Here is a 236,460-nt window from a genome sequence, read left to right as displayed (position 1 = left end):
TCGGCCATGCTCTGGGCTGGAGATTCTTTAAGCACCAGATCTGACTGCAGTCCACGCTTTATGAGGCTCCCCCCCCCCCCCCCCCCCGCACCCCTAATTTTTCAACAGCCTGTGCTTCACAAACCTCTCAGAGCTGTGGTTGTCCCTGTTTCCTTCCACTTAACGTTCCATTGATATTTTAGGAGCTGTAAATATCCAGCTCTAGTCAGTGATGACTTTTTGTGGCTTACCCTCTGTGTGGAAGGTGTCATTCACTTTCTGCTGTCTTCACAATCACTATGTGGGCCATAGCATAACATTTTATACAAAGCATATATATTTTTAAATTGGTCTAATGTTCTAACCTCTGTGGATCTTCATTTTTACTTGAAATTATAGCAGTAAGTGATAATCATCAAATTTAAAAAAATATAAACTCTTGAAATATCACTATTCATTATATTTCTATGATGACAAGTTCACAGTCTGTTCACAGTCAGTGCTTTAATTCGACTTAAAGTACTGAAATATGTAAAACAAATTGATGATATTCTAACTTTAGATGCACCGGCAAGTCTAAACAAATATATTTATGTAATGATTTATAAAATAGACTTTAAAAATAATCCATGCCTTTTTTTAAATGAGGTAAACAGATGCTTTAAGTACATAGCCAATACTGGCCATTCTCCATAGCTGCTGCGCTGGTGTAAACTTGCACAGGACCTGCAGGGAACAGAGTCAGCAGAACGCCGGGACAGGCTGCTGCTGCACGGGAGCGGAGCTCAAGAGTCCCGACAGGTTAGCGGAGCCTCGGTGAATTTCACACAGTGGGAGGCTGTGTAAGCAGAAGGCCATGTGGGGACAAACAAGTATTGGCGCCGAACTAGTGAAGTTACCGACCCGTAAAGCGCGCACAGTCCGGTATGTCCGAGGACAGGAGCGCTAAGAAGCGCAGCTGCGGGGCTTCATCACCGACAACCTCCCTGGGACCAGATGGTGCCGTCAACATGGCTCGGACGCTCTTCATCCTCGCTTACTTCGTTTTGACTTTGATTCACTGTAAGCATGTCTTTCATTTTGTCTAAAACTGTGAAGATGATGTTCCTAAGCTTTATTTTATAATAGGAGTTTTCCTGCAAGATAACATCAAAAGTTGCCTTTGCAACGACTGGATGGCTGAGTTCAAGATCATAAATATTCCTGATATTTAAAAATTATTAAATATTTGATTTTTACTTTGATTACGAAAAAGGAGGGAAATCAACATACAGTAAATGGGACACATGTAGCAAAACTTATGATTCCACTTTTTATGCAAACATTGGGGTGAACAAAGCAAATAGTTCAAACGTAATCTGACACTTGTCAAAATATCCTGCACTAGATGCTTGTTTTTCTGTTCTTTAGAATTTGACCTATTTAAACAAAACAGTTTGAATGCTTAGAATAAAACAAGGTTGTAGGAGTGTCCTATACTTAAAGACTGTGTAATAATTTTTGTGCAGGAGTCCTACTATGTGTCATGGAAATAAATATATACTCTCCTAAGGAATAGAGTTAAGGGAGAAGAATATGGTGGGAAAGATAAATTAACTAATCATTTGATCTAATATTATAACTAGATTATAGGAGAGCCGAATAACGATAAAAAAAAAAGATTAATCTTTTTTGCATCATTTTCACACATCGTGTTTTACCTCACTTCTCTAAGTGTGTAGCATTTCAGGAAATGATGGGTTTTCAGAAAGTTCTTTAGAATGACCTTCTCAGTTCCAAAATGGCTTACGCTGGCATTATATTAACACGTCTGACCTCCCTCTCAATCAGTGTAATGTCAATGCAGTAGTCACGAGCGGCTTGTTCGAGTTCCCATTTTCAGCTTTTCCACACATAGGCACGTCTCTGGATCTGTTTGCAGCAGCCGATCAGCGACAGCCTGGTTGTTTGGCAAACAGCTTTCACCTCTGGGAAAGGAACAGCTTGTTTGACTCAGTTTTCCAGGAGCTTTGACAACACACCATCTGTTGACTATTGCCTTGGAAGGCCCGTTGGGTGGAACCTCCGTGTCAAGTGACTGACAATAGCACAAACCTGTCAGCATCCACGGACCTGTGGGAGAGCTGAGCGTCGCTGCACCACACCCTATGAAGCAACAGGAGTCCAAGGGGTGATAATGACACACAGTCTGAGTCTTACCACGATGAGGTTCCAAAAAAACCCACAGTTTTACACAGTGAGATGAAGATTCCTAAAGATAAATTTGCATTTGTCTCCTTTATTGGGCATTGTGTGTTTGTTATAAGTATCTAACTTTAGATAATAGAATAGAATATCTTTTATTTTTCCTTCTGCTGGAAAATTAAATGGGGTAGGACTTTGACTTCTTATCAGACTTCTCATATCCTTCTCACAACAATGAGAAAAAAACGTTTTCCATAAAGGTCAGATATGTGGAGAACAAGACTTGCCAAAAGATTCTCCTATTTGAGTTGTGGATCTCTACAGCCCCTCCAGAGTTACCATGGGGACCTTGACTGCTTCTCTGATCAATGCTCTCCTTGTCTTGACTGCGCTTAGGTGAATGACCAAGTCTTGATATATTTGTAGTTTGACAGATTTGATGGATGAACCAGTGCTGTGTGAAACGTTCAAATCCTGGAATACTGTGTTATAATCAACCACACTTTCAATTTTTGCACAACTTTATCCTCAGTTCCTGTGCTTTTTGGTCTTTGCAATGTTGCTCTATCAACAATTTTTTCTAACAAACCTCTGAGGCTTTTATAGAAGAATTGCATTTAATGTTGGAACAATTGTGTTTGCCTGTTTACTAAGTAGAAAAAATAATGTCAGTTGGTTTCACTGGATTTAATTTGGCAGTATCTGAGTAAATGTGGCTAAATGTCTTCTCTGCATTTTGCTACTTTTTATCTATAAATTCTATGGAGACTCCCTTCTCATTCCACTACTTTATGTGTCTTATTACATAAATATAAATACCGACATTTGCGGTTTTCATGAGACAAAAAATATAAAACTCCAGCTGCAGTCCAAGTCCTGTGAGTCTCCCCCACACTCTTTATGTGTTTTACTACACCATCCTCTTAAGCTGGCAGGGTATCTCTTACAATGACATTTATTCCCTACTATTCTTTCTATTAGTATGCAGGTAAATAGCACTTTGTTAATTGCCAGCTACTGCAGCAATGTCTTTAAGCTCCTGATGCACCTTGAGGAAGTTGTCAATGAAAGTCTGGTGGTAAGCCATCAAGTCAGCAGTTTCATCCTTGGTTTTGAAGGCATTGAAACCCAGCAGACTCTGTGAGATTTAAAAAATCATAAAGGACTTGGACTTGTCACACTGTCAAAGCTTGAAATGATAAATTCTTGATAATAACTCTTGCTGTAATAGGAGGATACCAAACATAACATATCTGTATGTTGAAATTAGAGAAATCTATTAGTGATAAATGAACAGAAATAAACATACATTGAAGAAAATGAATAAAACATATGAGTTTTACTTTTTAAGTTATTAATAATGTTTTAATTTACTGACGTTCAGATTAGAGCTGATAAGAATATGAACACTAACATTTTTTACTGAAGCTGAATTTTTGCATGCGCAACCCCAACTGCCCCATAAAGATTTTTGACAAACACCGTTGTGTTACCAGGTAGCAGAAGTGCTGACTCAGAGGAACGTTTGATGAACTGGCTGCTAGGAAAGGATCGCTACAATCCGCTCATTCGACCAGCCATCAACAGGACAGAGAGAGTCACAGTAAAGCTGCAAGTGTCCCTTGCACAGCTTATCAGCGTGGTAAGGCAGCAAACCCATAAACAATACAGATTTGCATCTGTTTATTTGTGTGCTTTTCTTACATATATGGATGTAGAAAAGCTACTGTGCTGCAGATACAAATAGGTAAATATGACACAAACCCCAGGATGGAAGAAAGAGGTGATCTAGACCACTGAGGAACTGCAAAGCTTTTCAGTAGTAGTTAATTACATGACAGCCTCAAGGATACAGCTTTAAACAAATGGAGGAAGTAGAAAATAGATCTAGTAAGCTGTAATCTCTGCCCGTGTCATGTCTAGATTGAAACTTCAGCACACTGGATTAAGGGGGACAATAAACTTGTTTAGCCAAGGTTCCTTTCTGATTTACAATAGAGACTGCTCTCAGCTGCAGATCAAGAGAGGAAGCTCATTCACACCCTCACTTTATGAGCTTCCATTTCACTCCTTTTGGATAATTGCTATGTGGAAGCCTTTTATTCATAGTGCATATTTTAGTGGCATGATGGGCAGGGAAATGGTCTATAATATGAAAAATTGAAACAAATAGACTCTATATGTTTCAATTTTTCATTTTACTTCTTGGCTCCTATTCTCAGACACTTTATAAATAGATTAGAGAATTTACAATACTTTCTACTTAAAGGAAGATCCATTTAAAAAGACACTACTAATCATTGCATCATTTAAACATCGGGAAAACTTTGCAAAAATGTGAAGCTAATCAGGATAATCCTCGGGTTCACACTATAGGTCGGAGGAAACATTTGATTTTATTCTTAGATCAGTTATTGTGCTTGTCCCTTAAACCTGCAAGAAAGATAATTGCTGCCTTATTTTACCTTTCCAGAATGAAAGAGAACAGATCATGACCACAAATGTTTGGCTCACTCAGGTACGTTTATGGAGCACTGCATCATGTTGTTTATATGTAACCTTCTACCTTAGCAAATGCCCTTCCCTTTAAACTTGAACCATGGCCATTATTTCTCCCTCAACGTGGAACAAATTGCTTCTGTAAAATAGCTTCAAACAATATAGCAGTAATAATGAGGCATGTAATTACAAATGATTTTGATATTATGGAAGTGCATTGTGAGCCGACCAGATCCGTCTGTCTCTCCAGCACTGGGTTGATTACAGGTTGTCATGGGACCCTTCAAAGTACGAAGGTATCGACAAGATTCGTATTCCCTCCAGACACGTCTGGCTCCCTGATATCGTCCTGTACAACAAGTAAGCTTTGTTGTGTTGTTTCCAAGAAATTGCTTGTGTTACCATTTTTGGTTAAAAAAAAAGGTCAAAATGTGCGTAATTGAATGTCTTGATTTCTGGACTGGAACACTGTAAAACATCCAGGTTAATCTAGAATATTTAAAAAGTCTTACATAAAGAAATTTTTTCATCCTCATTCTGAAGCCATTTTCCACTCTATTTGGCTGCCTAATTAAAACCTCTGTAGCTAAAGAAAGAGCAACATTTCCGTTTCTCGGAATAGTGTTGAAATAACCATCTGAACGCTACAGTTTGGGTGGCATTCACCTTATACTTACTCTGATTACAGTGCGTCGACTGCCAATTTCCAAGATGTGTTAATTGTTTTTGTCATCTCTGTTTTTCAACACCACAGCGCTGATGGAACCTACGAGGTGACTGTCTTCACCAACGTCATTGTTCTTTTCAACGGCAGCATCAACTGGCTTCCTCCAGCCATCTATAAAAGCGCCTGTAAGATTGAAGTCAAGCATTTCCCCTTTGACCAGCAGAACTGCACCCTCAAGTTTCGCTCCTGGACCTATGACCACACAGAAATTGACCTGATCTTGAAGTCTGAGGTTGCCAGTATGGATGACTTTACACCCAGTGGAGAATGGGACATCTTGGCATTACCAGGCAGACGGACTGTCAACCCTCTGGATCCTACTTATGTGGATCTCACGTATGACTTTATCATCAAGAGGAAGCCTCTGTTCTACACCATAAACCTCATCATCCCATGCGTTCTGATCACTTCATTGGCCATTCTGGTCTTCTACTTGCCTTCTGACTGTGGAGAGAAGATGACACTTTGTATTTCTGTCCTCTTGGCTCTCACTGTGTTCCTTCTTTTAATCTCAAAGATTGTTCCTCCAACGTCACTGGATGTACCCCTAATTGGCAAGTACCTGATGTTCACCATGGTGCTCGTGACTTTCTCCATTATAACCAGTGTTTGTGTGCTCAATGTGCACCATCGCTCTCCAAGCACCCATACAATGCCTGCCTGGGTCAAGCTGATATTCCTCGTGAAACTACCTGCTTTACTCTTCATGAAACGACCTCAGAACTACTCGGCCCGTCAGAGACTGCGTCAGCAGCGCTGCCTAAGGGCCAGGAGAGCTATTATGGGTCTGGGTTACCCAGTTGCCCCCAATGCAGGTTTCACCTTGTCTACATCTGCCTTGCTGTCCTCTGACTCTGCCTTCTCTACCCCAGGACACAAAAATGTTGCTTCTCCGATGGGACACAGCTACACCAACAGGATGGAGCCCATACAGTCTGGTGATTACCTTATGAGTGGCTTCAATTCCACCCAGGATCTCCACCAAAGAAGCAATCCCGACTGGGCTACTGATGTACAGGAGGCAATGAACGGGGTGCGCTTTGTGGCTGAGCACATGATGAGTGACGATGATGATCAAAGTGTACGTATACACATTAATACTAAACATCATTTAGTCCTGTGTAAACTGGGTTAATAAATAGTTTCACATTTTAATTTCCTAAAATGAACAACAGGTTTGTACTGTTCAGTCTGTTTTGAATTTGTTCTGATTGGGATTTGTTGTTGAAAACTAGTAATCTCAAAACAAGAGAGTGGCCAATGTATGGAAAACCATTGCTGACAGTTGCTCTTTATATCTTTCAAAAGATAAAATAAGGCAGTGGCCCTGAGTAACATGGTACATCATTGAACCGCCAGGAATTTTCTATGGTGGATTTCAGTAAACACAATTATTAATGGCTTTTCAATGTCTCTGTTTAGAAATCGAAATACATATTGTAGTTATGGTAGGTTCTTTGTAGATTTGTTTCAATTCATTCAGACTGAAGGGATTTTAAAGCAAGACAAGCCCATTTAAGGTCAAAACACAACATCCCAGCCTTCGATGGCTCATGGCTAGATACTCAATAATCTTTTGTAATGCTTTCTATGTTTGGTTACTTTCTCTTGCTGTGACCTAAAACTACTTTAATATAATCACATTACAATCTGTATTAAAGTGTTTTTTTCTATTTGATCATTACTTTTTTATGAGCGGCACATTGTAAACAGACTAATCGACAAATACAAACAACTCTGAAAAGTTCTTTCTTTTTGCAGGTAATAGAAGACTGGAAGTATGTGGCCATGGTGGTGGATCGTATGTTCCTGTGGATCTTTGTCATAGTGTGTGTAGTGGGCACCCTGGGCTTGTTTCTCCAGCCTCTTTTTCAGAGTCAGATTGTTCCCGACCAGCAGCCAATTTCAGAAACACCTCGAATACGATGAACTTCGAGGGGGCGAGGTGCGACATCTGGACCTTTTTTAAAGCTCTTTGTCACAGTAGTCGTGACAGGAAGCAGCGATGTAATATGTCCAATTTGTTTACTGCAGAGAGACCAGAAAGTACTGAACCTCTTGACCTTTCATTTGAATCTTTCCAACATCACATGTGAAGGTGGATCAGTTCTGATCTGTAACAAAAAATGCAGTACACAGATAGGATGCTGGGTCTTTCTGTTTAAAATGAAACAATGAGACCTAATTTAAAAAATATATATGTTAAAGAACAGCAAATAACAGAATGAAGAATCAGTGCAGTGCACAAGTCGTATTTATCTGGTACTGATATCTACAAAGAGCAAAGGTATGACTAAGTGTCCTTTTACTGCACTGAATTACACTGAGCGGTTGATGAAACAAATCTTAAAATTACACAGATATGTAATTTGCTAGATGTTGCCTAATTCCTAATTTGTTACTGTGTCATCAAAAAATAATAAAGACAAATCTCTTTCCCCTTTTAGACTGATTAAATGTCCAAAAATGTCCACAAAAGTGTTCAGATTGTCCAGGTCTTGCCAAAGTGCTTTGTCTGTTCTTTAGGAGATGGTATTCATTCTCTGAACCAAGTGAGTAAAGAAGACGTTCCAGGTCTGGACATTTTATCAGATGTTTTAGGTATGAGAATGTGTAACATATTTAACATGTACACGATGTCACAACAGAGCTACAGGAGAGAAAGCTAGACCTGATTGTTATGCTCTAAGTTCTTTAAATACAGTGGGTTTGTGTAAATAAACATGTTTTAATCCATAAAGAAGGAGAACAGCTGTGGTTTCTCATTTGTGTCTTTACACTTGAGCTGATCTTTGATAATTGTCCTATTTGCAGATTAGAAAGTGCAGGCACACACACAAACGGAGCCAAAGTACAGAAACACATGCACCGGCAGACTCCAGGTTTACTGCTCGATAAACAGTGCTGAGTGGGCTCGTTAGAGATTCTGCAGACTCTTAAGGAGATCCTCCTTTTAATCAATCAGAGCTCATGTAAATGGACAGAACTGCTGTACTGGCCTTCAGGTTTACAGGTTTCAAAGTCATTCGTTTGTATATCTTATTCTTTTAGTTTACAGTTATTAGCAAAGTACCCTTAAAAATCAACAATAAAGTCTCTCATTCAGAACTGGACAAACATTTTATCCACATCAGTCAACTAGTTTCTTATTTCATGCTTCACTTCAAACGTTTGGTCGATCTGTACAGATTGTACAAAAGTAGCAGTGAACTGTTTTTGCTGTGAAATTAGTTTTGAATCTTCTTGTGAGGTGTCTTTTGAATATTTTCACCACTTTGATCATCTACACATAGTATTTAATTATTATTTGTGAAGTAGGTTGAAATTCTTTTACAAAAAAAAACAAACAAACATGAAAAGTATGGCATGCATACAGTTAAGTCCAAATGTGTTCATACTCCTGGACAGATAGGATTTAATTGAAATTGTGAAATAGTAGCATTTGTGGAAAAGGACCACAACTTTATGTAACAGCTTCTCATTCTATATCTCCTACACATGGAAAACTTATTTCGTCATTTTCTCACTTTACTTTCTATTATCCATGTTTTTAACACCACTGTGGGGGATTCAAACTTGTCTCACTTTCTTGGAAAGCTGCCTTGAACTTCAGCCAAATATTGTCAGTCCTGGCTTGAATCCAAAATATCTATTGAGACAGATAAAGATTAGTTTGATGGACAGGAGGGCTTCCAACCATCAAGATACATCATTGAAATATCAGTGAAAACATCCCAAAGGCTGCTCAGGAATTATAACAAGCATCAGTTTGCTGAAATGACAATGAAGATTGTTCTAATAATTATTAATAGGGGAAAAGTAAATGTAAATGTCATTTTGTGGATTAATATATATATATATATTATCAGAAATATGTACTTTTTCTTAATTGATACCTTTTACATTATTTTATTATTTTTTGAGAGATGCCTGTCATTACCTGTCAGAGACCAATTTCTTGGTTAAATGGAAATAATTTAAATTTGAAATCTGCCAGTGGTATGTGTTATTTTGGGCTTAACTGTATGTATCCAGTGTTCTCCAAGCATTACAAAAAAAAAAAAAAACTTCTCTGCAATTACAGGCTTGGGTTGTTTGGAATTTCTCTACCAGTTTTGCACATTTCAAACATAAACTTTCTGCTCATTTTTCTTCACATTCACCATTTACCTTCACATCAACTCTGATTGGTTCTATGGTCCCTGCTGAATAAAAGAAACTCCGCAGCATTATGCTGCCACCTCCATGTTTAGTGCTGATAGTCGGCTCAGGGTGTTGTCCTTTAGAATTTAAATTATAGTGAGGTTTCACATTACAAACTCCACCAGAACTGAAATACTTAAGTCATCGACAAAACTAAGTCAGTTACAGTATTTAGTCATGTCACATTTATAAAGCTTTTTAATGGATTCCAATTTCTTAATCTAAAGTGTATATATCTAAAAAGGACTAGAGTTCAAACAGAATCTAATCCTGTGAGGTTTTTAGTCTCTTTAACTTTAACTACTGGATAATATTTGAAGATGTTGACACCTTATTGTGTTGTTTTGTTTTGCTAGCCGAGCCAGTAATTATTATTTTTCTGTTCCTGTTTCTTTTTCTTTTTTTTTTTACTATGCAGGGCAATATTATTCCACATCTTGAAGTTACTTTTTTTTCTATGCCCACTAAAGGGAGCTAAAGCAACTTCCCTGGTCCTGGAAATTTTGAATTTATTTTCTAAGGACCTTAGAGTGTGTTTGATGTCAGCTGAAGCAAACTTGGACCTTCCCTTTCTTCCCCCTAATAGAGGACGCCCACAAAGCTGTTTGAGAAAAAGTCAGCTAATTTATTCAAAAATTCAAACATCCGACTTTAGTTCTGCATTAAAGTGCAGCATCACAATTAGTTTTAATTAAAATATGTTTTTCAAAAAATAAGTGAATAAATGACTGATGAATATGTTAACACTGAAGGCTGCCCACAGCTCAGAGGCCTGTGATTTAATATTTAATTTATGATGAATGCATGTGAGAGGGAAACACAAGTGAATACCACCTGGTCTGCTGACAGCATAAAGCATTTGATTTGCTGAACCCAGTGGCTGGGTCAATATGCCAAATAGCATATTGACTTGAAGGAATTACCTTTTTTTTATTTACTTGTTTTTCACAAAACCAAAATCCTTCTTAAATTTCACACCTCCTGTTGTCTGATTTGATTCGGTGACCATAGCTTGCACATCTGTGTGCTGCGTGGTTCCTCTCAGTGACTGGCTGTGTGTTTTACTGTGCCCTGCCTCCCTCCCCCTGTTCTCCGGTTGTGTCTGCAGCTGCACACTCGCTTTCACTTGTTCTCCCTCCGTGTGCATTGCGGAGCTCTGCTGCCGTTGACCCCAGTTTTATTTGCCCTTTGTTGGCTACCACAGGATGGATAACAAATTTGACTTAATATTTCCTAGTTGTTTGTTCTTTATGTATCTGTTGTCAGGTAAGTTTTCTTTTATTTATGACATCTTGCTTACTTGTTGCATTTCTTGATTTCTATTCATAGTTCTACATGTTGCTTTAATGTTTATTTAGCATTTCTTTATAAAAAACTAATTTTAATTTCCCGTATCAGCTGAACATGCACAAATTTGAAAACTTTCTTTTTTAATCGTAGCAATTATTTAATGTAGTTGCTATTCATTGAGTGACTTGTAACAGTGTTAAATTTGCATTCCGTGCACCAAGACCAAATTGCATGCAGGTAAAATAGCAAAATTTTCTTGAAAATGTATGACATGGATTTCTGCATTATGAAAAATCCTGCAGTCGCTGATCCATTTCTGACAATTTTCTTCGGTGCAGGAGGCACATGTTCAGAAGCAGAGCACAGGCTCTTCTCAGTGATATTCTCCAACTACAATCAGTACATACGACCTGTGGAAAACGTGTCTGATCCGGTCATTGTGCAGTTTGAGGTGTCCATGTCACAGCTGGTCAAAGTGGTAAGTAGCCGAAAAGGTTTTTCTTTTTCTTTTTCCTGCACTGACTATACTCCTTGTTATAGATGTAAATCACTAGGGTCAATAGACACAACCAGATTAACAAAAAAGGAAAAGTTATTTAAGGATTATTTTGTCTGATCAACGTCCCCATGTGTCAGTTAATCAGACACCGCTGGGATGCTGCCTGAGACACCTGCAACACTCCCTGCCAAATCACAGCAGTCCTCAGCTTATCCACCTGAGGGAAGAGACATGCAAAGGCAGGGTCAGGCTGGCTGGCTGTCTGGCTGAGACAAGATGGGGAATGTCAGGTGTCTAAGTAGCTCTCAGTTTAAGCAGTCCTTCACTCTGTCACTGCCTTGTCTGATGAGCATTTCTTGTTTTAATGTTGGATTTTCCTCCAGTTTGTTGAATTCAGACGCTTGTTCAAGTAGGACGGGGATACTAAGGCCACTGATGCTGCTGCTTTTAATAAGAAAATCAAAGAACAGTTTATTTCCTTAATCTGCTGTTCACTTTCACATGTGTCATAATTTCCTAATACCCAAAAGTGAAGCAGAAAATTAATTTTCATTGTTAATCTGTTTCTATATTAAAATATATTAATTACCCTCCTTAACTTAACGTAAGTTAAAGAGAGTAAAGTGGATGAGGATTCATTCAAATTGCAATGCTTCTGGCACCTAAAGTCTTATTCCACTTTTTGTCAGGTTAGAAAAAACTTGACATCGGTTTTTGCATGCTGTGTAATTAAAATTGCATGTCCATTTTTTTCAGTTTCTTATTATAAATGTCATATTTCTTGAACCATTTTTATATTTCATTTGATACACCAACATCAAGTAATGCATAAATATATTTGCAAAGTAGCTAAAGCTCAGTCCATCAGCAATTGGTTTATATTCCCACAGATCCTTTATATGGATTTAAATTTCCACTATGATTGAGGCATTCTTGGAAATGAGAAAGCAATTAATAAAACCATTTAGTTGTAGCTCTGACTGAACGCTTAAAGTTAAGAATGTTCCCATAGCATGATGCTGCCATCACCATGTTTCACTGTGGGAATTGTGTGTTAAGAGTGAAGCTTTGTTAGTTTTCTTCCACATACAAACCTTTGCCTTTTGGCCTAAAGGTACTTTTTTTTTTGACTCATCCTACCGAAGACTTTTCTGCTACATGTTTGCTCTGTCCCCCGAATGACTTGTGGAAAATTGAAAACAAAACTTGTCTTGGATTTCGTTCAACAACAGATTTTTTTCCTGCCACCATGTTTGTGGTGTGAATAGAAGACTGATAGTTGTCAACAGATTATCGCAGCAGTGATGAGCGTCTCTGCAGCTCCTCTAGAGTAATCATGGCATATCCATTAACAGACTAATAGTCAGTTAATGGATGTGTGTGGTTGTGCAATGCTTTGCCCATTTTCAGATGATAAACAAGATGTGGAAAGTTTTACAAATTGTTTTGTTGTCTGCACTTCTATCCTTGTTTTCACAGTGCAGCTGTATTTTTAATTATATTAATATAAACAGGTTAACTATATGTGTTAATTATTTTTAAGGTTATTAGTATAAAGTTATCTAAATGCTCATTTAAATCTTAGCTTTCAGATTTTTTTGGTTATTATTTAACCTCACAATAACACACTATTTTGTGTTGGTCTATCAAATAAAATCTTGTTAAAGTACATTCACTTCTCATTGCAATGTAACAAGAGAGAGGATTTTTTTTTGGATTATTTATTTTGCTTGGCAAACTATCCATGGAAGATGTAGAATATGATATAGTGCAATTAATCTCAATCTGTTTTCCTTTCCCAAAATCCGTTTGCTAAATACATATGAAGAACCTTTCAGGTTAAAGACATTCATCCTTATTCTGGCCGCATCCCTGATGATGTGTCCAGGTGCATGAGGATGTTAAAAAAAACACATTTAGTGGAGAAAGCCGCTGAGATCCAGCTGCTGATGGATGACTGTTTTCACTCAGCAACACCTGCTGCTCCTAAGCCAGCCACAATTGGTATTGGTTTGCCCACACCAATTACCACACGCCTGTATGAGTTCATTCAGGCCATCAATAGCTCATCACCAGTGTTGCTTGAGTCATCATGCAACCATTAGGGAGCAGGCTCACCCATGGGACTGAGCTTCCTTCTCAGCAAATGCTTTTCCGGAAGAGAAAACTGTTTATTTTCCTAATTATGTAATAATTAGTTAAAAGTACTGACGATGGAGGCATGATCAGACGCTTGTGCTCATAGCTCAACTTCAGACTCTTTTGGATACTATATGGTCACATGAATGGTTAATGTTATGCACTGGCTCAGGAAATTGGTTCATTCACGGTCTAAGTCACATAAATCCGTCTCATGCAACTTTTCTCTCCCCCCTCCTTGGTCACCCTGCTGCAGCTTAGAGTAAAAGTGAAATCTGTGTTCTGGCTTCGCAAATCCAGCTGTCGCGCAAGTTATGCACCAGGCTCATTGGACTCAGGTGCATCTCTCTAAACCGTCATTTTTGGGGATTTACAAAAGCCTGACATTGCAGAAAGCATACAAACCAATCCTCACGGATGAGCTTCATGATCCCATTGTCAGGATTTGTGGGTGGTTGAGGTGAGGATGAATGTTGAGACCCAGATAATGGTGATGATGATGAATTTAATGATGAAGCTCAAAACAGTCCAGATCAGGCAGCACGGCAGAGACAAAAGCACACAGCTAAATACCAGTAGCAACTGACACAAAGACTGAACATGGAGCAAAGTAGCCTCAGGACTATACAGTTCGACTGAGAACTACTGACAACAAGCTACATACAACGAGGATCAGACCCGAGACAACAGGTGGGCTTAAATACACTGGGAGGGTGATCAAGGAACGAGACACAGCTGGGATCAATCAACAGGGAAGATGCAGAGACAGACTCACAGGACAGAAACTGAACACAGAAAAACCTTGCAATAAATGCACAGAAACACAGATCATGACACCCATGTGTCGGTATTGTCACAAAATATTGTGTTGCTTTTGTTTATTTTCTTTTATTTTTGTTTTTTTGAATTGATGTCTTTATAATTCATTCTGTCTTATTCTCAGGATGAAGTCAATCAGATCATGGAAACCAATCTGTGGCTGAGACATGTAAGTTTATACTCTGAGTGTGAAAGTAAACCATAAGCGAAGACATGAAATCTGGGTCCAGTCTGTTGTTTTACATAATTCTTTGGGAATTATTGATAGACTTGAAAAGGAATGGTATTGTCTAGTGCTATGATGGGGGTCCAGTGGGGTCAAATTGTCCTCCTATTTAATGTAGAAAAGACATAAATCCATGTTTTTGGTCCCTAAAATTAAAAGTCTCTTTTAAACCAAAACTGAAAATGAAAGCCCAAAGATGACAATATAAATTGAATTCTTATCAAGTTTATTTTAAATATTTATTTGTTTTAATTTTTTATGTTTCTTCAAATCTGTTTTTTCTTCATTCATTTCTTGTGGTGGATTAATAAAAAATTATTGAATATGAATTCAATTTGAATTTAATTATGCTGATGCTTCCATGTTTCTGTATTTCTTAATACATGTTTTTGTTTTATAGTAATTTTCTGTATCCTTGTTCCTTAGTTTTCTTTCAAATGACTCAAAAATGCTCCATGTATGAATGACACTTTACAAAACTTTCCTTGCCATGTATTGCCCAGACTGGAACAATGAATTATTTATAGGAGGAAGCTTTTAAAACACATTGATCAATTTGATATTGATTTAAATAGAAAAAAAACAAATCATATTAACTTAGATCTGGCTAACTTTATAATGTTATCAACATAATTTGACCACAGCTTGTAATTCCAGGCAGTGAGGATTTTAAATCTAGTTTTTGTGACCACAAGCTTCAAGCTACATCACATTAAACATAAAGATTAAAACCTTAACAAAATATGTTACAAAATTACATAACGCAAGGCTGTAACAAAATTAAATCTTGTGTAAAGACCGGTTGCACAGCCACCTGCCTGTCCCTCCATATTATACTTCTGCTGCCATGATGCATACTGCAGTGAACTAATGCAGGTCTCCAAGTCACATTTTGAAACACTCCACAAATAAGGTTCTGCTATTCCATTCACTTTCCTCAATATAAACTACATATTTCACAGTGACTACAAGGAAAACACAAATTTCAGCAATGAGACAAATTTCCCCTGTTGCCCATCCCATTTTTAAAAGGCACTGTTGTAATTGAAAGAATTACAACAAAATTATTGAGGTTGTGGCTTCATAAGTCTCAGTGGATTCATTGAGCAACAGGGGTTGAGGGTCAGAGACACTGTAGCAAAAAAAAGTCTGTAAAACACACAATAAATACACTTTTGCTTTGTTAATACATTACAACAGAAGATGATGGGTTTTAGCTGAAGATGATGGGTTTTAGCTGAAGAGAATGCTTTTGAAATCAATTTCGAATGATAATCACCAGGGGAAAACAACTGCTAACTTCATATATAGATGTTCTGCCTTCTAAACCAAATTAGTTTTACTTGTATTTAAAATATATATATATTTTCCTAAATGAACAAGCTTGATGTATTTGCCAGCATTAGTGAGAGACAGTTGTTTAAAACTGTCTGAAGCCTGGCATTGTGCAGCAGAACAGGCTGCATATGGTCTCCCACAGGATGTATCCGAGTGATTCCCTGTTGTATTCAGACAGTTTGTATTATTGTGTGTTAACCTACTTGTCCAATAAAGCGAAGTCTGACTCTGATTTCCCCTGCTGTCAATTTCTGTGAAGGACCATCTGCAGGAAGATGAAGGGTTTTTGCACAAAGCCATCAATATTGAGGTGGTTAGATATTGTATTGAGTTTAATTGGATCAGCAAGTCAAGTTACTAGATGTAAACAAAAATATTAGTCCTAAACAAAGGTGATGGCCTCATATATTTCTTTTTCGCTGCTCAAGTGAATGATGCTCATTTAAATTAGCTTTGATGTTGATTTTTTTTTTTTTTTTACGTAATTGAAAAATTGTGTCCTTTGCCAGATTTGGAATGATTATAAACTCAAATGGGATCCTAAAGATTTTGGCGGCGTGGAGTTCATCCGAGTACCATCGAACAGAATTTGGAAGCCAGACATTGTTCTTTATAATAAGTAAGTGGAAATTTCAGGAGGGGGTTATGATTATGGATATTCATGTGGGTGTATCTTGATGCTCATTGGAAAACTAGGGTGAGGAAAATGAGCATCAGACATGTCAACATTAACTCAGAAGATATATTTTCTGAGAGTTCGCTGGAATAAAGTTTACACCAGATGTTGGAAAACACCCAATTGATCCACGCATACAAATAAATCCAAATAAATGCTATGAGATGCTATGTGTTCATTCCTTTTGTCAATCAATTTAATGCAGAAACTAATCTTGATATTTTTTGCATGTATGCATTATTTGTGTTGTTGCAGACATATGGTGTAAAGTCAATTATTTTACAAGTTTGAAAGTTTTTAATGTGACTTACATTCTATTCTATTTTTATTCATATGTCTATATTATGATGTCAGTACTTTATATATTTATTTACTGTCCACTCTCATTAGCTTTATTCTTGTGTTGTTAACAGTGCAGTTGGAGATTTTCAGGTTGACGACAAAACAAAGGCTCTCCTTCGCTACAACGGTGACGTCACCTGGATCCCACCGGCTATATTTAAAAGCTCCTGCAAGATCGATGTCACATACTTCCCCTTTGACTACCAAAACTGCACCATGAAGTTTGGTTCCTGGACTTATGACAAGGCCAAAATTGACCTTGTGCTGATTGGTTCAACCATCAACCTCAAGGACTTCTGGGAGACTGGCGAGTGGATAATCATTGACGCCCCTGGCTACAAGCATGATATCAAGTACAACTGCTGCGAGGAGATCTACACTGATATCACTTACTCCTTGTACATCCGCCGCTTGCCTCTTTTCTACACAGTCAACATGATCATCCCCTGCCTCTTAATCTCCTTCCTGACAGTGCTCGTCTTCTATCTGCCTTCTGACTGTGGTGAGAAAGTCACACTGTGCATATCCGTCTTGCTGTCTTTGACCGTCTTTCTTCTCGTCATAACAGAGACAATTCCTTCTACCTCCCTAGTCATACCTTTGATCGGCGAGTACCTCCTGTTCACCATGATTTTTGTCACCCTCTCCATTGTCATTACCGTTTTTGTCTTGAATGTCCACTACCGCACACCAAAGACACACACCATGCCCTGCTGGGTGCGGCATGTGTTTCTAGGACTGCTGCCCAAAGTGATGTTCATGACCAGGCCGGAGAGGGACCCGGAGAAGGTGACGGTGGCTGGAAGTGTTGAGACTATTCATCCGAGAACTTGTGCTGTCCACTCTTCAGGCACTCTGCAAAAGCAGCACAAGCCCCAAGCTTTGGCATCCAGCGTTGTGTCGAGCCTGACTAACCGCCAGAGGCTTTTCAATAACACAGAGCTCTCCAACCTGAATAACCTGAGCGAAGACTCTGGTAAATGTGTCGCCTCTGGCGTCCTGTGCTGTGAGGGCCGATGTAACTGCTGCTGGCAGAAGAGATCGGGCAAACTGCCTTCAGACTCTGGTGGTGGAAGTGGTGGACTGGGCAGCCTGGGGGCCCTGACTGGCAGCACTGGTGTTGGGGTCAGACAGGAGAGTCATTGCTCCAGTTCTGAATCTCTAGATGGGGGAATTATGTCCCTTTTGCCTCTGTCTCCTGAGGTCAGGGAGGCAATTGAAAGTGTTAAATACATAGCAGAAAACATGAGACTTCAGAACGAAGCTAAAGAGGTAAAGAGTTGTTCAAATTATTTAGAAACATTTACTGGAGGTCTTTTTCCAAATTGAAACAGTAACCATGTTTTCATTGTGATGCTCCCACAGGTTCAGGATGACTGGAAGTATGTTGCCATGGTTATTGACAGGATCTTCCTTTGGGTTTTCGTGCTTGTCTGCATCCTGGGGACAGCTGGCCTCTTTCTCCAGCCTTTATTACTCGGGGAGGATATTTGATTGAATTTAAGAAAACTATTACTCCACACTGCACTCTGCTCTCATATACAGGATGTGGCCTCTGTCTGAGTATTGGAAAAATATAGGACACACAGTCAAGGAGAAAAAAGCCAGGATTCAGAGTGTTTTTCTGTTTTGCTATTTGTTTGACAACTTTACCTTGGATCTATGGCAAATAAATCTGTGGCACAAAGCATGAGTTTGGAGTTCTTGAACTGAAAGTCCAACCTCACATATGTACTTAAAATCATATATATTAAAAATCAGTGATATTTAATATAATTAAATGTCACTGAATAGTGAATCTAAAACTTGAGATGGCTGTTCAGCTGATCTGTGCTGCTCCTGAAGAATTCTTTGTCCTGGTAAGTTGGGCTGATTTTGAAAATATTTGCACACTACCAGACATTATAAAGAAAGTTTTGTTATTTACATGTTTCTGCACAAGCACTGAGATTTTTAGCTAATGGGAAGAAAAGATCAGATGAAAATATAGTTAAAAAGCTCCATTTCCCTCTCAAAATATATTTTTTTATTTTATTTAGAAGTAAATTATTTGCTTATTTGCGCTGTTGTGACATTAATCAGATTCTGGAATTTTGTAACCTTTCGTAGTAAAATGAATTTATTTGGATAGTCTCTTTAGCTAACATTATGTATTAATCTGTGTCTACTTCCTAATACCACTCTGATTAATTTTATTTAAATATTAGCAAAATGTGTCCATTTTTGCGAAAATGTCTCAGAGTGAAGAAATCTTAGTAGTTTTATCATGTCAGAGTAGGAAAAAAAGCTACAAAAACTCAGTTCAGAATCCTCAAAAATAAATGTTAAACAGATCTCTATTCAAACCTTACGTCATACACCATCTTGAAACTAATTAGCCACCATGGGTATTTGGCCATGTTTTCTTTCATCGCTTATGTTCTGCACAGCAAAAGGGAACACCCACTCCTAAATGGATGCACAGGCTAATAAGCAAGAAAAAATGTGGTAGGGGTCCAATAAATATAGCATTTTTTCAGAGTCTTGATGCTGCTCTCAGATTCAATGATGCTCTGAACAAAGAGTTATATATTTTTTTATTAAAAGCCAAAATGGTTCACAACTGCATTTGCAAAAATAAGATTATTAGTGAAAAATGAAGACAGTTCTTTGAATGAATTATTGAAAAAAAATAATAAAATAAATTATTCTGTGTTTTCTTGTTTTTTCATGACTCTATGAAGATAGAGTCATATTTGTGTCAGAGAGGCAAGAAGTAATATTTTTGTCAAAGATTGTGACATAGTAAGTTCTAAGCTCTGGTTTGGATATGTCATATAGAAAAAAAAATTAAAACCAAAGAAAGCAATTTATAGCAATTTCAATCACAAGTAAACATTTCAGCCAAAAAATAAATAAAAACGATACATTGTTTCATTTAGTACTTAAGTATCCTTATGTATAAAAAGACATAAAAGTGTCATTTTATAATATTTCAGGTTTTATAATAAGCTTGATTTTTACAGCAATTAAAACAATACTGTGAAACACACACACTTAGTTTTATATATAAAGGATTAAAATCCTAACAATAACAATGTGTTCATGAAAACCCAAGTAATGATGCATACTGCTCCAAAAGGGTGACATCATGTGGTCATGGGTTGTTAGTACACATCTCCTGACTTGTCATCCCATTGGTTGCTCGTTGTACAGCAACATTTTCCTGTACCATCTCCTCACATGTAAACACACAGGAAACGCTGATGTTTAACAACTAAATCCTGCAAATTCAGAATTTTATGTTGATAAAGTTGGTGCAAAAAGAGAGAACCTTTTTTTTCTTTATAAATTACTTTATATTTGACCTCAAATGAAAGAAAGAAAATGTCAACCAGAAGCACTTTTGATTGTGGTTTGCATTTGTAAATATGTTTAGTCCTCTCAAATTGCATGTCTGACAAAAATTTGACTCTAAAGGTCAGAGAGGTTTTTTTTTATTATGAAAGACTTTGTATCTTATTTTGAGCTTCTACTAAACATAAAAGATATTCAGAGAGAGAAAGAAATGTAAGTGGTTTATGATTCTTATGTTTGTCTCTGCGATAAAGAAGTCTATGATAACAACTTTAAATAGCCTACTCAAATAGCCCATAGCACTTTGACTCAGTCAATTCAGATAAAGTCTCCTCATTTGGCTGCTCTGTACGAGATCTTCCACAGATACTGTGTGATGGGTTTCAGAGGGTATCATGATTGTTATCTGGCTTCTGCCTTCTAAACAAAATTACTTTTAAAGCTCAAGGATGTTGATGTATGAGTCTAATTGGCTGTTGCAAGAAATGTTCAGGATGTACAGAGCTTTGAACAGCATTCATACCCTTAGCATCTTTACCCATTCTGTCAAATTACAACCACAAACTCCTCAATGTAATTCTCATGAGATTCTTTGCTCACTGGGTGAGCAAAGACTTTGACCTACATGCAAAAAGCTATTGTGGCAGAAGGTTAACACTGAACATCTCCCCCAAACAAACTACACCCACAACAACCATGGAAAACACAGCTGGGGCTGTGGTATAGTGGTTGAACTTTTATTTATTCATAACTTGATCCTTAAACATTCATGTTATTTAAAGTGCTTTAGGTTTAACATTGCTGTATTGTTTAGTTTAACCTTCTAATGATGCAGACTAAAAAGGTACAGGTGTGTTTCAGGTCTATGTGAAATGAAAGGATCCGGGGAGCTGAGAGGAGCTTAAGGAGAATTGTAAGTAAAGTATGCATTCTTTCGTAGCTTATCAAAGATGGCAGAAATGAAGCCGTCATCATACAAAATCCACCAAGAAGAAACTCGAAATGTCTCCCGATCCTCTCTACCTGCCTTCTTCCTTGTCACTGGTATAAAAGATGCAAAACTAAATTCAATAGAAAGTCTATTGCTAGACTTGAAATTTTGTTTCCAGAGACGCTCTCAATCCAATCTGACCAAATGTGAGAAATTGAGCAAGAAGAATGGGCAGAAAAGTAGGCCAGTTTGGCATTCAGTGGTTTGACCATACAATAAATTTTGTTTGTTGCCAACAACGCCACCTGGGGTCATCACCCAGGAATTAACAGTAAAGGACACAGGTCCGGTTTTGCAATAAGCAAAAGACAGGTTTCAAGACAATAATTTATTATCACAATGCAATAATAAAAATATTTGTACATAAACAAAAAGAAAATTCACAAAATAAATCCAACTTGGCTTACCGGTGGGTACGACCAGGTCCTGGATGGTAGGCTCCAAAACAAAGAAATCAAAACAAACACCAGTGAATCAATCAATCAATCAAATTTTAATTGTATAGCACATTTCAGCAGCAAGGCATTTCAAGGTGCTTTACATAATTAAAGAAAAAGAACAGCATGTGACATTGAATAAACAGTAAGAAAGAGAAAGAGATACTTTTCTACGGAATTTAAGCGCCTGCCGTTGCCGGACTCCGCCGTCCGTTTAATATGGGTATGTAATTTATTCTTTATAAGTCTACATTCTAACTTCCTTCTCTCCTCAGAGTACTTAGGACATAACAACAAAACATGTTTTACTGTCTCTTCTTGAAAACAAAAATCACAATTACCTGATGGATGTTTCCCCATTTTAAATAGTGTACTATTTAAACCAGTATGACCAAAACGTAACCTGGATATAATGTTTTCTCCTTTTCTACTTCTTCCTGTTCCCCTCATTGCACCAACTTTCCTTTAAATACTATAAAGCCATCTACCAGTTCTATCTTCTTCCCACTGCTTCTGCCATATTTCCTTAAACTTTTGTTTTATAATAGATTTTATTTCCTCTTTACTAAATGGAATCAGAATCTCAATAGAATTATTTTTTTGAAGCTTGTTTTGCATTTTTATCAGTAACTCATTTCCTTTTATTCCTACATGAGATGGAACCCATGCAAAAATGACTATTAATCCCATGGCCTGAATTCTATAAAGTAATAACTGAATTTCCAATAAAAGGTCTGGTCTACTATTAGACTGATTATTTTTAATTGAGTGTAATGATGAACTTGAATCAGAACAAATTAAACTTCTCAAAGGACGAACCTCTTCAATCCAACCTAAAGCCAAAATGATAACCATCATCTCCCCTGTAAACACTGAGACCCCATCAGTAATCCAATTACATTTTTTAATACTAAATTCTGGGATGATACACGACACGCCATTATTGCTACTTAAACTCTTAGGAGCATCTGTATACACTTGAACATAACCATAATATTTATTATCTATTTATGATGATTGATTCTGAAAATTTTCCTTTTTTCCTCTTCTCCAACAATAAGTCCACAACGATATCATGAAATAGAGATGGATGGACCAGTCAAAGAGGAACTGTTTGACTGGTCCGTTTTTGATTTATCGTCTATAAACAACAATGTGTTTTATTAATAACAATCCAATATGCGTAACATGCAGATATGTGCAGCACTCTTCACTCTGTTCATTGCAAAATCGTGTCCAAACCATCAACTTATATAATATTAGAATGACCCAGTCAAAGTCCAGACCAAATCCAATTGTTAATTTGTGGGTTAAAAATTAATTTTCAAATATATTCTCCCTCTAATGTGACTGATACTGAGTTATTTTGTAAAGAAGAACTTGCAAGAATGTGATTTTTTATCAATGTAAAGTTGATTGATGCAAATCCCCAGAACTTGCTGTGTCTTCAGTGGAATGTGGTTCTGAAAATCACCGATTCAGTAATATTCAGATGATTATTTGTAACAAAAACTAAAAATCATGCATATTTTTTCTTTCACCTCACAGTTATTCTCTGGTTTGTGTTTGTTGCTCTTCTCCTCTCGGCTTCTCCTTCCAAGCAGTTGCCACAGCACAGCAGCCTCCCCCAATCCACAGCTGCATACAGATGGACTTAGCACAAGTTTTATACCGAATGCCCTTCCTGATGCAAACCTTCCTGTTGTCAGCAACAAGGAGTGGGTTTCAAACGAGGACCAACTTGCAGGGCCACTTGCTGTCGCATCTGACCCATTGACAACCTCAGTAAGGTTTGTGACGTGACAGAAATATGACAATATTAAAGGACAATTACGGTAATATTTTATCAACACACTGCATTTAGTTATTCATTTATTTTGCTGCAGTAAAAGTTGTGTCTAGCATTTAACCTGGCAACATTTTTTCATCAGATATCGACAGTGTTTTGAGACAAGAAGGAGTGTTGTCTATTACTCATGTGAGGGAATTTATAGCGTTATTCCAGGTAGGAGGAATAGATCTGTTAAACATCAATCTATGATTTTAGTCACTTTCTTCTTCAAAAATGTTAGTTACAGATTGAATAAGTAATTATTAATTGTATTATTACAAAAAAATATTTAACACCATGTATATTATAATGGCTTTAACATCACTTGTACAGTCCTTGTGTTCAAAATGTGCAATGTAAAGCAATTCAAAGACGGGCATAAATTGCCTTTCAAGCATATCTTAGAAAATAACTGTGAATACAAACGTGCTAAACAAAGAAGCACAGATACATATTGACAGCTTCCTGTTTTTCACCACAGATGATTCATCTGCAGGACCGAGTACTTCACGTGTGCTGTACACCACTTCTGTCAATAAGCAACAAAAGGCATCATGGAAGTCACCAGAACAAGACTTCACCTGAATGTGATGCATAAATCCATTACATGCATGTATTTTGTTCATTTCACTTTTGTGCTACTCCAGGACAATGCAACAGTGTTGACCTGACAGATTTAACCACAAGATTTAGCATTGTTCATACAACTTGAACTTTTCACATTTTGTCACATAACTTCAAATGACTTTGAAAACATAAAGGAAAATTAAAATGAAATTTGTTCTGTATGCATTACATGGATTTGTATTGGTTTGTCTCTATCAGTCTTAATTTTGTGCCAGTTCCTTGTAAAACAACTTGAACTCAATCAAGCTTGTTAGTGACTGGAAATTAATTTTCTAGCTGTGACATAGATTCAAAATTAGACTTAGGTCTCTATTTTGACTTGGTCATTTTAAGATATGTTTACTGTCATCCTGATGGAAGATAAAACTCTATCTAATATCTATTGGAGGCTGCAAAACTAAGAAGTTAGGATGTTAAGAAGTGAGGATACTGTTATAGAAGCCAAATCAAATATGAAATTCTTCTGCTGACACAGAAGTGAAACTACGCACAAGTGGACTGTGCTTACTCATTACATAACAGGATGTAGTTGGTTGCACTAGTTTTTATTTAGCTTTAACAGAGTAAAGGAGACTGTACACAAAACACACACCATATTTATACGATTTCTATTTGTAAAATAAATCTGTCTTTTATCTTCTTGTTCATCAATATACACTGCATGTTCTACTGTGTAAAATCCCAGTGAAATACATAGAAGTTTGTTGTTTTATCATGACAAAATGTGAAAATTCCAATTTGTAAGAAAACTTTTGAATTAGATTGCAAATTCTACTATTTTGAGTTGTTTTTTTGTTGTTTTTGTTTTGTGCAATGGACAATATGTGTAGTTTATGATGCATTATGGGCTCAACTAGTTGTGTGCTTAATTAATTTTATTTTACCAATGTGTTTCACTTTTTGCCCTGTAAATACTGAATGATGATGGCAATACTGTTTTGGTTAGTACACCTATGGCTTCAATGTTCGCTATGTCCACTACATTTATGTAAAGTGAATAAGTAAATCTCTATCCAATTCTTTGAAAACGTACACATTTTGGAGCCAACAGTGTGAAAATAAATACATTTACAACCATTAGTGCTGTGAAAAGTTTAAAAGTAAGAAAAAAGAAAACCGGGAAATTGCATTTTTCAAGACTAGCTTGAACTCTTAAATGACTCTGAAATGCTTTAATAATTATGATTTATGTAATTCCCTCTTGAGACAAATGGCATTTATTTCTGATTGTTGCATACTTTCTTTTTTATCGCAGCCACAGATGAGTTCTGTATTTTTCACACTTATATAAACCTTCAATTTCCTCAAAAGCCGACAGTGCGCCTTAGAACCCGGTGCGCCTTATGTATGGAGCAATGCTGAGTCACAACAGGTCTAGCAACTACGGCAAGCAGCCGCCGACTTCATTTTCGCCCGTAGAAAAATAAGTGCGTGGTGCATGCTGGGATAGTTGTCGGAACGCTGGTTTGTAATCTATTTATAAAGTTTAACTGACCTATCTATCTACCGACCTGATAATGAGGTCGTCTACAGGTCATTTAGCACCACGTTCTCTATGAACATGCTGTGCGCGAACGGAGAAGGGTGACCATCATCTGGCCGCGCCCCGGCCCAGTTGCCGAAGGCTCTCCTCGCCGAGTCGGACTGTTTTAACATTCCGTTTAGTGCAGCTAATCTAGTGGATGCATAACGTAACTCCAGCCTCTACTGTAGCGTCTATTCTATGCGCCTTAAAATGCGGTGCACCTTACATTTGAAAAAAGTTTTAAACTAGGGCCTTCATTGAAGGTGCTCCTACTAATCCTGTAGGATGGTTCAGACAGTACTTCTTTGATAGTTTTCAGAAATGTGTCCTCTTTGTCCACAGTAGCTAAGGTAAGGATCTTAGCCGCTCCTCTGTCTTGCAGTCGAAGAAGATTGTCATACTTGTCATGAAACAAAGGTAAACCCACTACTGGTACTCCATGGTAAATGGCCTCCTGGACTCCATTTGTTCCTCCGTGAGCCACAAATAGTTTCACCTTTGGATGTCCTAAAAGGTATTTTTGTGGCGTCCAGTTAACCAGTAAAGTGTTTTTTCCCACATTGACTGGTTTGCTACCTTTATAGCTCCTGATTACTTTCTGAGGTAACTGACCAAAAGCTTCAATAATTTTGTTCATCACATCTGATGCTGCTCTCAGATGTAATGATGTTCTGGACAAAGAGTTATAAAATTTTTATTAAAAGCCAAAATGGTTCACAACTGCATTTGTAAAAATAAGATTATTAGAAAAAATAAAAATAAAATACAGAGAGTTCTTTGAATGAATTATTGAAAAATAATTTAATTATTCTGTGTCTTCATGACTCTGTGATGTTAGAGTCAGATTTGTGTCAGAGATGCAAGAAGTAATATTTTTGTCAAAGATTGTGACATAGTAAACTCTAAGCTCTGGTTTGGATATATCATATAGAAAAAAATTAAAACCAAATAAAACAATTTGTAGCAATCAATCACAAGTAAACATTTCAGCCAAAAATAAAAATAAAAACCACACATTGTTTCATTTAGTACCTTTTTATACATAAATATCCTTATGTATAAAAAGGCATAAAAGTATCATTTTATAAGATTTCAGGCTTTATAATAAGCTTGCATTTTTTACAGCTATTAAAGCAATATTGTGACACACGCACTTAGTTTTATATATAAAGGATTAAAATCCTAACAATAGCAATGTGTTCATGAAAACCCAAGTAATGATTCACTGTCCAAAAAGGGTGACATCATGTGGTCATAGGTTGTTATTACAGTTCATCTGACTTATCCTATTGGCTGCTCCTTGTACAGAAACATTTTGCTGTACTATATTCTCACATGCAAATACACATGGGAAATGCTGATGTTTAACAGCTAAATACTGTAAACTCAGAATGTTATGTTGATAAAGTTTGTGCAAAAAGAGAGAACCTTTTTTTTTCTATATGGATGACTTTATGATATAAATAGTATTTGACGTCAAATGAAAGAAAAAAAGTCAACCAGAAGCACTTTTGATTGTGGTTTGCATGTTTAGTCCTCTCAAATTGCATGCTTGACAAAAAATGGACTCTAAAGGTCAGAGAGGGCTTTTTTATTATGACAAACCTTCTATCTTATTTTGAGCTTCTACTAAATATAAAAGGTATGCAAAGACAAAAAGTAATATATGTGGTTTATGATTCTTATGTTTGTCTCTGGGATGAACACGTCTATGATAACAACTTTAAACAGCCTACTCAAATAGCCCATAGCAATTTGACTCAGTCAGTTCAGATAAAGTCTTCTCAGTGCTCATTTGGCTGCTCTGTACTAGATCTTCCACAGATACTGTGTGAATGGGTTTCAGAGGCAGGGGCACCACCAGGAATCTTGGGCCCCCTGACAAAAAATTAAATTGGGCCCCCCATGCGGAGCTGCTGTTATAATTTTTTTAGTCTATTTGACCCATAAAAAGCGTCAGAATTTTAAAGGCTTGCATCTGCCTTGCTTTCTTTGGTTCAGTACTGATAATAAGCACAATATTTACTGCTCATGAATTTTGCATCCAACAGTCCACATCCAGTATGCAGGTAGGTTGCTTATTTTTTTTTCTATTAGTTTTAGATTACTGAAATATCTCTCCCTATGAACAACAGCCGAAAGCAACATGCAAAATATACATAAAGCAATCCAGACTTATCAAAAAAAATACTATGTAGTTCCATTTTATTTAAGCTACAGTATAACTTTAATAAAAAATATGTTTTCTCCACATTTGTAAATGAGACAGATAATCTGTGAAAACAGTCTCCTCCACCTCCTTCCTGAATTACTATTGCTAACGTAATGCCCTGTTCTGACCAAAAGCAACCAATCAGAACCAGCAGGACGATCTTAGTGCTGTCAATCAACTTCATTCACTCTCTGCTAAATGTGCTAATAGTGGAAAAACAACTTATCATTACAGGACAAATGTTTATCTGCCATCATTACAAACTGAACATTCGCAACAGGCTGCGCTAGCTACAGGATAGCACTGAGCAAGGGGAGGGAGGATGAGCCACATGAGATTGTGATTGACTGCACTAAAACTCTCCTCCCACTGATTGGTTGTATCTACATACTACTGGGGGAAGGCAGAGGAAATAGATTTTTCACAGATTATCTCTTATACCGTACTGTCACAATATAATGGCAGTTTTAACAAATATCTGAAAAAAAAAAGTTGCATACTGCAGCTTTAATTTCACTTAAGAGAGGACCGATCAGCAGGGACGTGGGTTAGAACTGCTGCTGACTGACTTATATGTTGCTAAGTGTGATAAAAGGTACAGGGTACAAGTTAAATATATGAATATCTTTGTATTTCTTTTTCCTTAATTCATTAAATGCTAGTGAAAAGGAAGCAAACAGTAGTCTGTAGCAAAGCTAGCTATGCTGAATGGTCGATAATCTCACACAGTCTACCCACCTCTCTTGGAGAAAAACTGGGCTATGAATTGACACTCTTGTCTTTTTTTCTCTCCTTCTCTATTTTTCTATTTTTTTGAAAACCTGACTTTATTATTTTTCTTAGCAGCATAGTAACCTGTCAGTCAGGGGGCCTTAGAATTGTCCTAACTTTTCCCCCGTGTACTGTCCCCCTGTTCAGAGGATATCATGATCATTGTCTGGCTTCTGCCTTCTAAACAAAATTACTTTGAAAGCTCAAGGATGTTGATGTATAAGAGTCTAAATAGCTGTTGCAGGAAATGTTCATGAGGTACAGAGCTTTGAACAGCATTCATACCCTTAGTATCTTTACACATTCTGTCAAATTACAACCAGAAACTCCTCAATGTAATTCTCATGAGATTTTTTGCTCACAGGGTGAACAAAGGCTTTGACTTACATGCAAAAGCTATTCTGGTAGAAAGTTAACACTGAACATCTCCCCCAAACAAACTACACCCACAACAACCATGAAGAACACAGCTGGGGCTGTGGTGTAGTGGTTGAACCTTTATTTATTCACCACTTTTTCCTTAAACATTCATGAATTATTTCATTTTATTTTACAGTTATTTAAAATGCCTTAGGTTTAACATTGCTGTTTTAACCTTTCTTCACATATAATTCTTGGTTTGTTGTAAAGAGTGTTGTATTTTGCCCGTCAGTCAGTTGTGAAGATGAGTTTATTAATCTTATTCCTCTTTTTTTGCTTAGACTGTATTGTTTAGTTTAATCTTCTAATAATGCAGACTAATAAGGTACAGGTGTGTTTCAGGTCTATGTGAAACAAGTGGATCTGGGGAGCTGAGAGGAGTTTAAGGAGAATTGTAACAAGTAAATTATGCATTTTTTGTGGCTTATCAAAGATGGCAGAAATGAAGCCGTCATCGTACAAAATCCAGTAAGAAGAAACTCAAAATGTCTCCCGATCCTCTCTACCTACCTTCTTCCTTGTCACTGGTATAAGAAGATGCAGAACTAAATCCAATAGAAAATCTAATGCTAGACTTGAAATTTTATTTCCAGAAATGCTCTCAATCCAATCTGACTGAGTGTGAGAAATTTAGCAAGAAGAATGGGCAGAAATGCAGTAGGCCAGCAACGAAGAATAAGGAAGTGATGCATTATAGTTCCTGCTTGCTTTGTCTGTAGATGCAGGAACAAGTCATCAGGTCTGATTAGAAGGTTTATGTGAGCGAGTCAGAGTCCTGCTGAAGATGAAGAAAATACTTGTTTTCTGTAAGTAAACTGACAGCAGAAAGAATCAAAATCTACATTTTAATTATTTTTGCACAATGAATATTGATGTGACTCTACACTTTTTGTCTTCAAGACATTTTGCTAAACCAGGTCATTGGCCAGACAGAGGGTGAGCGCAATATACGACAATACTTAACAGAACAAGATGCATTTTAAGATGTTATGTTGCTACATTTGTCTGTGTGTCTTTTTCTGTAGACTTGTATCCTGTAAAGATTCTGGTCCGGCAGAGATCTATAAGCGAGGGCAGTGACCTTTATGTAACCTGCAGCATGTTCGGGCAAAAGAAATACCCCTCTTTTTATGTTTATTTACTGAAAGATGGACAAGGATTTCAGAAATCAAATCAGAAGCAAAATTTGGATGATGTTCTTTTCACAATATCTAATGTTCATCTTGATCACAGTGGAAATTACAGCTGCTTGTTCTCCACTACAAATTACAACCTTTCTGATGTAGAAAGGAAAGGACAGGACGTTGCTGAGATTCTGGTAATAGGTGAGTATTTTTTATTCTTGTCAATCCCACATGCAGCTGCTTTCATTTCTTATTTTCTCCAACTGCTATGCAGCCAATTTCATTTCAGCAGAGCTCTCCATAGCTGGACCCTTCACAGTTCATGAGGGAAGCAACGTTGAGTTTAAATGCACCTTTTCACAAATCCTGCACACTCTCAATAACTGTCAACTCATCTACTGTTACCTGAAGAAGAATGAGACCATCCTTCAAGTACAAGTATTTGATCTTGCTCGGATGGAAGCCTCTTTCACCATTGAAGGTGCCGTTTCAAGGGATTCAGGTCCATATAGTTGCCTTTTGCTGCCGTCAAAATGCTTCCAGAAACAATGGAATGAGCTTCAGGGAATAAATACGGTGATTCTGGAGGTCAAAGGTGGGAATTTTTCCACAATGTATTTTACGTTCCACATTTTTCCTCTTTAAACATCTCTGAAAATTTATGTCATTAAATTTAATTTGTATTTTAGAGAATTTGATCCCATGGGCGGCTTTGTCTTGTGGAATTACATTCCTTATTTTGCTTTTCATTCTGTGTCTGGGATGGATGATTTACAAAAGTTGCTTCAAAGTTTTTTACAAGCCATGGTGAGTCTTCGTTTAGCTGCACTTCCTGTTGGCAGACGGAAGAAATAAACAGACAGTGATTGAATACAAAGTAAATGTAATACATAAGGAAGAATTTGCTTTCTGTTTGAATTATGTATTTTCTCATTTTGATAGTGAGCAGCAGAATACAGATGTGTTGGCACCGACAGATGTGGAACCTCAAGAGGGTATGTAGGTTAGAATCAACAAAAATATTATTTAGAAAATCTATTCTTTAAGAGGTATATAATGATTTGACAGGGAAAATATTCTCACTCATCTGCTTCAATTTAAATACTTTTTATGTAATAAACAGAGGAAATACATTTTTTCTCTTTCAAAGTTTATAATGCTTAAGGCAAAGCCTGTTGAATTTCAAATGTTTCTGAACTTTCATAATTTTCTCCTGCTTTAAATTTCTTCAAGATTTTTTATGATAAAGAACATAAGTACAAAATCTCACTGAAATGACTGATGGCTGGTTTTTTGTAATTTTTTTCCAATTAATTTAATGTTCCTCTTTCAAGGATCAGATCAAGAGAATTCTTTCAGCATGGAGAGTGAAGAAGAGTAAGTTTGCAAATTAGTCAAATGTCTAAAATCTGTAATTAAATTGTTTGTTTATATATTTATATGTTTTATTAATAAAAATCCAACATGTGTAACATGCAGGTGCATGTAGCCTTCTCAAACCATCAGCTGATATAAATATCCATATGTTAGAATGACCCAGTCAAACTCCAGGCCAAATCCAATTGTTAATTTGTGGGTTAAAAATCTATGATTAAATATATTCTCCCTCTAATTTCACTGATACTAAGTTATTTTGTAAAGAAGAACCTGCAAAAATGTGCTTTTCTATCGATGTAAAGTCGATTGCTCCAAATCCCCAAAACTTGCTGTGAATTAAATGGAATGTGGTTCTGAAAAGCACCAATTCAGTAATATCCAGATGTCTATTTGTAACAAAAACTAAAAATCATGCATATTTTTTCTTTCACCTCACAGTTATTCTCCGGTTTGTGTTTGTTGATGTTCTCCTCTCGGCTTCTCCTTCTAAGCAGTTGCTACAGCACAGCAGCCTCCCCCAATCCACAGCTGCATACAGATCGACTTAGCACAAGTTTTATACCGAATGTCCTTCCTTATGCAAACCTTCCTGATGTCAGCAACAAGGAGTGGGTTTCAAACGAGGACCAACTTGCAGGGCCACTTGCTGTTGCATCTGAGCCATTGGCAACCTCAGTAAGGTTTGTGATGTGACAGAAATATAAAAATGTTAAAAGACAATTAATGTTGTTAGTAACACACTGTATTTAGTTATTTATTAATTAATTTATTTTGCTGGGGTAAAAGTTGTGTCTAGCATTTAACCTGACAATATTTTTCATCAGAAATGAACAGCATTTCGAGACAACAGGGGATGTCACCTTTTACTCATGTGAGGGAATTTACAGCGTTATTCCAGGTAGGAGGTCATCATTTACTTTCAGTCTGTCAAGATATTATAAGTTAGATGTGTTAAATATCAACACCTGATTTTAATCACTTTCTTCTCCAAAAATATTACTTATAGATTGAATAAGTCATTATTACTTATATTATTACAAAAATATTAAACTCCATGTATATTATAATTGCTTTAACATCACTTGTACAGTGCTTGTGTTCAATATGTGCAATATAAAACATTTTAAAGATGTGCATAAATTGCCTTTCAAGCATATCGTAGAAAATAACTGTGAATACAAAAGTGCTAAACAAAGAAGCACAGATACATCTTGACAGCTTCCTGTTTTTTCACCACAGATGATTCATCCGCTGGACCAAGTACTTCACGTATGCTGTACGCCACTTCTTTCAAAAAAAAGGCATCATGAAAGTCACCAGAATAAGACTTCACCTGAATGTGATGCATAAATCCATTACATGCATGTATTTTGTTCATTTCACTTTTGTGCTACTCCAGGACAATGCAACAGCGTTGACCTGACAGATTTAGCCACAAGGACAGTGCATTCTTCATACAACTTGAACTTTTCACATTTTGTCACATAATTTCGAATGACTTTGAAAATGCAAAGTAAAATTAAAATGATATTTTTTTCATATGCATTACATGGATTTGTATTGGTTTGTCTCCATCAGTCTTAATTTTGTGCCAGTTCCTTGTAAAATAACTTGAACTCAATCAAGCTTGTTAGTGACTGAAAATTAATTTTTTTGCTGTGACACAGATTCAAAATTAGACTTTGGTCTACATTTTGACTGGGTCATTTTAAGATGTGTTTAATGTCATCCTGATGGAAGATAAAACTCAGTCTAATATCTATTGGAGGCTGCAAAGCTAGCAAAGAAGTTAGGATGTTATTATATAAGTCAAATCCACTGTGAACTTCTTCTTCTTACACTGAAGTGAAACTACACACATGTGGACTGTGCTTACTCATTACATAACAGGATCAAGTTGGTTGCACTGGTTTTTATTTAGCTGTAACAGAGTGAAGGAGACTGTACACAACGACACACACTAAAAAAATATATTTTATCTTCTTGTTCATCAATATACGCTGCATGTTCTACTGTGTAAAATCCCAGTGAAACACAAAGAAGTTTGTTGTTTTTCATGAAAAAATGTGAAAATTCCAAGTCATATGAAAACTTTTGTATTACGATGGAAATTCTACAATTTTGTTGTTGTTCTTTGTTGGGTGTTTTTGTCTGTTGGAGAGTACTTATGTGTACTTTATTAAGCATTGTGGGGCTCAACTAGTTGTGTGCTTAATTCATTTAATTTTACCAATGTGTTTCACTTTTTGCTCTGTAAATACTGAATGCTGATGGCAATACTGTTTTGGTTAGTACACCTATGGCTGCAATGTTCACTATGTCCACTTGATTTATGTAAAGTGAATAATAAATGTCTATTCAGTTCTTTAAGAAAAAGTACATTTTGGAGCCAACATTGTGAAAATAAATAAATTTACAATCATTAGTGCTGTGAAAAGTTTAAAAGTAAGAAAAAGAAAACTGGGGAATTGCATTTTTCAAGACTTACCAGTAGATGTCGCTATTGACCTGAACTCTTAAATGACTTTCAATGAAATGCTTTAATAATTATGATTTATGTAATTCCCTCTTGAGACAAATGGCATTTATTGCTGGTTGTTGCATACTTTGCTTTTATCGCAACCACAGATGTGTAATCTTGCACCTAGTGTGTAACAGTACATAATGTGCTTACTTCCCTTAAAGATTTAAGTGAAACACGATATTTATATCATTCAACATATTCAGTCAACATCGGGTCAGTTTAAATGAAGGAAATACAGAAACCTAGATCCAGAGTGAATTAAAGTAAACCATGATAACCAACACAGAACCTTTTCATTTTTTCTTTGTTTGATTAGTTTTTCCTTTCAAGCATTTTTCAAGACAAAGCAATCTGAAAGTCGTGACAAATGAAAATGTAATCACTGCAACAACAAACAGGAAGAACAGGAAAACATCTACAGAGTAGTAGGAATACCAAGGCAGTCTGTGGGACTCGGTTCTCAGATGAGCTGCACCTTGGTGTCTTATTGCAAATTCTATCCAGAAGAGGGCGGTATCGATCGGCTTCATTGGCTGATCCTTGTGCAATCTGGAGAGTCTCTGCATGTTAATTCTGTAGGATGGTTCAGACAGTACTTCTTTGACAGTTTTCAGAAATGTGTCCTCTTTGTCCACAGTGGCTAAGGTAAGGATCTTAGCCGCTCCTTTGTCTTGCAGTCGAAGAAGATTGTCATACTGGTCATAAAACACAGGTAAACCCACTACTGGTACTCCATGGTAAATGGCCTCCTGGACTCCATTTGTTCCTCCATTAGCTACAAATAGTTTCACCTTTGGATGTCCTAAAAGGTATTTTTGTGGCATCCAGTTAACCAGTAAAGTGTTGGCTGGTTTGTCAATGTGGGAATCACTTGTAATATTTATTGGAATATTGTAGAAGTCAAATCCACTGTGAATATTTTCTGCTTACACTGAGGTGAAACTACACACATGTGGACTGTGCTTACTCATTACATAACATCAGGAGCAAGTTGTTTGCACTGGTTTTTATTTAGCTGTAACAGAGTGAAGGAGATTGTACACAAAGACACCAACCATATTTATATGATTTTTATTTGTAAAAAAAAATCTGTCTTTTATCTTCTTGGTCATCAATATACACTGCATGTTCTACTGTGTAAAATCCCAGTGAAATACAAAGAAGTTTGTTGTTTTATAATGACAAAATGTGAAAATTCCAAGTTGTATGAAAACTTTTGTATTATGTTGAAAATTCTACTATTTCGGGTTTTTTTTTTTTTTGTTTTTGTTTTGTCTATTGGAGAGTACTTATGTGTACTTTATGAAGCATTGTGGGGCTCAACTAGTTGTGTGCTTAATTCATTTAATTTTACCAATGTGTTTCACTTTTTGCTCTGTAAATACTGAATGCTGATGGCAATAATGTTTTAGTTAGTACACCTATGGCTGCAATGTTCACTATGTCAACTTGGTTTATGTAAAGTAAATAAAAAAAATTCCTATTCAGTTCTTTGAAAAAGTACATTTTGGAGCCAACAGAGTGAACATAAATTTACAATCAGGGGCGCGGTATAGGGGGGAAAAGTGTTGACAATTCTAGAGGCCCTGACCAACAAGGGGCCCTTCACAATTCAATTATTTCTTATTTGTTCATAGACATAAAAAATTTGTGGCCCTGTCAATTACAAAATTAATCATATTGTAATTTCAAATATTGTTTTTAGCAGTAAATATTTTGTTCCCACTCCTAGATAAAAAAAACAAACACATATCCATATTTGCCCTGAACCCCCCTATCTGCGTTCAATGGTTTGTTCCTGTATGGAGCGCTTGACGCTGTTCAGCTGCAAACAGTGGAAGACACGAATGATTGTGGCACTTACTATGCTGCTAAAAACGTTACAAAATCAGGTTTTCAAAAAAAGGAGAGAGGGAGGGAGAGAGAGAAAAAAGCAAGAGTGCTAATTTATAACCCAGTTTTTCTCCAAGAGATGTGAGTAGACTGTGTGAGATTATCAACCATTTAGCATAGTTAGTTTAGCTACAAACCACTGTTTGCCTCCTTTTCACTAGCATTTAATGATTTAAGGGAAAAAAATGACCAACATATTCATATATTTAACTTGTCCCTTGTACCTTTTACCTCTTAACAACAGATGAGTCAGTCAGCAGCATCTCTAACCCACATCCCTCCTGACCACGTCCTGTAATGATAAGTTGTTTCTCCACCATTAGCACATTTAGCAGTGAGTGAATGAGGCTAATTGACAGCGCTAAGAGCGTCCTACTAGTTCTGATTGGTTGTTTTGGTCAGAACGGTCCATTACTTTAACCAGTAATAGTAATTCAGGAAGAAGATGGAGGAGATTGATTGTTTTCAAATATTATCTGTCTCATAACAAACTGCTACGACATCATAACAGCTTTAACAAATATGGAGATAACATATTTTATATTAAAGTTATGTTCTGCAGCTTGAATAAAATGCAAGTACATAGCATTTTTAGAAGTCTGGATTGCTTTATCTGTAGTTGCCCATTGTTTTTGACTGTTGCTCATGGGGAGAGTCATTTCAGTAATCTAAAACTAATAGAAAAAAAATTAAGTAACCTACTTGCATACTGGATGTGGACTGTTGGATGTAAAATTCATGAACAGTAAATATTGTGCTAATTATTGAACCAAAGAAAGCAGATGCAAGCTTTTAAAATTGTGATGTTATTTATGGGTCAAATAGACTCAAAAAATTGTAACAGCAGCTGCGCAGGGGGGCCCACGATTCCTGGCAGCGCTCCTGTTTACAACCATTAGTGCTGTGAAAAGTTTAACAGTAAGAAAAAGAAAACCAGGGAATTGTATTTTTTAAGACTAACCAGTAGATGTCGCTATTGACCTGAACTCTTGTTAATCCTGTAGGATGGTTCAGATAGTACTTCGTTGATAGTCATACTGATCATAAAACACAGGTAAACCCACTACTGGTACTCCATGGTAAATGGCCTCCTGGACTCCATTTGTTCCTCCATGAGTCACAAATAGTTTCACCTTTGGATGTCCTAAAAAGTCTTTTTGTGGCATCCAGTCAACCAGTAAAGTGTTTTTTCCCCACATTGGCTACCTTTATACCTCCCGATTACTTTCTGAGGTAACTGACCAAAAGCTTCAATTATTTTGTTCGTCACATCTGATGTTGCCCGCAGATGTAATGATATTCTGGACAAAGAGTTATAATTTTTTTTATTAAAACTCAAAATGATTCAGAACTGCATTTGTAAAAATATGATTATTAGGGAAAAAAAGTACAGACAGTTCTTTGAAAGAATTATTGAAAAATAATTAAATTCTTCTGTGTTTTCATGACTCTATGACGTTAGAGTCACATTCGTGTTAGAGATGCAAGAAGTAATATTTTTGTCAAAGGGTGTCAAAAAAATATGATACATTGTTTCATTTATTACTTAAGTATGCTTATGTATAAAAAGACATAAAAGTTTCATTTGGAAGATTTCAGGCTTTACAAGAAGCTCGTTTTTTTAACAGCTATTAAAATAATACTGTGAAAGACACACTTAGTTTAATTTATAATTTATAAAGGATTAAAATCCTAACAATAACAACGTGTTCATGAAAACCCAAGCAATGATTCAAACTGCTCCAAAAGGGTGACATCATGTTGTCATGGGTTGTTATTACAGTTCTCCTGACTTGTCATCCTATTGGTTGCTCGTTGTACAGCAACATTTTGCTGTACCATCTTCTCACATGTAAACACACACAGGAAACGCTGATGTTTAACAACTAAATACTGTAAACTCAGAATGTTATGTTGATAAAGTTGGTGCATAAAGAGAGAACCTTTTTGTTCTCTTTGTAAATGACTTTATGATATCTATAGTATTTGACCTGAGAGGAAAGAAAAAAAAAGTCAACCAGAAACACTTTTGATTGTGGTTTGCATTTGTAAATATATTTAGTCCTCTCTAATTGCATGTCTGACAAAAAAATTGACTCTAAAGGTCAGAGTTTTTTTTTTTATTATGACAAACTTTGTATCTTATTTTGAGCTTCTACTAAATATAAAAGGTATTCAGAGAGAGAAAGAAATGTAAGTGGTTTATGATTCTTATGTTTGTCTCTGCGATAAAGAAGTCTATGATAACAACTTTAAACAGCCTACTCAAATAGCCCATAGAAGTTTGACTCAAAGTCAGTTCAGATAAAGTCTTCTCAGTGCTCACTTGGCTGCTCTGTACGAGATCTTCCACGGATACTGTGTGAATGGGTTTCAGAGGGTATCATGATTGTTATCTGGCTTCTGCCTTCTAAACAAAATTACTTTTAAAGCTTAAGGATGTTGATGTATAAGAGTCTAATTGGCTGTTGCAAGAAATGTTCATGAGGTACAGAGCTTTGAACAGAATTCATACCCTTAGCATCTTTACCCATTCTGTCAAATTACAACCAGAAACTCCTCAATGTAATTCTCATGAGATTTTCTGCTCATAGGGTGAGCAAAGACTTTGACCTACATGCAAAAAGCTATTGTGGCAGAAAGTTAACACTGCACAAAAAAACACACCCACAATAACCATGAAGAACACAGATGGGGCTGTGGTGTAGTGGTTGAACTTTTATTTATTCTCCACTTGTTAAACATTCAAAAATTATTTAATTTTATTTTACAGTTATACTCTAGGTTTAACATTGCTGTTGTAACCTTACTTCACATATCCTTGGTTTGTTGTATAGAGTGTTGTATTTTGCCAGTTATTCACTTGTGAAGATGAGTTTATTAATCTTATTCCTCTATTTTTGTCTAGACTGTATTGTTTAGTTTAATCTTCTAATGATGCAGACTACAGGTGTGTTTCAGGTCCATGTGAAACGAGTGGATCTGGGGAGCTCAGAGGAATTGTCAGAAGTAAAGTATGCATTTTTTGTGGCTTATCAAAGATGGGACAAATGAAGCCGTCATGATACAAAATCCACCAAGAAGAAACTCAAAATGTCTCCCGATCCTCTCTACCTACCTTCATCCTTGTCACTGGTATAAGAAGATGCAGAACTAAATCCAATAGAAAATCTATTGCGAGACTTGAAATTTTATTTCCAGAGATGCTCTCAATCCAATCTGACTGAGTGTGAGAAATTTAGCAAGAAGAATGGGCAGAAATGCAGTAGGCCAGCAACGAAGAATAAGGAAGTGATGTGTTATAGTTCTTGCTTCCTTTGTCTGTAGGTGCAGGAACAAGTCATCAGGTCTGATTAGAAGGTTTATGTGAGCGAGTCAGAGTCCTGCTGAAGATGAAGAAAATACTTGTTGTTTTCTGTAAGTAAACTGACAGCAGATAGAATCAAAATCTACATTTTAATTATTTTTGCACAATGAACATTGATGTGACTCTACACTTTTTGTCTTCAAGACATTTTGCTAAACCAGGTCATTGGCCAGACAGAAGGTGAGCGCAATATACGACAATTCTTAACAGAACAAGATGCATTTTAAGACGTTATGTTGCTACATTTGTCTGTGTGTCTTTCTCTGTAGACTTGTATCCTGTAAAGATTCTGGTCCGGCAGAGAACTATAAGCGAGGGCAGTGACCTTTATGTAACCTGCAGCATGTTCGGGCAAAAGAAATACCCCTCTTTTTATGTTTATTTACTGAAAGATGGACAAGGATTTCAGAAATCAAATCAGAAGCAAAATTTGGATGATGTTCTTTTCACAATATCTAATGTTCATCTTGATCACAGTGGAAATTACAGCTGCTTGTTCTCCACTACAAATTACAACCCTTCTGATGTAGAAAGGAAAGGACAGGACGTTGCTGAAATTCTGGTTATACGTGAGTATTTATTTTATTCTTGTTAATCCCACATGCAACTTCTTTCATTTCTTATTTTCTCCAACTGCTATGCAGCCAATTTCACCCCAGCAGAGCTCTCCATAGCTGGACCCTTCACAGTTCATGAGGGAAGCAACGTTGAGTTTAAATGCACCTTTTCACAAATCCTGCACACTCTCAATACCTGTCAACTCATCTACTGTTACCTGAAGAAGAATGAGACCATCCTTCAAGTACAAGTATTTGATCTTGCTCGGATGGAAGCCTCTTTCACCATTAAAGGTGCTGTTTCAAGGGATTCAGGTCCATATAGTTGCCTTTTGCTGCCGTCAAAATGCTTCCAGAAACAATGGAATGAGCTTCAGGGGATAAATACGGTGATTCTGGAGGTCAAAGGTGGGAATTTTTCCACAATGTATTTTACCCTCCACATTTTTCCTCTTAAAACATCTCTGAAAATTTATGTCATTAAATTTAATTTGTATTTCAGAGGATTTGATCCCATGGGCGGCTTTGTCTTGTGGAATTACATTCCTTATTTTGCTTTTCATTCTGTGTCTGGGATGGATGATTTACAAAAGTTGCTTCAAAGTTTTGTACAAGCCATGGTGAGTCTTCGTTTAGCTGCACTTCCTGTTGGCAGACGGGAGAAATTAACAGACAGTGATCGAATACAAAGTAAATATAATACATAAGAAAAAATTTGCTCTTTGTTTGAATTATGTACTTTTTCATTTTAATAGTGAGCAGCAGAATACAGATGTGTTGGCACCGACAGATGTGGAACCTCAAGAGGGTATGTAGGTTAGAATCAACAAAAATATTATTTAGAACATTTATTATTTAAGAGGTATATAATGATTTGACAGGGAAAATATTCTCACTCATCTGCTTCAATTTAAATACTTTTTATGTAATAAACAAAGGAAATAGATTTTTACTCTTTCAAAGTTTATAATGCTTAAGGCAAAGCCTGTTGAATTTCAAATGTTTCTGAACTTTCATAATTTTCTCCTGCTTTAAATTTCTTCAAGATTTTTTATGATAAAGAACATAAGTACAAAATCTCACTAAAATGACTGATGGCTGGTTTTTTGTATTATTTTTTCCAATTTATTTAATGTTCCTCTTTCAAGGATCAGAACAAGAGAATTCTTTCAGCATGGAGAGCGAAGAAGAGTAAGTTTGCAAATCAGTCTTTATAAGATCTGTTATCAATGTGTCTGTTTATATATTTATATGTTTTATTAATAACAATACAATATATGTAACATGAAGGTATATGCAGCCTTCTCAAACCATCAACTTATATAAATATCCATATGTTAGAATTAGCAGGTCAAATCCAATTGTTAATTTGTGAGTTAAAAATTAATGTTCAAATATATTCTCCCTCTAATCTGACAGATATTGAGCTATTTTATAAAGAAGAACCTGCAAGAATGTGATTTTCTTTCAATGTAAAGTTGATTGATGCATACCCCCAAAACTTGCTGTGACTTCAGTGGAATGTGGTTCTGAAAATTACTGATTCAGTAATATTCAGATGTTTATTGGAAACAAAATTTTAAAATCATGCATATTTTGTCTTCCACCTCACAGTTATTCTCTGGTTTGTGTTTGTTGCTGTTCTCCTTTCGGCTTCTCCTTGCAAACAGTTGCCACAGCACAGCAGCCTCCCCCAATCCACAGCTGCATACACATGGACTTAGCACAAGTTTTATACCGAATGCCCTTCCTTATGCAAACGTTCCTGTTGTCAGCAACAAGGAGTGGGTTTCAAACGAGGACCAACTTGCAGGGCCACTTGCTGTCGCATCTGAGCCATTGACAACCTCAGTAAGGTTTGTGATGTGACAGAAATTTGAAAATGTCAACACACTGAATTTATTTTACTCTTATTTTGCTGTAGTAAAAGTTGTCTTGCATTTTACCTGAAAATATTTTCATCAGAAATCTACAGCGTTTTGAGACAACAGGGGATGCCACCTATTACTCATGTGAGGGAATTTACATCGTTATTCCAGGTAGGAGGTCATCATTTACTTTCAGTCTGTAACTTCTATCATGAGTTAGTACATGATTTTAATCACTTACTTCTTCAAAAATATTAATTACAGATTGTATCAGTAATTATTACTTGTATTATTACAAAAACTATTAAACCCCATGTATCTTATAATGGTTTTAGCATAACTTGTACAGTCCTTGTGTTCAATATGTCCAATGTAAAACATTTCAAAGACATGCATAAATTGCCTTTTAAGTATATCTTAGAAAATAACTGCAGATACAAAAGTGCTAAACAAAGAAGCACAGATACATTTTGACAGCTCCCTGTTTTATCACCACAGATGATTCATCTGCAGGAACAAGCACTTAACGTGTGCTGTACGCCACTTCTGTCATTAAGCAACAAAAGTCATCATGAAAGTCACCAGAACAAGACTTCACCTGAATGTGATGCATAAATCCATTACATGCATGTATTTTTTTCATTTCACTTTTGTGCTACTCCAGGACAATGCAACAGTGTTGACCTGACAGATTTAGCCACAAAGACAGTACATTGTTCATACAACTTGAACTTTTCACATTTTGTCACATGATTTCAAATGAGTCCAAAAACATAAAGTAAAATTAAAATGACAATTGTTTTGTATGCATTACATGGATTTATATTGGTTTGTCTCAACCAGTTTTAATTTTGTGCCAGTTCCTTGTAAAACAACTTGAACTCAATCAAGTTTGGCAGTGACTATGAAAATCAATTTTCTAGCTGTAACATATTTTCAACATTAGACTTAGGTCTCTATTTTGACTGGGTCATTTTAAGATATGTTTACTCTCATCCTGATGGATCGTGAAACTCAGTCTAATATCTATTGGAGGCTGCAAAACTAGCCAAGAAGTTAAGATATTACTATAGAAGTCAAATTCACTGTGAACTTCCTCTGCTTACATTGAAGTGAAACTACCGTTTTTCCGCACTATAAGGCGTACCTAAAAACCTTCAATTTCCTCAAAAGCCGACATTTCGCATTATAATCTGGTACGCCTTATATATGGACCAATATTGAGTCACAACTGGTCTAGCAAGTACGGTAAGCAGCCGCCGACTTCTTTTTCGCTCGTAGAAGAAGAAGCGAGCAGTGCATGCTGGGATAGTTGTCAGAACGCTGGTTTGTTAATAAAGTTTAACTGACCTATCTACCTACCGACCGTCTAGAATCAGGTTGTCTGCAGGTCATTTAGCACCACGTTCTCCACGAACATGCTGTGAGCGAACGGAGAAGGGTGAACATCATCCGGCCCAGTCGCGGAAGGCTCTCCTCGCCAACCGGAGTCGGACTGTTTTAACATTCCGTTTAGGGGAGCTCCATCTAGTGGTTACATAACGTAACTCCAGCCTGTACTGTCGTGTCTATTCTATGTGCCTTATATATGAAAACAGTTTTAAAATAGGCTATTCATTGAAGGTGCGCGTTATAGTGCGGAAAATACAATACACACATGTGGACTGTGCTTACTCATTACATAACATCAGGATCAAGTTGGTTGCACTGGTTTTTATTTAGCTGTAACAGAGTGAAGGTGACTGTACACAAAGACACACCATACTTATATGAATTCTATTTTTTTTTAAATCTGTCTTTTATCTTCTTGTTCATCAATATACGCTGCATGTTCTACTGTGTGAAAACCCAGTGAAATACATAGAAGTTTGTTGTTTTATAATGACAAAATGTGAAAATTCAAAGTTCTATGAAAACTTTTGAATTACGTTTCAAATTCTACTATTTTGGGATGGGTTCTTTTTTTCTTGCTTTTGTTTTGTCTATTGGAGAGTACTTATTTGTACTTTATGAAGAATTATGGGCTCAACTAGTTGTGTGCTTAATCATTTAATTTTACCAATGTGTTTCACTTTTTGCTCTGTAAATACTGAATGCTGATGGCAATATTGTTTTGATTAGTACGTCTATGGCTGCAGTGTTCACTATGTCCACTTGATTTCTGTAAAGTGAATAAGAAAATGACTATTCTGTTCTTTAAAAAAGTACATTTTGGAGCCAACAGTGTTAAAATAAATAAATTATGCAACCATTAGTGTTGTGAAAAGTTTAAAATTAAGAAAAAAAAAACTGGGTAATTGCATTTTTCAAGACTAACTAGAACTCTTAAATGACTTACTCTGAAATGCTTTAATAATTATTATTTATGTAATTCCGTCTTGAGACAAATGGCATTTATTGCTGGTTGTTGAATATTTTGTTTTTATCGCAGTCACAGATTAGTAATCTTGCACCAAATGTGTAACAGTACATAATGACTTATCATACAAAATATTCAGTCAACATGTGGTCAGCTTAATGAAGGAAATACAATATGATGACCAACACGGAACCTTGTCATTTTTTCTTTGTTTGATTAGTTTTTCCTTTCAAGCATTTTGCAAGACAAAGCAATCTGAAAGTCGTGACTACTCAAAATGTAATCAATGCAACAAGAAACAGGAAGAACGGGAAAACATCTGTAGAGTAGTAGGAAACCAAGGCAGTCTGTGGGACTCAGTTCTTAGATGAGCTGCACCTTGGTGTCTTATTGCAAATTCTATCCAGAAGAGGGCGGTATCGATCGGCTTCATTGGCTGATCCCTGTGCAATCTGGAGAGTCTCTGCATGTTAACCCTCTGATGCGTGACTGACTGACTATACAGTCTTTCGTGAGTGGGTCCTTTTTGACCTGGGTTACAATCAATGTGTTTCTATGCTACTTTTGTCATTTTGATTCAAAATAATGTTTTGTATAATACTTTCCACTGACCCGGAGAAGGCACTCTACCCTTTTCCGGCTCAAGACCATGGCCTCGGATTTGGAGGCACTGAGCCTCATCCCGGCTGCTTCACACTTGGCCGTGAACCGCTCCTGCAAGAGCTGCAGATTATGATCTGATGAAGCCAACAGCACCACATCATCTGCAAAAAGCAGAGATGCCATCCTAAGGCCACCAAAATGGATCCCATAAACACCTCGGCTGCGCCTAGAAATTCTGTCCATGAAAGTAATGAACAGAATCGGTGACAAAGGACAGCCTTGGTGGAGTCCAACTCTCACTGGAAACGAGCCCGACTTACTGCCGGCAATGCAGACCAGACTCTGGCACCAGTCATACAGGGTCCTGACAGCCCGTCTCAAAGGGCCCGGTACCCCATACTCCTGGAGACCCCACCACAAGATCCCCCTAGGGACATGGCCGAACACCTTCTCCAAGTCCACAAAACACATGTAGACTGGTTGGGCGAACTCCCATGCACCCTCCAGGACCCTGCTGAGGATATAGAGCTGGTCCAGTGTTCCACGACCAGGACAAAAACCACACTGCTCTTTCTGTGTCCGAGGTTCTACTATCCGACGGACCCTCCTCTCCAGGACCCCTGAATAGACCTTACCAGGGAGGCTTAAGAGTGTGACCCCCCCTGTAATTGGAGCACACCCTCCGGTCCCCCTTTTTGAACAGGGGAACCACCACCCCAGTCTGCCAATCCAGGGGAACTGCCCCCCGATGTCCATGCAATATTGCAGAGTCGCGTGAGCCAACACAACCCTACAACATCCAGAGCCTTAAGGAACTCCGGGCGGATCTCATCCACCCCCAGGGCCTTGCCACCGAGGAGCTTTTTGACCACCTCGGTGACCTCGTCCCCAGAGATTGGAGAGCCCAACCCAGAGTCCCCAGGCTCAGCTTCCTCAACAGAAGGCATGTTGGTGGGATTGAGGAGGTCTTCAAAGTATTCCGCCCACCCGCCCACAACCTCCTGAGTTGAGGTCAGATGGGAGTTAAACCTCCGTCTCACAGGGGACTCCACCAGATGTTCCCAGCAGACCCTCAGTACATGTTTGGGTCTGCCAGGTCTGACCGGCTTCCTCCCCCACCACCGGAGCCAACTCACCACCAGGTAGTGGTCAGTGGACAGCTCCACACCTCTCTTCACCCGAGTGTCCAAGACATAAGGCTGCAAATCCGATGAAACAATGACAAAATCGATCATCGAACTGCGGCTTAGGGTGTCCTGGTGCCAAGTGCACATATGGACACCCTTATGCCTGAATATGGTGTTTGTCATTGGACAATCCGTGACGAGCACAGAAGTCCAACAACAGAACACCACTCGAGTTCAGATCGGGGGGGCCGTTCCTCCAAACCATGCCCCTCCAGGTCTCACTGTCATTGCCCACGTGATTGTTGAAGTCCCCCAGTAGAACAAGGAAGTACCCAGGAGGGGCACTCTCCAGTGCCCCCACTAAGGACTCCACAAGAAGGGTGGGTAATCTGAACTGCTGTTCAGCCCATAAGCACAGACAACAGTCAGAACCAGTCCCCCCACCCGTAGGCGGAGGGAGACTACTCTCTCGTTCACTGGGGTAAACCCCAATGTACAGGCGCCAAGATGGGGGGCAACAAGTATGCCCACTCCTGCCCAGCACCTCTCACCGTGGGCAACTCCAGAGTGGAAGTATGTCCAGCCCCTCTCAAGGAGACTGGTTCCAGAACCAGAGCCATATGTCGAGGTGAGGCCGACTATTTCTAGCCAGAACCTCTCAGCCTCGCACACTAGCTCCGGTTCCTTCCCACCCGAGAGGTGACATTCCACGTCCCAAGAACCAGCTTCTGCAGCCGAGGATCAGACCGCCAGAGTCCCCTCCTGCGGCTGCCGCCCGTAACACAATGCACCCGATCCCTTTCACCCCTCCGACAGATGGTGAGCCCATTGGAAGGGGGACCCACGTCTCCTCTTCTGGCTGAGCCCGGCCAGGCTTCGTGGGTAAAAGCTCGGCCACCAGGCGCTTGCCATCGTGCCCCACCTCCAGGCCTGGCTCCAGAGTGTGTATGTGTGTGATCCATCCATCCATCCGTCCATCCATCCATCCATCCATCCATCCATCCATCCATCCATCCATCCATCCATCCATCCATCCATCCATCCATCCATCCATCCATCCATCCATCCAACCATCTTCTGTTTATCCAGGGTCGAGTCATGGGGTCAGCAGCCTAAGTAAGGAGGCTCCCCAGCCACTTGTTCCAGCTCCTCTGGGGGAACCCATGGCATTCCCAGACCAGGTGAGAAACAGTGTGTCATAGGTCTTCCCCAGGCCTCCTCCTGGTGGAAAGTTCCCGGAACACCTCACCAGAGAGTCATCCAGGAGGCATCCTGACCAGATGCCGAGTCACCTCAACTGGCTCCTCTCGACACGAAGGAGCACTGGCTCTACTCTGAGTCTCTCCTGGATATCTGACCTGCTCACCCTATCTTTAAGGAAGAGCCCAGACACCCTACAGGTAAAAAAAAAATTGGCTTCTTGTATCCGTGACCTCGTTCTTTCGGACATGACCCAACGCTCATGACCATAGATGAGGGTAGGAACTTAGATCAACCAGTAAATCAAGAGCTTCACTTTTTGGCTCAGCTCTCTTCACCACGACTTACCGGTACAGCGCCCGGTTCACTGCAGACGCTGCACCAATCCGCCTGTCGATCTCCTGCTCCATTTTTCCCTCATTGGTGAACAAGATCCTGAGATATTTGAACTCCTCCACTTGGGGAAGGACGTCCTCCCCGACCCAAAGAAGGCACTCTATACTTTCTGGCTCAATTATTTATGCATTTATTTCTATAGCTATGAATTTTTATTTTATTTATTGAGATGATAAAAGAAAGAACCTTGAACACATTGATCAACAGGTTTTGTATGTCATTCAACACATTCTCTCTCTCTTGATTTTCTCATCCAGGGTGTCAGACACACACAGAGACACACACACGCACACACACATAACACATGCACAATAAAGTATAGGTGATAATGTTAGCTAGTTGGTTAGATAACTAGTGTTGGCTAACTTTGAAGAGGGCTAATATGTTGATTCGTGACAATAACGTTGTCACAGTACTCATGATTGACACACACACATTTGTGAGATAAAAAATAAAGATAATACTTATATGTAAGAGTTCTTCCTGTGCAAAAATAATATTATTCATGGGTGACACTTAGGTCTCAGTGTGTTTGGTTCACAAAAAATGTTTTCCTGACAGTAACAATTGGTAAGAAACAAAGATTCCCATTAAATTCCATAGGAAATGAATGCGGGTCATTTTGGACCCACTCACGGAAGAATGGGGTAGTGATATTTCAATCTGTAGAGACTCACACAGAGAAAGAAACTGCAGTTAAACAATTTTATTGGACCGAGAATTTGGCGCTCGGACACCGGCGGAAGATGTGCGTGCTGAGAATCGCAGCGAGCTTGAATGATCGGCTCAAATGAAGCTCAGGTAGGTCTTCCCCCGGGCCCAGTCACTGGTGGTGGAGAGGAGCTTGGAGAGAGGAGTCTTGAGGGGACCTGGAGGCATCTGGGAGACTGGTGGTGGAAACGGGGAGGAGGTGGGTTGAAACACAGCTGAAGCGGGTGGATCTGTGGTTGCTTCGCCTTTTTGAAGGTGCTCTTGCCAGTTGATTGGATCGAGGTAGAGAGGTGGTGCGTCCTGATTGGCTGGGGTGAAGGCGTGGTGATAGATGATGCCGGAAGAGTCTTACAGGTTGAATTTTTGCCTAGAGCTTCATTTCTTAAAATGTATAAAAGATAAATTAAAAATTTTAATTGCATGATATCAGTAACATGTTTCTTGAGGAATACCTGGAATATGAAGTGATGAAAACTTTTTATTACAAAGATATTGCAAAAAGATGACCTCACCGGATCAAAAAGAATCCACTTGCGCATCAGAGGATTAATCCTGTAGGATGGTTCAGACAGTACTTCTTTGACAGTTTTCAGAAATGTGTCCTCTTTGTCCACAGTGGCTAAGGTAAGGATCTTAGCCACTCCTCTATCTTGCAGTCAGAGAAGACTGTCATATGGGTTTACCTTTGTCATAAAACAAAGCCCTCCTGGGCTCCATTTATTCCTCCATGAGCCACAATTAGTTTCACCTTTGGATGTCCTAAAAGGTCTTTTGTGGCATCCAGTTAACAAGTAAAGTGTTGTTTCCCCACATTGGCCGGTTTGCTAGCTCCAGATTATGAGGTAACTGACAAAAAGCTTCAGTAATTGTGTTCATCACATCTGATGCTGTTGTCAGATGCATTGACTCTCTGTACAAAGAGTTATAAAATTTTTATTAAAAGCCAAAATGGTTCATAATTGCATTTGTAAAAAATAAGATTATTAGAAAAAAGTACAGACTGTTCATTGAATGAATGATTGAAAAGTAAATAAATAAATAAATAAATTCTTCTGTGTTTTCATGACTCTATGATGTTAGAGTCAGATTCATGTTAGAGATGCAAGAAGTAGTATTTTTGTCAAAGGGTGTATTTCACTTTGACCGGCGGAGGCTTTGCGTTCAGGAAGGAGGCGAGGCAACAGAATGTAGTTGAGGTAGGTTTATTTGGGAGCTCCAGGTCACAGTTACACCGACACCCATCACACAGTGAAACAAAGAAGCTGACATTTATACCCGAGGCAAGTTCTTACCTCAAAGTATTACTCTGAGGTAATACTTTTTTTTATCACCCCTTTACCTGTTGTAAGTGTTGGAACTTGCCTCAGGTATAAATGTCAGCTACCTGAGGCAAGTTCCAACACTTACAACAGGTAAAGGGGTGATAAAAAAAAGTATTATCTCAGAGTATTACCCCTCTTAATGGAAAATGGTATCCAGGTCCTGGAGCTTTTTTGCAGGACCTGGAGCATTTGCCTCCCTTTCTGCTCCACCTTGCTGAGACAAACCCAGAAAGGTAAGTACTCAAATAGTTAAGTTAAATTGAACCAATCTAAATCAGAAACAAACTGACATTTTCCCCACATTCTCTGAACAGGAAAGATGGCCAGTCTCCCTCCAGAAAAAGAATGTTCACTAAATGTTACAATGTAACTGAAATAAAGAACTGATGCAAACACATTTGGACTGTAAATAAATAACACAATATCAATATGGAATGGAACCTCTGGTATCCATCACAGTGTAACACAATAATTTTCTCTAAGCTCTGGTTTGGATATGTCATATTGAAAAAAATTAAAACAAATGAAAACAATTTGTAGCAATTTCAATCACAAATAAACATTTCAGCCAAAAAACAAACAAACAAACAAAAAAAACCGATATATTGTTTCATTTATTACTTAAGTATGCTCTTTTATGACCCTAAAAGTCATAAAAGTTTAATTTTGAAAGATTTCAGGCTGCATAATAAGCTTGTATTTTTTACTGCTATTGAAACAACACTGTGAAAGGCACACTTAGTTAAATTTCTAAAGGATTAAAATCCTAACAAGAACAATGTGTTCATGAAAACCCAAGCAATGATTCATACTGCTCCAAAAGGGTGACATCATGTGGTCATGGGTTGTTATTACAGTTCTCCTGACTTGTCATCCTATTGGTTGCTCCTTGTACAGCAACATTTTGCTGTTCCATCTTCTCACATGTAAACACATACGGGAAATGCTGATGTTTAACAACTAAATACTGTAAACTCAGAATGTTATGTTGATAAAGTTGGTGCAAAAAGAGAGAACCTTTTTGTTCTCTTTGTAAATGACTTTATGATATCTATAGTATTTGACCTGAGAGGAAAGAAAAATAGTCAACCATTGTGATTGTGGTCTGCATTTGTAAATATGTTTAGTCCTCTCAAATTGCATGCCTTACAAAAAATCGACTCTTAAGGTCAGTGAGGGTTTTTTTTATTATGACAAACTTTGTATCTTATTTTGAACTTCTACTAAACATAAAAGGTATGCAAAGACAGAATGTAATGTAAGTGGTTTATGATTCTTATGTTTGTCTCTGTGATAAAGATGACTATGATAACTTTAAACAGCCTACTCAAATAGTCCATAGCAATTTGACTCAGAGTCAGTTCAGATAAAGTCTTCTCAGTCCTCATATGGCTGCTGTGTACGAGATCTTCCACAGATACTGTGTGATGGGTTTCAGAGGGTATCATGATTGTTATCTGGCTTCTGCCTGCTAAATAAAATGACTTTTAAAGTTCAAAGATGTTGATGTTCAGAAATCTACAGCATTTTGAGACAACAGGGGATGTCACCTTTTACTCATGTGAGGGAATTTACAGCGTTATTCCAGGTAGGAGGTCATCATTTACTTTCAGTCTGTCAAGATATTATAATGAGTTAGATGTGTTAAACATCAGCACATGATTTTAATCACTTTCTTCTCCAAAAATATTACTTATAGATTGAATAAGTAATTATTACTTGTATTATTACAAAAAATATTAAACTCCATGTATATTATAATGGCTTTAACATCACTTGTACAGTGCTTGTGTTCAATATGTGCAATATAAAACATTTTAAAGACAGGCATAAATTGCCTTTCAAGCATATCTTAGAAAATAACTGTGAATACAAAAGTGCTAAACAAAGAAGCACAGATACATCTTGACACCACAGATGATTCATCCGCAGGACCAAGTACTTCACGTATGCTGTGCGCCACTTCTGTCAAAAAAAAAGGCATCATGAAAGTCACCAGAACAAGACTTCACCTGAATGTGATGCAAAAATCCATTACATGCATGTATTTTGTTCATTTCACTTTTGTGCTACTCCAGGACAATGCAACAGCGTTGACCTGACAGATTTAGCCACAAGGACAGTGCATTCTTCATACAACTTGAACTTTTCACATTTTGTCACATAATTTCAAATGACTTTGAAAATGCAAAGTAAAATTAAAATGATATTTGTTTCATATGCATTACATGGATTTGTATTGGTTTGTCTCTATCAGTCTTCATTTTGTGCCAGTTCCTTGTAAAACAACTTGAACTCAATCAAGCTTGTTAGTGACTGAAAATTAATTTTTTTGCTGTGACACAGATTCAAAATTAGACTTTGGTCTACATTTTGACTGGGTCATTTTAATATGCGTTTAATGTCATCCTGATGGAAGATAAAACTCAGTCTAATATCTATTGGAGGCTGCAAAGCTAGCCAAGAAGTTAGGATGTTATTATATAAGTCAAATCCACTGTGATCTTCTTCTTCTTACACTGAAGTGAAACTACACACATGTGGACTGTGCTTACTCATTACATAACAGGATCAAGTTGGTTGCACTGGTTTTTATTTAGCTGTAACAGAGTGAAGGAGACTGTACACAACGACACACACTAAAAAAATATATTTTATCTTCTTGTTCATCAATATACGCTGCATGTTCTACTGTGTAAAATCCCAGTGAAACACAAAGAAGTTTGTTGATTTATCATGAAAAAATGTGAAAATTCCAAGTCGTATGAAAACTTTTGTATTAGAATGAAAATTCTATAATTTTGTTGTTGTTTTTTGTTGTTTTTTTTTTGTCTATTGGAGAGTACTTATGTGTACTTTATTAAGCATTGTGGGGTTCAACTGGTTGTGTGCTTAATTCATTTAATTTTACCAATGTGTTTCACTTTTTGCTCTGTAAATACTGAATGCTGATGGCAATACTGTTTTAGTTAGTACGCCTATGGCTGCAATGTTCACTATGTCCACTTAATTTATGTAAAGTGAATAATAAAATGTCTATTCAGTTCTTTAAGAAAAAGTACATTTTGGAGCCAACAGTGTTAAAATAAATAAATTATGCAACCATTAGTGTTGTGAAAAGTTTAAAATTAAGAAAACTGGGTAATTGCATTTTTCAAGACTCACCAGTAGATGTCGCTATTGACCTGAACTCTTAAATGACTTTCAATGAAATGCTTTAATAATTATGATTTATGTAATTCCCTCTTGAGACAAATGGCATTTATTGCTGGTTGTTGCATACTTTGCTTTTATCGAAGCCACAGATGTGTAATCTTGCACCTAGTGTGTAACAGTACATAATGTGCTTACTTCCCTTAAAGATTTAAGTGAAACACGATATTTATATCATTCAAAATATTCAGTCAACATCGGGTCAGTTTAAATGAAGGAAATACAGAAACCTAGATCCAGAGTGAATTAAAGTAAACCATGATAACCAACACAGAACCTTTTCATTTTTTCTTTGTTTGATTAGTTTTTCCTTTCAAGCATTTTTCAAGACAAAGCAATCAGAAAGTCGTGACAAATGAAAATGTAATCACTGCAACAACAAACAGGAAGAACAGGAAAACATCTACAGAGTAGTAGGAATACCAAGGCAGTCTGTGGGACTCGGTTCTCAGATGAGCTGCACCTTGGTGTCTTATTGCAAATTCTATCCAGAAGAGGGCGGTATCGATCGGCTTCATTGGCTGATCCTTGTGCAATCTGGAGAGTCTCTGCATGTTAATCCTGTAGGATGGTTCAGACAGTACTTCTTTGACAGTTTTCAGAAATGTGTCCTCTTTGTCCACAGTGGCTAAGGTAAGGATCTTAGCCGCTCCTCTGTCTTGCAGTCGTAAAAGATTGTCATACTGGTCATAAAACACAGGTAAACCCACTACTGGTACTCCATGGTAAATGGCATCCAGTTAACCAGTAAAGTGTTTTTTCCCACAATGGCTGGTTTGCCAATGTGGGAATCACTTGTAATATCTATTGGAATACTGTAGAAGTCAAATCCACTGTGCTTAGTCATTACATAACATCAGGATCAAGTTGGTTGCACTAGTTTTTATTTAGCTTTAACAGAGTAAAGGAGGCTGTACACATAGACACACACCATATTTATACGATTTCTATTTGTAAAATAAATATGTCTTTTATCCTCTTGTTCATCAATTTACACTGCATGTTCTACTGTGTAAAATTTCAGTGAAATACATAGAAGTTTGTTGTTTTATCATGACAAAATGTGACAATTCCATTACTTTTAAAGCTCAAGGATGTTGATGTATAAGAGTCTAACTGGCCGTTTCAGGAAATGTTCATGAGGTACAGAGCTTTGAACAGCATTCATACCCTTAGCATCTTTACCCTTTCTGTCAAATTACAACCACAAACTCCTCAAAGTAATTCTCATGAGATTTTCTACTCATAGGGTGAGCAAAGACTTTGACCTACATGCAAAAGCTATTCTGGCAGAAAGTTAACACTGAATATCTCACCCAAACAAACCACACCCACAACAACCATGAAGAACACAGCTGGGGCTGTGGTGTAGTGGTTGAACCTTTATTTATTCTCCACTTTTTCCTTAAACATTCATGAATTATTTCATTTTATTTCAGTTATTTAAAATGTTCTAGGTTTAACATTGCTGTTGGAACCTTTCTTCACATATAACGCTTGGTTTGTTGTACAGAATGTTACATATTGCCAGTCACTCACTTGTGAAGATGAGTTTATTATTATTATTCCTCTTTTTTTATTGCTTAGACTGTATTGTTTAGTTTAATCTTCTAATGATGCAGACTAAAAAGGTACAGGTGTGTTTCAGGTCTATGTGAAAAAAGTGGATCTGGGGAGCTGAGAGAAGCTTAAGGAGAATTGTAACAAGTAAAGTATGCATTTTTTGTGGCTCATCAAAGATGGCAGAAATGAAGCCGTCATTTTATAAAATCCACCAAGAAGAAACTCAAAATGTCTCCCGATCCTCTCTACCTACCTTCTTCCTTGTCACTGGTATAAGAAGATGCAAAACTAAATCCAATAGAAAATCTATTGCGAGACTTGAAATTTTATTTCCAGATCCAATCTGACTGTGAGAAATTTAGTAAGAAGAATGGGCAGAAATGCAGTAGGCCAGCAACGAAGAATAAGGAAGTGATGTGTTATAGTTCTTGCTTCCTTTGTCTGTAGGTGCAGGAACAAGTCATCAGGTCTGATTAGAAGGTTTATGTGAGCGAGTCAGAGTCCTGCTGAAGATGAAGAAAATACTTGTTGTTTTCTGTAAGTAAACTGACAGCAGATAGAATCAAAATCTACATTTTAATTATTTTTGCACAATGAACATTGATGTGACTCTACACTTTTTGTCTTCAAGACATTTTGCTAAACCAGGTCATTGGCCAGACAGAAGGTGAGCGCAATATACGACAATACCTAACAAAACAAGATGCATTTTAAGATGTTATGTTGCTACATTTGTCTATGTGTCTTTTTCTGTAGACTTGTATCCTGCAAAGATTCTGGTCCGGCAGAGAACTATAAGCGAGGGCAGTGACCTTCATGTAATCTGCAGCATATTTGGGCAAAAGAAATACCCCTCTTTTTATGTTTATTTACTGAAAGATGGACAAGGATTTCTGAAATCAAATCAGAAGCAAAATTTGGATGATGTTCTTTTCACAATATCTAATGTTCATCTTAATCACAGTGGAAATTACAGCTGCTTGTTCTCCACTACAAATTACAACCTTTCTGATGTAGAAAGGAAAGGACAGGACGTTGCTGAGATTCTGGTAATACGTGAGTATTTATTTTATTCTTGTTAATCCCACATGCAACTTCTTTCATTTCTTATTTTCTCCAACTGCTATGCAGCCAATTTCATCCCAGCAGAGCTCTCCATAGCTGGACCCTTCACAGTTCATGAGGGAAGCAACGTTGAGTTTAAATGCACCTTTTCACAAATCCTGCACACTCTCAATAACTGTCAACTCATCTACTGCTACCTGAAGAAGAATGAGACCATCCTTCAAGTACAAGTATTTGATCTTGCTCGGATGGAAGCCTCTTTCACCATTGAAGGCGCCGTTTCAAGGGATTCAGGTCCATATAGTTGCCTTTTGCTGCCGTCAAAATGCTTCCAGAAACAATGGAATGAGCTTCAGGGAATAAATACGGTGATTCTGGAGGTCAAAGGTGGGAATTTTTCCACAGTGTTTCTTACCTTCCACATTTTTCCTCTTAAAACATCTCTGAAAATTTATGTCATTAAATTTAATTTGTATTTCAGAGGATTTGATCCCATGGGCGGCTTTGTCTTGTGGAATTACATTCCTTATGTTGCTTTTCATTCTGTGTCTGGGATGGATGATTTACAAAAGTTGCTTCAAAGTTTTGTACAAGCCATGGTGAGTCTTCGTTTAGCTGCACTTCCTGTTGGCAGACGGAAGAAATTAACAGACAATGATCGAATACAAAGTAAATATAATACATAAGGAAGAATTTGCTTTCTGTTTGAATTATGTATTTTCTCATTTTGATAGTGAGCAGCAGAATACAGATGTGTTGGCACCGACAAATGTGGAACCTCAAGAGGGTATGTAGGTTAGAATCAACAAAAATATTATTTAGAACATTTATTATTTAAGAGGTATATAATGATTTGACAGGGAAAATATTCTCACTCATCTGCTTCAATTTAAATACTTTCTTTTTAATAAACAAAAGGAATATTTTTTTTCTTTCAAAATTTATAATGCTTAAGGCAAATCCTGTTGAATTGTAAATGTTTCTAAACTTTCATAATGTTCTGCTTTAAAGTTCAAGATTTTTTTATGATAAAGAATATAAGTACAAAATCCTATTAAAATGACTAATAGCTGGTTTTTTGTATTTTTTGTTCGCAATTAATTTAATGTTCCTCTTTCAAGGATCAGATCAAGTAAATTCTTTCAGCATGGAGAGCGAAGAAGAGTAAGTTTGCAAATGAGTCTTTATAAGATATGTAATTAAATTGTTTGTTTATATATTTATATGTTTTATTTATAAAAATACAATATGTGTAACATCCAGGTGCATGTAGCCTTCTCAAGCCATCTGCTTGTATAAATATTCATGTATTAGAATGACCCAGTCAAAGTCCAATTGTTAATTTGTGGGTTAAAAATTAACTTTCAAATATATTCTCCCTCTAATTTGACTGATACTGAGTTATTTTGTAAAGAAAAACCTGCAAGAATGTGATTTTCCATCAATGTAAATTGATTGATGCATACCCCAAAACTTGTTGTGACTTCAGAGGAAAGTGGTTCTGAAAATCACCAATTCAGTAATATTCAGATGTCTATTTGTAACAAAAACTAATCATGCATCATTTTTCTTCCACCTCACAGTTATTCTCCGGTTTGTGTTTGTTGCTGTTGTTCTCTCGGCTTTTCCTTCCAAGCAGTTGCCACAGCACAGCAGCCTCCCCCAATCCACAGCTGCATACAGATGGACTTAGCACAAGTTTTATACCGAATGCCCTTCCTGATGCAAACCTTCCTGTTGTCAGCAACAAGGAGTGGGTTTCAAACGAGGACCAACTTGCAGGGCCACTTGCTGTCGCATCTGAGCCATTGACAACCTCAGTAAGGTTTGTGATGTGACAGAAATATAAAAATGTCAACACACTGAATTTATTTATTTATTTTGCTGCAGTAAAAGTTGTGTCTAGCATTTAACTTGACAACATTTTTTCATCAGAAATGAACAGCATTTTGAGACAACAGGGGATGTCACCTATTACTCATGTGAGGGAATTTACAGCGTTATTCCAGGTAGGAGGTCATCATTTACTTTCAGTCTGTCAAGATATTATAATGAGTTAGATGTGTTAAACATCAGCACATGATTTTAATCACTTACTTCGTCAAAAATATTAATTATAGATTGAATAAGTAATTATTACTTGTATTATTACAAAAAATATTGAACTCCATCTATATTATAATATACATGGAGTATTTTATACTCCATGTGATGTTAATGGCTTTAACATCACTTGTACAGTCCTTGTGTTCAATATGTGCAATGTAAAACACTTTAAAGACATGCATAAATTGCCTTTTAAGTATATGTTAGAAAATAACTGCGGATACAAAAGTGCTAAACAAAGCAGCACAGATACATCTTGACAGCTTCCTGTTTTTCACCACAGATGATTCATCTGCAGGACCAAGTACTTCATGTGTGCTGTACGCCACTTCTGTCAACAAAAAGTCATCATGAAAGTTACCAGAACAAGACTTCACCTGAATGTGATGCATAAATCCATTACATGCATGTATTTTGTTCATTTCTCTGTTTTGCTACTCCAGGACAATGCAACAGTGTTGACCTGACAGATTTAGCCACAAGGACAGTGCATTCTTCATACAACTTGAACTTTTCACGTTTTGTCACATAATTTCAAATGACTTTGAAAATGCAAAGTAAAATTAAAATATTTGTTTTGTATGCATTACATGGATTTGTATTGGTTTGTCTCCATCAGTCTTAATTTTGTGCCAGTTCCTTGTAAAACAACTTGAACTCCATCAAGCTTGAGACTGTAAGAATCAATTTTCCAGTTGTACCATAGATTAAAAATTAGACCTAGGTCTCCATTTTGACTGGGTCTATTATCTATTGGAAGCTGTAAAATTCAACCACGAAGTTAGGATATTATTATAGAAGTCAAATCCACTGCGATCTTCTTCTGCTTATGTAGCACTAAAGTGTAAAAGGACTAGATGGAAAAAAATCAGAAGACTAGAATTCATCTTCTGGAGCTGTTGTCAGTAATCAATAAAACAATACAAAAGAACTGCTTTCAATACCATGTATTAGACAAAAATTAAAGTGAACAATGCAAGACAAACATACATAGGACCAAAAATAAAAACAAACAAAAAAATATACACAGTACTGCGGCCGTCCTTCATTGATTTGTGCACAACTGGTCTTGACTTCCCCGCTGGTCAGTCCAAAACCTGACCGACACACATTCAGAAGTCCATGGTTGAATTATCCAGATATTTAAGTTGATAATGTCCCAGCGCAAGTTCTTTCGGATGAAAAGATGAATAATGGAGTGTGTGCCTGAGTGGTGAGATGGAGGGGGAATTGATACAGACCAGGATGAAGTGATTCTTGGGGCTCTCCTGGCTCCAGCCAGTTTTCAGAAGCTCGCCATCTTTTACCCTAAAAAGGGATCACCTGGCCTGTATTAAAATAAACAGGACCAGTAAATTTCCAGCCGGCTAGTTAACTAGAGTTTTCAGTTTCACTCAGAAATAAATGCAATATATCTAATCTATCAGACCAAATGAAGAAACATTTATCTCATCATCTTAAAGAAGTTAAATTACAACAATTGATCACGATTAGCATTAGTTACCAACCAACATGCTAAATTCAACAAAACATTGTGATCACTACTCACCAATTTCAATAATAGTTGGGAGCATGGCAGCTTCAAGGCTCCAAACTCACTGGATTTTTTTGGATCTACATGATTTTTATATTGTAAGGTTAAAAAGTGCATTACAAACAAAGATAACTGATTGTTTGAGAACACCAACCTGTAGCTCCTTTGTCTCCAGCTCTCCCCCTCACACCTGACTGGGGAAAGCTGGAGCAAGCCTAAATAATTACATCAGGTGTGTCAATTGGCTGCATGCATTGTGTGACTGACTGTCACTCTAACCAATGGGGCAGTAAGGCGGGACTAAGAGCAGTTTTTTCACCCTGGGTTACACCTACACTGCAGTGAAACTACACACATGTGGACTGTGCTTACTCATTACATAACATCAGGATCAAGTTGGGTGCACTGGTTTTTATTTAGCTGTAGCAAAGTGAAGGAGACAAAGACATACACCATATTTATACGATTTCTATTTTTACAATAAATCTGTCTTTTATCTTCTTGGTCATCAATATACACTACATGTTCTACTGCATAAAATCCCAGTAAAATACATAGAAGTTTGTTGTTTTATTATGACAAAATGTGAAAATTCAAAGTTGTATGAAAACTTTGGAATTACGTTGCAATTCTATTTTGGGTTGTTTTTTGTTGTTGTTTTTTGTCTATTGGAGAGTACTTATTTGTAGTTTATGAGGCATTGTGGGCTCAACTAGTTGTGTGCTTAATTCATTTAATTTTACCAATGTGTTTCACTTTTTGCTCTGTAAATACTGAATGTTGATGGTAATACTGTTTTGGTTAGTACACCTATGGCTGCAATGTTCACTATGTCCACTTGATTTTTGTAAAGTAAATAAGAAAATGACTATTAAGTTCTTTAAAAAAGTACATAAATAAATTTCCAACCATTAGTGCTGTGAAAAGTTTAAAATTAAGAAAAAGAAAACTGGGGTATTGCATTTTTCAAGACTAACTTGAACTCTTAAATGACTTAAAATGAAATGCTTTAATAATTATGATTTATGTAATTCCCTCTTGAGACAAATGACATTTATTGCTGATTGTTGGATACTTTGTTTTTATTGCAGCCACAGATGTGTAATCTTGCACCTACTGTGTCACAGTGCAGAATGACTTACGGGAAGTGCTTACTTCCCTTTAAAGACTTAAGTGAAACACGATATTTATATCATTCAAAATATTCAGTCAACATCGGGTCAGTTTAAATGAAGGAAATACATAAACCTAGATCCAGAGTGAATTAAAGTAAACCATGATAACCAACACAGAACCTTTTCATTTTTTCTTTGTTTGATTAGTTTTTCCTTTCAAGCATTTTTCAAGACAAAGCAATCTGAAAGTCGTGACAAATGAAAATGTAATCACTGCAACAACAAACAGGAAGAACAGGAAAACATCTACAGAGTAGTAGGAATACCAAGGCAGTCTGTGGGACTCGGTCCTTAGATGAGCTGCACCTTGGTGTCTTATTGCAAATTCTATCCAGAAGAGGGCGGTATCGATCGGCTTCATTGGCTGATCCCTGTGCAATCTGGAGAGTCTCTGCATGTTAATTCTGTAGGATGGTTCAGACAGTACTTCTTTGACAGTTTTCAGAAATGTGTCCTCTTTGTCCACAGTGGCTAAGGTAAGGATCTTAGCCGCTCCTCTGTCTTGCAGTCGTAAAAGATTGTCATACTGGTCATAAAACACAGGTAAACCCACTACTGGTACTCCATGGTAAATGGCCTCCTGGACTCCATTTGTTCCTCCGTGAGCCACAAATAGTTTCACCTTTGGATGTCCTAAAAGGTCTTTTTGTGGCATCCAGTTAACCAGTAAAGTGTTTTTTCCCACATTGGCTGGTTTGTTACCTTTATAGCTCCAGATTACTTTCTGAGGTAACTGACCAAAAGCTTCAATAATTTTGTTTGTCACATCTGAAGGGAGTTCACTAACAAAAGTCCCAAGAGACATGATGATGACGCCATGCTGTCCAGAGCTCTGAACAAACTCCTCCAGGTTCTTAGGAAGAGGTTTAGCTGGTTCACACTGAAAGCCCCCGATATAGATGGCATTTGGCATGGTAGGACGGGGGAACTCAAAAACATAGTCCACTCTCATGAGCCACAGGTCTGCTCCCCGCAACAAGTCACTGTATCTAACATCTGGGCCAAAGAATTTATTACAGATTGCTTGATACTGGGGACTGATCAGAAAGGTGTCCTGAACTTCCCAGATGGTGTAGAAAAGGAGATTTTTGACTCTCTGTATGAAGGTCATTTTGTCTGTCAGTCCTGAGCCTGTCATTGGGATGTAAGATAAAGGAGAAGGTGCAAGGGCTAAGTGGCCATCCCCACTGGTAACCCATCTCACATTATAGACTAGAGGTAGTTTAAGAGCGTGGGCTAACATTATTCCAGCTCCCCATGCAGGATCAGTCATTACCAAGTCATACTTTTTTGCCTTTAAACCATTCATAAACCTTTTATCCTCCAACATTGTGCTGGCCATCTCGCACATCATTCCATGCATGTCGAACATAGCTTTAAACATTTCAACCTGCAAACTCAGGAAGCTCATAACAGAGCTCTCTCCTCTCTCTAATGCAAAAATCTTTCTGAGGATTGGGTTGATGAAATCATGATTGAAAGCTCTGGCAACAGGAACCGTGATGGTTTTGTAGTACGGAGAGTCGTCCTTGATGTACCAGCTTTTATTGGTCCTTATTACATCAATGGAGTGCCCACGAGAGTGGAGAGCTTGAATCATAATGTCCATATTCACCCAATGGCTGCCTTCCAAAGGAATGATCAAAATCCTACCACCGTGACCAACTCTCCATGAAAGGAATACTGCAAATACTAGGAAAAGATATGCTGTGGCTTTCCCCCTGGATTCCATCTTTAGCCTAAAAGAAAAACAAAATTATAATTTCACAAACTAGCTAAGACATGTTGTTTTACATAGAAAATAGAAAACAAAATCCATTACATACCTGCTTTGAATGAAGTAGGTCTAGTGAGATTCTTAGTTTTCTGTATGAAATATCTTATGTTCTGCACAAGCAATGCAATTGAAAATTCCAGAAAAAACTTGTATAAAGCGATTATGGATTAGCTTACCTTGGTGAGGGAGGCAGTTCAGCAAAAAGAAGTGGTCTCTTTGTTCTGCATTGTGCAACAAGCCTGCTTTGAATTCAAGGTTGTTCTTACAATCTGAGATCCTTTTTAGATTTAACTTTTCTTTACCTACCTACAATTATTGTCATCTTTAGCTTGACAATAATTGCATCTAAAGATGCACTAAGTAATATCAGCAGACCATGGTTCACATGGTTTGCAAAGTGACAACAGCTGGAAAAACAATAAAATATAGCTCATATGCATGTTTTTTTAAAAATATATAAACTTTCTTAATTGTTTTCTGAATGATCAATCATATGTCATAATTCCCAAATGGCATTGTATGATCCTGATAAAAGACTATTGGGTATTTGTTAAAATAAAAGGCTAGATTTGCGTATATTTGAGTCTATCTGTCTTTAATTTTGACTATTTTGTTTTGAAAATTCATCCTATTATGAAAAAAGAACAGTTCAAATGCAGTAATAAAACTCCCAAATGTCTGTAGTGACACACAGACACTGATTTTGCCTTGCGTAAACTACTGACAAGCATTGTATAGCATAAACACATTTGTATATATATTTATTTATTTTATATAGCAAATTATTTTCAGTATGCAGTTATGCAGTACACAGTTGAATAGGAACTGGCCAGACTAAGAGTCAGCTCCAGTGACCCGGACGCCATAGTCTCATGTGTTCTGAAACTTCATCTTCAATCATGAGATATACGGTAAATCATAAGCAAAAGAACAGGATTCTGGATGTAAGCAGCTTAAATGAGCTTCCTCTGCAGAGTAGTTGAACTAATTCTTGTCACCTCTTCTGTCTTCATGACCTTCTGATTTTGTAGTTTAATTTATCAACATTTTCTCTTTTGGAAAATTGTCTAATTTTTCTGCCTTACATAACAGGAAAATGCTGTGTAAGGCATTTTGTTCTCTTGTGACCTTATACAAGAGAACATCATATTTTATAGGTGTGTGGCCACTTAGAGGCATTGAATGCTCCAGTAAAAAGCCCATTGACTATTGTTAGTCTGTAAGTAGATTCCAGTTAACAGAACACGTGTTCTATATGCTAAGCTAAAACTCAAATGACTGAATTCCCTCTTAAGTCCTTCAGCTCTGCAGAGGCCTTTAGCAAAACATTCAAGTCACCCAGGCATGTTGATGAAACAAACGAGTTACAGGACAGTAGTTCTCCAGGACTGAGGTTGGGCACCCCAGAGTCCAAAACCATGCCTGAACTTTGTTGTTACTGAAAAGTGTGACCCACCCTTAGAAGGAATTCAAGATGTTTACTCTGAAAGGAAGCAGATTGCAGGGAAACTTCAAGTCCTGACAAGAAAATCTGCAAGGAATCAGCAAACAAGCTCTTATGTTTAGCTCAGAAAATGTTTTCCAGAATGCCTCTTATTAGAAAGCTTATGATAAAAAGAAAAAGAGAGTTTTACTGAAGAAGTTATGCACCAGAATTACAAGTGTCCTGATGCAAAATATTCTATAGATCTACGCATTAAGAAAAATGCAAAATTAAACAAAAAGAATGTCATATTAATGACATGCTTTTACTCAAAGGATATGTTCTTCCTGGGTTATGTTGTCCTGTCCATTGCTACGGCAGTTGTCATGATTTAAACTACATAGATATGTATCTACTTTTTCTTTTGTTGCTTTTCCTGTCCAGCTGCTCTTTAGAAACAAGCTTAGAATAATACTATAAAATGCACATGTACACATGTCCAGTCAGCAATTACTGTGTTCAGAGTTGCAGCATTATTTCTGGCACAATAGTATATCAGAAATCGAATGCAAAGGAATGTCGTGAATAGTCTGCACTGCCATTCAAATGTCTCAGATGGTCTGAAGAGCAGTTAATGTGCTTTTCTTTCATCTCCCGTTGTGATTAAAGACATTTCTAGAAAGTACTGCCGGGATGAGTAGGGACGATGATGCTGGCCCATTTGTGAATGACTGGGATGAAAAGGAGAGCAGATCCAAGAACTGACACCAGAAGGAAGGCCCACAGAAACATTCGATCCAGGACCTGAGCGGCAAACTTCCAGTCTCGCACCACCTGTAGGAAAAAAGAAGCACAAACCGCTCAGAATATTACCAATAGCTTAGTGATAAGGAAATTTGGAACTGATTAATAATTAATATTCTTTTTCAGCATTTTGTGAAAAATGCTGAAACAGGTCAAACTCACCTCTCTGACCTGGTTTTCTTTAACCACGTGCATGGTGATGTAGCGAATAGATTCCAAAGCTGCTTGGAGGTTGTGCTGGGTGTAGAGAAGTGGCGTGAGCTCAGGGCTTGGGTTTGTCATCTTCCCTAATCCAACATTTCTTTCTGATTCAGGCACTCTGGCTGCAGCATAGCGGTCCACATGGCTGCGCATCCATAGCAGCTTAGGTAGCCGATGTAGGAAAATCCTTCTCACCCACGGTGCCATGCCATGATGTGTCGATGAGGAGCGATGGTGGATGTTGATGGCAAAGACGGTGATGACGATTGAGAGTGTGACAAAGATCATGGTAAAGACCAGGTATTCCCCAATAAGAGGAATTGCCTTGGAAGAAGAAGGGATGATCTCTTCAATGACCAAGAGGAAGACCGTGAGCGACACCAGCACCGAGGTGCAGAGAGAGATCTTTTCACCTCCGTTTGAGGGCAGATAGAAGACAAGAATGGTGAGAAAGGACAGGCCAATGCAAGGGATGATGAGGAAGAGAGTGTAGAAAAGAGGCAGCCTGCGGATAATAAAGAAATAGGTGATGGTGGGATAGGAGCTGCTGCCATCAGTTCTGAGACCACGGCTGCCTGTTGCTTTCACTATCTCCCATTCTCCATTGTCAAAATAATCCTGCTTGTCCACATGGAAATCTTCCAGAAGGACGTCCACCTATGAGAATACATCATAAAATTAGTAACAGGTTACCACTGCTAATGCACTGTGCGCTTTCAATGAAATTTAGACTCACTTGTGAGCCGTCATAGGTCCAGGATCCAAACTTCATTGAACAGTTCTGGAGGTCAAATGGGAAGAAGGTTACATCAATGGTACAGGCGGACTTGTAGTTGGCTGGTGGATTCCATGAAATGGTCCCGTCGTACTTGACGACAGCCTTAGTGATAGTTCCCTCAAAACGTCCATCTGAACTGTAGAGACAAAACAACCAGAGGTTTTATAGCTCTGTGCAGTGTGATTACAGTTTTCTAAAACCCTTAAATTATTACCTCTAATCTAATATTATCATATAGCAGCCCACCCCATTGTGTCACATACTTGTCATAAAGTACAACATCAGGAAGCCAGATCCTGTCTGAGGGAACACGAATGGTTGTGATGCCCAGAAAGTCTTCAGGGCTCCATCTCAATTTCATATCAACCCATTCCTATACAATAGAGAATAAATCATTTCAGGAAAAAATACAGGTGTAATTTCCTTTGCAACTGACAATGGGAGGCAACACTGTTTGCTTTGGTTTTAGTATCCCATTGCATTGACCTGACACATACAGTTAAAGTAAATGGGCTAAAAACAGCTTTAAATTGAACACATAGCCATTTTGGGAATGATAGATCATCTCATCTGCCCCCGCCCTTCAGTTTCCCAATGTGGCATGATGTAACTTATCACTGTGGCAGAATGTATCCGAACTGAAACAAAGAGCTGGGTTTAATAATTTATAAGACCCGCCACAGGGACCATATATACAGCTGACAGGAGCAGGAGAGGGGATGGAGCGGGCATGGGGAAGCAGGTGTGTAGGCTCAGGGTCGAATTGGCTCAAATAGATGAGAACTGTCAGTGAAATGCCACCAGACCTGATTAAAAAATCCCCACAGAGGGACAGACTGCTTCTGCTTACCTGCTAGAACTGAAAGCACTTTCACACACAAAATGGCTATGAGCACCAAATAGGTTTACCAAGACATTAACATGTAGTATGAGGAAATGAAATCTAAATTCAGTTATTTATGTATGCATTACTTTACTTGCCTGTTTCATCCAAACATTAGTTGTCATTAACTGGTTTTTCTCATCCTGAAAGGGAAAATCAAAATGTTAATGACTATAACACAAACCTTCAGAACCATTACAAAGGATTAGAAAACCTTTAAGCTCACCACATCAACCAGCTGGGAGATGGCCAACCCAAACTTCACACTGATGGTCTGGTTTAGGTACTCCACTGGACGAACCCATTTCTGGTAGTTTTGAAAGAGGTATTTGAACAGTTTATCTTCTGCTTTTGCATAGGAGGAGAGATTTGGAACCTCTGAGATGTGACAAAAGACAGACAAATACAGTTTACGGGTTGAGTATGAAATAGAACACTATCCTGGATTTTTCTACAACATTATGAAACATTATTCATAGAAAAATCATGTCAACATTATGCCTGACAGTTTGATGCCTCATTGATTTAAAAATTTAAATGAGAACAGTTAAGAGTATTTGTGTTTCAAAATAATAAAACATTGGCATGATGATTGCCCGTCTAATTTGAGAAGCAAAGCCAGACAGGAACCGTCCACTAAGCTCTGACTCTTTTCTTGCAGTCATAAGGAAGAAGCTCCATGTTTGCATTTTTGTTGCAGAACAGCCTCTCCATCAAGCTTTAGCCTTTTGACCATGCTAGTTCATGTTTAACCTTATTTGGACTGGCATTGATGGATAGCAGAATTAAAATATTTCCCAGGAATTGTGGAAAGGTCCACCTCTATATAACACTTTTCCAATCATTTTGACCACTCAAAGCACTTTACAGTAGAGTCACATTCCCCCATTTGCACTCACAAGTATCTTGTGAGTGCCTTGCCCAAAGGCCACATTGATATGTAGCAGGAGGAAGCTGGACTCAAACCTACAACCTTCTGATTGCAAGATGACTACTCTACCCACACAGCCACAGTTGCCCCATTTGCATTGTCTATACTTGCATTATATTTCCCCTTGGTTCCTTCAGTTGCTGTTGGTTTATTATGTAACTCCTAGTTTGTGCTCTGTTTTTGGATTTGTTTCGGCTTCATTTCCTCCTTTGGATTTTGTGTATTAATTTAGCCTCCTTTAAAACTAGCAGTCCAAAAACAAAATCCTGTCCAGTCAATTGTCTCATTAGAAATAATTTAAAGGCCTTTGCACTTTGCCAAAGCACATTAGTAAACAGCATCATCTGAAAATCTTATCAGACAAGTGCAAAACTAACCAAAACAGGGCAGTCTTAACAGGCTGGTGAGAAGAGAAGCAGCTTACAGAACCATGCTAACTCTAAGAAGTTGCAGTGATCCAGAGCTCATGTGAGATAATCTGTCAAGAGAATAGTCCTGCACTCCCCAAATCTGGGATTTATATTGGCATGGTAAGAAGAATGTCATTTGCAGTTCACCACAAAGCATGTAGAGGACAAAGCAACTTCGTACAAGGAGTTGCTCTACAAAGATGTGGCCAAAATTGAGCTCTTTGCCCTACATAGGAAATCCTGTAATGCTACTATGTAATGTAATGTAATACAAACAAGTTCATATTTTCATGATACATGACTATATAATATATTATACGACATGATAGACCAAATCTTATCAAGAATCTATGTGAGGACTTGAAAACTGGTGTTCAGAGTTGTTCTCCATCCAGTAAATTTATTTTTGATTTACCCAATTAAAAATAGAATGGGTAAATATTCATGTCTATATGTGTGTCAAGCTTGTATAGACACAGCAGCTGTAATTGTAGCCAAAGGTGGTTCTTCAAAATGCTGAGTCAGCAAAGCTGAATATCGCATTTTTCTGAATTCAGTATCCTTTTCCTTCCACCTCTGAATTAAGCACACTGGTGAGTTGTTCTACCAGTTAAAATCCAGATAAGATCCATTGCAGTTTCTGGTTGTAGGGAGACAAATAATGAAAAAGCTGATGGGGGTGTCAATATTGCAAAGTACTGCAGCTGAAAATTCACCACAATGATGGCCGCACATGTGTGTATCACTAGTGCAGACATGCCCAGCCACTGGCTGTGCGATAAACAAATTCAGGATCACCCTGCCTTCTTCTACAACATGCCATCCCATGAGACAAGCTGTTTCCTCTTTTTGGAAATGTCGTTTGTGGCCTGAGGTACTGTTGGGGAAAGAAAAAAACAATAAATAATATCTGTGCAGTTTAATCCATCAAAACTAAACTAATCTGCTGCAGAATAAAATTAATATTTAATGTTACCCATTGCATTTTGATGAATAATGTTGCTGCTCAGGAGTGAAGCATTATGAAACACAAAAACACTGTTTTCAAATGAACATAAATTACATAATTTGATGGGTGGCTCATTCCGGATATGAAGCTTGTCAGTGAAAGTAAATCTTTGTTAAGGCAGTCTCAATACAACAATCCATAAAAACAAAACTTCCCTGACAGTTTTTATTCGTGTTTACTTCAGCTTGATCCACTCATGTTGTCAGTTGTTTACATCTCTGTTTAGAACAGCTCTTAGATGCCTTGTTGCTTGAACAAAGAATGCTTTATATTTACCTAATTGTAATCATGTATTCTTTTAGATTTATGTGGTCGCACTATTTCCATTTTTTTTTAAATTCCTGGTCAAATATGAATTATGAATATGTGTAGGTAAAAGTAATTTCATGTTAAAATTGGAGGAATTGTGGATTTAGACAATCCTAATGTATTTAAGTATATTACCACTGACATCCCTTCTGACTGTTTCATCAACCTGAGAGGCAAAATCTTACAAGTGACTCAGTCCTGTGTGAATTATTCTGCCTGATTTGCCAAAGGAGAAGCAATTTGATTGGGTACCCTGCTAAATCATCCAACAAATAAGAACAAACATATAAAAAAAAATCACCTGGACTTCATGATTAGGTACCTGATGCATTATATTTTGTACTGACAGAAAGCAATATGTATCCCTTTTTTCTACTTAAATAAGAGTTTTTTCATGCATACAGTACAATACTTACGAAAAGAGTGACACAGGTGGTACCAGCACAGAGATGGAAGCAGCATCAGCAGTAATACATGGAAAGTGGTCGCCTCTCCTGCTTTAAGCATCATGTCAAAGTTGAACACAAACAGCTGGTCTCTTAGACATCCCAGAGCTGTCAATAGTAACGAAATAAATTGAGTCTACTAAGAAATCATCTGTATTTATTGGCAATAACCTTAATTTATCATGCCTACATGCATCTTCTACTGACCACTGCACCGATAACACTTTTAATACAGGAATAGCACCCTGCACAAATCGAGAATGCCCTCCACCTTCACCTTGCAAACATGATCCTCTTACAAGAAATAAATGCAGTCCACATTGCAGCATGTAAAGGCTGGATGCGTACCTGCTCCGACTCTTTCTCATTAACACAGAATCCAGCGTGGCGGCAGATGAAAGGTGGAGGGAGTCCTGACAACAGCAACTGTGCTGCATCGCTCTCCTCCATTCCAGGCAGGTTCTTTTTCTTGCCTCCCACAGGCGCTGCTGCACTCCCGGCTGCATCCAGTTGTGCACAGGCAACGTATTCTGTTCTCTTCTCACCCCTCCTTTTCCTCCTTCTCCTTCCTCACAGTCCTCCTCAGCCCCTCCACCACAACCGGCATCTCTCCTTCTGTGCTCTGAGAAATCCAGCCACTCATCACATGCAGTAATAGCCATCCTCTGAATTCAGCCAAGCTGCTGCCCAGACCAAAGCAGTTAATGGCGAGCTCTTATTCCCATAACCATTACAATGTTTCCTGTGATCCACGTCTGCACAGGTGGGGACATGGTAAGACATAGCAAATGGGAGAAAATTTACGTTTTCTTATGTTTTGTGGAAATTAGAAGAAAAAAAAAACAGTGGAGGTGTAAGTACCATTTTTCAGGGAATCTTATTACAGATATATTTAATAACCCATTCTGTTGTGGAGTAAACGTGAAGGGAGGCATCATCATCATGCAACTACCAAGCAAGAGAAGGGAAAGTACCTGAACTGACTTGCACCTACTATTTCTAATTTTGAGCCTATTTCTGTGTTCACTAACCTTTCAACAATGTGGGAAACTTCAGAATTCAATCCAAACTTATGCTGTGAAATCTGTGATACAGATTTATTACATATGGATGTATTTCAAGCAGTTATTTTTGTCAATTTGGATGATAAAGAAAAACAAAAATGTGTAGTGTCCAAGAAAATTAGACACAGTGATGTGTGATCACTACACATCACTGTGTGTGTATATATATATATATATATATATATATATATATATATATATATATATATATATATATATATATATATATATATATATATATATATATATATATATATATATATATATATATATATATATATATATATATATGTACACACTGCTCAAAAAATAAAGGGAACACTCAAATAACACATCCTAGATCTGAATGAATGAAATATTCTCATTGAATACTTTGTTCTGTACAAAGTTGAATGTGCTGACAACAAAATCACACAAAAATCATCAATGGAAATCAAATTTATTAACCAATGGAGGCCTGGATTTGGAGCCACACACAAAATTAAAGTGAAATGTTCCCTTTATTTTTTGGCACAGCCAAGATACTGCGCAGAACCCTCAAGCTCCCAGGCCTCTGGTAGAGGACCCGAGCTCAGAGGATGAAAGAGAGACCACCCACGGAGGGTGAGAAGGGGACAGACACAGGGTGTTCTTTCTTTTTACTATTCATGTGCAGGAGCATGAGAAACAGTTTTCCAGCCAATGTGTGTTCTGACGATTCATTCTAGTTTAGTTTACAACAACAAAAAATGGAAGGGGCTCTGCCATTGAATTAAAGTATTTTTTTTAATAACAGGAGAAGGATATGTTTCTCCAGCAGACCCAGTCTCACAATTCATTGCAGATGAGCTAAAGGTGACTACTAAAATCATCCATAGACTTGCTGAATGTTTTGTTATGATGGAAACTGTGTTATTAAAATGGAATTTTTATTTTATTTTATTTTATTTCATTTTATTGTGCAGTAAGTTCCAGATAGTTCTGGAGGGGGATCGACCATTGTTTGTTGTCCTTACATATTCACTGATGCACGTCTACCCTCAGTGTTACGGTAGTGTTTTACCAACGTGATGCATTCACGTACACAGGAAAGTGGTTCCATGTAGAGATGCATTTTTCCATCTACGTGCTTCAAATAACACTTCGTAAATAACATAATCGACTATTTGCTGGTAGCTTAACAGTATTCTTCTAGTTTTACTTAATCAAAAACATGACCATAATTCACAATGGTAATTTTTTTAAGCATTATATTATAAAGTCATAAAGAATTTCTTCTAATTGGACAAAGCTTTTTAAAGCTCTTTCCGTGTGATTCTGACCATTGGGCGTGATTTTGTGCATTAAAACTGTCAGTTTTACTTTCCAGTAATTACAAAAGATATATTTTAAATGATCAGTAACGCTTTCTTGGACACTGTCTAAGAAAGCATATTATTGCTTATGTATATTAAAGAGTGTTATTTATGAAATAGGCTACAGAATAGGATTGTGATCAAATGCGATATTAAAATAGGTGATGAAATCATTCCACGGAATTGTCCTTCAACTTAATTTCCTAGTGTACAAGGCATACTTGAATGCACCATGAGGTTGTTTCCGTGGCCATAAAACCTCGTTTGTGCGCGGAATGGCGTAACAGGGAAGAACCTGACGAAGCTGCTAGTGGACTGGACTGATACACCTGATGATTTGAGGTGTATGTTGTAGCTTAACTCAAACTCAGTTTTTTGTCAGTTGAAGTAAGACTTATCACGGTAACAATGCAAATTATTTACATCCTATGCTGAAAACCGAAAAGTAATAATTGCGTTCCTAAATTTAGAGAAAGCTTTTCTGCTCTCAAGACTTCAAATCACTTCCATACTGTCGTTTATTAACATTTAGCTGGACTTATTGAATTATGATCAGTAACTACAAGGACGTGAAATGTACAGATAATGTGTTGGAAGTATACTTTTCTCACACGTTCAATTATTTGTATCATATCTTTGTTTTCTCTGTAAACTGAGATGAGCTTCTTGTATTTCAGATGAAGCTGATCTACTGCTGCGGGGCTTTGGTCCTGCTCATCCTCGTCCCCAGCTGCTGCAAAGGAGGACACATATTGGTTCTTCCTATCGAGGGCAGCCACTGGATAAACATGGATATTTTAATACAAGCTCTGCACTCCAGAGGACACAGCCTGACTGTTATGCGGCCCAGCAACAGCTGGTACATTAAAGATAACTCTTCCTATTACAGCACATTCACAGTTCCAGTGAAGAGGAGCTTCTATCAGAAGTTCATCACCAAAATCATATTTGACATCATTCAGTTTGAGCGTGGGGCTTTACCTTTGACCAGCTTCCTTTATGCTTCGCTTGGGATGTTCAGCACTACCCTGGAAATTCATAGGGCTGTGAGTGAATATGTCTCAGCCATGTTGGATGATGCAGAGTTAATTAGAACCCTGAACAACACCAAGTTTGATCTGGTTCTCACTGACCCCTGCTGGGGCAGTGGAGCACTTTTAGCTTTAGTTTTTAATGTTCGCTGGATAATATCTGAAGAAGGTCAATTTGGCATCGCTCCTTCACCATTATCATATATTCCTATCACAGGATCTGGCTACACTGATAAAATTACCTTTTTTCAAAGGGTTAAAAACAACATTTTATACTATATCATCCAAATGAATGATATGTTGGTCACTAAGCAAGTTTACCAGCCACTGTGTGAGCAATATCTTGGATCTGATTGTGACTTTGACCATTTAAAGATAGATGCAGACATCTGGCTTATGAGAACTGACTTTGTGTTTGATTACCCACGTCCCACAATGCCTAATGTTGTGTACATGGGAGGGTTCCATTGTAAACCTGCAGAACCACTTCCTGACTATATGGAGGAGTTTGTACGGAGTTCTGCCGAACACGGAGTCATTATCCTGTCTTTAGGAACATTTGTGCCTGAACTTCCAGATGATTTAGCAAATGAGATTGCAGCAGCTTTTGCAAAATTGCCACAAAAAGTCATCTGGAGCTATAGAGGACCCAAACCGTCCACTTTGGGTAACAAAACTTTACTGGTTGACTGGATGCCACAAAAAGACCTTTTAGGACATCCTAAGATAAAGCTATTTGTGGCTCATGGAGGAACTAATGGAATCCAAGAAGCCATTTATCATGGAGTTCCGGTAGTGGGTTTACCCTTGTTTTTTGATCAGTATGATAATCTGCTGCGCTTGCAAGTGAAAGGTGGAGCTAAAATTCTTACATTCAGGGCAGTGGACAAATACGACAACTTCTTGAAAGCCGTACAAGAAGTCTTGAACGAACCGTCCTACAAGCAGAACATGCAGAGACTCTCCAGGCTGCACAGAGATCAGCCAATGAAGCCAATTGATACGGCCCTCTTCTGGATGGAATATGTCATGAGGCACAAAGGTGCTGGTTACCTGAAAGCTCAGTCCTACCGAATGCCTTGGTATGTTTACCACTCAGTAGATGTAGTCCTCTTCCTCACAGGTGCAGTGGTGCTCATGGTTTTAGCTACAGTAATGTTTATCAGTTGTTTATGGAAATATGTGTGTGGATGTAAAGTAAAACTTGAGTAATGATTAGACAGATTCATCAAGTCAGCACTATCTAAACATTTTCACAAGCTGGAGTCAAGATTGAAAGCAGCAATATGAACTTGATGGACTCTTTGAATGCTTGTATTGAAACATATTTGGACTCTAACAATACTACAAATGGGTTTTGTTCAATATTATAATGGTGGCTAAGGGGATGTAATTTTTATTTTTTTATTGTAGTCCATAATATCCGACAATGTTTAATCCACATATTTGTTTATTAAATATGAATACATGTTATTTTCTTTTCTTAATTATTTTCCAATTTGTACTGAAATAAATTGGAGTTTAGTTGCAAACTATTGTTTAGAACAGTAACTGTTTACCACGAAATAAAATATTGTGTCATAAATATGCTGCACTGGATGCAACCAATATTGACGTATTTTTATGCTGAATTTTTTTTTTAATGTTTTTGAAATTTACAGACTAGCTGAATCAAGGCGTGTCGTGCTTCAAAGATATATCAGTTTCTAATTTCTACATTTCTTTACTCAGGCACTAGGTGTAGCCATGGAGACAATATTTTCTCTCAGCCAGAGCAAATCGCAGTTTGGTGACTTCCTGTAAAGTTTCCACTTGCTTGCTTTTCTTTCATTGCTTTTGCACGGTTTTCATGTCATCATTGTTGTATGGAATAGCATTTTAAACCGCATTTTATCCCTATGCTCGACGATACGAGTCAGTTAATTTTCACATCACCTCATTTGAGTTAGTCAATCTGCTACGACTGTTCTGTTTATTACTCTGTAGAACCGTTGGTAGGCGTGATTGGACTAAAGGCTGTGTGTACCTTATGCTTGTCATTTATGGAGATTGTCCTGTGGCACTCTGAAACAGCTTCCACTGTCTGGACTGAGAAGACAAACTGTAAGTAGCTATATCCATCTGTACATCTATTTAATCTCCTGTCTGGTTGTCATATCTGTTAAGTTTTGGACTTGAGAATACGGGAAATGTTTGCTGTTGCCGTCGGAGCGGGGGTGGGTGTGAAGAAAACTACTGTAACAGGAAACAGCAGGAAGAGGAAGACAGAGGAGTAAAATATGTAAGTTTCCCGGCCAAAGCGGGAAACTTGACAGGTACTCTGGAAAACGTTACTGAACATTTTTGCAAAGCTTTACAGGGAGCAATGCATGTTATAATTGATCCCGGTCTTGTGAGAAATTCTGTTTCCCTGTGAAAATCTGTTCCCCCTGTGTCGGGAGCGCGCATTGCAGCCAGAGAAGTAGATTCGGCGGATCTGACCATTTTCACGGCGCATCTGATCGATTTCTCGGTAAAAACTACTCATATAATCATGTCAATGTTGTAACTTTCAGTTTAATCGGCAGCTATCAAAATAAAAATACATACGTAAATAAACGACGTCCTGTGTGGAGGTCTTTTTACGCTGTTTTGTGTTATTTTAAACGCGAAGAGAATCGATCTTTTTTTTTTTCAGCTTTTGTCTCGTAAGCCTCACAAATAAAAGTCAGTCAACAAACACAGGTTCCCAACACGAAGTGTGCATTTATAATTTTTCATTTCTGATAAAGGAGGAGGGAAGCTGGCTGATAGCAGGGCACAAAAATAAAGACTTCCTGAAAAGATCAGTGTAAACTTTTTGGTCAGTCCCGTTCTAATGATAAATAAGGAAATGTCTAGTATGCTATCACACATAATAATTTTTGAGAATTTGGAAACAGTTACTTTTTATTTCCCAAAGTTATAGGGGGAGAAGAGGAGAGAATGGATATTTCACCAGCCTGATAAAATCTGTTCCCCCCCTTAAAATGGAAACAAATTAATTTATCTGCAAGTCTTTTACTGTGTTGATTCCACTCATCATCAACAACAAATCCTGCAAGTTTGAAAACATTTGCTCTTTTTTTGACAAAGTTAGGATGGGGGAACAAAATATTTTAAGCACCTGATAAAATCTGTTCCCCCTACATAAAATGGAAACAAATTAATTTACCTGCAAGTCTTTTACTGTGTTAATTCCCCTCATCATCAACAACAAATCCTGTGATTTTCATAACATTTGCTCTGTTTTTGCCAAAGTTAGGATGGGGGAACAAAATATTTTAAGCGCCTGATAAAATCTGTTCCCCCCCTTAAAATGGAAACAAATTAATTTATCTGCAAGTCTTTTACTGTGTTGATTCCACTCATCATCAACAACAAATCCTGCAAGTTTGAAAACATTTGCTCTTTTTCTGACAAAGTTAGGATGGGGGAACAAAATATTTTAGCTCTTTCAGCCACCTGAAATAATATGTTCCCCCTACATAAAATGGACATGTATAGTGAATTATTTTCTTTGTTACCTAAAATGTGAATCATTAAATGAAGCTGTTTATTTCAGTTTGCAGAAAAAACTCCTAGCAAAAGAGGTTGTGGATTTTCCTGTTTCCACTGCGGCGTCTGCAAATAGACATGTTTAATCTTTGAGGGTGGTAATGGTGGTCTTGCTTTTTTAGATAATTATGCTTACTTGTTTATTTGCTTAATCAATAGAACATTTATAACAAGAAAACAGCTTAATTTGACATACCATTATGTCCAGCAATCTTTGAAAAACAGTTGGATTACTTTTTAAATAGACATCGTAAAAACTAAGAAATCTCTTCCCAGTGAGAATTATAAGTTTATGGATGCTAACATTATCTAAAACAATTTTTTCACCCTTTTTGAGTTATGTAGATAATTGTTTTATGTGCGGAAAATAAAAATATATATATAGATTTCTGCTTTTATTTTTAATTTATTTAATTATTAATATTTCAGTCCTCCATACTTATGTAGACATTAAAATGCAACCAAACTACAATATGTCAAAGTGCATTTGCTGGGAAAATACACCTGAACGGTGAAACTGGAAAAGTTTAGTGATGAGCTCTAAATTCCCTTATGTTTAAAACTGTCATGGGGTGTGATTGGTGGTGAGAATGAACACAGGAGACCCAGATGAAGATGATGATGACTTTAATGATGAATGTTGCTCAAAAACAGTCCAGTCAGGCAGCATGGCAGGAACAATAGCACACAGCTAATAACCGGTAGCAACGGACAACAAGGTGACTGAATACAGGAGCTAAGGCTAACCAGGACTTTAAACAGTGCGACTGGAGAGCTTGACAGTAGATGTTAGATGTAAGACGTACGACGAAGATCTGACACAGACAGAGACAAGAGTTGGACTTAAATACACTGGGAGGGTGATCAAGGAAAGAGACACAGCTGGGATCAATCAACAGGGGAAGACGCAGAGACAACAGAGACTCACAGGACAGAAACTAAACACAGAAAAACCTTAAATACACAGAAACATGGATCATGACAAAAACTCAAGAGTTCTGTATCACTGATTACATGAAAACCATCACTACTAGGTAAAAGAACATATGACAGTGAAAAATAGTCTAGTAGCATTTGCAGCTCATACATTTTAACTAATACATTTTGCATTAGTTTTATTCAAGTCAAAAGATGATTAGAATGAACAAATTATTTTTTGTTTTATATTATTGAAATTAATTAATGAAAAACATTTATTTCTCCATTTCAGATGAAGGCAGTCTGTTGCTGCAGTGTGTTGCTCCTGCTCGTTCTCATTCCCACCTGCTGTCATGGTGGCAACATCTTGGTCTTTCCTACTGAAGGAAGCCACTGGATAAACATGGAAATTATTCTTAAAGCTCTACACTCCAGGGGACACAATGTTACTATTGCACGAGCTAGCAAAACCTGGTACATCAAGGATAATCCCTTATATTACAAGACTTTCATAGTTCCAGTAGAACAGAGTTTGGTAGATGGAGATTTTTTGAAAAAAATGTTTTCCGTGTTCATAAAACTTGAACAGGGGACTTTAACTCTCACCAGTTTTTTCGAAATTGCAATAGACATGCTCGACAAAAATCTTAATATTTACAGTTCAGTGAGCTCATTTGTTCCAGCTCTGCTGGATAATGTGGAGTTGATGAGGAAATTAAATGAAACCAAGTTCGATCTGGTTCTTACTGATCCATGCTGGGGTAATGGGGCAATTTTGGCCAAATACATGAATCTCCCTTTAGTTTATAATGTTCGCTGGTTAATGCCTGAAGAAGCTCATTTAGTCATCGCTCCCTCACCATTATCCTACATCCCTATGACAGGATCTGGCCACACTGATAAAATGACTTTTTTTCAGAGAGTTAAAAACATCATTTTGTATCTATTGACTTCCATTCAAAGCAAGTTTGCGTCTAAGTTTGTATACCAGCCACTTTGTGAAAAGTACCTTGGACCTGATTGCAACTTTGAGCAGATACAAAATGATGCAGACATTTGGCTCATGAGAACCGATTTTGTGTTTGATTACCCACGTCCCACAATGCCTAATGTCGTGTACATGGGAGGGTTCCATTGTAAACCTGCAGAACCACTTCCTGATCACATGGAGGAGTTTGTGCAGAGTTCTGGAGAGCATGGAGTTGTTATCATGTCCATTTCAACTTTTGTTGATGAACTGCCAGAGGACCTTGCAGATAGTATTGCTGCAGCTTTTGCGAAGTTGCCACAAAAAGTCATCTGGAGCTTTAGAGGCCCCAAACCATCTACTCTGGGTAACAACACTTTACTGGCTGAGTGGATGCCACAAAAAGACCTTCTAGGACATCCTAAGATAAAGCTATTTGTGTCTCAAGGAGGAACAAATGGAGTCCAGGAGGCCTTGTGTTATGGAGTCCCAGTAGTGGGTTTTCCTCTGGTATATGACCAGTATGACAATCTGCTGCGCTTACAAGAGAAAGGTGGAGCTAAAATTCTTACATTCAGGGCAGTGGATAAAGATGATGGCTTTCTGAAAGCTATGCAAGAAGTTCTGAACGAACCGTCCTACAGGCTGAACATGAAGAGACTCTCCAGGCTGCACAGAGATCAGCCAATGAAGCCAATCGATACAGCCGTCTTCTGGATAGAATACGTCATGAGGCACAAAGGAGCCGGTCACCTGAAAGCTCAGTCCTACCGAATGCCTTGGTATGTTTACCACTCTGTAGATGTAGTCCTGTTCCTGACAGGAGCAGTGATGCTCACGGTTCTAGCTACAGTCGTGTTTGTCAGGTGTTTATGGAAATTTGTGTGTAGACGTAAAGTAAAACGTGAGTAATATTTATATCCTTTATGTGTAAAGATATTGCCTGTAAATAAAAGCATGTTTATTGATCAAAGCAATTGTTTTCTTAATTTAGAGGAATATTTTGAACTTTGTTATTCAAAGTAGGGTACTGTTTTAAAAGATTTTTAACAAATAAATAGATGTTTGTATTTTAATTGACATGGTAAATTAATAAATAATTTAAAATATGTTTAATCTGTCCCACTCTTGTGTTTGATAGCAGAATATTATATATTGCAGCAGAACAGGATTAAAGACATTATTCTTGGTTATCAAGTTGCACGTGGGAATGGCATACCAAACTTGACAATGTCCCATTTACAAACTGTCTGATTAAATTATTTCATTCAGTAACTTTGCTAACTCAGCTGTTTCATAAATTAGAATATTCTAATAAGGTTCTATATTGTCTTTGAATAATAATTGTTAAGCAGGTAGTAGCCATACTTTCTATTTTAAATGTTATTCTGTCATTGTCATTGAAAATAATCACCATGAACAAAGATAAAGGCATTACAACATCAGTCTATCATTTTTCTAACGTGTTTCACTTTTAAATTTAGTTACTACAATAAATTACTTTTCTTTACAGTTGTTTTTTTTATTATTTTACATTAAATTTTTGAAATAAAGTTAGAAACTGAGCACCATGTCTTTGATATAAATGGAACAATGTCTGCGGGTCTTTAATGTTAGTGATGATGTTGCACCCATTTTATCGCACTGTAGTTGACAGTGGACTCACTTTTACTCCTTTGTGCTTGGGTTGCCTTGTTCTCTATATAAATACCAAACAACTGGAAAAGCAGGTAATAATGCCATTTTGAAATGGTGATAAAAGACACATTGATAAAACTGTACCTATTTTTGTCCTTTCAATGAGTAAGCTTATTATGTTTGTTCCTTGCACACGTTATCATAATTTAGTAGCCTTCACTGGGGTAAAGAGCATGAGCTCTTAACCTCTGCATTTTATGAAGATAGACTGTTTGTGCTTGTAGCTGTAGACTGTAAACTGTTTGTGGATCACAGAGGAAAACTGGGAGTATAAAAGGTCCTGTGGCATGAAGTCTGAATAGTGAACTTGCTCTTGTTTTTAAATCAGTTTGTCAATCGGGAGAAGGACCTAAAAGTCTTTCACTTTTCAGACATTGATGACAACGTCCAAAAAGCTATGCAAGTCTTGAACAAACACTCCTGCCAGGTGAACATGCAGATTCTCCACTGGATTCAACCCACATTTACCTATTTAGAGTGAATTTTTTAATGCTAAATTATTTCTTGATATGTACATTTTTTTTAAAAATTGCACAGTTTGTCTGAATCAAAGTTTGTGTTATTTAGTCACTCACTGTGCCAAACGCGGTCTCTAATTGCTGCATTCCTTTTCTCAGACACTAGGTGTCGCTATATTTTCTCTCAACAGGAGACTGACACTTCCGTGACTTCCTCTAAAGTTTCGACTTACTTACTTTCCTTTCATTGCTTTTGCACACTTCATGTCATCATTCTTGGATTGAACAACGATTTTAAACAAAATTTCTCCCCAAAACTCAACGATTGGCCTCAGTTTCACATTCCTGAAAATCACCGCATAATTTTTCTTAGTCAGTCTGTTTTTACTGTTCTCACACCAAGGTTATTACTTTATAGAACCATTTGATAGGCGTGGCTGGACTAAAGGTGTGTTCCGTATGGGGATTGTCCTGCAGCACTCTGAAACAGCTTTCAAGTAGGTCTGGACTAAGAAAACTAACGGTAAGTAGCTCTCTTTATATCTCGCTAGCTAGCTATTAAAATCTCCTCAGTTATTTTACTCAGGAAATTGTTACTTGACATTTTTGCACATGTAAAGTTACACTTGTACATCAGGGAGCTAAGTATGTTACAGTTGATCCCTGCAATGTTAAATACAGGACTGTCAAGACGTGTTTTCACTTTTCTTTTTTTTTTTTTTTGCTTGCTGTAGATATCCTAAATAATCTGTTCCACTATACTTCAGATTAGGTGCAGCCCTCAAATCCCGTAATATCCGATGGGAAAGTTATCCAAAACCACATTCAGTTGTAGATTATATAGAAAACGAACTTTAGATAATTTAGTTTAGTAGAGCCGTGTTTGTCTAACTCTGATAAAAGTACCTATAGTGGCAGGCTTAAGGGTGTCAAAAACAAACAAATTAGCAACTCAAATAGTCTTTCAAAATTAAATCTGGGAGTGGAATCAAACCCAGTTTAACTGTGTTCAAGTTCATGTACCAGTGAGAGTTGCTCAATGATGTGCCTAGAGACCAGGATAATTACTAGTAATACAAGCAATGTACCAGATTTTTAACTAATGAAGGTTGTATCCTATGGGTTTCATGAAAAATGGATGACATGCAAAAAGGCAAAAAACAAAAAAAAAAACTTTCTTCTACCTTTATTTTATTTTGCCATTTAGTCCTTCTTGTGATTTTTTTTTCTTTTCATTTACCTCTTGTTCAGATTTTTTCCCCAACTGAATGTTAAAGAAGAGTAGATGGCTCATAATGTTAAAGTGATGAAAATGGAACTTTTTGAAAGTTGATCTGGTGTAGAGCTAACATAGCAATTTCGAAAGCAAAATCACACAACGTGTCAAACATGGTAGCAAACATGGTAGCAATAGTTTGGTGTTTTTTCTGTATTTATTTTTATTTTAGACTCTGAACAGCTAGAAATCATGACTTCTGCTCTCTAACAGAAGATCCTTAAGCTTCAGTACACTCAACCAGCAGGACATGAATCACACCAGACCAGCAACTTCACCCCTGACTGGCTCAAAAAGAGGAACATTTTGGTGTGGCCTATTTAAAGTCCAGACTTGTATTCACTTGCAGCACTTTGTTGCAAACAGGCTAGTTCACCACTGTAATGTAGCAAAATTAAAACAAAGTGGGACAACATTGTTCCAAAGCAGCATAAAAATTCAAGGAGGCAAATACTTATTCATGCTATACCATGAGAGACGACTCACATTTCCTCTGACACCTTTCAGTCAGCAAATAGTTTGCATGTCTTATGTTGATACAAAAAAAAATCAGCAAATAGTTTGCATGTTTTATGTTGATACAAAAAAAAAAAAACTATTAGACTTTTACAGTTTATATGTATATTAATGCATACCTTTTACTGTATTTTTTCTATTCCATTCAAGAGATGATTAGAATTAGGGAAGGCTGACCTGTTGTGTTAATGTCTGTTTTATAGTACTAAAATTATATATTGAATGATATATTTTTTTATTTCAGATGAAAGCAGTCTGCTGCTGCAGTGTGTTGCTCCTGCTCGTTCTAATTCCCACCTGCTGTCATGGTGGCAACGTCTTGGTCTTTCCTACAGAAGGAAGCCACTGGATAAACATGGAAATTATTCTTAAAGCTCTACACTCCAGGGGACACAATGTTACTATTGCACGACCCAGCAAAACCTGGTACATCAAGGATAATCCCTTATATTACAATACTTTCATAGTTCCAGTAGAAAACAGCTTAATAGATGCAGATTTTATGAAAAAAATGTTTTCTGAATTTCTAAAACTTGAACGGGGGACTTTACCTATCACCAGTTTTTTCCGAATGACGCTAGGCCTGCTCGACAAAATTGTTGATGTTCACAATTCTGTGAGCTCATTTGTCCCAACTCTGCTGGATAATGTGGAGTTGATGAGGAAATTAAATGAAACCAAGTTTGATCTGGTTCTTACTGATCCATGCTGGGGTAATGGGGCAATTTTGGCCAAATACATGAATCTCCCTTTAGTTTATAATGTTCGCTGGCTAATGCCTGAAGAAGCTCATTTAGCCATCGCTCCCTCACCATTATCCTACATCCCTATGACAGGATCTGGCCTCACTGATAAAATGACTTTTTTTCAGAGAGTTAAAAACATCATTTTGTATCTATTGACTTCTATTCAAAGCAAGTTTGCGTCTAAGTTTGTATACCAGCCACTTTGTGAAAAGTACCTTGGACCTGATTGTGACTTTGAGCAGATACAAAATGATGCAGACATTTGGCTCATGAGAACCGATTTTGTGTTTGATTACCCACGTCCCACAATGCCTAATGTCGTGTACATGGGAGGGTTCCATTGTAAACCTGCAGAACCACTTCCTGATCACATGGAGGAGTTTGTGCAGAGTTCTGGAGAGCATGGAGTCATTATCATGTCCCTCTCAACATTTGTTAATGAACTGCCAGAGGACCTTGCAGATAGTATTGCTGCAGCTTTTGCGAAATTGCCACAAAAAGTCATCTGGAGTTATAGAGGACCCAAACCGTCTACTCTGGGTAACAACACTTTGCAAGTTGACTGGATGCCTCAAAAAGACCTTCTAGGACATCCTAAGGTAAAGCTATTTGTGGCTCATGGAGGAACAAATGGAGTCCAGGAGGCCTTGTGTCATGGAGTCCCAGTAGTGGGTTTTCCTCTGGTTTTTGACCAATATGACAATCTGCTGCGTTTGCAAGAGAAAGGTGGAGCTAAAATTCTTACATTGAGTACAGTGGACAAAGATGACAACTTCCTGAAATCTATGCAAGAAGTTCTGAATGAACCGTCCTACAGGCAGAACATGAAGAGACTCTCCAGGCTGCACAGAGATCAGCCAATGAAGCCAATCGATACAGCCGTCTTCTGGATAGAATACGTCATGAGGCACAAAGGAGCCGGTCACCTGAAAGCTCAGTCCTACCGAATGCCTTGGTATGTTTACCACTCTGTAGATGTAGTCCTGTTCCTGACAGGAGCAGTGATGCTCACGGTTCTAGCGACAGTCGTGTTTATTAGGTGTTTATGGAAATCTGTGTGTAGACGTAAAGTAAAACGTGAGTAATATTTATATCCTTTATGTGTAAAGATATTGCCTGTAAGTAAAAGCATGTTCATGGTATGAAAGCAATTGTTTTCTTAATTTAAAGGTATATTCTGAACTTTGTCATTGGAAGTAGAGTACTGTTTCATAAGATTTTAAACAAATAAATAGATGTTTGTCTTTTAATTGAGATCGTAAATTAATAAATCATTTAAGACATATTTAATCTGTCCCATTCTTGTATTTGATAACAGAATATTATATATTGCAGCAGGACAGAATTAAAAGTTGAAGTCCTTAGAAATCAGAAGTTGTATCTGGGAATGACATACCAAACTTCACAATGTCCCATTTACAAACTGTCTAATTAAATTATTTAAATCAGTAACTTTGCTAACTCAGTTTTTAGGATGTTCTGATAAGGCACTTCTGTCAGATTGAAAGAACCAGTTAGAATAATAATTGTTAGGCAGGTCGTAGCCGTACTTTCTACTGTAAGTGTTATGTTTGCATTAGCTGGTATTGAAAATAATCACAATGAACAAAAATAGACATTGCAACTTCAGTCTGTGTATTTTTTTTCCTAATTTGTTTCACTTAGTAAATAGAGTTGCAAAAATAAATAACTTCAATAAAGTTATGTTCTTATTTTGCATTCATTTTTTGAAATAAATATAGAAACAGAACACAATGTCTTTCATATAAATGGAAAAAAGTTTGAAGGTCTTTGGTGGTAGTGATAATGTTGCACTCATTTTATAACACTGTAGTGGCAAGTGCCAATACCATTATGTATATAAATACCAAGTGACAGGAGAAGCTGTTAAATGTGTTGTTTTGAAATGGTGAAAATAGACACATTGAATAAACTGCACCTACATTTGTCCTGTCAATGAGTAAGCTTATTATCTTTGTTCCTTGCACACATTATCAAAATTTAGTAGCATTCACTAGGGTAAAGAGCATGAGCTCTTCACCTTTGCATAGACAAAGAATCTATCAGAAGATAGACTTTGTGCTTGTCACTGTAGACTGAAATCCAGGATGAATTTAATATTTATGGTTTGGACGAGTAATATGCAGTGCACATTGAGTTAATAGCAGCAAGGAAAATGACAACGTTCATTGATGTATTGCCACAGAAAGTCATTTGGAGCTACAGATGCACCAAATTGTTCACTCTGAGTAACAACTTTTTACTAGCTGACTGGATTTCACAAAAAGACATTTTAGGATGAACAAAGATAAAACTATCTGTGGATCATAAAAGGTCTTGTGGCATGAAGTCCAAATTGTGAATTTACCCTTGTTTTTCAATTAATTTGGCAATCGGCTCTGGTGACAAGCCAGAGGAGGATCTAAACATCTTATACCGAACATACTGTACAATGATGACAACGTCCAAAAATCTGTACAAATCTTCAACAAACAGTCCTACCAGGTGAACATGCAGATTCTCCAGACTGCACAGATTAGACAATGAAGCCAGTAAATACTGCCATCTGCTGGGCAAAGTTTGTTACAAGGCACAAACGTACTGCTCGCCTCAGAGCTCAGTCCCACAGGGTGCCCTGGTTCATCTACCGCTCTGTCTACTTATCCTCGTCTGAATCCTGAATCTTCGTCCAGACAGGAGCATTGCTGCTCTTGCTTCTAGCTACAGTCATGTTTATCAGGTATTTATGGAAATCTCTGTGCAGACCAGTGACGTGCGGAGAGGTTCATAGCTGGTGAGGCTATGAACCTCGTAAACATGTTATTGTTTTCGTACGGTTTTTTCGCGCATGGGAGACACTTGAGATTGTGTCTCCATGAAACTAACTACATTTGTATTTAGAAAAGCTATGAATTATTTTGGCAGTAATTCTGATACATAGGAAAACCGCAAGAGATATTTATGACTGAAAAAAGGAATGTAACTGCTGCTGCGTGAACAAAAATAAGGTGTCAGATTTCTGATGTAGTACTGCATCATGACACACCCACTATTTCCTTGCTTTTTTTTTTTTTTTTTTTTTTTTTTTTTACCAGAGTCAGTTGACAAAGTTCATGTGCATGTTTCTGTTTTTGTGAAGATATGAAAAGTTGTGTCTCAGTCCATCTGCTGTGGTGAGATTGCTTCATACAAAGGGCATCAGCAGCTACAGAGACATTTGACACCAGACTATTCTGACGATTGGTCATGTTTTGAATATATCTTGTTTTTACTTGTGAAGATTACTAAACCACAGAACCAGTAAAACAAGTGGTAACTCATGGTGTGTCAGGTAATAAAGGTATGTAGTCAAAGGGTGAAGGTGTGAAACACTGTCTTTGAGCTGCAGACAGTCAGCTGTTATTATGTTTGGTCAACGTAAAATTATAGATTCTTCTTGGTTTGGACCAAAGACTGAGGGAGCTGAGAGTGTAACATTTGGGGGTGATATTTTTGGCCACAAATTGATAATGTTAGAATGCCTCAGTGTTTGCACACTACCTTTTCATCTTTCATTTTTTTCATGGTTACTTGCAATAAGTTTCCTCTGCGTTGCAATTACATTTCCCGTTTGCTTTGCAAAACCTTGTCTTGCACAGCTGCTTTTACTCAAGCTGTTAAGAAGTCTAGAAGTGGTGGACTGCACTGTTTAAAAAAACTGAATAACCACAAAGTGCAAAACACTATCTTGCAAGATCTAAGCTTATCGTGAGAACATTTTTGGTATTTTTTCTCTGTATAGGCAAAATACGTCCGGTCTGTTAATTAGTGGGTCGGCTGCACACATTAATAATAGTGACAGTGGGTGGAGGATAGAATATGTTAAATTTGATAGATTTTAAGTAAATTAATAATGTAGCAGTTTTAAGGTACCACATATTGGAACATGGTTTACAAAAATTGGAACAAGAATCAGGACAGAACTGAAGATCTTATGAACAACCAATTTACTTAAACAAAACTCATTATGTATATACCTCAATGCAATGCACACATGAAAATAAAATACAGTAAAACTCATACAATGTACAGATTCATTGCACACTGAGTAATATTTCAAGTATGACCTCTGTTACTTTTGACTACCAGGATTTATAGTTGAAGAATCCCCAAAAGTGTGTGTCAGAAAATGTTAGTGTTATATACAACCGCTTAAAAAATGAATACTTGATTAAAAACTGATGGTGTATGGAAACTCTTACTGTCCATCCCCCACATATGGTTTGTTTACATTATTAAATCCTGTCTATTTGCATAAATGTATCAGGGTGCCTCATTTTGAGCAGATGCCTAATCCAGCTGAAAAATAAAATCATCATCTCCAATCTTCTATCATACTTGGATACAGCAGTTTGAGAACAGCCAGCTTCCTTAGCAATGCCCTATTGCTGCCTACCCTACTTTTGCAGGTGTAAGCTACAGTCTGTTATAACCTTGTTGTCAGCAGTCTTCCTCATGACTGTGTAGCCAATATCATAAAATTTATGTAAACAAACAAAAAACAAAATCCAGTTTCAATAGTTCTTATGTTCAAATATTCTAAGAAACTTAACGTGGGATTTTTATGAAGTGTAAGTCAAGATCAGTAAAACAGAAATCGACACCTGAAGTATGTCTTGCTGTGTAATGTATCTGAGATACACCGACAAGGTCTTGAATGCATTTTCAGCTTAAATTAAATAAAAGAAAAAAACTATAGGCAACTTTTTAGATGTGCTAAAGGAGCCTGGTGAATGTAACATAATGTGCTTTCTCTGTTCTGCGTGTGTCTGAACATGTTTTTCTACAGAGTATTGTTATTGTGAGTAGTGTTAAAAACAGGAAGCTTTTGACAGAAAAAGAAAACTCCATCATTTATTTGGTGGAACAAAGATTTTCAACGACAACTTGACCCACTTTATGCACATTCTTTTTACATTTTCTTTACATTTCATTGGGCAGGGCTCTTAGCGTAGTTGACCACAGTCAAGTCACTTAGTGGGGTTTGGTTTAGTATGATTCACTTTGGTACAATATACATAAGAGGTGGAGTTTCATTATTTAGGGTGTGCCTAGGCCTGTGTGGGTGTCATGTTTTATAGTGGGCTTGAACAATGCCTGTCTCTTACAAATGAGTCTAAATAGAGAGGGACAGCATGGCATTTTTGCATCATTTTCTTGTCTGTCATTCTCAGAGATACTGAGTGAGTTCTGTTCATTTTTCAGATATTTTTCATGTCTGTTGGCGATGTCCTGCTTTATTAAATGCCACCAAAATTATCAGTGTAGGTTTACATACTGCCTTGTGGTTTTCCTGTTTGAATGAGCTTCCCTTTAAAAGGCAGGAACTTTAGACTCAGATCAGACACATGAAGCAGTTTTTTTTGTTTTTTTTTCCAGACCTGAATGTTGTCCTTCACACCACTGACTCATGTCAAGCCTGAAGCAGCATTGCAAGAGATTCAACAGTAAGTTTGTATCTTTTCTTGAATTACATATCTGAATAGGCACCTCAGTGTGTTTTTCTACTCTGCATTTTGCAGAACATTTATGGTGAGTGTTTTGACTGTTTCTATGCAAAACAGTTCTTTTCTGACTACTAAACATTGGCAGCTGTTCTTTCTTGGATCTCTCACTCAGGGGTTTCTTTCATGTGACATGCTGCGTAGTGAGTGTAGGGTAAAAACAAGATGGAAAAGCACAGTCCCAGGGTTCTGCCGTGACTAATGTTCTCAGGAAAAACAGGATTCTCTTAGCATACAGTTAATGAGTATGGGGTAACAGTGGCAGGGGATTGTGATGTTAATGTTTCTCTGGCTTCAGCTCTTCACAGCTTGTATGAACTTGTTCAGTTCTTACATCTGCAGCAAGCTCTTTTGGCTGATGTCGAAAATACTTTTTTTTTTACACAAATCATAGCCAGTTTATATATTGGTTATTTTAAGTGGATAATTAACTTTAAAATTCTGTAACAAAAAGAGCCCTGTGAGTCACATCCATAAAGCATCTGGAAATCTTTCATAGGAATCACTTTTTACCTCCTGTTTATGAAACATCAGGACTCTTGGATTACACAAAATAAACAATCCTCAGTTACAAGCAGAGTGAGCAGTCAAAAGCGTCTCTGTCTGTTCTGGATCGTGTAACACTTCTGACTTGAAATGTGTCGAGAGAGTGGTGAGGGCAGCAGAGAGAATCATGCGAACTTCACTTCCTTTCAACCTTGCCCTCTGGCAAAACGTACAACAGTTTCAAAGGCAAAACAACCAGATTCCATAACAGCTACACACCTCACGGCATAAAACTGGTCAACTCCCACTCACATTTTTTATTGTACATATTTATATTTTCTTCCTTCCTACTTATTTTTATGTTTTAATTTGGAGCTTTGCAACAAAATAACAGTAAAGCAAACTGAAAACACCAAGTTTAGCAAATTAAAAATATGTTTTCTGTAACCAATAACTGCATACTTTTTTCTTTCCTTTGTGGTCAAGCCATTTGGAAGGATGGTGTCTGTATTTTAACTTCCCCTTCCATCTTCACATTTATATCTTCCTAAAACTAACTTTCTAAGGACCAAACTGCTGACAGAATTAAACTTGTTATGGTGTCCTTGGACTAACATTTTGGAACATTTGTCCATGTTTGTTCGACAAGTTCAATCCTCATGGATTTATTTTGTGGAAAAAAGCTAGATCTGCATGATTCTCCCAATACAAATTATTCTGCTCACAAACTTTTTTCAGACCTAATGTCATCAAAGTAACAACTCTGGTCTGAACTGAAGAAGAAATTGCAGCCTGAATAAGGTCAGAATATTAGTGCTTTGAATGCTTAGTTTATTTTCATAAATATCCCCTATATGAATTTGGGCTCTGGAGACTTTGCTGTCACTACTTTTGTCTTGCATGGCCATCGTGTTAAGCACTGATACCTTAGTCTGGCAATCTAGATGAAACGTTATCACTCTTTTGCAGCTTTTTACTCCATTCTCCTTGGGTTCGCTTTTTTCATTTTTTTCATTTTAAAATATTTATTCTGTTTTGACATGGAAATGAATACAACTATTGTGAGATGAAAGATTGAACACAGTTGAAAATAAAAAGTTGTGTAAACTTATGAAGTACGTCCTTGAAGCTTGAATTTAAGGGTTTTAGTTTTCATTCAGAGGTTTCTTAGAACAGCAATACAAGGAAGTGAGTCTAGTACCTTGCACATGAGGTCACTAACGGAAAGGCAGATGTTATTCCATACCCAGTCCATGGCTAACCTGTTTTTAATAGGTCAGACATATATATTTACAGCGTCTGTTGTTTTTCTTGGCTCACATCTCTTGCAGAATTCTTTTATTTCTCCTTTGTTCTGTCTTGGTATTTCAAGCATAGCTTTTAAAGAAACTGTTACCCTGTATCTAGTTTTACAAAAAGAATAAAAATATAATCCTATTTGCATGATTGACTTTTAGTTTAAGATTGCATTTAGCATCAATATAGACAGGTCACATTGCTCTAATAGTAACCTGTTTGTGGTGGCAGGTGAGCATACATGTCGATGTAAGTGCATTTGTGTAAAACAGGTGTATGTCAGTGAATTTGTCACCTGGAGGTGCCCAGCTGTTAGAGTGGTGAAAAAGATAGAAAACCTGCAACACTCAGCACCCAAGAGCAGCAAAGGACAGGTGGACACGACTCCTCAAGGTCACAACAGCCCCAGGCAGACACAAACAAGGCATCACCCCAGAGCAGCCATACGCCCCAAACATATGAAGGTCAACAGTGAAGCAAAGGAGCAAAGAGGTACAGGGTGACACACAGGGCAGCAAAACACAGCCATCTCCCACGTATGCCAAGCTCTTGCAGGGCTCTTGGCGCCAAACAAAACTAGTTTTCCCCAGAGAGGCTCCATGTGCTATGTACACGTGAGTGCTGCCAGCGGGAACTTCCTCCTACAAATAAAGAAATAAAGAGACTATTCAGTCAGTGAAACTTAACTGCAGGGTGATTGAGCTCAAATATCCTGGAATACCAACAATAATGTGATTTTTTTTTCTTTTTCACTTTCCTTTCAGATTGTGCCAACTTTGGAAGATTTGAGGATGTTTTGGCCACTGGCTGTCCTCTTCTTCTTTTTCTCTGCCATCAGTTCACTTGCATCTGCTGGAAAGGTTCTGGTTTTCCCACATGATGGCAGCCACTGGGTGAACATGAAGGTGCTGGTGGAGGAACTGCATTCACGGGGGCATTCTGTGACTGTCATTCGGGCTGCAGACAGCTGGTACATCAGTGAGACGGCTTCACAATATGAAACCATCACAGTGAATGTCAACTCTGGTGGCAATGAGGATTTCTACCGTGTCTTTGTCTCCGAGGTCATTAGAATTAAAAGAAGCAATGGGTCCGCATGGACCCGTTTCGCTTTAGACATGGAGTTGAAAGACAAGTTCTTTGAATTACACAGAAAGATCTGCGAGGTGATTGTGCACATATTTGAAAGTAAAGAGTTAATGAAGATCCTCCAGGAGGCCAAGTACGACGTAGTTTTGACTGACCCTGCAAATGGAGGAGGTGTGTTTTTGGCTCACTACCTTGGCCTGCCGATAGTGTTCAACACTCGCTGGACTGTTCACGGTGAAGCACATTTTGCTATTGCACCTTCTCCTCTTTCCTACGTCCCACTTCCACCATCAGAGCTTACGGATCAAATGACCTTCTTTGAAAGGGTGAAAAACATGATTTTCTACCACATGAGGATGAATCTGTACAAGCAGGTGGTCGCACCACATTACTCTCCTTTAGCTAAGCGCTACTTTGGCCCAGATGTGGACTACTTTTCTCTGTTCCAAGCTGCAGATCTGTGGCTCATGAGAGTTGACTTTGTGTTTGAGTTCCCTCGTCCCACCATGCCAAATGTTGTCTATATGGGAGGGTTCCAGTGTAAACCTGCAAGACCACTTCCTGAACTCCTGGAGAAGTTTGTGCAAAGTTCTGGAGAGCATGGAGTTATCATCATGTCTCTGGGGACTTTAATTGGAGAGCTTCCAAATGACCTGGCAGATGAAATTGCCGCTGGTTTTGCTAACTTACCCCAGAAAGTTATCTGGAGGTACAAGGGAACCAAACCTCCCTCTTTAGGAAACAATACTTTAATCATAGACTGGATGCCTCAGAACGACCTCCTAGGCCATCCGAAAATCAAACTTTTTGTAAGTCACGGAGGGACAAATGGAATTTATGAAGCTATCTATCATGGGGTTCCAATGGTGGGCATTCCCTTTGTGTTCGATCAAGCCGACAATCTCTCCAGACTAAGAGCTAAAGGAGTTGCAAAGCTTTTGGATGTGTCTGATATAAATCAGAAAATATTTCAGAAAACTATTCAGGAAGTCTTGGATGAGCCATCTTACAGGATGAACATGCAGAGACTCTCCCGACTACACAGAGATCAGCAGATAAAGCCACTGGATCGAGCCATCTTCTGGATTGAGTTTGTCATGAGGCACAAAGGTGCTGCTCACCTCAGAACAGAGTCTTACAGGCTGCCTTGGTATGCCTATTACTCTGTAGATGTCATTTTATTTTTGATAGCAATTTTTGCACTAATATTTTTGGTTTTCTCTTGGTTATTGTGGCACTGCTTCAAATTATGTTGTAAGAGAAAAGTGAAACCTGACTGACTGGGGGACCGAGCAGATATAACATTATGTCAACTCACTGTTGGTTCTACATGGGTCCTTTTCATCTGTCATATGAAACAGACCAAGTGAGCTTTTGAGATAAGTCAACTTAAGACTCTCCACTAAACCTAAATAATACCCGTAAATGTGTTATGAATAAGTTCCTTCCTTGAAAGAGAGAGAGATGTTACATCACAGTAAGTTTGCAGAAAAATAATTAAATCTTCAGGGTGCCGGAATGCTAATGCTTTGTTTTAGTTTATTTTAGCAATAAAAAAAATCAAACTGAAAATATTCATATTTGTAGAATGCAATAGTTTATTAGATGCTATTAAATCCATAAACCTTATTGTGAATGTGGTATTTTCTGATATCTGTGGTCTCTTTCAGCAGATTAATGTGTCCTGCAACAGATCATGTGATTCAGGAAGAGTCAAAGGAGCAACACAATGAGTTTGTGATTTCGACTTGGTCTCCAAATTCACAAGATCCAAGCTAAATGTGCATGATTGAACAGGGACAAATCTAAAACGCTGAGTCACCATGCACCTTACGGCTGGTAACTTCTGAATGTTAAACATTACAAAACAAAACAGTATTAGGTATTTGGTCATAATATTATGCCTGATTAGTGTATGCACCCTTTCACCCACTTTAAATCTCTTACATCCTGTTTTACTGTTTGCATTGAATAATGTGCAGTTCTGTTTTATAGCTTGGCTATCTGACTCAATACGTTGCACAAAGTTTATATTTCAAGATGACTGGAGGCTTTTTGTTTTTTTAATAAACTGTTACATTGAATATACTGCTGAAATACTCTGGTTCAAAAAAGTTGCTGATGTCTTCAATATCCAGTAGGTGGTGCTATTCATCAGCCCATCTGTTTTCTAAACCTTCTTAATACTGCTTATGGTTGTACTTAAACCAAAGGACAGCTTGGTGACCAGATAATGTAACATGCATTTCTTTTGACTGTAGAGCTGGAATCTGGGAAAAGTGCACTCATGCATGAGGGGAAACATCCAAAGTATACAGAAAAAGGCTCCCAAGCAATTTGCTCTCCAATGTCCCTGACTAGATCAACAGTAATTTCCTGTAAATCTGATAAAGTCTCAAAAAGCCCAACTCCGGATGAAAATGTAGTTTCCTCTGTTGCATCACTCTGAGTAGTGAAGAGCTCTACAATCACAACATAACATATTGTGCATGAAATGCACAGTATGTTATACAACAACTGTATTTCTTCAAATTTTGATTGAAATTGTTAATGGAAAAAGATATCCATTAAGTCTGAAAACAAATCAAAAATAGTAAAACATCCTACAAATACTTTGTTGATTTACTGTAAAAATGTAGAAGAGCAACTTTGAAGTTATCAACGCCAAGCTTTCCTGTGATGTACGGCTTATATGGACACAATGTACTGCTCTCTGTCAACTTTGTACCCTCTTATCAATTACACATTTAAGAACCCATAAATACAGCTGCACAGTCCTTTTCCAGTTTGAACCTGGTACGGGCAACACTTTGAAAAAGAATAATTCTTAAAAGACAAATTTGGACCTGCAGCCAAACAGGTAACCTTTATTTTAGTCTTTGCATGTATTTTTGTGTCAATATTAGCTGATTTGCTCTAGTGGATCTGTAGAGGGTCAGATACAGGGAACAGTTTGCTTAATCAAGACCTCTGAGCAACACAAGTTAATCTTTTGCATATGGGATTGTACATCAGCAGAAAAAAAAAACATTGCTACAATCACATTTATTAAACGTCTTTTTTGAATCCCATATTGGTTTTTATGCAATACATAGTTTTACTTGAAAAATACATGTAGGGTAAAAATATGCTAAATTATTGGATGTTTATTTTGCAGCTTTAGAACACAAAATGCATTGGATCTGGATCAGTCTGATCTGGCTCTGTCCAGTGGTGGTACGCAGTGGGAAAGTACTTGTCCTCCCAGTTGACGGGAGCCACTGGGTGAACATGAAAGTCATCATCGAAGAACTACATTCAAGGGGTCATCAGATTTTTGTTGTGCGACAGACAGACAACTGGTATATCACGGAATCCTCCCCGTTCTATACTTCAATTAATACCGACACAGAGTCTGGATTTGACGAAGACTTCATAAAATCATTTGTGACTGAACTGCTGAAAATCCAAAGGGAGGGGAAGTCTGTTTGGACTCGTATCAAACTGGAAATGGAACAAGCACAGAAGGTCTCAGAGTTCCACATAAAATCGGCCAAAGGTCTTGAAAAGACTTTTGAGTCCAAAGAGCTGATACAGTCCATGCAAGACGCCAACTATGACCTTGTCCTTACAGATCCTGCTTTACCAATGGGTGTCATACTTGCACATTACCTCAAACTACCTCTAGTTTTTAATGTGAGATGGACCAGTCACGGCGAAGGCCACTTTGCAATCGCACCTTCTCCTCTCTCGTATATTCCAATGACTGGTACAGAGATGTCTGACAAAATGTCTTTTATTCAGAGAGTCCTAAATGTAATGATATTTGCTTTAAATGAATACCAAATTATGTGGCATATTTTACCATATTATGAAGCCTTATTTACAAAGTACTTTGGATCAGATTTAGACTATTTATCCGTGTTTCAAACTGCCGATCTGTGGCTCATGAGAGTAGACTTTGTGTTTGAGTTTCCCCGTCCCACTATGCCAAATGTTGTCTATATGGGAGGGTTCCAGTGTAAACCTGCGAAACCCCTGCCTGAGGACTTAGAGGAGCTCTGGAGAGCAGGGAGTTATCATAATGTCTCTGGGGACTTTAATTGGAGATTTACCCCATGATTTAGCTGAAGTGATTGCTGGAACTTTTGCCAAATTACCTCAAAAAGTCATTTGGAAGTATAAAGGCGTCAGGCCAGCCAATCTGGGAAACAACACTTTAGTGGTAGACTGGATGCCTCAGAACGACCTTCTAGGACATCCGAAGATTAAATTGTTTGTGGCTCACGGGGGAACAAATGGTATTCAGGAGGCGATTTATCATGGAGTTCCTATACTGGGTCTTCCTTTGATTTTCGACCAGCATGATAATCTGCTTAGAATTGAAATGAGAGGAGCTGGGAAAAATATTCAGATTTCTACTATGACTGAAGACACGTTCTTGCAGGGGATACAGGAAGTCCTAACTGAACCCTCCTATAGGATGAATATGCAGAGACTATCCAGACTGCACAGAGATCAGCCAATGAAGCCCCTGGACCAAGCCATCTGGTGGATAGAGTTTGTCATGAGGAACAGAGGAGCTGCTCACCTGAGAACTGAGTCCTACAGGCTGCCCTGGTATTCCTACCACTGTGTAGATGTGATGCTGTTTTTAGGGGGAGCTATGCTGGTTATTTTTGGTGTGTTTGCTGCCCTCCTAAAATGCCTGTGGCGTTTGTGTCTGAAAAACAAGAAGAAACGAGAATGAAAAGACAAGAAATGTGGTCAAATGGGAACCAGACAGATTTATTTTGAGTTTAGATTTACAAATTGTAAACCCATAGGCTAGATTATTTGTGTTTTTTGTGAAACTGAGATCATTTAAATGAGTTGGGGAAACACCTGGTCTGGTGTTAGTAATATTAGAGTCTTTTTCTGAACTATCTTTTGAATAAAGAATCTTGAGTGAATATTTTAACTGCTTCTGTTTTTTTTTTTCAAACCTCAACACTGAAATCTTTGTTTTTTCTTAGTTGTCTAGTTTATTTTTGTATCCTGATGGGTAATTTTAAAGATATTGGTTATGATTCTTCATACCGCATGTTCAACTACACTGCGCTGCAGTGCAACACAGTTTATGGAATTTTACACACTTTTTTGGCATTGCTACAAAATGTATTTCATCTTAGAGGAAAATAATAGACAACACTGCCAATAAAAACACCAGCATAAGTGAAATAAAAAGTGTTGGGAACTCTAGCTCATGACAGATCTTAAAATTAAAAGAAAATAATCTAGCATGTGAAAACAAACTTACAAAATGTTTTTATTTTTCCACTGAGCTGAAAATTTGCAAGAGATCGGAAGGCTGTAACTCAGTGAAGCAGAATTTAGCATTTAAATCCATAAACGTGAGTCTATAGGTAATAATTTGTATTAGAATAGTCCTGTAATAGAATAGTCCAACTAAACCAGAGTGAACACATTCTCTCATTGAAACCGTGTGTTCGCTGTTGTGGCTTTACGCTTATTTGCCAAAAACTAAAATCCCCCTCTGTGTCAAAAGGTGAAGGCAACAGAATGTCTAAAAACAACTTCTGCAAGGCCACACATGACCTCTAATCTGCAAACGTCAACCAGCAAAGCAAATGAAGCACAATCTATGAGTTGCCAATTTAAAGCTGGTTTGACTGTTTGCTATGTTTTTCAGGGAACTTTTGACTACACTTATTATTGAGCTTTGCTTTGTTGCAAAAGAAGAGATGCATCTGATGAATCAAAAATAATTATAACAACAGAATTTCAGCTCAATGAAGGCACAAGTGAACTTCCAAACAACAGTATTCTTAATTTCACTATTGACACAACACTTATTTCAATTTGTTCAAGCAGTCTGTAAATATGAGGGAAACTATTGCTACGTAAAAGCTGAAACCTTTAGACATACTTCGTTTTTTTTCTAGAAGGAAAAATGTAAACTATATTCAAAGTATGACTGTCCGAAACATTTGAGGACTTTACCTCATTAGGAAAATCATTCTAATACTAAAAATAAAGGGAAAATGCAACCATCGCTTTAAAAATGAGTTATTTTGCCTGTTTGTCATGTTACAAATTGCCTTTCAAGAACAGGCAGTTATAGACAATGGATTGATGGAGGATTTTAGTTATATAGATTACAACTGTTTGCTGGACATACTCAGAACTATGTCTCAAAAGGTTATATATGGAACAGGAATTTCAATTTAGAGGAACATTTTTATTATTTTTTTAGCATAAAAGAATAATAAAAGACATAGCAATATTAGCTGCCTGGCAGACACACCTTATGAGGCAATATAGTTAACAAATTAGACAAAAAAAAGTGTATTAAGAAATACAGATTAAAAAACATAAAAGAAATGGATGAAAAGTTTACAAAATGTTACAAAGCAATCTGTGTTGACAACTGATATTTTTCAAAAATATATATATTATTTTTAGAAAAGCGTGATATTCATTCTCACTTTATTCATGCTTGTAACCAGGAAGCAGTTTAAGAAAACAAACTTGTTGTAGACAAACCAGTTACTGTTTTTAACAAATCTAACTATTTCCAACATTTTCTGTGATTTACAATTACAGTGTTTTTCAAAGGTACTTGTAGTTGTGCTTCATAATTCACAACTATAAACTTCAATTATTGTACTGAATTTTATTTTTCTGTCTCAACACGGACTACCACAAAAATGTAAAGTGAAAGAGGATACCAGATTTATGAGTAAATAAAATAAACAATAAATAAATAAAAATCTATTTGAAGTGTGGTATGAATTTGTATTAAACCTCAAATACCATGTTGCCTGACAGAAATCCACCCCATCTAGTATGCAAGTCACCTGATATGGGACTTTTATTAGACTCTGACTTTGAGAAACTTAATTTCAATGTAAATTCTGTAAAGACCTCAGAGGTTGGTCAGAGAAATATAATCAGGAAGACCAATTACCACAGAAGACAAGTTAGTTGTGTAGAAGTTTGGAGAGGGCTCGGTGATAAAACAATATCCACAATTGCTGAATATGACATCATCATTCTGTTGGAAGACTTTGTTTCTAGTAGAAACAGTGATGCAGTTAAGTCTAGATGTAAAACAATCAGGTCAGCTGAATACAAATATGCAGTAGACTTCTCAGATTTTTTGTTGTTTTTTCTCTTCCTTCTACTTCATATTTACAAGCTACTTTGTTTTGTTCTATCGTATAAAATCCAAAGGAAATACACTGAATGTTGCAGTCACTTTGTGACAAAATGTGAAAATGTTTACTGGGTGCGAATACTTTTACAAGGCGCTGAAATTAGATCAATTTGTTATTATTATTTATTTTTACATGATCAAACATATTTAGTCTCATCTCAACTATAGCAATAAAACAAAGAAAAAAGAAAATACCAGACATTTAAAAAAATATTAACCCACACCTTGATTAGGAATGAAATTGCTGCACTGGTGACCCAGGTGAGGAAGCACCAAGAGAGGACAGTTATATATACTCTACTCATTCCTCAATACTTATACAAAAAACACACAATTTTCCTTTGAACAGTGTACATGGTGACACCTGTGATCATTCGACACACATTTACTTTTGAGGAATTTTTCAAGGAAAAAAAAACAAGAGAAGAAGTCCATTTGTCAAATGTTGAAACACTTACATCACTATGACCTGATGGAGAATTTTCAGACAGATCTCTTAAATGCCCCAAAATATCCTGGGGGGGGGGGGGCGATTAAAAGAAAAGTCCCGTCAAGTCTTTTTGTGGTATTTACAAAGTGTCTGTGTAGGACAGAGTAGGTCCACTCATGATGTTCTGGTCCGTAGAGAGCTCATCCTGAGCACGGTGAGCTCAGCCACATCTGCATCTTGCATCTCCACCTCCTGTTGGCAGCTTTCTCTGATTACATACACTACCAGACCCGCACAGATGAAAATGAGGAGGATTATTCCTATTACCTGGACACAGGAGAGTAAGGTTAGTCAACGCATACATGAAAGAGCTTCCATCGTTTGATAACAAGTATATCTGATATAGGGAATACTGTGCCAACTGGACATATCCCACTCACCTGAGAAAACACAAACAACCGCTGTGAGCGGAGCATTAATTCTTGTGGGGTGACGTCTCCCTCTGTAACTGGCTCACACCACTTCTGCGGAGCTGCCTTGTCAACAAGGACAAATCTTCCATCCCAATCTGTCATAGCACAGGCAAAGTACTGGCCGTCCAGGAACAACAAGATCAGCCAAACGACAGCAGGAACGAAACTAGAGAGGGAAACCATTTTCCTGCACCACACGTTGCACCTGCATCCCTGGATGATCTGCATCAAGGTGAAGGCCATGACAGCAGGAATGATGAAGAATGCTGATGAAAACGCTCCATTCCACGTAGGGTTGCAAGGACACTCAAACTCCAGCTCCACGAGCTTCTCTAGTCCCATGAGGATGAACCCAAAAGCCACATTTGATACCAGCGGACTGTTGCTAAGTTCATTTTTCAGCCTGGTAAGCCATTGTTGTCTACTTTCCATACTAAACTGACTAAAGAATGAAGACAACCGCTGCAAAAAGCCCAAAAGATAGTCCACGGTTGTGAACACATTGGCAACAGCTTAGTGATGCGTAATTAACACATCCAGGGGTAAGTTTTACCCTCAGGCAAAATGCTGCCCTTCCACTCTGATTGGCTTCGAACAACGGAGGGTGTGCCGTCGGTGCTGACCTTTCTCTAGCAGATTGGTCTCTGGGAGATTTCAGGTGGGGTTTCATTTTAAATGTGGTCTCCTATGGAGTACGGGAGGGCGGGCTGTAAAGTGGAGGGAAGTTTGTTCTGCAGTAGAGTACACACATGCACTTTACAACAGTCTGGTAAATAAACATCCTAAAGGTGTGATTGTTTACTTAGAAGCAAACATTTAAGTTAAAAAAAAGTTTAAATAAAGCTTTTGTTTGTATTTCCTTTTAATTCATGTGAAGCACTTTGAATTGCCTTGTTGCTGAAAATGTGCTATATAAATAAAATTACCTTACCTTACCTTCAAAATGTACAGAACATCAGAAATGAATTTATTTCATCCAAAAGGGAAAACATTAGAAGGTTTACTACAGGGCTCCAACATATTATCCAAGTCAATTCTTTTCCAGACTCAAATATTCAGTCCTTTTTCAGTACATTTAAAATGTAAGAACTTTGGATTATTATTGATTAATTGAAGACATTCCAGACGGACAGATGAGATGACAAATAAAGTCTGTAAATTCAATTTTTTTTTAAATATTTTAATATTTTTAAAACTTTATTTTTCATACTTGTTACTCAACCTGGAAAACAATAATATAAAATGATTTTTTTCAGACAACACAGGAACTATGTTATAAAATTATTGGGTTATGAATAGATTATGTATTTAAATGCTTCCAGTCTATTTACTGAAACAGATTAGCACAGTTGTGAGCACACAATAAGGGACAGTTGCTGGTACTTTCGAGTTTATCCTAACTGGCCACACGAGGTCGCTCGTGTAGCAGCACAGATTAGGGATTGAGGAGGATTACAGGAAGCCATGTTAATTTTGAGGAGGAAATTAGAATGCATATTTTGAGAGGACCCAGGTAAATTATTAAATAATTTAAGAATGATCCACTCAGGGAGCTGAAGAGTATCTTCACAATCTCATCAAAAGAAATCTGAATGTGATGGAAAAAGTTTGAATCAGATTTAAGCAAATACTGATTTAATATTTGCTTTCTTGATATTGTTTTTAAGGCTCTGTTGTTTTATCTTACACATCTGCATATGTTGCATTTTATTCAGAACGTGCATGAAAATTGCAACAACAAAAAAACATAGCGTCCAAATAAATAGAAGTTTAAAAAGTGAGATAGGCATCCCGTCACCTGAAACTAATAACAAAATAACATGTAAACAGGAAAAAAAATAAAAACATAAAAGTGTCGGAGTTCACGAACATCATTTGCCTTTACATACGTGCGCGATGCAGTGCGCGTGCCGCTGTCGTGTGTGTGTGTGTGTGTGTTCATCCCCAGTCATGAGCGCACTGGGCACGCGCGGCTTTCCGTCGCTGCCGTTGGTTCCCTACCAGCATCTGTTCCTCCGTTGGTATTAAAAATAGACCGGTGCTGATAACAGACTTATGTTTCGGCTTCATCACTCGCCGTCGGGAATCGCTTGCGCGCTACTTTCATCTTAATCACCGAACCGTGACCGGTGGGAGCGTAAATGCGCATCGGTGTGCGCATCTCTGAATCTTTGGAACCTCGCCGTGGACAATCTCCCTGACATCCAAAGACATCTTCCCCGCAATCCCAGCGAGGCTTCTTCGCCGCCTATGGCCGCAGATCAGCTCGGCTGGCCTCGTCCCGGACCTTTCACCCACGGCTGCCCTCCAAAAGGTGTTTGAATCAGGGAGAGATCTCCACGGGATTTAAAAAAATAAAAAATAAAAAATTCACCTCGGCTGGCTGCTTTTAAAGAACCCGATGCTATGCTGGGCCCATCTTTTTAGATCTCGTGATCAATAGCCTACACCATCTCTCCTCCCACATTCGTCCGACCAAGAGAACCTTATCGAGCCCTAACGATGCATCCTAACGCGGTGATGCTGGCGGTGGTCCTTCTGGGCAACTTGATGCTGCCCTTTGCCTCGGCGCAAAACGGTAAGGACACAGATGTGACCGTGGCAGAAATGTTAAGTGTGCGCTCAGGGGAAGTGATTTGTCTTGTGTTGAGGACGCCCGTGTGAAATGTTTCTAAAGAAGATTTGATTTCAACAGCGGTAAGCCATTACTTTCATTTCACGCTCCTCCACAACAAGGCCAGAGTTACTACGTTTGATTTGTGTCCAACAGAAAGTTCAGGAAAAATTTAACGAGGTATGACAGTTTTTTCTCCTCCTCCTATTTCTTGAATAGAGTGGGCATGGTTGACAAGTTGAATAGAAACACAGAAGGGACAAGTTTTCGAGTTTTAATCTTTATTTATTTCCATTGCCAAGCAGAATTATTTATGGCCTACCCTTCAAACTTTTCACAGAAATTAACTATAAATTTCAATACATGGAGTAACACAAAAATACCACGTAATTGTGAAGTGGAGGGAAAACTGTACACCTTGCTCTTTATTTTTTACAAATAAAAATCTGAAAAGTGTGGGCTGCAACCCCCTTTACTCAGATGGCCCTAAATGAAATCCAGTGCATCAGAAACAGAGTCCATCTGCGTGACATGTAACTTAGAGTATGTTACATGTCACGCAGATGGCAACTTAGAGTTTGTTTTGTAGAGCTTTAGTGAACAAACAGCACAGTGCAGATCAATCAGACAGGTTACAGATGGTTGTGAATAAGATTAAACTGAGGTAGACGTTTAACATGGAAGTGAACAAGTTTCAAACCATCATCCAAAAACTGAAAGAATATGGCAGAGTTACAAATGTACTAAATGCTCAACTATAATAACCATAAGAGTTGTTGCATTTTATCTACTTGGCCTTTCTGTGAAAGTTGCAAGATGAAAGCCAGTTCACATTTCCATTTGCAGTTTGCCATAAGCCCTGTGAGACAGGGGGGATAGATATGCATGCCACACTTTTTAGATTTAAGATATTAAAAAGAAAAAAAAACATTGAAAAACACATATACTATTTCTTTCACATTATAATTAGGCACAGCTGTGTCTATGCCATGCAATCCTTCTATAATACATAAAAGCTTATGCTTTTAATTGACAGTATAAAGCATTTATTAGAGTATGAAAATGCTTGTTGGGAACTGTGGTTGTGTTATTTACATGTGGGAAAACATGCTAGTTCTTCAGTAGACTAGCTTAGATATGGTTGAACTGGAAAAATGAGAAAAGGTCAAAGATTGATCCAACAGGTTTTTTGTTTTGTTTGTTTTCTTTCCAGAGAACCTTCGTTGTGTGTTGTTGTTGTTAATGCGTTGCATAACAAAATTATAAAAATTAATTCCATTTGTTGGAGCATCTAATAATTCTTCTCTTTATCAAAAAATAGGGACTCAAAATGTTTGACTGACAGACACTCGAAGATGCAAAGAGTGGATTTTTATGAACACCAAAAGTTCACTGTGCATTAATCATGGCGAAAACATGGAGGACTTGATATGAGGAAATGTCAGCAACATGCTGTTGGGTGTTCCAGCCTGTCCTCCACTGATACAGCATGTCCTTACTTATAATTCTGTTGAATCACACCACCCGCTGGGCCACACAAATCAGCAGCCATTCATGAAATCAAAGTGGACTGCTCATAATTTTTGAAAAGTTTTAATAGCAACTCTCCGGTTGGAATTTATCTCCTGTAGGTTTTTATACCACTCTAAAAAAAATCATCTGTCTCTAAATGAGCTGCTACTCCCACATGTTGACAAAACAGTGTCACAAGCTGTCACAGAAAAAATAAGGCAGAGAAACGGGAGACAATTACTCTAAATACTGTATTATAATTTTTAATGCGTAAGCTCCACTTTGCTTAGCAGCGTGGGGAAAAATCTGTCTCATGCAAGACCTCCTGAGACAGATTTTGATGACAGGTTTGAGAAGGTTGGAGGATTAAATTTGCAAATATTCTTTCATTTGTACCAATAAATCACTGCAGCAGATTATACAATAATTCTCGTCAAACAAAAAGAACAAACAAACAGCACAGACAGAATATGGATCATTAACAAAAAAAAGCAACCTCCATCATCAGCTTTTGGAGAGATAAGTAAACCAAATATACACAGCATTATATAACAAAAAATATTCTCACTTGAATTTCTTTCCGCCTTCCTTATTAATTTCACTGAAGTGTGTGGAAGTCTTATTTGATTATCTGGAAAATGAAACACAAAATAGGCGTTGTGCTGTGCTGGCGTCCAGTCTCCGTGGCCCAGTTTGCACCATAGAATTACATGGATGCATAAATACATGAAGTGGTCGGCGAGAGTCAGTCTCGTGCAAACCGGTCATCAGATCTGTTCATGTTTTCTTGCTACACAGAGGAAGAAGATTTCATCAAGTAAACAGATCCTTCATTAACGTCGGTCTTGATTGGGGTTGTAATAAACTGCAGCTACTGCGCAGAAACAGAGGTATTTCTCAGATAATTGCTCACGTTGCATGCCAAACCATTTCATTTTTTTCTCCCAGTTCAGATTAAGGGTAATCGCTGTGCCACCTCTTACGCAATGCTTGGTTTTGCTGTGATATGACAGCATTCAGGCAGTGATGTGGGGACAATAATAATTATAAGTGCATGAGATTTAATCACTGTGTCTGGGAAAGCTCAGGGAATTTGTGCCAGTTGCTCCCTCATTTTCAGGAAAAACTAGGCTCACTACAGGCAGCCAGGTTGTGCGACAGATATTTGGAAGGCTGTGAATTGCATCCGTCCGTTCTGCAGCGTTTCTATTTTTACCACAGAGACTGAGCCTGAGAACTGTGGCTTTAAGGTCCTTTTGTGAAAGTGAATCCATTAACTTTTAATGGACGGCCTCCCGGTGCACAGCTGCATGGCGCTCTGAAGACTCAATGCGTGGACGTAAACTGTTTAAGATCAAATATTATATGGTCCTTATGCAAAAAATACTAAACACTGTTGAGAAGACAGCTGGTGCTGACCTAAAGTGGTACCTTTGAGTCTTACATAATATCTCCCTACGAAGGATGCAACCTACTCTGCATGCTTTTGTGCTCTCCCTGGATGTGAGTCAATGTGTAGGCCACATTAAATGACAGTTGTAGGAATTTCTTTTAGCATGTGCCACATTTCCATACTTATTCAGGATTAACATGTTGATGGACAGAGGTTTCATTTTGATTTGTGGAAAGGCTCTGCAGTTTCATGGTTGCATCATTTTTGTGCATAGAGTGGGAAATTTCACAGATATCATTTGACAAGCTGGAAATAGGACAAGGTGACAGATTGGCTTGGCCAGCACATCAGTCAGAGCACAACTAGATACAGTTTGTAAAGTGCATAGCTGATAACAAAATATAGCTCTGAGTTCTGTCATTTCTGTGTTTCTGTCATATAGATTTGCTTATTTGCCACCTAAAGAATAGAAACACAACAATTAGTCTTGAACTTATTGAAATGTTGATTATACAGAATGATAAATGATATGTAACTGTATAGTGCTTTAATGATTCCAAAGGACACCAAAGTGTTTCATACTACCTTTAGTCATTCACACATTCACACACTGATGGTTACCACAGCTACCCCAGAGCAGTCTGACAGAACTGAGGCCATCTTTTTAAAATTCCTTTTACAACAATAATTTTTTTTACTGCTCTTGTGTAATATTATAAGATCAGGAAAGCTTATAAGTTTTTAGAGAAAAAAAAATTATAAAAAATGTTAATAGAAGATTAGTTTCTATGAACCATGTAATTTAGTTTCTAATAGAAACATTTAAAATGTAACAGTCTTGACTGACAAGAGACAAAAATTTTTACCAATTTTCCCTAAATTAGCTCTAATGGGTGATTGACAGGTCAAATATTAAAACTAATATTTTTCGTGAGGTAACTAAATGCATCAAAACTAAGAACCTCAACCATTTCAGGTCCATTAAGCAAATGCATGTACTTTAATGTTTTGCTGAGTTTAATAATAATCAGAAATGCTAGATATATCCAACATTTGCACATTTTGTACTAAAACCCATTCATCTATGTGATGCAGAACTCGTCTCCTTTCTGAGCTGTCTGATGTTTGAACATCCCATCATTTCTATACTTGCGCATAATTGTTTGAACAGATGAAGGCACCTTAAAGTATCTAGAGATTGTTCCAAGGATGAGTCAGACATGTGCAGCTCCCCTATTCCTAATTTCTTTGCTGATTTTGTTCAAACATGTTAAGCAACAAAGCTGTGTGTTCCAGGTGTGGCCTTAAAACACATCCAGAGACGTGCCTTCAATTAAATCAAATGTATTGGTTAATCTGTCAGAATTTTTGTCATTCAGGCTTTCCCACATTGTTTAAAGAGATATAATTCTGTATGTAAACAGAAAGTTACTAAAAATATATCTTAAAAACGTTCTTGTTCTGTTTTCTGGCACTTTGCGAACACATTCTAATTGATCTAAAGCAAGAGAAGTTTGTTCTAATTTAACTTCAGACAGTGATAAAAAATATATATTTTTAGTTGCTATATGTAAACTTCTGATTTTTTCAGTAGGAAAACCTTATAGTTTCTCCATCGCCATTGCCAAACCATGAGCTGATATAGCCAGATCAATATTCTAAAATAGCACAGATGTCAATCATTCACAACTTTCTCTGTTTGCTGATTGGCCAGGATGATATTAAATTAGAGAAATCAAACTCAATGGGACAAATCCTAGATGGAGCAACGGAAGGAGATGAGAATCGAGTGGAATTGTGTAGGAAGGCAATAGCTATGAAGTACAAAAAGTATTTTGTACCTAATAATATGTCAAATCAAATACAGGTCAAGACACAAATTCTATTTTTTCCTTTAATCTTCCTTTTGAAAAGTCTGTTTTTATTATTTGGCTATGCTAAAATTCATCAGGATGTAATGTTAGACTGAGTGTATAAGAAAGTCAAAGTGTTCATAAATCACCATTAAAAGCTACACCCAAAAGTAAGACATTATGCACTGCACTGCCAGTTATGTATCAGCATCTGCAGAGGACAACATTGCACTGTAAGACAAGCATTTTACAGCCATGTAGCATCCAATCAATATACCTATATAGTGCAGCAGAGTGTCCATTATCATGTTTCATGCAGGCCATGCACAAAGGTTCATCTGTGAGTCTGGAAAACAAGCCGTAGAACTCGAGCCAAACTCTTACACTGAGTCATGGCTGCCCACTGCGAAATGTGATATGGCCTGCACTGATTAGGAGCAGCATTGCTGCAAAGATATTACGCACTAAAAAAAACAGTATTTTAAGTAATTCTCTCTCTTTTTTTTTTTTTTTTTTTTTTTTACATAGCGATCGATTATTTGGTAGCGTGTTGTGCTTTTTCTCCAGTTTTGACCTCCTTTGTATTGATATAATTAAACGCATTACAGCTAAGGCTGCTCTGCTGGGACTGAGATGACCTCTACAAGGACTCCGGAGGTTAATTTTCATTTTTGTCCTGCCCGGCATTTTAGCTAATGATACACAGAAGCAGGTGGCTGTTTTTACATACTTTGACACCAGATGCATCTGTGTTATGTTGATACACAAATGATGACATATTAACAGTACAATTAGAGAGAAAGTATTCTTTCCCCTTCCAAATAAACATCCAAAGGCTTCCTGTCACACCACTTAAAGAAAGAAACTAGAAACTGACAGTTTAAAAACCTACATCGTGGGACCAATGCTCACACTGTTGTATTTATAAATAATCGTTCCTCTGAAAATTATTGTATGTACTCACTTCACCAATTTTATACCATGGTTTAAAGGTATAAACCATAAAAAAACACTCATCTGAAATAGCTAACAAGTTCTATAGGATAGTTTTGAAAAACTACATGCAGTGCTTACATCAGGGGAAAACAAAGTTGAAAAAATGAATTTGTTGTATTCTTCAAATACAATTTGATTCAAATTTTTAATTAAATAATATTAAAAATATAAAGCCCATTTGGACTCTGAAAATGAAGAGGCCGCACATCAACCATTTTTCTGAACTGTTTTATGCATCTGAAAATACTTCTACAGCCAAAGCAATCCTTGCTGAGACAAAATGGAAAGTGTAGTAGCCTTCTTTTTATCAGTTGATCAGCAGTGAGCAGAAATAGGTGGGGTAGGGGAAATTATGCCATTGTCTGATTCATACAGCCGGAAAAACTCCGATCCCAGCAGTTTCTCTGACATCTGATTTAAAGCAATTGTAAAAGGGAGAAGAGAAAAAAAGTTCTAAACTGTTTTTAAGAACCTTTGTATACATTCTGTATGTAAATGATTGTAACAACTGTCACACAATATTATAAAAACTTACTGATATTATATTTTTTGTAGCAAGAGAGAATATGTAATCCTCAGTTTGTATAGTTCTGAACCCATCAAAGTTAGCGTGTCTTGATTTTTTTGAGGCATGTCAATATGGGCTTGCAAGAATGTGAAACTTAGGTGACAGAACTGCTATTGGAGAGAAGATTACAGGGAGTGATTGCAAGTCTCGGCAAAAAAGTGTTATAATGGAGTTGATGAAAAATAAAAAACGTGTGAATGGAAAAAAAACAAGCTTCTATTCATGTTGCTTAACGTGACATGTATTTCTAGCAGATGGTGAACAAAGCAGCAGCACTTCAGTTGGTGTTCTACCTGATCATCATGAACCAGAACACTGCAGAAACCAAGCTTTATTTCATTGCAGTACTTTGTAATCCATTTAGTGTTTGTCTCCTTGTTAATTATTACATTCTTATGTTCACAATATACATAAATGTTTTTGTTAATGACACCAGTGGAACAGTATTTGTGTGTCAGAGAAAGTTATTTGTACTTTTACAGTCGAATAAGTGTAAAAAAGATCTTGAACTTATTTCAGAATCCTTCAATCTTTTCCCACATGCCCTCTTTTTTGCATCATTAGCATTTGAGTAGGTCAATTGTCGTAAAAGCCTAATCTGACTAAATTAATGTTTATCTGGTATATTTGCATATACTGAGAGGTGGGTTCTTAATGCAGGGCAATCTGGCCATAAAAGCATTATTTGGGGATGTAATCCTGATCCACAGTCTGAACAGTCATGTTTTTTTTTTTTTTTTCAGATTTAGTTGTACTTAGTTCTGGATATGGCTGACTGGCTGCAGAGCCTCTGTTTTCATCTCAGGATTCTCTCTTAATATCTGCATTCTGGTTTATTCTGATAGACATTTCTTGGCCTTTTTGCACTGCGAGTTTTTTTTTTTTTTTTTTTTTTTTCAGAAGTGCCACACAAGTAGCATAGTTTTTGTTTATTGCACATCTTAGCAGCTATTGGGACCAAGCAATTAAACACAATAGATGAGGCCTGACTCTCCAGTGTGTGATTACATTTCCAGGGAGGTACACATATGGCTGAGACATATGGCACACCGAAGATCCATAAAGCTCTCAAAAAACAACACGATACATCAAAAATAAATTAGATATCAGAATCTTTAATATTTTAAACAGGAAACAGTCAAGTGAAAATGTAGCTTAAACCAGGCAGGGGAAAAAACAAATCTGGGAAAATAATCAAAAGGAATTAAACTGAATATTATAATTGGACTGTTAACAAAAAGGAAAAAAAACTGATGCAGCTGTAAAAGTATCTTTTTGCATTGACTCTTTGCAGACTTTTGACTACATCAGCTTTCCTTATAGGATGCTGGTCACTGGCTGCTGTATTAAATTTCACCATGCTGTCTTTTGTTTACAAACTACAACATTGTCTTTTGTGTGCATTGCTATAATTTTGATCCAGCTCCTCTTTTTTCAGTATGTAAAATACTAGCTGGCTTGTCTAGACCAGTCAGGCATAGCATTATGACCGCATGCCTAATAGCACTGCCAAACTAGACCTGCTCTTTTAAGGCATGCATTCATCTTGGGCCCCAAAGTTGTGCTGCTGTAAACACTTTTATATCTTCTAATCTTGAAAACATTCTAGTTGAAAATTAAGAATGTAAGCAATATATTCAATATATTTTGTCAATCATTTCAGAAAGTGAAATCACATAGATTTGTTACATTTTGTGTGAAACAGTTTAAGCCTGGGGTTCTTATAATTTTGATGATTATGGCTTACAGATAATTAAAAACAAAAATTCAGTGTCTCAACAAAATTTGAATATAACATAAGGTAAATATTAAAAGGATACTTTAAACTGAAATGCCAGGCTTCTGAAAAGAATGTTAATTTCAATGTACTCAATACTTTGTTGGGCTTCCATTTGCATAAATTAATGCATGTGTGGTGTTGGGTAGTGTTAAGTTTACTGAAAAAAAAAAAAAAAAAAAAAAAAAAAATATATATATATATATATATATATATATATATATATATATATATATATATATATATATATATATATATATATATATATTTACTTTTTTATGATATTCAAATCTTTAATATACACAAAGAACTCCAAATGAATATATGGCTTTGTAGTAAATCAATCTATGAACAGTAATACAGGCTCTCACAGGCTCTTTCACGAAATACTTAAATCTTGTTGTAGTTTAATTTAACTTTATATTATTATCAGAACATTTTGTACTGCACCCTAATTTGATTATATTTCCTCTGATCCCTATTCAGGCCAGTTGACTCATAAATTATATTAGGTTCTGACACAAAATTAAACTTTCTTAATTGGACAGAACATGGAAAATTACTTTCAATTATTAGGTGACAATTCTCAACTGAAAAGTCAGATACAAAATGAAAAAACTGCAAAATATATGAAGAGGGGTCAAAGTGACCAGCATCTGAAGCTGTCACACATAGTATATTGTCATTATTTACAAAAGATAAAGGGGGAAAAAATGTAATATTATTTTTGTAAGAAAATGTAAGTGAATTGTGTGATCTCATAAGTCATTATTAACTTAAATAATCGTCTTTGTCATGAATTTTTTTACCCTCTGACACTGTGATGATTCTAGGACGCTCTTCTTTACAGAATTGCTTCAGCTGATTGAAATTTACTAGATTTTAATCATCCTTAAGCCTGTTTATCTTCACTGGTCCTTCACACTACTGTGATTCTTTGCATTTTTTTTCTATTGTGCTGTGGATTTGCTTTGGTGTTTGGGATTATTGTCTCATTTTGTGACCGGATTTCCAGCAAACCTAGGCTGTAAGGCAGATGGCCTCACAGTTTAATCTAACCTACAATATAAAAAAAATAGAAAACCACGGTGTTCCTTACAAATAAGCCGTCATTGTGTTTTGTTTTTTCTTTTCATTCTCTAACATAAAGTTTAACAGTCAATGTTGTACTAGCTAAGGCCTGGTTTCAGCTTTAGCTCAAAACCTTATGCAGCTCCTTTACTGTTGGACTTCAACGTGTGCTTGGTAGAATGTGTATTAAAAGAAAAATTTGTAACTTTATTGAAGGTTTTCCATACCCACAAATAATTTTTTGTGTAGGTGAGGAAATTATTAAAAGATTCCAAATTGTTGTTATGTAGTCAAATAATTTTCTCTAAATTATTGAACAGCAACTACGTTTTTTAGAGGATTTGATTAGCACTGATCAGATTTTTGTGGCCATTTTCTACTGAATGGAGAATGGCGATGCTGAATGGAGAATGGCGAACTATGAAAGATCATTGAAAATATTTCGCCATTCGTTCCTACGTCCACTTTGTGTGACTGGGTTTTTAAACTCAAAGCAAAAATGATTAATCAGTTCTCATTTAAAATGTTTTCAGCAACAAATCTTGGTGCGTTGTGAGAAGCATGCCATAATTTCTAAATTCAGCATGTTCCGTGGCAGATGTTGAAAGCTCAAAAAGATAAAAACATTCCATGTCAGTCAGCATTTTATGGACTTACTCAAAGTATTGCTCTCGCTTGCTCTCTCACAGCCTGAATGAACTGCGGACATGGCTCGAAATGTTGCAGCAAGTAGTTTCTTTTTAAATACCTACTACATCCTTGAGCTTCTTCTGACTTAACATCTCACAGTTTTTTAAAAATAGATCCAGTTAAGCCCAAAACTATTTATAACCTCCAGATTTAGATTTAAAGTAATCTTTTAATTTTACCTACTACATGTCTTTACTGACTGGAGGAATTCTATAATGGATCGGCCAGAGTTCACAAAATCCATGGAACATGTCACAAGAGACAGATCATCAAAATATAAAAAAATGCATAATTAAAAAAAAATATGATTCTTGAGAATAGGGACAAAACAGGTCCTATGGATAAAGCATGAAATTTGAATAAAATATACACAAAATATATTTTTTTCAAATATCTAACTAAACTAACCTGGGTCATGTGAGCACAACAATGTATATTTTTCTTTTTTTTTGCTGAATATTTTTTTATTTTAAACATTGTAGTCGGTGGATGATGCCTGTAAAAGCCCTTGTCCAGGAGCAGAACTCAATACATTCTTATAGTTTAAAACAATTAAAGAAATACTAAAATTATATATTATGACAATTAAGTATAAGTAGTCATATAAATAATTATAAAAGTATCGATAAATTGAATTAAAAATAATTTTTAGATATTTTCCAACTCCGTTGAAATTTGTCCTTAGTTTTTGTCAACACCGTCAGAAATGAAAAGAATGTAAAAAAAATCAGGCATTATTGGGGGGCACCAGAACTTCTGAGGACCCCATGACGTTGTCTTTTCTCTTCCTTTGCTAGGAGGGCTAGTTAGCTCCGGTTAGCTTAAGTTATTCTTTAGTTTTTTCTTCTGTTTTATTCCTAAGTTGTTTGTCACAACCATGATGTGTCAACTCCATAACTGACAATTTACAAAACTTTGATGAAATTTTTTGAAATAAAAGCTTAATTTTGGTATAATGTAAAGATTTCATGGACCTGACGAGCTACAATATGGCCTTCTTCAGAATAACATCATATAAATTGAGGTAGTTTGGCATTTCGTCAACTCCGTCAGATGTCAACTCCGTCAGAGTTTTTCTGACTCTTTCAGTGAAATTGTTGTCAAATCTCACTTAATTGTGCAACTAATTCATTTTAATGTATTTTACATGAATTGCATTACTTCACATGTACCAAGTTTTTCATTTTACTCACTAGTTTGTCACCACCTTCAGTTCTGTGTCAACTCCGTCATGCACTGTCAACTCCATCAGATGGACTTTTTCTTGTTTTTTGTTTTAAATAATATTTATTTTATTTCTTGAGAAGCATTTGTCTGTAAATTGAGTAAAAATATCACTAATGGGGTATTTTAAAAATCATTTTAGATTTATTTTTGTCAGATGGTGATGACAAAGTTTTGGGTCAGGTCGATTAAAAATGTAATTTTTAAAAAAAAATTCGCAACTGGGAGCCTATACCTTAGCATCTTCATATTTTCTAAACATTATTTGTCATATTTGCATACATAAGGTTGAGAAATAATGAAAAAAAATATGGGAAAATTAAAACCCATTTTGTCCCTATTCTCAAGAATCACTGATATCAGTGATTCTTAGCATCTTCATATTTTCGAAACATTATTTGTCATATTTGCATACATAAGGTTGAGAAATAATGAAAAAAATATGGGAAAATTAAAACCCATTTTGTCCCTATTCTCAAGAATCACTGATATATATATATGTATGTAACTCATTACCTGAAATTAAATTAGACTAAACCATTGCTGTTTTGTGTCAATTACGACAACCAAAATTATTGCTAATTGCCAAATAGCTAATTTTATTTTATCTTTTTTTACTTTGTTCTGTTTAAAAGTTTACATGCATTTCCTTACTATTTGACTATACATTTGATTATAATTCCTTTTAAAAGAACATAAATTAGTGTTGGCACTTCCTGACAGAACGCGTGTGACCGAGTCAGGCTTGCAGGGTATCTTGCTTCAACACACCTGTGCACATCTGCCAACACAATCTTCTATGGGAATGAGATCAGGGTTGAGTGATGGCTCTAATGTCCTTAAGCCAATTTGTAACTAATTTGGTGGTATGCTTTGAGTCATTGCCCATTTGGAAGACCGAAATATGCCCCAGCTTTAACATCCTGACTGATGTTTGGAGGTGTTGCTTCAGTATTTCTCCTCCTGATGCTATTAGTTGAAGTGCACTAGTCTGGCTCAAAACTCCCTAAAGTGTGGATTATGCTTTTACCTGCTTCAGATAGCATCTTCACAAGATGTTTTCCAAATTTTGCACAAAAACATGCTCTTCCTGTTCCAGAGAAAGGTTTATCAAAGAATGAACCAGACCAGTGGAGGCACACGATTCTGCTTCTGAGATATTGGCTGATATCTTGAGATTTTTCCCAAAATGTCACACAGAGTCACAGAGTCGTTGCCATATATACATCCATAGGTTTGCACTTTTTAATCTTAAAAAGTCATGACATGATCATCCTTTCAGCTGACCATTTTGTTTAGAAGTATCACAATCTCTCTCTCATCTTTTGAGCATTTAGCAAGTAGGTATAATTTTGATAATTCTAACTATAATTTCTAGCATCATGAAAAATAAAACATTTAATTTGATTTAATGTCAGACAATGAGTCAAAAAAAGTTGCGCCTTTTTATACGACAGTTGTAAAAAAGAAAAAAAAAAAAAAGCCTTTCCTTCAGGCGCAGTAATCCACTCTAATCCACTTTGGATGTAAAGTATCAGTGGGCCCTTTGTTACAATGCTTGTGGTAAACTTAAGGTAAACTTAATAAGTTTTTAAAATAATAAAATCTGTTGTGAATTTCCACAACACATTTAATGAAATAGAGAGGAAGTAGAATACAATATGCCATCTAAGTCTTATTTATTTCTATGTATTTTGCGTGACTTGCTAAATGACTTTCCTACTATTTGATTACCTTAGCACAGGGGTGTCAAACTCAATTTCACCGAGGGCCACTTCAGCATATTGGCCCCCCTCAACGGGCCACATTGACGGTACAAATCAGGAGTGCATCCCTGCTAAAAGACACCCAGACAAAAGGTTGACTTCTCTCATTCAGTTCTGTAGAGGCTTATAATGAGTCAATGTCCAGGTGTGTTAGAGAAGGAACCATCTAAAGTTGCAGATGGTAGCTCTGGAAAACTAGACTTGGGCAGCCCTAGCATAAATGTATAAAAATACAATGTTAAAAATAAATTAAACAACACTTCATAATGTTAAATAATTGATTTTATGCATTGAAGTTTTAAATATTACATTTGAGTTTCCATGGATGTAAAATTACTGCTCAGTTTAAAAATTACAATATTTAAATCAGTGTTTAAAGGTATGAAAACAAATGATAAAAACAAGTCACGTGGGCAGACATTATAGACTTTATGCAAAGATGACCTTGAGTTTGACACATGTGCATTACACCATAGAACTGCCAATAGGTAATTGAAGTAAAGTAGCTTCGATTTCAAAGAAGCCTACAGTGAAGTCGATTGGCAAATGAACCATCACGGAAGAGGAAGGCTCTTGTCTCACTGCACCCCAAGAGATGCATAACCTACAAAAACTGTTTCTGTCTGGTTTTGAACCAGAGACCTTTTGCATGTAAAGCAAATGTGATAACCACTACACTACAGGAACTGAACTTCTCTGCTTTGTTTCAGTTTGAGGTTCCAAAGTTGATGATGTGAGATGCAACGCATGAAAATTTAAACTGAGGTTTGCACTCAGATGCCTGTATTCAGAGTACAGACCATGACACCAAAGAACTCTTGTTGACCTTTAGTAAACACCTGTGATGAATAGAACATACTAAATCTATTTCTGTCTGGTTTTGAACCAGAGACCTTTTGCATGTAAAGCAAATGTGATAACCACTACACTACAGAAACTCATGCTCTTTGCAGTGTTCCTGGTAGATGATCCACATTTTGTTAGAGACTAACGTCAACGATGGGCATGGAACAATGTCAAATACTTATACCACAGATCCTCTCAGAGAGCACAGTAACTTGGTGAACTAACTGTCAGACTTATAATTGTGCCCAATTTCACATTACAGTCCATAAACTAAGCCTGGGATCAAAAAAATTTATTGAAAATGTCATTAGCAGAGACAAATGGTTCTACAGAGACTTGGCTAAATGGCTATAAAATAAAATCAATACTTACAAATAAAAAATGTTTCAAAAATAAAATTAACACATTAAAATAAAAAAATATCTCTGAAATACAATCAACACTTGAAAATTAAAAATGGTTCAAAAATAATATCAACACTTCAAAATACAAAATCTCTGGAAAATAAAATATTATGTATGTTGTTTTGAAAAACATTAGAATATAAGCACTTTTATCAAATCTTCATTGTGGTAAGAACATGTAAGTTCTTCTTAAATCCATGGAAACCCAACAGTTTGTAAGGTAGGTTAGCTCAGCAGGTTAGAGCACGGTGCTGGTAATGCTGAGGTCATTGGTTCAAACCCCATAGTGGTCAATTCATGTCTAAGGTCTTTCAGACAATCAACACTTCAAAACAAATAAGGTTTCAAAATTAAAATCAACACTTTACAATAAATAAGGTTTCAAAAATAAAATCAACACTTCAAAATAAATAAGGTTTCAAAAATAAAATCAACACTTTACAATAAATAAGGTTTCAAAAATAAAATCAACACTTAAAAATGGTTAAAAAATAAAATCAATACTTACAAATAAAAATGGTTCCTACAATAAAATTTACAGTTCAAAATGTATAATGGTGTCTGTTCAGTCCATAAAGTAAGCCTGGGATCAAAAAATTTATTGAAGATGTCATTAGTAGAGACAGAGTCTTGGCTAATACTTACAAATAAAAAATGGTTAGGAAGCGCATTACAAACCTTTGGTTGAATCAACGTTGTGTTAATCCATTTGAGGAGCCGGCAGTTTATCTTGAGGAAATAAATGACGATGCAAAAGTTAATTAGACTGTAACATGCGCAGTCCGCTGCTCAACCACTGCGGACGTGGCTCCGCCGTTGCGAAGAATTAGAAACCGCTGGAAGTAACTCATCCAGCGGATTTAACAAATGGAGCCTTCTAGGTTCACGTTACCCAGGAGAGCGGCGCTCTGGAGGAGCTGCAGACGTAACATCTGTCCGTTTCGGAGAAGCGAAACCACGCAAATAAATAATTAAATAATCCGGACCGCACAGGGTAAAACACTCACAGATAGAGTTCAGTTGATCTGTTTGGATCAGACAGATCCAACTGACTGATGAATTAGCGCAGATTTTTCTGCAGATGGGAACCAGGAGGAAGTGCGTTCAGACCCCAGCGGGTGAAGTGATGCTAATTTAAGTGAAGTCGCTTAATTTATTATAAGTTATTGGGGTCAGTCAGTGGTTTTTGTCACTACGGAGAAAAATTTAGATACATTTATCTGCTTAATCTGTGATGGGATCTGGATTCACCGTGAATATTAACTAAACCGCATAAAATGCGACTAAATAGCCGATGTTAATATGATTGTAATTTCACAGATAAAAATAGTACATGACCGATTTTTTTTTTTTCTTATGTTGTCGGTCAAGATAACTGATAACAAAAAAAAAAGTCTAGCGCAACCTGCCGATGTCTCAGTTTTATTCGCTGGGAAAATCAATAAGCAGCTTGAGGTGACTCTGCTGCTCTCTAGTGGCGAGAACCCGTAATGTTGCCTGGTAACAATCGGAATGCATTGTGGGAGATGTAGTTTGTAGTCAATTCATGCTCAAAACCTATTTTAAGTCAATCATCAGCCTATAAAATGCTGGGCGGGCCACATAAAATGACATGGCGGGCCACATGTGGCCCGCGGGCCTTGAATTTGACACATGTGCCTTAGCATGTCACATTTAATGATGTCTGTTTTTTTTTTAAAGTGAGCATATTTGGTGATCAAAATTATAAATAACAAAAAAAAGACCCATTCTGCCCGACGTTTTGAATTGCTTTCATTCGTCCATCTTATGAATTGTGTGGATCAGAGTTTTATGAAGAGGAGTCTCTTCTGTCTGACACTGCACTGGGTTCCAGCCACCACTGAAACATTTGTTGAAGGACCCCTTTTTTAAGTCGGTCATCTAATCTTGTTAACGTGGACTAAGCCTTCTCCTGAGTGGATTTGACCATACAGAATTACCGTGTCACAACCAATCTAATGACCATTTGGAAGAAACGAGCAATCTGTAATCATATCAAAATTGTCAAAAGTGTAATCCAGTTAAAAGGTTTCTTTTTAGATATTGAGAAAAAAATAATAAAGATAAATTTTTTGAGGGAATAAAAGGCACAATAATGAAATTAAATTGAGTTACATTTATCTAAAATCTACAAGTAAACTTTACCGAAAATAAGCCAATATGTCAAGTGTCAGCAGTATGCTGGAGTAAAAAAAGACAAAATCACATTCACAACTGAACGTACTTCAGTTCATCGGCCCTAGAGGGTTTCCTGCCCTCTGCTTTCTATGTGTGTGTGTGTGTGTGTGCGTGTGTGTGTGTGTGTGTATGTTGTAGGTCTGTGGACAGAGATCCAGGTTGTAAGTAGGCAGCTGACTCACCCAGAGGCTGTTTGGTGATGGTGTGTGGCTTGTTGTCTGTCCTCAGGGGAGCTCTCTACTCTACTTACGAGAGGGGGGTGGAGGGGTGTCTAGTCTGGACTGACTGTGACTTTCATACGCCTTCAGACAGCATTTCTAGTTTGTAATGCCACTGTGCACAAGTTAAATGGGAGTAGAGTGAATGTGTTAGGGCAGGTATGGTGTGATGAATACATGCCATTGACAGGTATCAAGGTGGACCAAGGTTTTAGGCGGTTAGCTTCCAAATGGCTAACAGTTTGAGTCATGCCATTACCACAGTTTAAGTTATTTCATTGAACTGCAAGAGTTTTAAAGTAATGCAGCACATTCTGATGGTCTAGTGGTGAAATAACAAGATTTCTTTTTTCTTACTTTTGAACATAAGCTTTGAAATTTAGCTTCAAGCTACTCTATTACCTACACAGCGTAATTTATCCATATAAAAAGCTAGCAGTTCCTGTGTTTTACTGTGTATGTTTTAGATTCTCCTTTGCTCAGCACTTGTGCTTAATTCAAGAAGAAACACATTTTTAATAAGTCACCTTACATGTTCCCTTTCAAAATACTTAGGTCGATCCTCCTCAACTTCACCCAAAAATTATTTCATTAAACTTTGTTTAGAACAAACAAAACTGAGATCAACTCATCTGTTTGTCAGCTGACAGCGTCTCCAGCTAAGACAGGCTGAGCTAACTTCTCTCCTATCACTCAGTTACTGAGATCTATCCAAATGGTCTGCCGCAGCATCCTCTGTCACTTTGCTTCTCCCATAACGACTCTGAAACGAATGAGCACCGGCTGGCTGCTTTGTGTTTTGTTTTCACTGTCTGTGCAAGCTCCCTGTTTAAACAACACAGAAATTGGTCTGCTCACCGGCCTGGTGCTGTCTGCCGTTTGCTCAGTGCCTATTTCTCCAGAGTCTCTCTGAGCCTGAATTCAAATTAAGTCATCTGTTCACTTTTTTCCTGGTCTAATTTGCCATCATCTTGGATGTTCCTGACCTCTTTCAAGAAGCTGTAATATTGTAATCATTAGCTCTTAGGCATCAATGACACATTAATGTGCTCAGTGTCACACTGTGTTTTTCCTTTTTTGCTGTAATCATGGCAAATAGTACTATTGTAACTTCTTAGTGGAACTGAAATAAGGATTTAACGGTGTAGGTGGGTAGGCTTGTATTTGCCCTCCGGTGCTGTGTGGTGGGTTTGATATGCCCAGATGTTAGCAGAGAAAAGAAAGAAATGCTAATTACTACTCAGATCTTCAGGCATTGCACATAGAAACTCACAATCCTCCTCCTAGATTCATCTCCCAGCTTGAAGACTGCTTGTCTTTTCTAATCTGTCTTCATCAGTTTTTCTTTCCTATCTTCTGATTTAGCTTAACATGTCTAGTGCATGGCAACAGAGGTATTGTTACTATTTTACCATTGAATTAATTAATCTTATTAAATGTGAAGTTCAGACAATTTCTAAACTGTCTAAACTAAAAAACAAAACAAATATAAGCTTACAATTTTTACCACAATCAACAAAATAACTCCAAAAAAGTTTGAGACACATGTATAATAAATCAAATGAAGCCAATTAGTTGTGTCTTTAAAAATAAAAAAGCCAGAATATTCAGCATGTTGTGTGTCATGTATGATGAGATTGAACAGGAAGTGATTAAAAAGGCCTTATTTAAGTCACAAGGAAAACTGCACAGGGACATAAAAAAACCTATTGTGCTATTTATGTAAAATATGATAATAAAGACTGTAACATTTCTATGTGATAGAATACATTTCATCAGCATGAAGTCTGCCCATTAACACACAGGTACAGTCTTAATCAGTCATGTACGGGTCCAGATTCCTGTCAAAACATTTGCCCAATTTAGTCAGAAAATAATGTTAGACAGGTAATGTGTCAAGTTCTGTAGAGTGGGTGGGCAGTTTGATAAACCTATGGTGACATTGTCTTCTCTTTTGTGAGCTCATTAGTTGCAGCTATCACTCATGCATCCCTGCAGATCTTTGAAACCCTCTGTGTCTTCATCAGACTTAAATTATTCCCAAACTTTAGACACTAAATGTTTTCCTTAAAACAGCTGATGCTGTACAGTTTTCAAACTCAAAGACTTATAAAAATTACAAGTCAATAAAAGTATTGATATTGATTGATTATTGTACACAGTATAATCAGCTATGAGGATCAATTGCAGCAGCCCTACTTACTTATGGTCATATATGAAAAACCGTAGCTGCCCTTCCAGGTTTTGAGTAAATAATCTGATCTGTTTCTGTGTCAATGATGCACTACAGCGCGCAGTCCTAACAGCTATAAGAGCACCAGTAAGCTGTTGTATTGAGACACGATGCAGAGTCCAGTCCTCTTGGGACTCCACGCTCTTTGTTCCAATTTCCTCTACAGCAATCCAGGGCAGAGTTAAGGCGCTGTACTTTTCTGATTTACCTAAGCACATGCGGTCACAGCTGAGAGGCTGCAGAGCGGGTGGAGGAGACTGTCTGCGGTGCAGGTGATTTGTCATCAGATGAGGTTCATTAAGGCTGGCAGTGTGTTGTTGGGCCAACCACTGATGTGGAAAAGGGTCATGAATCAGCCATAGTCCAAGGATGATTTTGGTAATATTGGTGATATTGCTTATTGATCCCACAGAAGGGTTATGGATGTTATTATTAAATTCACAGCAGTTCTAAATAAATACTGATTTCTCTTTCAATCAGCGAGTGAAAGTTGAAAAACGAGATTTGATGCACTTAATGGGTCCACTTTCTAGTGTAAAATTAAAATTATGAAGATAATCTTAAAGGGGGTAAGTTATGAAAAATCGACCTTTTTGAGCTTTACATCATGTTATGATATTATTCCCTAATCAAAAATATACATAGAGTATTTATTTGATTCTTTCATGCATGTTTGAGGAATTCTTTAATCTCTCGCAGAAGCACTATAGGGTGTCTAAACAGCATTGATTGCTCATACAAAGCGTTGCCTCTTTACCCAAAGCTCCTCCTTGGAGCTGCAGTCTTCAGCCGAGCTCCTGCCCCACAGAGCACCCTCTCCCCTTACTCTTCTGCAAAGCTCCACCAGACTAGCGGCAGCAGCAATTAGCAAACACCTGGTGGAACTGCGTGTCTGCTGGACTTATCATACAAACTATTTCTCACTCCAGCATTTCTAGGCCTGGTTGTAAATTCCACAATGGAGCAATGTTACTATGATGTCGCACTGAGGCAGAGTGTCGAAAAGAGCAGGAGCTTCTTAAAGAGACAGGCCCAATTTTGAGGCGTGAAATTGCAAAGTCAAATTTCTTTTAAGTTATGTTTGATACAGAATTTTCATAACTGAAGATAACATACTTGATTTTGCTCGAAAATACATAATACCGCCCCCTTAACATAAGAAATAATTTAGTGTGATGCTGTACGAGTTATGAAAGCCCACTCCTTAAAGTCCAGCTTATCCAAAATGTAAGCTGGTTGACCTAATTTCTGCCATTGCCGTCATACTCTGATATGGACAAAATGAGATTAGACTGAACTCATTCAATTACATTTATATGTGTCAATATCTGGAAACAGTGTTTAATATGTAGCCTAAATCTTAAAAATATTCAGCATTTTTATAACAAAAAATGTGTTCAAGGATCAGTTTTTGTTCAAAGAGCCATAATGTAATATGATGCAGATATTGGGGGAGGCAGCAAGTCAAACAAGGCCAGGGCCATGAATTAATGTTTGCAGGCAGGTTGTTTCAGAACGTCAAGTTTCCTTCCATAGCCCATTGACATGTGTGTTCTGTGAGTCGGTGACTCCAAATTGCCTAAAAGTGTGAAAGTAGGTGTGAATGTGTTTGTCCGTCTGTACGTATCAGCTCTGTGACAGACTGGCAACATGTCCACACTGCAGCTCACCTCTCACCTGGTGTGTTCTGGGATATATTCCAGGCACACATGATCTTTAACAGCACATTTAAGGAAACATGCCATTTTAAAGAAATATGTGCACAAAATTTAAAAAAATTATTACATTTAGGTTTGAAGAAATTATTATTACACCTATTTTTTGTGGGATTTGAGGTTAAACCATTGAGTAAATATGCAGTAGTTTATGATATTTACTCAAAAAGTTTAAAAGAAAATGTATAACACCTAGTTGTTTTAAATTAAAACAAAAATTAACATTTTTAATAATGAACAAAGTAAGCTATATATTGGGCTGCTTGGTGACACAATAGTATTCGAATCCCAGCCTGGAGTTTTTGTTTACATGTTCTCCTTGTTTCTGTGTGACTTCTCTCTGGGTACTCCAGTTGTTAAATTAACTGGCCGATCTAAATTGACCTCCGGTCTGAGTGTGTTGCTTGTCCTGTGTATCTCTGACAGCTGATTAATTAACTGGATAGTTGTGGCAGAGAAACACAGCAGATTAGTTGCTCCTCTGCTCTTCTGTTTTCTGGAGCGCCCCTTGTACCACATGCAGACCATACTGACAGGGTCTGCCTCATCATTTTTACTGGCAGGTCCGGTTTACGAGACCAAAAATGAAAGGCATACATTTTTTCATTGGCTTCACATGATGAAAGTCTGAGCTTTTTGCTGGAAAATGGCTTGTCTTTGTAAGGAAAGGAAAACTATAGTACTCATCTCTCATCCAACTGACCAGCAGTGTAGAGCAATGTGTAGCAATGGGGGAGTGCAGTGCTATTCTTCAAAAAGGCTGAAGAAACCTATTCCAGCAATGCATCTTCCCAAATGCAATAAACAGAACATTAACCTGTAAGAATGATGAAAGAGTTTAGCGGTTTAAGAAAACCTTCTAAAATCTATGCATGCCTTTGTCCAGGTAACCTACACAAGCTTGAGATGTATTATTTCATAGTGTTTGCATATATTCAGTCACAGTCATTCCTTGCACATTTAACTTAACTGCTAATCAAATAAATAAGAAAGAACATATGTTCAAATTCTGCTTCAAATTTATTCTGCATTCCCAGAGTCAGAACCAGTAACTGGTTACTGTATTGTGTTTTTTATCATGTAAAGCACTTAGATCTGCCTTGTTGCTGAAATGTGCTATACTAATAATCTTGACTTGACTTGACTGGGCTAACCCTCTTCTCCCCTTTCTTTTCCTGCCATCTCGAAACGCCCCTCCTCTCCAGCTGGGTTTGTGAAGTCGCCACTGTCTGAGACTAAGCTTACCGGGGATACCTTTGAGCTGTACTGCGAGGTGGTCGGTAACCCCACTCCAGAGATCCAGTGGTGGTACGCCGAAGTCAACCGGGCCGACTCCTTCAAGCAGCTTTGGGACGGAGCCCGGAAGCGCCGGGTGTCCATCAACACGGCCTACGGCGCCAATGGGGTCAGTGTGCTCGGCATCACGCGCCTCACACTGGAGGACTCGGGGACCTATGAGTGCAGGGCAAGCAACGACCCCAGGCGCAATGATCTCCGACAAAACCCGGCTATCACCTGGATCCGCGCCCAGGCCACCATATCAGTGCTACAGAGTGAGTGATCTATGTGCTGTAGTGCCTAGATAATGAACAAACCCTGTCAAACCCTTTCCAATCTCAAAGGAGGCCAGCCACAGTACTGAAGAAATTACTGTTCTTCAGTAATTTTCTAAATTCTTCATGCCAGTGGTTGAATTTTATATCTTGGTTTCTGGATACAGTTTGGTTATACCTTAATGTTTTCTTAGTGAGTTTCCAAAATTCCCCTGAGAATTTAGATGACCACAAACCCAAGAGCTACAACTAGTCTTTATCTAGCCTTGTTCTGTCTTCTCTTCCACCAGATCTTTATTTCTCTTTTGCCATGTGTCCTTTTCCAACATTCCTCTTATATTGTTTTTTTTTCTGTATTCCGATTTCATCCTGTTTTCTATTCCTAGATTCATTTGTGATCTTGCTTTCCCATCATGTCGTGCCTCTTTTGTTGGGTTGATTGTTTTATTTACTTCAAAGCATTGCCTGCCAGCTAAATGCAGTGGAAACCTAGTGGTGCTTTGAAGTAATAGTGCTTTTGATTTAGCTTTTTCACTCCGGGCATGGTGTAAATGGGACTATAAGAAGACACAAGGAGGGGATCCATTCGGGTGTGAAACAGTGATTCCTGCTGTCAACCTCTTCCTGATAAAAGGAAACATTTACTGCTTTCAAATTTATGTGTGGTAATCCAATAACGGTACGACCACAAGGGCCCCTGGAGTGTCTCATTTCTTGTTGAAGATGAAATTTTTGCTTCAACACAACAGTCTCTTTGGATCTGTCGGTGCAGTTTGTTACCTTGTGCCTTCTCACCCATTAAGTGTGTGACTGTGAATCAGTAATGACATTATATCCCCTAACCTCCAGCTCTACACACACACGTATTCAGCTGGACCCTTCTAATCTGTGTGTGCTTCAGTGCTCTGCCCACTGGAGCACAGGGAAATGTGGAATGTTGTTAGTCATAGCGAAGCTTTGAGAAGTTTAGAGGAGTCTGGTCTGTGCTGACTTTTGGCTAAAATGTCATATTTTTTGTGAGTTCTGTGTTATTTAATGTTTGGCTAATGCAACTGCATTTGTCTCATTTACATGTTACATAATTCATCTCTATTCTGAATTTACTCCCTCACACAATACAATTTGTCATTACTGAGAAACAAATGTTTGAATATACACATGATAGGCAAATTATTCCATGTTACAAGCTATACATAATAGTTATTTGGAAGTATAGTTTGCAGTTTTGAAGACTTGAAGTCAGTTTGTCTCTTTTTGCATCTGTATTTTTGTCACATAAGATTTTGAATGTGAATCGCTCTATTCCAGAAATCATCATATCGATAGATAAACCCTACAAAGGTTTGTAATAGAAATGTGAAACTTTGCAGTTTCAAGTAAGCGTAATTCCTGTTTTATGCATGATTCTATATGAAATAAACCTGCATAAATATGTTTTTGTTTGATCTTTGAGTTTTGGTACCCAAAGTTTTTACAGTCAAAGAATATGGCATGAGATGAAATATTTAAAAAAATTACTTTATGAAACATAAGCCTACAGCAACTATGTATTACAGCTAATTGTCATTGTATCATGAGTATTAATTACACAAAATAATTGAACACAAATTAAAAGGGATTCTTTGGTCCTCATTTGGTTCTCAACAAAAACGCTAATAAAAGTTTGTCTTAAAATATTTCTTAATTACATTCAAGACAAGATAACTGCCATTTATGTATAATTTTCACTCTAATCACAAATAACTTAACATTTACATTAGATATCCACTTAAGGTACACCTTCACCTTAATAAATCTGGGCTGGATTCCTATTTGCCTTCCGAAATGCCTTGATTTTTCTTAGCATAAATTCATCTAAGTTTATATTGACATTATAGCAACACACAGATCCAATCATCTTATGAATTTCCTGTTCAATAAAATTCCAATTGAGCTTAGCTGGTGTTAGATCTGCTGAATCTGGAGGCCATTTGTGACATAGTGCACAATCCTGCTGGAAGTAGCTGTCAGAAGACGGGTATGCTCTAATGATAAAGGCAAAGTCAGCAATAACATGCAGATTGATTGTGATTTTTAAACAACTCACAACTGGAGCTAACTGGCTTAAAGTGTCAAGAAAATATCTTCAACACAACCACCAAACTGGACTGTTGATACAAAACAGGATGGATCATCAAACCAAAACTAATCTGACCTTGACATCTAAACGTCACAATCGAAGAGTTGGTTGTAACGAGTGGCTCTTGGAGCTTTTGAGGTCTTTCTATCATTTGGAACCAGTTCACCCCTTTGCACCAACAAGGCATTTCATTTACACAACTGCCACTTTAGATATTTTCAAATTGTTCACCAAAACTTGACCTGCAGCAATCTTCCCCACCTCTAAATGCAGTGAGCTGCTGCCATGTGATTGGCAGTTCTGCAGTTTGTGTTAACAAGCAAGTGAAGAGGGGTATCCAATAAAGTGGCTGCTGAGTATATTTGACAATCACTGGAAACATCTTTTTGAGTGCAGGAATTCACCACAAACGCAAGAGAAAATCATCTTGATCTCTACTTTTGCAGAGCCACATGCTTTAACTACATCCAGATATGGTCACATATGAGAACGTTACCCCACTTATAGCAGCAACAGTGTGTCCTACAAACAACCTTCCATTAAAATTGCCAGTGGACCACTCTGCCACGTTGCTAAATGTTAATTTATGTACCTCACGTTGTGTGTGTACGCATGTCTCAAAGATACTATTAATAGCACATGTGGCTCTCCTTTGTAAGAGAGAGTGAAGGGGGAGGGAAGACGCATCCCCTCAGCTATTTAGTATCCGAATGTACAGGAAGAGGGTGAAGCGAATGCTAAAAGAAGTCATTTGTCAGTCTCGCTAGTTCCTCCTGTAGCCTCCCATTTGTTCTCTTTTGCTTTGCTCGTGGCTCTGCAGCAGCAGCCAGTAGTGGGATTATGATGCTTCTCCTCTCTGCTCCTCCCCTCGGGAGCTCCGTTGTTGCTATGGTTGGCCCGCCCTGAAGAAGGGGGAGGGGCAGTGCGGAGGAGGCCTCCTGCTCACAACTCAAGGCAGAGCAAAGGGCACCTTGCTCTCAGATGACACCCTTTACTGTGATAAACCCTGGTATTGTTTCATAACCAGCCTGGAAAGCAGTGTAGATGTCACTATGCTTGTTAATGTGGATCCCAAATAAAATGAATCAATAACCAAGGAGCCACATATATGCATCTAAACTTGTGTTTAAAAAATGTACTCTATGTAAGAATGTTGCTCAGATAACCCTGATTATCTTTTCTAACATATTTTTAGAAATGCAGCTTAATCATCAGACAACATCTTCAGCTTCTGTGGCTAAAAAGCAAGTGCTTTGGTTGGTATCAGGAAAGAAGCATTTAATATAGCGGTTACAAATGAAACTAAATGAGTAAACAAGTATCTTATTACAGAGTTGCAATTGATTTTTATCATGAATCTAGGCATGAGCCTGATAATAAAATTATGTGGCATGATTGCCTTGATAGTGTGATCTTTACACACACACAAAAAGTATTTGATCTAACTGCTTTGATTTAAAACAGAAATTCAATAATTACTACTACTTTAACATACAGATATAGTCAGACATTTCTTTTTAGCTTGCCAGTTGTAGTTTTAAAAGAACTCAATTTAAAAGTTATTATTGGCAATGTTTTAGTTTTCACACAAAGACTGTTGGTATTTTTTACAACCTAAAATGTTTCAAAGTGTCCAAATGTGTATTTCTTATAAAAAAAAAAAAAAAAGGGTACAGTAGCCTCCTTTTAGACAGGTGGCCAGACGTGTGTTGCAAAAGCATGGCAGAGGGAGCAGTACTGCACTAGAAATACTGGTGACTCCAGCTCTTTCAGACTGTCAGATTTTCAAATATAGGAAAGATGGCCCCACTTTTTTTTATTTCATCCTCTGCCACTACAGCAATCACCAATTATGCATCTTATCCGTACTCTGACGATTTTAAAATATTATTTATTAAAGAATGTCTTAAACAACCCATCCATTAATTTTTTTCTATAAGAGCAAACATCCCTTTTAATCTGTCAAATACCACTTTAGGTTTTTAAAAGTAAATTTGAATCTAAAGAAGTCATGCACTTAACTATGCCTTTTGTTTATTTGCTGTGTGGACTTCACTTCTTAGTCTCCCTCCTACACAGATCATTTAAAAACAGCACACAGCCTACAGCTAACACACCACAGCATGTGAGAAAGCATTAAATATCTCCGAGCTCTAGTTCTGGGATAAGATTTGACTGTGTCTGTCTTCCAGAACCAAAGATCAATGCCTCTGATCAGATCGTCCTGCCCCTGGACGGACCTGTCAAACCGGTTACCCTACATTGCAACCTGACTGCTGCCCATACGCCCCACAAGGACAGTTTCTGGATGAAGAATGGACGCGAGATTCCAAACACACGGGGAGAAGAGAGAACCAGATCATTCAGGTGACAAAATCCTTTGAATACACATTCCACTGCTCATCCTAAACACCCATTTAATGCAGCACTTTCAGATAAAATAAAGCCATTGTGTGAGCAATAAAGGAGCTGAGGTAATCTCTGTCTCAGCGGGGTGTGAAGACATTCTTGGAGATCAAGACCTTGCATAGACTGAGGCATTACAGTATACTGATTAGTTCTCAGCTGGAGGTGACAGAGGTGCACACAGCTACATGCATGCTAACTCAGGTTTGTTTTTCTGCTTGGTTGACTGATGGTGAGGGATTTTTAAAAAGTGGAACACAGACCACAGAGCAGCAGATTTCCCCCGCTCTAAAAATAAGCAGACAGTGCACTAAAGGCTATGACAATAAAACTCACCATAAGCTCGTCTGTGCAATCACTTATGTTCAGGAAGCTACAGATCATAACTTTCTAAATGTTAGGTTTCTCTTATCTAAGTTAGCTTAGTAACTCAGTTCAAAAAGTTACCTCATATAACAGAAGCAGTTTTTAAAAAAACGAGTATTTATTGTTATTGTCTGCTGGGCATGTGTAAAGTCAGTAGTTTTTCCCAAGACTGTAGCAAAACTTAATTGAAAGAAAAATTATAATCTGTACTTGTGTAATACTCTGATTTTCTGAGAAGTTGAATTTGGGGTTTATTAGCTGTAAGACATAATCAAAAATGACTGAAACAAACACTTAAAATACTGTATGTCAATCTAAAAGCAAAGAATCAGTATATTTATTTTGAACTTATGTATGTTACTTTTATTAAACTATCTAAGTCTCACTGAGATTAAAAATCTCTTTTACAAGACATTCTAATTTTCAATTCAATAGGTGAAGTAAACTTTCCAGTGATATCTACATATCTCGTTTTCTTTGTGCAAACTAATCTTATAGAGTTTGTTTTGTGGCAACACAAAATTGTGTTATTTATATGCACAAGTGTAACACAAAATACAAATTTAGTCATTCAGTCTTGTTAAAATCAGTAAATAGAAATTCAAAAACAGAAGTAGTTTTCATTTAATTTTAAATTATCACAATACTAATTATTTATTAAGAGTTTGCAAATGACATATTGTATTTAATACCCACATCTCACTCCATCCATCCATCCATCCATCCATCCATCCATCCATCCATCCATCCATCCATCCATCCATCCATCCATCCATCCATCCATCCATCCATCCATCCATCCATCCAATAAAACTAAGTCTCCACTCTGTCATTTGCCTGAATAAATAGTTCCTGCTGTCACACAGTATAATCATTTAGCAGAGAGCCACTGTCAGCCCCCATAGACATACCACATACTCTGTCTAGCCACAAGATAAGACCAATTGGTCACTTCCTTGTCACACTACATCAGTGAAACTCTGAACATTACAGCTAAAATGCCTGTAGCACACTTTCCTGCAGAATACAGGGCTGCAGTTTTGTAATATCTGAATAAAAGGCCATGATTTTTTTTTTCACAGCTTTGTGAGTTCCTTGGGCGTTCACTGATTTAGTCAAAGCTCATTATGATTTGTAAATTCAAAGCTAGATGCCTTAATTTACTGGACTTTTTGCACTACAAAAAGTCCAGTAAATAAAAAAACAAACAAATGGTAAAAACAGTAAATAAAAAAAATGTATTTTCATTTGGTGGAAAAAAATTATTTGTTGGTGTTTTTTTGTTTTATTTCTTGTAGAATCTCTAAACCTCGAGCAGACGATTCAGGGGAATACATGTGCGTTTACACATTTGATAAAGCGCCAAATGCAAACGCAACAATTGAAGTGAAAGGTAAGTTTTCTCTGGAACAAGATAGCCAAAGTAAACATTTTATGGTTCAAACAAATGTCCAGTAATTACTGAAACATATGCATAATATGCAGCTTGTAGAGAGATTAAGGATGTTGAAGGAAAACTGTTCACCAAAAGCTGTGTCAAGAGAGTCATTGTTGTCAAAAATGCTTGAATCCGGGCAGTGCAGTGGTGACGACAGGGAGAATACCTGAGGCTGTTGTCACTCTTGGCTTTACTGAGACTACAATCTAGTGAAATGGACAGGGAGTGCACACACTCTCCAAAATATGCAAAGAACAAGGCTTACAAGGAGACTTTCATAAGAACTGTGGCCTATAAAAATGAAGTGTTATGGTTAAAAAGGACAGGAAATACAAATTGTTGTTGCCAATAACTTGCCCCATCTGGCCATTTGGATACTTCTGCATTCTGTATTTTAATAACCTGCGCTAGTTCAGCACATAACTTGCAATAAGGCGGTGCATAAAAGAAGGATTATTAAGTATTCCAAGACAAGCTGAAGATGAAGGAATATTACATTAGTTTCTTAGTAAAAAAAAAGAAAGTCAAGTAGGGTTTTATCAGTCCTCTCAATTATTGCAGGACGACTGTGAACTGTGAACGTGGTGTCATAGCTTCTCTTATGCAGAAATAACATCATTCATAGGTTATTGGGTGTACTTTGTGTGTAAGATTCTAAAAGATGAGTTCCTGTGAGAAAATAGGAGTGGAGTAAAGCAAATCATCTCCACCTATAAAATCTGCAGCAGACAATTCACAAGATACGACTGAAAGAATCCTGTTACATTTTGTTACACCTTGCCATAAATACTGTTAAGGCTTGTAAAAAAAAAAAAAAAAAAAGTCCAGCTCTTAAACTTAGTCATATTTTTCTCAAAAAGCAAACACAAATGTTGATGTAGTTTTATTGGGGTATGTGAGAAACCAACACCACTATTTGAACAACCAAGACAGAAACCACAAGAGTTAGCCTCTTTTAGAGATTTACTTGCATACCAGCAAGAAAAAAATGCAGTGATTTACACAGTTTGTAGGTCAGAGTCTCTTCTGACCTTCAAAGTGCTTACATACACTTGTGATGCCCACTGCTACATGTAAGATGGGTATTTCTTGCAGCCCTGCAAAAAGCGCCTGGAAACACCACTTCCTCTTTTCACAGACTTTGTCTCAAAACAGAGAAACAGGAGTTTCAACTGTCTACAACCGTCAATGTGTCATGTTATTCTCAAACCAGACTGTCTGTTAAATATAAGGTCAAATGTCAACATTGAGTAAATGATTAATCAAACCAATGTAATTGATTCTTAGTAAATAGCATGAAATGATGATAATGAACAAACATTTTACCAACACATAGCAGTGCATAACTGTGAAGTGGAAGAAAAATGGAACATGTTTTTTACTTTTCTTTTTTAAAATGAAAATATTTATATCCAATTTTGCAGAATCAAACTTAATTTCATTTACAGCATTTAGTCTTTTGCGTTATGTCCCATAAAACATCTAAGCACCAAACATTTATCCATTCTTCATTGGTAACCATGGAGTAAAAAATTTTATTTAGAAATTTTATTTAGATGTGTCAAGATACAGGGGACCAGAGCAAATACAAAACATTGAAAATTATTTATGATTATCCTTCCAATTACCACTTATGCACAATTTTGTGTTGCTTCAGCACAAAAAATCCAAATAAAATACAGACGCTTGGGGTAGTAACGGGACAAAATGTGAAAAATTCATGGGGTGTGAACAATTTTTAAAAAATTCCCTTAGGCCTTTTTTAAAATGTTAAATGTCAACTTCAAATATTTAGAACTTGAATCGGAGAACTTAACCTGTTCACTCAAGTGAACAACAAGGAGTATTGCAAGTTCTTTAAAGTAATGTTTTCATTCAAGGTAGCACTGAAGCCATCAACCTGAATAAGGAGTCCTCTGTGAGGAAGGGCAGGTCAAACCCTCTTCAAGAGAAGATTGCCTGTGTAGTGCATAAGCCAATTTGCAGCAGCATGGCTGTAGTGCATACTGAGCCAGGCCCGCCTCTTTGTAGCGAAGCCTGATTGCGTAACACAGATGACGGCTGTGCGTGTTGCTTTCACTGGATTGTCAGATGACAGCACTAGTCACCATTCAAACTGTTATTTCTGCAGTGGTTTGGCCGCTGAGGCTCACTATCTGCCCCCAGTGGGAAGATTTAGTATCTGAAACTGTCAATGAAGGACTTTTTGGTGACATTGATGGAAAAAAGATAAGAGAGACTATAATAACAGCCTTTTGATGTCATAAGCGTTACAAGCGCTGGATCTAAAAAAAAAAAAAAAAAAAAAAAAAGACATTTTTTTCTGTCCGCAAACTCTTGTAATTTTCTAGAGGTGGTTGAGATCCACTGTGACCCAGGTAAGCAAGCCCACTGTTAAGCAAGCCAGCTTTCCACAGCGCTCCTGGCAGCAGTTCACTGAGATCCCTCGCCTACAGTGTCCTTGGCACACTCATCCTTGCAGGACTCGGCTCAGAGGCAACAGATGGAGGGTTCTGTGATGTTGTAGGATTAAGGCTCAGAATACAGGCCCAGCCATCTCTGTGGCACGAGTGGACTTTATTGTCTGTGATATGAAGCTTACTATTCATACATATTTGGTCCTATTATGCATATCAAGTTTTATGTAAGGCAAAGCACCTTTCTCAGTCAGTTTTATTTCAAGAAAATAATAAAGCGTCACAACAAATCTTTTCATGAATCAAAATACCAAATGTGAGAACTGATATGATTAAGCGCTTTAAAAAATATATATCATGTCTGTTCTTTCATCTTCTCAGGAAAAATGTTTTCTGACAGGTTTGACCTTGTTCCCTTTCACTCATCCCTCTCACTTTCATCCCACTTTACCACAATGTGGCTCACGGAAATTACTAATCAAGAATCAGGAGTGTGAAATGGAGGTTTCTGCCTGTTTCAGCACCACTCAAAGGGCTGCCTGTGCTCTGTCAGTCACAGAGATGTCACAGTAAGGATAACACATAAGTAAGCTTGGCCACTCCCCTGCTCTGGGCGCACGTGTGCACCATAATTAGAGTGAACTGATGTCACTGAAGAGCACAGAGCCCTCCTGCCCTCCACACACTGCTGAAAATTTCTCACACTCAGTTGCTGTGATGTCAAAGACTAGAGAAAAACGGCTAACTTGGTGCTAAAAGGTGTCTCACCTTGGGGACAGAGTATTTTACTAATCGGTTATCATTGCTTTTCTTTGCCTTGTGATATATTTTCATAATCAGCATTCATTACAGAGAGCTAGCTTTGATCATTATTTTGATGTTAAAATTCTCATTTTAGGACTTTACTGTCAAATTACTGTGAATGGGAACATCTGGAGGCTTTCATATTATACTGATGCAACCCTGCCCCCATCCTTGACCTCGATACGAATGGTATTGAAATGCTTTTGTCCCATGTAGCAACAGACCCTGCATTTAGCTGGAGGATGTATAGTACAGTTCATAAAATAATTTGAGTTTATAGGGAAAGTAAATATCTTTGCATGTAATTTACCAGTTTATGTCACTTGGACCCATGAAATATAACAAAATAATTAAATTCAGTGCTTATCAAAATTATTCATACCCCTACACACACCTACAGTCTTGATTGGGATTTTGGAAGACCAATACACAACATGCTTTGTAGGTTAGAATTGAAATCACACTGTTGCTGCATTTTTTCAGATAAATCTACAAAAATCTAAAAAAAAAAAAAAAAAAGTGGAACACCTATGTGTTAGTTTTTTTTATAACATTCTCCCTCCTGAGGTGGGCATCTATGTTCTTCTGTGGTTTAATACTCTCCTTGCGGTTGTGACACAACAGTATGTGAAAATGTTCTGGGCTGTAAATACTTTTGCAAGTGTTATACATGTTTAGAAAAGAAATTCATGAAAAAATCAACACAGAGTCACTTTGCAAAGCTGCTGGAGCAGCAGTCCAAGGAGATACAGAACCTGAAAAGAACTGAATGCATCTGCTGCTCCGTCTGCCTCTGCAGTCTGAAAGCTGAGTACAGAGACGGCCATGTTGTGTTGAAACACATGATACCACATTCCCAGTCATGATGGCTCTTTTGTCGGAGCCCCCTTTCTCTACATCCTCAAGAGCCACACATTCCCCAGGAAGAAAGGATGTGCTGTAAACTTCTTCTTCCACTCTTGGTTTTGGCCTGTGACCTGTTGTCTTTTGTTGAGATTTTGAAAGCTTAATTAGTGCTCCTTCTTGTAAACAACTCACTAGCTTTCTGCTGGTGACTCACTATAACAGATGTGAAAAATTAATAGCTACACCTGCAAACGCCGCTTAGCCTGTGCTGCATCCACATTATAGTTAATGGAAACATCTATAGAGAAAAAAGCTCAGTAGATACAGAAAAACAGTCTGGGTTAGAAGCCCTTTTGAATCATACAGACACAAATAACTCCCTTAAAACTAAAACAGATAATCATTCTCTTCATATTTATGTCCTTTGGTAGGAATGTAAATCTTTCTATGAATGGTTTTTCTTCCTCTAGATGAGTTGTTAATGATCTGTTTTGCAACCCTAGCAAAACCCTACATCACGGGGCACAAGCGAAGTGAAAATAAAAACGAGGGGGAAAATGCAATGATGTACTGCAAGTCTGTCGGCTACCCGCACCCAACTTGGACGTGGCGAAAGGTGGACGGAACATCTTACAAGGTTTATATCAAATTATAAAAAGCTAAAAATATGCGCAGATGCTGTAGCTCAAAGAATTTAACATTGTTTAACTATTATTTACTTTGAGAAATGGTCACTGTTTTTCAGGATATTGACAACTCCACAGGACGCTTCTTCATCACAAACAGAGACAACTACACAGAGATCAACATACTGAACCTAGATATAACCACGGATCCTGGAATATATGAATGCAACGCAACCAATGTTATTGGGAACACTGCGGAGACCACGATACTTCGAGTGCGCAGCCATCTTGCGCCGCTTTGGCCTTTTCTGGGAGTGCTCGCAGAAATTATCATCCTCGTAGTCATCATCGTTGTGTATGAGAAACGCAAGAGGCCAGATGACATTATTGATGGTAAGAAAATCTTCTGTTGGAAAGCAACTATGAGTAATAATCTGAAGGGAGATTAAACTATAACATGTGAAAACAAACTTTATGAGAAAATTTATGCTTTTTGGCAGTAAATCTGTAGATGTTTTCTCAGCAGATTAGGAATAGCATGATGGTGAAGAAACCATCATGCTTTATGCAGCAAACTTTGAACCCCAAAGTTGATTCTGTTGTTTGAGGAGACCTTTATATATTCACACTTGGAAATTAGACAAAGCTCGGTCTGGAAGGAGTTGGCTAGTCATACAAGCTAGCAGCAGTTACGAGACGTACAGAATATTGCCAGAATATCAATTTTTTAACTTAATTGGTTACTATTCTTTTCCCCTTTCCCCTTCCTTCCATATGGAACCATATTCTAAATGGGTGGTAAGTGAGAGATCCTGCATGGCTATGAAGATCTGTTGTCAGTTTGTATGTTTTTAAACCAGCCTACAACCCATTTACAATCCTTTTTATCTTGGATGATATATTGCTTTGATTTGAAACATTTTTACTTCCATGAAAATGAACCGATGATATTCTGATCCATTTCCTTAATGTAGATGTAATATAAGATATAAATATTTTGATAATCTATGTTTTTATTCAAAAAATAGCCATGTATTTTTTATTATGCAATATGCAATCAAAATTTCAGATGAATAAAAAAAACATATAAGGTATACAAGGTATTTCCCAGATTTTAAATGTGAAAACGCTTCTAAGTGGAATGTGTACACCAAGCCAAAGAAAAATAATAATAATAATAATAATAATAGAACAGAACCTTTCAGACAAGTATACAGGACTGATATCCATTCCTATCAGAGGCTACAAGAAAATGAACAAGAAAACAGTAAAATGAAAATGCAGAATAAGTTTTTAAAGGATTTACCACTGTGACGTAAGTAAGAGTAAAGTACACTTTCATTTCTGAAATATTTCTAATGCACTCTCTATAGTTTGGACTTAGATCAGTTTTCAAGTAGTACAATGAAAAACATATCCATTCCCTAGTTTTACAGCAAATGCATCTGTTTAGGACATAATAATATTGAACTATATTTTGGGGACTGCTGGGTTTTTTCTCAGCAGTGTTCCCTCTATCTGTTATCAGATACCTAGGTCTCTGTTTTTCTTACTGAAGCTGCAAGCCAACCCGATCTGCAGCAAACTCACTTCGTCTTGCTGACTCAGCACAAAAACTTTTTCAAGAAGATGCAGAAAGCCACAAAAATCCATTTTTTAAACAAACTGTAGCTGCAGCCCATTGTGGAGAGTTCCTAAAACAGCTTTATCAGCATGACTTCCTCTCCTGCACCACCTCTCTCTGCCTGGTCCCTGCTCAACCAGTGGCAGGGGCCCACTCAGCCAAACACACACAGGATGATGGAAACAAGACAAAACAATGCATTGATCTCTAAATATTGTTAAAGTTTAAGTTTAGGCCACTTTTAGATTATACAGGTCTTAAATGGTGAATAGAGTTTTTTCTTATGTAAAACCACTCTTGTGTTTATTTTTGTCTTTTATTAAAATTTATTTGAAGATACAAAACATTCACGGGTGAGAAAGAGCAAAAAGTCTGCAAGAGGAAAATATATATACTTATATGTATATGCAAGGGGTTAGCCTGCATAAGCTCTGTGCACAGTTTTTGGTCAACCAAAAAATTGAAGCGATTAAGGTAGATTATATTTGCCATGTTTATGTCATTCAAATCAGGATGAATCCCAGCTCACAGCCTTTCTCAAATCTCCTTTTAGCATCCACTGTTCCCAGAGGTTTTGGCCCCTGTCTGCGTGCGTTATAATTTCGAGTCTCTTGATGGCTTAGCTGCATTGGAACACTTTTTAACTCCACAGCCAAAGGCTTTGATGCAAAAGGCTGACATCTCTGTACCTGCTGCTAAAATGACTATTTTTGCTGTGTGATGAACTTATTAAACTGCAAACGTTATATAAAGAGAGACACCAAAATGTTTTATTTGTAAAAGTGAAATCACAATTGATGTTTCACAGATCTTTTGTTAAACCACTAAAATCACACAGCAAAAAGCTGTTAGTGTGCTTGCAAAGGCATAACAGTAAATTTGTGTTGTATGCATATGAAGTGTGATAAAACTGCATAAGCCGACAGATTTTCCTCCTCTTGACAGAACCATTTTTTTTCTTTTTTTGGTCTAACATTATAACTGCCATAATCTGCTCCATTTTAATGCCATGGAATGCTGCTAATGCTGCTTATCCCTGACTAATAACTGCATGGAAAATATCTTACTGTGACTGGTTACTTCCTGTACCTGCTGACACATTTCATTTGTTTGCAAAACACCAACAACCCTACATACCCCAAGGCTGAGGGGTGTGAAACCATTCTTTTTCTACCACCAGCAACTTTCAGCACCAGCTTTGTTTGTTTTTCTGCAACACTGTAACAATGGCACCTATGCTACTTCCCTATTACCACAAAGACTAATATTTAATGTCTGTTACACTATATTATTGCTTTATAGTATGCAAAGTAATTGCAAACTAGCAACATCTATCATGCCTCATCCAAGTCTATTTAAAACTGCTAACTGTAATTAAAAGATGGCTTTAAATGAGCCATCTGTAGCACTCCTACACAGCCTTTATTTGAAATAAACAAGAAACCCATGAGAGTTATGTAAGGTTAAGTTTATAATGTTTGGCTTAAAAACTGATTTTATAGACATTTATGAATTTGTTTACAGTATTTGCTTCAGTAGCAAATACTATAGACTCACCTTTGTAAGAATGTAATGCACAAAACCACCAAAATCACTGCTCTGGATTTACCAAACTTCTGAAAATGGACAAACCTCAAAACACTCCGTCTGAAAAAAAACCAAACAAAACAAAACAAATATGGATCAAAATCAGCAGTAAAAGTGTATTCTGCTTCTGTTGTATTCCTTTCTATCATTTGACCTCTATTTGTGTTTTTGTCTTGTTTTTTCCCATGTCAAAGACGATGAGCCAGTCGGAGCAGCGTAAGTAAATAAATACTTGTAATACTGTGCATTAGGCATCGTTTAAAAGGAGTGGGCAATGTATGATCTGTGATTTATTACTGCTACGTCACTGTAATCTAACTGCTTTTATCCTAGGAAAACAAACTCAACAAACAACCACAAGGACAAAAACATACGCCAGAGGAATACAAAATAAGCAATTTACTCAAGTAAGACTGTGTTGTAAGGGATGGTGGGGAGGGGGAATAAATGCAGAACTTACTGAGAGGATAACCCATATTCAAGTCTTCTCTCTACTTTCTCTTCACAGATGAGATGGATAAACTGCATTTTTTTTGACTACATGAAAGTATCAGAGGTTGACAAAACTCCAGGCAGTGTGGAATAACCCATATCCTGTCTCATTCTATGAGAAACAATATCAGCACAACACTGGCAACAATAAGAACTTACTGTAATGGCTGTCTTAAGCATGCCTTATCCAGTCTTAGATGGCAATTTCAGGATGATGAATAATGACTAACACGCCACAAAGGTGTACACATTTCCAATGTGCTGTTGATGTCTCCTTTATTAATTTTAACATATCCTCAACTGAGGTGATTCCTTTTGTATTACATATCATGTACAATGCATGCAAGATAATAACGCAATAGGATACTCAGAATAGACATTTTCTGTTGTTATCCCTCGTGTGGCTTTTCTGCATCCAATCTACCTGTTTTTTATGGAGTCATCATATATATATATATATATATATATATATATATATATATATATATATATATATATATATATATATATATATATATATACTTTTTATCAACAATTTGTACAGCATATCATTGTCATTAAAATATTTAATTTGTGAGAAGAAAATCTACTTTTAACAGAACTTTTATTGTGAAGCAAGGGCTTCATTAACAGGCAGTATTTAAATTTAATTGAGAGTGCTTACAGAAAATGACTACTGTGTGTTTAACTATCTTAACGAAAAGGATATCTGTATTATTTCTATTTTCTTTCCAGAGTAACTTAGGTGTCTTGTATATGTTGAAGTATGAGTGTTCAAATGATAGGAAATATGTAAAAAAAAAATATTTTTTTTATAATTCTCAATTTCAATTCATTGATTTTTACTTTCTATTTTTCTCTCTTTAACTGTATAGCATGGCTATAATCCTATGCAATATGTATTCTTAAATAGGTATATGGAGGGCAGTTTGTTTTACTCAGTGAAGCTTTAATATTGTGGGATCACTTGAAAGCTGGCATAGATTCACTGCTGTAGCTGCATGACTCCTCTTTCAATACAATGTATCCATGTGTGTTGCGGTGGGAAAGGACCTGGATTCGGGATGTGAACTGAGGGACCAGAGCATATAGCCACGATCAAACATATGAGTGAGACCAACATTTTTTTTTCTGAATAAAAACAATGTCAAAAACCATGCCATGTTTCTTTTTTTTCCCCAAGATCTCAAATATTCAAGTAAATCGAGAGCATCATCTGTGTTATATAACAATTACTGTGAGATAAGATTTTAGATTCACTGACGGCCAACTAAGCTGAACACTGCCTACACAAAGTTTACAACATAACATAATGGCACTGACTTGAACTTTCTGCCTTCAGCGAGCAGTGAGATTTTTCTTCACTCTTCTTGCAGTTTCTCAAGCTCCTCCTGTACCTTCTCTACAAACGCAGGGAAGCTGGGATCCAGGAGGCAGACCCGCAGGATGGGTTCCAAGTCACCTGATGCCAAAGAACAGGGACTGTATATGTTAGGGAGAGCCAGTGCAGTCTCTCCCAGGAAGTGCTGTGGGATGCAAGGAGAAAAACTGCAGTCAATCTAATGGTTAGAATCTCACTGAAAGACATGCAGCTATATGTAAAAGACTTTTGAATATTTCCACAAAGTTAATTTATTTCAGTGAAAACTCATATATAGATTCATTATACAAGTGATTATTGAAGGCACAATAACAATAGTTGTTATGCCCTACAGAGCAATAGGAAAGACTTCTGACTTGACAGCTGTCCAGCAGCAGACAGTTGCTGACACATTTCACAATGACGGTAAGCCACAAAATGTCAGTGCTAGAGACATAGGTTGTTCATAGAGTGCTGTATCTAAGAAAATTAATGGAGAGATGCTTTGCCGGTAGTAACCTTCATTCACAGTATTCAGACAAGAAAGAAAGAAGGATTCCACAGTCGGGAATTGAATCTCAAATGACCCAACACCTCACTCCACCATAATTAATTTGTTGTAAGCCATAATCATCAAAAATAACAGAAACAAAAACCTGCATAATATATTTCTGTGTATAATGACTCTGTTCATGAGTTTCACTCTGTCAGTTTAATTACTGAAACATAATTAATGTATCAATCTAATTTATTGATCCATGCATGTATTTCTGGAAGTGTTGATGAGAGCTGAGAGCCTTATAGGAAGGATATGATTACAAGACTACAGATTTAAAAGGCTATTTATAGCAAATGTAGCACCAGTTAATTTTAGATGATTTGCAGATTAATGTGTCAGAGTTTCAACATTTAATACCTCGGTAAGACGCTTGATGGACACAGAGCCGTGGACAGCTTCAGGCTCAGGCTGCCCAGTCTTTCTCTGACATGCCTGCTGCCAGAAGATGACAGAGAAAGTGAGGAAGGAAAAAAAAAAGATTTGACAGATGCGGCGTGACACCACAGAGTAGGGAGACCAATCAATGACCTCATTACTAATTGAAAATTTTCCACCTCTCAAAGTCCTTTCATCTTCTGTGCGAACTTCTGCATTGCATATGTCTCCTAAAGGTCAACTTGAGCACCATGGCGGACTCCATTTCTTTCCTAATCCTTCATGTTTAATGACTTAAAGCACAGAAGTGCTGCGTGTTTTACTTTGAAGCCAAATTGTAGTTAGCAAATTTTTGATGCTACTCAAAAGTGTATTCAAGAACATAACTATTTCATTCTTACAGTTATCTCTGAATTTTTAATATGGGGTGATTTATATTTTATAATCTAATATTAGACTGGCATACTAATTTTTGAGTAATTTTTAGTCAGTCTAATCCTATTATTATTAAATTTTCCTATCTAAATTTGTGTTTTCATGGTAAGCCTTTACTTAATCCCATACAAAATCTGGAATTACTTAATGATTCTTGCAGATTTAAATGGCCTATCAGCCCCACAAAAAAGACAATATAGTAAATAGCACCACCTAGCGAGGACTTACTGCTACTGTACTGTTGATGTCAAAATCCTTTCAAACACTGTGGTGAGCTTCTTCAATTATGGCTTACAAAAAGCCTATTTCACAACCAAAACAAATCGGATTAATCTATTACTATAATCTAAGTAGTGTGAATATTTTATCCATGTTCTAAACTCTAACCCAAAACTTAACACGAGTGTATTTCGCTTAGTTTTGGGACGTGTATGGCTTAACAGACTAACAGTTTGAAAAACAGTCTGGTTAGTGTTGAAAAAAATACATTGTGTTTGCTGAGAGGACATCTTAGCAACCTGTGCAGCTGGTGGGACCACAGTGGGGGGCTGATTTGGATGTGTCGCAGCAACTTCCAGAGAGGTGACAGGAACGTATGCAGACAACTTTTCCACAGCCCTTGAACACTGATTTACGGCCTCTGCTGTGCTGCTGCCATCAAACTGCATCCTTATCATGCGGCTCTCCCCCTGCACACGTCCAAAAGATTTGCACACCGTCTGTCTCTGTCAACCAGTCATGCCAATGAAAACATCTGAGGTTTGTATGTTTTGTTTCACTAATCAGTAAAATTAATTCATAAATAACAATTCAAAGCTTGTGTATTGTATAGTAATATCAATAATATCTTTTTGATTTTGTAATAATTAGTCAATGCATTGTTTAAGGTTTGGAATGGATCGCACTAAATGAAAACATTAATAGTCTGCTGCTTACCTTCACAGTAAATCGGATCATCAGGTTATCAGATTTGTGCTGCACTTTAAGAGAGTTGGAGCCATCATGCAAAGGGATTGTGGCCTGAAAAATGAAAAGAAATGAAACATCTTTACTAACCTGGAAAAAAAGTTGATTTGTACTATCAAATTAATGTATATGTTTTAAATAAGAACCCAAGAGCAAAAGAGACAATGGCTAAAATTAAATGTTTCCCAAAACTGTCTGCAGGGGTCTCTGTTTACTCAGTAACTTCAAAACTTCATATTTTGATCTAGTCATTTATCTCCAGGAGTTCAGCAAGAAAAACAATAGCTTTACAGTCTGTCTGCTAAATGTGCTTTGCCGTGGTTAGTTTTAAAGTAGAAGCAGTTAGTTAATTTATTTCCTAAACAACTGCACTGCACTGGACCCAGAGTGTTGCACTTCACTAATGATTTAACAGAAAACACATTTTAAAAACTGCCAAAGGGAACATAATGTTCAACATTTTGGGAACCTTTTGCCTGAATGGTTCCTTCACATTTAACCTAATAACCACAATTCTACACAACTAGTCAATCAGACTTCGATGACATTTGATCACTAAGCAATATTCACATTTAAAACTGAATATTCAAATCTCTTATGACTAACTGTCATTTCAAAAGCCAATATGATGTGGATCCTTTGAGATCTTCTTTGGGATTTTTAAGGCTTAACGTTTCTGAATGAAAACTTCCTTCACAAACTGCAGGAGTCTGTAATAGAGCAGTCAGTGAATGCTCCTTAGTGAATGTTCTCTACTGTCTGACCTGAATAAATGTCTGACTTGTCAACCTAGCACAGCAAGATAGCCATGTCTCCTCACAGAACATTATTAATCAGAGACAGAGAGCTACCTGAAACTGCAGTCTGCAGGTCAGAGGAAACCTTTTATTTTGTCCTGGGCAACAAAAATGGTTTGTTGCCCAGAACAAACCACACATCTTTCCACTTTTACAAAAACAATGGAAAGATGTGTATATAGAAAATTGCATGGTTATCATAGATTATTTTTTTCTTTTTTGCTTCTTATCAGTTTTTATTCAGCTTTAATGTGGCATGGACTTCTAAAGCTGCAAAGACAATAAGTGTGAAATCGTAAAACATTATTAAGGTTTATAACTTATGTGTATTTGTGACAAAAACTATGATTTTTTTTTTTCTGTAACATTCTTGAACCCAAGAATATTTGGCTTGGCTCCTCCGAAACAATGCAGTCAAATCCCATCAGATTTGATCAGAAATGTCAGACTCTTCAGTAGAATATTTTATTTGGCCTTCATCAGACCCTCTGATCTGAAAACAGATTAATATTTATGTCCAGTGCCATGGAACGGGAGGAGCAAAATTTTGCACTTTGTTTTCAGGCTTTATTTAAAAAGATGAAGTCAGACTTTGTCATTCACAAGCTGCCGCCTTAATTCCCTACAGCTTTGGGCTAGTGTGGTGCAAATGTGCAATGCAATGTCTGGAGTTTCAACTGTTTCAAGCTTGGATCACAACTATAATGTTAGACTAAAACGCTAAGGGCATGGGATTTCCCTGAAAAGAGACATTTTCAGTTTACATACTAATGCATGTTTCAAAATGTATTCCTTAATATCAATAACCAACTCAGAATTTAAACTGTTGCAGTTTTTCTTTATTGCTGTCATGCAGTTGTCAACTCAAACTCTACATTTTCAAAACAGTTGACATTCAGGCAAAAACAGTGACACTGATAGTCAAAGTGAAACATTTTACTTGCTAAGGGTTCTAGCCATGCCAAAACATTTAAAATATGAAAAAAAAATATTGAAGCAATATTTCCTTCAAGCAGCACAAGGTGCAACCAAGTGTATGAGCTCTTCCAATCAGTTATCACATAACAAACAACATAATACAGCACTTGCTTAGCCCATTAAACTGCTTTCAAATCAGTACAATTTGTCATTGTTCTACTACATAGACTGTGTTAGACTTTCCAGCTTCTTGCGAAGTATTTTATCCAGACTCAGAAATGCTTTGATAGTAATTTAATTGTTTTCCTTACTGAAATATTATTAATTATTACAAAAATACTTTTAAATGTAAACCAAAATAAATTTAGTAAGCTTTGATAATCAAGATGGTAAAATTTAAGGAGATTGATTTAGGGTCACTCTGATGATAGGAAAAGACAAGAGTACTCATAATGCACCATAATTGCAATTGTAATCATCATTGGAATATTCAACCACATCGCAATAGCATCTTACCAAGTTTTCTTGCCCTTGAAGCACCAGCAAATATCCAGATTCCAACAAAGTCATGACAATTTTAGGTTCATTGGCCTTTGCCTCTAAAACCTGCAAAATAAAAACAGGAAAATAAATTGAGTGTCTGCATTTTCTTTCACTCTACAGCTGCTCAATGTTTCATTTTACAAAGAGCTTTCGTCCACTTGACCATGGAGTCTCCCACATGTCTGGACTTTCCAGACAGAGTTGTCTTTATATGACAATTCTTTGAGACACACTCACTGAACTCAGGTGATTTCCATTCCATTCAATGTGAGACTACAAACACCAATTGGATGGACTTCTATTGTAATAGGTCAATCACTTTAAAGGGAATGAATGAATGATCCAGCCACTTATTTTATGTAGAATATTTTTATTTATTATTTTATTCAACATGCCTTTTCTACAGCAGAGTCTTGTATGGTGAGTGGTCATTCAGCCTGTGGAGGTTGATTTAATAACTATTTGTTTTCTTTGAAAAAATAAGTAACCTGCTAATTGCTAATCTTTCTAAAGCTTTCTACAAGTAGCCCTTGACCAGCTCTTCATATAATTATTTTCCATCCTCTGTCTGAAATCTTGCAGGGATCAACTAGTTGTGTCTGATTTGACACAACTAGTCTCAAATCATGTTCTTTCCACTTCTTGATAATAGCATCAACAATAATCAGTAAGTTTTGCAAAAATAAGGTTGCAGAAGTCTTGAGAAAAGCTTGTTAGGTTTGCCCATCATGCAACTTTCCTTGTAGGCCTGTGTAATTATATCGATTTTGCGATATATATATCGATATTTTCTTTCCTAGAAAAAAATTGATATTCATCTGCAAGTATCGTAACATCCAACTGTCACCTTGCTCACTCACTGCTTGCTTCGCCGGGAGAGTGATTAGGTCATCAATGATTCCTTGAGATGTTAAGTGTCAAGGTTAAAAAGGTATCAAACTATTCAGAGCAGGGTACTTGGTCCACTTTATTTACTTTACAAATGCATGTTAGCTACAGTGTGTACTGTTTCAATTAAAAGAAACATGTTTTCTCACCACTTCTTTGATTCATTTTGTCCAGCTGTCGACTTTAAGTCTGTGTCCATGTCCAAACAGAGCCAGGTATTGTGTAGTTGGTGCTTTTAATCAGTTTTCAGTTAAATTAATTCAATCCAACACTATAACAGTCACAAAATGTCACCAAAATCACTCTGTCCCTCTAAAATATTTCAGAAAATCGCAAAATGTATTGAATTGTATCGTTTGTTGAATATCGCAATATATATTGTATCGTGAGCAGAATATTATGTATCGTATCATGAGATTATTGTATCACTACAGCATTATTTCTTTGTGTAACATCTTGATAATGAGACAATTTTTAAAAAGCCACAATTTGGGATGATATTATTCTGTATTAGTTTGCAAGATTGCTTTGTAATTACTGATGAACTTCAGCTGGTATTACAACTTTCCAAGCCTTTTTACACCTCCCTTTCATAATGAGTTCAGTATTTTGTCCTGTGTAAATTATGTCCTCTTTGCTTGTATGGACTGGATGGGTTGATGTCAACACCAGGTGAAAATTGGACCTTTAGAAATATTACATCAGAATATTGGTGATATGTCCAAACTTATTTTACATAATTAACAAAAACAATAAGAAATGTACATGTTGTTCAACAGCTTATATATATATATATATATATATATATATATATATATATATATATATATATATATATATATATATATATGGTTTTCCAGAACATTCTAGCTTCTTTAAAATTCAAAATCTAAAAATCTAAAATGTAATTACAAATATTTATATACAATTATAAAATAAAAACACAATTCAGGCTTGACACCTAATGCTTGCAAATGCTTGTAGCTGTTAGAATAATAACGTTATGCTAAGTCCTCTTAAAAACAAAGCTTGTCCCGTTCTAGCACCCGGTAGCTAGCATAAAGCTATCGTGTTTAAATAAAAAAAATATTAGGTTACCTTCCAAGGCTTTCGTCCAGTTTGTGGCACAAAATGCCCAAAGCGTCTCAATATCCATATGTGACTCGCTGCCATTTCAAAAAGACTTCAGAGTCCCGTTTGTTGTCGCAAGTAGAAAGTTGTCTCCTCTTGTCGTCTCACATGACCTTAACTGAGCATGCGTGGGAGGAGAAGCAGTAAGGAAAAACATTTTATAACATTCTTTTGCAGTTAAATCACAGAGAAATGAAATAACACACACTTGTGTAAATAATTCTAAAATCTTATTTTCAATTGAAAATAAATAGCTTATGTCGTTTTTTCCCCTGTAAAATCAAACTACGACTGTTTAATTTTGATTGCAACTCTCATCTCACGTCACTCTTCTGCAAAGGATCTTTTTACAGGCCATCTCTGGTGTAATTAATTTTATTTTAAATACTTTTGGAGCTGTTTCTTGAAATTTCATGTTTATCCTGTATTGAAATGAGAAACTGATTTATAAATTCATCATTTTGGTCATGTACCTTGTATTTCTTTTAAATTTATAAATAAATAAATAAATAAATAAATAAATAAATAAATACATGTCTATATGTCACTTTATTAGACATATAGACATATGTCATTTACATTTCAAATACATTTCAATCTTTGCGCTTATCTTAAAATGTATTTCAAGAAAAACAAAAATCGCTGTGGGGGGCAGGGTGCCGGAGGTTGATTGAGGGCTGGGGTCCGGATTCCCCAAATCTTGGAAAAGTATCTTTTATAATGTTCCTTTTTTTAAGTCATGAAAGGAAAATTTGTACTTAATCAATATTATGATGAGGTAAAAGATAAGACGAAATAAACCCGCCATTCATCTCAGAAAAACATAACGTTGAATTTTTAGGTCCCCCCGCCATTATTAGAACAATGGTTTAGCCCAATGTGTAGACGGAGCAACAACAGCGCTGCGGAACAACACAGGCTCCGTCAGATCCGTTTGAAGTGAGTAGCTGGGTGTGGCTCTGCAGCACAAACAAAATCCCTCCAGTAAGTAAAAACTTCAAGCAAAAGACATGTAACAGTTTCTTTTTTTTTCACTGCTAAATAGGAATAAACAAATTAACATTAAAAATCAGCCCTTCATTACTTTGCCTGGAAATCAAAACCAGAAAAACTGGCTATATTGCTTTTATAGTCTTAAGCATTTCTTTCTTTCTTCCTCTTTCTTATAGCAAATATTTAAATCATATTTCTCAAACTGTTTCGTTAAGATGAGTTTGAAACGGGAGGGAGGAGCCATTGAGAGTGTGGAGTCAAAAGCAGAGTTAGAGCAGAGCAGATATATATAAATTAATTAATTTAAAAAAATAAAAGTATGCATTTATTTCTTACCATTTTCAACACATAGAGCCTTTAAAAAGTACAAAATAAAATCTGAATATTTTTCTATAAGAACCCTGGTGCTTTGAATGTTAAGTTTAAGTTATGATATTTCAAAGATATTAATTTACCTGCATCAGGCAGGACATGGCAAAACTAAACAATGCTTTAAAATAAAGCAACTTAACAAGTTCTAATTTAAATATCACATAGCTTGTTTTAAGAACCACTACAATAAATGAGTAATTTTATTAAATGCAGTCACTCATTAAAACTTTTTATTTAAAGCCTTAAGTTTTTGTAAAGGTTTGTTTTTTGAGAAAAACACACATTTGGTTTCCATTGCCATTTAGTCATTTCAGTCCTGCAGCTTTAACACACTAAAAAAATTTCAAACCTCATTTTATGTTACATTTCACTGCAACTATGACAACTCCGCACTGTTTAAACTTTACCTTTAATAACATGAAGTTACCTAATTTTTAAAGTGCAATCAGTAATACTTTTATAACAAATTTATATCAGTAATGATTTCTTGGTTAATGTCAAGTTGTCATAACAAAGACATTTTGAATAATGTCAACTTTGTATTAAACGTGTCATAATTTACCGAATGACGCTTTATGACAACAGTCATAAATATTCATGAAGGCTTATTCATGTTCATGACAGGTGTTTATGACAGTGTCATGTCAGTCTTATTCAACCCCCTTCAAATAAAGTGTTACCAAATATTCATAGTGGACCACATACGTTCTCTGCTATGAAGCCGATGGTGTCTGCATCGTGCTGCAGGGTAGCTTTTTTCATTGGGGAGAAGAAACTTTGTCAGAACCAATGGAAAGACACAGCTGTATAAAGGCAAACCTGAAGGAAAATGTGTTTGAGACTAGAAACAGCATGATACTGGAGCAGTATCAAAAGGTTCATCTTCAGAAAATGACTAAACATACAACTACAGCTAGAATGGCTTAGTTCAAAGCATATTTATTGTTGGAATAGGTTAGACAAAACTATATCCTTATCTAAGGTGAATAAGTTTTAATTATTTGCAAAGAAAAATTAAGGCAAGAATATCAGAGTGTACATGTATACAGCTGGTAAAGCCAAACCACAAAAGATTTCCAGCTGTAATTACAGTAAAAACTGATTATATAAACAACTAACTCAGGGGACAGAATGCATTTGCATAGTACACTTCTCAGTGTTTCATTCATAAAAATGAAAACACACTGCTGTTCAAGGATAGTCTCAGATGGTGTTCAGTGGTGGACATAAATAATCTCTTAATTAGTATTAGGCTTCTACTGAGTTTATTTGTTTAGTGCTGCTGTGAAAATGTTTATTTTACAATAAAATCTCTATATGAGTTTAGACTGAAATGAATGACCAATAGCATTGAGACACATATTCAGTGCTGAATATTTTTAGATTTGAGGTGGTCACAAGTCTAACTAAACATCTAAAGGATGATCTGTGACCAGAGTTAGCGAGTGTAGATGCTTCCATACTTTTGAAATGTTTTTTTACACATGGACAAAAGTTCTTGAAAACATTCTTACTTTGTAACAATAACAGACCCATTCAATAAATTTGAATATTACTGAAAAGTCCTTTTTTATTTCAGAAGCTTTTTCAGTAAGTGAAACATCATATAGATTGATTGCGCACAGATGGATGTTTAAAAGCCTTTATTTCTGTTAATTATGATGAATTTCTACTTAGTTATTGAAAGCATGACACATAAAATTTGAATATATGAGACCATTAAAAACACAACTGTAGGCTCAATGAATAATATATTTAACAACTTGCTAGGAGTTATTTTCAAAAGATACTTTTCAGAAAAAGACATGTTCTAATTTATTTAACATGACTATTTTGAGTAGCTTTAAAAAAAATCAAATCAGTTTTTTAATACAAAACTGTAGGGTAAGGTAATGTGGAAAAAGCAGGCTGTGAATCCATTATGATGCCACTGTTTTATGAGATTTGCCTCAGCAATAAAATAGATTTTCTTCTCAGACAACCAATGAAAGATTTGTTTATGTGCTATATATTGATAGGCTTCAGTGCTGTAAATTATTATGCTTATTTCATAAGATGCTTGACTTGTTTCCATGTAACACATTTTCATTTTCATGTTGTTATTTTAAGCTTTACCCAGTAACCCTCTGAACCTTTTTTAGAGTGTATGGATTTGTAGAGAGCCTGCATCCAAATCATCGCAGATCATTTTAACTTCAAAAGAAATTTCACGCAGCAGATTAGAGCGGAAAAAAAATAGATTAAAAGAAAACGGTTTGGCTCTCACAGTGAAGCCCATGGAAGGCTGTAACAAAGGGCTCGCCTGGCTACCTGTAGGCTCAACTTAACAGGGTTGCGTTTTAAGAATGGGGAGAGCGTTTCCCCTTTAAACAAGGTGGGTTGAGCTTATTTGCAGTTCTCGCTCCTATGGCAACCCAATAGATCAGCAGCATGAATATTCACAATTCACCAAAACGCAACCTGACTATAGATCAGTGATGTCAGCGCTCCTTGGAACGCTCTACTGTATGTTTGCGTGATTTTGTTGCGTTGTTCTAGCGGCAGCTTGGCGGGGGGATTCTGGTTAGGAGAGCATCCTTCGACGTGCATGACCTTTCCCAGGTCTCCATCCCAACGTCCGCCCGCACATCTTTCACATGTCACGCTAAGGTGACTTTCAGGCAGTTTTTTCCACTTTTGCGCACAATGTCGGAGCGCCACAAAGATGCACATTGAGGACGCAGTGGCCAAGCGGACCGCCCAGGCTGTGCGTGAGGACATATGCGAGCAGTCAGGTAGTCTAATGATCAGAATGAGTGTCTCTCGTCTGTTTCAGTGGAGTCACGGCGTTTCTTGTCATGTGTAGCGGGATTTCAGGGACTCCGATTAGCTCCAGTCTAATCGCTCTCACAAACAGATGCGGGGCGCGGGGATGCTGGATGTGTTCGTTACAATACACCCTGGATTTATTTAATTTCCTCCCCTGTGTCTCAATGTCATAATGGACAGGTTGCACTCATCCATGCGTAAAAGGCTCTACAGTTTGCCACAGCACATTGGACAGAAGGCATCCATAATGGGCGAAGGGGAAGACGCAGACAAGGACACCCGGAGGAAGAGTATAAGGATGAAGCCTCTGCCGTCGCCGACCTCTGGGGTAAGCTGCAAAGGCATCGGTGAGACCAAAAGTGGGGAGTCTGTGATCATGGAGACGGACATGGGGAGACCACTGAAGACTAGCTCAAATGGGGACTGCCGGAGATTTCGAGGCAGCCTCTCGTCCATCACCAGTCGGCATGTACACGACTCAGACTCGGCCGAGGCGAGACGCCTCATCACCGAGGGGGATGTCACCCCGAGCGAGGAGAGCCCCCCTGGGGCGATCGGCGACGAGCAGCCGGATGAAGGAGCGCAGGGTGCCAGCGGTGGCGCCCAAACCGACCCTCCAGACCAGCAGGCGGGTTTTATAAAGTTGGATGGCATTGATCAAATTCTACCGGACGACGCTGGATTATATCAAGCCGGGTTCATACACAGGCAGCTGGGAGCGATGCTTCAACCGGGGGTCAACAAGTTCTCCCTGAGGATGTTTGGAAGTGAGAAAGCGGTCGAACGTGAACAAGAGCGAGTCAAATCGGCCGGATTTTGGATAATTCACCCATACAGCGACTTCAGGTAAATTTCAGACACCTCTTTTGGTCTTCTAATGTTAGAAATGAGGCTCCACGGTGTAACGTCGATGCTTTGCGCAGGCCCAGATGTTTATTTTCTTTTCTTTTTAATTCTTCTTCAGGATACTGTGGGGTCTAGGTGGAGCGCGGTTCATTCTTAAATTCTGGGTGGTACTGTATGTTCATTCTGAAAAACAAACATGTTCAAAGTTGTCTCATAGATAATTACAAATAACCCATCTAATAATTAGTGAGCTGACTTTAGCAACATTCTTAACGTATTAGATCATCAACAAAGCACCTCTTTATTGTAGTTGGTGTATACACAAATAATAAGAAAAACGAGTCCATCTATTTGACATGTTTGGTAAATATATGTAGATCATTTAAATCATTTACCAAATATGACAGTCAAAATTTTAGGCCTTTACTCCATTTAAGTCTCAACATTGTGTTTTCTCATTATTTGTCATTATGTTTCTACATTTCATTTGAATTTATTTACCAGCATTAAACAGCAATTTCCTCTGCAGTAACAAATTGTGCAGCAAACCTGAACAGAGGAGGTCAGAGAAAAGCTCTGCAGGTTTTGTGCTCTTTTGTTTAGTGTCCTTGGGTTTGTTATTGGCCTTATCTTTGTTGTTCTTTCCTGTAAGATGATTATAGGACTTGCTACAAATTCTTGCTTTTTGGATTTTACTTTGAACTTACAACATACCAATGCATATACAAAAATGTTCCAATTGATCTGCAGCAGATTTTTAGTTAAACACATTTACTGTATGTAAAAGCTAGTAATGTAAACAATGACCCCTGGAATGGATTAAGTCTTGCAGTTATTTATTTGATTAACAGACAGATAACTATAGTTGTACTGCCTTACAGACTGCGTCACCCTCGGTGTTTAATGTATTAAAATGAAACATATTATAGAGATGCTGTTACAGGATCTAAATCTAAATGTCCCTTTTCATGACACTGATGTCTAATTTGACAGGATCATCTGATTAATTAGCAATGATGGTAATGATAATGAGCTGTAATGCAAATCAAATGTATGTTTCCTACCTTATTAAAAAACTGATCTCACTAAAATGAAGGCGAGTGGATAATAGGCCTGGAGAGTTTGTCCATAAGAAAGATAGCCTTGTTCTGAGAGCAGAAAATAGTTACATTTATCTGACCTCTCTAGGTGTTTCTGCTTTGACATGTTAGTCACTGCTTAGTGACCTGGGCCTGAAAAGTTGAGTTGGGGATTTTCCTCTGTGGCCAGTCTGTACAATGCCTTAAAAAAGTATTCACGCCCCCTGCACTTTTTCTTTACTTATGGTACAAAAGTGTGAGTCATTTCATGGAGAAAAGTATAAATCATTACAATTGATAAAGAGGAAGAGAAGAATGTGACAAGACAAGATTGTTTTCAGACTTTTTTCAAATAACTGAAAAGTGTGGCTTGCAATTTTAGCTCTCTTTTACTCTGCTACTTCCCTTCTTTTTTTAATTAGTAAAAAAAAGAGTTCACTCTCAAGTTTCTCTGCTGCCTTGCATCAACAAAGTCCCACCGCCCTTCCTCACAACTCTCCATGAACAAGCTCATTTAGACAATGCATGGGTTCCTGGAGTTCACTGTCTTCTCCAAAAATGGAAATAGTGGGGCACAACTACAAGCCTTCCAAGACATGGACTTGGGTTTTAATGGACAGTCTCAATAAGAGGGGCATCGATCAGAAATGCAGCCACAACACCTATAGTTACTCTGGTGGAGGAGATTCTAGAAAGGACAACTTGTAGATGTGATTTAATATGTGAGCCTAAACCCTGTTGAGACTCCTTGGCAAGTCAGGAAGAGTCAGGAAGAGCTTGAGTTACTTTATAAATAAGAATTGGGAAAAATTTTACACCCCTAAAAATTCGCTTTTGCAGTTGCTGCCAAAATTCTGCAAAGGACTGACTTAGGGAAGCTGAATCTAAATGCAAACCATTGTTTTCAGATTTTTCTTAGATTTCCTTTTTAATTGAAAGCCATATGTCATTCATTTTTAACTTAATTGGTTCTGGTCTGTTTTGCAAAATCAAGGGAAAACACAAAATTTTGTAGTTGATGCATGACATAATCTAGAAAGGTGTAAGTTACATGGATACATTTGCAGGACACTGTGGTGATAATAGAGAGGCATTGTCCAGATTGTCCACATTTCAGTGTATCTTAACCTGGGTTATGAATTTGATATTCTTGAATGATTCCAGTTCAGTTTCACATCAATTATCTGTCCATATTGTGCTTTTTCAGTTTGTCTCTGATAACCGAGCTATAGCTTCTAAGGCATATTTGAAATTAACATTAATTTGGAAAAAAAATCATAACAACGTTTGTGCATAGTACTGCAACAAAGCCCATTTCCCTGTTCTTCCCCCAGCTAGTTATGTCTCCTCTGTCCCCATCTGCTCCTTTTCTCACTGTGCTAAATGTCATGAAGAAGGGTGATTTGGGGCTCGGGGAGACTGTCCTGATACCGAAAGGTCAGAAATTTGGCGCAGACTTTTGGATTTGAAGTGTCCTTGAGCAACATGTCTAAAAGAAGACCCTGTTTAACGCCACATTTCGAAAAACAGATGAGAGCGTAGATTTCTTTGAATATGTTCTGCAGAGAAAAAACTTTTTTTTTTAAAAAAGAAAAAGTTTCTTTTCTCTGTTTGGAGTGGATACTGTTGTACAATTAAAGATGTGTTGATCAGTATATATAGTAGGAACTGGCTTAGTGAATTATAAAAATGACAAAAAGTACTCGTTTGCTCATTATTTAAATAAATTAAACAACATGACTATCTTGTTTGATGCCATATTTCATACTTTAAAAAGAAGCATTCCTTGGACACATTCATCCCACTCTATCAGAAAAAGAGCCAAAGGGTAACTGCAATTACAGTTCCTACAAGCGAATCAGAGGAGAAAGTTTTACTTAAAGTTTGGGCTCCATAAGCTCAAATTAGAGTGTCAGAAAGAATCACAGAGTCATCAGTGCGGTGGAGTTAAGCGAAATCTCCTCTTGTCAAGTTTTGTGTAACACTAAGAAGCAGGGGAGGGGCATCAAATCTTCCAAGGGGGAAAAAAGCAGATTAAAAATGGCATCATAATCCAATCTACAGCCTCAATTCCAGTCTCAGAGCTGAACCGCCTGCTTCAGGATACTAACAAACTTCTTATTGTGAGCAGATGTGGTCAGTTAAGTGGAGAATCGCTTTTACAACAACCAGTAAAATTAAAACAGGAACAAAAACAGAATGGGCCACATGACAAATACTTCAATCGAGTGCATTTGGTACCTTCACATTTAACTTTTCTCACAAATGCAGGCGTAATTCAGGTTCTAGACTTATGCAGTCTACTGTTTCAGTGGTTTTTGAATGCGTGCATCCACAATAAGCAGTAGAAATGGAGGGACTCAATATAGACAAGAAGACAGGTGTATTGTGCCTACCACTACTGATAAACAATAATAGCAATTATAATCGTAATAATCTCCATTATCATGAAAAAGTACATTAAAAGTGTGAGAAAAACTAATACTATCACAGCTACTGTCATCATTTTAGTGTTTGATTCTTCCACCCAGTACCGGCTCCTCATCTTCATGACAAAAAGGAAGTGATTGTTATTTTCCTACCTGTTTGCACAGAGTCTTTTGATAGGATTATGACAGAGCAGCCGCTTTGTGTAGAGTTTCTAGACAAGCGATGAGGCCTAATATTAGGATGCAGCCGTCTTATCGTGAAGAGCCTTTTAATTATCTTGTGATACATAGCCCAGAGGACACATCTGTTAGAAACTCCTCTGAATTTCCCAAGGGAGATTGAAGTGAAGATTTTGCACATTAGAACTTTTTTTCCCCCCACAGTAACGGCTTGATCAAACTTAACGCTGCTACTCACAGAATTGGGTGTGGGGCTCAACTGTCTGTCAGTCAGTTCAATCTTATCATAGCAGTCAAAGCAATCCTTCCATCCATTTACTATTTCTCCAAGAAATACAGTTTTAATTCTGGTTTTAAGAATATATTAAGCTAAAACAGAAATATTTAATTGAGACAGATTGCCAGTTTAAAAAGTTAACCTCATCATTCCTATTCAAATTATAGCTGGGTTATGAATTGTCCTTGGTTGTCATAAATAACAACCAAATAATTTTTCCTGTTATATGAATGAAAAAAAAATAAACTGCTTTAATAGTAAAATTATTTATTGTAAGCTAAAATATTTCTCAAAACCATCCCAAAGTGGAGAACCTTTTCTCTGCATCACAGAAAACACCAACTTTTATTTTTGTAAACCCTAAAATATAATCCTGCTGTATCACAAGATTTTTTCTTCAATATCATATTTTAGATTGTTTTTTTTCTTCAACATCATTTGTGTATAAATGACAGCCTAAAACTCTATTTGAGAAAAAAATCAGTGTGTTAGATCCTTTAGTCATTCATTCATTTATTATAATGACAAGGAGACCTTTTAGAACCTTCTTTTGATTCAGCCTTTCATTTGTTACACAGATTTGCAATTACACTCAGTTTCATTATTGTTTTTAAACAGACATTATAGCAGAGTTGACCTTTTAAACTGTCTTGAGCATCTTATATTACACATTTTACACATCTAAAGACGTGTTCTCTGTTGAGTACCCCGTATCTTAAGTGTGCGATTTTCATAAAGACCTAATCCTGCATGTTCAACGACAGGTTTGGACTCTTCAAACGGATGGAACAAAGCAACTTTACTGTAATACGTTTAGCTTCCTGTTAGCTGCTAAAGTCTCACAGCCTACTTAAAAGTAGCAGCCCAAAGGAACAGCTGCCATGTCTCTTTAGAAAATACATTTTCCTTTCTAGGAGCTTTTTACAGCTTTTGTGCATCGTCTGTCTTCATTTTTAAACATCTCACGGATACTCAGAATATCTTTGGGCTTAGCTCTAAAGGGCTGCACATACTCCACTAGAAAAGAGAAGTGTATTCTTTTACTTGAGGTGGCAAAAATGACAGTGTTCCTTCTGGCCAGGGCATTTTATAACTCCTGGGAAGTCCTCGTATGTACCTAGCAGTGCAGCATTTGTCAGTGTGGTAACCATGCGCACCTCAAATTTCTTATCAATCACAAAATATCTGTTGGACATGACACAACAAGAAAATTCTACTCTGAGGATGTGACGAGAACAAGCCGCAAAAACTCCCAAATCAAGTCTGCAAAACAGAATGACGTAATTTTTCTTCTTGCAGACCTGGGAGAGAAGTTTTGTCTTTGGTCTTGCAAAGACAATGCCTCTCAGTTGTGACTGGAAGCTCAGTCACAACTTCTACTCTGTTCTGTCTGTGCAACATGGTAGCACTTTTGTATGATTTGTTGGTTTAGCTGAAGAAAGACTTTTAGTTTTTGAATGTCTGGTTACTGATAATTGATTAAAATCATGCGGTTATATGAACCAGTTTCTCATCTTTACTTTTAGGGCACTAAAGATTAAACAAAAAAGAATAATTTACCTCTGGGGGATTGTTTGTATTAATTCCCATATTATATTCTGATAGAGTTATTTCATTTTCAAGTCAGTCTTTGTGTTCTCTGAGACATTGGGGGAATTGCTACTATCTCCTTCAAGAATATCTTTTTGCACCCCTATACGTTCATCCACGCCAGACAGTGATGATTACTTATGGTACGAGAATATCCATTGTGTGTGTGTGTGTGTGGGGGTGTGTGTGTGTGTGTGTGTGTACTATTCTTATGAACAAATGAGATCAGCATCCTCTCGTTCAGCTAGGTTGATTACAGTTGATTTGAGAGTGTATCTTGGTATTGATTCGTTTGGTTCACAGGAGGAAAAAGCTTTTCATTGACGGAGCAACATGCTCTGTTGCAACAATAATGATCCCATTTCCTTTTTCTGGTAGTGGCAGGATTGAGGGTGAAGTAAGCAAAGGTCAGCATGAGGTCCTTTAAAAGTTTAGAGAGCAAAGTGAAAATATGAACCATATGTTCTTGCCATGCAATGTTAATCTTCATGGGAAGGAAAAAAAAGGCAGTTTTGAGCTGCGTAGGATGAATAGCACCCTTTCCTTTTCCGTCTCCATAAAATAATTCCTTCTTTAATGTAGCGAGGGCAAAACATGGGGATTACAGATGGTTCTGGCTAGGCCTGAAAGTGGGGTAATCAAAATAGGCTGCTGTGCTCATCTACTGATATTAGGAGCCAAGAGATTATTACAGCACAATTTATTTAATGGAGGGAGCCCAGGGAGGATGTACATGGCCAAAGGGTGGAAGGTTGCCTGTTAAAGGATGGAAGGATGAACGCTACCAGGCACACTTACGTGACAGAGTAACATCAGCACATAAGATTAGGATCCCTTTTCTTTTTTTCATTTCAGGTGCTTTACTTGCCCCAGGCAGTGTGTCATTTCCTAGTGTTTCTTATATTGAGCAGAAACTACTTTTAACCTTGACAAACTGATGGTAATCTGAAGGTGTGAATAATTTGATTGATTAGACCTGATATGGGTTTGAAAGTAGAAAGTCCTTCCTAAAACATTTTCTGTTAAATGCAACACGCCACCCATTTCACATTTGATTGATTGATTCTGGTCACCTGACAAATGTAATGTTGCATGTCTTTCCTTCCTCACAATGCTTTGCCTTAAAACATCGATTTATAATCTGTCTAGGTAGACATGCCACACTAATCTGCCAAAACCAAATCTGGAATTTTTGCTTTTTGAATATCATTTTGTGTCATTATTAATTGTTTATCCCTTTCATAATCTGCTATTGTCCCACTGACCAGGGGTAAACAGTCAATTGTATTACAAGTCAGACAGGCAGAGAGCAGAGAATTGAAGAGAAACAATGTTTTTCAATCTATAAAATGTGGATATAATTGTAGACTTAATTTGAAAAATACCTAATTCAGACATACATCTGTTTATTCAGATGTATGTCTGAATTAACAGACATACATCTGTTTATTCAGATGTATGTCTGAATTAACAGACATCTGTTTATTCAGATGTATGTCTGAATTAACAGACATAGATCTTTTTTCCTCCCTATCTGACATTAAATTTGAGCAAACTTCTCTTGTTTTAGGTCATGTCTTCAAATTCAGAAGTTTGCATACAGAATGATAACTATTACTGCCTTTAAACAAAGAAGGAAAGCCTGGATGTTGATGTCATGACTTTGGAAACTTCTGATAGATTAAGTGATTGGATCCACACCTGTGGATGTATTTTGAGGCTACAGATTCAACGCACTGCTTACTTGTTGGCACGATGGGAAAGTCAAAAGATCAGCCAAGATATCAGGAAGAGAATTGTGGAGCTGCAGAAATCTGGTTTATTGGAAAAATGAATTGCAGGAATCGACTTGGAGAAATTGACTTGATTGATGTAATTGACTGGATTTCCTTAGACAGATAACTTTACACCAAAAGGCATTATATTTTCAGTAGAATTTGGATCAAATTGCAATAGCATTTTGAAGGTGGTCTATTTAGACAAGTTTAGCTGTATTACTGTTAAAATTGCATTTTTCAGTTAATTGGTTATATGAATTGTACAAAGTATAGTCTGTTTTAAAATTTGTCTCAATAAGATTTTCCCGGATTAATAAAAAAATATATATAAAGTCAAATCAAATGCGTGCAAGTTTAAGCAATTATTTATCTTCAACTATAATTTGTACTTTAGTTGGATAAAAAAAAAATTATAATCAGAGATTCAACTTTAAAATTTTCCATATAAAACACATATTTTGTGCTTGAACATATTGCAACCTACAGTCAACCTCTGCATATATTCTAAAGTCTTCCACTAGTTATTTTTGCGCCCAGACATTTTGCTGTATCCAGTACATACGAGCTGACCTTTCGCAGACCTGCCCGTGTCTCAGGTGGATTCTCACACACTCTGTCCTTCTGAAATTGGATTGTTCTTTTTCCTGTTTGCCGAGATGTGAATCTGGCACCAATTTGCTGCTCCAGGGTTCAGACACAACAAGAGAGTGGTAATATTAAGAAGCTTTTAAATTTAATCTAACCCACTCCATGTTGCAAAGTCAACACCACTAGCAGATTATGTGGTTAAAGTCGGAGGCAATTAGTTGACTTTGCCAGAAGTACTATGTGTGGGTTAGTAATTCTGGCGTCTTTGTGTAAGAGTGCTTGGTCTTGAAATATATTTATGGGTTAAATGCAGAACAATTTTTTATTTTTAGTTGAAATATGATAATGCTCTTGATCTGCAGACATATTTGTCCCTGAATGAGTGGTGAAAGTAAACCACTCTCACAGATATTGGAGTTTTTGAGTTGACTGATGCTCTTTTGAAACATTCTGGCTTCTCTTGCAGTGCATCTTTGCTACAAGAAGGATTTCAGCTAAGCATAAGACTGATCTCTTGTTTGTTGGTGGAACTATTAAATACCAGGAATGTCAACCTGATATTCAGAGAGCTTTCAAATTACAACACGTTCTCTCATTTTTTGCTAATTTATTTATTGAGCAGCAACACAAAACTGTATAGCTAAATCTTAATCTAGTTTGTCTTTATAAGTTTCAAGCTTTGTGGACATGATAAGTCCAGTTAGTTAGCAACATTTTGGAAAGAATCTATGTTCTCTTGGTTTTACAGTTTTGTTGTTGCTTGCTGAAAACAATTTTGCTTTGAAACAATTTTTTACCTGTTGAGATCTAAAAACGAAAGGTTGATTATATCTTTTTTTTTCATTTGAATTGTTTCAGAAATTCAAATCACAAAAATCAGCACCACAGCACTGCACACAGTGCTATCAAAACTAAATTTAACACACCCATATTTAGTGTGTTTAGTATAAACATTAATATTATGGATAGTTAAGGACATAATTTGTGTGCACTAAGATGTCATTGTCACCAAATGTAAAAGTGCAGCAGGGACATTTTGAAAAACAGGTAAAATGGGTGAAAGGTTAAATCTAGTATTTTTTTGTAATTTTTTTTTAGGAAAGAAAAGACAAGTTTATTTCTGTAATGTCATTCATACACAACACAATCCAAGGTGCTTAAAATAACACTTAATATGCCATAAACACAAAAAAACTGCAAAAATCTTAGTGACAAATTTAAATCCAGCCCTTAAAAGCCCTAGTCCAGTTTTTTTAACAAGTATTATTTTCAAAGTACACAAGTTTGCAATTAGACATTTACAGCAGGGGACCTCTTCACATTTTGCACTTTACTAACATGCAGTGAGGGTGAAGTGTTGTAGAACTGTGGGGTCGCCACTCTAAAATGACCTAAGACCACGGTGCAGAAAAATGTGTGTTTGTGTGAGCGTGTGTGTGGGTGGGTAGCTGTTGCGATTTACAGGAAAAGCTTACTTGGATCAATGTGTTTGGCCTGGTTGTGCCACATGCTGGGTGTCTAGTAGACAGACAAATATCTGCATTGAGACAAGCAGTGGTGAGAGACAGATCGTTCTGTCTCCTCTACGGCGAGGTGGCACTCCTGATTTATCAGCTCTATCTTCATAGTCAATATCATGTCCTCTTTTTCTCCATGCAGGTTTCAAATCAAAATGGGCGGCTGCCATGAAGCTGATGTGTAATAATTAAAATCTTGGTGGTGTTCAGTATAGTCAAAATAATGTAGAAATTACAGAGCTAATGCATTAAAATAAATTTGCTTTTAAAATGTAATCTAAGTTTTTAACTTTATATAAGTAACACACACACACATAAAAAAAAACCTTTGTTAAAGGTAAATGAAACACAGCCTAATTTTCCTTTATCCTTTAAATTTATGATTAAAAAAATGTTCTGTTACTCTTGAGAAACCTAAAATAAAAAAGTCCTAATTCTCACAACACATACAGTGCCTCACAAAAAGTATTCATACCTGTTGGAATATCAAACATTTTCTCACACTGCAACCACAAATATCAATGTATTCGTGGGCATGGAGAGCATGATTTGACCCAGGACAACAATCCTAGACATACAGGTCATACAAGTCAAATGTCTTCAGTGAAAGCATTAGTGAATGTATCCTGCTACAGTACGGGGATTTATGAAATTCTGTCCCTCACAACACATTTGTGGAAGGGTATCAGAAATTAAGTTCAACATTTTGTTTGATGACCCTTATTACACTGCAAAAGCTTAGAAAATAATTTATCTTAAGACAGTTCTTGTATGAACTTGGAAAATGTAGGACCACTGACATCTTTTACACGAGTGATTGAACATCAAAGCTAACCCTCCGAACCAGGATGCTAGTGGTCTGGTGGATCAAAAAAGTAAGCTTACAGGCCTAAGGTCAGTGCTCACTACTCCAGATAAATGAACACACCAGGGAATGTTCTGTACTTTCATTTTTTCTTAGTCCAACTATAGTGACCAAAACCTCACTAAAACCTTTATTTCTTTCTTGTTTTATTACTGTGAGAACCTTATCTCATGTAAGGGTAGTGGAAAAATCGTGATTTAGGGATGTTTGCTGAATTATGGTCAGGATATTTTTTACTAAGTTGATGTAATAAACGAAATGCACAGGTGGATTTATCAAAACATTGTTCCTCCAATATGACAGGAAATCTAATGACTACTACTCTTTGTAGGTTTGAAGGTCTACTTTACATACCTTCCTTAAATCTTGGTAGCCCTTGCATGTTGGTAATAAAGTCATATGCATTCTTATTTATCTAAACTTTATTTATTTAAAATATTTAATGTCACATCCCTTCTGCTGCATCTCAGTCTTTGATGTGTCATTGAAAATTTCCAGTATCAGCAGTGAAAGAGGCACTGGTGCAGCTGGCAATAGGGCCAGGTGGAGATTATGTACACAGTGTACACAGTGACCAGATCCAGGTTTTGTGCATTGTTTTAGCATCTAATTTGTAATAAGAAGGTCCACAAATCCATCTCTCATTGTTTGGTTTACCAGTAATTCCTGAGCAACAGCTGGTTGAGGGAAAGATTATTGGCTGGTGCTTTCTTGGCTAGAGGATTGCTGCCATTTGACCCTTAAACAAAAATAAAGCCCCTGAGGGAGATAACATTATATACTAATAAGACACAAATGCAGTTAGAGGCAAGACATTTGGCCACCTGGTGGATAACTGCTGCTTAGTGAAATTCTATATTTTATTTGCTGACTATAGTCTGCTTTGCAGTCTAGTTTCCCTCTGCAAAGAAACATACAAGGAACCATGACTTAGCTACTTCAGAGACATTGTTCTGACTGCATTTGTTCACATTAAAAAATGACTGGAGACTTTTAAATGTAGCGCTATAGCAGTTTATCCGACGCTTTAAAAAGTTTGCTTCTGAGCTGTCTAAACATCGTCCTGTGACACATTTCTGCACAGGTGGAAATTTGCACTATTTGAGTGCATCTTTGAAGTGGATAGCCACGTTGGAAGCTTGTAATTTTCTGCCTGTTTTATTTTTGAATATGAGTGGAGTTTGTTATATTGCTTAATTTTTAATTATAGTTCTGCTGATTTGAAATTAGACAGCAGAGTGGGGTGCTTGTTAGTGCTGTCCCCTGAAGCTAAACAATTCCCAGCCATGCTTTGGGCAGAGTTTGGATGGCTCCCTGTGGTTGCTTTGAATTCCTGCAGATTCTCCTGATTCTTCCCACAGAGTTAGGTGAGAAGGGGATTCTGAACTGACACTCGGAGTTGTTTGTTCTGGCAGCACTGTTTGTCTCTAACGGACTGGCCAGAATCCCTGTGTAAACATGGCCATGACCACTGGAATTGGTTCCAGACCAGCCAGGACCATCAGTGGGATAAAATCAAATGTGGAAAAGTGTAAATTTTGCTTTCTCTGTTTATCGTCCTGGGAGAAATCATTTTAAAAATCTGATAAAATTGTGTTCTAATATAGTAATGCGAAACTCTAACGTATGACATTTTCAAACTGAAAAAGTGAAAGAATGGTTTAGAGATTGTACATTTTTCTATCCTATCATTGATTCCAAAGCAGCGTAACAAATAGCAGTATACAAGTATGTTTGTTTAAATTAAATTAATGTGTGCTGTTTGGCCTTACAGTTGCATAACTTGCTGGAATTGATGTATTAAACTAGCCTGTATGATAATGGGTCATTTATTATTTTTAGCCCATTTGTGTTTGTGGGATCTGATTGTATGCGCTGAGAAGTTTTGTAAAAAGACTGATTCATTTTTATATATTTTTTGTGAATATTATCATTATCACAATTACACATAATTTTTTTAGGTTTCTATCATTCACACCTGGTTGTTAATTCATTTTCAAACTCATAAGTAAATTAGTTTATGCTTGAAATTGTAATTTGAATATTCAGATGGTTAATTTACTGTTATCTGAAAAGAGCATTTAGCCGTATCCTGGAACCATCACATATGGTGGCACTTGAACCACAGACTGCAGCTGCAGTCCAAAGCTTTTGAATCTTTATCGAACTCTTAAATGAGCTTTGCTTCACAATCCCCCAAAGGCTTTGGTTGTCCCTTCTTGTGTGTCTTTTTTCCTTCCACTCAACTTTCAACAAATGGGCTCAGACACAGGCAGCTTCTTTAACAGTGTGTCGGCTAAGCCACACATGGTGTTTGTGACTCTACTGTTAAGCCTGCAGCCATCACCTTGACTGTATTGGAGGACAGTTCTGCAAAATCTTTTTTATTGGTCTTTTATAATATTCAAATTTTCACATTTACTGAATTTTGAACTAACCATAGCTGTAAGCTATAATCATCAAAAATAGTGGTAATAAATGCCTGAAGCATATCACCATGTCTGTAATCTATATAATAAATTAGATTCTTCTTGACTAACTTGCCAATAACACAACAGTTTATTGAATTGGCCCTGTGTATTTTAATTAATTTAATTTTAATTAATTATGGCAGATATGTTTATGTCTCAGCTTTGATTCTAAGAAAGCTCTCGCAGTCTCGCAGATTTAAAAATATATTAACAAGAAGGATTAAGTTGTGTTGAATCATAACACCATAAAGCACATGTTGCACTTTAACCATATTGCAGGTTACATTTAATTTACATATTACACAGACAACAAGTCTTTTACTTTAATGTCCCCCCAGCAGTCTACTTATAATCTTGTAAATGGATCTCTTTAAGCGGTGTTTGGTGGGTTTGGCTCCCTTCAGCAGATTTTATTTCTCCTCTCCCGTCTGTGAGCAGTTAGTAAATCCCCCTGTTTTCTCTTAGGCTAAGGTTGGGGAGATTTTCCTCGACCTCTGATGAAATCTTCTTAGCATAGGTTTGATAAAACACTGTGTGTCTCCTATATATAGCTACCTATGACTGCATTGCCCCAGTGTCACTGATGTGCATGCACTGTGCCTGTTGGCGGTGCAGGGCAAGGGCAGAGCTGTTATGACAGTTTATTGGAACTGGTGACAAACAGAAATAGGATTAACCCTTTTAACCTGATTTTTTTTTTTATCCAGACTCTCAAGTCTTGCTGTGTGAGTTTTCCAACTCACTCATTTAAACCTAATATGAGCATAATCTTTGTTTATGCTCTTTCATGACAGCATAAACAAAGATATTTTTTATAAAGTTGTTTTCAGGTTAAGTGTGACAAAGATTACCTCTCTCTGTGACTAAGTGTATCTTATGTAAAATTAAGTTATTCCTTTTGCACAAGAACCTTTTGTGCTTATTTTTTATTTATTCATCTTTATTAATTCATTGTTGCTTGGCAATGGGCTTAATGTGGTTTTGTCCGCTATTATTCGAGTTTACAATTTTTAGCTGTTTTCTTTTAAAATTTACATCCAATTTAGCTCTATACTGGGGATCAAATCTAAGAATGTGAATAATTTGATCAAGAAGAATATGTTATTGCTAAGATTGGGCTTGACTCACTATTCCAGTGTGGAAAGATTATATAATATGCAGGTTCAACGATTTTAAAAACATGACTAGGTTTGAAATTTTGAATTTATTTTGTATTATTTCTAACCAACCTTTTCAGGGTGTACCCTGCCCGTCACCCAGGCCTATGCACCCCCCGTGTAAGGAAAAAACTCATACACACGGCAATCCAAAGTTGTTCTTGGGTGCGTGTGTGTGTACGCGTGTGTGTGTGTGTGTGTGTGTGCGATTGTTTATTCTGTGTCTGTGTTGCCCTGCGATGGACTAGCAACCTGTCCAGGATGTGCCCACCTTCTTGTCCAATGATTTCTGGAGATAACCAACAGCCCCCTCATGACACTGCAAGGCTAAGTGGGGTCAAACATGAAATTGGTAGACCAATAGCAGAATTTTAAAATATCTTCTTTTACACATGCCCACCTGTTCTTGAGCTAAGAACTGATGTAATATTCCCAGTATATTTAACACATATTTATTCAATTTCTCTGAAACTTCTCAGTTTAAATTTAGGCTACTCTAAGAAGTGAGCTTGCGTCTTGGTCGGGTTGTGTGAGGGAACTCTTACAGTTCCTTGTAGGTAGAAGACCAGCCGGGTGAGGAGAAGGAGAGAGGCTTATCATGTAGTAAGAGGCACTTTAAGAGTGTCAACATGTTCCTCCTGTCCCTGGTCACTCCACTAGAGAGTAGAGTGTGCTGTGGCTCCATCTCTTCAGACGGTGAAATGTCACTGCTACCAGACTCTGAGCATCATGGCACGATTTGTAGGAGCTGTTTTGCAACTGTGCATGCTCAGCGTTTTTTGGGGGGCTTTATTTTATAAAAGTTTCTTCTATGGTCATATGATATAGTCTTTTTCATGATGTTTGAATTTTCAAATGGTCTAACTTTATGTTGAGCACATATGGAATGAGTAGCCTCTTTGTTTAAGTCGTTACCTTGGTACTTAACAAATTAAATGTAATTTTGCTTAATACTGGTACATTCTGTGTGAGAGTTTAGTTGGATTTTATGACATGTCATTTCCAGTCACACTCCTTCACAGGGATCTGAGGTGAGCTCAAAAATATGTTTTTTTGTTTTTTTTTGCCAACTTTCCTTTCTTGTCCAACTGTATTTATAGAAGAACACTCCTCAGTATCAGGGTTCCACTGCATAATAAAACACAGTAAATGGATCCTGGCTATGTTTGGCTGGACTGACCTCCATTAAAAGGTAACCACAAGAATGAAAAGGAGAAATCGGGAGATTCCTCTCTATACTTCTCCACAAACATGTAGTCACTCTTATATGCAGACAAACATGTGCATGTGAGTCAGCAGGCACACTATAAACACACGTAAGCTGTGTCCCAGTTCAGGGGCCGCATCCACAGAGGGCTGCATTTGAAGGCGGATTGCATCCCAGCGGTTGTCACTTTTTTCAAAGCTCCTCCATGTGCAATCCAAAGACATGTTCTGCTCTTCACCTGGCAATATAGGAAGCATGAAAGAGTTTATTTGGTCCATAGTACTTCACAATAACTGCTGTGCAGCTTTGATTGTTAGAATATAACAAATATTATACATTTGTTGTCTGTGAAAGAAAAAAAACTCAAACTGTTTTGTATTCCATTTAAACTCAATGCATAATCAGGAACTGGGATTTTTTTAGACCAAAGAAGCCCAATATATATATAGTTTTTTGGTTTGAGGTATTGTACTAACAACCTAGTTTTTATTTAATCGAATTTGGTTCAATTCAGTTAAATTCATAGTGCCAATTCAGAACAAATGGCACCCAATTTGGGTTACAAGATAAACAGATCTAATTCAGAAGCAAAAATTTAAAATCAATTAAATCAAATAGTCAAATCATATATAAAGATTCAAGTTCAATTGCATAAATTTTAATATGACCATAGTTGTAATTGAGTCCAGTCAAATTCAGTTTATAAAAGGAGATGGTAAAAGGTTAACTATCTAAGAAAGCCCATTTGATTGCACTGAGTTATTGATTTTGCATCAATTCCTCCTCCTGAGCAAACATGTGATGTCTGTAGGAAGTCTCTTTTAACATAGGAAATCTAGAGTAGAACCTCACTGGAATGAATTGAGGAAGCAACAGACAGCACAAACAGACTGATTCAGGAGAACTTTCTATATTGGAAGACATATCGTTGTCCCATGTGTCCACAAAACGTATTACTCTCTCTTGCTCATCTAGTCTATCAGTGGCCTCTCTCACCAGCTCCAATATACACCGTTGTGATAATGTTTGGATTGCAAACTTTGGGGGCCAGACTTTCTATCTTCTGTAACCAAAAACCTGTAAAGTTAATCAATGTTGACCGAAAGGAGAGGAGCTAACTCTGAATGCCTGCCCATCTGAATCTAATGTAAGAGTTAAACACATTTAGTATTCAGAGGGTAATGGAGATTAAATAAATCTAAATGCTAATTTTCAAGTCATATGACTATGTAATAGAGTTTTTGGGTTTACTCACTGTTTCTGTGCTTCGTTATATAATTTAGTGTTATGTAATGTACTGTTTTTCATATGCAGAAATGTTTGACTATTTTTTGACTAAGTCAAATGCATAAATGTTAGGCCACATACGGTTTTCCAGCTGGGTGATTGCGGGTTTGGATAACTGCAACATGTTGAAGTGTTCTTGGATGAGATGCTGATTCCCTCTGTCTTTCACACAGCACTCACTTTTATTGTCCCCATTACACTCATTCACTGCTTGATTTCTATGTTATAATTCACTTTTGACAAAAAGCATTGACTGACAAATTGCAGTGTAATTTACTGCATTACAGTTTTAAAATGCATTAGTGTAATCCTTTAGCAGTTCCAATGTAAAATGTCAGTGGAGGACAACATACAGGTGCATCTCAGTAAATAAGAATATAATTAAAAATATATATATTTCTTAGAGCTACTCTTAAATCTTTCAGGTTTCCAGTTGGAATAATAAATGACGGCAGAGTAACAGACAGGACACAAAAAACAGTCTTGGTTCCATGTCCAAATGTCTAAAGAAATGAAAAGAAATGGGAAAAATATTGACATCAGTTGGTTGAGTTTGTGGGAAAATCAATAAAAATGTAGAATAAAGGCCTTTATACTTATTTCTTTAAAGTGATTATTGATCAGAGCTCAAAATCATGTCTCATTTCAACTCATGAGTTTTGGGTATTGTTAGATGACTACTTTTTTAATGATATTCCAATTTAGGCAGTATGGGAAGGTTTTACACCTTTAGATTCTGGCACGAAGTACAGATAAGGTGCAGAACTGGACTCTGCCAACATGCTATGGAGAACTGTAATTTATTCAGAAGCAGGAAGCACAACAATATGCATAAAATGTCTTGACACGTGTTAGCATTTCATCCTTTGAAATTTTACTTGTCCTCTTGGGTTTTCAGACTTAATATGAGCAAGCACAGTGGTGCCAAGGTCTGTCTAAATGTAACTGCACATGACAACACGTTGGAACAGTAGATACCCTTTTACTTTGAAGAATTCCAATTACTGTCTGTGTCCTCCGTACATGCATGTGTGTGTGTGTGTGTGTGTGTGTGTGTGTGTGGTATAAAAATAAGACTGACATGACTTTCAGTTGTTAATGTATGTTTATATGCACTGTCTTTGACATGACTTTCAGTTGTTAATGTATGTTTATATGCACTGTCTTTGTCTGGGGTTTTCCTGTAGACTGTCATCTAAGCACTTAAAAACTCCTCTCTTCTCTCGATAAGTGGCTATGTAATGTGGACAGAAAAGTTTCAATACTTTGACTCAAGGTGGTATAGATTTTGTCCATAAAGAAATGCAGGAGAAGGAGCAATTTTTTCACATTTTATTGTGCTGTAACAACAAACCTCAGTGTATTTTATTGGGATTTTCACATTTGGGGAGTGAAATCTTTTCCCGTTCTACTCCAGAAAACATCTAAAGCTCAGTATGATCAAATATTCATTCATTAGAGATTCTGAGTTGCTCTTACCTCTGGATCTTGACCGAGCCTTTTTTAGCACTTGAATATGTTTTGGTCCAAACCATTCCTGTAAGTTGAGGGTCATCGTCCTGTTGGAAGGTGAACCTCCACCCCAATATCAAGGGTTTAGTGTCATCCATCTTCCCATCAAGTCTAGTTAGCTTCCCTAACTAGGTATTGCTAGAGTGCTGAAGAAAATCCTCCACACAGCATGATGCAGCCACCGTCGTATTAGACTGCAAGGATAGTGTGTTTTGTGTGTGCACTCAGCATTTTGCAAGTAAGCCAAAACGTTGTACCCCATCATGGATTGTAGAAATTGCAAATGGGGCTCTGGATGGTTCTGCTTAATTCCGTTCTTGCCCAGCCTGTCACTTTAGGTGGATTGCTATGTCTTGGTGGTTTGTAGTTCTTTCATACTCTTTCTAATATTTAGTGATTTATTGAAAAATGCTTTGTCAGTGGATGTTCAAACTTTTAATAATTTTTTTGTCATTTCTTTTACTCTGCCTGAAAATTCTGAACAACTTTGTACATGTTAAGTCGTGTAATTTCGTTAATATAGTTTCACATGTAGTTTCAGTTTTGATTGCCAATATTTTGGCTTACATTAATCATGATTTATCATCAGTTTTGGCCTTTTCAGTTCTAACCTACTTTTTTTATGAAGATTTATTTTTGTTGTATGTTTATTATGTATGTCCTTCCTGTTCTGGCCCGTCTTTTCTCATTTTTATGTTCTTCGATGGATAGCATGCCACAACAAGCATTTTCTGCTCTGTTTACAAGACAAGAATAAAAGCTTATTTGCTTCTATCCCCCAACCTCTGCTTGAGCTTGAATTGGGTCCTCATCCCTCAGCCACACTGCTCAGTGGCAGTGTGATTCTGTACAGCAGCAATTCAATGGAAACCCCTGAGTTATTTACTTCAGCACACCATGAATGAACTAAAAAAATCAATACACATCAGCTGCACAACAAGGAGGTGAAAAAAAAATGCAATTGCAATCTTCATCCTTAGTAGAGATATATTTATTACTTATCTCTTATTTATGTGGCATGGCTCCTCAGTTTTTATTTTAAATTATGGTTGTTCCTAATATTAATTTTCAACAATACTGTTTATGGTCTAGTTGAAAATGAGATCAGTGAGCCAGTGTACAATGCAGAACTGTATATATTGCAGTCTGTTTGGTACACATAATTTATCATAAATCTTGATTCAATTAGCAAGCCAGTAGAGAAGGAAATTTATTTTCTGACGCTCAGACAATAGCATTTTCCTATTGTAATTAACCCTGAGTTTTGTTTTATGGTCCAAACCCAAATAGATTCCTTGTCCACCAACATTGAATTATAGGATGCAAATAGGGATTTAGAAGACTAAGCAAGTAAGCCTATGGATTGTTTTTCCACGATTAGACTGTGTACATACATACATACATACAGTGTTTGCTTTCACTACACCAGTGAGCATCAGGAAAATAAATAAGGGAAAAATAATTAAGCAGCTGTCAACAGTTTATCCACCGAATGTTAATCAGTGTTTGTCCAGTAAAAGAGTTTGTGTGTGCATGACTGTATTTTTATATATGAAATGTTTACTCTTTGTAAAGACAATGTGACATTTAAACAATATCAAGAACTTACAATATGAATGACACAAGTACTCACTGCGGGACATTCTGGTTCAACTTGCACAACAGAACTTTCCAATATCTTTACAAATGAAAAGCTTGAGGTGCATATGTGTGACTTGCACCTCAAGTCACACATCTGATCCATTCACAAAACAGCTGTATCTATAAAATCGTTGGTTGTAAACCCAGGCAAGCAATGGAAAAAAAAAGAAAACATATAATCTACCCTTCAATGTGTGCATTAGAGATTGTTCTACATGCATTAGGTTCTGTAAGTGGATACATGATTTCAGTAATCTTCATGTATTCCTTTTTGTCTTTCTAAATCAAGGTTTTACTGGGACTTGACCATGCTGCTGCTAATGGTTGGCAACCTCATCATCATCCCCGTGGGCATCACCTTCTTCAAAGACGAGCACACCCCACCCTGGATCGTTTTCAACGTGGTCTCAGATACATTCTTCCTCATGGACCTGGTCCTCAATTTCAGGACGGGCATAGTCAAAGAAGACAACACAGAGATCATCCTGGATCCCCAGCAGATCAAAATCAAGTACTTGCGGAGCTGGTTTGTGGTAGATTTCATATCCTCCATCCCCGTGGACTACATTTTTCTAATAGTGGAGACCCGCATTGACTCGGATTTCTACAAGACAGCGCGTGCTTTGCGGATTGTACGCTTTACAAAGATCCTCAGCTTGCTACGACTCCTGCGACTGTCTCGACTCATTCGTTACATCCACCAGTGGGAAGAGGTAAGAAAGTTGATGTTAAAACTGCAGTAGGACATTTTTATAAAAATATGTTTTTTGTATATTTGTTAAAGCTGTCACTATGAGATGATAGTGTGTTATGAGACATATAAATTGTAAAAATATTGAGCTCCTCTACCTCCTCCCTGTGGTCCTAAGACCATCTGCAGAAATACACCGCTCCTGGTCAGAAACAACCAATCAGAGCCAGGAGAAAGGTCTTAGCACTGACAGTCATGCTCGTGTATGTGCTGCAGCTGTACCAATAGCGGAGAAACAACTTACCTTACGACATATTTATCCATCGTCAATGATGGGCATGCTAACTAGCCTGAGCATTCACGCTTGTTCTGTTGTGGGGAACTAGCTGTTGCGTAGCAGAGAGGGAAGGTGAGGGTGTGAGCAGCACATATAACCAATCAGAGTGCTGACAATCAGAGTGCTGACTCTGATTGGTTGTCTCTGACCAAGCAATATATTTCTGCAGATGGCAGTAGGAAGGCAGAGATGCTTGATTTTTCACAGATTATGTGTCTCATAGTATACTGTCAGGGAATAACAGTTTTAACAAATGTGTAAAAAGTATCTTTTTATAAACTGCAGCTATACACTTTTTTATTAATTAATTATTGCCCTGCTTTCTTTGGGTTTCTCTGACTATCAAAGCTTAGGCTAATTACAGTGAGAAACATTAACAACTACGATTTGACAAAGGTAGTCAAGATTATGTTTTACTTCCTAAATTTAATTACAATCTACATAGTATTCATATCTTGGGGTGCTACTGCACGCACTTCTGCTGTGTACCTTCTCCACCTTCCCCCCAGGAGGGAAATATGGATAGAAGCTGTTTCTGATTGCATCCCCCCTTGAAAGGGGTGAAGAGACTCTTTTGCTATAAGTGAGTTACCAATAAGTTGATGAAGCTGGGATGTTGATTAGCGTTTTACCTCCATGTGGCCATCCAGAGAGCAGTGGGACCACAGACCCCAGAGAGGCAGTGCTGCAGTACAAGCATGATTATAATTGCAGAAATAATTAGAAAAGTTCCCATTGCTCTCTTTGGATGGATTGTTGTTTAATCTCCTGGGTAAAGGGTGCAAAGCAACGTGTCAGAATCCCATCTTGAAGTCAACAACAATGCACTGAATTACATGATTTTATTTGACATTAAAGGAACTTTTGGAACAGTACAAAGTAATGTTGGGTGTTATTGGAATTAAACCATTTTAAGGTGGAGAACTCAGTAAAGTCGGGTGGCATCTTGCATGTGTTGTGAAACCATGCGCAGTGGGAAATGTGATAATTTGTCTTGCTATTTTTTTTTTATTTCAAAATCAAAGTGGTAAGTTGAGACTTTAGGTTTAGTGTCTAAGGATTAGTTCTGGATAATCGGAGTGCAAAAGCTGAATACAGAAGGTATTTTAGCAGCTCCCCTTTACATTATTTATCGTGCACAAAGCACTATTTTTAGTAACAAATTACATTGTGCATCTTCAAGCAAAGAATCAATTTATCACATGATTTCTTCAATCTATTCCAGCAAAGAAATTAATGAAATTACCACCTGTCTCTATTTATATTGATTTTTATGCTTGAAATTATTTCCAATAACGGTTTAAAACAGATCTTCAATTAGATTAGTGAAATTACTTTATTTTTTTTCACTGAAAAAAGAGAAAAAGATGAAGTAATGTGAAATAGCATTTTATTTGAAAACCTACAATTTCTGTGTAAAGAAATTGACAAATTTAAAACAAAACAAAAAAGTATAAACCATGCTTTTTAAAACCCCTTAGCCTGAAACGGAATGCCTGCTTGCTGTTTTTCCTTTGTATTTTCCAGGGTTGAGGGTTGTGGGGTTTCAGCAAATTGTTTTAAGGGAATTTTTTTGTACCACTTTAGAAAAGCTCATGTTTCCTCACAGCAACCACTTTATTTTTCCTAAACTAAAATTTTAACTTGCATCTTTTATGACAGTTGAATCTATTTTGTTTGTATTAATATTGATAAAATATTTTGTTATTGGTGACAACTGTTTTTATTTATTATTTATATTGTGTGTTTACTCAAAAGCATTGAACTCATACTCTTACAGTGAGAGATGCCATCAATGAGGACAGAAATTGTGAGAATAAATCAAGTGCCGTAGATCATAATAAACTTTTATCTTAGCAAAATTAGCCATCAAGGTACCAAAGCAGGTGAAAGGAACAGAGGGAATTGGTAAACGGGGGGCAAAGGGAAAGAATACATAAAGACCAAAAAAAAGCTTCTAAAGCTTATAGCCTGTGCTTTTGTTTGGAGGTAATTCTTTACCTCTCAGGAGAAATTTTTTGTTTTAGAAACAAGGCTAAAAGGACGTGAGAAGACAAAGGTGAATAATTCATGTTCACGCCATAAAAATACAAGGACATTATAGGACATTGACTGTGCTGCCATGTTCACCTGCAGCCACACAATAAGGTGAAGGGGCATGTTTGTGTGTGGGGGGGAGGGGAGTGTGCTCCATGTGTGTTGTGTGTAGAAGGATTCTGATGAATGCTGGTTAGGCAGTCATAGTGAAAGGTTGGCCTTGTCTCAGCACCATAACACTCCACATGCAACCTTACTGAAATGTCATCTCTCACTGCTGAATAGATTATCGCCAACATCACACAACCTGCCTGACTTTTTCACTTTTCCTGTTAATGCTGCAGACATACACTCATCCAGGATCCAGATAAGATGGTCTGATTTCATTTACAGCAAAGATTGTGTGCATTACCATTCAAGAGTATTCATACCCTTAACATAACTTTTTCACATTATATGAAAAAGTGACAAATTTGAAACAAAATGAAAAAGTAAAAACCATGCCTTTTAAAACCCCTTAAAATATAACAATTTGTCATATGGCAACCAGAAGCCCTTCTGCCTTTTTAAGGGGGATACATGTGATAGTACTTCATAACTGTGTGGTATGTGTGTGTAAAGGACCTATATTTTATTCGCTCTTCAAACTAACTTATTTAAGCAAAGTTGATATTCTAATTTATTGAAATGTACCTGTAATCATTGCATTAGTTTCTGACATATTTTCATAAAAAGTGTTCCAGTCCTGTTTAGGCTAATCATTTTTGGCTTCACATCCTCACTCAGAGACAAATTGTGCCAGTAGGACCTGCAGCGTGCTGCTCTGACGCGTCATAAATCTGCTCCCTAATCCCTTGGGGACAGTTAGCTAACTCACACACGTAGCACTCGGTCACAGACCCAGTACAAGCAAAATAACATTTCCAGAAGATAAAAGGGTGTTGATTCCCTGTGACGTCTCCATTAAAAAAAATGTTTTAAAATTTCCAGTACAGACTAATAATTTGCGATCTTCTGCAAAGCTGACTTTCAATACATTAACTCTTCACGTACGTATGCATACATGATGCGTTGTGTTTCTTTGCAGGTTTTAGTTGGGTGTGTTGACACTGGCGCTGTAATTGCACGTCCTCTGAATATGCTGCACTGTAGCCAAGAGGCTCAGACATGTTGGCACACAACCACCAGCTGATGAAGTGTCCTTCGACCTGAATGTTGATCCCTAAACTGCTCCCTTGAGTCTTCTCAGAAAAGAGCAGTGGGGACTGCAGAGTTATATCTTCATATGAATCATCAGCACTGACGCTGCAGCTCAACTGAAGCTGGTGACGATCAGGATTCTACATTTAACAGAGGGCAGTTAGAAATCAAGACAAGTCTAAGATCCTTCACAGGATCTGAACCTAAGTATCCTTCAGGATTTTTGAGCAATTAAAAGGATTTTTAAAGCTGCAGTCCTTACAAATCAATCATCATCTTTACCTTCTTTAATCTGATCACCACTGACACAATCAGTAATTTTTTTTTTGCATAAGTAAAGTAACACCCTGATCCCCCGCCAGCTCGTGAAATCTTCTTACACGTCCTTTTCTATCACGGCCTCCATAAATTAGCAATGATGGCTGCTGTTCCCTTCCAAACCCTCTAGATGTGAGGGTTTTTCACACCCTGCGAGCTGATAGAACGTTGTTTACAAACAAGGAGGTTTTAGTGGTTGTGGCTTCATGCCAGTGATAACACTGTCATGCATAATGGCGTTCAGCATGGTGTGCAGATATTATCAAGCTCGAGCATGCAAACACACAAACACACACACACACTAAACAGACTGCCATTACGCCTCTCCTCCGTCTCTCTCTCTCTCGTCAGCTTTGTCTTGTCACTCTTCATCGGGATAAAAACAAGACTGTGACCAGATATTCTCCTCATTGGTGTTGCTGACTTGGGTGAGATTAGTCATCTCGTTAAATCAGACGTAAGGCAGTCCACTAATGACTAAGCTCAGAGGGGTTTCCTTGCCCGAAGCCCACAGCACAAACGTTTCGACTGGCCAACTCAGTAAATGTTGCCTTAAGCGAGCTTTTAGAAAAGTTTGCGTGACAAGACAAAAGATGGAGGGAAGAAATGCCGATGGATATGAGAATAGTTGGATTCTAAAAGAGAACAGCATCACATGACAGCATGTCTCATTACAGAACTTTGAGATCAAATGTGCACTTCCTCCAATCCAAAATTGGACTGAATTGTTGTAAAAAATATCACAAACACAAAAATTATCAGAAGACGACCCTTTACTGAAAACCACTGAACATGTCCTTTGACATTTTTACTACATTTTGTCAGACACCAATAATGAGGTCAATGTTTTTAACTGAGACTCAACCAATTGAAGTTTTCAGGTTAGTGAACAACCTGAAAACGGTTGTTCACTAAAGACCCAATCTTCTTGAGATTTACGCATTTTAAAATAAGAATGATCAAAATTGTCTCTTGTCTCTAGATGAGCAAAGGTGGTAGAGAGAAGACTGGCAACTTTAATTGGTTCTAAAGGTTCTTTAAAGTATAGATTTGGGGGAGTTGAATACATGTATCCATGTGCCAAGCTACTTTGTTCCATGCTACTTCATAAAATCTCAATAAAATACATTGTGTGTTGAGATTTCAGTATGACACAATGTGAAAAAGTAAAGGTATCAAAACTTTTCACAAGCTATTTAGTTGATGATACAATGTTCAGTAAAATGACTTCATGTGTTTGAAGGATAGCTTGAGCAGCACCTCCCATTTGTCAGCATCAACATAGTCATTATTGATAGTTGAGATGTGTGGTGCTGCTCACCCAGGTGTCTTTGTGCTTCAGCTATGAAGAACCAAACAAAACATTGAAATGCTGCTCTAAAAGTCCACTGCGTCCACAGAGAGAAATTGAAGCGCCTTTTGTTTCCGCCCAGTAAATCCATACAAAAATATTTAAATAAGGAAAATCAGCTAATCAGCTCCCCACTCAGTGACCCATTACCTTAGCCAAGGACTGGTCTTTCACAGATAAGAAAAACAGCAATAATAGACCTAATGGGCTATTATTGAGTTGACAATGAGGCTTTCCAGCTACAGTGACAGCTCCTCAACACTCTGAATGAGCTTTGTGTGAATACCCACAATGGACTTGCTTAAAAAAAAACTATTACATCCCGATATGTAATCCAGCGCAAACCCATTGCTGCATCCCTGTTTGGAGTGGAGTCAGTGGGTTTTGTGATTTGAGCCCTCCAGGCCTGTTTAGACAGATGATGGAAGGGTGTTCCCTGTGGTCCATTCCCAGGCCTGCTTCTCATTCTCCACATGTGTCTGGTTCACAGTGACAGAATGCATGAGTGTGGCATTTACAAAGAGGTATTTACAGTTGGAAATCTAACCCCTGACTAAAGTCTGCTCCATGAATCCACCATTACACTGGATGTTTGAAATTAAAACTAAGGTATACATGAGTTTATGCTGTTTTTTTGTCTTCTTCATTCTGAATGCTAGGGAAATTTAAAAAAAAAAAATGATGAGGACTTTCCTAACTAACCATGTGAGTATCGTCTGACAAAAGTATAGGAAATGCAGCTAAATATAACATATTTTAATTTCTGTGATTGTCCCTTTTGCAGACATTACAGATGCAGAAGTTCTAATTCAGAAAGGTAGAATATTGCTTTAGAATTTGAAATGTCAAAATAACAGGTTGTAGTCTATGTGTGAAAGGCCTAACCTTTTGTTCAGTATACCGTTGCCTCAAGGATTTTGTCAATTCTTGGAATTTTGTGTAATAAATCGATACAAAGAAGTGGAAGGAATCGAATGCATGGCTTTATTATGTTTTTACAATCAGAAATAGGAAAGCTGTGCTGTGCATTAGTATTTAGCCACACTGAGCCAATACTTTCTTTGCAGGTCTTTGAGTATATGGCCACCAGTGTTGTGCTTTCAGAGAGCGATTTTACTTGCCCAACCATGGAAGGCATCTGTGAACAATAAACTTATCACCACAAAACTAATTGGGTTTAGGTCTGAGTTTTTTACTGAGTCATACGGTTTGACCTAAACCATTCCATCGATGCTCTGACTTTGTTATTATTCTGTTCTCCTACCTGAGCTGTGAATCCTTCCAACTCCTCCATTGCCATAAATCTCTTTGCTTCAGTTTAGGCTGGCTGTCTTGTTGTGTTTAGTTTTGAGTGGTAGCAGACTCTTTAGACATTGGACAAAAGGGGGTTTTCTGGAATGACACTATTTGCAATTTAACTCTACTTCTAAGTTTCTTCACAACTTTATATTTGAACTGCGTATTGTGTTTCTTGATCTGTATGATGCTGTTTGTTCACTAATTTTCTACAACAAACACAGATGACAGAGAACAGATGATTTATACGTCAATTAAATTACACACAGATGGATTCTGGTATGGCTTCTGAATGCATTGTGGTTGCTCTGCATTTTGTGGACTGAATACAAATGCACTCCACACTTTTCAGTTACACAAAATCATACTGTTTCCACTTCACAATTAGGCATTATATATTGTGTCTTGCCAAAAGAAGATCATGAAACTGCAGTTCTTCATAATTTTTTTTCTCATTTGACCAGCGGATGGTGCCAAGGTGGCAAGTGGCAAAATTAATTACTATACTATGATGAGGCACACTTGTGTTTCTTTTAGACTAATATTATCAAGACAACACATATTGATAGGAAAATGATATAAAGACTGTGATAGTTAGCTGTTGCTGTGCAGAAATATTCTAAGTTATTTTCCTTTATATGTAAATGATCAACCAGAAACGCAGAGACAGATGGAAATATCCATCCTTATGAACACATCTGTCATTTCAAGGTTGGATATGGCAAGAGTGAACTATTATGGAAGCCATTAACAAATATTATTTTAACAATGATCTTGTAAGCCCTAATATTAATTATTTTTTGTTTAAGCAAATGTCTCATATTCATAAGAAAATGTTTTTTTATCTAGTTATAATTAGATTATCCTAAACATTTTTTTTCCTTTTTTTAAATACTAAAAACTTGCTTCATTTACTCAATATTTGTAACTATTATGAGCTCTAATACCAGAGCTCAATACATTCTGCATGCAGAATGAACTGAGATTTTTTTTTTTTAACAAAACGATTATTTACAATAATTTAAACAATAAACTGTTACATAATCAGGTCAATGAAAACTAAATAAAAACAAATAAATATTTACATTAGCAGCTTGTTAAAATTTAGTTCTCCCTGATTAGAAATGGTGCACAATACATCGTCAAAACCCCATAGCTGTACAAAAGCTCCCATATGATGAAAAGAAGAAGAAGAAGAAAACATAGTCAGGAGTACAAAGTGTTGTTGCAGTTTTGGATTTAATAAAAAGCATTGCTGGTTGTAAGAAAAATACAAATATGTGTACCAGGCTCTACACTTCTGATAACTCGGGTACAAAGAAACAACATTTAAATACACAAAAATGTAACTAAATAAAAGTCAAAACTAAAAATAGCTATGCAAAATACAGTCAAACAGAAGACGTTTTAAAGTTTTGTGGTTTCAGAAAAAAGTAAAGAATTTTCTCTGTTCTGTCTTAAAACACCATCCTGACAATCATTTATCATCATTAGCAGAGCAGCCGACACCAGATGCTGTAGCATCCCATTTTATTAACTGTGTCTGGTCAGCCACCATCAGCACCACACGTGGCATATGCAGCTATTCTCTCACCTGGACCACAATCTTCTCAGTCCATCTGTTTGCGATGACTCAGCAACCACCTTCATCCACTGAATGCCTGCCTGAGCCTCAGTGCTGCTTCATTAAGGCAGAGATTAGTTTCTCTTCCTCAGTATTAACTCATCTTTTTTTTTGTCTTGTGAACATTGCTTCAGCAAGTTATTTAAATTGAAGGTTTGTACAAACATATCGCAACGGTAGAGATGAAGTAACTAGGTGTATAAATTGGATTGGTATTTCTTTCATAAACAAATAAATGATTTTGCCAATCTCGATTGACTCAAGAACACAATAGCTGTTTTATTTGTCGTATCCTTGACGGTATTACACAAAATTACATAGACAGCAAGTTACATAATCTCAGGTGTTTCATTAAAATTTGTCAACCCCCACGCCTCCACACACCACATCCACAAAAACATAGAACGAGCCAATCAAACAGCAGCAGAGCCTGTGACGATGCCTAAGCATTTCCTGTCACAAACTGCTGTGTTGTGTCAGTGGCCTCATCAATCAAAGCTTGCCTGTTTATGCTGGTGCTAATGTTGCCGTGCTCGCCCTGTGTTCTTATCAATTAAAAGAAAGTAGTCAGCAATCCATCATCATCTATGTGCCGCCATGTTCTTTATTGCATTCTCATGAATACACAAACTGAATGCAGATAGGAGTTGTTGCAGTTGTGTTCACACATAGGTTATGCTTAGCTTTTCCATTTGCAGGTCTCTCATTCTTGAGCTTCAAAAAGTCAAACTTTTTTTTTTTTTTTTTTTTTTTACAAACAAAGAGAGTGTGCCTGCTGCATAGGGCAGTATTAGAACTGATTACAGCTGTGAATAGAAACAGAGCTTTCACCTTCCTACACCGAGACATAGTCTGGGTTACACAGCAGAGATTTGCATAGCATTAACAGTCTCTGTTTCCATAGGCTTTATTTTTCACACAATGGCAAAATGGTAGAGATCTTTTGAGGGTGCAGCTAAAATAGGCAGGTAGAAAGAGTTAGTGCTGAACAGCAGTGAGTTATTTCACCTCTGCCTCCAGACATGTAGAAATAATATATTTTGGAAATGGTCTGACTCCTTCCTTCCATCCATCCATCCATCCATCCATCCATCCATCCATCCATCCATCCATCCAATATTTATTTCCATCTGGAAATAAATATTGGTTATTATTGTCAGCATAGTGTTATTTATCAGACCAAAACTGATATGATAAAAAATAACTAATATCAGCCAATACTGATGTTAGTGCCAATATATGTTGCAACCCTAATTTTTGCCCTTTTTGTTACTGTTGAATCAAGAACACTGACCTTTGCAGTTTTGGACTAGGAACTCATTGCTCTGACGGTTCAATGTTGTATAATTTTTTTCCCATTAATGAATAATGGTTCTCACTGCAGTACATTTTATGTTGTCAGAGAGCTTCTATGAAAGAGATTTCTTGATTCTCCAGATCTGATAACAATTATGCCTGTTTGGCTAATACAAGAAAAAGTAGTATTTCAATTAATTTATGGTTTATGCTCACAAACTATAATTGAAATTGGTATGAGGATCATAAAGTGTAACAGAATAAAAAAAGAAAAAAAAACACCTTTGTATGGGTGTAAAATGTATTAAGAAATAACAGACTAGTTTAAAACACATGTCCAACTTTACCCCAAATCCATCTCACCAGAAGTTTTTGTGTGGCCTTCTAGACTCAAGAAATACAACTTTTGAGGTAACAGCTGTGTGCTTAAATAATATTTTATCGAACAATTCAGTAATTTTTAACTGTATTCTGCTAAATTACATAAATATGTAAAGATGTTCAAAGTTATTTAATTTTAAAAAATTCTCATCAAATGCAGACACATCTGTTTATTAATATTTTAACAGTTTGGTAATGGGTAGATTTGTCAAGTTTCTGTCAGAACCGACTGAGCTCCTTTAAGCCTCTGCTGGTCATTCATAACTCATCAGTGGAGCTGGCCGCAATGGAGATCCATGCTGGTTTAATGGACAGAACTTTTATCACTTTTTCTTACTGACCGTCTAAAGTGCTTTTTATACTACAAGTCAGACTCTCTCATCCACACTCCCAAAAACACACACATTCACATGTACAGGCAGATACACAGGAAGTGGGCATTAGACTGACAGTCTTCTCATAGTAAGACAACCGCTCTTCCCTTGAGCCGTCCCACATGAGCTGTATAAGTGAACTACTAAATGGTATGTAGTGGAACTTGTATAGACAGCCATACATAAAATTGAAACATAATTTGAAAAATATGATGCCTAGTCACCGACAGACGCTCCAGCTTAAAGCAGACCTTTGCTTTCCTTTTTTTTTTCTCCTATTTTCAAGCATCACCACCCCTAAAGAAACAACACATGGCTGAAATCCAGTAATCTGTTATGTTGTCACACACCTCAGCTCTATCCAACAGACAGTGTGTGTCTGTTAATGGTGAGAACTGATGTGTGCCAAATGTCTCCCTAAATTGTGACAGTCCTGTGTGCTTTGATTCAATCCCGCAGCCAGTTAGTCGCACAGACCATCTGTCCTCTCTAAGTTATATTATGAAGCTGTGAAACCGGCTTACCCTTTAATAAGTCAAACAAATTGGCAGTGTTACTACCTCACTTGGTGACTCAGAAGCATAGTTTGACTTTATTCCCACCTTGCCCTGGTGTGGTCCCTGCAGAAGTTTAACAGACACAGCCGGAAAGCATCTTGGTCATAACTTGAAGCATTTTCTAAGAAGGTATAACAGCAAGATATGGAAAGGGAGCCAGAATTAATACAAGAGTGAATCCATCCATTTGAAACATCTCTTTAAAACAGCTCTTAGCTCAAGTATTAGTTTATTCTTGAAACATATGTGAAAACAATGTAGGGCTGAAACAACTAATCGCTTTAATTGTGATGAACCAATTATTAAAATAATCCTCAACTAATTTAACTATCAATTAGTCATTAACTAGCGCATACAGACTGAGGAAATGGCTATTTTCTGAAATAATAACACACCCAGAACAATAATTAAGCTAAAACTGTATATGCTTTGCTTCTAAGAGGAAAAACGTTCTTTTGTAAATATGTTCTACTCAGCACTCCTTCATACTCCTATAGGTTTAGCGTTACCTGGTTCAAATTCCTATTAAGAACATTTTGCTATCCAATTATTAATCAGTTAATCCAAGAAGTTGTCAATAGATTAGCCCTTAATTATATTGATGTTCAAACAACAAAAGGTTGAGCCTTTCACATGTTGATATTAAGAGTATTTTTAGCTACACATGCATCCTTTTCTACAAGCGTACACTAAAGGAAATCTGTGTTATTTTATTTTAGGCAAGATATTTTTTTTCTTATTTAAAAAAAAGAATAAAATTATGTGTTCATTCACATTTTAAAATGTATTTCTAATACGTTTAAGAGGTTCAAAATAAAAGCCACATTAACCAAATAATGTTGCCTATTTTAACTAACGTAAATATTTCAAGTCCAGGAACAAAAATCAATACTTTTTTAGACTTAAAAAAGGTGTTTTATCTAGGAGTAAAAGTTTATGTAACATTTTTGTCGTAGATTTAAAAACAGTGTGTGTTTTTTATGACTTCACAAATGAAAAATATATCAGATTCAGGAGAGGGGCACTTCATACTTTATTCATTTACCACTGAGGGAGTTTAACACTTTAATGTTATGGAATTCCATTACAACTCCTTGAGGAATTTAGACATCACACAACACAGCATATTAGATGCATTGACTTATTTATCAAAGTTACAGAAGAGGCCGGCTACCTGAGAAAAAGTGTACTTTTTGCATCTACCTTTGAACAAAAAATAAATGAAATGCTTTACACAACCACAGATGCTCGTTCACATCTGTGGGGATTAAGCTGGAAATAAAAAATAACCAAGTCATTAAGGCACGGGCACTGAGATTAAACGACTGTTCTGAGGACATTTTCTCCTTCCTTCATGATTATCACCTACCGCCGAGCAACAAAGTGAAGGTGGAATATCCCCTCTCACTCACAAGCCCTTTAAAGGCAGTGAGTGGATTTTAATAAGAAGCAGAGTGGTTAGCGGTGCACACCATGGTCTTCAATGGGATTAAAAGCCTTTGAATGGTCTAGGCCATTAAAGTCTAGAGGTCCTGCAGCGCGTTATGAGCATGTTTATCAGAAGGATTAACAAACCCAGCAAAAGCAATCACCCAAGGAGCACAGGCACCTCTACTTGTACTATTATCTGGCTTTGCTGAGCAGCTGATGATAAGAGTGATTCAGCAGCACTGGAAGGTAAAGCTCTGGTCCCAACTGTACTCTCCACACCTACAACATCTGCTTTCATTAGCCTATTTCTTGTTAAACAGCATTTTTTTTCTGCAGGTTTACTTTCCCGCTGGTTAATTCAAGCATCAGCATCCATCTGCAAAAACAGACCTATGGGATTTTATGTTGCGTGTTGAGATGGAAAGAAAAAGAAAGTCTTGCTTAATGATGGGTGATGCTTTTCAAAAGTATTCATACCTTGGTTTTTTTCCCCCATTTTGATGTGTTTCAGCCACAAACAATTTTATTTGGATGTTATTTAATAGACCAACACAAAGTAGAGTGTAATTATTATATTAAAAGACAGTCATACTGATTGAATACATTCTGGGATTCTTCCCCTTTCATCATTGCCTAACAGTGGCTACAGCCTTTAGCCAGAAGGTTGTGTTATCGGATCAGTGTTTCGACCTTAACCCACAGCACTGTCCTGTTGGTGGGTCAGCAGTGATGGGCAGCCACTTCTCACCCTCATTCTGCTGCCACGCTCGTTCTTCGGAAACAGGAAACAGTAAGACACAATTGCAACTGACCATGTTAACTCTGGAGGATTTAAGAGGTACATTGACATGAGGCATTTCACAGATTAGATGAAAACGAAGATATTAAAACCCTTGGGTGAGTAAGTTTTGACATTTAACTCAAGAGAAGCCTGGAGAAAAGAAGAGCTCTGGTGGGAGAAATTAGTGACAGGACATTTTGGGGATATTGTAGTGACCGGTTCCACAAACCTGGACTGAATGGAAGAATGGTAACAAAAGAAATTTGAAAGAAAGCCATACGTCTTGTTTGCAGTTTGTCCCAAGCCATGTCAAACTCTAGACCCAAATCCAATTGAAAATTATACATTCTCTCCACCCAATCTGACTGAGTTTCATTTATTTGACAAAGAATTATGGGCAAACATTTCCATCTCAAGATGTGCAAAGGTGTTAGAGACATACCCCAGAAAACTGTAACTGCATTTACAAAGTACTGGCCCTGGGGAGCAGAAAAACAATGCATACAATATTTTTCAAATCTTTCTTTGCGAAAAATCATCTTCAATTAATTTCTCAAATATGCACTGCTTTGTCTTTCTCTCTCAAAATCCCAGTGAAATATATTGAAGTTTGTGGTTGTAATATGACAAAATGTGAAAAGGTTCAAGGCGTACGAATACTTGTGCGAGAGATTTTATTTATGCTGTGGGAAAAAGAAATGATGGTCACTTCATCCCCTGCTTTTCTATTCTCTTTTAGATCTTCCACATGACCTATGACCTGGCCAGCGCCATGGTGCGGATAGTCAACCTCATCGGTATGATGCTGTTGCTGTGCCACTGGGATGGCTGCCTGCAGTTCCTGGTGCCCATGCTGCAGGACTTCCCAGCTGACTGCTGGGTTTCCAAAAATAAGATGGTGGTAAGTGCTCTTCCTGCACAGACTTGCATGGCATGTTCAAATCAGATTACACTTCCGTCTTATCTTATTCATCACCTCCAGTAATTACTGTACTAAAACCCCTTTAGCTTCCTGGGAAAGACCGCAATGCATATCTGTCATGTTAAACCCAAATTAAATAGGTTTATCTGCTACATTGGTAGGCATTTATTGAATTTGCTGATGACTATATTTTCAGGGGCTCGGGGCCACTTTGTTGAAAAAAGATGTGTTTCTAGAATATATATTCATGAAAATTGACAGCTTTTGTTATTATAAGTTAGCAGTGAGCTGTGCTTTTGCCTAAACTTTATTTTTTATAAAATGCCCTTGAAATTGATTATTACAAAAACTTTCCTTGCTACAGAACTTTTTTTCAGTAGTTTTCACTTTCCTCCTTTTTCACCCGACAGCCTCATAAAAGCAATGAGCGTTACTCTGAATATTTGTCTGGTTCTTGAGTTAAAGATGACGAGGCCTCAATGTACTTGTAAATCAACATATATCCCGTTAGACAGCAGGGGAAATGACTCCCTGACTGATAGCTTATCAATGCGCATGTCAGTATAAGAGCTATCAGGACTTTGTAATGTAATCAAAGACTGAATCAGTGAATATGATCCCTGGTAACATTTCACCAGGGAACTTTGTGGTGTGCAAAAAAAAAAAAAGACATCAAAACATCTAAGAATCCCAGTTTAATTCAGGTGCATATCACTAAATTAGAAGTGTATTTTTTTAAGTAATACTATTTAGATTAGATAGATTCATTACATGCAGAGTGATACAGTAGTTCTGTAAAGCAACGCCTCTTAAGCTGCTGTAGTTAAACTCTCTGTACCAGAACGGATGTGACATGAATAGTTACGTCTCTCAAGGTGTGATATTCTTGATTCACCATGCCTCACTGCTTTCACGACAGGCTCACTTGTTTCACTGAGTCTGCTTCGCTCATGTTCAAACAGCACAATAGGCGCAAGTTGCAAACTTCTTCCCCCGAGATGTTTCAGACTATCTAATTTTAGCCGTACTTCCATTCATTTGCGCAGAACTGCGCACTCAGGTGAGAGTTGCTGTTCAGGCACTGTGTCATTACTTTACATCAGACCAGAAACTACTTTCTATCTTTCTGATTACATTTCATTGGAATAACATACAACTAAATTGAAAATGTTATGTTCATCCGGTTCAATGCTCCTTTTCATTTGCTGTTGAGCAGCCTGAATGTTCACACTGAGAAACCAAAACATGTGGTAATTTTCTTGTAATAAATATTGTTGAAAAAAACTTACACAACTTTTTTTTTTTTTTAAATAAGATATATCTAAAACGATATATAAAATTTTGATGAGATGACATTTTCTTACTGTCTTTATGTTTTTTATGACTTATGGTACTCATAGAAGGTTTTTCAAGTTTCACTATCTGATTTTAAAATTGTATTTTGTGAAATGTCATATTTTGATACTCCAATGCAAAATGATTCATCCTTTGTGGTAGATTTCATGACTTTAGTTTGACATTATATACACATTTTATGTTATGTAAATGCAAGTAATCTATCATTAAGAGGATTCCTAACTGTTAAAAAAAGTACTGAAAAATATAAAATAAGGTATTATAGGAGTATTTATACTGTATATCTACAGTAGAGATTGGGAGAGACTGATGTAAAATAAATCTAAAAAGAAATATGAAACGAAAAGTGTGTACATGTATAAAATTTGAAAATTTGAGAATGAAAGTGCTTGGAGTGTGTCAAGGATCTGGTGAGGTGGACACTTCAGTTACACTTGAAGTGCTAAAAACTTCGCAGACCAACACGTTTTGGCCAGTGGCTTTTATCAGGTTCATCATACTGTACATGTTCTTGTAGCTTAGACCATCTATCAGATTTAAGCACATAGAATGATTTTGTGTCTATTAGACTATTAGAGACCAATAATAACATGATTTTGAGATACAATCACAATTTACTCCCCTAACATTTCTGAATATGCTTCCCTGAACTTCTGGAATGCTGATTCAGACTCAGTTCTTTTAATTTTAATTCATTAAAGGTAATTGTGATGCTGTTTTGCATGGACACTGCCCCTTATGTATTTTAGCTAGGCAATAATAAAATTGCACTCTGTCTCGGCTTTTCTTCAGTGGAAATGAGTTTGAAAGCAATTTGGACATGTCACCCCCAGGAGAGAGTTGATATTGATTTGCCATGAACCACCATTGGGATTCTAAGGGAAAAGGGGCAATTTATCTACAAATGAGAAAACTCACAGAGAAATCACATTTTTCTAAATAGCTGACCTACTTTCTCTCATGCAAGCCAGCGATGTCTCTCGCTCTTTGTGCCCATTCTCAGGGCTCTGTTTTAGGCTTCTGCCCAAACGTCTGCTGGCTCCAAATGTTTGTATATTGTTAAGTCTGTATTACCCTGCCAGCTGCTCCCCACTGAACTAAGATGTTTGAAAGTTGCAGCCCCTAGTAGCTCTGCCCCAAGTGGACGTATGGCTGTAATGTTAAAACTGACCTTTCATGTGCAATCAATGGCATCATTTCAGATGGGCTAGGCTAGGACGTGTTGTAATGTATTCAGCCTAACTCACCTGTCCTGTTCTGCTCCATCTAGAATGACACATGGGGACAGCAGTATTCCTATGCACTCTTCAAAGCTATGAGCCACATGTTATGCATTGGGTACGGCATGTACCCCCCAGTGGGCATGACAGACGTCTGGCTGACCATCCTTAGCATGATTGTGGGTGCTACTTGTTACGCCATGTTTGTGGGGCACGCTACTGCACTCATCCAATCGCTGGACTCATCTCGGCGCCAGTACCAGGAGAAGGTGAGTCAAAATCTCTAATTTTGCTTTTTCACTTTAGTAATCATAGGTTTATCTCATCCTTGTGTATTCTTATTACATATTTGGTATTCCAGGTGTCTACTTCAGTACTCCGTATCAACGCCAGAATGCTGCATTTTGTGTATTTTCTACTTTTTAAAGTCTTTAACTGCAACACAATAATGATTTACAGTAAATTGCAAAATAGTAAAAGCCCTCAAATGTTTTCATTTTGTGATGTTGCCTCATTAAACCTCCTTGATTTTTATTAAAAATTTAAGCCAAAGATAAACACAAAGTGGAGCATAATTTTGAAATTAAGGAGAGGCAAAAAAGGTTTTCGATTTCTCTGCATTTGTGCACAGTTAATAACTGCCTCATTGACAGATTCTCCCTCCTGACTGTGAATCTCTGTAGTTTCTAATGCTCCAAATATTCTTGTTACCCAACTTGTCTTGACTTACAATTGTGTTGTACTCCTTATATTTTCTGATAATGGATAGAACAGTGCCCCACGAGATTTTTAAAGCTTGACTTATTGTTCCTTAACTTAATTTTACTTTAAACTAATTCACAAATCTATTTTTGAACTGTCTTACTAACAGTCATCTGAGGAGTTCAAGGAACAGCTGTATTTATACTGAAACACAGATGTGACCTTTTTTTTTTTTTTACTAATTAGATAACTTCGGGTTCAACACAACCAGTTTGAACTGGATGTCAGAGAAAATTTAGATGAATACAAATACGCACCACTGTTTTTTTATGCAGAAAAAAACATTAAAAATCATAATTATGAGCTTCCTTGGGTTGTTTTTTTTTTAATGTGAGAGCAATATGTATTCATTTGCAAAGCACTATATGACTTGTGCAAAGGAGTTTAACATGATTTCCATAAAACTGTAAGTAGTATTGTCACCGAACTAAAAAAAATCATTTTCACTGAACACAGCCCACCAAACACAAGAAGAACCGAGGCTAAAAGCCAGGGCCAACATTTTGTTGGTGTGAGGCTGTTTCTGTCTAGACAAAAGAAAGTCCTGATGCCTGGCTGTGAAGACCCAAACATGTTCCATGGTGACATGCCCTCTGTAGGCCCAGTATGGGTGATAATGAGCTGAGCTATACATTCCCTCAATGCCCAGTGTCTGTGGTGAGGCTCAGACAAGAGAGTGACCTCTAGAGAATGGAGGCAGAGGCTCAAGAAATCTCACCTAAATGAAAGAGGGAGAGTGGGAGTGAAAGAGGGCTGGAAAAAGAGGCAGGCCGGGGATCACAATAGATGATGTAACAAGTGTGTGGTGGTGGAACTTCAAAAAAAGACGATGTGCACCAGACAAATGCACTCATCACAGTATGAGGATATGGATTTTTTCTTGTCTCAACACCTACAAAACTGAAAACTCCTTATAGGAAATCAAATAACCTTGATGTTCAAAATCAGGAATCATCTCAATCCAATCTAGTATGCATGCCGGCTTCTCTCTTTAGAGTTGCCTTGCTGCCATGTTAACTGAACAGCTGCCTGTCTCAGCACCAGTCTGTATATGCAGCTGAACCCAGTGGTTTTTGTTCCCAGGATAAGCCCCATGCTGACAAAAACTCACCCATGCTTCTTCACAGTGTATGTCTGCAAAAAGATAATTTCTGCAGAATGAATTTTACAAGTCTCAACGTTAAAACGCTCAGCTCCACACTGCCATCTCCTGCATTTTACTGTCCATGCTCACCTTGTTTTGTAATTTGCTGGTGGCTCTTCCTTTAGTTGTGTGTGACAGTAGAGCCCTCTTGTTGTTTCTCCATCTTCTCCATTTAAAGTAGATTGCAATATCAAAGTGTATGTATGGTGGAGAACCTTAATATGTAAAGCAAGGTGAAGCATAACTCACCAAAAAAAAGAAAAACCAGCAGCGGATAACACAGACTTGCACTACTGTATCAGCGGTATGGTAAGTAAAAATGATCAAAATTGAACCAGTCGAGGATGTGTCAAAGTGGATCACTAATGAGCCAAGCAAACCATTGCCAATTTTAATGCTTCCTGCTGGCTTTGATGTGACAGAGGTTGTGTATTCATCCGCTGTAAATGAGGCATAAAAAAAGTAGCACACAAAGCTCTCACGGCTATACGGCCAAAATGAGAGACCATCTGTCCTGCTGGCATGCAGAGGTGATATCCAGGTTACTTTTATAGTTAGATGGGAAAGGTTTCAATGAAACCCCTGTGAGTGACGATTACAAAGAAAATCAGCCCCGTAAAGGATTCTCACAAGTGCACAGATGGTGGATAGAAAAGGATGGGGGAAAATTTCTCTCTCAAAGATAGGGAAACTTATTACAGAGCCGAAGTGAATAGAATTCTATTAAAATATAGCACAGAGTGATAAGTGTCTCAGGCTTTCAGCATCAGGCAAGTAGAGTCAAATGAACTATTCTGGATGAGGCAACACGTTATCTATTAAACAAAGCAGAAATCCAACACTCGAATATCTGGAAGAAAATGAGGTATGGCCGACACCGAGATGAAAAATCTCTTTAATAAATTGATTTTCAAACAGCTAAACAAATAATACTGTCACTATTCCAACAGAATAAAGCATCTACTTTATGTTTGAAACTCAGATTCTTACACGTGTATCTCAACTCAATTTAAGTTATATTAGTTATATTAGTGCTGAAATGTATCTGAATAAAAAGGATACAAAGATTGAGCTGCAACTGGTTTAAGCTTCAAATTGTTTTAGTGACAGAGATATTTTGTCTTGTCTCAGTAATCACTGTAGTTGACTTTATTTTTACCAACTCTTTTCCATATTTATATATCTTAAACAAAGGGTTCAGCATACAGACATTTGTTTAAATTAGTTGAAGTAAGGGCTTGGAAAAAAGCCTGCCTTATTCCCATTTTGTTTTCCCCAAACCACTTATGATGTGTGTTTTGGATGACTTTCCTGTTGGAATTCCCATTTGGGTATAAATTTTGAATATATTACTCAAACTGGCACCAGAGGTGTAAAGAAACTAGTTGAAATATTCAGGAACAACCCAGGAGCCATCAAGGCTCAAGTCAGCAAAGAAATCTGTAGGGATGCCAGTCTCTCTGTCTGCTGCAAAGCCAGTTTACGTCTAATGGACTGAGCGGGTGATGACCAAGAAAAACAAAATGCCCCAAAATCATCATATACCAAAAGAAAAACTGCAATGTATATATAACTTTATTTATCTTAAATGTAATATACTTGTTACTTTAAGAAATCTAGTTGATATCAGATATTTTAAAACACTTTCTGTTTTATGTCAGTTAAGAACATACATTTTATTCTACTTACTAAATGTCTGAATAATAAGAAGGTTGTCTTTATAATTTCTTTTGAACTCAAGAGGTTTACTTGGATTAATATGGCTAAGAAACATTTCAATACGTCAACCAGGAAGTTAAAGCTTGGGCCCAACTGGGATTTTGAAGTGGAGAATAACTACATGCACACATTAAAATGTCTCATATAGTGACTTAAGTACAATAGTCACTATTTTCCCCTGCAGGGAAACAGAGGCAGCTTGTGGTAAGGAATGTTTTAATGAAAAAAACTCAAAAAGAAAGAAAATAGGGAGCCAGATTAGAACAAAAACAGGAATCCAGGGGGAAAATGAAGGGAGGAACCAGTAATGAGTGTGACTAGGAGAAGGGTTTAAATACTGTGAGCTAAACTGGAACAAACACCTAGGCTGATTAGCTAATGGGTGGCAGGTGTGAGGAGAGGGAGAGAAAAACGTGGCACAGGGAGCAAGGGAGAGTAAACTAAGGGTGACAAGAAATAACTAGACACAATAAAGAAATAAACATGAACTAGAGTCACAAATAATTGAACTGAGGTAAAATAGAAACAAGGTTGATCTAATCAAAGAGACAAAGGAATACAGAATAAAAATGAAACTAGAACCAAATATTCAAAACTACCCAGGAGCTGACAGTCAGCAGCTAACATATACTTTATCACTGAAATATTACATCTCTGTGCTTAGACCCTCTGTCAAAAACATCCAATAAACAGATTATGAATATAGTATTTTTGACGATTTCTGTGCAGGGACGTGCAGAGACCACTAAAGGGGCAGGTGCTCAAAACAAAAAAAAAAAAAGGGCACATCTAACCGCATTCTAGGACAGAATATTAACAAAGCCACACAGCTTTCAGAGTTTAATAAACAATGATAAATTACAAAATTGTGAGATATACAATCAAAGCTAAGGAACATCTCCACATAGAGCATACAACTATGCATATGTAAGATATTTTATTAGTAATTTAATTGTACAGGTGTATTTTGTTATAGGAAAGTATTGCAATATTCAAACCCGCAATTTAGCAAGATATGTACATCAGAGCTAAACCACCAGACATATTTTGTCTTTACAGAATTACACTATTAAAATTATAAACAAGGGCACAATGCAACTTTTTAGTGTACTTTAATCTATATATATAAAAAAAAGAGCTGCCTGTTTGCTACACTTGCAGTGGAGATGAAGATGGTCCATTCAGGAAAGCAGAGCTGCATCAAACTTTAACGTGGAACTGCAGAAAAAAAAAAAAAAACACAAAAGCAAAAATTTTATTGTTAATGGATGTCACCATGAGAAAAGCATACTGAGTTTTGCTTAAAATAACTTTAAAAATTAAAATCACATATTTTTGTCTCATGAAGTGAAAAAACTATTTGCAAAGCAAACTTATTTGCGCTTGTCATAAATCTTTTCTTCTTAATCTAAGTTTTTGTTTGTGACTCAAAGTTTTGCTCAAGCACCCCCCGCCCCCCCTCTGCACGTGCCTGTTTCTATGTCAGGCAACAGTTGAACCATTCCCATTCAGTGTTGTTCTTTTTTGGATATAACTAACTAAGTTACAGTTCTTGCTTTGCTCTGAATTTTAAAGGGTTTGCACTAAAGAAAAATAGCTTCAAATTGCTGGAATGCCTCACAAGTAAGATTATGGCGTCTTTGTTGAATTCATACAAGTATTTTACTCTCTAAACAATTGTATTACGTCAGACAATAAGAGCTGTCTTAGTTGTAATTGGTTAAGCATCTGGTAAATTCACTGAGGAATCCCTCCCTCTTGTCTCAGGCTTGTTGAGAACCATTATCACACAAAGAAAATTACATCTCTCCAGATTGCAAGCTCAAGATGGCTGCACACGTGACTGTATATACAGCAAAGGGTATGCCTGCCTCTCTAGCTCTCTAGCTCTACATGGCTTATTTTTCTCTCTCGCTCTTCACTGTGGTAATGAATATCATACATAGAGATGTAGATGAGATGAGTTATAAGTGACTTGTGTTCCTTGTTGCCATGTACAGTAAAGACATATCAGGGTATAAGTAAATGATGTTATATTTGGTGTTGGCAATTGATGATTAAATCAAGGATGCCCAGGAGATGGCATGTTGTGGCAAGCCAATCCCAAATGGTTTTCAAAGTAAATGGCAATGGGATGTTGCAAGCCCACCCTCTACATCTCTAATTAACAGTTGGTAATTAAACATTAATCTTTGGGGGAAAGTTAATAAGAAGCCCAAAGCGGATTATTTGGGGGTTTAAAAGCCGTAGGGATCTTTTATACCCTTAATTCAATTCCCTCAGTAAAGCCTCTCTGAGAAAGCAGTAAACAGTTGTTAATATGAAACTATTTTCTTACTTTATGGTAGTGCTTCTTCCAGTGGTTGGAATAAAGGAAAGACATGTTACAAAAGTAATTAAACACTTCCTTTTAGTGCTAGAAAGTGATCTGGGGCAGTTTGAGACCTGAAAGACACATGATTTATGATCAGAAGTGATTTGGCTGTTCCCAGTAGAGGTTAAGTCAAGATTCCTCGATATAGTCAGTGCCAGGATATTGTTGATTAGCTGAGCTGTGGCTTAGCTTAACAATAAGTGCCTTTTTTAGTAAATTAGGGTCTGATTGATAGAGACTTAAATATGTATTCAAGCCTTCTGAGTCAGTAATTTGTAAAACTATTTTTGTTGCTTTTATCTTTTTATTGACTGTCACAATCTTAACCATCACTGCTGAAAAAAAAGCTTTGTCATTGTATGATGGTGGCTCCTTAATGTTTAATTATGAGAATGATGCACAATTTAGTATTTTTTGTTTAGCTTCATCTGACCAAACCATCTTCCATTAGATTACCTTTTTATGTACATGGCCTCTGGTAAGATGTAAACATTACTTATAACTCAGATTGGTCCAGTGCATTGATGATAGTTGCCAGTGTCTACACAATTTCTTTTTTGGGCCTCCTGGCTGCTTCTCTGAAAAATACTCTTCTTACCCGGCCTGCCAGCTTAGGTGGATGACCAAGTCTTGGTAGGTTTCCAGTTGTGACATACCTTTTCCATGTTTGGAAGGAGAGCATTGAATGATTGAATAGGCATGGAGCCTCTCTGTTTTCAGATCTGTTAACGATCAACTTTTGGCATCGGAACAACAGCAGACTCCCAGACCCCGTTCAAAGACATGGATTGTTTCCTTTCAATATAAGTTTCCTCTTTAGGGAAAGTCTACAATTTTTTGATAGGGTTTAGGTCAAATGAGGAAAACGATCATGTCATTCATTTGTACGCCAGTCCTTACTGGCTAGCCATGCAGTGCTGCACTGTGATACATGAAACAGACATTACAAGGCATAAAAAACATAATATTTTTGAAAGACTATTTCCTTTTCTTACAGCACTTTTTTAAAGCAATTGTCTTCTAAAAGCAGACAGTTGACATTAAGTGCAACTTAAACCAGAAACTGGTTTATTATTCCAACTGAATCATTATTAATATTTTACTAATACTAATAGCCCAGTTCCTCCCTGCTAGAGTCTGAGTCAGTGGACCACTACTACACTCATTACTGATCCTGCCACAAGCCCACCTATATAGTCCTTCACAAATCAGTCTATAAAAACCTTTCAAATAATCTGTCTTTAGATGTTTATTGGCCCTGTATTGACATTTGATCTTATCTCTCCTCTTCAACAAGATTTCCTCTTCAACAAGAGGAGAGAACCCTTTCTTACTTTTCTCACAAGGTAAGAAAGGGTTCCAGCCTTTCTTACCTTGTGAGCACTGGTGTGCTTTATACTTCTGGATACTTCATGCAATTGCAGCTCTGGAATAGGGCTGCTAGAGTGCTATTGCCAGTAAAAGACATTTTTTATATAATTTTTGACTTGTCAAAGTCAGATAAGTTTCTGTTTTTGCCCAATTTTGCCTGAATGATATAAGCTACCTAGTACACTAGGTAGCTTCTATATGCACACTCTGACATATGAATGTTGATCTTTTTAGCCCATATTCTCTCTCATTGCACAAATGTAACATGTTTATATCTAATTAGCATTAAATTTTATGCAGATAATAGTTAAAATGTGCATAAATATGGTGGCCCAGTCAAAATTCTGACTTGCTTAATCAAATTAAATCACTCACAGGTGGATTTTATTTTATAGTATCAGTTACTCAGGGCATCTGAGTTTATATGCACATTGCTTTTTATAGATTTTTATTAGTATAACTAATTTAAATTTGTATTATTTTCTTCTAATTCACAACTATGAACTGTTGTATTTGCGTATAACAAAAGGTTTTAATGAAATACAATCAAGGTTTGTGGTTGTAATGACAAAAGAGGATCAAGTAATATGAATACTTTTAAAAGGTGCAACATTTTATTATCATTTGCAATAAAATAACTTGCTGAAAAGTTGTAGACTTATAAAGTCTTATGTACTAGACAGACACAGAGTGCTGAAGTTGACATCTGGGGCACGTAAACATGTTGCAGCTCTGCATTTGAGAAATAATACCGTGACGAAGGAACACTTGCACATCACAGGTTGACTGTTTATTTCCATTGGATTTTCTGAAACAATCAATCACCTTATTTTATTCTTAGCCTCCTGCAAATACAGCAACACTGGCAAAGCAAAGCTATGAGTTATTACTCACCAGTCCATTAAATACAAGGCCAGTCTTTTCCTTCTCAGTCACACATTTTATTGTTGTCGTCTCCTGCTGAATTATCTTGGGTCTTATGATAATCATCATCTGATTTTGTGATGATCATGATGAGATTTAAGGAAGGGTTTTGTTGGACCTAGATCCTTTGTCCAGGGATTCAAAGTTTAGGTGGATGGAAAAGAAGACAGAGGAAAAAAATAAATGTTTAGAAAGTCTAATTAAATGGCTGACATGTCTTTGGGGAAATGAATTATTCATGTTTTGCTTGGTAAGAATTTGCATCTGCTTGGAAATTTACTTCAGAGGGAAGTGAATTGGGAAAGGAAAATAAAAGAGCCGTGGGTGCAGAGAAGAACTGTATGAATGGCTAACTGACATAAGACCAGCCATTTGGAGAAACATCATACAAAGGAAATAAAAGGCTTTATGATATGGTTGAAAATGAAGAAGTAGTTCTCTTGAGCTCCGGGCAAAAGATGCTACCATCACAATTTGTTCATTATTAAAAGTCAGTAGTCTGAACACTAGAGTAACATACTTAATGTTGAAGACAGTATTTACAGTATATTATGCATGGTTAAGGTTTCAATTTCTGCATATACTGCAAATAATATTGAGATGCTTGGTATTATAAAATACTTAGCCGTTTGAAATACTGGATGCAAGCTATTCAAAGTCCAAATCATAGTCTTTTGCAGTGAAACAGATAAAATCATTAAGTATTCCAGCAGCAATTAAAAAAACATATATTGTACTATATTGTAATTAAGCTATGTTGAATTATTCTACGGTTACAAACCAACTCATCAACCTCACAACACACCAAGAAACTGTGCCATTGTCTCAGGTTTACTGAATAGGAATAAGTATTGCCCCTCCAAGGAGTGTTTTTTTCTAATCTTGATATATACCTACCAAGAGTGTAAAGGACAAGGTTTTCTGTTCCTACTTTTGAAAGGAGAATGGGGAAATAAGGATGACAGTAAATATGTCTGGACTGGTCAACATCCAGCACAAGAGAGGTCAATTAAGGAAGAAATTAATTCCTTACTGTCATCCGATATTGGATTGTTGTTTCAGTCATAGACAGAGAACATCTTGATTCCTGCGCTCTGGCCTTCACCAAGTACAAACTTCTGCACAGAGATCTTTTGTTTTGGCCTAGGTCCTTGGATATCTTTTTGGTTTCGCACTTTGTACCCAGAGAAGAAATGCTATTAAAGGAAGTTACTAAGGGACACTGAGCACATCTCATTGGTGCCTGGAGAAAAGCAACTATTTTGCACAGCTCTACACAAAATTAAAAAAAATAAAAAAACACATAGTATGCCAAAGGAATGTGTGATATACATGGTAGAAAGGATAGAAATTTTGCCTACGATAGAGATGTGTAGTCTATCGTCTAACCACGGTAATGTTTGTTGATGAGGTAATCAGCTGGCATCAAAACAGATCAAGCAGGAAACAGCATGGCAAAGAGTACAAGGGAAAAGGTTGTTAAAAAGGCAGATGCAAAAACATAAATAATCTGGACCTGGCTTGGGTTTAACCAGGTCCAGATTAAAAAGGCAGATGCAAAAACATAAATAATCTGGACCTGGCTCGGGTTTAACCTCCTGAGTGTCCTACTGCAACACTCAGGAGATGTGCAGCAGATGTCACGGTCAGAAAGTTGGAAAACGGGTAAAAGCGCAAGCAGGGTCACTGCGATCCCGCCTCGATGCACACAGAGTAAAAAAACTCATGGGATCTAAAAGAACCCCATCTCTTAAGACCACCGGAGGGTTAAATAGTCAGTCATTTATAGAGGAAGAAGAAAAATATAATCTGCAAAGTATGTGGGATGACAGTTCCTGCAAAGGGAGGAAATACAAGCATTTTGTTTTATTGCCTTAAAACAAAGCATGTGACTGAATACCAACAATACAGCTAACTAAAAGCTCCGGTCACAACACTGGGAAGAAAAAGCAGGATCAGACGCAAACATTCATTACATGAAAGTTATTTGTGATACATTTTCTATTAACTTATTTAACTTTTATTTAACGAGTTAGTCACCAAGTTTTATACAGAAACATATTGTACAGCCACTCATCACAATAGGTATTGTGATATGGTTGTTATACCATAACACATAGTAGAGAGGTGGCCATTTGCTATGGTATATTGGGGGATGATGGCTATTTCCTGTGGTCATTGGGCATGAGGCAGGGTAAACATTCAACAAGTGCCAGTTCGTACCAGGGCAACACTGAGACATACGGAGAAAACACCGATACATGCACATACTACTAATTATGGCTAATTTATTGAGACTGGTTAACCTAACATGCATATTTTTTGGACTGTGAGAGGAAAAACAGCAGAATATCTGGAGGGAACCCATGCATGGATCTTGAGAACATAAAAACTGAGTGAACAAAAGATCTTAGGCTTGGATTTGAACTCGAGATCTTTTTGCTGCAAGGCACTTTAAACGCAATAAAACTGCGTTTAAAGTGCACACAAAACATTTATCAGAAACAGATCTTAAAAGGGTGAAATATTTCAGCAGGGATCTTCATGTTAGAAGCATGATGCTGACTTCATGGAAATAAGATAATTTCCTGGCACAGGGGCTCTTATCAGCCCATCACAGCGCTACCCCCATCTGGTCAGACTCTTTGAATCACTGTCAGATTTCCTCTGTGGCTCAAACGTTATATTTGAAATGATTTGGAGAAGCTTAGCATTGTACCGAATATAGTACAGCAATCAAAATGACAATAACATAGTAATTAATAACAATTAACTATTAGTATGACAATGATTTGGATTTTTTTTTTATGTGACTATCATCCTTTCTTGTTAGGAGAATCAAGAGAAATTTTGCCCCAGAACTCAGGATAAACTGATGTATTTGTTTTTTGTCAATATGAGAAAGAGAGGAAGAAACTACGAATGAATAGATGATCCAGACTGTTGAAACACAGCATTATGCCATGATGAATGCAAGTTAAATTGGGACTAGATAACTTACAAATTATGGATTACACCTGTTATCATGGCCTTGGAGTCAAATCCATATATGTGTAGGTTTCTTGACTAAAATAGCTTAAGAATGTACTAAAGTGTGCAAGCATTCTGTTCTTGTAGATTTATGTACCAATTCCCTTTCAGTTTGTTCCATCATCTAAAGGATGCATGAGCTGCGCACGTTCTCATTGCACATTCATTCCGCATAAATACTCATTTATGTTGAGGAAAAGACATGTGTGCACAAGCTTAGTGCATCTGACTGCTATGATCACATGCAGAGAGGCTCTGTTCTCCACACTGATCAACAAGAGAGGGGCTGCACTGAGTCATGTCTGTATTTGTTATCTAGAGTTAGCAATGTCAGAAAGAAGGAAAATATAATTTCTTTGGAAGGGCTGCGTTTAATCATCCAATGAGTAAATGATAAATTGTTGTCGCTTAAGGGACAGAAAGGAAAAGCCCCAAACTGTCAGCACATGACAGAACTAAATCAACGAGTACTAAAAAGACAGACTTCGGACACTTTGTCTTTTTCTTGCCCCCAAGGTCATCATAAAAAATAATCGATTGGCTTTTTTAGAAATGTAACTTGTAATATTTGTCATTGTTAGATAAAGGTTGTAATCATTCTGCCTCATCTGCTGTATTTCTTGCTCCATCAGTACATTTGGGGGCTTGCAGCAGTTTGAGTGATGGCAGTATAGGGAGCTGCATCATCAGTATGCACAGAGTGACTCCAGATTGTTTTCTCTGTCTGTCAGGGACTCAAAGGCTCTGGTTAAACACAGACTCATTAAATCCCATCTAAATTTGGCAGAGAGGGAAACAAAGGGAATGTAAGTGTTGCACAATGGGAAAAAGGCTGCTGTAGAAAAAAAATCAAATCCCTGCATAAACCATCCGCTTGTCAGAAGGTCAGTGTAAGGGTAGAAGACATTACCCATGTTGGCCCTTTGACTCCCTATACTCTTGATATGGTCTTGTATTTCTAATGGTTTCCAGAGAGAAAACATTTCTGTTTTCACAAAAACAAGCTGACTTGCATGAGGCAGCTGTCCTATTTTACTGTGCTATATCTGCACAAGCCTGTCCTTTTGATGATTTCCTCCAACATCAGTGGTGACTGGGAAAACAGTCAGACAACACAGAAGTAGACTTCTGAGGTCAAATGCAGCATTCAGTGTTAAGATTTGTAAATGATCAAAGAGCACCTTCAACATGACACCATGAATGGTTAATGTCTTTTTTTCTACCCTTGTTTTCTTTCTCTGCAGGTCAAGAACTTTACCTTTTATTATTCCCTAGATGCTCTGTTTGCTTTGATCTGTATCACAGCTTTAAAGTCAATAAAAAAAACTCTGACACAACTCACTTTGTTGTTTTCATTTTACAACACAGGAACTAGAAAACATAGTCTTCACTGTGAGAAAAATCCTTGATAAGAATCAGGGTACATTTATAGATGATGCTTGTTCATGTTTTGAAGTAGCTTTGACGTCATTGCACATTATAACCCTCTTTCATGCTTCTCAGTTGACCTTTTTCTTTAAAGAATCAGAGTTGGCCTGTTTAGAAAAAAAAAGAAAAGCTCCAGGAGACCTCATCATATTCTAGAAAAGTGCTCATGTACTCTTCTTCATGTATTGTCTAACCTCAGGGGAAACTTTGTGATGAACTGTGGAATGGTCTGCTTGGGTCATCTTGTTGCCATGTCTCTCTGTGTCCCTGCAGTACAAACAGGTCGAGCAGTACATGTCCTTCCACAAGCTTCCTGCAGATATGAGGCAGAGAATCCATGACTACTATGAGCACCGCTACCAGGGCAAGATGTTCGACGAGGAGAGCATCCTGGGGGAGCTCAACGAGCCGCTCCGAGAGGTGAGGTGGATGTTTCTGTTTTGGTTTGTTGCCTGTGAAACTTTGACAGTCAAAAAGTCGTCTCAAGTTTGACTAAGCTCAGATGTTTTAGCATTTACTTCTCCCATAAGCAGAATATAAACTATTTTTTAAAGCTGAATAAGCAAAAGTCTTCATGCCTTCTGTACCTTTTCACATTTTGCTACATTAGTGCCACTAATATTTCTACTCTGAATGTGACAAAGCCAGGGACCAAGCAATAGATGTAGTGGAAGAAAAATATAGAAGACATTTTTTGTTCAACTGAAAATCTGAGAAGTGTGGCATGCATTTATGTTCAGTTTCCTTCACTCTGACATCTTCAAAGATTACTAGACATATTCCACAATTAGTGATGTTATTCAGAGAACATCACTAATAAAACAGCTTTAGGGAGAACAATCAAATCACCAGAGACCCCATGGATAAAGTTATGGATAACTTTAAAGCAGGGTAGGTTGCAAAACATTTCAAGGAGCATCATTTAATTTCTCATCTGAAAAAGGAAAGGATATAGTATAAATGAAGAAGCTTTTTTTCAAGACGGTATTGTGGAGAGAGGAATGGGCAGCCCTAGGACAAATGTTTGAGGCTGAAAGATTTAAGACTTAACTCTATCCCAAACAATACCACAGAAATCATAAACAGATGAAAGCATAGCAATAAGAATAACAAGGTCAAAGGACAAAAATAAACCCAACTGAGGATCTTTGGCAATGATTGAACATTGTTCACAGACATTTTTCATTTCCATCTCCAGTCTGGAAACAGGTATCCTTTTTCTTCCACTTCACAATTACATTGTGTTAGTCTGTCTTGTGAAATCCCCATACACTGAAGACTGAGCTTGTTACATGAGACAATGGGGATAATGTAAAAGGAGCATAAAAGGCACAGTATACACACAGCTGTCATTTATTGAGCTCGAATGTTTATCCTCCCAAAAGTTTTCCATGTGACAGAGCAATTTTTAAACATCTTCACTGTTCTTCTGTTTTTGCTTTCAATGTACCTCTATCCCTCCCAACAGGAAATCATCAACTTCAACTGTCGAAAGCTGGTAGCTTCGATGCCTCTGTTTGCTAACGCCGACCCCAACTTTGTCACGTCCATGCTCACCAAGTTGAGGTTTGAGGTTTTCCAGCCTGGCGATTACATCATCAGAGAGGGAACTATTGGGAAGAAAATGTACTTCATTCAACACGGGGTGGTGAGCGTCCTCACCAAAGGCAGCAAAGAGACCAAGCTTTCAGATGGCTCCTACTTCGGGGGTAAGCTGAGGTTCTCCCTCCCTGCACCCAAACACAAAGGTCACTTCCAGCCACGCTCTTTCTTTGTTTGAAGCTTTAGGGCATCCTGAGGAGCTTTTTATACATATATATATATATTACACAGCCAGCATTCACACTTGACTCTCTCCAACAAGTCTCAGCTAGTCTGAAAGAAGAAAGGAAATAGAGGTTTATTTTCAGTTGTACACCAGAGAAGAGCATTATTGCTACATCCACTTACTCATGGATGCTGGCTTCATTTTTTTCTGAAACTTGCATGCTGAAAAGAAATGCATCTCTACACTATTATAATCAGACAGAATAAATGATTGCCATATATTAAATTTGCTTAAAAATATATTTTTCTTAGTTCTTTTTTAAATATGTAAAATGTCATTATATAGAACTGACCTGTGACACATTAAGTAGTTTGCCTGCATTTGAATTGAAATTTATGAAGCAGGTGCTTTGGTAAAAAGGTCTATCTTAGCTTGGAATGGTGTTGTGTGCTGCTGGGCACCTCACTAAAAGTTCAGCTTCATGGTTTATGTAGGAGTCTTCCCTTAATACTTATCTCATAAATGTTGGACACATTTAAATGACCCAAAACTGCTCCAGCTGTACTGCAGCCTGACATATGCATCCAAATGTCAAAAAGCTCAGGAAGCTGTGAAATTACATACTTATAAATACTCAATGCGAGTGAAATAACCCAGAGTTGTTATGCACTTAACTTGCACTATGTTCTTAATCAGGGTCAAATAATGCAAAGCCCTCTCATAGTCCCATTGAGATGGTGACACATGTAGGAGACAATGCGGCCATACTGCCCTTACCAAATACCAATTAATTTGCCCAGTGACAGCACATCATTTAGACCACCCTGTTAAGTAATTAGAAGTTGTGGCAAAAGCATTTAACAGCACATGACCCGGCAGTGGAAGTTTAATTATGCTCTGCGTGCTTGAGTCCATCTCCATGCCCTCTCTCCACAGGGGTTCCACAGAAATAATGAAAAGATGGCAGGCAATCTTTCTCTGCATATGCCAAAACCAATCAATGCTTAAGACAACATGGTCACAGCTCTCTCTTTCTGAAGGGACATTTTATCTGATGCCCAAAACTCTCTTTGGGAAAAAAAAAAACCCTCATGAGAGACAAAATCTCTGCATTGAGAGAAAATATAATCCATTTTACAGGCTTGTGTCTTTGTACAATGTGTGACACCATTAATATGATGCAGAGACTTGCAAAAGTATTCATACCCATTAAACCTTTGCGCATTCTGTCATTTGACAAGCAAAAACATATAAGACCAACACAATCTTTGGCCTTATATGATTTTAGTACATATATATGAATTGGAAGGAGAATAATACATGGCGTTCATTTATTTATCTTCACAAATAAATATCTATGCATATGTCACAACCTTGTATATGGAAAATTTCCACCTTTCTTCCTTACTGAATAGCTCAATTTCAGTTAGATTCGATTGGGTTTTCAAGTCTTTATACAAATTTAGAATTGAATTTAGGTCTGAACTTTGACTAGGCCACTGCAGCTCTCCTGTCTATCATCCTGCCTGAGATGAACCTAAGGTTGAGTCTGAAGTATTTGCGGCTTCTTACAGTTTTTCTCATTGGATTGTCCTGAATTGTGCTCGATCCATTCCCCCATCGTCTCTGGCCAGAATACCTGATATGAGGAAATATGAAAAGGTTCAAGGGATATGAGTAATATTCCAAAGTACAGTATACACAGCACAATGCATTCTAACATCAAACACATCTGCATCTACAATTTTTGTTCTCACGTAAACATGAATGTTTGCTACCCACCACAGGGAAAAATGCTCTCACTGACTTCAATCATTACACAGTTTTGCAATGCAAACACAACACTTTTGAATTGTGATCCTGTGCTTTTCTTCCCTTGCAGTGCCGCTTCTCTGGGGGTGTAACGGTGGGGGGGTAGTGAGGGAAGCCTGGCGCCACTGGGAGTGTGTTACCAAACACAAGTTAGTCATTCATGAAATTAATTGGTGCAGGATCAACACAGTGTGTGTGGCTCATGTTGCTCTCACTGTGACTGCCAGTGTCACAGCAAGCAGGAAGTAAAAGCATTTCCTCATTTTTTTTAATTTCAACATATTTTCTTGACACAGATATGAGGCTCTGCTTTGCATTGATTGCACCGCTCTGTAATTGTGAGAGCATTTGGATGTGAAACAGAAAGCCCTCCAGTCTTCTCAGAGGTTTTTCTTTTGTCTTTTGTCGACCCTAGTTTACAGTACACCAAATATGCATGTACATCTTCTCATCAGCATCTTGACATACTCACACACCATTCAGTTCATTCATTCAAAGACGACCTGAATTATTTACACAATTATGGACTCTGCAGTCTGTTACACTTTGTTAGCTGTTGGATTAGCTTGAGCCAGCGAGCCTAATGTCTAAAGTGAACTCGACATGTCCTGGATGGGAGCGTCGGCTGGGCACACGGCGATCCAGTGGAGAGGGGGAAATGTAATGTGACTGCAGTGCTCACGCCAAGGGACACATGGATTGCTGCCAAGGCTGCTCTCTGGATGCTGCTCTGGGCTGTGAAAGAAAACATGCGCCCTCCACCCCCGCTCTCTCCACTTGCCTCTTTATCTCCTCATGGTTCAGTATTGAAACACTTATCAGAACAGCATCTCTTCAACTCTCTCTGTGCCAAGATGGGGGATGTTATTGTCAAAGTTCATCCTTTGTTGCATGCAGTAATTGATGTCCAGCCGGTACGCACTTTGACTCTCTCTTGGTTGAAGTAACACTGAACTGTCCTGCATGCCAGTGAGAGATATTTGTCCAATGCTATTTAAACCTCTGTGATGTCTTACTTTAGTTCCAAGGCAGTGCATGCAATATGTTGCTGTATTTATGCCGGTACTCACTGGGAAAGAACTAAAAAATCTCCAAAGGTTGTTGATTGTGAGACTAATATAATACATTTATTCCCATACTCTTTCATATATTCCCTTCATTTCTGACCTTCCTTGTGCTAAGAGAGGCTACAGGACGTCTGATGTTGCTTTTCAGAAACTATTCTTCTGTTAACCCAGTTACCTCTCAAGTTCTTAGCACAATGAATGACTCCAGAGGGCAATTGGCTATTGGCTTTTATCGATTTTAATGAGCAGGGAGGGTAAAGACAGGCAGTCAGGGTCATGAGGTCAGGAATCAAAGCCTGGATGACTGTAACACAGACTATAGCCTCGATATGTGGAGCGCCCGCTCTACTGCAAAGCCACTCGCTGCCCCAAATCCTGTTTTGATAAAAGAATGTATATAAACAAGACAGTGTGCTGTGGGACAGTCCTGTACTCCCATCCAATCAGCTGATTTAGAACATCCTCTATCAAACTTTTATATTAGCCAATTTTTCCTCCAATTCCGCCTTTTCTTTTACTTGGCCTTCATTAAACAGACACAGAGTTCTTCAGAGACACAATTTAAACTCTTCAGAATTTAATTGTATAGAAAAAAACATATAAACCTCTTTTGCTGTCTGGTATTTAAAAAAAAAAAAGAGTAGAATCAGCCATGATTTCAAAGTGCTTCAGAAAACCTCCCCTCTGTCTGCGCATGCCAGCCAAATGGAAGGTGTTTGTGCAGCTATGCTAATGCTGCAAGGGAGTGAACATGACATGTCATAGGGAATCAGGCAGCCCGCTGCGGATGTTTCAAAGGTTAGAGAGTGTCCGCGCTGGGAGGCTGGGGGCACCGACAGGGAGGGAGATGGGAGCTGACAGCAGGACTCAGAGTCCAGGTGAGCTTAGCCAAAGGAGGCTGCAGGACACAAACGCTTCATCACAGTCAAAGTAGCTCTGCACATATTCATTAATTCACCTTCACACACACTTTCGAGCATGGAAGAAGACATGTATAACATTCCACGCATAAAACCACATCCAGCTAGAGAGCAAATTCAAATTTTGGCATTTGCATCCTGTCAGACTCGAACACAGCTGTTTCCGGGTGCCACATGATCACAACAGGCATGTTCTGTTTTTTTTCTGAAAACAGCTATGAAGGTCTATTATTTTCTGATACATAATATGTAGTAAGGCAAGATCTAAACTTTTTGTGAAGTGTAGTAAAATTTACTTTTCAGAGCATAAACCGCTGATACACAAGCGATTGTTAATTTATAATTGTTTTTTTCCCTTACATACTGAATAAAGTCACCTATCTTTCTCCTATCTCCTCTCATTGAGATTAGTTCACTCCTCAGCTGGTAAGAATAATTAGGAAGTGCAAAGTTTTATTAATGTCATCATCCCTCTTCCTTGCATTGGTTTTGTCTGGTAGGTTTGTTTATATTATACTTTTCTCAGCTTTATCCCATTATGTAAAATTCCTAAAGCGGGGTCAGTACAACAGGATAGCATAGAGCTGCGCTCTCCTGTCTGTATGACGCTTTGGAACAATAAAAGACATAAATTCTTCATATAATATATTAATATTTGTAATTGTGCTTGGACTTTAGGCTGAAAAGAAATATGCTTATGAAAAAATTCATAAAAGAAAAAAACACAAGCACAAGCCAGGTGAGAAAACAGATAAAAGTTAAAGAAATATGAATTCACATGTAGAACATCAAAGTTAGGAATCATTACTGAGCACAAACTTATGTTCAAAAGGGGAGGACTTATGTAATGATTAGTCCAGTGAGCAGGAGAAAGTCAGTAAAAAAAGAGCAACTTTTGGACCTAGCAAAACACTCACCACCCAGGCATTAAAAGCACCACTTAGCAAGCCCAGGCAGCCTGGAATTCACCACCCTACTGATTCATCGCTGCCTACTACAATTAAAACTCAAAAAACTAAAATTCTGGCAGCATTCAGATAGACTTTTCAATTCCTGCTTGGTTCTGCCGGCCATTGTTACTCTGCTCTGCATGTTTCTTCCAACAGCTGTGTCACCAGAATATTATGTCAGTGAGCCTTGAAGTGATTGCATAAAACATAGCAGCAGTGAATGGAAAAACCTAAAAGTCTGAAGTGCACCACAGCAATGGCTGACAAAACATTATTCCAAGAGCGCTGTTTGACCCTATAAAATCACTTCAACCTCATGACGCTCATGCGGTGGCTTAAAGGGAAATAAATTACTATCTATACATTAAGATGTCAGATGAGATTTAACACAGTTTAAGAAAAGAGGATTCTAAATTTGTTATGATCTACAAACATCAGATATTTTATGTATAAAAAAAAATCAAAACTACAGTAAACTAACCTGTTTTTTTTCTTCAACAATTAAACTTTATGCTCACGAACAACAACCATGGTAACATTAATGGTTTCGCTGCTGATTCACTGGTGGAGCCAGTAACTGTGGTATAAACTGTAGTTTTATAATTTTGTGGCAAAAGGGTTTCCTTTTGTTCAGGAAGAGTTTCTATTATAATTTCATGTATTAACTTTGAAAAAGAAAGAACTGGGTGACTACTTATAGTTTCAAGACATTTATATCTTTTTTATATTAGACTTTTTAACAGAAAAAGATAATTACGGGACACTTTACTGGATAGCCCCTTTTCTTGGTATTTAAAAATTTAAAACAGCCCATGGAAGCTGTGACAAGATCTCCATGATTTTCCTTTCAATTTGTTCTACTGGTTAAATTGCCAGCCTTCTGGAATCTGCTTCTCCCAGATGGCTCTTTATGTTAAAGTAAATTTCTCCTCTCTACTGGCACCTGTGGCCCTGTGAGATTACATAAAACTGTAGTGAAGATTTAATGTAATACATGGGCTTCCTGAGCTAAACAATGTCTAACAAATTGTAACATTATACTCACTAAATGTGCATACTGCTCCAAGCTAGGTTTTAGTTTGAATATCAATATGGTTTGACTCAGTTGGATTTGAGGAAATCAAACAAAATTTCATTTTCAGCTCCTCTGTCTCTAAAGGAAAGCCTCTTTTTATTCCTCTGAGGCTCGCAACACTCTCCAGGGTTTATCTTTGTTCACAAATACTTATAGTGTCGCTGTTCAATATAAAGAACAAACGTAGTTCTGAACTTAAAAAGCATGGAAGGTGATAGTGTTGTCTATAATAAACTGTACTTCAGAATCACTGACCTCAATCACAGTGCACATTAAAGGAGCACTTATAGTGTGGAAAAGCCAAATACTCTTTATATCATACGAAGGTCTTCAAAACAAAATCAAACTGCTGGGATAACAGGTGTAACCTGTGGAGCTCAAGGCGTTCAAGTGCTCCTGCAAAACAGTGAAAGGAACCTCACATTGAGCACTACACTTTATATCATGTGTAGTTTTGAGGAGTTCTACATTTGGATGAATTCTTCAGCTGATATTGTCATTTATTTCAAAAACCTGCAAATGAAATTTACATAAAATACAAAAGTGTGTTCTCAGTACTGATTTGAAATGCAAAGGTATAGATTCAACTGAAAATGTTCTATTTTCTTTCACCTCTTTCTACCCCCCTCTCTTTCTCACACACACACACATATACACACACAAAGACGTGCAATCCATTCTCCTTTTTAAGAGCTGGTGCAGCAACTCAAGGGAAGCATCTTTCCAGTAAGAGCTCAGGACACATGGGATGCACCATCATGCAGCGAACCAGTCATGTGTGTTCTCACCAAGGTCACGGTGCCTGATGTCTCAGCCCTCCTTTTCCAGAGCAACATCTAATTTTAATTGGTGTCATTCAAATTTAATGAATGGATTGTGCCCTAAGTGTGAAAGGGAAACACATTATGATCCAGGGTAAAAACATTTTGTCTGCAAGATTGCCCTGTTTAAATTCAGCTTCAGGAACAAATATAACTGCTTAGTCTTTTGTTATCAAAATGTCGCTTTTAGTCGGTGAAAAGATCACATGCCCAATTATATGTCCATTATTTTTACAGTCATGATACCACAAAACCTACAATTTAGGGCTGATTATTAAGCAGCTCGTCAAGACCATAGAAAAATGGGTGAGTGTTGAAGCAGCTGTCCGTTTGAGGAGAACACACACACACACACAAATACAAACACACACACACACACCCCTCGCAGAACTCAGGCTGAGCAACTAAGCCTGTTCCATAATTTTGTTTGGGGAGTATTACCATGAGTCACATGAGATGTGAGTAAGCAGTGGAAGTGGAGCGTCGGTAAATATTTTTAAATGTAGCTTGAGCAGAACAATAAATAAAAGTTTCAGCTCTAATTGTATAGCAGGAGTGATTGTTTTTTTTACTGAAATGTGAACCTTTACTTTATTCGTATGCCACTTCCAGCCTCCAACATGTTTTTGTCCGTTATCCCCTACCACCATGTTTTCGTGTATTCAGGGTGATGCACAATGTTGCTTTAGTTTGTATGTAGAGCAGAAAGTTTTTCTTCTTATCAGAGCGTCTTCTTCTGCATTGCCTACATTCATTGGTTCTGTCAAATTTTGCACAGGACTTCCTATGGAAGTATTTTTAAGAATGACTTCCTTTTTGCCATAAAGTCCAGATTTTGTGACTGCATGACTAGTAAGTTGTGAATTCAACAGAGCTGTCGATCTCTGCTGCTTTATCATCTCTTGGCTCCCTATCCTTGCCAGGCCTCCCACTTAAGGTGGAAGGTTATATGTATTTGTAGGTTTGGAGTTGGGGCATATTTTTTCAGTTTTCAGATGATACATTGAACAAAGTTTTGGATATTATTTTGTAACCTCAGCTTGTTATCCTTGACCTGTCTTTGTGATGCTGTTTGTTCAAAAACGTCCTCTAACAAACCTCTAAGGCTTTCAGAAGACAGCTGAATTTAAATAAAATTTTTGTACACAGGTGGACTCAATTAACTAATTAGGGACTTCTAAGGAAGTGGATTTTATTTAGGGATATCATAGTGAAAGAGCACTGAAAATATACACATATCATATTTTCTTTACTTATAAAATATGTATCATTTATTCCCGCTCAGTTTGCAGGCAAAATCACATTAAATTCATATAACCTTGTGGTTGTAATTTGAGAAACTTCAGAAGGGTTGTATTTGGTTTGTTTCAGATTAGAGCTAACATTATTTAATTATATGATACCAATTGGCATTTATATTGACTCATCAAAATATTTCCACTTTAATTCAATGCAATATTGTCTGGATGTTAACATGTCTGACTTTATGGAAGTATTTCAATAATCAGTCGTTTTGTCAGCTTTCTCTGGCAAGTCATGTAACGTTCAGTTTCTGAGCACATCATTCAAATTAATGTAGTTATGAAAAAGCATATCTAAATTAGGCTTTGGGGTCTCCTGTTTTTTGTTCTTAGTAAGTAATGTTTAAGGCTTAAAATCCTGCATTAGGTTCTATAACTTTCAGACACGCCTACTTATGCTTTTTTGTTTACTAGACAGAAATAGTGCAATAGCTCCATGTATTTTTATTTTGGTTACAATTGAAGTTCACATGGCACCTCAAAGCACTATGTTTCAGTTGCTATCTGCAAAGACAGAGTTCAGATAAGGCCAGAGGACTCACTGCAGCTCAGTACCTCATCCAGGCAGTGTTGGCTTCATCCAGAAAGCCACAGGACAAGAGGATTTAATACAGAGCTGCGATGCTCCTCTCCAGAGGGGATTACTGGAGCTGTGCGGTGGGAAATGGACCCCCAAAACAGCTATGGCCAAGGCTGCAACATCAGGACACACTTAGGTTCCCAGAGCACACAGAAAGGCACACGAAGGGTTGTGGTTGTTTCGCAGTTTTCACATTTTCAATTCTGTGTTGTTAACTAGTGGAAATTTATTCATTCCACCAGGTTTGCTCTTACACACAGACACAGTACAGGAGTTCAAGTAAGATTGTGTTCCTTTGATTCATTCATAGCCCACTCTCTGGCCACTCAAATCATGCATTTTTTCTATTATCAGTTCCAATTACAGCTTTGAAACCAGTGAACACAGTTATAAACACTTTGCTCTTGGAGGGAATTCACAAAGCAGTACAAATGCTCTTTTTTGTACAGTGTTTGTTTTACTTCTGCACAGAAATTAACAAACTACATTGCACTTAATGTTGGCAAGAGTACACAAGCCCCTTACGTCTAACAGACGAGAGCAATTTGCAACTATTTTTTTTTCCCACCAAGTTGCAGTTGTCATCTATTCAGTCATAAACACATCAGATCCTGAGGCAGTCAAATAGGCAAGGAAGCGATTTGTTTTTTTATTAATATTTTATTTTACAGATAACAGCTGCTCTTATCCTGACGAGGTGTTGCTCAAAACTTTACAAACTAATTCTGACAGGAAAAATCTTGAAACTATTTACAGCAATCAATAGATGTACACAAAGAAATACGATAAATCCACAAAATACTTATTGCATGCAGCAGTGGATTCCTAATAAATTATTGCTATGTATTTCCCTGTTTACTCCATTCATATATATTTGGGTATGCGACCTTGCACACACGCATGTTGATACCCTATGCAAAGACACCCCGCTTGAAAAACACACGCACCATTTGCATGCAGTACAGACACATTCCCTTCTACTTACAGAGTCTGTGTGCTACTTTTCTACAGCTGTGCAGCATCTTAAATAGAGCACTGTCTTTCCTAAGTCAGATCCAAAGCTTTGAAAATAGCACTTAGTGCTACCTTGATTGGATTACAGAGTTAAAATGTTAATGCTGGAAGATAAAGTACATTTGTCATATTTTTTCTCCTAAGACTTGATGCCCTTTACTTTTCTCAAGAGAGAATTCAGTAAATAACACATTTCTATGGTCAACATTTAAAAAATGTATTTAATAGATTGTTAAAGTGCTTACAGGAATGACCACCAAACAAGAGCAGAGAGATCAGGCTAGCACATCTGAAACAAATTTCTCAGTGCCTTTGCTGTTTAAGCATGAGAAAAGGCTTATAATTCGTGAAATATACTGGCCTGTCTGGTGCAATGAATATGTGTATGCTTTCTGTTTTCACAGTTATTCTCTCAGTGGCATTATAATGGCATTATAATGGCAATACATGTGGTTCACAAGTGTTCATACTCCCTGAACTTATTCATATTTTCTTAAGTTATAGTCTCAATATTTAATGTATTTTATTAGCATTGTATGTGACTGATTTGTATGTAAAAGTAGTGCATATTTTTAAAGTTGAGTGAAAGTGATACATGATTATCAACCACAAGTAAAACTATGAAAAGTGAATGACCATATTGTGTAGACTGGCAGTTGTGCCCTGTTTTTTTTTTTTTTTTTTTCATTTTCAGATGATGGATTAAACAGATGGTAAAACCTTGGGATTATTGTTTTATAATCTAACCCTGATTTAAACTTGTTCCTTGTTCTTCTCTCCTGTTTGTTCACTAATGTTTGATATCAATATTTAGGCATTTAGATGCTGTTTAATAATTGGGTGAAAATAAGTTGTTACACTGGATTTTATTTAGGGATATAACAGTTAAGGACTCTGAGTAGATAAATGTGCCAAACTAGAAACCATGCCATTTCATAAAATCCAAACACAATAAATTGAAGCTTGAGGATGTAATACCAAAACGTTGTCATAACAAAAACATGTGAAACAAATAGAGGGATATAAATGCTTGTAGAAGCCATATGAAGGATGAAGTAAAGTCAGTGCTGTTTCAGGAACATGCCTATCACCTTTCTTGATTTTTCTTTGAATACTTATGCTTGTATTTGTATAATAAACCTAAAATATACTGTTTCTCAGCAGTTTGTTACTCAAGGAATAACATTAAATCAGCTCAACAAACTACAATTTGAGGATATACTATAGAAATGTCTTGCCTTTAATTTTCTTTTAAAGGTGGAAAGTTGTTTGCATTACTGACATATGCTAGATAATTAATACAGAAATTTCTAGACCTTAGGATATCTGAGTGAAGAAAAGAGTGGCTCAATAGTCCTCCACAAATACTAAAATTTGTAGCTGTACACCCTGCATAACCCATTATATGAATTCATTTTAAAAAGTATCTCTAGGGTGTAACAGTGTCTTATCTGCCATTTCTTGTTGCAGAGATTTGTTTGCTGACACGAGGCAGGAGGACAGCCAGTGTACGAGCCGACACATACTGTCGTTTGTATTCTCTCTCTGTGGACAACTTCAATGAGGTTCTTGAAGAGTATCCTATGATGAGAAGAGCCTTTGAGACGGTGGCCCTGGACCGGCTGGACCGAATTGGTGAGAAAATCAACATAGCAACACCGAGATCACTTAAGACAGCATGCAGATCAAAGCAAACTTAAAAAATTAATGATATTCGGTGACATTTGCTGTAACCTTCAATGTTCTGGAACGCTACAGTCAGAAATAGGAGAAACAGCATGTTCTTACTGACACTTACCTCAAAGTCATCGGTATGCAAACATGAAGACAGGGCTTTGAGGTTTTAACATCTCTGGATGATTTCTCTTACACATGCAATTGATATTCTCTCTCTGTCCATCATTGTTCTCATACTCAGTCCCACATATGAAAAACCCACAATAAAAGGCATGCTGGTATTATCATTCAACCAATCACGGCATGTTCTGTTTTAGTCTCATATGTTTTGAATGGGAGATAGTAAATTTGCTTAAGGGGTTCACTTTGTAGAAAATGGTTGCTTTGAAATGATGCACTTAGCTGGTAGTAAGAGTTTAGTGGAATGGTCGCCTGCATCTACTTGTATTACTTCTGTCTTTGATGCTCATTTATAAAGTCACTCAGGGAGTCTAAAATTACCTGTCTTCGTGATGGTCTTTGCATAATCTGATTTGTGGCATGAGAGACGAAAGGTGGGTGTAGTCACATCGCAAAAAACAGAAGTTAGGTGAAACTAAATAAACTAATATAGACATAAAGGTTTTGTTTTTTCTTTCTGTTTGCCTTGTTTTTTTGTTGTTTTTGGGGGGGGGGGGTTTAACTGATAAGATTTATGTTGATTCTAATTGAAGACAGCTAACTCTGTAATTGTGTCACCATTTCACAGTGAGTAAGGGTGACCTAGCCAGTCATAAAGATACACACTTGTTCCTTGTGGGGAGTAAAGGAGCTCACAGTTAGGAAGAATGAGATTAAAATAGATCATTCATGAGCTCAGACTGCTTGAGGGCAGTTTTGCAACAGGGGTGTGACATTTTAATATCAATATGTTTTCATGCATAACAAGTTACCAAGTTTACCACTGAAAGCACTTGCACTTTAAAACTCAAGAGCTTAAATCTGTCCAATAAACATAACCCTATACCTAACAATATATTTGAAAAGAACCAGGGGCGGATCTAGAAAAATATTTATGGGGTGGCAAGAGGGGGGCAGAAGTTTTTTCAGGGGTGGCAGTATATATATATATATATATATATATATATATATATATATATATATATATATATATATATATATATATATATATATATATATATATATATATATATATATATATATACACACACACATGAAATATTGTTTTTAACTTGCATTGTTTCAAAATGATTTTCATGTAGCACCGAGGCTTAAATACAATTTCTTAATATAGTATAGGTAATTATTTTTGATGACTTGGTGGGTGGATTGTTTAGTGCTAACGGAACCAAGACACACCGAACTGCGCAGCACATGCTAAGGTTATCAAAGTCAATACCAGGTCAGCAACAGTTAGGCTAGTATAACTGACCCACTGCTCACTTGTTCAATATTTTCTTTAAATTAAAACGTTTTCCTCACCTGTGAAATCTGAAGCCCTTATTACCATTATCTATGGTTGAATTAACTGCTAAACATTGCGTCCGTTGTTCTTATTCTTTGCGTGATTGTAGTAGTTTCCTGACCACCGATATTCCTGACTCAATGGACAGCAATGGCGCATGTGTGGTTTACGATAAATCACATAATGTCCAGTCCAGTAACATATATATCCATCAATGCTGCCTCATGCTCTGTCCTTCTTTCGCACTTCCCGCTACTTAGCAGTGGGTGTCAGGTTACATTGTGTTGCATTCAATGTTGTCGGAAAAAAGAGTTTCATGCGTTTAATGTCCGATTTGCCATAACTATTTATTGAATTCATTGTCGCTAGCTGGGGTGGCAGCTAGCGAGGCTCTCGTTTGGGGTGGCAACTGCCACCCCATGCCACCCCAGTAGATCCGCCCCTGAAAAGAACTAATTAAAAACCTAGTTTCTCAAAAAGTGATGTAATATCAATACATTTTAAACAGTTACTTAAATGTTCTCACAGTCCCTTCTTTTTCTTTTCTCAAGTCTAACTGGCTTTTTTTGTTTTTGTCTTTTAAAGGGAAGAAAAACTCTATTCTTCAACACAAGGTGCAACATGATCTCAGCTCTGGGGTTCTCAACTACCAAGAGAATGAGATTATTCAGCAGATTGTGCAACACGACAGGGACATGGCCCACTGCGCCCACCTCATGCAAAACGCTCCCCCACAGACACCTCCATCACCAACCCCAGTCATTTGGGCGCCCTTAATCCAGGCACCCCTCCAGGCTGCTGCTGCCACCACCTCAGTAGCAATTGCACTGACGCATCATCCCCATCTCCCACCAACACTCTTCAGACCCCCAGTCTCTGTTCTCAGTTCCCTCAAGGACCCATCCACCAGACTTCGAAAGTTCCAACCATTCGTTCCTTCATCCACAGCACCTGGCTCCTCTGGAGACTCTCTGTCTAGCACACCCTCTAAGCTGCACTCTGGGGTGGACATGCCATTGCTTGCCGCCTTTCGTGCTCACCATATGACGTCTGGTTCTGGGACAGTTGGCTCAACAAGACAAGGATCAGGCTTGGGAGGCCAGCGTGGAAATAATGGGACTGGGTCTGTGTCCAGTGAAGGGGGGACAAATGTCTTCCCTTTTGGTCCACACTCATCCTCAGGTTCTCCCTCTTCTAGTACGGCACAACTTCACTCACAACCACAGTATCAACAACCCTTTCGATCCAGCACCCCACCCCTTTCAAATCTCTTTCACCAAGCACCTGTAGGTGGAAGCACAGGATCAGGACTAAGTGGAGGAGCAGTTGGAGCATGTGGGGGTGCTACAGGTTGGTCTTCAGGAGGCGCAGCGGGAGGTTCTGTTGAAGGAGCCTCTGGTGGAGACTCTTCTTGGGCTGGAGAGGACTTCACAACTGGTGTAGCAGACATTACTTCTAGCGAGCACTTTGACTTGAAAGGAGCAACTGATGGATCATTACATGGAAATTCGGGGGAAATACTGGGTGCAGGATCAGAAAGCTCAGTGGGAGCTGCTTGTGGTCGGTTCATGGATGCAACATCAGGAGCATCAGGGTTGGGTGCCACTTGTGGTTTAATGCAGGACAAAACCAAGAGATTACTAGGAGAAACTTCTCGAGGGTCAATTGAAAGAGTCTCCAGGGGAACAATGATTGGGACTTCACGAGAATCACTGCTACTTACAAACCCTGGGGGATCATTTGGGAAGACCAGCGATGGTTCATTGGCATCTGTTTTTGATGGAGCCCGTGGGGGAACATTTGGAGGAGTTTCTGTTGAAATGTCAGTGGGGAATTCAACAGCATTGTTTGGGAAGTCTTCCACTGGATCAGCAAGTAGCCATACAGGAGGAGCCTCAAATGAGCCTGGAGAAACTGCAACAGGAGGATATACTGGTAGAATGACAGGATATGCAGTAGGAACCCACATGGCAACATTTTCAACTTTACCTGGTTCACCTTCAAGTGGAATTACAACAGGACTTGTTGGGTCCTCTTTTTGTCAGAGTCCTTTATCTACCAGCCCATCCAATCTAATGTCTAGTCAGATTCTCCCGAACCAACCACATCCCAAGTCACTTCAGCAGTTTGCTGGAGGAGGTAGGACTACCAGTGGCATAAACCTCTTCCAATCACCATCACAAGGCTCACCATCTTGTGTTAGGGGGCAACAAACTCAGTCGCCTGCTACTGGTTCCCCACCATCCATCAGCCACTTTAGCTTGGCAGGCCTTCAGTCTGGCTGCTTGCCTCACCAGATGTCAATGGAGAAGTCTGCATTGGCTTCATTGGCTCAGTATGGCTCAGCAAACGCCTCTCCTTGCCTTACCCCAGTAGCACGGAGTCCTACAGTACAAAGTCCAGTGGGAGGCAGGACTTTTCAATACAGTGACCCTTCAAGTATTGCAGGATCCCACAGTTCTTTGCTCATGCCCCAGTCTCCTCTCCTTTCACAGCTTCCCAGCCTGCCACAAGCATCAGGGAGAGATTCTCCTTTAGCTCCATTTTCTGAGGACCTAAAAGGTTTATCCAGCTCACACCCATCTTTACCCCAGGAGGTGGCCCAGGCCCTGAGCCACCAAACTACTTGCTCCTCTGTGGAATATTATCCCTCACCATTTTCCTCACCAACTCTTGTGCCCAAACCCTGTAGCTCAATATCGGGGCACATGACTCCTCCAAAGCAGGAGTCGCCGGGGAACCCTCACCTGACTCAGTCCCCTAGATCATCTCCGGTACCTCCTCCACAGAGGGGCTCTGGTGCCTACTTGTCAGATCTAGAACCTCAAACTGCTCGTTCTAAACTTCCTTCCAATTTGTGAGAATCGATCACACCCTCCTTTGCTCCCCTGAAATGAAACACAACTATCTGTACTCATGAGATTATTTTATGTTGTCAGACTTCATTGTGTTCCATCTCTCATTTTACCAGGATTTTTACATTTACTGTGAATTCAAGATATTTTACCAGGAAACTCAGAGCTGTAGGGTACTCCTTTTTTGTTTAATTCATTGTTCTTGTTGTTCATATATGCTGTATATAGGCAGAAATATATTAAACTCATACGCTAATTAAGGGACGGGGAGGGTGTGAAAGTGATCTCAAGGACAGTCATTTTCTTTATTTATAAGACTATGCCAAATTCAAAACCATTCATACTATTTGGAAAGTGAATCAATAGAATACATAAAATTGTTTTTTATTGCAGGAACCTATGCACTAATACCTGCATGTATAAAAGCTTTTGTGTGTTTTAAGATTACTATCAAAATTTTTGGCTCAAAAGATATGATTTGAGACTCATCGACTCTTGTACCTTTCTGTTTAGGATCACATATTGCTGATCCTTAAATGTATTTATTAGATTGTTCTTATTTATCCTCTGTATAAACTTTTCAAAACCTTGAACGATGGAGATGACATTTGAGGATACCAAAAAAACTTTTTCTGTGGAATAACTATTCACCTCTCCAGGGCCCACGATCCCTCTTTTATACCACTTTGTTGTATTCACGCTGGTATTTGAAACAGAGGAAGAGGGGTTTGCTGAGCTACCCTCTCTCAGTGTTTCAACATAAGAGTATGTGATGGACGACCTTTCTGCAGAGTCCTCAACCATATTCTAACAAGCTCACCTTGTCTTCCAAGCTTGTGACACTTAAGTGTATTAAGTTTGTATTGTTTCTCTTCCGAGCCATGCTCAGCTGTTAATGTGTGAGTGCAGCAACAAGTGTGATCAAGTTGAATGCAAGGGAAGAGTTTTTCCAGACTGATCAAAAGTAAGTTTGCCTTTTTTAAACAAAACTTAGGACTTCCAATAACCAGTTTGTGTGATGCATTGCGTAGCAGTTGGACCATAAAGAAATACTTTTACATTTGATAGTAATAAAGCCCATCGGGGAAAGTGATAAAGATTACAATGAAACTTTTTTTTTTCTCACTATATGGATCCGCACAGAGTTTGAAAACAACATCTTCATTAACCAATACAGATTGTTAAATCAGAAATACAGAATTGCTGGACCAAAAATATTCATTTGTCTTTGCACCACTTCCTCTGGTGTAGCTGCTTAATGGTCAGCATGAGTTTTTCTTCTTAGTAAAGACTAATTATGAGTTTGAGATGCTGAATGTATGCATGATGCTTCCAATGAGTACTGTAGGTATGGTTGGTGCACTGAAGTCAAATTGTCCCTAAGAGGGTTAAGAAACTGTTCTGTAACTGTAAAAATCATTGATTCTCTATTTTTAACGGACAATATCGTCAGCAGCCATTTCTGTAGCCATAACGTCCTTTAAAAGACATATAAAGTGCAAGTTGAGTAGTTCATGAGATAATGTGGACATGTTACTTTGAAAGCTGCCTGCAACAGCCCACTTGTTACTCCTGTAGTCTTTTAAGTGACACTGTACATTTGTGCCACTTTAAAAATGTAAAACTTTACGCATAAATATATATTTAGATGTTGAAATGAAGCCCTGGATAAATGGGATAGCTATGTAAGATTTGACCCACTTCTGAATAACATTCCAACCTGGACACTTAATGATTTCATAAAGCTGTCAAAAAGCCATAATTTTTGTAAGGTAAAGTAAACATACCGGAAACTCAAGTTGCAAAATAAAATCTAAATGCTGAATATTTGATTTCTGTCTCTTGAGCAATCTGATCTGTTTAAGCTAGGATTATACAATTCTTTCCATTTACCAATTTTCATGGGTTAAGGCTGTAAAAGATGTATTTAAATTGGATATTTTCTGATTTACGTTAACTAATTTGTATCTCTGTACCGTTAATTGCTTCATGAACATTCATAAATTTTCCTCATTTTTTCAAAAACTTCTTAATATCAGCTACATCTGCAGCCATGCAAAGCTGATTAAATAATTGGTGGTTAGCATATATGTCAGTTATAGTTTTTGCACAATATAAAAAATATTTTGATTATGCATTATTAATGGTATTCAGATATATTTGGTATATGTTTTCCATAAAATCCCTAGTTGTTTAGACACCGACACACATTCTTTCAAGAAGCTTACCAGTGGTCAAGAAAGTGCGTCCATCTCTAGGCATCACTAATTTCCCAAAGGAGCGGTGCAGTGTTATGATCTTCATGTTCGTCTGTAGCTCATCACCAAGACAGACCCAGGTTCCACTCAGACAGCTGAGTCCCAGACTCAGTCACAGCACTCAGCCGCAGGAGCCTAATTTAACAAGACATATTTGTAATCCCTTGACCCCCCACAAGCTATCAGAGACTCCCACATAGAGGTGGCTATGCTGGTCCCTCATTACAACTGTGTGAAGTCCCTTTAACAAGGTGCACCAGTGCTTGAAATAACACAGTTTGTTTGCAAATATGCACATGAGCAGCAGATCTCACATTCACTGCTCCCTATTATACCCCAAATGAGAAAATAGTATTGAAAGACAAAACACTGAACTTTCAATGTTCTTGAAATATGCCTAATTATATTTGTAATTAGCACAGATATGGCCAACTGATTCTCCACTGTCTAGTAGCAGTCAGTTTTGAGTGCATATATAAGTACATCTTTGGGTGTTGTAAACCAAGTAATCCAAGGCAGAATTGATTTTTTTTTTCCACAAGCACTACAACTGTTGTTAATGTTGTTAGGTGAGGGTAGGATCAGTAAAAAAGACACATTTAAATAAAGTTGTCAGTAGTAATCACATTGCCCTGCAACAGACTGGCGACCTGTCCAGGGTGAACCCCACCTCTCGCCCGGAACTTTAGCTGGAGATAGGCACCAGCACCCCTCACGACCCCACTAAGGGACAAGGGGGTAATGAGGATGGATGGATGGATGGATGGATGGATGGATGGATGGATGGATGGATGGATGGATGGATGGATGGATGGATGGATGGATGGATGGATGGATGGATGGATGGATGGATGGATGGATGGATGGATGGATGGATGGATGGATGGATGGATGGATGGATGGATGGATGGATGGTAATCACATCCCTGCACTCTCATTTTAACATTTCCTCAATAATACTGTGAAACACAACTGAGTAACATCTCATACCACATGTGCAATAAGATGAGTCGCTGTGTCTTGACCTTTTAATAAGTCAAAAAGTGAAATGTAGAATATCAGCAGCTAACATTCTACACAAAATATAACGTGACATTTCACCCTTTAACAATTTTACATGGTTGTATTCCCATAGATAGAACCACTGAAAACTGTTTCACCTACCTCTCGTGGATGTAACATCTTGTATATGTAATAAGAAATTCCAAGCAAATGTAGTGAGAATTATGAGATACATTGAGCTCTGCAATTGAAAATGAAGTGATCTGAAAATCACAGCTCATATGACAACTTTCAAAGCCTCCATTCACATACACCTCCTTTATCCGTCCACAAACTATGACCTTACTAACATATTGCAAGGAGCTTGAAAGAATGTCTTCACTCTGACATGTTCAAGAAATGATGTAGTTGGACGTTCAGCTACAGGAGGAACAGGCATACAGCCAGGTACTCCATGGGGTGCTTGTGCTGATGGGCTTCTTTTGGAATGTTGCCTTTTTCCTTGTGATTGTCCCTGAGTGCGTCTGAGGGGGTAGGTTCAGTTTGCTGCTGATTGGAAGGATATGAGGTTGGGCTTTGTTCATCGTCACGTAGCAATCAGTCAGTGTTTGGGATGTTTGTCTGTGACTATTATTTCCCCCCTACCTGCCTTGCTCCTGTGTTGAACCTGGATTCTTTAAAAGATGGTTAGAAGTCACAGCTAAAATGTTTATCGAACAGGGACTAATTAGCCAGAAGGTCATTGAGTTTTATTTAGATTTTACCAACACAGAGTCCCGCATAATTATAAGGTGAAATGAAACTTTTTCTAAATTATTTTCAAATCAAAATCTGACAAGTGTGGTGTACATTTGTATTCACTTCCCCCTCTTACCACTAGATGGAATCAAGTGCAACCAGTCATCTTCTGAAGTCACCTTATTTGTAAATAGATTCCTTCCTGTGTCCGTATGGATAAGTTGCAGTCAGTAGGAAGGTTGAGTTGACACAAAAATATGTTAATGAGAGAGACGATGAAGACCGCAGGATGCAAGTGTGTAAGAGGAACTGACCCAACCTCAGTCTCAAGTCAAACAAACATGTTTGCAAACTCATGTTCCAGTTATTGAATTAAAAGTATAGGCTGGGATGAGACATAATGATCATTATACATAATCATTAATGTATTAAAGTTTCAATCATCATAACCAAAACAGCAGTGGGTGTAATACAAACCATCAACTAACTAATGTAACAGGATGAAAAAGTCAGGTACCTCTGTAAAGAAATAACATTAAAAAAAAGTCAGCCACATAATGTAGTATATGATGAAGGGCCTTATTAAAATAAACAAAAAATATTTGTTTATTATTGTATATTTTATATTCTCCAACTATTCTCACTGAGCATGAGCTATTTCCCTAAGCCAAATAGACAGTAGTTTAAGTTTCTGGATGTGTAAATTTGACAGAAATACCCCCAAAGTCTTGCTGCAATGTGATGCACAACTGACTCAAGGGGCCCGAATACATACACACGTCACACTTGATGCATTTTTGTTTGGGAAAAATGTTTTGAAAATAATTCATTTTTTACCTTCCATCTTACGTTTATGAGCTGCGTTGTGTTTCTCTACAGCAAAATCCCAGTTGAATATATTGAAGTTTGTGGTTGTAACAAGACAATATGTAAAGAATTTAAAATGGTATGAATACTTTCGAAAGGCGCTGTAACTAGTTTAGTAAAAGGGTGGATGAGCAGGGTATCACTTAAATCTGTCACTGTCACAGAGCTGATAGAAGCTGCATGATGTCCTCTGGAGTTCATCTGGGCCGGCTTCTTTGCAAATGTGCCTGTCTTGGCATTTTGGAGAAATTGGAAAAATAATATTTGATTGATGACCATGAAGCCTCGAATTTCTTTACTGGAAATGAAAAGGGAGTTTATAATCCTCAGGGTCATAAAATGCTTTCAACTCACAGTAGACCATGTAATCCTTCTCTCCGAGTAAAGACGTGAAAATAGCAGAAACTGGAGTAACAAGATTTTCACCTGACAGCAATGTTTACTCTTCAAGCTGATTTTTCTATTTCCATCCTCTCACACTATTTGCCACAGTCACATCTGTAGCATAATGTAGCATGGAGACTGCGCTTTTCCGGGGGAATCAGTTGGGAATTAGATAAGCTTTGAAACTTTGTGTCTTTTGAGAGCAGCATATAAAGAAAAACAACGATGACTCACTTTCTCATGCGGAGAACTATTTTCATTACGTCTGCCTGTGACACCCATAAGAACATGGAAGGAAGACTACTTTTTGAGATTAGGAGAGGAGACGGCAGAGAAGGGTAGCTGAAAGATTATGACTACCGGCATTGTGCCCAAATGCTTCAAACTCAGGTTTTTAGACTATAAAAAGACAGAGGAAGAAGTGCCTGATGAGCCTTTTTTATTTTAATGCCGTGCATTAGTAAACATAGGTTATGTCTTTTAAAGAACATCATATTTAGGTCAGGAATACCCATTCTCTAGGGACAGGGTTTGGCTTAAGATAGAAGTAATTGTTTTTAGCAAGTTTAAGGTCATGACCTTATAGCATTTCTAGGTCTTTCTAGGTCCTCAAATTACACATGGAATGCTTTATTTTTATTGCTTAATTGTTAGGTCCAATTAAAACCTAATTGTTTTATTGGACAATTAGGTCCAATAAAACCTAACCTGTCACAGAGCTGATAGAAGTCCTCTGGAGTTCATAACAATAACAACTCAAACACAAATCTGGCCAAGGAAAACAAATGCTTAGAGAAACCCAAGGGATTTTCAACGTAAAACATGGTGGTAGATGGTAGTCTGGTCGGATAAGCCCAACAACCATCAACATGTCATCTCTGTGGCGAAATATTGTGGTGGGATTATAGTATTCAGCAGAGAAATGGACTCTGATCAGAGTTGTTAGGAAAAGTGCAAAAGACTTGCAAAAAAAAGATAGAAGTAATTGTTTTTAGCAAGTTTAAGGTCATGACCCTGTAGCATTTCTAGGTCTTTCTAGGTCTCCAAATTACACATGGAGTGCTTTATTTTTATTGCTTATTTGTTAGGTCCAATAAAATCTATTGGCATTGATTGCAGATTGTGGTGAAAGCATCCCTCTGCAACAATCAAATGTGTCACTGGTTCTCAATTAGCCTGGCAAAAAAAGCACCTTGTTCTACACTTTGCTTCGGTCTGGATGCTGGGCGTTTAAGAAACAAGCTCTTGCTGGAGGGATGGACTCTATTGAAGTTTTAAATGATTGGATCTGATTTTACCCAATCACTAATGTTTGGCTGTGATGCGCCAGCTCCACTGTGAAGAAAGCTCAAGCTTACCAGAAATTGTGTGCACTGTAAGCAAACATCCCCCACAGCAAAGAGAGAAGTGCACAACCGAATGACATCTTTGCCAGCAATAAAATTTATTAAACTTCTTGCTCCTCTTGCTATTAAACCTCTTGCTCCAACTTTAATTGCTCAATTTCTGGAATTGTGGCAAAGTGTGGACTGAATGGCTTTGTTCACTTCCTCCTCTGCCATTGCCAAGCTACAACTGTAGGCAGACCACAGTTCTAAGAGAAAATTTATGTAACCACTCACAACTCCTCTTTCTGTTCTCTAATTGGCCCAGATGAAATTCATCCTGAGAAATCGAGCTCAGTCTGAGAAATCCCAGTTGTTGTGGGCAAAACTACTAATTTTGTATCATAGCTGTTCTGTCAGTAATGTAAGTTTGAGTACAATGTGGGCTGTTGGGCAGTGTTCTGTAACCCAAATATGACTGTGTTTATGCTGGCTGCTTTGGAACTTCTCAACTTTGTTAATCGGACGAAAAACCACAAAATACGTACACAAATTTGACAAAAACATGTACATTCCCGTTTTGGTTGCAGCTGACGAGACAACTCTGTGTTGAAGCCAAAGATTGGGGCCGCCCCTTACTAGATTAGAGTGGAGGGAAACAGGAAACGGCATATTTCTACTCTATTTGAAGAGATGAGGGTTTACATTAAAAAAATAAATAAAAACCCTGCCTCTGTGAGCTGTCTTTCATTCACTGAAGTACGTACTATAATTCCACGTAATCTGATGTTGAGAGCATAATGGCAAAAAGGTACTCACATATACCGATTAATATATTTGCAAAGGACCTATTCTGTGTTTATGTTAGGCTGTCCTGATGACAGATATCTGCACCACACCCTGTAATGATAAGCAATGAACACCAAACTGTATGTATGTACAGAGTTCATCATTTTTAGACATTTTATTGTTGGATCTCTTTATTTTGTGACATTACAGGAGCTAGAAGGAAAACGACTTTCTCCCCAGACAGTCAGGGTTTCTTTTGTTGTTTTTTTCTCGAAAGCAGTGACTGGCTCAACACTTCTAATGAGGACTCGCACCCTTTTGAGGAGGACAGCATTTTGATCACTTTGCTATTGATCAATGGATATCTATTTTTACCATGGAAACTACGGGGAAAAAGCAATAAGGGGGTTGTGCGAATACAGTGTGACATGACGGGACTTTGCACCGACCCACGCAGCGTCCACGGATGCTCGGCATCAGTGGTTAGTAGTGTGTGTGGAGGAGAAATGGGATGAACTGTCCATAAGCACACATATTGGATGAAATAAAATGGTATAGAATAAAATATAAAGAACACCTGCCTGGGATAGTTTGTGTTTCTTTCACAAATGCAACACATTCCCCTTTGCAAGTCATGCTGTGTGTCACAGTAACACACAAGTAACACTCTACGCTAAAAGAACACCTCATAGGAGCAGTGTGATGCCTCTTTTGTCTCCATGTTGCTAACAATTTGGCAAATTCGACAGGTTACATTTGCTTTTTTCTCTCTCACACAGCTTGTGTTTTCTTTTTTGTTGTTTTTTCTTCTGTAAGCAAAAAAAAAAAAAAGTCACACACACATCCCCTCAGATGCACACAAAGAGCAGTCGAGAGACAGGTGAAGCTCCTCAGAATGCTGGAAATGTTGGCAGACTGTAAAAAAGGAGGACAGTCTGTGTCTGCCCTTGTGAGCACTCAGCCATCTGCTTCATTAGAATTCCCCCTTGAGGTAACCTTCCCTTCTCCAAGAGGAACTCATTGTAAGTGAAGGGCTTTGTTTTAGATTGTCTATTGTAATTACACATTATTCTCCTGCTCTGATGCCTGCCTGCTGAGAGAAGAGTTGGCTTTAAGCCGGCTGCTTGTCATCTGACACTAACAAAAACACATACAGAGACATTTGCCACATTAACTTTATTTATTTTTTTATTTTTTTTATTTTTTATTTTTTTGCAGTTTTTGCATCACAACCTACATCAGTGAGATCAGGGTGACATCCCAGCGGCTGAGGTGGCAGCCATGGAGGGACAGGCTCTAAAGCCCTTTCTGCAGCATCTGGGATAATCTGTTCTACTTCTTCTTGGGTCACACTCAGCAGTAATTAATCCAACCATTACCCTACAGGCGTCAGGGTTAAAGCCCTGCATATGTCTGTGTCTCTCTTTTTTCTTTTTTTCTTTTTTTTTTTTTTTCAGATAACTCCTTTCAACTTGACATTTATGCTGGAATAGGGCAAAAAAGTGTGGCTTGACTCTTACATAAATTACAGAATTTTAATATGAACATCTCTGAACGACTTGGAATTTTGGAGCATATTTATGTTGGCCAAAGGAAGCAAACTGGAGTGTTTGCACACACACACACACACAAAAAAAATAAAATAAAATATCTTTGTCCCCTTTATTTGTTTTCTACTTTAAATAATTTAAACTCCATATCTTCTAATGCTTGTCGCATGCAGACATGCCTCAATATTTTTTTGGCAGCCAAGACCCCAAAGCACTCAGAAACATTCAGTAACTACAACATATCCGCATTAGGGCTTTTTTTTCCACCCATCTAAAATCCTACCATCAAAGCCCTTTGACATGTGCCAGTTTGGTTGCAAATATTGTGCGAATGCCAGATTTGCAACGTTTTTTTCTTGTGTCAGTATGGATGTGTGTGCCCGTGCACATGAGCGACTCCATATTACCATGCTGATGTGAGTGTCAGAGGGGATTAAGTTCATGAAAGCATACGCAGAACTGATGGCCGCAATTTGCTGACCGGATATCCACACTCATATTTCTTCTTCTGCCTCCACCTGACAAAAAAAAGCCTCACTGTTCTGCTTCTTCTATCCTCTGCTAAAAAGTTAAGGTGATCGGAGATGTGTCCTGAGTTAGAGGAAAGTGCTGACTGGCAGCAGGATGGAAATTGTAGTATTTTATATAAAAAAAAAGGTGATAATATGGAGTCTGCAACCAGGATAATGGTATCTATCATCAGGCGGAGATGTGTGAAATGTGATGAGCTCAGTAGATAATGAGAGTCTGTCCAAATGGATTTCCTTGTGTGTTATTAACTCTACTGATGGGGAAAAGAGATTTATTCGCTTCTGAAGTACTTTGCCAAATCTCCTTTTAAGAAATATTTCTACTTCTTATGTCCCTTTTAGTACTTTTTGACTCCATCAGTATATTTCAGATGAGTAGACCTTATGCGGTTTTACATTAAGACAGGGATGTTAAATTGATGCTGCATTGAAGAGAATTGGAGTTAAAATGCAGGCTTATGAGCTCATTCAAAAGGTCAAGGGTTAGCAAAGATTTAATATGGAAAATCAACATGAATTAAACCAGGTTGCAGCTCTAAAATTGCAACCTGGAAAGGTTTGCGTGTAAAAACATTGAAGTTAAATGACAAAAAGAAAAATAAACTGACGGTTCAATATAATGAAATACTGTAACTGAACCAGGTGTGAAGGGAATGAACAAACAGAAACGTTCCTGCTAGAGAAAGAAACTGGTACAGGAAGGAAATTGTTTTAAATATAAACATGATATAAAACTTACAAACACAAACAATATTAGGAATGCAAAAGTCAAGATGCCTATAGTAAACAGAAATGTACAGTGCCTTGCAAAGTAATCACACCCCTCAAACTTTTTCCTATTCTGTCACAAATGAATAATATGCTGTAATTTTACTGATTTTTTCTACTGAGTTGTGACAGATTAGCGCAAAACTATACGTCATTATGGGACAGCAGGAACATTTTAAAAGGAGAAATCTTTTACAATGAAAAATCTGAAAAGTGTGGTTTGCACATGTATTAGGCTGCCCTAAATATATACTTCCTTGAACTGCCTATCTCTATGCCAGCTCTGCAGATCAAGAGGACAAACTGTTTTATCAGTGTTTTCTGGAAAATAACTGATGCTTAGAATCTTGGTACAGCTTTTCAACTGGATTTTGGTCTGAACTTTGACTGTGTGATAAATATGCTTTGATCTAAACATTTTTTTAAAATTTCTGGTTGTATATTTAAGGTTATTTTTTGCTAAAAGGTGAATAGTCTTTTGTAGCAGATATTCCCTAATGACTGTCCTAAATTTAGCTCCAAATGTATTTCCACTAGCTTTAGCCAGCTCATGATACTAGCAAGTTTCCTGACCGGCATGGAGAATCACATACAGGACTCAAGAACAGGAGTTTGTTTACAAATGCAAAAATCAGAGAAGATTCAGGTCCATGTCCATGTGGAGAGAAGTGGTGAGGAAATTTAGGAAAACTGAAGCTGGTTTAAGATTCCAGGGGACATGTTTGTGTTTCAGGATGGTCCCAGGTAGCAGTGAATAAAAATACAAATCATTGCTCAATATAATTGAAACCATTACCCTGATTTACTGAATTAGTTTAATAATTTTTACTTGTTCTTGTTCTATCTGGTTACATGCCAAGGATTACATCCGCAACACGAGCAAAGCACTGCAGCTTGAGCCATCACTCCTGACAAAATTACAATCTATCATAATTACATTTCAATTGTTCTTTAGGTCTGCTTTCCCCTCTTACAACCATATGTCGATTGTCTTCATATTAAAACGTAAATGGATTTTTCATCAGATCCGAGTCACGCTCCTATGGCTCTGGCCCTTTCCGGATCGTCTGATGAGTGCTAATCGAAACTGAGAGAGACGGACTTTGGTGTGATGCCTTGAGCTGCGACCTCCCTCCTGCGATATGTCAACACAGGAATCAGAAGCTGGAATTGTCACCCTGCCATCTGCTAATAGTCTCTCCTAAATGCCTGTTTCGAAGCACGACCCCTTCTCCCCCTTCCCTCCAGACAAACTCTCAAAATCCGATTCAGTCAGTGGCCAGTTTTCATTCTGGAAAGCTTAAATCCATCTTGCAATGCTCGCAAAATTTTTAAACACTATGCATTGAGTCAGTGCTTTAAATTGAATTGCAGAGATTAATTCCAAAATGTGATATCGGCCCCTGCCTAAAATATGACCCGTATTCTGTTTCACTGACTGCTGGCACGTTAGCAAATCCTTTCAAAAGATATGTGGGGTTTCATTTGAAGAATGGTTGGTCCTGTTTTTAGGAATGATGAACTATAAACAGAGATTTTACCCACCTCATGAAAAATAACAGAATATATTATCATGTTGTGCGGCTGAGAGGATGATTCTTGTGTATTTCATGAGATCCTTTCTCATCTAAAAATAAAACAAACCCAGAGGAAGCAGTGTAAAGAGAGGGAATACCAAATTCTTATATTTAGGAACTGTAATCCTCCATGACTGGTGATCCCTGCGGTATCCTCTGCTTTTTTCTCTGCTTCCTTCATACCAGTGAACGCAGATGGGGAGAAAGCCTTCCTTTCCTCGCATTCGTCTCCCTTCTGTTCTTTGAAGACGACGCATCCCTCTCGTTGCCTCTGCTGGCTTTTCACAGTCTGAGGGTGAACTGTATTGAGCAGGCAGACACGGCCTTTGAATAGAGGACAGAAAGCAGACCAGGGTGGCCATATCATAAATCAAGTGGCTGTAGATCCTGATGGCAACAAACCAACAGAGCATTTGAGGATGTGAATAGTCTTGGTAGGTTTCCTTTGTGGGCTTGTCCTTCTGCCTTGTCTTTTTCTCCAGCCTTGAAAAAGAATGAGACAACTCAAGTCTCTCTCTAGCATATATGCGTTAAATTGTTTGTTGAAATAAAACATTGTTGGTGTGAAAGTCAGCCAAGAACAGCTGGGGGAGCCAAGATCAAATGATCACTCTCCATAAGAACTAAGAAAGAGTCAATTACACCAAGATTACTCCATTGTTCAGGATGAATTGGGTAATTTGACGTTTGCTTAATGACTCATAGATATTATTTTCCAGAAGAACCATTGTTGAGCTGATTTTCATGGTGGGAAGTAAATGAGAGGGGCAGGTAGCCAACCGATGCTCTGAATGTCACAAAGGCCCAAAAGGCCTCCATGCTTCATATCATCAGAAAATGAATAAATGAATGCCATACCTGCCTGTGGAGAGGGAGTGGAAGTAAAATCTATCTATCTATCTATCTATCTATCTATCTATCTATCTATCTATCTATCTATCTATATATATATATATATATATATATATATATATATATATATATATATATATATATATATATATATATATATACATACATATATATATATATATATATATATATATACTTGACTAAATGCACCAGCAACCCTCCCGACCCCACTAAGGCACAAGAGTGTATAAAAAATGGATGGATGGATGGATGGATGGATGGATGGATGGATGGATGGATGGATGGATGGATGGATGGATGGATGGATGGATGGATGGATGGATGGATGGATGGATGGATGGATGGATGGATGGATGGATGGATGGATGGATGGATGGATGGATGGATGGATGGATGGATGGATGGATGGATGGATGGATGGCTTTCTGCTTTGTTTTATTTCAAATAAATTAAATTCTACTTAAAACTAGAACTGGGAGAACCAAAGTCCACATTTAATAGATTTATTAAACTTGACTAAATGCATAAGACATTTTTAAAGAAACAGTGACCCAAATTCCATTTTGTTCCTGATAACAGACTTTTTTTTCCTGAAATAATAATAATAATAATAATAATAATAATAATAATAATACTTTAATCACAAAAATCAGCCCACTTTGTTTATTTTTGCTAAAATGTTGCAAGTTTACTTGTTGAACAAGTAAAGAAAATCTGAAAAATTTTGTTCATTTTTAATAAAAAAAACAAAACATAATTCTGTGACTTATGAACACTTGCAACATAATCATTTTGGCCCATATAACAAATATTTTGGACATCATTTTAGTTTAGACCATCCCAGACTTTTCCTCTTTAATTAGCGTCAGATAAAGAGAAAGCTTTCTTTCACACATTGGCTGCTTTTCACTCATGTTTGGTCCACTTCTTGTATCTAGCAATGACAACTCGCAATTATATTCACACCTCAATTACATAGGCAACACAGAAAATGTGTGGATAAAAAGAGTTCTTGTTTAGATGAGACTAGAATGGAACTTTGCAGCCAATGTGTAAAATGTTCTGTATTAAAAAAAATAAAAAATACTAACACACTACCACCTTAAACACATTATCCCCATGATAGTATAAGGTGATGGCAACACTATTTTGTGGGGAGACTTTTTTTTAGCTAAAATAGTAGAACTAGGGAGAGTGTTGCAAATTTCAGATTACATTGAAAACCATCTGTCCCTTCATACCTCTTCACAATTATTGACAACTTTCTTATCAAACTCAATGAAAATTGTTGTTTGGCAAAATATGAAAAGGTTAATGGGGTGGGAAGGTACATTTGAAAGGCACTGTGTGTATTTAACAAATGGATGCCAATAAAACAAAGGCTCTGAAGTGTGTTGTGTTTTTGTTTGTTTGTTTTGTGTTTTTGTCTCTTTCATATTTTTCAGAGTCACCTAATGAAGTATAAAGAAATTGTGTATTTTTGATAGATTGCTAGCAGCAAAGGGCCTAAAGATCCTGGTTTAGTTTGATTCTTTTGAAAGGTTCCTCCTATATGTAGAGACAACACTGGAATCAATAATTTTTCTTCCTGAAGGACTCATTGTCTTGATCTTAGTGGCCTACACAACCAATTTAAAGAAAAAAAATGTTTTGAAATGAAAATGTTCAGGTACTGGAGTGAAAATGCAAGAGAAATTTAGGAAAAAATAAATAAAAAAAGTATAGCAACATATGCAGAAATCAGATATCATTCAATACTTTTGCACAGTGCTTTACTGAATGACTGAAGACTCACAAATATGTCCATATTTTGCATATTCAGATTTGCAAACATGTTTTTTTCTAGTTCATCCATATAACAGATGGAAAGCACATGGCGAGAGTCAAAGCTACCTCTGCCATATTCCTCCTTATGTCAAGTGGCCTATAATGTTAGGACATTTATCCCAGGAGAGCTACATGTAGCAGCTCAGAGCAGAATCAGAATCGGTCATGACTGTTAGACCTCTGCAATGAAATCCTAAAAGGTCTTCCACAGCATTTTACTATGTAACATACAACTTCTCATTTACCGACTACTTCTACTCTGTTAAGTGTTAGAAATAGGTTTCATCACAAGGCAAGAAGACTGCTGGGCAATCAGCAGCACATTCAAAAAAAGAGGCACCCAGAGAAGAGGAAGCAAAGAGGAGAATAATGAGCCCTGAGCCAAAAGGGAAACCTTGAGCAAAGATAATTAAGTTGAACATAATAACTACATAGTGTAAATTATAGAATACCTATGTACTAATTGACATTCTGTGCTGACTACGTTTGGTCTTCCGCTGACTGACGTTTGCAACAAGCACTTTCAAATGATTTCTGTGCTTTTTCCAATATGACTTCACAGAGAATCAAATCACTTTCTGCTTGGGGAGATACACAAATCACTCAGGCATTTGGTGATTCTCTCCCTCTGCTTGTCAGCTTTGCAAAGTAGTACCATTTATGTCAGACTCTTGTCTCTTTCCTGCACTATATTAAATCAGCACTGGGAAGATGGAGCAGTTTCCGATCCTACATGAGTTTGTTCACTTAAACCATAAAAAAACGACATGTTAGGCTAGCAGCAATGGCCATGATCATTATTATTCTGTCGCTTGGGGGCAGTAGAAACAAGTCAAGTTCATCAGTACAATAATAGCGTAACATTTAGATTGTGTGCAAAGTTAAATGTGATCGTTTTTATATTTTTAGAAAAACTAAAACACAAAGACCCAAAAAAAGATGTGAGCTACAACATGAGATGAAAAAGAGGTAATAAAGTTAGAGAAAACCCCACCGGGCAACTAAGTAGCAGGTTTCATAAAAACTAAGATAACAAAAATAGTCTCAGCAGAACATAAAGGCAGCACATTGTGCATAAATGAAGGAGAGTTGGTTTGCATTAGGAGGAATGAAACCTTCAGAGTATCTTTGATGTTTTTTACCCTAGGTGTTTCAAGACAAATTGTGTTTATGTGCAAAGTCTGCAAGACTCTTATTGTATGTAACTGTCTGTGTCAGCAAGTAGTCAGGGAGCTCATGAGAGGAAATTCAGTTCCTTCAACACACAGTCAACATTTCTACAGCTAAAAAAAACAGAAAAGATGAAGACTTGAGGAAACTGAGCATGAATTATGCTTGACAGCACATATATACCCACATTTCTATTCATTTGAGTCACATCAACAAGTTTATTTCTATCCAGGCAATTCAGTCCAAAAAGTGAAACCAATATATTTACAAATTCATTTCTGACATAAAATACTTCCTGGTTTGCTTTGGTCAATTTTGCTATGGATATAACTCTGAAATTTGTTATTTCTGTGCCTTTTCTAATGCATGTTTTCCTTCCACTCATCTTTCTTTTAATATGCTTTGGTACCGAAGTCTGCGAGCAGTCAGCTTCATTTGCAGCTTCATTGACCTTTTGTGGCTAGACCTCCTTGTTGTCAATGACTGCTGGTGGACAACTGTCAAGACTTAATCTTGAGCAAAATTTTATGCAGTAGAACATTTTCCAAGAAGCTGAATTTTGGGCTTTTATGAGCCATAATCATTCTTCATAGTGTGAGTGTGAGTTTTACTTAAAATTAGATCTCTTGAAATAAAAAAAAATTTATTTGTGAAGATTCGTTTTGTCCTACTCCACATGGTTTCGTATTGGGTTTACATTGCAGTAGGAGGGATGAAGGAGCGGACCCTGAACAGAGATGATTTATAACGGAGGAGGAAAGGAAACCAAAGATGTGGTGAGGTTTAAAGTGATTAATGGAGTGTTTCTGTAAACAGAGCGAGCATACTGTGCCTGCTTGCCAAACAGATGAAGAGACAAAAACATGAATTTTTTTTTTAATATCCACTTATCTGATCACTTCATACTGTATCATTTCAGACTAAGGGAGGCAGGCTAATATTGATGTTTTCATTTTACACTCAATTTAATGATTTGCTCTTTCTATGATGATTGCACTGTACAATAGAATGTTGTTTGTTGTCCTCTGATCAGAAATTGATCATTTTGTTTTGTTTGATCTGTCTACTGTATGCTTTATTTGAGTGAGTGCTTACTATGATGATTCTTATTTCCCACTGGAAACAAATTTACCCACATTCCCTTTACTCTTCATTACAATGGTAATACATGAGTCCTTTCAGCATTGGGAGTAAAACTTAATGTGCCAATTAGCTGACATGTCTCTCACACAAAACCATCTTTGAGCTAAAAATCTACAGTAGGAATAATAAGCAATTTTCCAAATATGGTAAAACTGGTATAACCCACTGTGTTCAAATGTAGTTTGATAAAGGTTATGCAAAACAGAATCTGAGGATATAATTCATATATATATACTGCATTAAAACTTGTAACAAGGTATATTATTAAAATGCAGTCAGGCGTATTTGAGATCAAGAGCATATCATTTCATTTTCTGCAATTTCACCACTTACAACCTCCTTCTGCTTTATCAGCTCAACTGAGCTAATTAAATTCAGTCACTGGATAAAATGCAGCTGCAGCTGACTTTGTAAATGATTGACTGAGTTTTAGCTGCCTTGTTTGAAAGCACTGATCTTCTCAGAAGCATTCAGAAACACCAAAGTCAGTCACAGTTTGGAATCCAAACTATTTTCCTCAATCTCTGCTTCCTTGAGACAGTGTGACTAAATGGCTGTATCCAATCACTGTGCTGAATCACGAGTGAAGGGAGTTGCAAAGTGAATTTTTATAATACCCCACAAAAGACAGAGCTTGGACTGAAAGTGCGATCCCAGCAAGGTGAAATCTACTTTCTAATCCCTCGCCAAAATCTCAGCTGGGAAAATAAGAGAGCTGTTCTTCCCTTGGTTTTATGTTGGTGGGTAGTGAGAAAACTACAACTGCAATAATAATCCTCTCTCTTTTCTCCAGCTCCCCCACTGACACTTCTTCTCTTCAGCTACTGCCAAACTCCAAAATCGCTCTGGCTGTGGACAAGCATACAGTTAATAAATCTAACAGCCAGCAGGGAAGAGCTTGCAATATAGTGTGTGTTTGTAAAAGTACGTCTATGTGTGAAAGGAACCGATAGTGACTAATAAAAGTAGCCATGTAACAGATGAAAACAAAGTCACTCATAACTGCAAAATGGTGAAAAAAGATATATAGTTTTCAAAATGTTCTACAAATCTAAAACAGATGAATAAAGGTGGTGGCTTTGAAAAAAGATAAAAATAAAATCTAGTAAATCTAATTGCCCTCAGATGTCTCTTTGTGTTTGTCAAAACTTCAGTACAAACACAGTTATTCAGTGAACCCCTCAAAGGATTGTGACACATGGCATTATAACAGAAAAAAAAAACCCAAAAAACAAACAGATCAGGAATAAGGTCATGCAGGGGTACAATAAGCAAGGGG

The 236,460-nt window shown here is 37.4% G+C and overlaps 9 protein-coding genes, 4 long non-coding RNA genes and 6 pseudogenes across 23 annotated transcripts; 14 read left to right on the top strand and 5 right to left on the bottom strand.

The window, feature by feature from the left end:
* Nucleotides 1-737: 737 nt before the first annotated feature.
* Nucleotides 738-7,510, top strand: chrnb4 (cholinergic receptor, nicotinic, beta 4 (neuronal)). The gene is made up of 6 exons (XM_014995846.2): nt 738-1,041; nt 3,660-3,805; nt 4,637-4,681; nt 4,913-5,022; nt 5,417-6,470; nt 7,151-7,510. Exons 1-6 carry the CDS (start codon nt 906-908, stop codon nt 7,316-7,318), a joined length of 1,659 nt encoding a protein of 552 aa, XP_014851332.2. The 5' UTR covers nt 738-905; the 3' UTR covers nt 7,319-7,510.
* Nucleotides 7,511-11,144: 3,634 nt separating this feature from the next.
* On the top strand, nt 11,145-18,611 carry chrna3 (cholinergic receptor, nicotinic, alpha 3). Its single transcript, XM_014995844.2, has 5 exons — nt 11,145-11,360; nt 14,464-14,508; nt 16,413-16,522; nt 16,993-18,193; nt 18,287-18,611. Exons 1-5 carry the CDS (start codon nt 11,145-11,147, stop codon nt 18,413-18,415), a joined length of 1,701 nt encoding a protein of 566 aa, XP_014851330.2. The 3' UTR covers nt 18,416-18,611.
* Nucleotides 18,612-22,839: 4,228 nt separating this feature from the next.
* LOC106922142 (uncharacterized) lies at nt 22,840-25,355 on the top strand. Its single transcript, XR_001419121.2, has 3 exons — nt 22,840-23,475; nt 23,617-23,690; nt 23,998-25,355. It is a non-coding gene; the product is annotated as an uncharacterized LOC106922142 (long non-coding RNA).
* A 4,446-nt stretch (nt 25,356-29,801) lies between these two features.
* Nucleotides 29,802-34,384, top strand: LOC148160274 (uncharacterized). Its single transcript, XM_088004429.1, has 9 exons — nt 29,802-30,007; nt 30,097-30,396; nt 30,470-30,790; nt 30,885-31,002; nt 31,138-31,190; nt 31,530-31,572; nt 32,067-32,252; nt 32,397-32,470; nt 32,812-34,384. The coding sequence occupies exons 2-9, from the start codon at nt 30,171-30,173 to the stop codon at nt 32,880-32,882; spliced, it is 1,092 nt and encodes a 363-aa protein (XP_087860555.1). The 5' UTR covers nt 29,802-30,007; nt 30,097-30,170; the 3' UTR covers nt 32,883-34,384.
* A 4,884-nt stretch (nt 34,385-39,268) lies between these two features.
* LOC106922144 (uncharacterized) lies at nt 39,269-56,122 on the top strand. 3 transcript variants are annotated; one of them, XM_088004431.1, is made up of 6 exons: nt 39,269-39,406; nt 39,501-39,536; nt 39,626-39,925; nt 40,019-40,321; nt 40,416-40,533; nt 40,669-40,746. In XM_088004431.1, exons 1-6 carry the CDS (start codon nt 39,382-39,384, stop codon nt 40,727-40,729), a joined length of 843 nt encoding a protein of 280 aa, XP_087860557.1. In that variant the 5' UTR covers nt 39,269-39,381; the 3' UTR covers nt 40,730-40,746. The 3 variants fall into 3 exon arrangements, with proteins under 3 accessions (XP_087860557.1, XP_087860556.1, XP_087860559.1); XM_088004430.1 differs by having other exon boundaries at nt 40,001-40,321; XM_088004433.1 differs by lacking the exons at nt 40,019-40,321; nt 40,416-40,533; nt 40,669-40,746 and adding exons at nt 55,407-55,727; nt 55,822-56,122.
* Nucleotides 51,010-52,557, top strand: LOC148160273 (uncharacterized). Its single transcript, XR_015762558.1, has 2 exons — nt 51,010-51,087; nt 51,417-52,557. It is a non-coding gene; the product is annotated as an uncharacterized LOC148160273 (long non-coding RNA).
* Nucleotides 56,123-56,399: 277 nt separating the features above from the next.
* LOC148160272 (uncharacterized) lies at nt 56,400-58,412 on the top strand. Of its 2 annotated transcripts, none has more exons than XR_015762556.1 (4): nt 56,400-56,504; nt 56,980-57,165; nt 57,276-57,349; nt 57,730-58,412. It is a non-coding gene; the product is annotated as an uncharacterized LOC148160272 (long non-coding RNA). The 2 variants fall into 2 exon arrangements; XR_015762557.1 differs by having other exon boundaries at nt 56,977-57,165.
* Nucleotides 58,381-59,304, bottom strand: LOC148160271 (uncharacterized). Its single transcript, XR_015762559.1, has 2 exons — nt 58,996-59,304; nt 58,381-58,774 (listed from the first exon to the last, which is right to left on the bottom strand). It is a non-coding gene; the product is annotated as an uncharacterized LOC148160271 (long non-coding RNA).
* A 975-nt stretch (nt 59,305-60,279) lies between these two features.
* On the bottom strand, nt 60,280-61,814 carry LOC106922151 (UDP-glucuronosyltransferase 2C1 pseudogene; annotated as a pseudogene).
* An 862-nt stretch (nt 61,815-62,676) lies between these two features.
* chrna5 (cholinergic receptor, nicotinic, alpha 5) lies at nt 62,677-69,944 on the bottom strand. The gene is made up of 8 exons (XM_014994335.2): nt 69,475-69,944; nt 69,097-69,234; nt 66,248-66,399; nt 66,120-66,164; nt 65,402-65,511; nt 65,097-65,274; nt 64,322-65,017; nt 62,677-64,189 (listed from the first exon to the last, which is right to left on the bottom strand). Exons 2-8 carry the CDS (start codon nt 69,188-69,190, stop codon nt 64,031-64,033), a joined length of 1,434 nt encoding a protein of 477 aa, XP_014849821.2. The 5' UTR covers nt 69,191-69,234; nt 69,475-69,944; the 3' UTR covers nt 62,677-64,030.
* Nucleotides 69,945-71,794: 1,850 nt separating this feature from the next.
* On the top strand, nt 71,795-74,140 carry LOC106922147 (UDP-glucuronosyltransferase 2C1 pseudogene; annotated as a pseudogene). Its single transcript, XR_015762555.1, has 2 exons — nt 71,795-71,866; nt 72,202-74,140. The product of XR_015762555.1 is annotated as a UDP-glucuronosyltransferase 2C1 pseudogene (transcript).
* A 204-nt stretch (nt 74,141-74,344) lies between these two features.
* Nucleotides 74,345-79,461, top strand: LOC106922148 (UDP-glucuronosyltransferase 2C1 pseudogene; annotated as a pseudogene). The gene is made up of 2 exons (XR_015762554.1): nt 74,345-74,658; nt 77,342-79,461. The product of XR_015762554.1 is annotated as a UDP-glucuronosyltransferase 2C1 pseudogene (transcript).
* Nucleotides 79,462-80,372: 911 nt separating this feature from the next.
* LOC148160270 (UDP-glucuronosyltransferase 2C1 pseudogene) lies at nt 80,373-84,667 on the top strand (annotated as a pseudogene). The gene is made up of 2 exons (XR_015762553.1): nt 80,373-80,695; nt 82,209-84,667. The product of XR_015762553.1 is annotated as a UDP-glucuronosyltransferase 2C1 pseudogene (transcript).
* Nucleotides 84,668-85,297: 630 nt separating this feature from the next.
* On the top strand, nt 85,298-93,208 carry LOC106922149 (UDP-glucuronosyltransferase 2B31 pseudogene; annotated as a pseudogene). Of its 4 annotated transcripts, none has more exons than XR_015762549.1 (3): nt 85,299-85,450; nt 88,129-88,196; nt 90,800-93,208. The product of XR_015762549.1 is annotated as a UDP-glucuronosyltransferase 2B31 pseudogene, transcript variant X1 (transcript). The 4 variants fall into 4 exon arrangements; XR_015762551.1 differs by lacking the exon at nt 85,299-85,450 and adding an exon at nt 86,399-87,932; XR_015762552.1 differs by lacking the exon at nt 88,129-88,196 and having other exon boundaries at nt 85,298-85,450.
* Nucleotides 93,209-93,347: 139 nt separating this feature from the next.
* LOC106922150 (UDP-glucuronosyltransferase 2A1 pseudogene) lies at nt 93,348-96,055 on the top strand (annotated as a pseudogene).
* A 2,842-nt stretch (nt 96,056-98,897) lies between these two features.
* Nucleotides 98,898-99,672, bottom strand: LOC106922154 (calcium homeostasis modulator protein 5). The gene is made up of 2 exons (XM_014994341.2): nt 99,193-99,672; nt 98,898-99,079 (listed from the first exon to the last, which is right to left on the bottom strand). The coding sequence occupies exons 1-2, from the start codon at nt 99,655-99,657 to the stop codon at nt 98,927-98,929; spliced, it is 618 nt and encodes a 205-aa protein (XP_014849827.2). The 5' UTR covers nt 99,658-99,672; the 3' UTR covers nt 98,898-98,926.
* A 936-nt stretch (nt 99,673-100,608) lies between these two features.
* nptnb (neuroplastin b) lies at nt 100,609-139,038 on the top strand. The gene is made up of 9 exons (XM_014994336.2): nt 100,609-101,803; nt 123,510-123,857; nt 128,169-128,343; nt 130,047-130,141; nt 134,757-134,890; nt 134,999-135,272; nt 138,285-138,306; nt 138,424-138,497; nt 138,599-139,038. The coding sequence occupies exons 1-8, from the start codon at nt 101,728-101,730 to the stop codon at nt 138,482-138,484; spliced, it is 1,185 nt and encodes a 394-aa protein (XP_014849822.1). The 5' UTR covers nt 100,609-101,727; the 3' UTR covers nt 138,485-138,497; nt 138,599-139,038.
* Nucleotides 139,039-139,642: 604 nt separating this feature from the next.
* rec114 (REC114 meiotic recombination protein) lies at nt 139,643-146,646 on the bottom strand. Its single transcript, XM_088004427.1, has 6 exons — nt 146,522-146,646; nt 144,509-144,598; nt 142,248-142,331; nt 141,830-142,000; nt 140,859-140,936; nt 139,643-140,108 (listed from the first exon to the last, which is right to left on the bottom strand). The coding sequence occupies exons 1-6, from the start codon at nt 146,594-146,596 to the stop codon at nt 139,944-139,946; spliced, it is 663 nt and encodes a 220-aa protein (XP_087860553.1). The 5' UTR covers nt 146,597-146,646; the 3' UTR covers nt 139,643-139,943.
* Nucleotides 146,647-150,899: 4,253 nt separating this feature from the next.
* On the top strand, nt 150,900-218,703 carry hcn4 (hyperpolarization activated cyclic nucleotide-gated potassium channel 4). Its single transcript, XM_014994343.2, has 8 exons — nt 150,900-151,573; nt 171,441-171,864; nt 185,565-185,726; nt 188,374-188,592; nt 201,349-201,495; nt 202,544-202,784; nt 213,854-214,018; nt 216,111-218,703. The coding sequence occupies exons 1-8, from the start codon at nt 150,900-150,902 to the stop codon at nt 218,384-218,386; spliced, it is 4,308 nt and encodes a 1,435-aa protein (XP_014849829.2). The 3' UTR covers nt 218,387-218,703.
* Nucleotides 218,704-236,460: the final 17,757 nt, after the last annotated feature.

The sequence above is a fragment of the Poecilia mexicana genome, unplaced genomic scaffold (genome assembly GCF_051168715.1).
Source record: "Poecilia mexicana isolate PSO_F unplaced genomic scaffold, ASM5116871v1 scaffold_3, whole genome shotgun sequence".
Lineage (NCBI taxonomy): Eukaryota > Metazoa > Chordata > Actinopteri > Cyprinodontiformes > Poeciliidae > Poecilia > Poecilia mexicana.
The sequence above is the reverse complement of the archived record's forward strand: the minus strand, read 5'-3'. Positions and strand labels throughout refer to the sequence as shown.

Excerpts from the sequence above, each read along its gene's own strand:
- chrnb4 (XM_014995846.2), top strand. The coding sequence starts at position 906 with ATGTCCGAGGACAGGAGCGCTAAGAAGCGCAGCTGCGGGGCTTCATCA. Across the intron at positions 5,023-5,416 it reads GATATCGTCCTGTACAACAA|CGCTGATGGAACCTACGAGG; the intron begins GTAAGCTTTGTT and ends TCAACACCACAG. Across the intron at positions 6,471-7,150 it reads GTGACGATGATGATCAAAGT|GTAATAGAAGACTGGAAGTA; the intron begins GTACGTATACAC and ends TTCTTTTTGCAG.
- chrna3 (XM_014995844.2), top strand. The coding sequence starts at position 11,145 with ATGTATGACATGGATTTCTGCATTATGAAAAATCCTGCAGTCGCTGAT. Across the intron at positions 11,361-14,463 it reads TGTCACAGCTGGTCAAAGTG|GATGAAGTCAATCAGATCAT; the intron begins GTAAGTAGCCGA and ends TCTTATTCTCAG. Across the intron at positions 18,194-18,286 it reads TTCAGAACGAAGCTAAAGAG|GTTCAGGATGACTGGAAGTA; the intron begins GTAAAGAGTTGT and ends ATGCTCCCACAG.
- LOC148160274 (XM_088004429.1), top strand. The coding sequence starts at position 30,171 with ATGTTCGGGCAAAAGAAATACCCCTCTTTTTATGTTTATTTACTGAAA. Across the intron at positions 32,253-32,396 it reads CCATTGGCAACCTCAGTAAG|AAATGAACAGCATTTCGAGA; the intron begins GTTTGTGATGTG and ends ATTTTTCATCAG. Across the intron at positions 32,471-32,811 it reads AATTTACAGCGTTATTCCAG|ATGATTCATCCGCTGGACCA; the intron begins GTAGGAGGTCAT and ends TTTTCACCACAG.
- LOC106922144 (XM_088004430.1), top strand. The coding sequence starts at position 39,382 with ATGAAGAAAATACTTGTTGTTTTCT. Across the intron at positions 39,926-40,000 it reads TGCTGAAATTCTGGTTATAC|CCAATTTCACCCCAGCAGAG; the intron begins GTGAGTATTTAT and ends ACTGCTATGCAG. Across the intron at positions 40,534-40,668 it reads AAAGTTTTGTACAAGCCATG|TGAGCAGCAGAATACAGATG; the intron begins GTGAGTCTTCGT and ends TCATTTTAATAG.
- chrna5 (XM_014994335.2), bottom strand. The coding sequence starts at position 69,190 with ATGATGCTTAAAGCAGGAGAGGCGACCACTTTCCATGTATTACTGCTG. Across the intron at positions 65,512-66,119 it reads CTAATGTTTGGATGAAACAG|GAATGGGTTGATATGAAATT; the intron begins GCAAGTAAAGTA and ends TCTATTGTATAG. Across the intron at positions 65,275-65,401 it reads GATGTTGTACTTTATGACAA|TTCAGATGGACGTTTTGAGG; the intron begins GTATGTGACACA and ends TTGTCTCTACAG.
- LOC106922154 (XM_014994341.2), bottom strand. The coding sequence starts at position 99,657 with ATGGAAAGTAGACAACAATGGCTTACCAGGCTGAAAAATGAACTTAGC. Across the intron at positions 99,080-99,192 it reads GGTTGTTTGTGTTTTCTCAG|GTAATAGGAATAATCCTCCT; the intron begins GTGAGTGGGATA and ends TCCTGTGTCCAG.
- nptnb (XM_014994336.2), top strand. The coding sequence starts at position 101,728 with ATGCATCCTAACGCGGTGATGCTGGCGGTGGTCCTTCTGGGCAACTTG. Across the intron at positions 128,344-130,046 it reads GAGAGAACCAGATCATTCAG|AATCTCTAAACCTCGAGCAG; the intron begins GTGACAAAATCC and ends TATTTCTTGTAG. Across the intron at positions 130,142-134,756 it reads CGCAACAATTGAAGTGAAAG|CAAAACCCTACATCACGGGG; the intron begins GTAAGTTTTCTC and ends TTGCAACCCTAG.
- rec114 (XM_088004427.1), bottom strand. The coding sequence starts at position 146,596 with ATGGCAGCGAGTCACATATGGATATTGAGACGCTTTGGGCATTTTGTG. Across the intron at positions 142,332-144,508 it reads TTCAAGGGCAAGAAAACTTG|GCCACAATCCCTTTGCATGA; the intron begins GTAAGATGCTAT and ends TTCATTTTTCAG. Across the intron at positions 140,937-141,829 it reads TGGTCCCACCAGCTGCACAG|CAGGCATGTCAGAGAAAGAC; the intron begins GTTGCTAAGATG and ends ATCTTCTGGCAG.
- hcn4 (XM_014994343.2), top strand. The coding sequence starts at position 150,900 with ATGGACAGGTTGCACTCATCCATGCGTAAAAGGCTCTACAGTTTGCCA. Across the intron at positions 171,865-185,564 it reads ACATCCACCAGTGGGAAGAG|ATCTTCCACATGACCTATGA; the intron begins GTAAGAAAGTTG and ends ATTCTCTTTTAG. Across the intron at positions 188,593-201,348 it reads GGCGCCAGTACCAGGAGAAG|TACAAACAGGTCGAGCAGTA; the intron begins GTGAGTCAAAAT and ends GTGTCCCTGCAG.